At 46.9% G+C, this 288,358-nt stretch overlaps 4 protein-coding genes and 1 long non-coding RNA gene across 8 annotated transcripts; 4 read left to right on the top strand and 1 right to left on the bottom strand.

Annotated features, from left to right (window-relative positions):
- Positions 1-67,521: 67,521 nt before the first annotated feature.
- Positions 67,522-223,195, bottom strand: LOC146021976 (uncharacterized). Of its 3 annotated transcripts, none has more exons than XR_014451453.1 (6): positions 223,059-223,195; positions 219,904-219,954; positions 121,090-121,177; positions 101,102-101,177; positions 78,308-78,386; positions 67,522-70,326 (listed from the first exon to the last, which is right to left on the bottom strand). It is a non-coding gene; the product is annotated as an uncharacterized LOC146021976 (long non-coding RNA). The 3 variants fall into 3 exon arrangements; XR_014451447.1 differs by having other exon boundaries at positions 78,308-78,383; XR_014451459.1 differs by having other exon boundaries at positions 78,308-78,383; positions 219,904-219,957; positions 223,059-223,186.
- Positions 79,217-140,578, top strand: LOC146021933 (phospholipid-transporting ATPase IC-like). Its single transcript, XM_083155241.1, has 28 exons — positions 79,217-79,586; positions 103,054-103,240; positions 111,551-111,648; positions 114,732-114,845; positions 116,018-116,116; positions 116,955-117,016; positions 117,167-117,239; positions 118,641-118,711; positions 119,724-119,806; positions 121,269-121,427; positions 121,710-121,798; positions 123,034-123,230; positions 123,924-124,132; positions 125,347-125,390; positions 125,828-125,984; positions 126,140-126,331; positions 127,204-127,316; positions 130,033-130,197; positions 130,290-130,401; positions 130,632-130,707; positions 131,477-131,609; positions 131,994-132,282; positions 132,600-132,823; positions 133,616-133,699; positions 134,592-134,837; positions 135,570-135,708; positions 136,553-136,683; positions 139,862-140,578. Exons 2-28 carry the CDS (start codon positions 103,066-103,068, stop codon positions 140,090-140,092), a joined length of 3,765 nt encoding a protein of 1,254 aa, XP_083011367.1. The 5' UTR covers positions 79,217-79,586; positions 103,054-103,065; the 3' UTR covers positions 140,093-140,578.
- On the top strand, positions 179,238-217,811 carry LOC146032758 (phospholipid-transporting ATPase IC-like). The gene is made up of 24 exons (XM_083158513.1): positions 179,238-179,258; positions 181,385-181,483; positions 181,761-181,822; positions 183,174-183,246; positions 185,245-185,315; positions 186,028-186,110; positions 186,639-186,797; positions 188,084-188,172; positions 188,379-188,584; positions 192,006-192,255; positions 197,041-197,197; positions 197,394-197,585; positions 198,070-198,182; positions 199,922-200,086; positions 200,560-200,671; positions 202,607-202,682; positions 204,132-204,252; positions 205,435-205,723; positions 205,852-206,075; positions 207,608-207,691; positions 209,911-210,156; positions 211,723-211,861; positions 214,209-214,339; positions 217,259-217,811. Exons 1-24 carry the CDS (start codon positions 179,238-179,240, stop codon positions 217,475-217,477), a joined length of 3,381 nt encoding a protein of 1,126 aa, XP_083014639.1. The 3' UTR covers positions 217,478-217,811.
- Positions 223,196-223,240: 45 nt separating the features above from the next.
- Positions 223,241-243,167, top strand: NARS1 (asparaginyl-tRNA synthetase 1). 2 transcript variants are annotated; one of them, XM_083155242.1, is made up of 15 exons: positions 223,241-223,385; positions 227,723-227,805; positions 228,647-228,712; positions 229,439-229,531; positions 229,618-229,707; positions 230,148-230,226; positions 231,590-231,660; positions 231,777-231,863; positions 233,769-233,990; positions 234,402-234,601; positions 235,015-235,150; positions 235,285-235,398; positions 238,318-238,449; positions 240,477-240,608; positions 242,551-243,167. In XM_083155242.1, exons 1-15 carry the CDS (start codon positions 223,346-223,348, stop codon positions 242,680-242,682), a joined length of 1,677 nt encoding a protein of 558 aa, XP_083011368.1. In that variant the 5' UTR covers positions 223,241-223,345; the 3' UTR covers positions 242,683-243,167. The 2 variants fall into 2 exon arrangements, with proteins under 2 accessions (XP_083011368.1, XP_083011369.1); XM_083155243.1 differs by having other exon boundaries at positions 223,270-223,385; positions 227,726-227,805.
- A 7,980-nt stretch (positions 243,168-251,147) lies between these two features.
- FECH (ferrochelatase) lies at positions 251,148-270,727 on the top strand. Its single transcript, XM_083155240.1, has 11 exons — positions 251,148-251,303; positions 254,300-254,411; positions 256,109-256,228; positions 258,222-258,370; positions 260,727-260,861; positions 262,254-262,360; positions 262,478-262,576; positions 264,527-264,634; positions 266,753-266,917; positions 268,262-268,321; positions 268,786-270,727. The coding sequence occupies exons 1-11, from the start codon at positions 251,156-251,158 to the stop codon at positions 268,918-268,920; spliced, it is 1,338 nt and encodes a 445-aa protein (XP_083011366.1). The 5' UTR covers positions 251,148-251,155; the 3' UTR covers positions 268,921-270,727.
- The last annotated feature ends 17,631 nt before the right edge of the window (positions 270,728-288,358 follow it).

Raw genomic sequence — 288,358 nt, 5'->3', positions numbered from 1 at the left:
GCCTCAGATTTCCCGCACTCTGGGGTAGATTTATTATAGCGGCGCTAAGAGTGAGGTAGCGAGGCGAAGCAGGAGGGGACACCGACAAGATCGGTAGTTGTGTAGTTTCATGGTGCTACTTCAGGTTTTTGCGCTCAGCAAACTATCTAAAATAAACTAACTTAACTCCATGCCAACATGGATAGTTCATACCCCCACTATCCATGTTGGCATGGAGTTGATTATAGATAGCATGGCGAGCGTAGCGAGCCACTGAGCCCGCAGCGTGGGCGAGCGAAGCGAGCTGGCGCCGTAAAGCTACACAAGTACCCAAGATCTACTAAGATCTTGCCGCCTAAGCGGGGGAGCACTAACTCCCCCCTCCGGCAATGTCCCCTCCAGCTGACAGCGCGTCAGTTAACACTGACGCGCTGTCTCCTTCCCCCCGGCCGGCTGGACTGCGCATGCGTTGGATTTCGCTACTCACGCGAGATCCCAGCGCAGCTCAGAGCCAGCAGCAGGGACAGCACTGTCCCTGCTGTAGGCATAGGGCATCGCCGCCTGCAGCTGTGGAAGTCGATAGCTGCAGGCGGCGGAATGGTCAGCGATGGTGACCGTTCATAAATCAGGCAGGAGGCAGGCGCGCAGCACGATATATCGTAGCTGCGCTATGCCTCCTGCCCCACACCGCCGCCGATAATGTACCCGGCCAGCAGGTGTGATAGATCAGGGGAAGCCATAAAGCACGGGGATAGCGCATATTCCCCTGATCGTTAGTTAATAAATCTACCCCTCTCGGCGGCTCTCTCCTTTGATCCTACAGTGCTGGGTTGAGTGGTGTCTGGGCGCCTTGTGATGCGCCGGTGTCCTCTGTCTGCGGCCGATCGTCCAGCTCTCCCCTGCCTTCAGGTACCGGGAGCCACACGCACCGCTCCCTGCTTCTCCTCATGTTCCACTCTGCACGCTCCTCTCCTTAAGTGCGCCGGAGCCCCTTGACCCCTGCTTCTGGTGTCACCTCCTCTCCGCACCCACAATGTAAGTCCATTTATATGTATATCACATCACAACCGGTAATACAGTTTATAGTGATATGCGAGGCCTCCTTGTTACTTTAGTAGCGTTCATTTGATAACGTTCATTGAGTTATAGTATCCGTTCCACGCCAGGATTTCTCTCTAAGGTGTTCTGCAGAACATTGCCGCTATGTGATCTCTGCCACCTGTTACCTTCCTCCCTGCTGCACTATGACAATTGTATGATTGAATTGAAAACAGCATTTAACGCTTCGGATACCATCCTGGAAGAGAGAAGTGACCCCGTTTTCGTGGGTACACCCACAAAATGCATGGTGTTCTCATGTGAACGCCCCCCGGCCCGCCTCCTGCACAACACACACACACACACACACATGCAAGTCTCCGAGGGAGCCCGCAGTGAAGACCTGCATATGCGCATAAGCAATTATGCGCAGGTCGTCAACATCGGTCCCCGTTGCGAATTAGCAATGGGCTGAATAGACCGGAATCACCCCCCTTGTTTATTGCATTTTGTTGAAGGTCCCCTAGACATTGGACGGGCCTGGGTACTGGGGGGGGGGGGTGTACATTCCTATTGTGCCCAGGTTTGAAGTAGTGCCACAGAGGCCTGGGTATATTGTAACCTCTCCCTAATCCTGTCTCTGCACAGGTTACATCTGCCCCACCTGCAGTGCAGCATGGTTTTGTTAAGAACAAAACTCCTCCTCCTGTTTGAAAAAAAAAAACAGGAGCTGGTTGACTGGTACATTATATCTCTTTCTAAGTACATAGCCCCTACAAGGTGTCTGGGTGGCAGGAGGAGATGGTCCTAGACAACTCCACCATCACATCTTGGCAGATGGCTGACTATGGGGGATACATATGATATCCCGGCAGTCAGAATGCCAGCAGTCAAAAGACAGACTCCGGCATCCCGATACAGAGAATCCCGACAGGGGCTCCTTAGGTACCCTATCCCTCCCCCAGTCTGACCCTACCCCTCACTGCTATTGCCTTTACCTAACCCTGTATACCAAGCTTCCTAAGCCTAACCCCACCCCTGACCCACAGCCTAGCCCTAACCCACACTTACCTACCCTCACCGGAAAATTGGGGGCTCAAAAAGTATCCAAGTCTCCCACATGCCCCTTCGCCACTGAGTTGAATGACAGAATTTGCAGCTCTTCAGAGAGATGGTGGGGCCAAAATGACATTATTTTAGACCCCCATTTCTGAAGACCTACGAATTGTGGCATTTGAATGGCATGGGGGCAGGGCTTGGTGATGTCACCTCATCCCCGCACCCCTACCGTGCTGTCTCTGCATCTCTTCTGGAGAGGAGATAGCAAAAGTAGGCTAATATGCCCTAACTCCCTCATTTAAGTGCCTAACCCTAACCCCCCCCCCCCTTCTTAGCGCCTAAATGTAACCTACCCCATTCCCAGGGCACACGCTAGCCTGCCCGCATATTTACTGTCTGATTGGAATGCCGTCTGTTGGTATTCCGGCGTCCGCATCCTGATCCTGTTTGAGGGTCCAGCTGACCGTATGTCAACTATAGCATCCCAGCTAGGGTGGCCAATCCCGGGATCATCGGGATCCCGGGATTTGGTCCCAAAAACGCTGGGATTTCAATCCAGGGATTGGAGCTTCCAATCGCGGGATTTTGAGATTAGACTGCGCATGCACAGTCTAATGCCGGGCAGTGTTTCAACACTCACTCAGATGCTGCCCAGCTGGTCCCAATGCCCGGCCTGCAGCACTGCACAGCGTGACAGTCAGAGGTCATGCTGTGCAGGCCGAACAGCCACACGGCCACTCTGCCCGCCCAAAGCCGCACTGCATGCCTCCAGCTCCCCAGTCGGTGGTCCGGCTTTCTGCTACTCAGCACCGGGCTCCCAGCTACCCAACACCTGCCATCCCGCACAGATCCCAGCTGCTCCCACCCGCACCGGTAATGGCAAGGTATTTTTTTATTTATTTTTTTATTTTAGGGAAGCCAATCCCTGGATCCCGGGAATCCCAGTATTGGGCATTTTTCAATGCCTAATTCCAGGATTGAAAAAATTCTCCCAGGATTGGTATCCCTAATCCCAGCCATACATCCCCAGAGAAGGTAACCTTACATATACTTAATATATATCTTCCTAGACTCATTTCATGCCGGGTCAGTATGACACAACACAAGGACCGCCATGTGATGCGAGCCTGGATTTTTGCCTTCAATCCCCACCTTACTCATCTTCCTCCAAAAAGTGTTACAAAATAATATTTCATTAAATCCTATTAAACGGAGAACGTCTGGAGACTCCTAAAAGGAATAAACATTATAATAAAATGACAGATTTCCAGTAAGAACATCAGGGCGCGTGGGAGGCCAAACTAACCGGCCGTTTATCATTCATCGCCAGACAGAAATCAATTAATCCAGTGTCGCAATGAGAAATATTTGTACAATAAGAATTGCTGTAATTGGATTCAAGGTCCAGCCAGGCACTTCATTTCCACATGCTTTGTGCGATTGTCAGATGTAATAATCTCACCGCGCACTACATCAGAAGCTTATTTAATGCACGACAAATGCCGGCTCCAGCTGAGGCCTGTCACTTCCCCTAATGTTACAATGTGGAAACCATATGAGACGTAGATAAAGATGGAAAAAGTCATGTATCTTCCTGCCAGAAGTGCAAGAAATATCTCCACCTGGCGCAGTGGCTGCTGCCTCTGTCTGGTGAGATGAGGAGCGGCGGTTGTTAGCGGTAACCTGTTACAATGTAACAAGAGAATTCTAGCGGACAATGCATTGTGCAATCTGCCTATTACAATCACTTATATTGGAGAAATGTATCTGTCCAACGTGAAACTGTGTGACTGATTCAGACACGCTCGCTAAGCAGCGTTCTTTTGCTGACCATCGAATTATTTTTTCTAGGCTGACTTTTATTTGGCTCGGAGATGTCCGAATTCGGGACAGGCTCTGACGTCATGTGAAGTCAGCCATCCATCCCATGCAGGGTTCCCTATACCAGCGTTCCCATGGAGATGCCCAGCATTTTCCTGGGCGCAACCACCATTTTTGTGGACAAGCCTAGGAAGTGCTTGGCATTCCCATGTGACAGCGCCCTGACTGCCCCCTTTGTGCGAATGCTTTGGCGAGCGTGATACTCACCAAAGGCATTTGCACAGTGGGTCCGCACATGCGTGTTTTTACCGATGGTACCTGCAGCAAATTCGCGGGTACAACAATCAGAGTTGAAAGTGTGTTTCTGTGCAGACCCCATGTTGCAACTCCTCCAGGGAAGATTCATTCCTTGTACCAAAATAGCCACCAATGGTACTTGTGTGGAGCCCAAAATTGCCTACCCTCCAGGAAAGCCTGAGAAGCTCGCAAAAATTGGGTCTGAACCCTGGGAAGATGGGCAATCCCCTCTCCCACAATCACCACAGCCTCCTGCAATCTCCCCTCGGCAAGGGTTCTGCGGGGACATGATGATGTGAATTACATCATTGTGGCTCTGCCCCCCACTGCGCAATGCCTCTAATATTGGCAGTGCACAGTGGGGGGTGTGGCTATGATGATGCAATTGCAATGGCCACACCCTCACAAGGCTCTGCCTCTGGCCATGCCCATTTCACAGCACGGCCATCGGCCTCGCCCCCTTTTTCCTCTAGCTGGCTAAAAGTAGGCAACCCTGGTGTAGCCATCTTGGAACTGTGTTAGTGCACCACAGCTGCATCCTGCAACATCTCCTGCATCCTGCAACATCTCCTGCATCCTGCAACATCTCCTGCATCCTGCACCTTCTCCTGCATCCTGCACCTTCTCCTGCATCCTGCAACATCTCCTGCATCCTGCACCTTCTCCTGCATCCTGCACCTTCTCCTGCATCCTGCAACATCTCCTGCATCCTGCACCTTCTCCTGCATCCTGCACCTTCTCCTGCATCCTGCACCATCTCCTGCATCCCTCACCTTCTCCTGCATCCTGCACCATCTCCTGCATCCTGCACCTTAGCCTGCATCCTGCAACATCTCCTGCATCCTACACCTTCTCCTGCATCCTGCACCTTCTCCTGCATCCTGCAACATCTCCTGCATCCTGCACCTTCTCCTGCATCCTGCACCATCTCCTGCATCCTGCAACATCTCCTGCATCCTGCACCATTTCCTGCATCCTGCACCTTCTCCTGCATCCTGCAACATCTCCTGCATCCTGCACCTTCTCCTGCATCCTGCACCTTCTCCTGCATCCTGCACCATCTCCTGCATCCTGCACCTTCTCCTGCATCCTGCAACATCTCCTGCATCCTGCACCTTCTCCTGCACCTTCTCCTGCATCCTGCACCATCTCCTGCATCCTGCACCTTCTCCTGCATCCTGCACCATCTCCTGCATCCTGCACCTTCTCCTGCATCCTGCACCTTCTCCTGCATCCTGCAACATCTCCTGCATCCTGCACCTTCTCCTGCATCCTGCACTTTTTCCTGCATCCTGCACCTTCTCCTGCATCCTGCACCATCTCCTGCATCCTGCACCATCTCCTGCATCCTGCACCTTCTCCTGCATCCTGCACCATCTCCTGCATCCTGCACCTTCTCCTGTTACTTAGGATGTGATGTACTAAAGAAGAAATGCAGTAAAAACTATGTTTTCTGTGGTTTTATCACATTTCCGTATGCACTAAAGCCCCTCCGGTGAGGCACCAGTGTGGAGGGTAATGTCAGCTGTAGCTGGTGTAGCCCTATAACAGGGGTCTTCAACCTTTAAGACAGTGTGGGCCACATTAAAAAATTCAACGAAGCCCGAGGGCCACTAAGCTCTACTGTGGTATTTAGCACAGCTCTTAATAGATAGACAGCACAGCCCCCGCATAGATAGTTGGCACAGCTGCCCATACACATAAACCCTGCCCCCAATATATAGTCAGCACCATGGTTATTTCTAAACAATTAGGGTCCCAGTGCGAACAGAATAAAAATGCAGCCCCCCATACATAACTTGGTATTTAAGAAATTGCGCGCGCCGTAGGCGCTCTCCCAAAAAGGGGTGTGGCCTAATTATAAGGGGCATGGTCTAATTATAAGAGTGTGAACTAGCAGGAAAAAAAATTACCTGACACCTCATTTTTGCGACCTCCATGGCCAGACATTGGTTACCGCAGGAATAGTTGTTGTCCTTCCACGCTTAAGTTGGCTGTCTAAAGGCCACACAGTGACATCTAAACATGAAGGCCCATTACACCATGATGCCCATTGCACATTATGCCACACACCGTGATGCCCATTACACAATATGCCACACACCGTGATGCCCATTGCACATCATGCCTCGCACCATGATGCCCATTGCACCTTGCACTATAAGGCCCCCAATACTCCTGCTTATGCATATGATGCCCCCAGCAGTGCCTCTCACAAAATGCCACCAGTAGTGTCCTTCATAAAATGCCACCAGTAGTGTCCCTCACAAAATGTCCTAGTATTGCCTTCCATAGTCAGCACTGCATTGCACAGCATGCCAGCCCTCCCTTAGTCAGCACCACATTGCACTGCCAGCCCCCCTCCCCCATAGTCAGCACCCTCCCATACACAGGGCCACATTGCACTGCCAGCCCCCCCTCCCCCATAGTCAGCACCCTCCCCATACACAGGGCCACATTGCACTGCCAGCCCCCCTCCCCCATAGTCAGCACCCCCAAAACATTTCTAAATGCAGCCAGGTCACCTCACCCCCCCAAAAAAAAAAAAACATTTCTAAATGCAGCCTTCTAAGCCAGCTCACCTCACCCTAGCCAGCTCACCTCACCCTCACCCCCACCCCCACCTTCAACAAAACAATTCTAAAAACAGACAGTTTACCCTCTCTTGAGGCACCTGCCTCAGTGTCCCTTGCAGAGGGCTGCTGCTGCTGGCGGTGTCGGCGTCTGTCTTTGCTGCTAAGAAGGGACAGGTGCTGAGGTGCGATGCAGTGCAGTGTGCGGCTGGCGGTGGTTGTCAGTCAGTCTCCTCCCGGCTGTCTGGAAGGGCGCGGGCGGGACGTGTGCGCGGTGTCAGAAAGTAGACAATGCGCATGTCTGCAACCCGCCCCAGCCTCAACGTCACCCAGCAGCATCCTCCGCCGCGTCCCTCTGCTAAGAGGACAGCGCGGAAGGATTTTTTTTATTTTCATACAGCAAGAATATTTTGACTGGCGGGCCAGTAAAAACAAGTCGGCGGGCCACTCGTGGCCCGCGGGCCACGGGTTGAAGACCCCTGCCCTATAAGAACCCATGTGTGTATAACAGTGAGTACGGCTGTATCTTCAATAAAACCCCTCCACTGGATAATTAATTGGGCTATTCGCACCTGTAAGGCAGCCATTGATGTCTACAGAAACTCTGTTGACATGCACTGGGTGGACATTGACAAAAAAATCCGTACAAGTATGGTCATCACTTGATTACACAATGCCGGTAATGACTGCATTTTATAGCATGGGGCGTGACCTCAATGATGGAATCACACAGCCACACCCCCACCCAGAGCCTATTGTGTCCTGTCATGCCCCCTCCCTGCTCCCTATGCATCTCCACCCCCCCCCCCCCCCCCCCCCTCATACACTGCCCATTGCTGTACAGACTATAAAGACAGCTACTGTGACTTATGTAATGCTGTCTGCAACGGGAAACCTATTTATCATCGCATTTTCCATGTTGTAGCAAATCAGGTCTTGTTTTACGGAGAACTGATTTTATACCACCTCTTCTGTAATATGCAGTAACCCATAGCATCCTGCATTGGGCTGCTTGGATAAGGATTACATTGGTGAACAAACAAACACAAGTCTGCTGGTACTGTACATTTATTCATTCTGCATGAATGATGTATGACTCGGCATTTGGAAATGGAGTAATGCAAATCAATAATGTTGTTTTCTTCTCTGGCAGATAATTAATTCAGATGATTTAGTGGAGTAATTACTTTGAGTTTTTGCAAATCTGTTCTGCATCTAAAAATTGTGCTCTAGAGTAGCTTGTATTCCTGTGGTTATAGCTCCCTCTACTGACAGATAGCAAAACCACATGCCTATTTGTCATACATTATCTAATACAAAGGTTCTCAGAGTCGGTCCTCAGGACCCCACACAGTGCATGTTTTCCAGGTCTCCTCACAGAATCAAGGGCCTTATTCTGATCGGTGCGGATATTCCCGCATGCGGACGGACCGCCGATGTTGATCGTCTGCGCATGTGCAGAGGTCACTCTGCGCATGTGCAGGCGATTTCGCCGCATGGATTCTTTATACGCCGCACAGGGGGCGTAGAGGGGCGTGAGGGGCTACTTAGCCTCATTACCCTATGCATACGCCCCGCATTTCATGGGCGTTCCCATGCAAACGCGGGGCGTATGCATGGTAATGAGGCCGTGACGCGTGGGTACGGGGCGGGCATCTGACATCGCCGGATGTCAGCTGCCCGCCCCCATACATGATTTCACACGGACAAGTGTCCGTGTGGTCTTGTGTTGCGGGACCTGGTGGAGCGTGCGGCCCTGCATTCGATGTTCGGCGACCATCGAATGCAGGGGCAGCTCCCAAGACGGAGGAGGCGTATCCCCGTCCAATTTCATGCGGATCGCCACATATCCGCGTACGGACGGCAGGTGGCGATCCGTATGGAAGGCGGGGATTCGCCTGCACGGTTGCGGCTGCATATTCTGATCGGGCCGCACCGATCAGAATAAGGCCCCAAGTGACATAATTAGCTCCACCTGTGGATCTTTTTAAATATGTCAGTCTGTAACGAGTGCACCTGCCGGGAGACCGGGAAAATACATTACTAAGCTACTGTATACTTGTAGTGCACTTACCAGCAGCTAGCATAGGGATGGCCATCGGTGCAGTTGCCATCGATGGTGATTCTGCACACAGCCATCGATAGTCAGAAACTATGTGGTGGATAACCATCGATAGTATTAGCTATCGATGGTTATACATCGCCTTTGACTGAATGGCCGGAGGGCGGGGCTTCCGGGTGTCGGGGGCGGAGCTATGCTCCGTGTCCCGTCACCTTGAAGGAAAAAAAAAGAAACATTGTTTCTACTATGGCATCGATGTAGGGAACCATATGGTTTCCCCCATAGATGGCAAAAGTATTTGACATTGGCCATAAACCATCGATGATTTTTGAATCATCGATGGTCGATGGCCATCCCTAAACATACCTCCCAACATGACCCTCTTCAGGAGGAACGCATTGCTCTGCTCCTGGACTTTCCTCTTGATTTATGATTGCCATCACCGGTGGTGACACCTTTCTTATTAGTAAACCTGTTCTAAACAGGTGATGGCAATGATACATTAAGAGAAAAGTCCAGGGGCAGTGTAGTTTGTCCCTCCTGGCATGGGTCATGTTGGGAGGTATGAGCCAGGGTTGGATTCAGGGAAGCCAATCCTGGGGCATTTTTCAATCCCAGGATTCGGTATTGAAAAATGTTAAATTTCCAGGATTCCCGGTATACTGGGATTGGCCTCCCTAATAAACAAAATGTTGTTTGTATGTAGGAGAGGGGTGGGCACACAGGCTGCAGGACACCCGGCAGTGGGGCAGCAGCTCCAGTGTCCCGATCGCTAATAGCAGCAGCAGTAGCAGTGTCCCGGCCACCACACACAGGTGGAGGAAGCAGCAGCAGCCGGCTGGGGAGACAGAGCGGGAGGAGAAGTGAGGCCTGACCTGGCTGCAGCTAATGGCAGGCGAGTCTCTGACAGAGCCACCAGAAGTAGAGATAAATAAGCAGCCAGTTTTTACCCTGCACAGAAACAATTGAAATGGATTTGCTAGGGATGTGCACCGGCCACTATTCGCGTTTTGGGTTTTAAGTTCTGATTACCTTCAGGTTTTGGGTTCTACTGGGTTCTGTCAAAACACCCCGTCAACGGTTTGGGTTTTGGGTTCTGACTTTTTTTTTTTTTTAAAGCATAAAAACTGCTAAGGTCACAGAATTTTTTTTTTTTGGGGGGGGGGGGGGGGTTTGCTCCTACACTATTATTAACCTCAATAAAATTAATTTCCACTCATTTCCAGTCTATTCTGAACACCTCACATCTCACAATATTGTTTTTAGGGCAGAAGGTTGAACCGAGGTAGCTGCATAACTATGCTAAGCCACACAAGTGAAGTAGCACACGCAGGGGGGGTTTCTGAGTACCCCAGGAGTCTACGGGTCTGAAAGCTGAGGGTCCCCTCTTTCCAGTGGTACAAGAATTTTAAAAATCGGCCCTTGGGAACTGGAGATATCTGACTTCAAAGCAGTGGTGCCCATCCAAGCCCATTAATTGCTGTTCCCAGTCAGATAGTTTAGGTTCTGTCTGACTTAGAGTTTTTCTGAGGGTATATTCCAAAATCTGGGACTCTCCCCCTTTAAAGGACACTAGTAGCTTGTCTCTACTGTCTCCTCAGAACCAGAGATATCAGCCTTCCAGCTGCTGGTTACTGCTCCAGCTCCACACACCTGGTATGTAGTTTTATATACTCGTTGGCAGATTGCTCTGCCTCCTGAACTCTGATCCCCTAGTCCCCAATACCATTTGGTTGGTGGGATTCTCTAGTTTTTAATTCCATTAAAATCTAAGAAATCTATTTCCGGGAACTGGAGATATCTGCAGTCAAGCAAGCTGTCCTCCCACCAGAAAATTATGAATAATAAGCCCACTCCACTATACATCCCTCCTCTGCATATTAAACGTCCTCTACCACCTCGGAAGTTATGTATCGGGGCCCCTTCATTCAGCCCAATGCCCCCTTCTCCCACCAAATGTGCAGTAAAGGGGTAATTAGTGGAAATTACTGATCCAGGCCCTACATGCTGAGCGGTTGATATAATACCCCCTACCACCCGCGGGACATCAAAGCTTCCCCCACCCCTACCGCTGGAGGATCGGTAGGGGCCCCAATACATTGCTATGCCCAGGGGTCTACACTGCTGTTGACGCCCATGTATGTATATATGTATGTATGTATATGTATGTGTAATATATATATATATATATGTTTGTGTGTGTGTGTATATATATATGTATATATATATATTATTATTACTATTATTATTATTATTATTATTTATATACATTTGGTCTATCTATAATACTTTAACTGACCCGGAATATACTGGGACACCTAAGTGTCCATCTCTGTGCTTTGCTCCGCCGCTCTGGAAACCCCCTTCTGAAAATCCTGCGTTTGCCCCTGAAGTGTGCGGCACAAACACGTGGATCATCTAGGAGTGGCACTGCAGCAGCAGACAGGATGGCAGTTTGAAAAAATAGGCCCCACAAAGCAGATAATGGTCAAAGAAAGAGGTGCAAGATGGAATTGTCCTTGGAACCTCCCACCCACCCTTATGTTGCGGAAATAGGACATGCACAATGGAGGCCCCACCCCTGCATGGTGGTCATGCCCCCTCCATTTTACCGGGGCCCAGCCAAAATGCTAATGCTCACAGATTTGTAACTGAAATTGTTGCTGATACTCCCCTGCACTGGGAACCCCACTTAGGAGTAGTCGGTAGATATCACAATAAAGGCGAAAGCTTGGGAACAGATATGACAATTAATCAAAAAACATCTGTCTGGGATTAAGCTGAGAACTGAAACATCTGTTATGTGAAGTCTCCTAGAAAATAAAATCACTTTACCTTTATTCTTTCCTTCTGGGTTATTGCTAATATAGGCATTAGGGAAGCGGCAGTCGCTAAGATGTGGGTTCCGAGCACTATATTTTAAATAAGTTTCTTGTATCATCGATATATCGATCCTGTCTTCCCACAAAGATCAGAGTAACTTGGACCCTTTTTCAGGGAAATTTAATAGAAGAGATTTTAATCTTATCTACAGGAGGCAGTGACAAGTTGGAAGGTCTCAATGCCCCCATACACTAGGGTGAGGTATCGCAGGCGGTGCCTTGCATTTGTTACCGCACCAACTCACCTGGCAGCTCCCGGGGGAGGGGACAGGATCGCATATGATACATTGTCAAAATCGCATAAAAAGTGGCCAAATTGCACTGGTGGATGTCTGCCTTTACTCGAGCAATGGTTCCCATGATGGAGGAGGAAATGGAGACAAAGAGGGGGGGGGGGGAAATAGTCATATAACAAAGATAAAAACAAAACATCAGTGATATATTTGGAGAAGCACTGCAATCTGGGATACGACCGCTAAGTCAACACTATGAAGGCCAAAATACATTATGTCGACCACTAAAGGTCAATAGGGCTTAAGTCAACACATGAAATAGGTTGACAGGCCTAAGGTCGAGAGAGTCGAAAGGTCTACAAAGGGAAGGTCAAAAGCCATTTTTCCATACCCTACCATCCGCTAGGGCGTGGAGGTGTAATACCCTGCTATACAATGTATTGTGTGTGATGATGAAGCATGCTAGAGTGAATTTGTTTACAGTGGTGGATAATTCCCAGCAGCCTCGGCAGCTGCACAAAAAGTCAGAAGGATGTCACATGACCTGGCTCAGGAGGAGAGTGAGCAGCAATTGGGCAGTGCAGCTGTCAGTAGAGACACCGCTTGATTTTGCCCTAAGTCTACAAGAGGCGCTTCGAGAACTACAGGCAATCGATCCAACAGAAGTCCGACCAACTGATGAAATATTGATTAATAGGTTTATAGATGGGTTCCACGGTAAGATTGTGAAGGTACATTTATGCCTACTTCAGCTAAAATTAAAAAATATTTTAGTGCTTCAAGGAAGCTGCCATAAAAGTGGTAAGGAGATTGCAGAGGCAAGAATTGTCCTGTTCAGAGAAATTGGGGTACCAAGGAAAGAAAGACTGTCCGAATACTGAAATGCATGAAATTATAGACAAGCACCCACTGGAAGAAATTGTTGCACAATGTGCTCAGACCATAAGGACTGATCTATTAGGTCATAGGAACGACTGAAATGTCACAGCATTTGCAGAATTTCATGAAGCAACAAGTTTTGGCGCAAGGCACCAGATATACCAAAGAACACAGCCAGTACTGGCGCTGTTCATGCTGTAGAGATCATCCACGCAACTGTCAGCAGGGTACCATCACAGCAGAAGCAAATAGGAACCAAGAGAAGTTCATCATGCTGAGGAAAGACATCAAGAACCCGACATGCCAGAGCAAAGTAAAGCACAGCTGCAAACAGACAAACTGATTGTGGAATACCAGAATAAGACAGTACAACAGAGCCTGAAGGATGTAGTTAGGCTGCAAGTATGGGAAAGCAAACTGAGTGGAATAGACTGAATCCAGTATGGCCTACCACAACCAAGTCAATTTCAATGCCACAATCCTGGCACAGAGCGAATGATTTGATAAAGACCCAATTTCCCAGATTCAACTGTGTCAACTTCTGAATCTAATTCTACTGTAGAATCCTCTGGTGTGGAAAATATAATGAAGAGGTATCTTCCAGATTTGGGTTGCTCAGGTGAGTATACCACAATATCCTCGGAGAAAATAAAATTGATGTTCGAGCAGGCTTTGAAGAGGTCTAGGGAATATAACCAATGTACCTCACATAGACAGTGTTGATATTAGCCAAGATTTAGAGTGTAATCTGTTATCTAAGATACGTATTTACCTATTGTACAACAAATGTTTAACTGTAAATCTATAATGCTAAAAAGACTATTCTATAGTGGACTTGAAAAGTATTCCTATTGCATGAGGACACGCAAAATTCTAGCAGGGAGGAATGTAATACCATGCTATACAATGTATTGTGTGTGATGATGAAGCATGCTATAGTGAATTTGTTTACAGTGGTGGATAATTCTCAGCAGCCTCGGCAGCTGCACAAAAAGTCAGTAGCATGTCCCATGACCTGTATCAGAAGGAGGGTGGTGAGCAGTTGGGCAGTGCAGTTTGTGAGGAGAGGTCCAGGGAGAATGAGTGTGGCAGATAGCGGGAGCACAGAGGATGCTTATACTTACTGGGGGCATGTGGGGATGGCTCATCAGTGATGGAGATTCCCACTCAAGTTCTTGCTGTCACCTGTCGGACTGTAAATGATAAAAGGAGAGGTATGGTGAGTCCAGACCCAAAATACATTCATACAAGCCTAGAAAAGGTGTGTTCTCATATTTACCTACAAAACTGTATACAGTTTAAAGACATTTTCCCTCAGAAAAGGACATTTTACCTCAGAGAGTTCTACTCTATTTAAACAGTCACAGACAGAAAAGAGACAATTTACCTCAGAAAGGCTGTAATACGGTTTTCTCTCACCCAGATGTATATATTGAAAGAGATATTATCCCAGGAAGGTTAAAATAAGCTAACAGCCTAGTGCAGGGTTAACACAGAGACTGTGTTTACCTCAGATGATAACTGTACAACAGGCAGGCATTTATTTGGTTACTCATCAGAATGAGAAAAGAAGTCATTTTCCCTGACGAATATTATTTGATGGAGAAATAGTGACTGTAACAAGCAATAAGGTGAAAAATGACTTTATATATTTAGCTTCATGTTACAGTGAGTTATACGCTTAGGCAAAGGATATGAAGAAAAGTGGAGAGAGAATATATACAGTGTTGTTACAGTATTGTTACAAAAGTGAGAAAGCCAGCAATCATTACCTGATCCACTCTCACTTGTGGGTTACAAATAAGCCCAGTGTCAGGATACTCAGTGCGGGACTCCAATCTACAAAACAAAAATAGCCGCTTTGGTTATAGTGACAACTACATAATAAAGGGGTTTATTCTAGTTCATTCTTTCTGGCAAAATCCTTCTTAGATGGACAAAACCATGTGCACTGCAGGGGGGCAGATGTAACATGTGCAGAGAGAATTAGATTTGGGTGAGTTATTTTGTTTCTGTGCAGGGAAAATACTGACTGCATGATTTTACACTTCAATATAGATCTCACTTTGAAGAAAAACCCCACCCAAATCTAATTCTCTCTGCACAAGTTACATCTGCCCCACCCGCAGTGCACATGGTTTTGTCCATCTAAGAAGGATTTTGTCAGAAAGAATGGACTAGAATAACCCCCAAGAGAGAGACTAAGTAAAAGTTTACAGCTGCAGCAGGTATATTATTGCAATAATACATAAGTATTTTACCATATAATAGTGATAATATTGGCATTTTCATGTAACAGTAGATATATGTTGAATATAAATAAATATCTTGTTCGGTATTATATAAGCTAAAAGTTTGCAAGTAAATTCAGATTTGTTACAGACAGCCTGAAGAAGGAAACTCTCTGGGATGAGACGCTTCGTTCCAGCTCCAGTTTAATAAAATTGTCTTATTTCTGTGTTTTGTGTCAGCTGTAATGATAACTATCTTTGTGACTGCATTAATGTAATGTTTATTACATATACCTTTTACTGTATCAACTTGTAAAATAAAGTACCTGATATTCAAAAGAAATAAACCTCACCGTGGACATTCCTACACATAGGCGAAACTAAGGGGTGGTCCAGGGGTGCACTGGATCACCCATTAGACCACCGGCCACCACCGTCGCACACAAAATTTACAGAAATTACAGACGGGCAGAAAAGGGCTGTGCACTGCTCGGCTGTATAGTCGCTGGCTAACTTCTAAGCAAAGCAGCAGCTCCATCCCCATCGATACTATCAATGCTCCCACTGGGCCGCAAACCAATAGGAGCTTGTGGTCCAGCAGCCAATCAGGAGCCACCAATGCCGCTTCTGATTGGCTGCCGGCCACGAGCTCCTGGCTCGCGGTCCAGTGGGAGTATTGAATGAAGATGTCGATGGGGACAGAGCTGCTGCTTTGCTTAGAAGTTAGACAGTGACTATACAGCCAGGCTGCGCCCGGTGTCACTCCCACTTGGCAACGAGCAATACTCTCCCCCTTGGCAATGAGCAATTCCTTCCCCCTTGGAAATTAGCAATTCCTACCCCTACCCCCACCCCCCTTGGCAACGAGCAATTTAACTCCGTTCTGGTAATGAGCAATCACCCTCCCCCTTGGCAATGAGCAATCCCCCCTCTCCAATGAGCAAATTCACTCCCCTTTTACAAAGAGCATTTAACTCCCCCTAGGCTAGGAACAAATCACTCACCTCTTGGTAACAAGCATGTAATCCCCCTTAGCAACAAGAAATCTCCTCTCCCGCTTTGCAATGAGCATTTAACAACTCCTAGGCAACAAGCATATATTCCCCCTTTGCAACGAGCATAAAGCCCCCTTGGCATCGAGCATGAAGCTCCTGTGTCACGATCCGAGCTGTCAGACAGACTTTCTTACCGGCCAAGTGCCTCCGCAGGTTCAGCTTGCGGTCCAAGTGTCATCCCTGCCGGCGTCCTGTCTGCCGTGCGCCATCATCGCTGCCATCCTCCAGTCCTCTCAGCGCTGCTGAGTCCGCGGCTGCGCTGTGCACCGCTCTCCTGTCTCCCAGTGACAGTGCTCAGTGCACGGCAATCCGTCTGTCCGCCGCCATTGCTCCCAGCCACAAGCATGGCGTCCACAAACACTGTTTCCCGCCATAGCAGACATGGGGGCTGCCATGTTATTTCCAGTCACATGTTTGCATTGTCCAATCCTGATGGTTCTGATCTCCCAGTCATACCTGCCCGGCCAATCCTGGCCACTCAGTGGGTATAAGTATGCTGGGAGCTCTCAGAATCATTGCTAGTGCTTCAGTTGTCTCCAGTGTATGGTCAGCTGTCCTTGTCTCCGTGCAAGTGTATACCTGCTGGTGTTGTCTTCTCTATGCTGCAGTGTATTCCAGGCATTCCATCTCCTGTGAAGTCCAGGTTATTCCATCTCCTGTGATCCTGCTTCTACAGCCCAGCAACCAAGCCTAGCTCCGGGACTCTGGTCCTTCCGATGTTCCATCATCGCTCACCATCGATGTTCCATCATCACCTGTAAGTCCGATATTCCGGATCTCCTGCTTCCAAGCTTCCGTCCGTCATTCCGGACCCACAGTCTTCTATTCCCTATCCGATGTTCCATCATCGCTCACCATCGATGTTCCATCATCGTCCATAAAGTCCGATACTCCGGATCTCCATCCTCCAGTTCCCGTCCGTCATCCCGGACCCACAGTCTACTACTCCGTATCCGATGTTCCACCATCGATTCCTTATCATCATCCATCTGTAAAGTATTGCTACCTGTACAGACTGTATAATATCTCCTGCATACTTTACTGCCTGTTTATCTAAAACCATCTGCTAAATAAAACCCGGTTGTATTTTACCACTGACTATTTATTGGCTTCGGGTGCACTGTCACGCATTCCATGCGCAAGGGTCCTCTCCAACCTCCCCGGTTCAGGTACCGGTCCAGGTCCCCACCAGAGGTCTCAGTCTCGTCGACTCAGACCCCTGGTGTGACATCCTGGCATCGAGCATGAAGCCCCTGGCATCAAGCAAGAACCCCTTAGCAATCAACATGTAGGTAAGTGGTACTTATGTGTCAAATATGTAATGGGCATTACGGTTTGTTATATAGTATGTAATAGGCATCATGATGTGTGGCACAATGTGTAATTGACATTACGGCGTGTGGTCTTATGTGTAATTGTCATTACGGCGTGTGGCTTTATGTGTAATGGGTATTACGGAGTTTGCTAAAATGTGCAATGGGCATTAGAGTGTGTGGTCTAATGTGTAATACCACGCCCCTTTGTGTGATGATACTCCTCCTTTCCATGAGGACACACCCCCTTTTCGCGGAGCGGCTTTGCCGTGCAAAGGTCCAACCTACTTCACTATTTGGATGTGGGACCACCCATTACCATATTTCTAGATTCAGTTCCTATCGTTAATATACTTTCCTGCTAGTAGAAAGGATATTCATTAATATAATGTCCGGTTCATTACAGAGGTAGAATATGATATTGTGCCGCATGCAGTGAGGCACCATGCCTGAAGCATGGGAAGCAAAATGAGCCATGCTCACGTGGTACACTGATACGGTGTCCATGTTGGTGACGTCGACAAAGACGCGAAAAAACTTTAAAAAGTCAACCTTCTGACTTTGTCAACCATAGGCCTGTTGACGAGCGGTTAGGAGGCATGAGGACTCACCATCAAATGGGGCTACTTATAGGAGCATAGAGAAACAAGTGCAAATTCAGAAACATCATACAAACAAGCCAGTCTCTCCGAGAGGCGTCAGAATAATGAGGCGAGATCAGAAGGGACGTGCAGGAAGTGTACTTTGTCAGAAGAGGACACTTGGAAAAAGGAAGTCAATGATATTTCAGTTGATGCCTACAAAGTTCATCCGTTAATGGCTTAAAATCTTTACATTGTTTAATCAAATACCTACAGATGGAGCGGGAGACATCTTTGCAGGGGATGGCGGAAGAGTCGCCATCCGCCAGCCCCCGCCAGCCGCCATAAGGGGACACGTGCGCACGAAATGCGCGCGTCGCCTTACAACAGGGCTCCCCCCGGATCCCCGCAGTGCAAGGGACCTGGCAAGCGCCGGCCAAAGATGTCTCCCGCTCCATCTGTAGATAGCTCTTGGTAATTGGGGATAGCTGTCATGTTAAAATCAACACCATCTCACTGTCTGGCTTTTCACATAAGTTCTCTTTTGCAAAAGTAGTGCAGGCGAAAGATGACATCTTAGGGTCTGTTAGATTGTAGGACCTGAAGCTTGAGAGCTTGGTGGGTTCTGCTGAAGGTAATGGTATCGTTTGGGCATTAAATAATTTCAGTAGAACATCTATCAGACCAGACTCTGGAACATCTTCAGGAAAACCCCTGAAATGGCTTGTCACGGCCGCTGTTAGGACGCGCCGCTCACCTGTTCATCTCCGGCGGCGGGGCCTGCGGGCCATCCGTCTGGGTGCAGGACGGGGAGCACGGCGTCTAGGTCTCCCGGCCGCGACCATCTTCCTGGGGCCTGCAGCACGCGCATCCAGCATGACAGCCAGCCAAGGTTGTTTGTCTCCAGTCTGGGCGCCGCCATGTTGTTGTAGCCAGCCAATGGTTCAGAGCTCCAGTTCAACTCCTCCAATCAAGATCTACCCTGGGGGATAAAGCAGAGCCCTCTGGGGCATACAAGCGCCAGTACTTTGTTGTCTATCCCTGTGGAGGAAGCTTCAGCCTGTGCTCCTGTCCTTGCCCTGTGATATCCCTGTCTTCGTTTCCTGCAGTTCAACACCTGATACCTGGATACCTGCATTTGCATTCTGCTCCCAGCCCTTACAGCGTCACACCTGTTTCCTGGACTTTGCAAATTGCATTCTGCCTCCAGCCCTTTCAGGTTGCTACAGTCTCTCAAGCCCTGCGTGTCTGTTGACACATCTCCACTCCTGCTGTCGACCAGCTGCACCTGTTGCCAGCTCTGCGTGTCTGTTGACACATCTCCACTCCTGCTGTCGACCAGCTGCACCTGCTGCCAGCTCTGCGTGTCTGTTGACACATCTCCACTCCTGCTGTCGACCAGCTGCACCTGCTGCCAGCTCTGCGTGTCTGTTGACACATTTCCACTCCTGCTGTCGACCAGCTGCACCTGCTGCCAGCCCTGCGTGTCTGTTGACACATCCTCACTCCTGCTGTCGATCCGCTGCACCTGCTGCCAGCCCTGCGTGCCTGTTGATGCATCTCCACTCCTGCTGTCAACCAGTTGCACCTGCTGCCAGCCCTGCGTGCCACATCTCCACTCCCGCTGTCGGTCCGCTGCACCTGTCGTCAGTCCTGCGTGTCCGTTGACACACCATCACGTCTGCCTGTGGTCCAGTTGCACCTACTGCCAGTCTTCCGTGCCTGCGGACGCCTCACCATCCTGCTGTCTGCCTCCGCACCTACTGCCAGTCTTCCGTGCCTGCTGACGTCTCACCATCCTGCCGTCTGCCTCCGCACCTACTGCCAGTCTTCCGTGCCTGATGACGCCTCACCATCTTGCTGTCTGCATCCGCACCTACTGCCAGTCTTCTGTGCCTGCTGACGCCTCACCAGCCTGCTGTATGCTTTCGCATCTACTGCCAGCCCTCCGTGCCCGCTGACGCTTCTCCATCCTGCTGTCTGCATCTGCACCTGCTGTCAGTCCTTCAGCCCGCTGACGCGGTTCCACCCGGCTGTCGGCACCCGCGTCTACTACCAGTCATCGGAGGTCGCTGACTTCCGTCTCCTACTGCCCATTGCCGTCTGCTCCCACAGTCAGTCATTGTTTTCCCAGTAAGCTAACAGAGACTCTGGGATCAATCCCATCATTCTGGACTCTCAGTTGTTACCCAGGTATTCCACTGGGCTTTCTGATCTACAGTTTCATTTATGGTCTTGCCTCCTTATGTTGGTGCTACAATAAAGAGTTATATCAAACCTGCTATTCTCCAGTCTCCTTCAAGCCGCAAACACCCAACCTCCAGGCCTCAGACAGATCCACAAGGTACCCCTAGCGTGACAGTAAGTACTGGCCCAATGGATCCGTCCGCCAGCCAGGAGTTCTTTCAAAATGTGGTCGCTCGGCTGCGAGCACTGGAGGAATCCCAGCAGCAAGTGACTCAAGCACTCCAAGGCATATCTCAAAGGCAAGCCTCTAATCCCCCGTCACAGACTGTCTCCCCGTCTTTACGATTGTCTACCCCTTCTAAGTATAATGGTACCCCTCGTACCTGCCGGGGGTTTATCAATCAATGTGAAGTACATTTTTCCCTGCAACCAATGAACTTTCCTTCTGATCGGGTTAAAGTGGCTTACATTGTCACTTTATTATCAGATTCTGCATTGGACTGGGTCTCCCCACTCTGGGAAAGAAATGATCCTCTGCTCTCCAAGTACTCCGACTTTATTTCTCAATTCAGAAAAATTTTTGACGAACCGGGACGAGTATCCTCTGCCGCTTCCGAAATCCTGCGGATTCGTCAAGGCTCCCGCTCCGTTTCTCAATATGTTATCCACTTTCAAACCGTGGCATCTGAACTGAAATGGAATGAGGAAGCTCTAATTTCCACTTTCTTGGCAGGATTATCTGAACGCATGAAAGACGAGTTAGCCACCCGAGATCTTCCTACCTCGCTGGGTGAGGTCATATCGCTCTGCAATAGGTTGGACCTTCGTTTTCGTGAGCGTCAGCTAGAGAGATCCCGGCAAGAGCGAGGCAAGTCTATTTCCGTTTCTCCTCGCCTAGGGTCTACTCCTCCTCCAAATTCTTCTGATGAGCCTATGCAGATCAATCATACTCGCCTAACTCCCGAAGAACGCCAAAGAAGACGGCGACAGAATTTATGCTTGTATTGTGGGGAATCTGGTCATCTGTTAGCCAAATGTACCCGTCGTCCGTTAAACTCCCGGTCCTAGTTGGTTGCGGAGAGGCCAACCTAGGACGAGTAGAAACTTCTCCAATCATGTCTGACTCTTTGCTGTCCATACAGGTGGTGTTACCCAACAGGTCACTCGCAGTATCTGCTCTACTGGACTCTGGGGCAGCCGCCAATTTCATTTCAGCCCAGTTTGTGTCCTATCATGGCCTGGACTCTCAGAAACTTTCGCAGCCACTCCAGTTATCTGCCGTAGATGGGAGCCTTATTCCTCAAGCCTCCATTACTCATCGGACGCTGCCCATCAAGATTCAAGTTGGAGCATTGCATCAGGAAGAATTATCTTTTTTCATTATTCCAAAAGCGAACCACCCTGTAGTGTTGGGGTTTCCTTGGCTCCAGCAGCATTCTCCAAAAATCAATTGGGGTACTATGGAGGTCCTGTCTTGGGGTACGAACTGTCGTCATACCTGCCTTCCCGAATTAGTGCGCATCCAGTCCACCTCGCCCACGTCTCCTGATCTTCCTCCTCAAGCCTATCAAGCCTTCTCCGACGTCTTCTGTAAAGGTTCAGCCGACAAATTACCTCCGCATCGGCGCTGGGACTGTCCCATCGACCTTATTCCAGGTAAAATGCCTCCAAAGGGCCGAACCTATCCACTCTCTCTGCCAGAGACGGAAGCCATGTCCCAGTATATTAAAGAGAACTTATTAAAAGGCTTTATCCGGCCTTCCACGTCTCCAGCAGGAGCCGGATTCTTTTTCGTTAAAAAGAAAGATGGAGGTCTGAGGCCCTGTATTGATTATAGGGGACTGAATAACATTACAGTCAAAAATAAGTACCCGTTACCCTTGGTGACTGAGTTGTTTGACCGAATCAAAGGGGCTAAAGTCTTCACTAAATTGGATCTCAGAGGAGCCTATAACCTTATCCGTATCCGAGCAGGCGATGAGTGGAAGACAGCTTTTAATACTAGAGACGGTCACTACGAGTACCTTGTTATGCCGTTTGGTCTCAGCAATGCTCCAGCAGTATTCCAAGAATTCATGAATGAATTATTCCGTGATTTACTGTATTATTCCGTGGTTGTTTATCTCGATGACATTCTTATTTTTTCTCAGAATATTCCGGAACACCGTCAGCACGTGAAGGAGGTGTTACAGCGACTACGATCCAACCAGCTATACTGTAAATTGGAGAAATGTGAATTTGAGAAATCTTCAGTTCCTTTTCTGGGTTACATCATTTCAGGTACCGGGTTAAGCATGGATCCTTCTAAAGTGCAAGCAGTCCTTGATTGGCCACAACCTCATACCCCAGGGTGTGCCAGCTTTGGAAGAAAAGTGCTGCATCCGGTTGAACTCATGCTTCCGTTGCCATGAAAATAATATTATTACTGCTGCCTTTGAGCAGCATGATCAAGATGGCGCCGCTGATGGCTGCCTAGGAGCTGTGCAGCTCAGCCAAATATGTTCCATGTGTGATAACTGTACTGTCTCTCTGCTTGTATTGTTACCTACCTGGCTGTTTCTGTGACCAGTGGCGCCGCTGATGGCTGCCTAGGCGCTGTTCAGCTTGGTGGGTATGTGCTCCCTATGTGATAACTGTACTTAATGTTACCTTCCTGGCTGTTGCAGCGACCAGTGGCGCCGCTGATGGCTGCCTAGGCGCTGTGCAGCTCGGTGGGTATGTGCTCCCTATGTGATAACTGTACTTAATGTTACCTTCCTGGCTGTTGCAGCGACCAGTGGCGCCGCTGATGGCTGCCTAGGCGCTGTGCAGCTCGGAGGGTATGTGCTCCCTATGTGATAACTGTACTTAATGTTACCTTCCTGGCTGTTGCAGCGACCAGTGGCGCCGCTGATGGCTGCCTAGGCGCTGTGCAGCTCGGCGGGTATGTGTTCCCCACATGTAATGTCTTAATGTAATGTATGTAATGCCTTCACCCCCCCACCTTCATCCCTGCTTGATGCTGCACTGTAAATCCACAAAAAATTCCTAGTGTGCGCAAGCATACATGGCCAATAAAGTTGATTCTGATTCTGATTCTGATTCTAAAGGCGGTTCAGCGCTTCATTGGTTTTTCCAATTATTATAGGAAATTCATCAAAAAATTTTCTTCCATCATTTGTCCCATCACAGCGTTGACTCACAAAGGAGCCAATCCTGCCAAGTGGTCTCCCGAAGCGGTGGCAGCATTTCAACAATTAAAAAGTGTATTTACTTCAGCTCCAATTCTTCTGCAGCCTGATTGTTCTCGCCCGTTTATCCTGGAGGTAGATGCCTCTTCTGTTGGGGTTGGAGCTGTACTTTCACAGAAGTCTGAGGACGGCCACCTACACCCATGTGGGTTCTTCTCCAGGAAGTTTTTGCCAGCCGAGATGAACTACCCCATTGGTGAACAAGAATTGCTAGCCATTAAATTGGCCTTTGAAGAATGGCGGTACCTGTTGGAGGGGGCTAAGTTTCCTATATCCGTTATCACGGACCACAAAAATTTGTTATATTTACAGAACGCCCAGTGTCTGAACCCCAGATTAGCCCGATGGGCCTTATTCTTTACGAGATTCGAGTTTGTGTTATCTTTCCGTCCTGGGTCTCAAAATGGCAAAGCGGACGCACTCTCCAGATCTTTCACGTCCTCCGCAGAAGATCGTACCATAAGCCCAGTTTTAAGCCCCACAGTGTTTGCCAAGACTACTGTGGTATCCATTCCTAGAGGAAAGACTTTTGTGGATACTGGACTCAGATCATCTTTGCTACAGTGGGCACACTCCTCTCGTTTTTCTGGCCACTGCGGTATAAAGAAAACTTTAGAATTCATTAAAAGAGCATACTGGTGGCCGTCCATGAGGAAAGATGTCACTGACTTCATAGCTTCCTGTACCCAGTGTTCTCGTCACAAATCTTCTCGTCAAGCACCAGCTGGCCTTCTTCAACCATTATCCATACCTGAGTCACCCTGGTCACACATATCGATGGACTTTGTCACCGATCTGCCTCTGTCACAAGGGTTCAACACGATCTGGGTCGTCATCGACCGTTTCTCCAAAATGGCACATTTCGTTCCACTAAAGGGCCTTCCGTCTGCTCCTAAATTGGCTCAAATATTTATAGCTGAAATATTCCGTCTACATGGTCTTCCGAGAGAAATTGTATCTGACAGAGGGGTACAATTTGTATCAAAGTTTTGGAGAGCGTTGTGTAGTGCGTTACAGGTAAAGCTGAACTTTTCCTCATCTTATCATCCGCAATCCAATGGCCAAACAGAAAGAGTAAATCAAGATTTGGAGGCCTTTTTACGTCTGTATCTGTCCTCCTCGCAAGACAATTGGAAGGAGCTTCTGCCTTGGGCCGAATTTGCACATAACAACTCTTATCATTCCTCCACCGAAAAGACTCCCTTCTTCATTGTATATGGCCGTAACCCACGTGTTCCAGAATTCCAAAATCTTCCTGTTTTTGACATACCAGCAGTTAACTCGTCTGTCCGGTTTTTCTCAAGCATCTGGAGGAATGTTCATGCTTCGTTAGAGAAAGCCTCCCAACGTTACAAGAAATTCTCTGATCGGCACAGACGGGCAGCTCCGAAACTCAAGGTAGGAGACAGAGTTTGGCTCTCCACCAAAAATATTAGACTCAAAGTCCCGTCTATGAAGTTTGCACCTCGATTCATTGGGCCATATACAGTAACTACTGTGATCTCGCCTTTGGCTTATAAGCTACAGTTGCCTCGTTCTTTGAAAATTTCAAATACATTCCACATCTCGTTATTAAGACCATTGATATTAAACCGATTCCAGAATAAAGTACCCAAGTCTCCTCAGCCTCAGGCTCATCATGATGTTGCTTTTGAAATTAAAAAAATTGTGGACTCAAGAGTTCGTTCAGGGCAAGTCCAATATCTGGTAGACTGGAAAGGCTTCGGTCCAGAGGAACGATCCTGGGTGGATGCTGCTCGCGTCGATGCTCCCACTTTGGTCCGTAAGTTTCATCAACAATATCCAAGAAAACCATGGAAGTGTCCAGAGTCCACTTCAAAAGGGGGGGGTGCTGTCACGGCCGCTGTTAGGACGCGCCGCTCACCTGTTCATCTCCGGCGGCGGGGCCTGCGGGCCATCCGTCTGGGTGCAGGACGGGGAGCGCGGCGTCTAGGTCTCCCGGCCGCGACCATCTTCCTGGGGCCTGCAGCACGCGCATCCAGCATGACAGCCAGCCAAGGTTGTTTGTCTCCAGTCTGGGCGCCGCCATGTTGTTGTAGCCAGCCAATGGTTCAGAGCTCCAGTTCAACTCCTCCAATCAAGATCTACCCTGGGGGATAAAGCAGAGCCCTCTGGGGCATACAAGCGCCAGTACTTTGTTGTCTATCCCTGTGGAGGAAGCTTCAGCCTGTGCTCCTGTCCTTGCCCTGTGATATCCCTGTCTTCGTTTCCTGCAGTTCAACACCTGATACCTGGATACCTGCATTTGCATTCTGCTCCCAGCCCTTACAGCGTCACACCTGTTTCCTGGACTTTGCAAATTGCATTCTGCCTCCAGCCCTTTCAGGTTGCTACAGTCTCTCAAGCCCTGCGTGTCTGTTGACACATCTCCACTCCTGCTGTCGACCAGCTGCACCTGTTGCCAGCTCTGCGTGTCTGTTGACACATCTCCACTCCTGCTGTCGACCAGCTGCACCTGCTGCCAGCTCTGCGTGTCTGTTGACACATCTCCACTCCTGCTGTCGACCAGCTGCACCTGCTGCCAGCTCTGCGTGTCTGTTGACACATTTCCACTCCTGCTGTCGACCAGCTGCACCTGCTGCCAGCCCTGCGTGTCTGTTGACACATCCTCACTCCTGCTGTCGATCCGCTGCACCTGCTGCCAGCCCTGCGTGCCTGTTGATGCATCTCCACTCCTGCTGTCAACCAGTTGCACCTGCTGCCAGCCCTGCGTGCCACATCTCCACTCCCGCTGTCGGTCCGCTGCACCTGTCGTCAGTCCTGCGTGTCCGTTGACACACCATCACGTCTGCCTGTGGTCCAGTTGCACCTACTGCCAGTCTTCCGTGCCTGCGGACGCCTCACCATCCTGCTGTCTGCCTCCGAACCTACTGCCAGTCTTCCGTGCCTGCTGACGTCTCACCATCCTGCCGTCTGCCTCCGCACCTACTGCCAGTCTTCCGTGCCTGATGACGCCTCACCATCTTGCTGTCTGCATCCGCACCTACTGCCAGTCTTCTGTGCCTGCTGACGCCTCACCAGCCTGCTGTATGCTTTCGCATCTACTGCCAGCCCTCCGTGCCCGCTGACGCTTCTCCATCCTGCTGTCTGCATCTGCACCTGCTGTCAGTCCTTCAGCCCGCTGACGCGGTTCCACCCGGCTGTCGGCACCCGCGTCTACTACCAGTCATCGGAGGTCGCTGACTTCAGTCTCCTACTGCCCATTGCCGTCTGCTCCCACAGTCAGTTATTGTTTTCCCAGTAAGCTAACAGAGACTCTGGGATCAGTCCCATCATTCTGGACTCTCAGTTGTTACCCAGGTATTCCACTGGGCTTTCTGATCTACAGTTTCATTTATGGTCTTGCCTCCTTATGTTGGTGCTACAATAAAGAGTTATATCAAACCTGCTATTCTCCAGTCTCCTTCAAGCCGCAAACACCCAACCTCCAGGCCTCAGACAGATCCACAAGGTACCCCTAGCGTGACATGGCTGTTGTTTAACATACCCATAGGAGTAGATCTCTGTGGATTGTGTAGAAATTATGTCCTTCAGGGAGAGATAGAGGGCATATGTATTATTTATTTATTACCAGTTTCTTATATAGCGCACACATATTCTGCAGCACTGTACAGAGTATAGTTGAACATTGACATCAGTCCCTGCCCCAGTGGAGCTTACAATCTATATTCCCTACCACATGTACACGCACGCACAGACATTATAGGGTTAATTTTGTTGGGACCCAATTAACCTACCTGTATATTTTTGGATTGTGGGAGGAAACCGGAGCACCCGGAGGAAACCAACGCAAGCATGGTAAGAATATTCAAACTCCACACAGTTAGGGCCATGGTGGGAATCGAACCCATGACCTCAGGCAGTAACGCTAACCATTACACCATCCGTACTGCCCCATTTGAAGAGTCTTAGTCTTCTTCTAGAGTATGAGGTGATCAGAGCGTAGTTAGCTCCTGTCTAATAATGTCCTGCAAATCCTGCTTAGGTGGTAGGGTGTTAATGTAGGGCAGAATTTCTTTGAGTTCACTTTCGTAATTGGAGGCATGTGGAGCAAGGGGATCAGCAGAAGGAGAGTTTGGAGACAGATAGACGAGGAAGACGGTGAACCTTATGCGCTTTGCTTCTGCTCCAGTAGAGCTGTGTAGGAGGAACCTCCTTGTGTCTCTGGACTGTAGATGGTCACGTATCTGTGAAGCTTTCTTTGCCCTGACTATGGCTTGGAAACAAAGCAGTAAAAACTTAGTAGTAGTCGAGAAAGTTGGAGACAAAAATACAGATTTTACATGAATGAGATTCTATTGAGCAATGAAACCCATTGTCCTGGCTTTAGTCTGCCACCGGGGTGCCACGTGGTCAAGTTGAGCAATGGACATGCTGGGACTGTAGTATATGAGGGAAATCCCAATTCAGGTTTGGACACTAGGTGGAGCTGACACACCCATAATGAGATAATGAATGCAGTCTGGCAGTTGGCTACCAATATACAAACCTGCTCCGTAGTATGATACACTCCTGAGTGAAAACAGATGTGGCCATAGGTGCAGCTGCTAGACGGTTGTGGTATATAAGGTCGATAGTGATTAGGTCGACACCTACGAATGGTCGACATACATAAGGTTGACACTGGCAGAAGGTCAACACAAGCAAAATGTCGACAGGAACATGGTCGAGACAGCAAATGGTTGACACACGGTTTCCAAAGCTTTTTGTTGAAATATGTCGACATGAACACTGTATAAGTGTACCCAATCCCCTCGCACGGCACGCTGCACTTGGCGCACTATTATAATCTAACTCTCTGCCCACTGAGATCATGAAGTAACAAACAAGTCAGTTTTTAAAGAAAATCATGAAAAAAAACGTGTCAACCGTCTCCAGTGTCGACCATGTTCATGTCAACCTTTTGCTTGTGTCAACCTTCTGTCAATATCGACCTAGTATACAGCAACCATACTTAGGTGTCGACCTTATCACTGGTCGACTTAGTGACTGTCAACCTAGACATTGTCAACTGGATACCCAGCTAGACACGCCCTTTGGGCAGAACATGGCTCACCATTGAGGGGGCGGGGATTAGAGATTTAGGTAAATACTGAGTTTTTAGGGTTGCCTCGGGTTGGTTGTCCAGGACCAAATCAAACTATTTATGGTCTATGTAATAGGAATATCCATTGCTGGTGGTGCCAAATATATAATGGTTATGTATACGTATATATACGGCATCGACAATGTTTAGGTCGACAATACCGCGATTGACCACTAGACCACTAGAATTAGAGAAACTCTCGGAAGATAATTTATGGCAGTGTAAAAATATGATCAGTGTGGGGCAATTATACTCTAATGGAGTCTTTAAATCATTTAGTCAACTACAACTAGAATTTAATATTGCAAATGTAGACTTTTTCAGATACCTACAATTGAGACACGCCATTCAAAGTCAATTTAAAGGTCTCACACTGGTAACTACTCCATCGCCTATTAAATTAATGTTACAAAAACTGGGCAATAAAGGAAAAGTCTCCAGAGTATACACGGCAATAAGTCTAATTCAATGCCCCATCCCATTGGAACAACTAAGAATGAAGTGGGAGGTAGATGTGGGTCCACTAACGGGGGAGGCATGGAAGGGAGTATTAAGTTCCATAAACATGCGACATCTAGCATTAGGTATCAACAAATTCATTACTTTATACTCCACAGAGTTTATTGCACCCCAAGGGGGATGCACCGAGCCGGCCTGAGGGTAGATACAAAATGCCCAAAATGTGCAGCGGAGGAAGCAGGATTTATGCATCTCTTATGGGAATGTCCAGGGGTACATAGATTCTGGCAGGCAGTATGGGATGATCTCAAAACTACAGTTCCTCCACTAGCCCAATTTGGACCCAGGGCGGGCATTCTTGGTATAGACATAGGAGGGCAGTAGTGCACGCAGGGGGGGGGTTCTGAGTACCCAGAACCCCCCCAGGAATCTAAGGGCCTGAAAGCTGAGGGTCCCCTCTTTCCATGGGTACAAGAATTTTAAAAATCGGCCCTGGGGAACCAGAGATATCTGACTTCAAAGCAGTGGTCCCCATCCAAGCCTGTTAATTGTTCTTCCCAGTCAGATATTTCAGGTTCTGTCTGATTTAGAGCTTTTCTGAGGATATATTCCAAAAGCTTGGATTCTCCCCCTTTGATGGACACTAGAAGCTTGTCTCTACTGTTCCCAGAACCAGAGATAGCAGCCTTCCAGCAGCTGGTTACTGCTCCAGCTCCACACACCTGGTATGTAGTTTTATATTCTCGTTGGCAGATTGCTCTGCCTCCTGAACTCTGATCCCCTAGTCCCTAATACCATTTGGTAGGAGGGATTCTCTAGTTTTTAATTCCATTAAAAGCTAAGAAATCTAGTTCCGGGAACTGGGGATATCTGCAGTCAGTGGCGGAACTACCGTGGGTGCAGGGGATGCAGCTGCTATGGGGCCCGGCGGCTGGGGGGGCCCGGTGGAGAGCAAGCAGTCCCCTGCACCCTCGGTAGTTTCATTACTTTAATATAGAGCCTGGCGGGGGGTAGCTACGCGCCATGCAGTAGGAGGCTGGAGCCAGGCAAGGAGAGGCAGCGTGCGGAAGGAGCCGGGCGGAAAGGGGGGGTGACGTCACAGTGTAGGAGAAGCCGAACAGTGAGAGTGATGCGCACGCAGTGCGCGGGCCAGCGCTACCAGCGCGCTCTCCCTGTATTTTCTAACCTGCAGCTGCTGCCAGGTGAGGCTGTGCCTGAGAAGCAGGTGCCGCTGCGCTGGCAGGCTCCCTGCCTGGTGCCACCTGAAAATGCCTGGGGAGGCTTTGTGGAGAAGGAGCCTGTCTGGAGATCTTCAGTATAGAAAGAAGTGCCGCTGTGCTGGTCGGAGCCTGCCTGGAGTTGCTCCACCCCGTGGAGTGAGGCCAAGCTGCTGCTGCTGCGCTGAGCTGCTCTGTGGAGAGGAAGGTGATGGTGAGGTGAGCAACCCCCCAACTGTTTGTCAGTCTGTCTATGCCCCCATTCATCTATGCTGCCCCCATCCATCTGTCTGTCTTTGCCCCTTCCCTGTTTGCTTGTCAGTCTGTCCCCTCATATGCTGCTATTTTATGTCAGTCCATGCCCCCTGTCAGTATGTCCCCCCATGTGGTGCTATGTCAGTCCATGCCCCCTGTCAGTATGTCCCCCCATGTGGCGCTATGTCAGTCCATGCCCCCTGTCAGTATGTCCCCCCATGTGGCGCTATGTCAGTCCATGCCCCCTGTCAGTATGTCCCCCCATGTGGCGCTATGTCAGTCCATGCCCCCTGTCAGTATGTCCCCCCATATGGCGCTATGTCAGTCCATGCCTCCTGTCAGTATGTCCCCCCATGTGGTGCTATGTCAGTCCATGCCCCCTGTCAGTATGTCCCCCCATGTGGCGCTATGTCAGTCCATGCCCCCTGTCAGTATGTCCCCCCATATGGCGCTATGTCAGTCCATGCCTCCTGTCAGTATGTCCCCCCATATGGTGCTATGTCAGTCCATGCCTCCTGTCAGTATGTCCCCCCATATGGTGCTATGTCAGTCCATGCCCCCTGTCAGTATGTCCCCCCATATGGTGCTATGTCAGTCCATGCCCCCTGTCAGTATGTCCCCCCATATGGTGCTATGTCAGTCCATGCCCCCTGTCAGTATGTCCCCCCATATGGTGCTATGTCAGTCCATGCCTCCTGTCAGTATGTCCCCCCATATGGTGCTATGTCAGTCCATGCCCCCTGTCAGTATGTCCCCCCATATGGTGCTATGTCAGTCCATGCCCCCTGTCAGTATGTCCCCCCATGTGGTGCTATGTCAGTCCATGCCCCCTGTCAGTCTATCCCCCCATATGGTGCTATGTCAGTCCATGCCCCCTGTCAGTCTATCCCCCCATATGGTGCTATGTCAGTCCATGCCCCCTGTCAGTATGTCCCCCCATATGGTGCTATGTCAGTCCATGCCCCCTGTCAGTATGTCCCCCCATATGGTGGTATGTCAGTCCATGCCCCCTGTCAGTATGTCCCCCCATATGGTGCTCTGTCCTTCTTTACATGAATGCTCTGTCCGCACCTACAGTATGTCCCGTTTCCGTCTGTATCCCCATAAGGTGCTCTTTCCAGTTTAAGTCCTCTCACCTCCCTCTCCTCCTTAGCATCCAGACTCACCATGAAATCTAGGCTGTATGCCCCCATGCATAGGGAACTTGGGCCTGCCAGAAACAGGCTTCGGCCGTCGGCTCTGTTCCCGTTGCCAGTAGCAACTGCCACTGTATACCCCCTTTACAGCCCCTATTCCTTACAGCAGCTAGTGCTGTATTTCTGTCCATCACTGTATACTTACATATTTTTATATATATATATATATATATATATATATATATATCTCTACAGTGTGTGTGTGTGTGTGTGTGTGTATGTATATATATATATACTACAGTGCGTATATATATATATATATATATATATATATATATATATATATTTGGAGTAAGTAACTCCCCCTGGCAATGAGCTTGTAAACCGCCATGGCAACTAGATGGTAATCCCCCTGAGCAATGAGTTTATAAACCCCCTTCCCCCTTTGGCGGAGATCATGAGCAATATTCCCTGTCATCGAGCAATTAACCCCTGGCAACGAGCATGTATGCTCCTGGCAACAAGCATGTAGGAATGCAGAACTTATGTGGCATAATATGTAATAGGCATTACAGTTTGTGGCATAAAGTGTAATGGGCATTACAGTGTGTGGTATAATATGTAATGGACATAACGGTGTGTAGTACAGTATAATGTGTAATAGGCATTATGGTGTCTGGTATAATGTGTAATAATCATTATGGTATGCAGCATAATATGTTAAGGGCATCGCAATAGCGGCATAATGTGTGATGGGCATTACAGTGTGTCACATAATGTGTAATGGGCATTTCAAGGGGGGCCCCATTATACATTTTGCTATGGGGCCCACAAAGTTCTAGTTACGCCTCTGTCTGCAGTCAAGCAAGCTGTCCTCCCACCAGAAAATTATGAATAAGCCCACTCCACTATACACCCCTCCTCTGCGTATTAAACATCCTCTACTACCCTAGAAGTTATGTATCAGGGCCCCTTCATTCAGCCCAATGCCCCCTTCTCCCACCTCATCTCCCACCATCTGTGCAGTAAAGGGGTAATTTGTGGAAATTACTGATCCAGGCCCTACATGCTGAGCGGTTGATATAATACCCCCTACCACCCGCGTGACATCAAAGCTTCCGCTCATAGCATACCCCACCCCTACCGCTGGAGGATAGGTAGGGGCCCCAATACATTGCTATGCCCAGGGGTCTACACTGCTGTTGTGTGTGTGTGTGTATATATATATATATAGAATCACACTCACCCCATCCACAGCAGCAAACGGAGGAAGATAAATGGATCAGCACTCAGTAATTGGTGAAGAAAGATAAAGTGTATTTACATTACACGCATGTTATAACAAACAGTGCAGACAGCTGTCCCAACAGCTGTTTCAACCGGGGTGTCCCGGTTTTCATCAGGGGACACTTTATCTTTCTTCACCAATTACTGAGTGCTGATCCGTTTATCTTGCTCCGTTCGCTGCTGTGGATGGGGTGAGTGTGATTCTATAGTAACATTTCTGGACCCTGCACCGACTGAACTCCCTACAAGTGAGTGCCATCTTGCCTTTTTTCTATATATATATATATATATATCTATATATATGTAAATATATATATATATATATTAGAGATGTGCAGGTTCTGATTTACTCTGATTTCAAAGCAGGATCTTATTGGCTATCCCAAATCACATGACAGTTGTTGACAGTTGATAGCCAATAAGATCCTGCTTTGAAATCAGAGTAAATCAGAGTAACTCAGAGCCTGCACATCTCTAATGTATATATATATATTATTATTATTATTATTATTATTTATATACATTTGGTCTATCTATAATACTTTAACTGACCCGGCATATACTGGGTCACCTTAGTGCCCATCTCTGTGCTTTGCTCCGCCCCTCTCTGGAAATCCCCTTCTGAAAATCCTGCGTTTGCCCCTGGAGGGGAGACCATTCACCACTATTATATCAATATGTTCTAAACTTGGTGACTATGGCAAAGGTGGTAATAGCACGAACATGGTGTTCCCCCAGTCCACCCGAAATCATCAAATGGAGGGTACTTGTGGAGGAATTGATTAAACATGAGCGTTTTATGTACAGTGCAAGAAATATGGTAAATAAATTCCACATTAAGTGGGACAGATGGTGTAATTCCCCTATCGCTCGACTAAGCAATGAGGTCTTAGGCACAGAATCAATATAGAGATATATATATATGTATTATAAATATAGAGACGACACAGGAGGATACAGGAAACATATGTTTATTTGTAATCACTTACCTATTTTGGCACTGAATTAAATCTAAATAATTAATGAAAAACTCACAAATAATAAAAAAAATTATATATATATATATTTATATATATATATATACAGTACACAAATGCACATGCACTTTAGTAAAGAATTCGTTAATAGAAAGTATAAATATGTAATAATGAAATAAGACACATGTAAGGTATGAATACAATGCACCAGAAAATATATAAACCTGCATTGATACACTCGATAAATAGATAAAGGGGAATATATACACCAGGAATAAATAGAACGACTGTATTATAAATAAATGCACTGTAGATTAATATATGCAATAATGATTAATGTACTGCAAACTATGGAAATATATAGGATGACCTGTACTTGTATAATTGTATTGTAAGTATGTATGCAATGTATATTTGTATGTGAAATGGGGCATTGTTATTTTAAAATGTATGTATTTAATTGTATATGGAAAAATAAAGAATATTAAATTAAAAAAGAGGTCAATGGCGTCTAGTTAGGCGTGTATACTTGGTTGTTGGTGTTTAGATAGACAGTGATGGGAGATCGACGGAAGGTAAGCGTTAACGGGAACCTGGTCGACAGTAGCAAGGTCAACATGGGTTTCTATTTTAATTTTTTTGGTTCCGAATGTCAGCGAGGTGCCTGTGGACACTCTGTATGTGCATCGCTGCGCTCACCATGCTTTGGGCATGGTGCCTCCTTACACCTGGCACACTATTATATTCCTACTCTATGTCCACTTTGATAATAGAACCAAGTCCACAGGCACCAAAAAAAGAAGCAGTGGGATTCAGCTGGGGCAGCTCAGCGGAGGCAGTCTGGTGTTATGGTGGGCGAATTGAACAGCCCGGACCCTTCCCTCTTTGTCAGAGTGGCCGGGCCTGGGACACCTGTGCCCAGAGTACCCCCTTGATGGCGGCCCTGCCTTGCATTGATTTCCTGTCACTGTCTCTCCCAAGCTCCCCCGACACCGCTGAACTATTCTTCCACCTTTTCTGGCGTCACCACGGCCTCTTCCTACTGCCGTGATCGGCTCACAAATGGCACCAATTTTGAAGTGCTGCTTACTTGGCACTATCAGACGGTGCTGGTGTTTTTTTGGGGGGGATGGCAGAATGTTGGCAAATTTTAAATGCTGCACTGTCCACCACCGCTTCCAGTCCGGCGCCGGATACCCGACGCCGCAGCACAGCCAGCGCTGGGATTGGACATTTGATCTGCTACTGCTCTTCCGGCGCTGAGAGCAGTCATGCTGCCCCAGCACCAATCTCCGATGTAGCCCATCTCTCTAATGATTGGCCAAGCCTATGTGGTGGCCACACTCCTGAAACATGTGCCCCTACCAATGTCAGGCTGGGCCCCTTTAAGCTTCTCCATGGCTACAAGCTAGGAAGGCCATTCCTGGGATTACGGAGAGGCTTCGGGGGAGGGTTAGGCTGCACTCGAGATTGTGTGCCTCTGGATTCTGATGTCAGTCTTCTGGCCATCGGCTTCCCAATTGTCGGCATCCTGATACCATCCCCACTATATGGCGGCCATTTTGATTCATTGAGAATGGCCAAGATATCGCATAGTTTATCCCCAGCTTAAGCGTTGCGGAAATCTAGTTGTTGTTAGCAGGGCAAGCTGGCACTTTGGAAAATGTTAAAGCTTTCAGGATGCGCAGGTATTTGTAGTTCCACAACAGCCACCTGTTGCTATAGGTTTTCAATGTCTTGATCCAAGGAAATGATGGAAGAAATCGTAAATCAGGAAAGCATTAGTAGATGGACACGCCAAGGACACGCTATGAACCATACTTGCCGACTTTTAAAATTGCCTCTCCGGGAGAAGCCCAGAGAGGACAGCCGGATCTCCAGGTCAGGGGGGCGGGGACGGGGGTTGATGACTTAAAGCCCCGCCCCAATCCATACAAACGCCGCAATTCGCGGGTCCGCAAGTAGGGGGCTGGGCTAAAATGACGCGAAATGACGGGATTTGCGTCATTTTAGTCCCGCCCCTTGTCGCGAAAACCGGTAATTAGTGCGGCAGGGGGGTGCGGGGGCTGCCTGAGGAGGATTGCCAACCTTCCTAGGGGGCCAGGAGGGGGACCCGATTTTCGGGAGCCTCCCGGGAATTCCGGGAGGGTAGACAAGCCTGCTATGAACATGCTAAGCCTGGTTACAGCTGGCAAAACAGAATTTTGGTTGCTAAATCCCAATAGAACTCACAGTAAATGTACCTAGATATACAGTGTAAAAGGCCTCATTTATCTAGATAATCATCAGCTGCTTCTGTGGCTGTAGTAAGGGCGGAGTTTGGCTCTGACATTCTAAGCTACTGTTCCTGTCAGTGAGACCTGGAGTCATTACTAAAGCACTCATTAGGAAAAACAAGGTTCAGTACTTGTTCAACCTGTATTCTAGTCTATGGGCTTAGTACATCTTAACATAAAGCTGGATTCTGGGAAGAGCTTTGGAAGTAACTTCATCGCTGCAATAAAGGGCTCAGCCAGTGTGGCGTACTGTGTAAGCAAGTGTATACGCAACCACTTTCTCCAACATGCCCCCCACATCTTTGTGGATAGGCTATAAGATAAGAACATCTCCGTGCAAGCTCTAAGTTCCCTGTCACCATGCAGGAAAGCTAATTTTCTAGGGCATGTCTCAAATTGCGAGCAGGCCTGCCGACAGCTTTTCTTGGGCCCCGGTACTGAGAATGGGTGTGGCTATCTCAGAGAGGTGTGGCCAGACCCTCTCCTTGCTACAATGGGGAAAATATCCTGGGAAGCGAGCGTGCCCACTGGTTAGAGGGATCTTGGCGCCTGGTCAGAGGGCAGATGTGGGGGGGGGGGTTTGAATGTTGTCACCCCACACTCACACACACACACTCCACCACCACACATCACACAGGGAAACCGAGAACTGACTGTTGCCTCATCAACCTTTCGCCCCAACCCAGAGCACAGCAGCGCCTCTCTTCATTCTCCCTGCTCAAGGTACCGACAACGCTGCTCTGTTTGGAGGGGGGTGGGCAAAGGCCCCGCCGGGTGCCACCAACAGGTCTGGGCAAAGAGTACCCACACACACCCCTCTTGGCAGCCCCAGTGGCGTAAGTTCATCCCAATTGCCCGGAGGCAAGATAAATGTGGGTGCCCCCCCAATACAGACACATACACACCTCTGTCCCGCAATAAAAACAGACACTTCTGTAAAGGGGTGGATTCAGAACAAAACAGGGGGGGGGGGGGGTGACAGGGGAGGGGTTATTTGTGTGTGCTCCCAAAACAATGGGTGTGGCCTCACAACTATTTCTTGGCCTCTGAAGGCATGATGAGGAGAAGCAGTGGTGAAAAGTGAGAGAGTGGGGGAGTGTGAGAGAGGGGAGAAAAGGTAAAAGTAAGTGTGAGAAGTGGGGGGGGTGTGTGAGAGGGGGGAGAGTGTGTGAGAGATAGAGAGGGTTCTAGGTGGAGAGGGAGAGGGCTGAGCGTAGAAAGGGGGGTGAGAGGGGGTGAGTGTGAGAGAGCGTGAAGAGACAGAGTTGAGAGAAAAGGGGGAGAGAGTGTGAGCGGGAATCAAGACAGAGGGGTTAAAGAGAGAGGAGATGGGTGAGAGGGTGAAGAGGAGAGAGAGTTTGAGAGAGAGGAGTGAGAGAGGGGGATGAGAGCAGAAGAGTGAGTGTGTGAGAGGTGGAGAAGAAAGGGGGATGAGAGATATTGAGAGAAGTGGGGGGGAGTGAATAAGGTAGATAAGAGAGATAGGGGTGAGAAAAGGAGTGAGTGGGAGAGAAGGGTGAGAGTAAGGGAGGGGGGGTAAGTGTGAGAGAGGGGAAGAATAGAGGGGAGGTTGAGGGGGGAATGAGTGTGAGAAAGAGGGAGAAAAGAGAGAGGGGGTGGGATTGAGTGTGGAAAAAATAGGGAGAAAGTTAGAGATGGGGGGGAGGAAGTGTGCGAAAAAGGGAAAGAAGACAGAGCATTGATAGAAGTGTGCAGGGAGCAACATACAGATCAACATTACCTTCTCTGTGTCACTGGATCCCCGTAAGAATGGGAGTGCTCATGGGGGGATGCCCAATGTCCCACGGAGGTGTTGCAGCTCCCAGTATGTGTCCTGGCTCCCTCCAAGAGTGGTATACGGCCTGCTTCTGTGTGAGGTGATATGCGGGTCGTCCGGCTTCTGTGATATGCGGGTTGGCTGTTTAATATGTAAAAAAAAAAATCACATAAACGACATGGGTTGTTCGTTCATGTGTCTTGGTGGCCTTCCAAAATCCTCCACTTTCTCTGTCACTCAACACAAACACACACCTGTTTCACTCAAACGTGCACATGCGCAGTCACGCTACACTTAACAGACACACACATCTCTGTCACTTAACATCCACAAACCTGTTTCACTAAAAACACACATGCAGCACTGCACACCACATAACACACTTCTGTAACTAAATACACACATACTGTACACTTATAAACATCCATGCACACAGACTGCTTCCTTATTAAACACGCCTCCTGGCACATCTTACATTATTTGCATAAATTTACCCATTTATTTGGGTTGCAGATAAAGAAAAAATAACCCATACTCACACATATACCTACATAAAGGGGGTCATTCTAATTTGTTCGCATCCACAGTGCGTTTGCATGAGGAATTGATGTGCGTATGCGCTGGCGCATGTGTATCGCCACACTATTCGCCAAGCGCAGGCACCCAAAACTGCGGGCAGGGGTGGCTGCGTATATTCGCACCCAGCATTTTATGGTTGTTCCCATGGTAATCGGCCCCTGACGTGGGTGCCAGGGGTGGACAGCTGACATCACTGGATGTCAGCTGCCTGCCAAGTTCCTCTCATGTGTGCACGCAGATCTAAGTGAACTGAGAGTCACTTAGATCTGCGTGCACGTTCCACATCATTGGATGGTTGGCGACCATCGAATCATGTGGCTGTTTCCACGTAGCCTGCGAATGGATGTTTATGTTAAACATCCATTTGCAGCCCATGAGAAGGGACATGGCATGCAAGGGGGGGCAATCGGACCGACATTTGGCAGGCGACGTATCACACACCTATACACATGCATATATACACATACTGTCACACACTTATACATACCTACACTTATGCATACATATATTCACACACCTATTCACCCATGCACACATTCCAACAGTATAATAATTACACACAGATAAATACATACAGTATATTATAGTTACACACACAGACACAAATACATACTGTATATAATATTTACACACACACACACACACATACATACTGTACATAATAGTTACACACACACACACAGACAGACAGATAAATACATACTGTACATAATAGGTACACATATATATACACACACACACACACACACACACACACACACACACACACAGATAATTACATACTGGATATAACAGTTAAACACACACACAGTCACACTCACCATGCTGCTGCTGCTGCTGCTGCTGCTGCTGCAGGGCCTGGCTGGCAATGACTGTGTATACAGTCCAGTCCAGTGCCGTGTAGCCACGCCCCCTTTTCGGACTGCTGCTCCGGAGCCACTCGCTCCCTCTTATCTGGCTGCAAGGAAGGTGCAACTGCTGCACAGTGCACTAACTGCAGCTGGATTGCAGAAACTGAAAGTTAAATTAAGCTCCCAGCAGCCCTGAGCTTCCTGCAGCAAGGTCTGCTAGGAGCTGTAGTTTATTTTCATTTTCTTTTATGTGAGTGCACCATGCTCCTCTCTCTGTGCCCCCCCTAGTGGCTAACGCCCGGCGGCAAATGTCTCCATTGCCTCCGGGAGTTACGCCACTGGGCAGCCCTGACTCTGCAACTCGATAGTTTTGCATAAACAGCCATTCGCAGGGTAGTGTGTGGACCTGAAATCATTCAATAGTCCCCGACCATCGAATGCTTTCTGCAGTGCTCGCAAATCTAAGTCAGTCTCATCTGACGTAGACTTGCGGCGTTCCTGCTCCGAGAACTGTGTGGGCAGCCGCCGCCCCCAGAAGCCAGGTTCCCACCTGCGTTCGCATGGGGACGCCCAGCGGTTTCCTGAGCGCACCCAGCGTTTTCTTGGGTATGTGAATGCTCCCTGAAAGCCTCCATCCCTTCTCCCCCAGTCCGAGCGCCAGAGAGACTATACAAGTTTCCAAAGGCACCCGCACAGAAGCCCTGCAATTGCACATAAGTGAATATGCGCATGCAAAAGGTTTCAACATCGGTTCCCTGTGCGAACACGCGGGTGACCAAAAAGATCAGAATCAGGTCCATGCTGTGTATAATGCATGCACCATCTCAGTTCTAAGGAATATTCGCACATGCGCAAAGCAGAAATCACTGAAGTACGTGAATATTAGCATACAGAATCTAACAGAATCAATTATTATAGGAAAGAACCGTTACGTCACGCAGATTCTCAAACCTTGACCTTTTGGGGGGAATCAACCAGAACTAAAAACCTTAAATTGTAAACAACTTTAAATGACACAAGTGTTCTGTACCATCCCACAAGTATATGTCTATAATACCCTGTTCTCAGTGCCGCAAAAACCCGGGTATTTGCCAGGGCAAGCAGTAATTTCCCGTGACCTGTCTCAGTGTGAAAGGGTCTTTGTGAAATCCCTGGGTGTTATGCCCCGGGAATTACACACGTTTTTTTTGCACTTTTTTCTTGGGTAATACACGTGTGTGTGGCAGTGTGAACAGGCTAGACCCGGGTTTTTCTCACAAAATGCAACAAAGCAAGTTCATTGCATTGCTCAAAGCTGCTGGTACTTGTGTATTTTGGCGGCGCCCGATTTCAGCATTGTGCGATGAACGCATCGCATGCCATGTACCCGATGGCATGCGATGCGATTTTGACCCCCATTGCGATGAAAAATCGTATAAGCACCCTAAAGGGTGCTTTTGAGCACCCTAATGGGAGCTTACAATGTTAAATGCACCCCCACGCCACCCCCCCCCCCCCCACTATAAACGTGAACCCGAAGCGTGGCGAGCGCAGCGAGCCCGTGAGGGGCGGTGGTACGCACCCTACGACCTTTTCATACCCCCACTATCCACGTCGGCGTGGAGTTGAGAATAGAAAGTGTGGCGAGCGCAGCGAGCCACCGAGCCCGAAGCGTGGCGAGCGCAGCGAGCCCCGCGAGGGGACGCGGATACCTTCACAGGTATCCGCGTCCCCTGGCAGTGCTTCACAGGTGTCCGCGTCCCCTCGCGTGGCTCGCCTTGTGGACACCTGTGAAGCCCGCCAGGGGACGCGGATACCTGTGAAGGGAAATTTGAAAATTGTATGCCATCGCACACTATGGCACGAAATCGCGTCGCATTGCATACCATCGCATGCGTTATGGTATGCGATGCGATGGGCGCCGCCAAAATACACAAGTACCAAGCTGCTTTTTAAACAGCCAATCAAAGATAATTTTTAAACATCCAATCAAAGCTGCTCTAAAGGCCCCCATACACTAGCCGATTTTGGTCAGATTTCGGCCAGATCAGTCGGATCTGGCCGAAATCGGACCAAAATCGCCTAGTTTTGATGTCCCCTCAGATCCGATGCGCGGTCCCATGCGCATCGGATCTGCGTCGGGTGGTCGGACCTGCTGCACGTCCGACCACCCGACTTGGGACCTAGTGGGGCGGAGCGGCGGTGGAGGGAGCAGGGGGGGCTGGGGACGCTGCGGGGGACACAGGCGGCATAGAGCCGGGCAGGGGGAGCCGGGAGCTGTCAGTACTGAATAAAAAACAAAAGCCCATACAATGAATGGGCGGCCTGTGATTGGCTGAGCGCTCTCTCAGCCAGTCAGCAATTGGCTGAGAGAGCGCTCAGCCAATCACAGGCTTCCCATTCATTGTATAGGCTTTTTTTTCTAGCACTGACAGCTCCCGGCTCCCCCTGCCCGGCTCTATGCCGCCTGTGTCCCCCGCAGCGTCCCCGGCCCCCCCTGCTCCCACCAGCAGTCACCCTAGTGTATGGGGCCTTTAGATGCCACACACTTGATGGCAGGCAGACCAGGGGAAGCAGTGTGAACGGGGCAGACACAGGAATTTCCCGGGTCTAAGGTGCAGTATGAATGGGGTCTGTAGATGCTCTATGCCCCGCCAAAAACACGGGAACAAAAACACGGGATTTTGCAGGATCGGCAACGAGAACGCAGCTTAACTCCACAATAGTATACGATGGATTGCATACTAATATAAGAAGGTAAATATTATGTTTTACTGAGACACAAAGAGCTGTTATCTGCAACATGAGACAATATTTGCACTTTAGCAAGATTGCATTGATAACAGTGTTGACTGTTGTCACCTTTGTGACCAAACTACATAGGCGTGCGCAGCCCATTTTATTAGTGGGTGCACAATTGGAGGGGCATTTCTATCACCGCCCACTGGGCGTGTCTATCACCGCCTACTGGGCGTGTCCATCATGCTTGGAATAGAAAAGAAATACACATAATTTCTAAGTGTGTAACAGTAATCCTAACCCACACCCAGAGTACCCTCCTTCAGAGGCGTAACTAGAACTTTGTGGGCCCCATAGCAAAAATGTATAATGCCCCCCCCCCCAACTCTGGTCTCTAACAGTGCACACCAGTATTGGGAACAGTAAAAATGTGCCTCTCCAAAAGATATTTTAAAAATAAAGAGCGCACACATTCTAAAAAAGGGAAATGCCCATTACACATTGTGTGACACACCGCAATGCCCATTACACATTGTGTGACACATCGCAATGCCCATTACACATTGTGTGACACACCGCAATGCCCATTACAGGACACACTGCAATGCCCATTATGTGGCAGTCCACCACTGGTGTACTCTTGTGCCCCCAAAGAGATTTTAATTGTCAAAGCTGTTCAGAAGAAAACCTCCTTTGCTTGTGGAAGCTGCAGGGCTATGAGGGGTTAACAGACTCAGCTAGTGTCCCAGCTCCCCTCTACATGTGACAGGAAGCTGGGAGGTCAGAGGTGATCCCAGCAGCAGTGTGAGAGAGACAAGTGTGCAGAGAGGAGAGAAGAGAAAGCCCTGTGAAATACAGCATCAGTGTGGAGCTGCAGAACCCAGTGTCAGAGAGTAAAGGAGTGTAAGAGGAAGGTGAAGAAGGCTGCTGTCCCAAGTGTGAGAAGAAACAGGAAGACAGAGAGAGAGAGAGAGAGAGCACACTGGAGCACCCAGCCAGCAGAGGAACCAGCAACACCCAAGGTACTGATTCAGTCTCCCTGTGGCAGCATCTGCAGTGCACCCTTGTAATACCCAGGAGGGTCATCCCATATCACCTGTTTACAACCCACATACAGAGAGGGGTTGTTGCTTCAAGCCACAGCATTAGCTGCTTGTCAAGAATAGGGGAACCCCTAGAGCCAGAGCGGGGACAGCACCTGTGAGACTCTCACTGTAAAAGCCAGCCATGTACTGAGGCTATGTCTGCAGCCTGTTTTGCAGCTACCAACAGGAGGTTGCCCCAAGGTAATCTGCCTGCCCATGTGTTCAGAGGACTGTTTTACATTAGTGTGCACACTATTATAGGGACTGTATACATGTGAGGACCTGTCGACGAGGGACCATTGTTTTGAGCAGTGACTGGTTATCCGTGATAGAGTATATTATTTATTGCTAATAATTTGCATTAAGTTCTGTGAAGTGTTGAAATTGATTGCCGATTAGAGAGTGAAGATAGATAGAAATAAGAAGCATCACCTGGCGGATGTCAGTTAGAACCGCCATAGACTATTTGAGGTTAGCACACTGAGTGATTGTTGTTTTATTTGATGCTTTATGGTGAATGTTATTATGCTGAGTATTTCTTATTGTTATTTGCTATTGAAACTTTACAGCGACCAATGAGTGTGTTTTTAGTAAAATAAATTACTGTCGTTGCTAACTGTTAGTGGTATTGCTTTTGTGGGTCTCCTTGGGTTGTGCCATTCCCTGCCACAAATTCTTCCAGAGAAGAGGTCCGAAGCTGCCGAAGCCGTCAAGTCCAGAATCAGGTACGCCATCTTGCACCACACTGTTACAGGGGCACTGTCACAATTACACATTACACGACACACTGCAATGCCCATTACACATTATGTGACACACCGCAATGCCCATTACACATTATGTGACACACCGCAATGCCCATTACACATTATGTGACACACCGCAATGCCCATTACACGGCACACCGCAATGCCCATTACACATTATGTGACACACCGCAATGCCCATTACACATTATGCGACACGCCGCAATGCCCATTACACATTATGCGACACACCGCAATGCCCATTACACATTATGCGACACACCGCAATGCCCATTACACATTATGCGACACACCGCAATGCCCATTACACATTATGCGACACACCGCAATGCCCATTACACATTATGCGACACACCGCAATGCCCATTACACATTATGCGATACAACGCAATGCCCATTACACATTATGCGATACACGGCAATGCCCATTACGCGACACACCGCAAAGCCCATTACACATTATGCGACACACCGCAAAGCCCATTACACATTATGTGACACATCACAATACCATTACACGTTATGTGACACACCCTATAACCCCCTTCTGACTCATAAAGCAATTACAAACTTACCCTCCTTCTTTCTTCTTCTGTCCCATGCTGCTCCTCAGGCGTCACGGCTCCTCTCTGCTTCACAGGTGCGGGATTACGAGATGCCTCTGGACTATCGCCTTACTGCTGGGCAGCACATGTTGGAGCAGGGGGGTACATTTAATCATGGGACAATAGAGGGAGTGGGAGGGGGGGGGGGGCGCCGGGCGTGCTGCTGCAGGGCCACCATCAGGAGGTGGACAAAATGGGACTGGTGTCTCAATGACAGGCTTGGCAGGAGACTGCTGCTCCTAGGACTCGAGTCAAGCAGATTGGGGACTTGGCTGGAAGACAAACTTGTAGAGACAGAGCTGCGGCATTTTGAATTTGCCGCTCTCCTGAAGCAAATCACAGCTCACAGCCAATCAGGAGTGACTGCGAGCAGTGATTAGTTTAGACAGCGGCAAATTCAACATGCAGTTGCGCTGTCTCTAAAAGTTTGTCTTTCAGACCATTACCCGATCTGCTTTACTAAAGGTTTCCTGCCCCTGTCCCTGGGGGGGGCAGGGTATCGGCGGCGGCAGCCAGCGGGGGATAAGCGTGGATATCATACACTGCCTCTGCCAGGGCGCGTCACCATGCTGCTGGGCTGGCTTTCTGAGGCAGCACTGGAGGGGAGGAGAGCGTGGGCAGGAGAACAGGAGTGCGGCCAGGACGACGGGCGTGTGCTGTGGCGTCACCATGTCACGCTAGCGTGTGACATCTATAGAGGCGGGGCCGGGGGCTATCTTGAATGGAACCCACAGCCAGCTCTTCCTAGTCACCCGGCCGCCGTGTTATTTTTGCACTGCGGGCTGGAGATCAGCGGCGGCAGCGGCAGGCAAGTAAGGCTGTCCTGACCGCCGCTGGCTAACGGTGCTGCTGCGCATTTTGCGTGCAATCGCGTGGGGGGTGCCGGCGGCATTAGGAGGTGCCTGTGCACCCCTGGCACCCCCCGTGCGCACGCCTATGCCAAACTATATATAGTACTGTCACATAACATACACAGCAGCTAGTCACCGACTAATGTAAAGATTAGACGCAAATCATCAATTTAAATTAAGCTGCCTAGATGCATTACAGGATGTTTTATCACCATCGATATATCGGAGGATTGGCCCAACTCACAATGCGGTAATTGCATACAATGCACGGTTGTAACAATTATCGCTTGCAGGGACAGAACTTACAATAACGCTATATACAGTGGTGGCATTCACATACCCTCCAACATGACCCATTCCATTAGGTACAAAATGCTCCGTTCCTGGACTTCTTTCTTAATTGATAATTGCAGTCATCTGTGTGAAACTAGTTCAGTGATGATAACGGTGTTCCAGCAAAGGCGAAGGCAATCCTAAATTACGGAAGAAGTCCAGGAACAGAGCATGTTGTACCTTATGGAATGGGTCATGTTGGAGGGTGTGCATTCAGCTGGTTCGCACCATTTCTGCAGAACCGATACCTAATGTACTATCAGTACGGCAGAACTATTTGCTAATGAGCAACAGCTGCGCCCTTCACACGACAAGATCATTCCAATACCATTCCATTGTAAAATAATACATGTATTTAGGGTACCTCTGTAGATGTATGCTTTATGTGGATGGGAGGAAGGTACATCATTACAAAACACTCTGGCCCTTATTCTGGTTCACTCGCAAATGCAAAAGGACAGGGGGGGGGCAGATGTAATATGTGCAAAGAGATTTAGATTTGGGTGAGTTATTTTTTTTCTGTGCAGGGAAAATACTGACTTCTTTAATTTTACACTGCAATATAGATCTCACTTTTGAAGTAAAACCCCACCCAAATCTATTTCTCTCTGCACAAGTTACATCTGCCCCACCTGCAGTGCACATGGTTTTGTCCATTTCCGAAGGAATTTGAGCCAGAAAAAGGGGCTTTGTGTGTTTGTTATACAGGAAGTGGTTTTTATACAGGAAGTTGTTGTTATACAGGAAGTGTTTGATATAGAGGAAGTGGTTGTTATACAGGAAGTGGTTGTTATACAGGAAGTGCCTCTGCAGCTACGGTTCAGCATGATGCAGTAGTAAAATTCACACTTTTGCAGTTCACCAGATTCCATTTGACATGGTGTTAGAAGTCTGATTGTGACGACAGAAGGTCTCCATGATACCATTAGGGATGCTGAAGAAGGAATGGCGAGTAAACTGTTGTGCAGAATTCATAAAGGTACAGCTATAGCTGGGCTTAGACTGTCAATAAGGTGGACACATTTGTCAGTTCACAAGGGGAGGATCAGGATGATACAGAAACACTAATAAAAATGTTTTTTTATGTGATATGCTTACCAGTGAAATCTCAGCAGAGCCACGTATTCTCCCAGCAACAGTGCCAGTGAGAAGAGATGAAGCCAGACAAGACCACAGATGTGCCTGCAGCGCCACACTTCTGAGAAAGGAAGATGAGGAGATGAGCGCCCTCTAGCTGACACCCATGTAACATGCTCTTACAGCTAACACTCTACATTTTACTTGCTATCTCTCATTAGCCTGGTGCCTGGGTTGGTGTTTGGTTGGGTTGTCCTGGGAATATCCCATGCCCTGGAATTGAACCTTTACCATGTTAGGGACCTACCTGATGATGAGGTCACCTGGACAAGGTGGGTAGGCCCATACCTTTGGCCAAAATTATTCACAAGAACCTCAAAAAAATGTTTTGTCTACAGGAATAATATTGATAGAATTAGCATGAAGCAAAAACATACTGTGCAACTTTGTCTCTAAAATTAATCTAGACCAGTGGATCTCAAACTTGATCCTTAGGACCCCCCACCCCACCCCATACACACACACTGGTCACGTTTTCCTGGTGACCTGGCAGGAGCACTGTGTATCACCAACTGCTACAATATAAAAATCCACAGGTGACCTAGAAAACATGACGTATGTGGGGTACTGAGGACCGAGTTTGAGTACCTGTGATCTAGGGGGAAGCGGTCATCTATTAGAATGAACTTAGGTCTACAGTCATTAGGTCGACCCCACTAGGTCGACTGGCAGGAAGGTCGACCTGACTTAAGGTCGACATGGGCCAAGGTCGACATGACTTAAGGTCGAATTTGCATAAAGGTCGACATGAGGAAGGTCGACTGGTCATAAGGTCGACATGGGTTTTTCACTGTTTTTTGAGCCGACATGTGCCGACAGGTGGTATTTCATGCCCTACCATCCACTAGGGCGTGGAGGAGGTTATTAAAGCTGTGGCGAGCGAAGCGAGCCACCGCGCCCGAAGCATTGCGAGCGAAACGAGCTTTGCGAGGGTCCGATTCTCATTGCCAACTGTGTCCATGTCGACTGTGTCGACATTCGAATAAAAAAACAGTGAAAAACCCATGTCGACCTTATGACCAGTCGACCTTCCTCATGTCGACCTTTATGCAAATTCGACCTTAAGTCATGTCGACCTTGGCTCATGTCGACCTTAAATCAGGTCGACCTTCCTGCCAGTCGACCTAGTGGGGTCGACCTAATGACTGTAGACCTAAGTTCATTCTGATAGATGTACCGATTCCGATCTAGGATACACCCCAGAGGAATCATCGGGACTGGTCACACCCTGTGCATATTCCTATTCCACCTTTTCCCAGGTGCATCAAAAAAGGGGGAATGGCCTAACATAAAGAAGCATGGCCTCATGAGAAATCCTGATTTCATCACCCTAGGGTTCCCATATCAGCTTTTTATTGTGTCCATTTTTTTGTACCTATTGACCTTGTGTGGTGTCGCTTTTTAATTTTCTGGTCTGCCCAATGATCCACACTCCCGCTATACACCCCAATATTCAAAATCAGGATCCCAGATGCACGCGTTCGCTCACACACAATAATTACCAATGCATCACCGTCAGCTTCCTAGCCGCCGCCCACTGAAGGTCACACGTCCGGGAAAGCCTGACTGTTCTCCCCCAGTCCGCCTTCTTGTTCCACTTCCTCTCCTATTGCACATAGTTGATGCTGCTCCTTTCAAAGACTCTCCATCACATCTTCCAGCCACACCCAGCTCTCGGTTGGCTCCACCCTTCTCTCTGTCAATCACATTTTGACAACTCCCAGGAGGAACTGGGGGTGAGATTTAATAGGGTGAGAGATTCATTAAGTGAGAGATTTGGTGAGAAATCTCCAGGTTTTTTTTAAAGCGGCAATCATTTACACTGCAAAACTAGTTTGGTCTTAAGGCCCCCATACACTATGCGATTTTGGGACGATTTCATCTGATTTCGGCACTTTGTGCCGATAATCGGATGAAATCGGCCCAAAATCGTAGGTATGTGACATTTGATCCGATCCGATGCGCGGTCCCGTGCGCATCGGACCGGATCAGGGAGGTCGGACGGTCTGTACATACGATCACGTCCGACCTCCCTGTATGCATATGCCTGCCACCTGACAGGCATATGCATACAGACACCGGGGGAGTAGTGGGGGCGGCCAGCGGCAGCGGTGGTGGGGGCGGCCAGCGGCAGCGGTGGTGGGGGCGGGCAGCGGCGGTGGGGACGGGCGGCGTGTGCGGTGAGCGCAGTGTACTTACACATAGCAGCAGCGGCGGGGACGGGACGCGCAGTGGCGGCTATTATATTTTTAAAATACTTGTCAAATGACCGGCCGCTCTCTGATTGGCCGGAGAGCTCTCAGCCAATCAGAGAGCGGCCGGTCATTTGACAAGTATTTTAAAAATATAATAGCCGCCACTGCGCGTCCCGTCCCCGCCGCTGCTGCTATGTGTAAGTACACTACGCTCACCGCAAACGCCGCCCGCTGCCGCTATACGCCCACCCCCCCCCGCCGCCGCCGCTGCCCGCCCCCACTACCGCCGCTGGCCGCCCCCACCACCGCTGCCCGTCCCCACTACTGCCGCTGCCCGCCCCCACTACTGCTCACCGCCCTGCAGCTCCCCGGGGTTTTTTTTACATGGGATAAATCTCATGCGATTTATCCCATGTAAAAATGGCACATCAAGTGCCAAATTGTATGTGAGCCTCCCGGGGAGCTGCCGGGCGGCTCGCAGGTAAATTGGGTCCGACTTGTCCCTAGGACAAGTCGGCCTAATGTATGGGGGCCTTAACAGTGTAAATGATTGCCGCTTTAAAAAACCCTGGAGATTTCTTACCAAATCCATACCTCCCAACTTTTGCAGCTCAGCAGTCGGGACGCTGCTGTTGCGCGCCGAAGGCGCGTGGCCTAATTTGGGGGCGTGGTCTATACTCGCGGCTCTCCCGCAAGGCCACGCCCCCATTTTGCCGCTATGGGGGCATGACCCAGAGGCTCTGTGAGCCTCTAGCCATGCCCCCAGCCCCCTGGCTGCAGGAATAGACGCTGTGCGCATGCGCACAGCGTTTATTCCCCGCTGCTTAGCAGCTGACAGGGGGGACTCCCAACAGCCCCCCCACACCGCGGGACACTGCCGCCCGCGGGTGGGACAGCGGGACAGGCCCTGACAATCGGGACTGTCCCGATAAAATCGGGACTGTTGGGAGGTATGCCAAATCTCTCACTTTCTGAATCTCTCATCCTATTAAATCTCACCCTAAGAGTTCTGTCACTGACCAGTGGAAGCCATCTTTGTGTAGTCCATACAGTGAGCATCCATCTATATTTCATTACACATAGAACAGGCCGCACAGTAAATGATCATATCAGACAGTTCTTTAAATATTCAGTCTAAAAATAAACAACACATAGACACCGTTCACACCCATGTACTAGGCAGGTCTCTGGGTTTGAACCACTTTAAAATGCTAGAGGTGTAACACGTTCAGCAGGTCTCATGTTTGGAATGATCACAACTGGCACCAAGCTTTTTGCAACTCTGTGTGTATTGTGTCACAGCTGCAGGGTACAGCGGCAGGGTGCGTCTTCCTCCAGCAACACACTATACTGGTTTGTGGTGACATCACTTAACCCCTTTGTGTTTGATGTTGCTCAGTGTCATCTGTGGAAACTACTTCCACCAAGAGCAGTGGGAATATGAGCAAGTAGCTTCCTCGCCCGAGATTTACATATAAGGATTGTACATAGCTGAGGGGAAATGGGATACGGTCATTAGGCCGAGCCATGTTATGTCAACAGTCAAAATGTCAACATGGGTTACTTACGGGGGTTTTTTGTGCCGACAGGCGGTATCTCATGCCCTACCGTTCACTTGGGCGTGGCGGGAGAAAAGAATAGTGTGCCGAGCGCATCGAGGCACCGTGCCTGAAGCATGGCGATCGCAGCGGTACACATTTATGCTGCCCATGTCGACTATGTCGACATTCGGGACAAAAAATAAGGTGAAAAAATCACAATGACCTTTTGACTGTCAAACTTTCCATTGTCAACCTAATGCTTGTGTCAACCCATACCTCCCAACTGTCACGATTACAGCGGGACAGTCCCGATTTTCGGGTCCTGTCCCGCTGTCCCACCCGCGGCAGGCATTGTCCCGCTGCGGGGGGTGGCAGTTGGGAGACCCCCAATCTAATAGAATAGACGCTGTGCGCATGCGCACAGCGTCTATTCTCGTAGGTTGCGGCTAATTAGCATAAGCCACGCTCTCATTTGCATACGCCCCACCCCCTTTTCGTCGCTCGAGTGTCCCTAATTCTTCGGCATGAAAGTTGGGAGGTATGGTCAACCTTCCACCCCTGTCGACCTTAGCCATGTCCACCTATTTCATGTCGACCTTCAGTGGTGGACCCAATGCATGTCGACCTAATGTGGGTTGATCCAGTGACCCGTACCCGGGGAAATATCCGTCAATGCTTGTAGAGAGATAAAGTGGGGAGAGGAAAACTAAAGGCCCCCATACATTAGTCCGACTTGTCCTAAGGACAAGTCAGACCTGATTTCCCCCTGCAGCTCCCCGGGAGGGGGACACACGATTTGCCACTTGATGTGCCAAGTTTTGCAAATGATACATCGCATGCGATGTATCATTTGCAACTCCCGGGGAGCTGCAATGTGGAGCGAGCAGGGGGGCCGGGGACATCGAGGTGGCGGGCGGGGGATGCTGCAAGGCGGCTGGGGGGATGGACGCACGCTGCTAGTAGTGCGGACGCTGCGGGGGACACAGGCGGAAGTAACATAGAGCCGGGCGGGGGGAGCCGGGAGCTGTCAGTACTGAAAAAAAAAAGCCCATACAATGAATGGGCAGCCTGTGATTGGCTGAGTGCTCTCTCAGCCAATTGCTGACAGGCTGAGAGAGCGCTCAGCCAATCACAGGCTGCCCATTCATAGTATGGGCTTTTTTTTTTCCAGTGCTGACAGCTCCCGGCTCCCCCCGCCCGGCTCTATGTTACTGCCGCCTGTGTCCCCAGCAGCGTCCGCACTACTAGCAGCGTGTCCCCCCCCCTACCCGGACGGAGCATGACAGCTCCCTGCTCCGGCTCCCCCTGCCGCCCCCCTCCCTCGCAGGCGTCTCCCGCCCCCCTCCCTCGCCGGCGTCCTCAGAGTCCCCACGGCTGCACATAAGATTTATCTTATGTGCAGCCGGTCCGACGTCCCGACTCTGACCCGATGTGCACGGGACCGCGCATCGGATCGGACCGGGTGTCAAAACCTGCAATTTGGTCCGATTTCATTGCCCGATCCATCTGGATCAGGTGAAATCCGGGCCAAATCGCATAGTGTATGGCGGCCTTAACAGTCCATCAACTGCCACATTACAGGCTGTTCTAAAAAATGACAGTTGGGGGATGATTGGTTGGTACTTTATCTACAGTCTCTTTATCTCTCTCCAAGCGGTATATTTATCAACAAATGATTTCAGAACGATTAAAATCCATCTTAATCATCGTTGGGCTTCCAGGGCTACAGCTCTCATTTACTAACATTTAAAAAGGAATATTACAAAATAATCTGGTAGTAAATGTGTTTTAACCATGGAAGCCCAACATTGATTAGACCTTTAGACCCTTAGTAAATATAACCCAAAGACTAAAGGTGGCCATACACACGCAGATTTATCTTCAGATCTGGCTGGTTGGAACAAAAACATGGTTATGGATAAGAGCAAATGACAGTTGACCATTTGCTTGGAAATGCTGGAAAACTGACAAACTGTCACTCATCCATAACCATGTTTTTGTTCCAACCAGCCAGATCTGAAGATAAATCTTACTAGTGTATGGGCACCTTTAGAGGCAGAGACTTGCTGCGGAGTGACAGACAAGGGGGCGTTCTGACGGGCCCGCCAGTGTTTTCTGGGCGTGCCCTCAAAAACGGTGGGGGCGCCCATATAAGTGCTGGGTGGGCCCGTCGGAACGCATGCATGCCCCTGCCTTCTCGGGGCAGGCTGCTGGCGTCACATGACCTCAGCGCCTGCCCCCAATTTCTGGGAACTATTGAAATAACAAGTAATTCCTGGCTTACTCTTCATTACGAAATATCATGCGTAGACACGGTAGAGATGGGATTCGGGTGGCGAAGGGGGGGGCGTGCGTTCAGCAGGGTGGCGTTTACCTACTCACTAGGCAGGGAATATACGCAGACAAGTGAGCAAGTCTGAATTACCCCCTTAGTACAGCTGTCGCCAAGAGAGATATAAAGCATGCCTCCCTACTATAGCCCAGACCCCGGCCTATCACCTGGGCAGCTATTCCATCAGGAGCAATGACCTCCTGCCCTGGAAACACTTATATCAGGAGAGCACAGGTGCTGCTAATCAGCCCAACTCTGAACACATCAGTTTCCCCACCGCTGCTCTAAAACCTGGACTGGATCCTCCACATTATCTTCATGTGGAGGAACGCTGTCCCTGCCACAACATACCTCCCAACATGACCCTCTCCAGGAGGGACACTCTGCTCTGCCTCTGGACTTTCCTCTTAATTTAGGATTTCCATCACCTGTGGTGAAGCACCTTTCTTATTAGTTAACCTTTTCAAAAACAGGTAATGGCAATCATATATTAAGAGGAAAGTTCAGGAGCAGAGCATAGTGTCCCTCCTGGCATGGGCCATGTTGGGAGGTATGCCACAATAGTAACAGCCAATAAGCCCCCAACTGCCATGTATCAGGCTGTATTTGAAAAATTACAGTTATGGGGCTGATTGGTTCTTGCTAAGCCCCCCCACCCAATATCTATATTCCCGCTGAGTAGAACTATGACCCATCAGCAGTATAGCATACCTCCCAACTTTTTGAATGGTAGTAGTGGGACATCTGCCGGAAAGGAGGCGTGGTCTTCAAATCACGTCATTCCACGAGGCCACACCCCCATTTTGCCGCTGTGGGGGTGTGGTGATCGGAGGGCGAAGAGGGGGTTTCTCCTCTTACCTTGTGTCTTCGAGGTAATTCAGGTTCTTCCGGCTTTCCAAGGTCCGTTAGGTAGGAGATTGTACTTCAATGAAAGGGACACAGCTTGGTAAAGTAACTCGGGTTTATTCTTGGGGCAAGGTCGACCTCTGCCCACTGACCCCCTCAATTAAAAGGTAGAACAAGGATAAGGCACAATATTTGACACAGTACACAATCAACTTAGTGTTGACGCAGTAAACAATCAACTTAGTGTTGACACGGTAAACAATCAACTTTCAAGGGTTAATTCAAACAATTCACTGACTCCAACCTGACCGGCAGTGTTGACAATACCAATAACTCAGAGGATGCTAACTTCCTCGTATAACGTAACTGGGGCACCTACTGTGTTCCAAGTACCGTGCAGCTCACTACGGGTCAAACACCCTTGCTTAATTATTACCACCGGGTCACTACCCTACACCGGTACTATCAACACAATAGTTCCCTCTGCAAAGCTATACCTTCAATAGCACACATAAATCTGACACATGTAACATTTAACACAGTACCTGACAAATATAACAATTAGCAATACAATAATGTCCACGGTAAGATTTAGTCAGTACGCCCCACACAATTGGCTGCTGAAGAATGTCCCTAGCGTGCTGGAGTCCACAATAATAAGATCCAAGGTGGGTCGCTAATGGCAGGATGGTCCTGGAGGGACCTGGAGAGCAGTCTCTAGGGAGGGCGCAAGCTGTCCCAGACCGAATACGGCTGTTCAGTGATACGGTGCTGGGCAATGGGCGGAATATATATAGGTACTCCTGTATGAGTCAATCCCTAAGGGGGTTGCAGGGCTGCTGGGGTCCTCCTACGGTGCCCTCCTTTACCAGTCCCCTACCCAAATCCCTAGGGGCTCACGGGGATCCTCTGAAAGTATGGTGGCCCAACAAGGGAAAGGCTCTCAGGCCTGATGGCTGGGTCCTGGGTCCCGGCTGCTGGCTGGGGGACAGAGTTGGGCAGTGTACCTGGCCGGCTGTGTACAGGCCTGATGACTTATTTACAAGGCTGTGTGGAGACAGGGCTGAATCAGCGTACCTGGCTGACTGGGTTCTGGGGCCTGGCTGATGCGTGGGAACAGGGCTGGGACAGAGTACCTGGCTAACTGGTTACTGGTGCAGGCTCCTGCCCGTCGCGAGTGGCGGCGTTCCTCCTCTGGACGCGGGGATCTTTGCTGAGTCCTGTCCTCTTCGCCAGGAGCGCACTAGTGTGGGCGCTGCAGGCGCAGCGTTGCCACACTCAGCGGCTCCACCGGCTGACCCGTCGCTGGCTGGAGGCTAGTTGGCGCGGTCGCTTCTGCTTCTTCTCTGCGGGCGTCTGGCTTCCGTCACGAGGCGTCCCTGCTGGATGACGCGGCCGGTGTTGGAGTCGCCGCGTCCTGGATCGGGTACCGCTGCTCTTCGCCGGACGTCACCGGGTCTCCTCTCGCTCACCTTCACACTGCCGGGTCGTCTCTCTCCTCTCCGCTCGGCATGCACGTGCTGTTCCCTTCTTCCTCCACGCCGTTCAGCACCCACGTGAGTCCTTCTCCTCCGTCCTCTCTTCTCAACTCCTCCCTCCAGCCAATCACTTGCTTCCCCCTTGCCTGTCCATCAACCCTGAGGCGCGAAGCCCCGGGAAAAGATTAACCCCCTGGTGTCCTGGACTGGGAGTGCGGCTGCATTAACCCCTGATGTCCTGCACGAGGCCTGGGGCACCACATTCACCCTTGCTTTTTCGGATGCGTGTCCGCGCGCATCATAACACAGTGAACTGTCCCTTTTCCACCAAATTACACTTGCAACGGCAACAAAAACAGTGCTTTCAGTTTACAATGTATATACATAGCAGATCATAAGCAAAAATCTAATCCTGGTACCGCCGGGGAAGCGCACCCCGGGTACTCCTTTCGGAGCGCCTAAGCTCGGGGGCCACTTCCACGGCTGCACGAGGCGTGAGTAATTCAATGGACGGCCTAGGAGGGGTTGGCAGTGGCGTAGTGGGCCAGCCGACTGCCATCAGTAACTCGAGAGGGTCAGTGGGCAAAGGAGGCATGGGGGCGTCTTCGCCATCTGGCTCTTCGTCCCAATCATTCGTTGATGCACTTTCTGGCTCTTGATCCGGTCTTGGTCGGAGCTTGATCTGATTTCTGTGGATCCATTGCGGATGGGCGCCATCCGGTCTCGAGATCTGGTATACGGCCATCGTTGACAGGGGTTCGGTTATCACCACATATGGGTTCGGCTCCCACTTGGGGTCCAGTTTACTCCTGGGCCGGTTATTCCTTTTGAGGACGATGCTCCCCACCGGCAACGGACAGGCCTGAGCATTCCGATCATAGTCCTTCCTTTGACGATCGTGTAGATTTTCTCGTTGTTGTTGAACAACTCGGCTAGCTTCTCGCATTCGGTCTTGATGCTCATACACCCATGAGGTCTGGGGCACCACTAGGGATTCGGTGCTGGGGAGGTCGAGTTGCATGTCGGCTGGTAGCTTCCCGGACCTTCCAAACAGCAGGTAATAGGGTGTGTACCCCGTGGAGGTGTGATACGTGTTGTTATAAAGGAAGGTCAGTTCGGCCAATAACCTGGGCCACTCGGGTCGTTGACTCGGGGGTAGGGCGCGGAGCATATGGATGAGTGTCTGGTTCATACGCTCGCAGGCGCCATTTCCCTGGGGGTGATATGGGGTAGTGCGCAGTTTGTTACACCCGTAGTAGGCGCAAAGTTCTTTGAATAGTTGGGACTCAAAGGCCGGGCCTTGATCGGACAGAATCTTCTGTGGAAACCCATAAGGCCGAACGAAAGCTCTCCAAAAGATCTCGGCTGTGGTGCGGGCTGTCAAGTCCTTTACTGGCACCGCCACCGCAAACTTGGTATAATGGTCCACAATAGTAAGGACATAGGTATACCCCATTGGGCTGGGCTCCATCTTCACATGGTCAAGTGACACTAACTCCAAGGGGCTACTGGTACATATTGGATGAAGGGGTGCTCTTTCTGTGGTGGTGGCTGGCCTTCGGGCCGCGCAGACCAGGCAGTTCTTACACCATGTCTCGGTGTCTTGGCGTAGATTGTGCCAGTGGAATCGACTTCGCAGGGTGGCTTCCGTCTTTTTGCTCCCAAAGTGCCCCGATTCATCGTGGTAGGCCCGTAGGACAGTTTCGACTGCAGCTCTGGGCAGGAGGAGTTGTTCTCGGGCCAGGTGAGTCCTTGGATCGATACACTCACGATACACTAGTTCGTCTCGCACCACGAGCCGATCCCGCTGTCGCCACAACTGCCGGAACTCGGCGGGGGCCTCATCTCTTTCTGCCGGTGAAGGGTCGTACCGATCCACCAAATACTTCTTGATCCGTTGGATGTGTGGGCACTCCAGTTGCCACCTCGCCCAGTCTTCGCCGTCACTACAGGTTGCTGGTTCGACGGCTGCTACCTTTGCTCGCTGCTGGCCAGCCTTAGATGACCGTGCTGGGAAGTGGGGCAGTTCCACCGTCTCCCTCGGATCTACCTCCTCCTCTTTTTCTTCCGAGATCGGCAGGCGAGACAGGGCGTCGGCATTGGCGTTGCTGCGACCGCTTCTGTACTCTATCTGGTAGTTGTAGTTCGCCAGACGGGAGGCCCACCTTTGCTCTAGGGCGCCAAGACGTGCTGTGGCTTGATGGGCTAGTGGGTTACAGTCGGTGACGGCCACAAATGGGGTAACTGCCAAGTAGTCTCGAAATTTTTCGGTCACCGCCCACACCAGCGCCAAGAACTCCAACTTAAAGGCGCTGTAGTTGGCATCGTTCCTCTCGGTGGGTCTGAGGCTGCGGCTGGCGTAGGCGATGACCCTTTCTTGACCTCCTTGATTCTGGGCCAGGATCGCACCCAACCCTTGCTTGCTGGCGTCTGTGTAAAGCCGGAAAGGGAGGCTGTAGTCAGGGTACGCCAGCAGTGGGGCGGTAATCAGGGCCTGTTTGAGGCTATCGAAGGCCCTTTGACGAGTTTCGGTCCATTCTATGGGGATCTTCTTATTGTACCCTTCCTTCGGAATTCCGCGGAGCAACTCGGCAAGGGGACCGGCCAACTTCGCAAAACCTTGGACAAACCGCCTATAGTACCCTGCAAACCCCAGGAACCGTCGGACGTCCTTCGCGGTCTGGGGTATGGGCCACTCCAGCACCGCCCTGATCTTTTCCGGGTCAGGCGCGACTCCCTCGGCGTTCACGATATGGCCCAGGTACCTGACTTCCGGCTTTAATAGATGGCATTTCTCCGGCTTCAGCTTGAGGCCATACTTGGCTAGCTGTTGGAAGACCTTCTTCAAATGCTGGAGGTGTTCATCGTAGGACTCAGAGAAGATAATGATGTCGTCCAAGTACAACAACACGATCTCGAAATTCATGTGGCCCAGGCAATGCTCCATCACCCGCTGGAAGGTCGCGGGAGCATTGCATAGGCAAAAAGGCATCCTGTTGAACTCGTAGAGGCCCATGGGGGTCACAAAGGCTGTCTTCTCTTTATCCTCTTCTGCAACCCTGACCTGCCAATAGCCACTGGTCAGGTCCAGGGTGGAAAAGTACTTGGCGGTTTTGAGGGCGGCCAGGGACTCCTCTATCCGGGGAAGGGGATAGGCGTCCTTGTGGGTGACACTGTTGAGTCTTCTATAATCTACGCAGAAGCGCAGTTGCCCATCCTTCTTGCGGACTAGGACCATCGGGGCTGCCCATGGGCTATGGCTTTCTTGTATCACCCCGCTAGACTTCATTTCCTCCAACATCTGGCGTACTGGTTGGTAGAGGGCTGGTGCCACTGGTCGATGCCGTTCCTTCACAGGATGGGCCTCCCCCGTGGGTATGTGATGGCAGATGTCTCTCACGACGCCGATATCAGACGGATACTTGCTGAATGCGGCAGCTTGCTCCCGCACCACGTCCAACACCCCTTCCTTCTCTTCCAGTGGTGTGTTTTCGTCCCCGACCTGGAGACCCTTCCACCAAGTGGGCGGCTGGTCTGGCCCGGTGTGCACGCTATTCTGTTGGCCCACGGATGGTGGGGCCACTATGTCCTGAAAGGTGGTCCATCTCAGCGTCGCTAGAGGTTGGTTGCGATAAACCTTCACCACTCGGCTGTGGGGGTTCAGTACCCTAATGGGGACACGGCCACCTCTGACGGTCACCAGAGCACTTGCCACGACGACATCGTACCGGGCCGGGATCAGCCCTGCTTCGACCAGCGCATCGTAATCGCACCCGCTGGGCCCGCATCGGGCCTTGCCCCATAGGATTGTCTCGGAGTTCGGCTGGAGTTTCACCGGCTTCCCATCAGTCAACCGGACTTTGCCGACTTCGCCCGTCTTGGGTACAAACCGTTGATGCCCTTGTAGCACTTTGATAGTTTTCTGTAGGGCTTGGTCCCTGGCCGTCGCGCCCCTAGTTAGTTCGGCCTTCAACGTGGTCACCAGTTCGTCGGGGCACCTTTGTAGCACATTCATCCCTAGGATAATGGGGGCGAACTCGTCTCCTTCCACAGCCGTGACCAGACATCCCTGTTTGGGCAGCAGTGTGTCTCCAATCCTGATGTCGGCTTCCCAGTAGCCTACGCAGGGTATGGCCAAGCCATTGCTGGCTATTAGCTGTAGCCACGACGGGGGGGGTAGGACCACCCGACTCTCATCCCAGTGCTGGCGAAGGGTCGGAAGCTGGATCATGGTGATCTGGGAGCCTGTATCCAGCATAGCTGGGATCTCTACCCCTTCGACCGTCACTGGTACGATCGGGCATTGTCCGATGAATTTGGGCCGCCACTGGCTTGGGTCTGTTTCTACTCCCTGAGTTCTCCCCGAGGTCCGGCCCTCGACCTCGGGGTGTTGGAGTTTAAATGTTCCTCCTGTCCGCAATTTCTTTCAGTATGCCCGGCTTCTTGACATCGGCGGCATATCGGACGCCCTTGGCCGTCAAACTGGTCGGAGGGTCGCCGCCCATACTCTCGGGGTGGTTCCCACCTGCTGCGGGCCGGTCTTTGCCTTTCCGCCCTCCATCTTGGCTCCGTATAGCTCTGCGCTGGTGAACTCGCCATTCGGCGCATTTCCTTCTGCATCTCCGCCATCCCTACGGCCAGTTCCTCCATCTGTTTCTGGAGCGTTTGCATCGCGTCTCTGTCGGGCTGTTGGCCACCCTGTACTGCCAAGTCGAGGGTTTGTTTCGCCTTGTCAGTACCGCTGGCTGTGGCTCCGGTTGGGTTCGCTCCTTCTTTGAAGCCAATCAGTTCCGGGTACTCTTCTCCTCTGGCTTTGGGGTTACCGATGATGGCGAGGGCAGCCGTCTTGAAGTCCCGGAAGGTCTTGCCGGGCATCTGTGACTTCAGTAGTCGCAGTTGAATCTTAACGTTTTCTTGGGCCGCTCCTTCAACGAATTGGATTGTTAGGGCTTCGTCTGCGTTTCGTACTTCCTCTGGGTCTACTGCCCTAATGGCCTTCAGCGTCTCCTGTAAACTTAGGGCGTAGTCCCGTAGGGACTCGTTGGGCCGTTGCTTGCGGGCGTACAATTTCATTTTCAGCTCAGGAATGGTCTTTGTTTCGAATGTCGTGAAAATTTTCTTTAGCATGTCCGTCGCACTTTTTCTGTCTTCCATCGGCCATGAGGCCACTTCTCTTCGCGCGGACCCGGTCAGCTGTCCCATTAATATTTCCACTTTCTGGTGTTCGCTTGGTCTATATAGCCGAAACATGGATTCTATATTATTCCTGAAGTCCGCGAACGGGGTCTTCTGTAATTTATCATCGTCACCGCTATAGGTCGGGAGCCACGGGGCTCCAAAGTAGTACGGTAGGGTGATGGCCGCGGCCGGTGCTGCATCTTGTGCTTCTTGCTGTCCTTGGTCTTGTGGGTTTGCCGGCTGTGCCACTCCTCCGCCTTGCTGCTGTTCCATTTTTCACCGAGTTGTCACTCTCCTGACGTATACGGATCCTGTTCGTGACGCCAAAATAATCTGTGGTGATCGGAGGGCGAAGAGGGGGTTTCTCCTCTTACCTTGTGTCTTCGAGGTAATTCAGGTTCTTCCGGCTTTCCAAGGTCCGTTAGGTAGGAGATTGTACTTCAATGAAAGGGACACAGCTTGGTAAAGTAACTCGGGTTTATTCTTGGGGCAAGGTCGACCTCTGCCCACTGACCCCCTCAATTAAAAGGTAGAACAAGGATAAGGCACAATATTTGACACAGTACACAATCAACTTAGTGTTGACGCAGTAAACAATCAACTTAGTGTTGACACGGTAAACAATCAACTTTCAAGGGTTAATTCAAACAATTCACTGACTCCAACCTGACCGGCAGTGTTGACAATACCAATAACTCAGAGGATGCTAACTTCCTCGTATAACGTAACTGGGGCACCTACTGTGTTCCAAGTACCGTGCAGCTCACTACGGGTCAAACACCCTTGCTTAATTATTACCACCGGGTCACTACCCTACACCGGTACTATCAACACAATAGTTCCCTCTGCAAAGCTATACCTTCAATAGCACACATAAATCTGACACATGTAACATTTAACACAGTACCTGACAAATATAACAATTAGCAATACAATAATGTCCACGGTAAGATTTAGTCAGTACGCCCCACACAATTGGCTGCTGAAGAATGTCCCTAGCGTGCTGGAGTCCACAATAATAAGATCCAAGGTGGGTCGCTAATGGCAGGATGGTCCTGGAGGGACCTGGAGAGCAGTCTCTAGGGAGGGCGCAAGCTGTCCCAGACCGAATACGGCTGTTCAGTGATACGGTGCTGGGCAATGGGCGGAATATATATAGGTACTCCTGTATGAGTCAATCCCTAAGGGGGTTGCAGGGCTGCTGGGGTCCTCCTACGGTGCCCTCCTTTACCAGTCCCCTACCCAAATCCCTAGGGGCTCACGGGGATCCTCTGAAAGTATGGTGGCCCAACAAGGGAAAGGCTCTCAGGCCTGATGGCTGGGTCCTGGGTCCCGGCTGCTGGCTGGGGGACAGAGTTGGGCAGTGTACCTGGCCGGCTGTGTACAGGCCTGATGACTTATTTACAAGGCTGTGTGGAGACAGGGCTGAATCAGCGTACCTGGCTGACTGGGTTCTGGGGCCTGGCTGATGCGTGGGAACAGGGCTGGGACAGAGTACCTGGCTAACTGGTTACTGGTGCAGGCTCCTGCCCGTCGCGAGTGGCGGCGTTCCTCCTCTGGACGCGGGGATCTTTGCTGAGTCCTGTCCTCTTCGCCAGGAGCGCACTAGTGTGGGCGCTGCAGGCGCAGCGTTGCCACACTCAGCGGCTCCACCGGCTGACCCGTCGCTGGCTGGAGGCTAGTTGGCGCGGTCGCTTCTGCTTCTTCTCTGCGGGCGTCTGGCTTCCGTCACGAGGCGTCCCTGCTGGATGACGCGGCCGGTGTTGGAGTCGCCGCGTCCTGGATCGGGTACCGCTGCTCTTCGCCGGACGTCACCGGGTCTCCTCTCGCTCACCTTCACACTGCCGGGTCGTCTCTCTCCTCTCCGCTCGGCATGCACGTGCTGTTCCCTTCTTCCTCCACGCCGTTCAGCACCCACGTGAGTCCTTCTCCTCCGTCCTCTCTTCTCAACTCCTCCCTCCAGCCAATCACTTGCTTCCCCCTTGCCTGTCCATCAACCCTGAGGCGCGAAGCCCCGGGAAAAGATTAACCCCCTGGTGTCCTGGACTGGGAGTGCGGCTGCATTAACCCCTGATGTCCTGCACGAGGCCTGGGGCACCACAGGGGCATGGACCAGAGGCTCTGTGAGCTGCTAGCCATGCTCCCAGCCCTCTGACTGCGGGAAGAGACGCTGCCGGCCCTGTCCCCGCGGGAATGTCCCCAAAAAACGTGACGTTCCCCTGGAAGCAGGACAGTTGGGAGGTATGGCATAGTGGTAATTTTATTTGAGGGTCTAATCGTATCTCTGCAACATAAAATCCTCTGCATACTGTAGTACAGAAAGAGAGACAATGAGAAGAGATAAAATACCAGCCAATCCGCTTTTACAAACGGTCAGTACCATGGCAGTTAGGATCTGGTTGGCTGCTACTTTATCTCCACTTTTTCTCTCTCCATACAATGATGGGTGTGGTATAACACACCGACAGTCGGGATTCCGACAGTCATTAGCCCGAAGTTGGAATCCCAACTGCACAGTGGGGGGAGCACAACAAAGCCCCTTGCGGGCACAGTGGTTCGCTGCGCTCCCCACCTGTTTTATTCTCCCTCTATGGGGGTCGTGGACCCCCATGAGGGAGCAGTCGGGATTCCGACATCGGGTTAATGACTGTTGGAATCCCGACTGTCGGTGAGTCGTCCGGCACCCACAATGATACCTCTGCCCCACTTTCTTGTGTGTACTAGAACTAGGACAACAGCTACAACCTCCTGTGGTTATTAATATGGTGCTTGGCTGTAGGAGTGCGTCACTGACGTGGCTGGTAACCCAGAAGTATAATCGCTAACATTGTAAGCTGTGCGCTGACGGACAATCTGCAGCATACATTCCAACTGTCTGGAGCCGTCTGTTTCTCTGCCAAGATCACATGGGCTGAGTTCTGTTTGTGTATAAAATACAAGATATAACAGTGACAGATAACTAATGCCAGGATGTCACATAATATGGGAATGCCCTACAGTAAAACCTCTTTCAGGACATAATACACTTTATTCTCCGCAGATAATGGTTCCCATGCAGTAGCGCACGCAGGGGGGGTTTCTGAGTACCCAGAAACCCCCCCAGGAGTCTAAGGACCCTCAGCTGAAAGCTGAGGGTCCCCTCTTTCCAGTGATATAAGAATTGTAAAAATCGGCCCCTGGAAACCGGAGATATCTGACTTCAAAGCAGTGGTCCCCATCCAAGCCTGTTAATTGTTATTCCCAGTCACATATTTCAGGTTCTGTCTGACTTAGCGTTTTTCTGAGAGTATATTCCAAAAGCTGGAACTCTCCCCCTTTGAGGGACACTGGCAGCTTGTCTCTACTGTTCCCAGAACCAGAGATATTAGCCGTCAAGCAGCTGGTTACTGCTCCAGCTCCACACACCTGGTATGTAGTTTTATATACTCGTTGGCAGATTGCTCTGCCTCCTGAACTCAGATTCCCTAGTCCCCAATACCATTTGGTAGGTGGGATTCTCTAGTTTTTCCATTCCAATCTAAGAAACCTATTTCTGGGAACTGGAGATATCTGCAGTCAAGCAAGCTGTCCTCCCACCAGAAAATTATGAATAATGAGCCCACTCCACTATACACCACTCACCTGCATATTAAACATCCTCTACCACCCTGGAAGTTATATATCAGAGCCCCTTCATTCAGCCCAATGCCCCCTTCTCCCACTCCATCTCCCACCATCTGTGCAGTAAAGGGGTAATTAGTGGAAATTACTGATCCAGGCCCTACATGCAGAGCGGTTGATATAATACCACCTACCACCCGCAGGACATCAGATCTTCCCCCACCCCTACCGCTGGAGAATCGGTAGGGGCCCCAATACATTGCTATGCCCAGGGGTCATACAATGCTGTTGACGCCCCTGTATGTGTGTATGTATGTGTATAAATATATATATATATATATATTTTATTATTATTATTTATATACATTTGGTCTATCTATAATACTTTAACTGACCCGGCATATACTGGGTCACCTAAGTGTCCATCTCCGTGCTTTGCTCCGCCCCTCTGGAAACCCCCTTCTGAAAATCCTGCGTTTGCCACTCCCATGAAGCAGTTAGCCTTGCGGGTGCCACAAAAAAAGTGAGACAAGCTCAATCCAAAAATGATCCCATCACGTCACATTCTATGTACTGCACTGTCACAGCTGCTGTCATTGTCACCTGTCTGCACTACATGTCTGAGTCACAGCATAGGCGCCGATTCTGGGCTTGAGCACCTGTGGAAATTCATGAGCACCCACTGGCCGCCCCCCCCCCCCCCTCGAGTCCTGTTGGTCGCCGTAGTACCACTACTGCAGCTGCTGAATCTGATTAATGAATCATCATACCCGCCGCGGCTGCTATAACAGCACTTCCGGCCTGCCTTCAGACTAGTGCACACCCCGCGCAGCGCACACTGTTACGTGACCTCCGTCATGTCATGCTCACCGAGACCCGCCAGGTGCCATCGCCAACCTCCCCCTTCACAATCACACAGTGCGTCGAGGCACCTGCTGCAGCAGGAGGAGGCAGCTTACCCGGTCCCCAATGGAGACTTGTAGCCTGGCAGGAGCAGGACTGTCCGGCATCTAATTACAGTGAGTCCAGGCTTGGGGGCTTTTGTCAGTTTTAAATATATGCTCACTGAGCAGTGCGGTCCAAAAATGTGTTAGTAGTTATTATTCCTGACTATTCTGGCTAATAAGTCATAAAACCAGATTCCATAGAACAAAAATATATTTAGCAACAACTATCTGTGCAATATTTATGAGGATGAGAAATGATGCACAGATAACTGTTGCTAAAGATATTTTTGTTCTATGGAATCTGGCTTTATGACTAATAACAGGTATTATTTTGTGACCACGCCCCTCCCCCATTAAGCCACTCCCCCATAGTTTTGGCTTGAGCACCCACCAGCAAAAACATAAATCGGCACCTATGTGTCACAGTGTGAGTCATACATACATGCACGCAGGCGAGAGGAAACTCCACTATTTGGACACACTTCTGACTATATTGGGAATGTCATTCAATCATTTGGCACCCCTATATAGTCAGCCTCTCCAGGGTGTGGCCTTATGCCATAGTTTGGGCTGGGACTGCTGGGGGCAGAAAAAGACGTGTTTCCAATTGGATCTCAGCTATAACTGCACAAACACCTGAAGTTATATCTACAGTCGGATCCCAGGTACATTAGTGGAGACCCGGACTGGTGGGTATTACTCGTGTGGATCGGTTGGTCACCAGCAAGTTTTTAGACAGTCATTAGGTCGACACCATTAGGTTGACATGCATTTAGGTCGACATGTGTCTAGGTCAACATGCAGGAAGGTCGACATGAGTCTAGGTCAGCATAGGTTAGCTCGACAGGGTCATAAAGTGGACAGGGTCATTAGGTCAACATGGGTTAGGTTGACAGTCAAAAGGTCAACATGGAGTTTTTCACAGTTTTATGACCCGAAAGTCAACAGAGTCGACATGGACACAGATTAAAGTGCACCTCGACCCCTCGTGCCTCGCTACACTCGGCACACTATTTTATTCTCCCACCATGCCCGAGTGGATGGTAGATACAGAGTACCACCGAACTCGCCATTCCTACAAATGGGGTGCAAACAGCACTCACCATTCCCTGGTTGGGGGGCTGTGGCCTGTGACCACATGCTCTAATAAATACAAATACAGGGGCTCAACAGTGGATGTTAGGGCATGAAATACCGCCTGTCGGCACATGTCGGCTCAAAAAACAGTGAAAAACCCCATGTCGACATTTTGACTGTCAACCTAACCCATGTCGACCTAATGACCCTGTCAACCGTATATGTCTTGTGTGCGTGCGCCCCCTTCCGGCTCTTGATGGCGGTTGGCGATTTGATCACTGGGAGCTGCTCCATCCATATTCGGATATCTGCCGGATTCCAGGAATGATTGCAAGCCTGAAGCAAGAAACCCCTGGCAATTAATATGGACAATGTAATGGTTAGCATTACTGCCTCACAGCACTGAGGTCATGGGTTCCTATACCCACCATGGCCCTAACCGTGCGGAGTTTGTATATTCTCCCCGTGCTTACGTGGGTTGCCTCCGGGTACTCCGGTTTCCTCCCACAATCCAAAAATATACTGGTAGGCTAATTGGCTCCCAACAAATTAACCCTAGAATGTCTGTGTGTGTGTGTGTGTGTGTGTGTGTGTGTGTGTGTGTGGTAGGGATATAGATTGTAAGCTCCACTGGGGCAGGTACTGATGTGAATGTTCAAATATTCTCTGTACAGCGCTGCGGAATACGTGTGCGCTATATAAATAACTGGTAATGAATAATAAATCCATTTATTTATTACCAGTTATTTATATAGCGCACACACGTACCCGGAGGAAACCCACACAAGTACAGGGAGAGTATACAAATGCTAACCATACACCGTACATGATTAATAAATAACATGCTGGTTAAAAAATATAACAAATGTATCAAGGGGGGGGGGGGGGGGGTTAACAAAACAGTTCTAGTTTTGCTACCGTCTAATAAGTAAAATGATAGGTAGTATCTGTTTCTATAGGTATCCTGCAATTGTCCACTTCTTCATGCTTCAAAAGGTTTGATACATTTCCCCGTTGGTAGCTTTGGGTGCCAGATGACGCTCCAACAGTCGGGATTCCGACTGGCAGGGGCTATTCTCTCTTATGGGGGTCCATGACCCCCATAGAGGGAGAATAGAACCTGTGGCATGCGCAGCATTCGCCCCCCCCCCCCCCCCCCTGTCAGAGTCCCGGCAGCCGGGTTTCCTATGTCGGACTAATGACCGTCAGCATCCCGGCTGTCTGAGCGTCACCCCACACCCGTAAGCTTCCCATTTCATTGTGTTCCCGTTGATCCATTGATTATTTTCCCTCCTTTCCCATATAAAAGGCCTCATTCACAGATATATCATGTTGGCTGTGCAACACAGCCGATGCCAGATTTATCTGGTGATATATCGGCGTAGTGTTACTGCTGCACTGGGAGCCGCCGGTGATTGACAGATTAGTGGGCAGGTGCATGCAAATCCGCCCACCCATTAGTGATGTCAGCCCTGACGGATCGGGCAGTGTGTATGGAGAACGATCGATTAATCTGCAGATATATCTATTGGTGCGTACCCAGCTTTAGATTACTGTCCCTTTAAAAGTAAATCGCCTGGAGGACAAATTCATTAATGTCTAACCCAGGTATTCTATGAAGTGAAGTGCACTGAATGGAAGAGAAAAGTGTTCTCAGTAATCAACAACATGACTGGTACACTAATGGTCCTTTATAAGTCAAAACAAAAGTCCAATTGATTAAATCACAGTCACAATATATAAAAAAAACATGAATACAAATCAGACCCGCAAATCTAACTTTTTGATGGAACTGGGGCAGGGCTTCCTGATGTCAGAGTACTGCCCCTGAATTTCTGTATGGGTCACCTCTCCAGGCTTCTCCTGGAGATGCATACTCAAAGGTATGTACTGTAAGTATGGGCTGCAGCAAATAGGCTAGCTCCACACTCACAGTAAAGTGACAATGGGCCAGATTCTCTAAGCTTCAAAAGTGATAAAATGGAGAGTGATAAACAGCCAGCCAATCAGCTCCTACCTGTCATGCCAAAGGCTACAGTATGTTTGAAAAATGTCAGACAGGAGCTGATTAGCTGGCTGTTTATCACTCTCTATTTTATCCCTTTTGAATGTGACAGCTTTAACAAATAGAATAATCCATTAGATTTATTAATGAGTTTAAGTGAATGTGACTCCAGGACAGATCGAGAAATGAATTATCACCAGTGGAGGCTCCAGAGGGGGCACTGAAGCACAGTTCAAAAATTCAAATGGGGGAGCCCTAGCAACTGCCACTCCAAACTGACTCACTGGCAGTGGGTGTGGCACTCCTATTTGAATTTTGAACTGTGCTCAAGCCCCTCCTTTGGAACCGCCATTGATTATCACCATACATTACATTTAAGGGGCACTTCAACACAACATATGACACATACTGTATAAGACAGTAGTTTGCAGTATAGTAGTTAGTACGCAATAAGGCCATTTTTCTGGTTCACTCTCAAAGGCAAATTCCTTCTCAAATGGACAAAACCATGTGTACTGCAGGTGGGGTAGATGTTACTTGTGCAGATAGAGTTAGATTTGGGTGGGGGTTTTACTTCAAGGTGAGATCTATATTGCAGTGTAAAAATAAAGCAGCCAGTATTAACCCTGCACAGAAATAAAATACCTCACCCAAATCTAAATCTCTCTGCACATCTTACATCTGCCCCACCGCCCCTGCAGTGCACATGGTTTTGTCCTTGCCTTTGCGAGTGAACCAGAATAAGGGCCTAACTTGTGCTAATATTTAAATGGACACCTTTATCGCAAATGCTACAGAAACCTTTTGGCTATAACTAGGGAAGAATACAGTATCTCAATTACTTCCATACACAAGATTCTAGACACAGAATAAGCTTCACAATATAAACACGCAAATAATGAAACCGCAAAACAGATAATTACTCAGTAAACCCCCAACTGATGATTTACTTTAAAGTGAACACAAAGTTCCATCATCGGAGCACTTTCTGCTGGGCGGTCACTGCCCTATAACATGCATCTCATTGTAATCCACAGTAAGCAAAATAGTAGGATTAGCATGTAATGATGGTCTCCCTTGATTCCAGAGAACAGCAGCTTTTTTATTCCAGTGCTATAGCACAATACACATAGTTCCGTTTGCAGTTAGCACAGTTATCTTCAGCACTTAACAGTATCAATAGCTCAGTCCCAAAGTGCACTTTAATAAGTTCATAACTCTCTTCCCCTCTGTATACTGATAGGCTCAGTGACTGGGTCTATAGAAACTCAAACAGAGCAAATAATAGTGCTGTCAGCATATTAAGCTCTCTAGCCTAATATATTGTAAATGCTAGGGTTAGTCAGCAGTTTCAATGTGCTCTCAATATGTTCTCAATTGATAAGCAACCAATCAGATACTAAAGATAAAGGGAGACTCTAACAGTGCTACGGCTCTCAGCTGTGGCTTCCGTGCTCACACTCTTTTTCTGGATCTCAGACTCACGATGTTGCCATTTCTGCGGTGGCCCCTGGTCCACTGTCAGAGGGTATTTAGTGGCCCTAGACACCACTTTATCACATGCACAGACCTGGCTTGTGGATCCACGGCAAGTCATTCAGGGGTACAATTATTAAAAGTTCTAAGAATTAAAAGATGTAATGTTGCCAGTAGCAACCACATCAGATTCTATCTATCATTTTCTAGGATGCAATAGAGAAACGATATACAGAATGGGATCCGTTACCAGGGGCAAAATCACTTATTTAAATTTTTTAGAACCTTTAGTACATTTACCCTTCAGCATCTCCCAGTCTCAATTGCGCATATGCAACCAGCTATTTCCCTTTCTAGTGATGGCTTGGCCCTTTTTGGAGCTTTGCAGCGCCACCTAGTGACAGTCTCCTAGATTGCAATGTCCAGGAGTGCCATGTGCAGTATGTATGTAATCCAAGGAATAGACGGCACTCCAACAAAGATATTTATTTGCAGAAGTGATGTTTCCGATCTATTGTGATCTCTTCTCACGCCAGGATGTTATATACAGATTATACTTTATAATCCATGTCATTGATGTATTGTTTGATGCCCTCCAGCATTCGTTGGCTGATGTCGTCTCCCATATGCAGCACTGCCACCAGGACCTCAGAAACAGCAGGTGGGTGTATACCATGGAGTGTCACCTCTGGAGGGGCTGCAGCTACACCCTATGATATAGTAGCCTGCGGGGTGCAAAACCTCCACTGCACTTTCTTCCATCTAGTCATTCTTGGTTTCCGTAGAGCTGGTGCAATCAAAGCCACATCCGCAGCTACCGAAGATACAAACACAACATATTACAATAGCAGTCATGACTATGTATCAATAAAACAGCAATAGGCCCTGAGAGTGGGAGATCAGCAAGTGGTAGATTTTGGGAGAGTTATCCCATTTTTGAAAATCAATTACATGGCAAAATTAACCATTAAATGGGAAAACTCTCCCCAAATCTCTCACTTTCTGATTCTCACACCCTATTACATATGACCCTACGTGTCACCTGCATTATCTTGGTTGCTGCATGGGGATGCCGTCATTTGGTCTACAGCATGATGGTCGACACCATTAGGTCGACATGGGGAAAGGTCGACGTAGGAAAAGGTCGGCATGGGTCTAGGTCGACATAGGAAAAGGTCGGCATGGTTCTAGCTCGAAAGGTCATTAGTTCGAAAGGTCATTAGTTCGACAATGTTTAGGTCGACAGTGATAAGGTCGACATGGGGTTTTTCACAGTTTTTTGAGCCGACATGTGCCAACAGGCGGTATTTCATGCCCTACCATCCACTAGGGAGGGGCGGGAGAATAAAATAGTGTGCCGAGCGCAGCGAGCGATGCTAGGGGATGCGGTGCACTTTAAACTGTGTCCATGTCGACTGTGTTGACATTCAGGTAAAAAAAAAGTGAAAAACCCCATGTCGACCTTATCACTGTCGACCTAAACATTGTCGAACTAATGACCTGTCGAACTAACGACCTGTCGAACTAATGACCTTTCGACCTAGAACCATGCCAACCTTTTCCCATGTCGTCCTATACCCATGTCGACCTTTTCCAATGTCGACCTTTTCTCATGTAGACCTAATGGTGTCGACCTAATAACTGTCGACCATCATGCTGTTGACCAAATGATCCCAACCCGCTGCATGTAGTTCAGGATTTTCATAGAATGCCAATTCTGGATATTTATATGGATTTTTTTTTGTTAGGGGGGGGGGAGGGGGAGAGGGGTAGACAGTGTAATTATTGTACAGTGTAAGGTCCTCTGCTTTTCTCAATCTATACCTCCTCTCTTGGCAAACTAATCAGCTCTTTCGGATTTCAGTATCACTTATATGCGGATGATACCTTAATCCATGTATCTTCCCCAGAGTTGTCACCAGTGGTTTTGGGCAGAGTCTCTGATTGTCTCTCTGCCATCTCATCTTGGATGTCCTGTCGCCAACTCAAACTCAATATTTCCAAAACAGAATTACTTATATTCCCACCAGCTAAGAACAGTTACCATCCTGACATCTCCATCGCTGTTGACAACTCGATAATCTACCCTACCCCACAAGCTCGTTGCTTAGGGGTCATCCTCGACTCTGAACTGTCCTTTCTTCCCCACATTCAATCTGTCTCCAAATCATGTTACATGCATCTAAAAAATATATCCAAAATACGACCCTATCTCACACAAGACACTACCAAATCTCTTATCCATGCACTCATTATATCCCGCATTGATTATTGCAATAGTCTCCTAACTGGTCTTCCCAAGAACAGACTCTCACCACTGCAATCAAGGTACTTATGTAGTATCTGGGCTGCCGATTTTTTGATTGTATGCCTTAAGTTAAGGCATACAATCAGATGCGATGCGATGCGATATCGCATCGCATCGCATCCGATATCGCATCCGATATCGGATGCGATGACCCGATTTTTCCATAGGAATCAATGTTAAAATGATTCCTATGGAAAAATGGGTCCTTTTCATACCCCTACTATCCAAGTGGGCATGGAGTTGGATATAAACCTGTGGCGAGCGTAGCGAGCCACCGAGCCCGAAGCGTGGCGAGCGAAGCGTGGCGAGCGAAGCGAGCCCCGCGAGGGGACGGTATTCGTCCCCTCGCGGGGCTCGCTTCGCTCGCCACGCTTCGGGCTCGGTGGCTCGCTACGCTCGCCACAGGTTTATATCCAACTCCATGCCCACTTGGATAGTAGGGGTATGAAAAGGACCCATTTTTCCCATTGAATTCCATGTTAAAATGGACTCAGTCCATTTTAACATTGATTCCTATGGAAAAATCGGGTCATCGCATCGCATCGCATCGCATCGAATCGCATGGTCGCATGCGATGCGATGCGATCTCCCGATCCGACCCGATTTAGAAATCGGCAGCCCAGATACTACATAAGTACCGCAATCAATTTTAAATGCTGCTGCTAGGCTGATCTTCCTTGCAAGACGCTCATCGTCTGCTGATCCGCTCTGCCAGTCCCTTCATTGGTTGCCTGTATATTACCGTATTCAATATACAACACTTCTACTAGCATATAAAGCTATTAACCATACTGCACCAGCATATATCTCTGCACTTATCACAAAATATCTCCCATCTCGACCACTATGCTCTACACAAGATCTGCGTCTCTCTTCTGCACGGATCACTAGCTCCCATTCACTATTACAGGACTTTCATCGGGCTGCTCCCATCCTATGGAATGCCCTTCCACGCACATTAAGACTCTCCACCAGTCTCCAAACTTTCAAGTATTCCCTGAAAACTCATTTATTTTTGCACCTGGGCTCACCACCCACAAGTTCTGCCACTGCATCTGCGCTTTGTGCGAGGTTGCACCAGTATCACCAAATATACAAATATATATTAGGAATATATACGGAAACCTATTAAAGGAATTTGCATGAATAAAAACAAATAGAATCACACAATGTAGAAATGATTAACAATAACATACCTCCCAACTTGTGAAAAACACAAGTCGGGACCCCTTCGGGGGAACGTGGCCTATGCTTGCAATGCTCCACGAGGTCACGGCCCTGTTTTTGCCACTGTGGGGTAATGGCCAGCGGCTCTGTAAGCTGCTGGCCATGCCACCAGCCCCATCGTCTCTGGGAATAGATGCCATGCACGTGATGCAACTATACTAACTATATATATTCCTAGTAGAGACTATTGTACATAAGATGTAGGTTATAATATATCATTCATAAAAGCTGGTATCTAATAATTGAGAAAAAGTTTAGAAAAATAATTATAAATAAAACAAAATATATTAGGTGGACACAGAACTAACCTATATCTGCAGGGGCGCCAGTAAAGGGGGGAGGGGGGGTCAGTTACTAATTATCTAGATGGAGATGCTTAGCCCAGGCAGTGCCGCCGAAGGGGACAAATGATCCCCTATGCAGCCTTCGGCGCCCCCGCTGCAACCACCGGTGGTCCCCCCAAGTATACAACAAACATTGTTTCAAAATGAGGACTAAGGGGTAAATTTACTAAGATGAAAAACACAACACAAAAACTATAAACACTCACATTATTATCAGTGTGTACATGCATCAGCCCTCAGGCAGGGTACTGGGCTGGAAGTGGTTGAGCTGGTTACCGATTATCTCAGGCAGGGTACTGGGCTGGAAGTGGCTGAGCTGGTTACCGATTATCTCAGGCAGGGTACTGGGCTGGAAGTGGTTGAGCTGGTTACCGATTATCTCAGGCAGGGTACTGGGCTGGAAGTGGATGAGCTGGTTACTAATTCCCACCATCAGGCAGGGTACTGGGCTGGAAGTGGCTGAGCTGGTTACCGATTATCTCAGGCAGGGTACTGGGCTAGAAGTGGCTGAGCTGGTTACCAATTTGCGACCAATTATTCTGAGTGCTGGGCTGGGACCAGCTAAACTGGTTACCAGATTGGGAAAGGTTATGCCAGATGCGTGCCTAGGACCAGCTGAGCTGTTTACCAGGCTGGAACCAGTTATGATGGATGCAGGACTGGGAACTGCTGGGTTGGTACAGGATAAGCTGAAGTCCAAGCTGGAACTAGTGTCTGAAGTCACCAGGCTGGGCTGTAATTCTGGTGATCTGTAGAACTGCAGACTAACTGGAACTGATATCTAGCAACTGCAGATCAGAATCAGTAAGATGATCTAAATGCCCCTATACACCTGTCCGATTTGTCCACTTTTCAGACAATTGTGACCATTCGGGCCAAGAATTTGGGTGAAAAGTGGGCAAATTCGATGTTTGACATCCGATTTGACATGCGACCCTGTGCGCATCAATGCAGATGGTGATACGTCCCATTCAGCAGGACCACGTGTGATGTATCATATGTAATCCAGGACACCTCACCAGTAATCAGCTCATATTTGCAGCCTTTCTCCTAGATCAGTGATTCTCAACCTCGGTCCTCAAGTACCCCCAACACTGCACGTTTTCCGGGTGGTCTGGCAGGTGCACAGGTGCACTCATTATTCACTAACACATTTTAAAAGATCCACAGGTGGAGATAATTATTCCATTTGTGATTCTGTTTGGAGACCAGGAAAACATGCACTGTGTAGGGATACTTGAGGACCGAAGCTGAGAACCACTGCCATAGATCATCTTGGATCTATCAGGATCTGCAATCCTTAAAACAGGTCCGAAGCACACCTGGATTTTTTTTTCTTATCATTGACTTTGTTGTCGCCACAGAGCTTTGCAGTGTTGGACAGTGGGAAAATAGAGCATTCCTAAAACAGGGACATACAAAAGGGTACTTGTGTATTATCACGGCGCCCCATTTTCTTACGTACGTTAACTTAGTGAAATCGCATTGCATAACGTTCTATTACCATGCGATGCGATTTTACCCTTCCCGCTCCATGATATTCCCGCCCCCTGGCACATCTTGTCAGAAATTCACTCTGAGGTGATTTTCTGTGTTAATAAGCCGTGTTTTTCAGAGCTCGAGTGTTTTACAGTTGTTCCAGTGATTTTGACTAATTTCGACTCATTTCTGTGAGATGGCAGCACCGTCAGTGAGCCTGTTCACGCTCCCGCAGAGTGAGGTGGACGCCGTTCATTTTTTCCAGGAGCATCACCTGCTGCCAGTGACGGCTACGTGCACGAATGATGCGGTTGTCCATCAAGGAGTGCATGTGGAGGTGCCATCAAAAGGTGAGCCTGAGCGCGGCCCATTTCTTCCCGGGGTGCCGCTTGCCTTTCGTTACGCTTTTGAGGTTCATTTACTCGTGGTCAGAGGAGATGACCTCAATTGAGTTTTGCCAGCGTGAGCTAAACATGTCTAATAAGACAGTGGTCCTGTATAATACCTGGATGCGGGAGGCATGCACAATGTACTTGATGGCACAGCCGCAGCACCGCATTGGGAGCACTGGACAGACAGTAGAGGTAGACGAAAGTCTGTTTGTGAAAAGGAAAAGTAATGTGAGCCGCGTTTTACCTCAGCAATGGGTGTTTGGAGGGATCTCACACAAAACGGGCCAGTGCTTTATCACCCTAGTGCCACAACGGGAAGCCAGCACCCTCATGGGCGCCATTAACAGCAACATTGAGCCCGGAACCACTATTTATAGTGATTGTTGGCGTGCTTATAGCACGGAGGAATTGGAACGGGCAGGATACCACCATGGCCGTGGGAACCATAAATGCAATTTCGTGGATCCGGAAAGTGGTGTGCACACCCAAACAATAGAGCGACTTTGGGGTTCCGCAAAATGGAGGAACAAGCGCCAACGTGGTACAGCTCGCCACCATTTGGATTCGTATTTACAAGAATTCATTTGGCGCAAATGTTAGGCAGCAGATAAGGCCTTTGATCGAATCTTACATGCCCTGACTCTGCTCCCAAAAGCAGATTGACTTTTTTATTATTCTTCTTGTTCCCATCATTGTTATTGTGCTATCATTGTCACTTTTCTTTTTGATTATTGTTACTAATAATTGTGTAAATGATCTTTAATCATTATTTCTTTACTAAATTCGAGCAGTTATTCATTACACACGTTGTCATTACTGTGTCAGATGAATGATATTGCTGGTGTGAATGTGTCCAGAACACACCCCTATTATCCACTTCATCCCGAAGCGTGGCGAGGGGACGCATTACGTGTCCTCCCAACCTTTTCATACCCCCACTATCCACGTCGGTGTGGAGCTGATACTATATCGTGTGGCGAGCGCAGCGAGCCACCGAACCCGAAGCATGGCGAGCGTAGCGAGTCCCGCGAGTGGGCGCGAAATACATGTAAAGTCATCCGCGTCCCCTCGCCACACTTCGGGCTCGGTGGCTCGCTGCTCTCGCCACACTATATATAATCAACTCCACGCCGACGTGGATAGTGGGGGTATGAAATGATCGGAGGACGCGTTCCGCCGCCGCTCGCCACGCTTCGGGCTGACGTGGATACTGGGGGTGACGCAAAACAATGGCAAAGGTGCTTGCATCACATGACATACTAAGCACCCATCACATCTCATGCCATGGGTGCTCCATGGGTGCTTATACAATGAAATATCGCATCGCATGTGGTGCCATGCGATCCTATGCGATATTTCATTGTATAAGCACTCCTGTGAAGTTAACATGGATATTGCATTGCACATCACTATAGACGGTACGTGATGCGATGCGATTTTCCTACGCAGAATAGCCCACTAAGCTATTTGCTTAGTGGGTGCCGTGATAATACACAAGTACCTACAAAAGAAATGCAGACATGATAACAAAGGGTTGAGTGTTAAGGTGCCCATACACTAGTAAGATTTATCTTCAGATCTGGCTGGTTGGAACAAAAACATGGTTATGGATGAGTGACAGTTTGTCAGTTTTCCAGCATTTCCAAGCAGATGGTCAACTGTCATTTGCTCTAATCCATAACCATGTTTTTGTTCCAACCAGCCAGATCTGAAGATAAATCTGCATGTGTATGGCCACCTTTAGACATTATAGGTGAGACATTGGTTGCACCAATGGCAGGAGAACAGTCGGGAATAATTCCCCCTTTCTCGTCTTCAGTAAATCCCAGATCAGATCCAGGAAGAGTGAACACAGTTTCAAGCCACATTACAGCTGCCTTATACTCTTCTCACCACATGTTGGACACGGGTTGTTGTCTTCACAGTGAACTAGGGTGGGCCATTGACCATCCCTGGTTACAAACAATTGATGGTTCAATGGCAGTATGAGCTAGTTTTGCCAACTATGGCTAAGACCCAATGGTTCTCCACCATGAATAAGACAAAGCCCCATGAGGGTTATTTTACCCCTAGTTAGTACCTTAAGACCGAGCCCAGCCCAGGTTATGATTGTCCCAAGAGCCAGTCAGTAACAGCGTAGTGATGGCCATCATGCATGAAACCATTGAGGGTCCTCCAGTGCCTAGTTTGTGACCGTTGATTGTTCTTCACTGCTACACCATTGTGAGCATACAAGTGGCTACCTGTACACTTCACCCATGTCTTCCCTGCATGTCACTCCCTTGAGCATTTTGAAGGCTGGGTAAAAAAGTCCAAGCATGGTGGGGAATGTTAAGGATTCCATAAGTAGGAGAGCAGCCCAGGAGAGGTCTTGTAGATAGGAGTGAAAAGTGGTCTTCAAAAACCAGGCACCGGTCACAGACCAGTCCAAAAGAGTATTTGGAGATGATTTTGAAATATATGAAGGGCTATTGTTGAGGGTATTGTAAAATTTGAGGTTCTTGGTTAACAATTTACCAGTTATTAATATAAGCTGTGGGAATTAAACCCAAGAGCTCGGTGCTCTGAGGAAGTAATGCTAACCACTACACCATCCATGCTGCCCATCAGTGTTGCTTCTCAAATGCCACCTTATAATGCTTCATCTGTGTTCCTACACTTCCATTTTTGCAGCATAGACAGTGTACACAGACAGAGAGGCAAAGGCAGACTGAAATCAAGACGTTTGGTATCTATGTACATATATGAGTCATTTTGGAGCCCCATGCCACCTGACGCCCCTTGTCTGCTGCCTGGTGAGGCTGTACCCTGAGTAGGTACTGTACGACACCCCTCCCTGTCTCCGATACCCGTAGCATGTGACTGGAGAGGTAAATCAGTCATGTACCACACCTCCACGCTGTGTGGCTTTGCATGTATATTTTTAGCACAAAACATTTTACTGAAGTAAAACAAAAAAACAAAAATATTTAAACTTAATTTCACATTTTTTTTTTTGTTAGAAAAAAAATGTAAATATAATTAGCATCACAATTAGAATCTTACCTAACTTATTATAATTACAGTTGCTCCTTCCGTATTGCCGGTCGCTATCTCGCGGTGCTCACTGCCGGAGACGCAGCTGCTGGATATAAGAAACCCAGATTAGAGGAATATAAATACAGATGTTATCTGTGTGTTTCCATCCTCACTGGCTACAACATCAAACTGTTGCTGTGAAGGTGGACATGAGTTTTTCACATTTTTTTGAGCCGACATGTGGCGACAGGCGGCATTTCATGCCCTACCATCCACTAGGGTGTGGTGGGAGAATAAAACAGTGTGCCAAGAGCAGCGAGCCGTGCGAGGGGATGCGGTACACTTTGATGGCGTCAACGTTGACATTCGGGACAAAAACATGAAAACCTTGTGTCAACCTTCCCATTGTCGACCTAATGCTTATATGAGTTTTCCACCAATCTTCCAATCTTTAGCCATGTCAACCTATTTCAGTTGTCGACCTAAGGCCTTCAGTGGTCTTGTACTTGTAAGAACGACCGTGCTGGTCTATGGGTAAGCAGAGTGGACACAGCGCGTGTGCAGTTTGCCGACAATCGCCCCATTGCGTGGTAATTGGCCTTTCGATGTGTCGACCATTGCCGTGTCGACGGTGTGCTTGCGTCAACCTTTTGTCTGTCAGCCATACGGATAGCACTGCAGCAGGTAAGGACAAGGCGTGCCCTCTTGTGCTGAGGTGCTGTAGTGGAGGTGATACCTGGTGTGTAGTTAGCTGCTACTACCTGGTGCTCCAGTACCTGGTGTAGGTGCTACTCACACACACACTGCACGGAGGATTTGCTTACAGTCCCTATATTTGTCTTTATTTTATTTGACTGACTAATTCTGTAACCTGATCACATTTAAATAGCAGCCGGGAGGAGGAGGAGGGGGAAAGGAGGGAGGGCTGCGGTCACTGATGGAGGAGGAGGAGGGATATTAATCGCCTGGACAGGACCCCCATGCCCTTGCATTTACCTGCAGTCACCTGACCCCCGTGCGCGTCCCTCCCAGAGACCCCCAGGCCCCCCCTCCCCGCACAGGTGAGCCGCTGCAGTCCCGGCCTGACCCTCTCTGCCGCACTGAAGGGGGTGAACAACAGGCAGCCAAAAGTTGACAAACTAGTTTGTCAGGAGTGTGAGACGCCAGCAGGAAGCCATTCCCCGGGATGGACTAAGCTCCAGGTGCGCACAGGAGCTGTGGGATCTAGGGCAACACTACAGCCCAGGGAAGGAGGCAGCTCCAGGAGAGAGCAGGGGGTCACCTGCACCCCGCAGCAATCCAACAGGTAAGTGGGGTGCTCCCCAGGTGGAGGGGGCTATGGGGGCCCGGGTACTGAGGGCTGGTGACTCTGTGTACTTACATAGCTCTTTATCACTGAACAGCTGGGGGGGTGTTAGTGGCTCCTGCCCCTACAAACTCCTATCCTAAGGTGGACCCAATGTACTTACCTGGGCACATTGTATGGGTCAGGTCTACCTGTGTAATGTGGGTGCCTTGTACGGGGAACGTGGGCACATTGTAAGGGCAATTCTCTAAAAAGTCAATATTTTGTATAGATCTGGGCTTCCCATTTTGGGGCAGATGTACCAAGATGTGGCGAGAGATAAACTACCAACCTATAAGTTCCTGTCCTAAAAAACAGCATGTAACATGGATCTGATTGGCTGCTATTTTATCTCTCTACACTTTAAAGCCCCATACACACTAGAGGATATTTTAAAACTCAGGATGCGTAATCCTGACCCACCCCGTCTACTGGAGATAATAATAATAATAATAATAATAATAATAATAATAATAAGGTGCTCTTTCTCCAATAGGACTCCAGGCGCTTAACAGGATAAATTACTTGGGGGTCGATTTTGGCTATATAGCCAGTGTCCCGCATCGTTCAGTGTGTACACTCAATTTGACCACCCTCGGCCAATATAGTTAATTATATATCTGCCGAGGCCAGGATTGTCTAGTGCTGGGGTTCTCAAACTACTTTTCTGTGTGTCAGACAATAAAAATGATTACCGAACCCCAGCAAGTTACCGCAGAATAGTCCCCACATGTGCGTGGTCAGCAGACCGTACATGCACAGTAGCATTGCGAGGCACAAAATGATGCGATGAGTCGGATGTCGCAGATAATTCAACTGATTTTTCAGACTCATTTGATGCATGGCTGAGAGATTAGAGACGTCATCCGCCTGACGGTCAGCAATATGGAGTTCAGACCACATGCTAAGATGGTCAGGACCCACCTTGGGGTCAAGACTCACAGTTTGAGAACCACTGGTCTAGTGTGTATGGCCATCCGAGCCACCCGGGAAGGTCTTTCTGCGTGTGATGTGTAGTATGAGCCCCAGTTACCCGCCGTCCGGAGTTCAGTTGTTGCTGGCTACTAATCTATAGTACTATAACATTCTAGAACATGAATTGTATGTGTGAATATATAGCGTCATACCATCACCTGCATACATAGTACAGGGTAGCTATACACCCACGTGTCCCTCAGGCTGAATTCAAGCAACAGAATATCATGTGTGATTGGGGAAAAAGTGCCCCAACCCATCTTTTTTAGATAGATAAAAAATATTTCGAAATCATTTAATTAATGATAAGTTTCTGCTTTGCCATCATAAATAAACCGACAGCCAATATCGTATTTTATTTTAACGTAACGCTCTGACTGTCCTCAGGCTTTATACCCCATTAATGTGGATCCTGGATATTAGTAACACAGCTAATGTTATTAATACCTCTAGATTGTAAGCTGCTTGGAGCAGGACCCAGCTCTCTCCTACTCCACATCTCCTCTCACTCATACCCGTTCATCTCTTACTACAGCAGTCCACCCCTGGTAGTACACTGGTAACGTCTGTACTTCCCTACACCTCTGCTGTATCGTGTACTAAGAATTCTGTGGCTAATTGTTGCCTGTGATCTGCTTGAGTTTGTCAGTTACTGTATTGTTTAGTTCTGTGTTTCCTGTATTGTTCTGTGTGCCAGATGTACGGCGCTGCCAACCACTTGTGGCGCCTTTTTCGAATTCAATGAAATAATAGTGGCCTGGGATTGGTGAGATCATTTGGGGAATTGTGAGCGTTTTCTTCTGTAGATGTTTGTATTGTACAAAGATTGTTAACTCTCCATTAGCACTGTTTACATAAAACAATCCTGAGAATGTGACCAGGGTCAGAGGGTGGGTTGAAGTACCAGTAATATTCCATACTACCCTCTCCGGGAGAGGGCAGCCAGCTCCGTTAAGCAGGGTGGCAGGGCCGCCAGAGGAACCCATTTGGGGAGTGGCCTGTGTGGTTTTTGTCATGACCAATGATGTGCAATGCCGATATTAGGGTGCATACACACTGTACAATTTTGTTAATTTTTACCCTTCTGAACGTGTGTACAATGAAAGACATTGATGACCAATTTTCTTTGAACCCAGTGCCCTGGACAAAAGATGTTGATAAAAGACGAACAGTCTATAGGCTTTTTAAAAAGGTTTTCCAAATTGAGCTGCATGCACAGTTGACGAACAACCTTGATGAACAATTGGCGGGTATGCGCATCATCATTTGGTGCATAAGCACTGAAAGATATTTTGACCAATATTGTTCAGAAGGGCCAAAATGAACGAAATTGGTCAAAAAAAATTGCACAGTGTCACCAATAAATTGCATAGCGGTGGGCGGGCCTACAATAACGTGATTTCGAACCACGGCCCCTCAAACACCGGCATGCCCATTACCTATAATACCACACGCTGTAACGCTTAGTACATATTAAGTCACATAAGTGCTGCTTACCTACATGCTCATTGCTATGGGTTGCATGCTTGATGCCAGGGGTAACTTGCCCTTTTGCCTAGGGGTTGCATGCTGGAAGCCGGGCTTGTCCAGCAGCAAGAAGCGGTGGGGGCTCAGCGCACGGTGCCCCGGAGAGCAGAGGTGCGGCTGCGGGTCGGGGTAAAGACCCCTGTTTGATTAGTGGGTAGTAGCCGCTGTCTCCCTCACTGATCCACACAGCAGGAGAGTCAGGAGGCGCAGCGGGGACTCAGTGCCCGGCATCTGTCAGAATGAAGGTCAGAGTCGCCCTGCAGAGATTGGATGAGGCAGCGGCGGCGCTGGGGGTTTCTATTGGCTGCTGCAGGAGTCAGGACCAAGTGTATTTTAAAAATGTGTTCTGCCAAATAATGACAAAGTACGACCTGTGTGTTTGAAAGCTGCATTTTATTGCACAGTGCCTTAATAAAAACATTTTTTTTTTTTTAAAAAGGTGTTCTGCCGCTGATGCAAACACGGGGAGGGGGGGATGGGGGTCAGGGACCGTGCTGCCTCTGACCTGACAGGATGGGGGAGACAAGTGGTCGGGCTGCCAACGACCAGATTCTGCTTCCTCCCTCCCTGCAAAAAAATCTGGTCGCCGTGGCAACCTGGCGCCTGGTATTTGTCGAGCCCTGCCCGAGAGAGTAGAATAACCTACCGGAAATAGGTGAATGCTGGCGCTCGGTCACTTGATTCATGATGAATCGCGGCATAGTGCGGCTCAGCATAGTTGCCCAGTGTATATGGCCCTTTAGTATCAGCCAATCAGCTCCTGTCATTTTTCAAACACCACCTGTAAACCGGAAAATTGAGATGAAAAGCTTAAAATGAAAAAGAAAGTAATAAAATGAATATAATAAAATAAAAATAAATATAAAAGCAATAAGATATACAATAAGTATTTGCTTTCAATGTTTACAGCTCCTTCTGGAGCTATTGGAGTTTTTTTGCCTCTGTGTCTGGAACGTGGAGCGCACTAAGATGGAATTATGGGGTGAGTTTCCCAGAGGTTGCCGTAAACCGAAACCGGAAGTCGCAGTCCGTGCTTCCGATAGCGGCGAGTGAAGCACGGACTGCGACTTCCGGTTTCGGTTTAGCAGCTGCGCTGAACAGCGTAAGAAGACGGGGACGGAGAAAACGCTGATACCTTGAAGAACATCTAAAGGGGAGGTAAGACTAGAGAAAGTTAGGGATACCAACTCTCCCGAATATTACCTACGGCAACCTCCGGGAAACTCACCCCATAATTCCATCTTAGTGCGCTCCACGTTCCAGACACAGAGGCAAAAAAAACTCCAATAGCTCCAGAAGGAGCTGTAAACATTTAAAGCAAAGTACTTATTGTACATCTTATTGCTTTTATATTTATTTTTATTTTATTATATTCATTTTTATTTTATTACTTTATTTTTCATTTTAAGCTTTTCATCTCAATTTTCCGGCATGCAGTCATACAAGCGCTTGATTTAACCCATTACATTGCTTAAACCTTCCCTATCAAGCAGCTAATTAGAGTGAAAAACCTTTTTTCTTTACAACCACCTGTAAACCGACCATAGAAGCTGATTTGTTTGTACTTTCTCATGCCATATGTGTATGGGGGGATATTTATTGTCTGTAAAACATGGAAAAAACATTCGATTTTCTGAAACATTTTGTTTTTCTTTTGAGGGTTACATTGTTCTGTTTTCTTGCGAGTGTGAACTTAGCCAATGGGCATTAAGCCTGTAGATGTAGGTTTCCTCGCTATAAGGGAGATTTACATAACTCCTTTATTTATGCTTCCAAAATAAGCCCCACCCCCAGACCACCCACTTTCAGTGAAGCTCCACCCACTTCTGTGTGCTCCCTTCTCATATCGGGGCCTGCAAATTTGGAAAGTCCGGCGCTATGTTATTGAAACAACATGATGTAGACGTTCTTATGTTTTCCTGTTTTCAAGAGCTGAATCATAACTATATTGTTACAGATGCTGACCTCACCCTAAAGTATCTGTCGTAATAAACGTTTACAGGGTTGTGCTAATATTAAATCTCGGTTGCATCTGTTGCTGATCTTCAGGGAGGCTGTATGTTGCAGGGCGTGCTTGGCTGTATTTCTGGCACGTGTATATAAAAGTTGGCCACTAGGACGAATATAGCACTAATGATTGGAACAGTAGTGAATCAATATGCAGGGTTCCCCATTGCCACATCACACACTGCTAGATCTTATGTAATAGGTAGGCCACTCAATTTCTCTGTACTAAAACTCAAGAATCCTAGTTTTTCCCAATTTGCTATGTTGATTTGAACTGACGTTGAATTAAAAATGTAAAATATTTTTTAGGTAAATATGATCTACCTTTCACCGTGCCCCATCTTGGTCCCAATTTCATGTGAAATGATTTAAACTCTTAATCTCGTTTATCGTTTTTTTGGAATTCTCTTCCTACTAATGCTCAACCAACAACCCAACTCCCTCCTTCCGTTTACCCTTGAATGCATTAACTCCTCTCCAGACCAACTTGAGGGCCAAAACAGATGCAGTATGGCCACCGCTTGCCAGTGGAGGATCCGGCGGTGGTAACACACTCCCACCTTCCCTGTGGGCATTTCAGATGGCCACGACTTTCCTCTCCTCCTCTAAGGCTGAGCTGGTTCCAACTTCTCATTGATTGGCCACCCGAAGTGTCAATCGAGAATAGTGTTCTTTCTAGCACTCGCTAGCTTTGAAAACCCATGCAGTTCCTCTTCCCTGCCTGGGATGTCGCTGTCTGCTGTGGTGCTTCTAGCACAGTGTGGTGGTCTGTATATCAGCAGTGATATGCAAGCCAGACCTGTGCTAGAAACACCACAGCAGAAAGCGACCACAGGCAGGGCACAAGAACTGCATGGGTTTTCAAAGATAGCGGGTGCTAGAATGAACACTAGAGAAGTTGTGTGTGTGTGTGTGTGTGTGTGTGTGTGTGTTACGTAGGGAAATAGCTCTGATCAACTCCCCTCTGGATCCGCCAATAGATTGCAGTGAAAGGGAAAGTGTAACAGCAAAGGACTGGTGAGGAAGTGAATACTGTGAAGGGGGGATGTGTTACAATGTGGCAGAATGCATTACATACACGCTAAAGTGGCAAAACAAGGCAGTTCCCGAAGCACGCTGAGCAGAGCAAACCATATCCTCAGGTGTCGAAATTGACACCAAAAATAGTGAAAAACTCATGTTGACCTTTTTCCAGTATCTATTTATTTATATATATTTATTTTCCTAGTGTTGACCTTTGGGGTTGACCTGTAATATTTCCTATATTTTTTTAAATGTAACTGCAGCAATATTATGTGTGTGTGTGTGTGTCTGTGTTTGCGAACGGTGTCCACATATTTGTCCTGATCTCCCCTGGGCTTATTAAAATCTGGTTTTAATTGTGCGGGCTGCAAAGTACTTGGTTAGGAGGGGGGGGGGGGGGGGGGGGGGGGGGGCTGTTTGACTGACTGCAGAACCAGCAGATCTGACGGGTTCTTTGGTAATTCCGCAGGTCTGATCAGTGCTGTTTGATTACTTTAATGACACATTAATTAGTTTTTTTGTTGTTTTTAGCAAAATCTAAGGATTAACTTGCAACTTTATCCAAGAAAGGTTTTGTTAATAGAGCAGAAAGCTGCTGTTCTCTAGCGCGGACGCCTCTGACATCCTCGACTTCCGCCTTATTGCACTATTGTCTTGTAATTCGTTATCTCAGCAGGGCCTCTTCCAGACTTGTTCTACAGGTAGCACCCAGGTCACATCTTGTTTCGTTAATTCTCTCTCACTGCTTGCGCCCAGTATTTCCTCTGTTCCGCATAGCTATGCGGAGGATAATAACTTCCGACGTGATCCAACATGCCAAATTCCAGAACCGCCCACATAACCTCCGTAAGCTGCCCTACACAATGATATCCCCTCTACGCAGTCATCGTATAACTTTATCCTCCTGTCCCCAGGACAACATTCCTGTGTGACGAAATCGTAAAGCCCACCAATAGCCTCTGCAATCTGTCAGGACAAATATACTATTGCCCAATAGAATGTAAGCTTGCATGCAGGGCCCTCCTTCCTGTTGGTCTGTCTCTTATTAGCCACTCTTGCGGTTTGCTCCCAGTTGTGAAGCGCAATAGCACAGGCTGCGATATATATACGTAACTGGTAATAATCGTTTTAATAATATCATGTGCCAGTGAACGAGTAGAAAGTTTTGTGGGTGCTCTACCTGTACCTGCTGAGAAAGCAGCCTGGAATTTGGTCATGCCTGTAGTTTGTGATTTGACTCATTGGGCCTTATTCTAGTTCACTTAGAGGCAAATTCCTTCTCAGGTGGACAAAACCATGTGCACTGCAGGTGGGGCAGATGTAACTTGTGCAGAGAGAGATTTGGGTGGGGTTTTTCTTCAAAGTGAGATCTATATTGCAGTGTAAAAATAAAGCAGCCAGTATTTACCCTGCACAGAAACAAAATAACTCACCCAAATCTAAATCTCTCTGCACATGTTACATCTGCCCCCCTGCAGTGCACATGGTTTTGTCCAGCTAAGAAGGAATTTGCCTCTAAGAGTGAACTAGAATAAGGCCAATTGTGTATACACAATGGCCCTTATTCAGATCTGATCGCAGTACAAATGTGTTCTCAAAATGGGCAAAACCATGTGCACTGCAGGTGGGACAGATGTAACCTGTGCAGAGAGAGTTAAGCTGGCCATACATCTACAGATCGATTGTCAGATTGGGCCGGTTGGAACAAAAACCTGGTAATATCTGAATGACAGTTTGGCAGTTTTCCAGCATTTCAAAGCAAATGGTCAACTGTCATTTGCTCTCATCCATTACCAGGATTTTGTTCCAACCAGCCAGATCTGACAATCGATCTGTAGATGTATGGCCAGCTTTAGATTTGGGTGGGATGTGTTCAAACTGATATCTATATTGCAGTGTAAAAATAATGCAGCCATTATTTTCCCTGCACAGAAACAAAATAACTTACACAAATCTAACTCTCTGCCCATGTTACATCTGCCACCCCTGCAGTGCACATGGCTTTGCCCATTTTGAGAACAAGTTTGTACTGCAATCAGATCTGAATAAGGGCCTCTGGAACAGCTTCCTTGTCTGCTTTCTGGCCATCACCTCCGGGAGATATCTGAGAAGATCCAAAAGCTGAGCGGTGTGGACGGGTCATGTCGGCATGGAATTGGGAACGGGGAGCATGGCGGGGCAAAATGTGTTAATAAATAGGCGGTGGAATGGGGCGTGGCCATGCAATGACATCATCGGGTTCCTACCCCTGCTGTACAGTGCTGAGATCTTGATAAAGCAGTCAGTCAGTACTGCGAAATGCGTTAGTGCTTTATGCTCTCTGGACCCAGTTTGGACAAAGACCTTTTCACCTACACCTAAAGACCTTCCTTCACCTGCTTATTTGTCTGATCCTATTCATCTATTCCTTGGAAGTCCCATGCCCGTTCCATCATGGACACTTGATGACTCGCAGCAGGGAGGACTCCCGAGCTGGCTAATTTCATCTCGTGCCATCGGTTTGAGGCCATTACAATATTACCAGGATACCAAAGCGGCTAATAAGGACTCCATTGTTAATACCATCATTGGATCAGTGCAGGTTCCACTACCTAGAATTGGTGACTGGCTCTATTGGGTCCATGAATCAATTGGTTTAATGTTTTTTTATTACTTTTTAGTGTATTTTAATTGTCATTAAATATATTCTTCATTGATTTCCTTGAAATATCTGATCATTATGGCCATTATTATCTTTTACCACCCCCCGGGAGCTGACCACTCCCATAAGCAGCTGCTTTGGGCAGACAACTCATAACAAACGCTCTTTACTAACCTGTGGTTAGCTTCCTTCTTTTTTGAGTACAGTGCTGAGATGACTGGCTTTGTAAGGGAAGGGGGGCGGGGCTAAGATGCAATTTAGTGTGCCACTCCCTCCCTTGGCAGTAATGCCACTACATTGTGGCATTATGTAATACTTGTGTCTACCTTTTTGACTGTCGACCTTCCCATTGTCAACCGAATGCCAACACAGCTCCCATAGTACCCACTGACAGATGGAGCGCACAGCGATAATATATTGCCCTGTTTATGTCTATGGTTATGAGTGTGACAGTGGTGTGTGGCTGTGGGTAATAGTGAGCAGAGAGGCTATTAGTCCTATAATTACTATGCTGTGGCTAATTCGGGCCTGTGGGATTGTATTGTGGTTTCTAGAGTCAAGAGATTGGAGATAATTGTGTATTGATTACTGCGGAGTAGGGATGGGACATCGAAAGAAAACATCGGTCAAATGATGTTTTTCAACATTGGTTGCAAAACATCATTTAGACCTAAACATTGGTACTGTGAACCCGATGTTAACCGATGTTTCGATATTTTTTAAAATAAACTGGTTACCAAAGCATATAATACACTAATAAGCTTCTGAAATGATAAATAATCCCTCTATTAAGTTTATCTTAGTGGGTTCTCCATGATACACTCTGACTCTCCGTAACAAGTTATAAAAAAAACATGACTATGCTGGCATCTGTAATAGCAAGCTATTGCTAATTCATAAAAAAAATTTTTTTTTAATTTAAATACATTTATCACGATTGTTTTAATATGGAAAAACTTTGGGCCTAATTCAGAGGTGGATGCAGTTGCACTCTCAAATCCACCGCTTAAGTATAAAAGATGCAACATTGCCAACATCAAACATCTGAGCAACCCGATTGTTGCTTAGAATAACCATCAGAACAAAGACGCTGGAGCCAGTGCAACTGCAAATTAATGTTTGAAACACGTCCGCATTTGACAAACCAGCCCCCATCCCCTCCCTCAAATAGAAACTACTGTACCTGTCACTCAGTATCTGCAGCTGCTGTTACTAATAAATCACTGCACAGAAATAAACTGTGCGCATGTCTGCATCCACAACTGAATCAGGCCCTTTGTAAGGTGCTGTGATATGCTTGCTGCATAATAATAAATCAATTGATAGATTGTAAGCTTGCGAGCAGGGCCCTCATACCTTTGACTGTAAATACCCAGTTTGTTGTATCACTGTCTCCTATTGTAAAGCGCAAGTGAATATGCTGCGCTATATAAGAAACTATTAATAAATAAATAAATATGAAGGGAGTTCACCACAATGTCACTACTAGTGACTATCGTATTATACTGTTCATTCTAGCACCCACTATCTTTGAAAACCCATGCAGTTCCTCTTCCCTGCCTGGAGTGTCGCTGTCTGCTGTAGTGCTTCTAGCACAGTGTGGTCTGTATATCAGCACTGATATGCCTGTGCTAGAAACACCACAGCAGACAGCGACAGTGACTCACTAACAGCACCAGTTGCAGTGAGGCAGGGGTGGGGCTGTCCTGTGTGCTGCTGCTGAATGGCTGGCCAGACTGTCTTTCACTGTCAGCTACCACCCACAGCGGCAGCACACAGCCACACACACATATGAAAGCCAAGCCAGCAGTGATACTGTCATGTTTGTTAATGGCTTTTTTTTTATCAGTCTCTTAAGTTTTAATGAATATAAATCAAGGAGAGAGTGAGCTGGCTGCAAAGCATAGAAAGCAGCACACATTGACACACAAAAGAAAAAACATTGGAAGATTGAGAAAAACATCGGGGGAGAAATCTAGCGATGTAGATGAAACATTGGATCCTCAACATTGCATGGTTAAACATCGAACATTGGAACCATAAATCCGATGTTACCGATGAAACATCATATGATTACCCATCCCTACTGCGGAGACTCTTTCCATTATCATTACTATTTATTTCATTCTGTCCTTTAGGGCGATTGAAATGTTGTGTGGGTTTTTTTTTGGGGGGGGGGGGGGGGGCAAGCCGAAAGTAAGTCACCCTTCAGAGATATTCAATTGTTGCGTCAGGCACTTCTTACTGTTTATGCACCCAAATAGACGTGGTTTAGCCGTGAATATCTGGACACTTCTTGAACGTTTCTATTTGCCACCATAGGAGAAATGTCGACACTAGTGGTGATCGTACCCGTTCTACAGGGGCTATTCAACGTTTCCTGATTATTTCCGATCCGTGGAAATATCGTCTGTCTTCACGCAGAATAGATGAAATTTGCATTCTGCCTAGTCAATCATTGACATTTTTTCTGAATTTTCAGAAAACATTCCAAAAATTGAATCAGCGACTCATTGTCTTTATCTGTGGAAAACAGTGCTGGCCATGCTCCTATAGAGATGGAATATGGGGGCGTGGCTTGCAACATCCCCCTGAGGCCACGCCCCTTATGCAGAGGTCACATCCCTTTTCTGGAGCACCTGTGGCTCCCGCTAGCACAGTGAGAATGTTGGGAGTTATGGTGTTAACACAAAGAATATTCAAATTTCCTCGATGTGAGTTAGGTGCCCAAAATACTGTAGATGTAGTTAATGCTTCATTTAGCTAAGTAGTATAACCAGGTATAATTCTAGATTTGACAGATGCAAGATTTAGACCCCTAATATGCCATCATTCGGTCGATGCAGCACCTCCTACAGGAACCACTTGTTAGTGGAGGAAAGGAAGTATCAGAGGGGGCACTGGTGCGAAAACACCTAGGGCCGACTCAGACTCATTCGGCCAGGTCTGAATTCAGATGTTGACCGATGTTTTCTCTACTGCGCATGTAGGGTGGCCAATCCTGGGATTGAGATTGGCGGGATCCTGGGATTTTGCCCCAAAATAGCGGGATTTTCTGGATAATTCTGGGAAGCGTCTGAGCACGGCTCTGCACAGCGTAACGGTCAGAGGTCAAGCTGCCCATGCCGCACCACTGCCGCCCGACCCCCTTCTGCCGTAACCCCTGCATCCGGGGGCTGCCTGCTTTTGCACCAATCGTCTGCCTCTCCTGCAATCGCTGATCGTCCGCACCATGTGAGTATGTGCAGGGTGGCGGATGTTTTTATATAAAAAAAAAAATTCTAATTAAGGAGTCCAATCCCAGGATCGAGCATTTTTCAATCCTGAAACCCGGGATTGAAAAAAATACCTCAGTATTGGCATGGCTGCGGGCCGTTTCGGCTATTTTTTCTATTTGCAAGCCGGTCACAGCTGAATTGATTGAGTAGGCGTCTGGTGGTGGATCTAGGGTGTTTCCTGGGCGTGCCTGCATCAATGGAACCGAGTGAGTTCTGGGCTACGCATTGGCGGCAAGCACCAGGGAAAGATAAAATATCACTCAATGGTAAGGGAAAATGGAATGACTTTTCCCTCTATGTGACTGCATACGAACGGAGGTGTACTCACCCACCTATATTCACATCCCCACAAACCCCTTTATAAATTGGGATTTTGGGGGGCAGCGGCTACCTGCTTGATGGTCTCCAAATAATCGCAGGTCTGTATCAGCCCCTAGAACAATCTGCATCTGTCAGAATCAAGAGGCCGACAAATACTGTTGTTTTTTTTGTTTCATTGCAGGTCTGCTCAAATGGACACTTTTTGAAAGAACTGAACACTGCTGCGGATTTGTTTTTATATTTTTGTTAAACTTGATTAAAAACATTTTGTTATTTAGTGGTTTTATTGTACACTGTTTATGTATCAACTATTGGTTCTAGGTGGTAATTCCAGATCATTCACATAGTGCCACATTGCTATGGTAATGCAGTGAATGTGGTGCCCATTGTTGATTAGTGAAGTCCACCATCCGTGAAGTATACTGTCCTGACACGTAACTTCGCTCCTTTATTTGAAATTGGATTAGACCGGGTCTACATATCTTGTTTCAAATCTATTCTAAAGGCTACCCAAAATAAATCTATCTGCTCAGACAGTATAATGCTCGGAACGTGGTCCTCCTCCATGTGTCTGATGTCTGTTTGGGAAGTGGGAGATCCACCATTCCATTGGGTGTGGTTTTGGGAGTAGTCTCTGTAGCCAAAGGCAATGACTACAACAGTAGCCAAGGTCTTTTGGACCTTGGAGTCTATTTCATCTCCATGGACAACTGGTGTCTGCAAGTCAATAGCGCCAGCCTTCTGGGCACATGTGTAATGGCATACCTCCCAACTGTCCCACTTTGTGCAGGAACTTCTCGGTTTTTGGGACGTTCCCGCATCCGGTCCGGGGCCAGCAGTGTCCCGAGATGGGGGGGGGGGGGGGGGGCAGGGCAGGGCAGTTGGGAGTCCCCCTGTCATCTGGTGAATAGATGCTGTGTGCTGGCCAGCAGCTTACAGAGCAGCTAGCCGTGCCCCACAGCGGTGAAAACGTGGCGTGGTCTTGCGGGAATTACACTATTTGTAAGCAACGCCCCTTGCCACTAAGCCACACCCCCTAATTTCAGCACGCGTGGCTGTCCCTCTTTCATTGTCTGAAAAGTGGGGAGGTATGGTAATGGGGGTTCCAGTGAAGCTTTACAGAAGGTAGAGGTGCTTCCGGTTTGGCCTGAGGTGCCCTAGTTACAACGAAATGTGAAAAAAAAAAAAAAATACAACAAAGTTTAGTTAATCGATGGTTTTCTATCTGAATCCCCGAGCAATGGTCTGTTGTGTTAATTAACCCTTTGAGTGCCAAGCGAATTTGTCAAAATAGGTGTGATAATTGGTAAGCAAAATATTGTTTTTCATCATAATGACCTGTAATGTTACCTTTATATATAGGAAATCTAATCCCTTCTTTTTTTTTTTTTTTTACACAACCATTTTTCGTATTTGAATTTATATAGCACATGTGAGCGATGCTGCTGGTATTTTTTGCGAATATTTTGCACATCTCACAGATTTCTTTCCTTTCTCTCTGTCTGTCTGGTCCATTCGCAAGCGCATATGCGTTCACACCGGGGGAATGTTTTTTTGACTGCGTATTTCTGCACATGTGCATGCACCCACGCAGAATGTTCGCACCCAACCTTGTGCCCGCTGGCAGCGGTGGGGCGGTTCCCATGCTAATGCGGCCATGATGGACATGTGGGGGGTAGGAAGCTGACCTCACCGGATGTCAGCTGCTCGCCCAATTCCCACCGAGCGTACACGCACATGTAATGTTGCTCAGAGCGTGCAACTTCCACATCTTTCGATGTTCGCCGACCATCAAAAAATGTGGGAATGGTTGTTTATGTAAAACATCCATTTGCAGCCAGTGCGAACGTACGCGCCTTGCGATTGGTGGGCCGGCGTACCATTTGCAAGGCCGTATCTGGTTCACTCGCAAGGATGTAAATTTGCATCCGAGCGAATGAACCAGAAAAACCCCCATAGAGTGTAAGCTGGGGCAGGGACTGACGTGAATGACTGACTGCGGTATTCCCAGTAATGCGCTGCGGAATATGTGTGCGCTATAAAAAATAGACTGTAAATAAAATGTATTGAACGAAAACATGTCATGAACGTCGGAAACCTTGGTGTAAAACAAGTCCTTGTCCTGACGATTCTGCCTGGAAGCGGCCTGCACCGCGCAGCCTGATAGGTGTACGAGACGATGAAATATTAACGGCGTCTCTCGCTGGCTGTGTGAATGTTTCATTCGATCTGTGTAGCGACGTGTCAGTCTCTGGGCTCTCCCGTGCTCATCCATTATTCAGCCGCAGTACTTGTGTGTGGGCTTCCTCAATTATTTACATTCGGTTCACAACCGTTTAATTCCTCTAAACGCCGTGACCGGGGCATTCCCCTGGTGCTTTGGACATGAGTGGGAGTTATTAGCAACATGATGCAGAGAGAGGGGTCAGCTGTGCATAAAGTCCCGGGTTCTGCAGCTGAATGCACCTGATTTTCTGAAATGGGCGCTCCAATTAAATCCCTGTTAGATGCGATACTAACCATTATTTTCTACCAGCCTGCAATAGGTTCATGCATTGCGTTGACCACTGAAGGTTGCCAGGTCTTAGGTCGACACCCTAAAATGTCAACATTTTTGTCACAGTACACCGTCAAAGTGTACTGTGCCCCCTTTTTTACGCTCGCAATGTTTTTATTCTCCCTCCACGGCCTAGTGGATGGTAGGACATGAAATACCCCCTGTCTACTCAAAGTGAAAAACTCATGTCGATCATTTTGAATGTCGACCTTTTAACTCTGTGGACCATATCCATGTCAACATATTTCAAGTGTCGTCCTAAGGCCTGTGGACCTTATAACCATATCCCCGTACACTGGTCCGTTTGGCCTGTCTTAACCCAATTTGGACGGATGGGGCCGAGTAATCAGGTGACAACAGGCCAAATCGAAGGTGTTCTGCATCTGATCCGATGTGCAGCCCTGTGCCTATCCAGACATTGAACCTGCTGCCCCAAGGATAATCTGAATCGGACCCATCGGCGGCACCTCACTCGTGCTTCTCAGTATAACATCTGGTTTCCCTCGAACTCCCCCCACAGCTCACCGGGAGTCCTTTTACATGTGATTTATCACTTGTTAAAAATAAAAAATAAATGGCACATCAAGTTCCAAATTGGATGTGAGTACTCCTGGGGAAGAACAAGGGGAATTGGGTCTAATTTGTGGCCCATACAAGTGGCTTCACACATTCCTTTGTTCACAATGGGGTCTGTATTTCAGCACTGCTATGCAGACCATACTGTGCTGGAAGCACCACAGCAGAGAGCGACGCCCAGTGCAGGGAAGAAGAACTGTGTGGGTTTTGAAAGATGCAGGGTTCTAGAATGAACACTAACTTTGGTGCATTTGCACATCGCTGCATGCTTGGTTTGCGTCCAGAGCAATCGAGCATAGCCCCGCTCCCAGATAGATCGACTTGGGGGCTTTTTAATCAAATGGAGACTGCGCCAAACAAACCTGTGTACCCAGACAGTGTAATTCTCTGGACGTGGACCTCCTCCATGCGTCTGTCTGCTCGGGAAGTAGGAAACCCACCAGTCTATTGGATGTGATTCTGGAGTAGATTGTGTGTTTTCTTTTGAACCTGGAATCTGTGTGTTTGCCCCCAGGCTGAACTGGTGTTTGCGAGGCTATAGCACCTGCATAGAAAAGGTTGACATGACTTTTTGTCGGCATAGGTTACCATCGACAACTTATGACACCTAATGCTTGTGTCGACCTTCTAACCCTATCAAACTTACCCATGTAAACCTATTTCAGGTATCAAATTAAGGCCTGTTGACCTTCAGTGGTGGACCCAATGCCGGTCTACCTAAATTGGGTCGACCTAATGACCCATAACTTCTCCCTGCTTATCGCAGCAATGGTTCCCAAACTCTTTTGATTCATGGCACCCTAGAGTAATAGAACTTTCATTCTGACCTGCCAAACCGGCACCCGCACCACCCCGGAGAGGATCCCCTGGTTTCGGCACCCTGGCCTTCTCGAAGACCTGCGAATTGCGGGATTTGCAGTACTGGGGTTCTTGATGATGTCTACATTAGGCCCCGCCCCCTGTAGTGCTGCTGACAGTCTCCTCTCTGAGCTTCTCCCAAAGAGGAGACTTTAAAAGTAGGCAACCCTGGGTTAGTCCTTCGCTAAATAGGAAAAACAGCCTTTTACTGACGTTTTGGCTCTTGTACATAGAGTAGACTCAATCTTATTCTTTGTTTTACCGCTCGCATGGCTATAAATAATAACCCTTGTCATTTTTACATTAAATCTCTCTTTATTTTATCTTCATTTTTGTACTGAGGCATTAACTGTGGCATAATTCTACGGATTTGGCTAAAAGTGCAGGGGATTATCCAAATGAGTGCAGGAGTCCGGTATAGAATATCTATAGGGACTGCCTACAAATTAGCTTGTATGTTGTGCATACTTGCCTACTTTTGAAAACTAGTTTCAGGGAGATTATCGTTGGTGGTAGAATTTTGCACAGCGCATGTTGAGGGGGCGTGTCATGCTTCACCCAAAGGGAGCGGCTAGTTCCATATATGGAGAGATTGTGAACGTGGCACCTAGAAGCGTGGGTGTGTACTGCTACATCTGAGAGGAATCTTTTTAAAATTACTTGTATCCAAAAGTAGATGAGCCCCAAAACAGTCAGTAAGAGCTGGTACATGTCAAGGATTGTTCATCTATTGTGTTTTTTTACACGTGGTTCCATATAAATGGCCACATGACCTGCATGTAGCCAAATGTATCTCTCCCATACCTTTTTTTCCCCCCAAAAAAATGTAACCGCTACATAATGTGGGCTAGGTGACCTGAGGGAGATTGCTAGACTAATGAGAGAGAGAGGGAGATTGCTGCTATGTCAGGGAGTCTCCTGCAGAATGCAGGAGGGGAGGTAACTATGGTGTAACAGTGTAATGTGGGCTAGGTGACATGAGGGAGATTGCTAGACTAATGAGGGATAGAGGGAGATTGCTGCTATGTCAGGGAGTATCCTGCAGAATGCAGGAGGGGAGGTAACTATGATGTAACTGTGTAATGTGGGCTAGGTGACATGAGGGAGATTGCTAGACTAATGAGGGATAGAGGGAGATTGCTGCTATGTCAGGGAGTCTCTTGCAGAATGCAGCAGGGGAAGTAACTATGATGTAACAGTGTAATGTGGGCTAAGTGACATGAGGGGGGTTGCTAGACTAATGAGGGAGAGAGGGAGATTGCTGCTATGTCAGGGAGTCTCCTGCAGAATGCAGGAGGGGAAGTAACTATGATGTAACAGTGTAATGTGGGCTAGGTGACATGAGGGAGATTGCTAGACTAATGAGGGAGAGAGGGAGATTGCTGTCATTTCAGGGAGTCTCCTGCAGAATGCAGGAGGGGAGGTAACTATGATGTAACAGTGTAATGTGGGCTAGGTGACATGAGGGAGATTGCTTGACTAATGAGGGAGATTGCTGCTATGTCAGGGAGTCTCCTGCAGAATGCAGGAGGGGAGGTTACTATGATGTAACAGTGTAATGTGGGCTAGGTGACCTGAGGGAGATTGCTAGACTAATGAGGGAGAGAGGGAGATTGCTGCTATGTCAGGGAGTCTCCTGCAGAATGCAGGAGGGGAGGTAACTATGATGTAACAGTGTAATATGGGCTAAGTGACATGAGGGGGATTGCTAGACTAATGAGGGAGATTGCTGCTATTTCACGAATATTGACGCAGACTGTAAACTCCGTTTGGACAGGGACTGATATAAATTACAAATATATTCTCTGTTCAGCGCCGCAAAATTATTTAGTGTCATTATAAAATAAATGCAGATCTTAAAAGACTTCTGGCAAAACAGACTGACTCATAGTATGTGTAATGATGTGTACACATTGTGCGATTTCCTTGCTATTCGACTTATGGTGTGTAAACGTGTACAATCCGCATGAGATTTTGACTATATATAGTCATAATCTCATCGGGATCGCGTTCCGAATCGCACAGGTTTTTTACCTTGCGATCCCGATGCGCGCTCCCGTGGCAGCACAAATCGAAACCCAGATAGACAGGGCAGCAATGACTACATAGTGCAAATCTGCACTATATAGTCAAAAATGTCTGGTGGCTTGCCGTGCGAGTCGATCCCGATTGTGATCTGATCATTTCGGGATGGAATAGCAAGCCTAATTAACCATGCCTACACACCATTAAGATTCGAGGGCTATACAATCTTTGCTAACTCTGTACTATTTACATACAATTCATACAATCTGCATTAGATTTGCACTATATAGTCATTGCTGCCCTGTCTATCTGGGTTTCAAATTGTGCGGTCTCGAGAGCGCGCGTCGGGATCGCATGGTAAAAAAAACCTGTGTGATCGGCATTCGATTTTCGACTATGCAGTCAAAATCTAATGTCAAATCTCACCGTGGAACAAGCTCTCTGTACTATACGTTGTTTCCGGTTGATAGATCTACATTGTCTAGATCAGGCGTAGGCATCCTGTGGCTCGCCAGCTGTTGTGAAACTACAAATCCCAGCATGCCGAGCCACAGTTTTAGCACTCACTAATGGCAAAACTTGTGGCAAGGGATGCTGGGACTTGTAGTTTCCCAACAGCTGGAGAGCTACTGGTTGCCTTTGCCTGATCTGGATAGACAGTCAATGGGTCTACCCAAAAGGTTGACCTAGCATTAGATCGACTTTTTGATCGACGCAAGTTTTTTCATGGTTTTTTTTTTTTTTTACCGTCCATGTTGGCATAGAAGGAGAATATAATAGTGCACCGAGCATAGAAAGTGCGCTCGTTCCGCTAATTGGAGGTCGTGGTCGACAGGGACACCCACAAATTTGAAAATCTCATGGCAGCCGTTTCAGAAGTTTTTTCCTTTTTTAATGTTGAACTTTTGACCCGGTCGACCTTCCCCATGTCTACCTTTTTTGGTGTAGACCTATATACCGACATAGACAGTGCAGGCAAGGCAGTTTTGACTAGCCAGACGTCTCTGTGTATTTGGCCTATAGCCAGGTAAACAGCTAGGGCACGATGCAGCTGCCAGCCTCCGCATGCCTACTGGCAATTACTAACGTTGTATGGATGAAGAACTCTGCAAAGGACGGCTTCTGGGGTAAGAGACATCCTTTGCAATGATAGGACTTCCAGGTTTTGAACCCAGAAGTCCTATCTGTGCATGCGTCGCGTGATGTGTGAACCGCAGGGGATGCTGGGAGGGATCCGGTTGGATTCCTCATAGTTTAGTTTAGTACAACAGCGGTGGGGAACCTCCGGCCCGCGGGCCATATACGGTCTTTGTGACCCGCCCGACGGCTGTACAGCGAGTCAAGTACAGGCGAAATCTCGTGAGAGCTACCGACCTCTTGCGAGATTTCCCCTGTATGAGACTCACTGCTCAGCCGCCGGACCACACAGACCGGCGACTCGTTACCTGTGGCAGCCGCCGGAGCGTGGGATGGCTGCCGCAGGATGATTTGTAAGTTGTTGGGGTTTTTTTAAATGGCCCCCGAGGCATTATGCCTCAATGCAAATGGCCCTCGGACCTCAAAAGGTTCCCCACTCCTGCCTTAGAACTACATGGCTTGTAAGGAACAGATCTCGCCTTTCTTTTTCTTTGTGTAGGTACATAAGAGTTTTTTTCTTGGAGACGAGACAGTAGGCAACCTCCTCTGTATAGTGATTCAGATTCTACTTATTTATTTAGCACCTTCTAGTAGATAATGAATCTGGTTGCTATGGGCAACATCCAATGCTCAATAAAACTCCCATCTTAGTAAATTTACTTTGGCATTTTCCACTTTCTGGCTATGTAGATGCAGATATATAGATGTGCTTGAACGTGTACGTGTTTATTTGCTTTCTTCAGCCTCTTGGCAGCTTTCTCCTGTTCTTCTCGGTGGTTGGAGACGGATCTTGTTACTTCTCCTTTTGTGAACTGATGGTAAAGGCACAGGGAGTGGCAGGCGGGAGGAATACAAATATTAGGAGAGGAAACCCATGTGGACGCAGAGAGCAGGAGGCAGAGGCGATGTCTGATGCGGAGGAGAGATTAATTGGTTTCCATGTGCGCAGTTGAGTGGCTCGAGGATGCAGGAAGTGGACATCTCATTCCATTGGGGTTCAAAATTTTATTTTTATTTTTTCTGAGTGATCATTCTCATGAGAGCAGATGGCAAATCAATATTTTTCGGCCTATTCATATGTAGGGCCCCTATTTTAAGGCTGGTCATTGACTGGTCTATTATTTTTGATCTCACCCGGTGGTCCCGTCTGTGTTTTTTCAATGGTGACAGAAATGCACATGTGAAAAATTAATGATGGCTTAGGACAGATGTATTCTGCTTCAAAAGGTGATGAAGTGGAGAGCCAATCAGCTCCTACAGTACCTGTCGTCCTTTTTTTTTTTTTTTTTTAAACCCAGTCTGTAACATGACAGGTAGGAGCTGATTGGCTGGCTGCTTATCACTTTTGGAAGCTTGATACATTTGGCCCATATTCTGTTAGCATCTCTGCTGTTGGTCGCAGGAAAGTGACAGGCCTATCAGGTTTGGGAGTACCTACTAAGCAGCCATAGGGAGGTGGAGCTAAGCACTGCAGGCACTGTAGTTTTTCCATCCCTGTGTAAATAATAATGGGATCTAGCTCACTCCAGTACTCTTCTGAAAACATTAAAAAATTTATTGGTGGTATTCAATTGTTTTATCGCGCCCGATCTCCCATCTAAAATGACGCGAGATCGTAGGGTGACATTACATTGAACACAGGGGTATGCACAACTATGTAGAGTAAAATGGTATACATGCACAAAGCCTTCCGCGGGGGGTGCCAAGCAATTCTGCAGTCTCGAACCAGCGGGTCAAGGGGGATCTTATGCGACGTCTCCCTTCGGAGAAGTCTCATAAGTTTATGGTTACCTTTTTTTAAAGTAGGTGGTCAGTAGGACGGAGATTGCAGGAGGACGTTTGTTCCATACGGGTTTCATTCTGATGGCTTCTTTCTTGCTCGGAACACTTTCTAACTTCTATTGTGACAGATGGACTCTTAAAATACATTTCTTTAGGAGTGAAAACGTCATTGACGATCTGACAACCCCTCTCTTTCACCGGAAAGGATTATTTTTGTTTTGTTTTTCCTTCCTTTTTTGTTCTAGAAAAGGATTTTGAATGCTCGGAGAGTCAGTCCTTTGTTCGCGGCCCATTATGGTGCAACTCCTGTTTTGGCAGAGCCTACGAAAGCCTTATTATTATTTCATTCTGCACTGATAACCTTCTCAAAGTGTTCCCAGATTGCTTGTCTGAAGGGACATGTACAATAGTTTATAAGGCTCTGAAGTTAATATTTAATCTGATAAATTATTTACATAAGGTTCCAGCCTTTTCATCTCCTGAATAGTCATCTTCAACAATGGCCGACGAACCCATTGTTCTACCTCAAACAAGTTTTTTGTTTTCCAGAGCACTGTTTTAGCTGACAAAGGCTATAAAGCTGAGCGTTTTAGTCTAATATATATTTTTTTGTTTTATTTAAACCTTGCCTTTTAAAGACTACGTATGTGACGAGTGTCAGTGGGTCTGTTTATCAAATAGCACCAAAAAGTTCTATTTTCCACGACCAAACAAAAATATTTTCCATGCTGGGGCCATTTATTAAGTAAATAAAATTTAAAAACCCTACCTTGCATTGCTGGCAAGCCGGGATCCTTTGTGAGCGTGGTCATGCCTGGTCTCCGCTAACTTACTGGTTTTGGATTCTGTAAAAAATAATAATTAAATTAAAAGGTTTAAAATAAAAAAATGATTTATTTTTTAATTTAATATTTTTGTTTAAGCACTAAACATACCAAGGACATTTTAAAAATGCATTAAAAACATCATAAATTAATATATTCACATTAGACCAAATACAGAAATGCTTAATTTTGATATTAAACTTTAAATTTATATTTAAAAAAAACTATTATTTTTTTTTTCTAAACTCTTTGGGGTAAATTTCCTAATATGGGAGTTCTATTGAAGGTGTTTTTTTGTGTATTGATGGTGATTACCACTTCTGATGATTGAGTAGACACACATTGTTTGTTTGCGTTGCGGCAGGAGCTTGGTGCCCAGTATATCACTACCATGAATGACCATACTTGGCCATTCATGGATGTGATCTAATTGCTCACTGATCTGGTCGAATGAATAGTGTGATAACATAATGGGGGAATTGTAGGATACCTTGGAGAAAATATCAATCTGCTTTTTACTGCAATTTTACGGACTGTTGAAAAAATGACAGGAGCTGACGGTTTGGCACTTTAATGCTCACCAAGGTTTCATACACTTCTCCCAATGTGTGGTGGCATTATTAGGGAATGACATTAGTCTCCTATTGTTTGAAGAACAGAGCAATTGCATTAGAGTGGAGTGGGTTAAACCTCAAGTCTGTGGGTGATCTCGTGAGACACCTAAGTTATGACACCTTGTGATTATGTTGTCCAATTTATGACTAGCCTGAGTTGTGCTCGATAGTTTGTGGGACCTGTGAGCTGTAACAATAGCCTATTTTTAGTTCCTTCCCACCATCCATAGTTTTGGTTGTAGTTTTGTTGTTAGCTATTTTTTGGCAGGAAGGAACAGCTGGTTGCTGCTTTTGTTTCTTGATTAGTGTTATAGTTTTGGGTGCTCTCACCCTCATTGACTTGTTTGGTCGCTTGACCACCCTGATGACGGCGATGCGGCGACTGTTAAATCTGTGTCTCAAGTCTTTTATTTACATGATCGTGTTATTATTGTTAATCCTGGTGTATTAGCAGGACATCCCTCAGACCATTTAAGGTTTAGGCTCCATACAGTTGGCTTTCCACAATGCTCACATTGTGGTATATTATTCATAATTTTGCTTCACTTGCACGTGGTCCTTGTTGCTACAAATATCCCAAGCATAACACACATAATATAAGCACCTAAATCAGGCATGTCCAAACTATGGCCCTCCAGCTGTTGTGAAGTCCCATCATGTCTATATATTGGGGAATGCTAAAACTATGGCAAAGCATGCTGGGATGTGTAGTTTCACAACAGCTGGAGCGCCACAGTTTGTTTCATTTAGGTCAGGCATGTCCAATCTAGTACTAGACCAGCAGCAGATTGACCAAGTCAGTCTAGTGAGAAGGGTTTACCATGTTGTAACCTAATCCGATACCACTGTTCCAACAAAAAACAGGGTTGATCTATGTTTTTGATCACTGTTCCAACCCAGGCCAGATCCCCTTACGCCGAACAACCCAGGGTATTCCTGGTCCGACCCTGTTTATATTGAACCCAGCACTCCAGGCCTCTACATATACAGCCAATCGGCAGCTTTTAAGAAAACTCAGGTTGGATTTCCCAAGTGGCAACGAATACACTGCACTGTAACCCTGGTAGGATTTCATGGTCACTTGACCTGGGTTATTCTTGGAACTTTTTTTTTTACACCAACTTTTTTGCTCCATCTAGACACTGTAACCAACTGGGCTATTTTGGCAATGGGAATGGTTATAGCAAACACTGAATCACTTTGAGCCCATCTATAGGCTAATTATCAACCACTTCAGTTTTAATAAAAATGGTCATGAATGTATTCTCCCTCTCTCTATTTAGATTACTGCCATCATGGAGACCGAGTATGACACCACGTTTGAGGAGGACTCGCGGATGCCAAACGATGATGAGGTTCCGTATAGTGATGATGAAACGGATGATGAGCTGGAAACACCTGCATCTCTTGAGCCGGAACAAAACAAAATTAATAAAAGAGCGGAACAGGCGCGGGAGCATGTCCCCAAAGGTAATAGTTCATCTAGGGGAAATGGTTGACCATATTATTCTTTAGAAATTTAAGAATAACTTTTTTTTTTAAGAATAAAAAAAGAAACCTTCTAAAATTGACCATAAAGAAAAAAAAAAGTGTATTGTCTCATTTCATTCTTCTTATGGCCACTTCATCAGTTTGAATAACTATCAGCAAAATGAATATTAATCATCCCAGGATACTATCATAAAAAATGTAAACACTATTTCTTGTAAATGTCTATGTAGATTATTAATGTGTGTGTGTGTGTGTATATGTATATGTATGTATATATATATATATATATATATATATATATATATATATATATATATATATATATATATATATATATATATATATATATATATATATATATATATATATATATATATATATATATATATAGAGAGAGAGTGTGTCAGCCCGGCACTCAACGAGTGACTTGAAGCAGCTGCCGCGGGTGCCTTCCAGGCACAATGGATAGGGAGTAGTATGATACAAATAGAGGCACTCCAGCGGTCTTGGTAAAACAAGCAGCGTTTACTGTGATACAAACGTTTCGGGGATCTAATCTCCCCTTCTTCAGTGTACAATAACCTGAAGAAGGGGAGATTAGATCCCCGAAACGTTTGTATCACAGTAAACGCTGCTTGTTTTACCAAGACCGCTGGAGTGCCTCTATTTGTATCATACTACTCCCTATATATATATATATATATAATTATTATTATTATTATTATTATTATTATTATTAACAGATTGCAATAGCAATCCAAAATTCTTTTCATTTGACTTGCTACGTTTGTCCAAAACATTTTTGGTACTTATATGTTAGTTGGGGCCCACTAAGCTATTTGCTAAGTTTTCTGCGCCCCCACACTATATAAAGTCAACTCCACGCCAACATGGATAAGTGGGGGTATGAGCGTACTAACTATAGTGGGTGCCCAACTAACATATAAGTACCAATTTTTTTAACCCTTTGAGTGCCATGTGAATTTGTCGAAAAAGGTGTGAAAATTGCCAACCAAACCTTTTTATTCATCGCAATGTTTACCTTATATAGGAAATATAATCTTTTTTTTCACACATTTTTTATTTGAATTTATATAACAAATGTGAGCGACGTTGGCCTTGTTAGCGGATAATTTTCACATCTCATCTCTCTTTCACATCTTGGCACTCAAAGGGTTAAATGTGTGCACCAATGGCTTGCTGTATTTTTATTTATTTGTCCCTGAAAATAAATATGATATAGATTAATGGTATTTGCAAAATCTTAAAGTTGTGTATTAGCTGTAGATATTTATACGAAAGCATAGAACTTACTAGTCACTTCTTTTTTTTTTTTTTTTTTTACACTGTATGTTTAACTAGGTCAGGGGTAGCCAACTCCAATCCTTGAAAGCTACCAACAGTTCACGTTTTCCAGCTCACCTCGCAGGTACACAGGTGCTCTCATTACTGATTGACACATGTTAAAAGATCCACAGGTGGAACTAATTACTTCACTTGTTATTCTGTGAGGAGACCTGGAAAACATTAATTGTTGGTAGCTCTCGAGGACTGGAGTTGGCTACCCCTGAACTAGATAATAGCATCTACACCAGGCATGTCCAAACTATGGCCCTCCGGCTGTTGTGAAACTACAATTCCCATCATGCCTTGGCAGTTTTGCTTCTAGGGATGTTCTAATATAAAACCTCATGACGGTATTCCTTAATGGAATTATAATAATGTATCAAAAAAACATGTCAATTCCTAGTAGTAAAGTACTTTTCGTAATTACCATCTTTTACTGCTCCAACGACTTGTTGGCCAAATCCTAAATGTATCACGTGGTGGTTTATTGCCTTTTTGCTAATTTATAGCGTCCAATTGTTTTGCCAGGAGATACACGGGCTTACATGTGCCAGGCTTTATCTCTAAACTGTACGATGATAGCTTGACACAACTCTTGAATAATTCACACAAATACCTCCAGACTGGCAGATTACCGTAGCTGCTGTTCTAAATAACATGACGCTGCTCCAACAATACACAATACTCCGGGATGTGCAAATGCGCAGCAGCCCCCAAAACGGGTTCTGCACATGCGCAGTACAGCGGACCATACTGCGCATGCTCCGGACACGGGAACCTGATTAAGCCTCCGGAGGCTGCTGCAAAGGCAGGGGACCGGTGGCCAGGGAGTGCGGCAGACGGGGAATGCGGCTGTGACAGCGGCATCGTGGGGGGGGGTATAGCAGCAGCCCCCCTCCTCCAAAACAGTAAGAGCCGCCACTGATTATACTCTATTCTATGTCGGTCTGGTGCTGGATGCTGCACTGCATCATCGGGAAAGGGCTGTTGCAGTTATGTTCCGGTAATTTGCCAGTCCAGATCAGGGTCGTCTTAACCGCAGTGTGGGCCCCTGGGCAAAGCAATGCACTGGGGCCCTTACCCATTCTCCCCTCCTAGGGGTGGGGGGTGCTATCAGCAGCAGCTTTGATGTCCCACGGGTGGCAGGGAGTGCTCTATCTTCCACTCAACATGTAGGACCTGGAGCTGTAACTTCTGCTAATTACTCCTTTACTGCACAGGTGGTGGGAGGGTGAACACTAACGTGTGGAAGGGGGCACTGAGCTGAATGAAGGGTCCCTTGTAAATGACTTCCAGGGAGGTAGGGGGTGTTTTATACACAGGGGAGGGTTGGATAATGGAGTGGGCTTAATATTCGTCATTTTCCGGTGGAAGGGCAGCTTGTTTGACTGCAGATATCGCCATTATCTGGAAATAGATTTCTTAGCCTTCAATAGTATAAAAACCTAGAGTCCCAACTTTCAGGAGGTGCTGGGGACTTGGGGATCAGAGATCAGGAGCCAGAGCAATCCATTGACAAAAATATAAAACTGTACACCAGACGTTTGGAGCTGGAGCAGGGACCGGCTGCTGGAAGGCTGATATCTCTCTTGGCAAGATAGAGACAAACCGCTAGTGTCCCCAGAAAGGGGAGAGTCACAGCTTTTGGAATATACTCTCAGAAAAACTCTAATGTAGGGTACACACCAGGGCGACCCGCTCACGATGCACATCGTGAGCGGGTAGTCAGTGTCTCGTCCGACCCGCTCACGGTGACGCGGGGGGGCACGACCCGCTCACGATGTGCACCGTGAGCGGGTCCGATCTGATGGCGACCCGCACCCGGCTGTATGGTCGTCATTGAGATCCTACCTGCAGCAGGTAGGATCTCAATAACGACCGACCGACCCGCGGGACCGCGCATCGGATCGTTATCGGTCCACACCAGGACAGAAAAGGGCCCAATCAGCACACAATCTACATCCAATTGGTCGGAATTGGATCTAGATTGAGGGGATCGGCCCTAGTCGTCCTGGTGTGTACCCAGCATAAGTCAGAGAGAACCTGAGAAATAGGACTGGGAATTGCAATTAACAGGTCAGATGTGGACTGCTGCTTTAAAGTTGGATATCTCCAGTTCCCCAGGGCCGATTTTTAAAAATTCTGGTAGCCTTGGGAAAAAGGGGATCCTCAGCTATCAGCATAGGGCCCTTATACACCTGGGGCCCCTGGGCAAGTGCCCATTAAGCCCATACGAAAAGATGGCCCTGGTCCAGATCGTAGCCACACTGAGAACTTCTGGGACAATTTGGAGCAACCAGTGCATTCTAGGCCATCTCCACCTTCTTCAGGATCACAGTTGGTCGGTATATTTAGGGCAGAATGGCAAAACCTGCTGCTGTCCAGTTGCTTGTGGACCAAAGGTGAAACTTCCTTTGGTGCAGCAGGTGCATTGCATCGGGGCCCCTGAGGACTAAGGAGCCCACTGCTGCCCCTGTCGCCCTCTTCCTGACACCCACTGTTTTTCCCTATCTCCCTTTTTTGCCCACTGCTGTGCTGCTTATTGTGTGGTTGGGGTGGAGGAGGTGGGCCCAAATTATATTTTTGGACCTGGGCTCCCCCACCCACAAGTTCCGCCAAGTAGGGTGCCTGAAGCAATCACTGCACATGGTGGACCTACAAAGTGCTGACATCAATAGAATCTCTTTGATCTATTTGCTGTCTGTGTCCAATCACTTTTCCCTACATCGTGTACAATTACGGATGTGTCCATGTACATCTAACCTCCATTGAACAGCCCTTCTAGTCACGCCATGCTGTGACTCGGTGGTGTCGGACATCTTTTTGTACAAATTTTGACATTAATATGCATCTTATTTGCAAAGCAATGCGAATAGTATGCACTAGCTGCTTATACTGATTCAAATGATGAGGGTTACCTATATCCTGGGTATGACCACGGCTGTATCTGCATAAGAAATGCTACATTAGTTTTTCAGATGCAGATACTGATTTATATATAATTTTTTTTATTTATTTATTATAAGTTTTTGTAATTCCATCAGGGTGCATGGTTACCTGCAAGAAAGTGGTTAAATCTTTTGTTATTTTTCAGCTGCAGGGTGTGTCCGTGACTCATTGTCTGGTGTGATGACTGGAAGACAGTGGTGTGTGTGTGTGTGTGTGTTCTCCAGGGCTTATGTGGTTATGCAGCAGTGGGGGAACTAATTTCTCTATGCCACCTAATTACCTCCCCTCCCCCCATTAGGCAGAGACAGGGCCAGTGGTAGGGATTTTGGCATCCCCCCCCCCCCCTGCAAACTAGAATGCTTTTATGTGAGAATTACCAATGTGGAAGTTAAAATGTTCCACCTCACCATTAGAGGTGGTGAAACTCCGTTCCACCCCGTTCCCCCTCACTTTAAAGGCCGCCATACACTATGCGATTTGGGCCCGATTCGGAGGAATCGGGCCGTGAAATCGGGCCAAATCGCATGTGCAGACATCCCATCCGACCCGATGCGCGGCCCCGTGCGCATCGGGTCGGATTCGGGAGGTCGGACGGGCTGCACATAAGATTTGTTAAATCTTATGTGCAGCCCAAGGCGGGCAGGGGACGCAGCGTATAGTACGTGCGGTGGAGGGAGCCGAGTGGGGGACTGTAAGCAGGGAGCCGGGCTAGAGAGGCAGTGGGCGCACTATCCTGGGCGGGGCGGGGGGGGGGAATGCCGCAAATAGATACTTCCAGGCGGTGAACGCCGCAAGGGGATCAGAGACAGAGACCGGGTAGCGTAGGGGAAGCCGGGCACATAGAAATGAATGGACAGCCAGTAATTGGCTGAGAGCTCTCTGACTGAGAGAGCTCTCAGCCAATCACTGACTGTTAATTCAGCAGATGAGCGATTTAATGGAACGGCTTCCAATAGCGTCCTGCAAAGGAAAGTCGTCCACCCCCTGTAAAACTCGCTGGCCAGGGGGAAAATCGCTCAGTGTGTGTTGTTGCAGGGACAGTATACCTCCACATGAAGGTAATGTGGAGGATCCTGCCCAGGTTTTACAGCAGGAGCAAGAAACTTGATGTGATCAGGGTTTAGCTGATTTAGCAGCACCTGTGCTTTCCTGATATAAGTGTTTCCAGGGCAGAGGGACAATGTTCCTGATTGTGTGGGTTATGGTAGGGACCACTGGAACCATTGTGAGGAGTTTTATACTATTGTGACACCTGTATGCTGCAATGCTGTAACCGTGCTCTGCTTATGCTGATTACCTGGTATTTTGTGTACCTGCTACAAAAATAAAGACCAAGGGGCCCATTTATCAATTATAGCAGTTACAATGTGATCTGGGCAGAATATTAGCACCCAGGATCGCATTGTAAAATGCGATATTAGCGCTGGGGTGTATCATCCCTGAGGTGCAGGAACAGGGCAGCCGGAAGCCAGGAGATCTGCACATACGTGGGTAGCACTGACCCCCTGCTGACCGCACTGCCCCGGCAGCAGTGTGATCCCATAGCCCATAGGCTACAATGGGCTATCGCCATCTCAGAATGGCAATAGCCCAGGGATGTGAACCACTGCTGCCCGATGTTGATACATTGGGCAGCTTCGCATAGCCCAAAGAAGCCTATGGGGGAATCTTCTGGCAGCGATACAGGGCGGATAGCAGCAGGGATTGGAGATTCCTGCTGCGGTCTCCCTTTGGTACATTCGGGGTATACTTCATATTTGCGCATAACCCCCGAACGGGTATTTTCAGGGATTTAACCACAAATATTGTTTGATAAATGTGCCCCCTAAGACTTCACCTTATCCAGTGTATGTGATTCCTTGTCACCGTATGCACTGAGTGATTTTCAGGCCAACCGTATTCACATCATCGCTGTCCATACACGCTGGCAGTGGCGGCACCTGATATTGGGCTGCAGGACTGCAGCCCCTTCAGTGAAAACCAGGAGGTTTCCAGTGTAAAACAGCCAGCCAGCATCAGAGCTCCAGGGTGTGCGCGCGTTCGCGCAAGATGTGGATGCGCATTCTACCCACGGAGGGAGGGTGGGTGCCGGATCTACCTCTGGAGCTCTGCTGGCTGTCTGTGTCTCAACCAGTCCACATGTGTCACATGTTCATGTCTTTCCTGTCAGCAGTCACAACACCAGGCTCTATGTGTGGCCTCCTATTGGAAGCTGACTCTGCCCATCATACAGAGGACTGAAAACTCCTCCCCCACTTGGGCTGCCAGTACATTGAGCGATGACAGCAATAGCTTTCCAGCAGGAAGCCATTCTGTGCAAATCACCAGAGCTACAGTGCTTCCATGGGCTGCTGACTGTGCAGCCCAGCAGAAGTAAATCTTCTGCAGTGAGCATGCCCAGACTTCAGTGAGTCACTCAGTGTGATGCAGCTGAAGGAAGGTATGCACAGCACCAGAGAGGTGCACAGGTTTTTTTTTTTTTTGTAATATTTGAGCTCTGTGAATAATAATTATTTAAACTATTTTTTTAATAGGAGTATAATTTTCTGTACTTTAATATTAAAGTTATTCAAAGTGTGTATTTTGCTGTACCTGTGTTTGTGTGCATATGGGTACATCATTTGTTTACAGTATATGCACAAAAACGCTGGTACAGAGCAACCACAATTAACGTTACTTTATTCCATAGTTTAAGGTGATTTAAAGTAGATTGTTGTGTTCCGTTTGTAACGAGCAGTACCCAGGCAACTGCAGCCGCCCTTAAGTCTAAAGGCAGGAGCCGCCACTGCACGCTGGGCAAAATCACCCAGTGTGTATGGACCTTTAGTGTGCAGGGTCTCGGTCTGGCATCATAGGTCCATTTTAAGCTAGGGAGAGGTAGGAGACTGAAGAGACCGATCTGTATTTTTACTAGGTTAGCTGATAACTAGGAGATGTATGGAAGCCTGCCCAGAATCTGACCTCTATCCTGTCCCTTCCTATCCTGGCTGTCATGACTCCCTGTACCGTGCCAGTGCGTCACCAGTATAACCTTACTGAGCACCAGTGTCCTCCTTGGGATTGTCTGTAATTTGGATGCAACTTATATTTGACAAAGACTTTGAGGAAGATTTATCAAATGTTGGAGAGAGATAAAGTCACATCAATTTTTCTAGAACATCCTGTAAAATGACAGTTAGAAGCTGACTAGTTAACCCATTCTCTCCATGGCCTGATTAAATCTTCCCCTTAGTCAATTATCGTCTCGTTTTTCGTCATGAAATTATTTTGGTTTATGAATGACCAAGAGGTTCTTTTTGCTTAATAAACTTTTTATTTCCTTTACAAGTATTCTAGGAGTTGGGGTGCTTATTATGCAATATTTAGCTCTGTTCTTGAGGCACCCCTGCCTCTCTACTGGAAGGAATGCTCCATGGATTTGTAGTTCTTACTGGAACTGATTACCAAGTCCGGTATGAAATGCCGGCGGTCGAAATACCGACGCCAGAATCCTGACCACCGCAATGCTGACAAGGGGGGCTGTGTGTCACCCCCCCCCACTTACGGGCTCGCTGCACTCACCACGCAGCGGGCCAGTGCCTCTCTACGCTCGGCACACTATTTTTTTCTCCCTCTATGGGTGTCATGACACCCATAGAGGACAAAGTGCCGGCATTGCGGCGTCTGCATTCCGACCGCCGGCATATTGACCGCATCCCTTATTACCATTCAGTCTAACTGATTATGTGATTGGTGGAGCAAGTCTTTTATACTTGAGTCCATTTTGCCTTTAAATTTATTATAAGCAAAGAAAGTGCTAAGTCTTTTATATGTGCTTAGGACAAGCGGTGGCAAAAAATCGGAGACCTTCACAAAAGTTCTGAGATGAACTGGAAAACAAAAACACATGACTAACTGGTTTATCACACACTTCACTTTATATTGTGAAGGTGTGACGGTTCTATTGGCTCTGTCTTTTTGGTTTAATTTTGGATTCCTGTCTTCTCATTTTAGAATGTAACTGGCAAGTGAAAGCCAATGATCGAAACTTCTATGACCAACCCGAATTCCAGCAAAAGTCATTTCTTTGTTTAAAGAAAAACAAATATGCGGTATGTATTTATAATCCTTTTGTTTTATTTTTTGGTACTTGTGTAGTTTCACAGCGCCACTAGATCGCATGCGATTTACTATCCATTTCATTACCCCACTATCCACTAAGGCGTGGAGTTGATATTATATAGTGTGGCGAGCCACCGAGCCCGAAGCGTGGCAAGGGGACACGGATGACGCTACTTGTGTTGTTTCACAGCGTCTCACGATATCGCATGTAATTCCGTGGAATACATTCTGTGTCCCCTTGCGGGGCTTGCTGCGCTCGCCACACTATATAAGATTAACTCCACGCCCTAGTGGATAGTGGGGTAATGAAATGGATAGTAAATCGCATGCGATCTAGTGGCGCCGTGAAACTACGTAAGTACCTATTTTTTTTTTTTTACCCTTTAAATGCCTAGTGAATTTGTCAAAATAGGTGTTAAATATGGCAACATATAAGAATGTTAACATCATAAAGAACTGTAATTATTGCCTTTTTATTTGAATGTACAGTTGTGTTCAAAATTATTCAACCCCCAATGCTGTAAAAGGGTTTAGGGACTATAGTGTACATTTGGAATTGTATTCAGAATGAAATCCTACAAGGACGTTTTAAAGAACCAAATGCAACTAAAATGACATCAATTGTTTATATAACACAGTAGTAAATGTGTATTTTGTGGTTTCTTCATTGCCACAATTATTTTACCCCTTAAAGACTACCACTTTGAAGAAGAGAGGTTAATTCTGGTGTTTTCAATCAGGTATTGAAAACACCTGTGGATGTCACCGAGCACCAATCAAGCATAATAAGCACCAATTAGGCAGCTTTTAAAATGACTGTGATACTCAGCTCCTTCTAGACATTTACTGGTGTGGTTACAAACATGGTGAAGTCAAGAGAATGGTCCAGGAAGACAAGAGAAGAGGTGATTTGTCTTCACAGGAAGGGCAATGGCTATAAGAAGATTGCAAAGAAGTTAAACATACCAAGAGACACCATAGGAAGCATCATTCGCAAATTCAAGGCAAAGGGCACTATTGAAATGCTACCTGGTCGTGGAAGAAAGAAGATCCTGACTTCGACTGCTGTGCGCTACCTGAAGCGTAGAGTGGATAAAAGTCCCCGTGTGACTGCTGAGGAACTGAAAAAAGATTTGTCAGATGTGGGTATAGAAGTTTCAGCTCAGACAATAAGGCGCACACTGCGTAATGAAGGTCTCCATGCCAGAACCCCCAGGCGCACCCCCTTGCTGTCTCCCAAGAATAAGAAGAGTCGACTGCAGTATGCCAAAAGTCATGTGGGCAAACCACAAAAGTTGTGGGATAGTGTTCTGTGGACTGATGAAACAAAATTAGAACTGTTTGGGCCCATGGATCAACGCTATGTTTGGAGGAGGAAGAACAAGGCATATGACGAAAAGAACACCTTGCCTACTGTGAAGCATGGCGGAGGGTCAATTATGCTTTGGGGCTGTTTTGCTTCTGCAGGTACAGGGAAGCTTCAGCGTGTACAAGGTACCATGAATTCTCTTCAGTACCAGGAGATATTGGATGAAAATGTGATGCAGTCCGTCACACACCTGAGGCTTGGGAGACGTTGGACCTTTCAACAGGACAATGATCCCAAGCATACCTCCAAGTCCACTAGAGCATGGTTGCAGAGGAAAGGCTGGAACATTTTGGAGTGGCCATCGCAGTCACCAGACTTAAATCCGATTGAGAACCTTTGGTGGGACTTAAAGAAAGCAGTTGCAGTGCGCAAGCCTAAGAATTTGACTTAACTGGAGGCTTTTGCCCATGAAGAATGGGCGAAGATACCTGTAGATCGCTGCAAGACACTTGTGTCAAGCTATGCTTCACGTTTAAAAGCTGTTATAACTGTAAAAGGATGTTGTACTAAGTACTAAGATTGAATGTCACTTGGGGGTTGAATAAAAACTAATAATGATGTGAGCACAGAAAAGACATTTGTGGTTATTTCATTATAAACTTAAGTTTATATTTCTCTGACCTACAAGTGCCTCTTTCATGTAAATGTAAGCAAGATGACTGAATGATCAAAATCAATGTCAAACTGGCCAAAACATTCAATTTCAGTGGGGGTTGAATAATTTTGAAGACAACTGTATATAACAAATGTGAGTGGTTCTGGCATTTTTGGCAGAAATGACTCAAAGGGTTAATAAAAATTCAATATTAAGCCTTTTTTCACCACATACTTAGTAGGGTTTTCTAATTTATAGTGTTTATTCCAGTCCTCTGCACCTTTCAAAACCCATGCATTTCTTCTTTTCTGATGGGGTGGCGCTGTCTGCTTTGGTGGTCTAGCACAGGTTAGTCTGTATTGAGATACAGACCAGACTGTGCTAGGAACAGCAGAGTGCGAAACTCCAGGTAGGAATGGGGAACTTCAAAGGTTTTGAAAGGTGCAGGGTGCTGGAATGAACACTAGAATTAATAAAGTAGGAGTATTGCCAGATGTTTTAGTTGGAAGGGTGGACGTTCATCTTCAGTATTTACTGGTTATGCTGCGTGTTCTCTGCTGTCAGTCCCACGCTCAAGGGTTGAGTGATGGGTTTTAATTGATTAGCCCCTGGCACATTTCCCGGGAACAGAAGCTGCACGGGACAACCCCCAGTTAACTGAATCTCACCCTAAGGTGCATCTCTAATGAAACTTCTGATCATGAAAACATGGAGGCATTGCCCAGTGCTGGCAATCATATTCCATGGTACATTTTGTAGACCTCATCAGCCACATTGGTTGGGCCTTTTTATTCAAAGAAGTCCACGAACTTTAATAGTCTATCAATAGATAATGTACACAAGTGTCACAACCTAGAACAATCACATTTGGGAACAGGACCGAGCACAAGGGGATGTAAATGTGGGCTGGGAGGACCACACGTGACTTGTGGCTCCTATAACTTTTCTAGACTCTTCTAGATAATATTTATGGTTTGGTTGCTGTGGGCAACACTTATACTTTTTTCCTTTAGAAGTTTTATTGCCTCTTATCCTGTCACACATACGGTTACATTTCCCTTCATACCTAACTGCAGTCTAACTCCTAAACAATCCTGTTCTATCACCAGGGCAATGCCATCAAGACGTACAAGTATAACCCGGTCACCTTCCTGCCACTGAACCTGTTTGAACAATTTAAAAGAGCCGCCAATGCTTATTTCCTGGTCCTCCTCATCCTTCAGGTAAGGGTCTGGCCTTCAGCTCCTGGCGACGGTGGTTATTTGCATACATGATGATCTGGATTCAGGAATGCAGAGTGTGTGGAACTTTCCACGTAATAGTGTCAGCAGAACCTATAAATAATACATGGTGAGAAATGATGCATAGTCTCGGCACATGCCTCACGCCAAAACCGGTCATCCTCTTCAGTATTGCGTAACAGCTCTTGCACTGGAAGAGAGCCAAGCAAAACCGGTTCCCTCCCTCTCCAGCTTGATAGATCTGCATTGTCTAGGTCATCACCAAAAGGCCGGCATTGGTAATGGTGGATGGCGGTTGTCAACACATGAAAGGGTCAACGTGAGTTTTTCTAGTTTTTACTATTCCTCCTTATTTTTTTTCATTTCATGGAGTTTTTCATGCTTTACGGTCCACCTGGCCTGTGATTGGGAATGGTGTGCTGAACGGTATGCAAATCACTATGCTAACTCGCTAATTGGTGGTCAATATCGACAATGTAAAAACATCACCGTCCTATTGTCAACGTTGACCTGCTGCATGTCAACTTTTTGGTGTGGACCTAGACAGTGTGTAGATTTTGCCCCCGTATTTCTGTTTTAGGTCTTGATGACAACTATAAGTTAACTGGTGGAATTTGTAGTGTCCTCTGGTCATTCATCATAAGAAGCACAAATATAATCTGCATTTAGCCTACCTGTCTATGTGCTGATATATAGGGCCAAACATGGGCTTTTCATGAGTTCCGTAACCAACCATATGTCAAGTTTCTCCCCACACTGTTCATCTGTGACCACATACACCATATACTGTATAAACTATGCAGCAGGGTATATCTGACTCCTGCCTTGGTTATGTCTACAAGCTACATTGTTTAAACTATTTGTTTAAATAGAATATCTGAGTCCTCCAAGAACCTAGAACCTTACATCCAGACTCTTCATTGCTGATCTAGAAGGAGAGATGTTTAAACCTTTGGAGAGAGAAAGAAGTGACCCAACGCAACCAGTTTTTAAAAAGTTTTGTTTTGTAAACCCAATTTTAGAACACTAAAAATTCAAGGTCTAGATATTTGCCATCTTTAGGGTTCTTAACTTTTTCCTGTGATTTCAAGAAACCCATGAACTTTCCTTTTCACCATAACTTCTCCACGTTGCTGTGTTTTCTATTATTACAGGCGATCCCCGAGATATCCACAGTCTCTTGGTCGACCACGCTGATACCTCTGTTGCTCGTTTTGGGCATCACCGCCATTAAAGACCTTGTGGATGATATTGTAAGTAATGCACTGAACTACAAGGGCGGGAAGGAAGGAGAGTCTCATGAAATTCCCTGATTTATTGATGATGATTTTAAAAGAAAGAAGAACTTGAGCACTATTGTTCTCTATAAATTGTTTAGGCTGCGAATTCTGCTGCATCATTTTAGATACCTCTTTAGGTAAATCGAGAATTGGAACCAATTTTTATTTTTTTTATTTATTTTTTTGTTAAAAGAAGGGATAAATGCGCAAATCTATTTACAATTGAGGCCAACCCCCAAAACTAAGAATTCGTATTCATATCACAGTAACAATTGATAACTCAGTTGTAAATTAGTTATAGATTTGTTGGAAAATTTGGCACAATTCATACAAATTTTTTTTTTTCACCTTGTACATCCCTTTCCGATTTGGAATCCGTATGACTTAAGGAACAATTTGGGTTAAAGTTAATTTCTAAGCCTTGGATAGGGATATAATACCGGACAATGCACACCTAACTGTCATGTTACAGATGGTGTTTGGGAAAAAAAGCCAGTTAGGAGCTGGTTGGTACTTTTACATCTATCCAGAGCTTACTAAAAAGACTTGTATATTTTTTATATATTTCCACATGTGTTGGCATCATGCTGAATCCACGTTTTGGGTGAAAAGACTCTTGACATTGCTTTTAGTTGGGTATCTGGGCGGCCCGTCGAAATTGATGGCACGTGGTTGCCAACAATAGTTCAAAGAGGGATCATTGTCTTTTATTTATGAAGCGCAATGTTTTCCTTGGCATCAGACAAGCCAAAAGCTTTGACGTCCGAAAATACAAAATCTATTTTAATATAATTTCTCTTATTTTTCAAAGGCCCGACACAAAATGGATAATGAGATAAACAACCGACCTTCTGAAGTTATAGAGGATGGAAGGTAAGCCGTGAGGGGGAGAGAGCTGTTCTTCCATCATTTATTCCCAGAATACTCCAGTACAATGATGGGCGTACTTTATCTTTAGTACGGCTAATAGATAGTTAACATAGGACTGTTTTACTAACTACGTAATTGTTGACTCTCATTTAGGTTTAAGAAAACAAAGTGGAAAAACATTCGTGTCGGGGACGTTATACGAATCCACAAGAACGAGTTTATTCCGGTCAGTGTTTATGGTGTGCGTTCAGAATGGCGCTGTGAAAATGAAGCGTAGCGGCATGGCGTCCCAGAGAGTTCTGCCCCCAATGTATCACCTTTGTTCAAAAACAGGTTCCCTTACATAAAAAGTGGAAGCTGATCCCTAGTTTATGTTAATGGAGTGGCCACATCGCTTTACCGCTAGGTCTGTTTATAATTTCTTCAAATGGATCACTTCCAGATGTGCTGGTTTTATATATAGGCCAGAAGACTACCAACAAGATGGCATTCTGTTACTCCATGTATAGAAGTGACCTCCTACATCTAGCCTCAATACGCCATGTGGCACAAGACAGATGGCCAAAGGGAGCAGCGCCAAGCGTTGTAGCCACCCAAATGTGTCTTAATTGCAAAGCGATGTCCTGAAACCGATATATTAGACCGCACTGATTAATTATATATCCGACACTTGTATATCTGTGCTTGACTGAATCTGTATACAAAGCTCACACAATGGTTGGCCGCTGCCTCATAGTACTTCACATTAGAGAATCTGCCTCCAGTGCGGCGCCCAGCGTGTATCAAACTAATCGGTGCAGTCTCGCAAAGCGGTTTTGTGGCATTTTATTGATATTAAGATGCAAAACAAGATGTTCGGTGCAACCAGAGAGGAGTTGTTTTGGTGCGACACTCGCAACAGTTTGAGGACACATCTGTTAACCTAAGCTTTTACTAAAGATCCAATAGGATATAGCATTTACAGAAAGCTAGATGGGGAAAGTGGAAGGTGTCTGTGACTTAGAAATAAGTAGTCTAAGCCCAAGTAGACCTGGTGTGGGTGGGAGGAGAAAGTAAAATCTCGGCCAGTGGGATGCATAACCCTAAATGAGTCAGCAAGTTGAGGGTCATGGAGTACCTGCTTAACCTGCCATTGTTTGCATTGGGAGAAGCTAGGGGTGACAGGGGAAGTGTCTATGGGTCAATTTAAATCCCCACTAGGGATGCCAATCCCGGGGCATTTTTTTCAATCCTGGGAATCGGGATTGGAAAATGCTCAATCCCGGGATTGGCATCCCTAAACTAAAACTGCCGCTGTACCCCCACAGAACTTACTTTTTGGGAGCTGTGGAGGGGAGCAGGCGGCAGTGGTGCGGGGGCAGGCGTCAGGAATGACGCGGGCGGCTGGGAGGGATCCAGAAAAGAGTATAGCGACCCCTATGGATTTACCTTCAGGGTTGTTGGAATAAAATGCAAGGGGAAATCTGTTGTTGGGAAGGGAGAGGGGGGGCGGGCCAAAAATCTAGGGGTGTGTTTCCTGTATTAACACAATATCTACCCTGTCCGACCACAATGTTCTGGGTAGCTGGGACCTTTCTGGGCCACTTAATGAAAGTTACCATAACCTGTATGTGTTTATGTTTTGCAGGCGGATGTGCTGCTCTTATCCAGCACAGAACCAAACAGCTTGTGCTATGTAGAAACAGCCGAACTTGACGGGTACGATTCTGCTATTGATGTTGCAATTGGGACTTTTTTTTTATGCTTGTCCATCTGGACTCCAAATGGGAATGGTAAAGTGTGCCAGGTGCAGCAGTAGGCGAGGTACCTGGCCCCAAAGTTTGCCAAACAAGCCACACTAATATTGAGGGTCGACGTGCTCAGGCATTAACATTGACACAGGAAAAACCTAGTGCATCTCGACCTACTGACTGGCTAGCTCCCTCTAGTGGATTGTGTGTGACAATGCAGTCTGGCAGTTGTCCTATGAAGATGCTTGATGATGATACTATTATTACTTTATTTATAAGGCCCCACAAGTGTTTTGCAGCACCTTACAAAGGAACAGTACAGGGAGACAGGACTTAACATTACAGTAAATGAATAACAGAGTACAGGTAAAAAGAGCGCCACAGTTCAATACACATTACAGCTTATATGTAAGTAGTGAGGACTTGACCAATGTGCTACTAGGGGCTGGTGCCCAAAAATGGAGATGAGTATGTGGACAAAGATGGTCCCTGAGTGCGTATGGGAGAGCTGTGAGTGAAATGTGAAGAGAAGAGGGCTCTGACAACAGGAGGGAAGAGTATTAAACTATATAGACATAGTTTTCGATGCAGTCACCACGGCTTATTTTAATAGATCTAAATATTCGGTATCCGGACTCATGATTGACTCTAGGCCGACAGGGTCCAAAGGCTGACATGCTTTTTTTTAAACAAAATTTTGAGCCGACATGTGCTGACAGGCGGTATTTCACTCCCTATCCTCCACTATGGCGTGGAGGGAGAATAGAAGAGTGTGCCGAGCCCGAAGCATGGCGACAATGTCCACGTCGACAAACAATAAAAAACATATTTACAATACAAACATTATTGGCTAGTAGCTGTGTGTCACCGCCGGACAGTCATCCAGCACCCATGTGCCGCGATGTGTGCTGAGTGAGCTGTGCTTAAGCACCTCGCTCGGCACCGTTAAATAGAACCAATTCATTTTTTTTTTTTTTAAGAGAAACGAACTTGAAGTTCAAGATGTCTCTGGAAGTGACGGACAAGCTCCTGCAGGAGGAAAGGGCGCTGGCGGACTTTGATGGTGAGTAGGGTGTCAGTCTTGCCTCTTCTAGTAATGCCTAGGGGCTTTTTTCACATTTCTGTTTTTAAATAACTCTCTTAAACCCTTGACCATTATGCAGCGTGGTGATAGAGAAAACCAGGCCAAAAACTTCAACTGTCATTTGTATTGATTAGTTTGCATTGTGTTATTACCTGGTAATACTGATAGGAGTCAGTAGGATCATAGACCACAGTTCGCCCCATGTGATCAGACTGAAGTCAGTTGTTATAGTGTTTCTCTTTACTATTGTTTTGTTTGTATAAACCTTCCCCAGAAAAGGCCGCCAGCTGGGAACATTGTTTCTGCAAAGCTTGAGTTGTGTTTGAAAATTAAGTTGTCTCCTTAATAAGTCATGATAATGTATGGGCCAACCAGCCCCTTAACTGTCATTTTCAAACCCAACCTGTAACACGGCAGTTGCGAGCTGATTGGCTGGGGTTTTATCACCTTCCACTTTGGGAGGTATTCAATGTAGGGTAACGACTGTCAGGCTGGCACGACAGCCGTGACCCTGTTCTGTTCTAGGAACGCTCAACAGGGATTTTGCAGGCAGGATTCAATGTCCCGGCTGCCGAGCGCCGAGAAGGGGGCGTGGCCGGGAGAAGCAGGCGGTAATCGGTGAGCTGCTGCTGGGAGCTCGTCAATTCCTGGCCATTCTCGGTAGAACGTGCTCGACTGCTTGAGAAGTCGTGCTCCTTCTGCAGAGATCCCTGTTCAGTGTTGGGAATGGTGGTGGGAGATTGAATATCCCCCTTTATCTCAATCCAAGGCTTAGTATAAAATAAATAAACCCCTTAGTTGCTAAAAGTGTTAATTAGTACAGATTCCTGCAGGGGTCAGGCTTTCCGTTCATAAAACGAAAATCAATAGATTGGCAGTAATAAAAAGATATTAATATCCGTCTATTGCAGCATGTAATCCCTTAAAGATCGCACCAGGCTTCTGTAACCTGTCTCTCTCCATCTGACTTTCTGTTCTATAAGAGCAGGAGAGCTGCAGATTATCTGTGCTCACGGACTACAGCTTTCTGCATTGAGTGGCTGCCTGGGAACATCCAATCTCCTCCACAGCGATGTGCTGTCATCCGCCCTACGTTGTTAGTTTGAGCGTGCCAACCATATTTGTTCACCTGGCGATTGTACTTCTGCCATGAATACTTCAAACAGAAGACATTATTCAAACAAGTAGAATTATGTTAGGAGTAACTGGCTAGTGCTACCTAGTGGGTTAATTGCAGACAGCACGTACAGCACGACGCTTACCTTCAGTGCTTTATCCAAGCTTTGAGAAAGTCTGACGTAAGCATAGGAGTCCGTTCCATTCATTGTAAACATCCTGTACTTTTTTGTTCTGTAAAAAAAAAAAAAAAATCTTTATTAACTTCACTTAGACATAAGTCACAACTGTGTTGGTCTAAACATTTTTGTTATCTTTCCCCCAGGGATGGTTATATGTGAAGAGCCTAATAATCGCCTGGATAGGTTTGTGGGGACCCTTTGCTGGCGTGGCATGAGCTACCCGCTGGACGCAGATAAGATATTACTCCGCGGCTGTACCATCCGCAACACTCTCTACTGCCACGGCCTAGTCTTATTCGCAGGTAAGCTGCTTGTTGTAACCACCTTATATATTTATTATGTGTTTACAGTTTCTTATATAGCGCAGCAGATTCCGTTGCGCTTTACAACTGGAAACAGTGATAAAAGCCAACTGGGTAGTAACAAACCGACATAAGGGTTGGAGGGCCCTGCTCGCAAGCTTACACTATATACTTTTATACAAGTCGTCTTGATTTCTATCCTGGCCAAAGGGGGTCTTTTGTGATATTTTAACATTTAATGTCTAAAAATGATCTGTTTTGTTTTATTTTATTCTTTGTTAGGTTCTGATACAAAAATCATGAGGAACAGTGGGAAAACTAGGCTGAAAAGAACAAAAATTGACTATCTGATGAATTACATGGTGTACACGGTAAGACTATAAGATACCGGATAATCAAACTAAACTTTGTGTAATATGATGTATGAACATTACAATTGAAATATTTGCTTTTCTGCATCATTTAAAGGTATGCGTTCATACTTTCAGAGGGTCCTTTGTCTACTAGGCTGATGCTGTCTTCTGCTGGATCTAACTTTTTACACTAGCTACAATTCCAGCAAGAAAACAAAAATAGAACACCATAAACCTATAAGAGAATGAGCGTGTAGGCCGCTTTCTGGTGTTACCCTTATAAGGGGTTGACGCCCAACTGCTGGCTCCTCCACTGCAGCGTGAGGTAATTGGGCTTTCCTCACAAAGCCACACCTTTTTAGTAATGTCAGTGGGGCTCCTACAAAGCCACACTCCATTTACACAAAACCACACTTTTCTACTTGGCATGCAGTCGGGGATGACTTGGCCGTACACCATCTGTCAGACAAAGATCTAGGTGCTGCCACTGGTGTACATCTGTGTGTACTTGCGTGGATGCCCACTTTCTGTGTCTATACATGCTGTCGTACCACCTGATGCCTCTCTGCCATGGCTTGAATCAACCCGATGGCAGGTGGTGATTTCCCAAACGGAATGGATGTGTGTTTATGTCCAGTCCAGCGACACTCCCCTAACCGGTCCTTGAGGAGGACCATCGCCGTATCTGTTTAGCCACCATCCAGGAGTGCCCAACACATTTTCAAAAAGCTTCTCTTTGAATCTGCCACCCTGTACAAACACCATCGCTAAACTCTGCCAGCATCGGCAATGTTCGCCAATTGTGGCCAAAAACTCCAATCCAAAGAACAGCATGTACAACGGCTCCTATTGGCCGTATACATCCGCCCACACTGGATCTGCAAAGCAGTCTTCTTGCCAGACAGAGAAGCACCCCCTTCCCCTGACATTACTCTGTTTATAAAGGGGTTTGTGAAAGCCTGATGGATTTACTTCATGGCCTATAAAATATGTATATTATTCCAGATAAATAAGAGTTCTTTAAACTACAGGAAATATCCTTCCACAAAAAGGATTCTTATAATAGTTCCCAATTCTGAGCATAAATAGATCCATATTTCAGCAGAGGAAACGGTCACTAGATCGACCCCATTTAGGTGAACCACTGAAGGTTGACAGGGTTGGGTCTACAACTGAAATGGGCCTACCAAAGCATTAGGTCAACAATGGCAAGGTCGAGACGAGTTATTCACGTTTATTTTTGTGCCCACTAGATTTTTATCCTCCTGATCCTGGCGTCGGCTGGACTTGCTATCGGACAAACTTTCTGGGATGCGAGACTAGGCCAAGCCAACGTATCCTGGTATCTCTATGACGGGAACAATTACCCACCCTCTTACCGAGGCTTCCTGGCCTTTTGGGGGTATATCATCGTTCTCAATACCATGGTGCCCATTTCTCTCTATGTGAGGTAAGCTTAAGAGCTATTCTTTTAAAAGTCACCATAATACCATATAAGATAATGCATCCCCTACAGTCTGACAGGCAATGGTCGCGTTCCAAGTTATTTTATACCAGTCACCGACATCAGATAAAGATAAAAATGTGTTTGTTTATGTAGTAATTACTTGTGTTGTCTATTAGTCGATTTCCTAAGCCTTGGATATAAAGTACAAGCCAATCAGCTCCTAACTGTTGTGCTACAGGCTGTGTTTGAAAAATAAGTTAGGAAGTGATTAGTTTGTGCTTTTGTGATAGATGGTTTAAGCCTGGTGAAGTGATAAAGTGGAAGTTGATAATGCAATAGCCAATCGCCTCCCAACCTCTTGGCTGGTACTTTGCCATCAACTTTATCACTTCACCAATCTGTCCCGTTATCTTTATCCAAATTATCTCTCCCCGGTGTTGGATATATTGCATAAACATGCGCCCCCCTCCCCGGACCCTAATCTGTAGTATAAATATGTTGTATCGTCTTTCACTGATCTGGGAATATCTATACCTCGAATGATGTCCCCCACCAACAATTCGTTTGATATTAGAGTTCTAGGAGCAGAGAAATATTATGGATAAGAGAAAACAAATAATGGAAATGTACTGTTTAATTCCGACGGCAGTTGGGTTACGGCGTTTCATTGTAGCATTTCTGGTATTGTGCTCACAGTGTGGAAGTGATTCGCTTGGGCCAGAGTTACTTCATTAACTGGGATCTGCAGATGTACCATCCTGAGAAGGACACGCCGGCCAAAGCCAGAACGACTACCCTAAATGAACAGCTGGGACAAATCCAGTATATCTTCTCCGACAAGACCGGGACCCTGACGCAGAACATTATGACTTTCAAAAAGTGCACCATAAACGCGGAGACCTACGGTGAGTTATCGGGAGGCCTAGAGGATCAGCCTGTACCCTATATACTAAAACCCACAATAGCCCCAAGCACCTCAGTAAGTAGAGATGACTTCAGATGCCCAACATTTTTAAGGAAGTGCTGGCACGCACAACAGCTGAATTACCCCCATAGAGTTGAGGAGCAGTGTCAATTTTAGACAGTATGGTAGCGAGATACAGCCGGGCTTCTAGGTTTGATCGAACAGATGATGTATCTGTTATGGGTCTGCGTGTGAGGACGTACAGATTGTGTCGCTATCCACCGCAGCAGATCTGCAGACACATCCGGCTGTGTGTATCGGCGACTTACCAACAAGTCATCTCAGCTGGGCCAGCATATTCAAATGCCCGCCAAGCTTGATGTAAGGCCTGACTATCGAGTGCCTGGTGTATATGCTTACATCATTGGCTGCTCTATGGGCACGAGAAGTCTTCTAGGTGTATACACAGCTTAAGTCACACACATTTGGTTGTTGACCGTTTGTGTGTACGCCCAACCAAGCGGTTTATTTAATAAGCCTTGGACGGAGGTAAAGTACCAGCCAATCATCTCCTAACTGTCATTTTTCAAACATTGCAGTTAGGAGCTGATGACTTAGCTCCATCCCCTTTAGCTCCATCCCCTTTATCTCTACCCCTAAGTATTGTAATCTATAAAATGACGTACGGTGCATTTATAAGAACACCGTATCTGATTTAACAAGATGAAATGATATATGCATTGTGGGGTCTAAATACTGTATCCTATGTTCCTGTTTATACCATAGACAGAAGTGTTTTTGGAAATTAAAACAAATTTATCCTCAGAACCTGCTGAGGTATTAGTATGAAAATGTGGAACGCTGCACCTACGCGTTTCATCCAGTGACACGTCTCCTAGGGGGACATAGACTAGTCCAGACATGGGCTGATGCAGGATCTTGGCAGATGAATTATTGGTGTGATGTTGGTTGGGCCCTTGAATATTCACTTTCGCGGTTACATTGACCACATCTCCACACCTTCTAAAATGTCACTTGTATCCTTCTCAGAAAAGTTTACCATTATAAGCCACATGAATATAATTACTTTTTATTAGGCCAGACCAAAAAAAATTTGGAACATTTTTGCATACCAACCTCAATGGGCGGGTATACATTTAAATTTTTTGGGGCTCCAATTTAATCCTCTAAATGGTATCACATGTTTATTTTTAGGTGAAAAAAGAGAAGTTGCTGGAAACAAGTCTACTTATAGTGAGGTATGTTATCCGTAACCATTTATATACAAGGGCTACCGTAGGTGCAGAGAGTGCAGCTGCTATGGGGCCCAGAGCTGAAAGGGGCTACCTTGCCTTTTACGCATGTTCTATATAGGGGTGAGCTCCCATAGCTAAAAGTATTGTCCTTGCTTTATCTCGTAAAATATGATCACCGTGGTTGATGAATATTCAGTCACCGGACGATGCTTGGTTGCCCCAGAAAAAAATGTTGAGTGAGAGCGAAATCGGTTTGGTAGACCTTTTATAATGCCGTGCTGAGCCGGAATGCAACTCCAGAGATTACGGGACCATCATTTTAGTCCACTGATAATTTGGCCTCTGATTTGCACAATTATCACCTTTTTATACTAATATGTTCTTTATGCTTAGCTGGCTTCTTGTTTATGTGATTGGTTCTATCTCCTCTTCATCTGCAGCAAGTGGATTTTGGCTGGAATCCTTTAGCGGATCCAAAGTTTACATTTACCGACCACTACTTGATTGACCAAATCCGATCTGGGAAAGACCCGGACGTCCGTCTTTTTTTCAAGATCCTAGCTTTGTGCCATACCGTGATGGTGGAGAAGTCTGAAGGTGAGTTCTTGCTCTATGGCGAGGTTCACTGTTCACCATAAAATTAATATTAAAACCAGGTTTAGGAAATATTTTTTTAAAGCTTTAATGATGATTTAAGGGTTTTTTTTTTTTTTTTTTTACAAGTGAAGTTTACGCTTCTACGTTGCTTGCAGGTGGCGAGATAGTCTACCAAGCGGCATCACCAGATGAAGGCGCGCTGGTAACGGCGGCCAGGAACTTCGGCTTTGTGTTCTTATCGAGAACCCAGAGCACCATCACTATTAGTGAGCTGGAAAAAGAAGTTACTTATGAGGTTCTTGCTCTTCTTGACTTTAATAGTGACCGAAAACGTATGTCTGTAATTGGTGAGTAATATATATATATATTTTTTGTTTTTTAAAATTATTAAATATTTTTTTTATTCTTATTTTTTGTTTTTTGGAAGGGGGGGGTGGGGTGTTATATTCATTATAGCATTGTTTTGGGTCTTTTTTATTTATTTTTATTTAAATGAAAGCAGTAACCTTCAACAGCAAATATCAGTTTAATTGATAACCAAATGTTAACCCTAATTTCCATTTAATATTACAAACATTCATAAAACACATAATATTTATGTGGAAAATTTAAATTTGGTTATGAAATAAGTTGGATAAATTAAATACTTCAGACAGCATGGCGAGCGCAACAAAGCCCCTTGCGGGCTCCCAACGGTGCCACGAATGCAACTTCAGGAGCTAATGTGGATTGAACAAAGATTGGTTATATGTACGAAGCCGTGGCGAGAGTTAAAATACCAACCAGTTCCCGTCAATTTTCAAACACTGCCTGAAACATAGCAGTTATGAGCGGGTTGGCTGGTACTTGATCTCTAGGTCTTTCTCTGAAGCTTAGTAAATAGACCAGTCATATCCAACATAGATGTCCACACAAGTAATGTCAGTCATAGATCCTTGTGCATCTCCTCGGTCACCATGACAAAACATTGCTTCATCGTCGTAGTAAATGGTCAGCCAGAAGAAGAGCTTTCGGTTGTCTTCGACCCAACCTATTATTGACGCGTTTCACCCTATAGATTATTGTGATTATAACAGCTGTGATTGTAGGCAGCTCTTGCTTACTAGAGGTTGTGCTTCATAATGTTAGTGTTTAAAGTAATTATGGAGTTGTTGGAATATGTATGGTACAACGTCTAGTGTGTTTTAACTGTAATTTTACCTACTTTTTCCCCACTCAGTAAGAGAACCCAGTGGTAACCTCAGACTGTACTGTAAGGGGGCCGATACCGTTATATATGAACGTTTACATCCAGATAACCCCATCAAAGAAGAGACTCAGGAGGCGCTGGATGTGAGTTTGTATGTTCTTATGTTGGCAGTAAAATCAAAAATGTTGAGTTCAAAGTTTGAGATGAGAATTAGATTGGAACAAAAAGAAAAGGGTTTTGCGCCGGTCGCACAAGATAAATGTTTTCAGGAATTTGAGCGTGGACCCCTATTATACAAGCGAAATATTTACTAAGGAAACATTCCCAAATGGTAATAAGTATATGCGGGGGTGCTACCACAGGACATAGATAGAGACAATATTTGTTTGGAGAAGAAAGAATGTCACTGGAGTGGTGCACTAAGAGAGAAAAAACAATCACACTTAAAAAGTAACTTTTAATAGGAGTAGCTAATAAAATGTTGCGAAATATAGACTAAAAATGAAACATGTAAGACACGGACAGTGTAGTTAAAAGGATACTAGATCCTCACACAGTGATCCCCTCTGATCAACCGTCCTCTATGTTTATTAATGAAATGGGTGCGATTTGGTCAATTAATACACAGATGTATCAATTAGTCCTGTTAGTCCCACAGATACAGTATATATCAGGGAATTAAATATTTTATCCCATATGCAGTGGTGACAGGACAGGTACTAATCTGGCAAGTGTTTAACGTGAGTTAAGTCAGGGAATACAGCTCGGAGCCAATAGTGAAAGGCAACGTGCATGTATTCCTCTGATGCCGGCTGGGTTCAAATGCGGCAGCCCAGTCCAAGTGCCGGCTACCGAGTCAGCGCTGGAGTCCCCGGCTGTAGAGATGGAACCCGCCGCCGCTGCTTGCCGTACAGGGGTGTCAGGAGCGAGCCGGAGTGTCAGGCAATGACGCTACCGGTCAAACACTGCCCTGTTGGGAGCTGCGGTGTGTGGCGCCACAACACCGCTTCTAATGCTCCACGGACTCACTGAAAAGTGACGCCCGTTCAAGGATTCGCACCGTTTAAGCTAAACATATACAATATACATTTCAAGAGGGGAAGGGAGATAGAGGGGTTTTCACTGCGGATGCAGTCGGTCCGCAGTGAAAACCCCTCTATCTCCCTTCCCCTCTTGAAATGTATATTGTATATGTTTAGCTTAAACGGTGCGAATCCTTGAACGGGCGTCACTTTTCAGTGAGTCCGTGGAGCATTAGAAGCGGTGTTGTGGCGCCACACACCGCAGCTCCCAACAGGGCAGTGTTTGACCGGTAGCGTCATTGCCTGACACTCCGGCTCGCTCCTGACACCCCTGTACGGCAAGCAGCGGCGGCGGGTTCCATCTCTACAGCCGGGGACTCCAGCGCTGACTCGGTAGCCGGCACTTGGACTGGGCTGCCGCATTTGAACCCAGCCGGCATCAGAGGAATACATGCACGTTGCCTTTCACTATTGGCTCCGAGCTGTATTCCCTGACTTAACTCACGTTAAACACTTGCCAGATTAGTACCTGTCCTGTCACCACTGCATATGGGATAAAATATTTAATTCCCTGATATATACTGTATCTGTGGGACTAACAGGACTAATTGATACATCTGTGTATTAATTGACCAAATCGCACCCATTTCATTAATAAACATAGAGGACGGTTGATCAGAGGGGATCACTGTGTGAGGATCTAGTATCCTTTTAACTACACTGTCCGTGTCTTACATGTTTCATTTTTAGTCTATATTTCGCAACATTTTATTAGCTACTCCTATTAAAAGTTACTTTTTAAGTGTGATTGTTTTTTCTCTCTTAGTGCACCACTCCAGTGACATTCTTTCTTCTCCAAACAAATATTGAGAATTAGATTGCCCATTAGAAAATGACAAGTGGTAATCCCAAAGGATGATCCGTCCCACATCTGTTGTGTGCAGTGTGAGCAAGGTACATGCCAGTTAATGCAGTGGTAGGGTCCCAAGCTTAATGGATGTGGTCAGATGCAAGGGGGCAGATTTATTAAGCTCATGAAGTGATAGTGTCTGGTTTTTATCACCGGCCAATCAGCTCCTAACTGAAGTTACAGGCTTGGTTTGAAAAATGACGGGTAGGAGCTGATTTGCTGATGATAAAAACCAGACACTTTATCACTTCACCGGGCTTAATAAATCTACCCCTGGAAACGAGCCACCACAGAGGAACAGCTATTAGAGATGACAGACAAAGAACCGGACCACCTTCTCTGGCAGGAGGGCTAATCTTCATCTACTGTAGTATACATAGAAACCTATCAAGCATCTAAGTCCACCCACGTTCCTTCCTGCTCTACCAAGTCAGTACCCTTAGAGGAGGGAGTGGGGCCTTCTAGGAATTTCCCTGTACAACTGTGGACCAGTCCAACCCTGGCAAAAGGCTCCGTGTAGCGGGGTTGGGAAGATCTCACATGTGCGGTGTCCAGATATTAATGTGATCTTTCCACAAACTATCCCAGTGTGAGGCTTAAGGTCAACCAGTGACTATTCAAGATCAATCTAGTGCTACCTGGTCTCCTCACCTTTTCTTCAGTTTTAAAACTGGGCAAGATGTGCCAGCTCCAACAAAACTGACCTCCTACTTCAGAAACTAAGCCATGCACCCAGTATTTAACATGGTGAGATTTCCTTTCTTGAATAGATTTTTATTTTTTAATTAATGTTGCCACATAGATCAAGTTCTCAGTGATTCTAAGAATCATGACAATAGTCCTGTAGCATTCCATTTCAAACTGGTTGATGGGTACATTGATCCTTAATCTGTATGTATGGTAACAACCCCTTACTTATCCATTCAGGTGTTTGCCAATGAGACCCTGAGGACTCTCTGTCTCTGCTACAAGGACATCAGCGAGGAGGAATATGCCATATGGAATAAGAAGTATGTGGCAGCCAGCCTCTCCATGTCCGACCGTGATGAGGCTCAGGATAAAGTGTACGAGGAGATTGAAACTAACCTGTTGGTAAGTACTTAAGGCCATGACTTATGGCTGTCTGATCTTTGGCTGCTGGTGTATCTGTGTCCTGTAAACTTACTATGAATTTACCGTAACAGCTGTTGGGAGCCACCGCTATAGAAGACAAGCTGCAGGACGGTGTGCCATACACAATCTCTAAACTTGCCAAAGCAGATATAAAGATTTGGGTACTTACAGGGGATAAGAAAGGTGAGTACACTGCACCTACCAAAACTCCTTTGTCCATGTGGTTTTAAGCAATTTATAGCAATCCTAATAATAATTCTGGTTCCAGAATTAGACCATTTAAATAAAATGTTTGTAACGGGAAACCAATTATTTCTAAGACATTATGCTCATCCAGATTTTAATTATGCAGCAAATTCAGAATTTTTTTTTTCGAAATTCATAAATTTCTTTGAATTCTCACTTTGTTTCAGAAACTGCCGAAAATATCGGATTTGCTTGTGAGCTTCTAACCGATGAAACAAATATCTACTACGGGGAAGACATTAAGTATGTGGTCACAGAGATGAATGACCTATTATTAACACCCATTGTTTAGATTTCTTGTGATAAGGATCAATAATGAAGCTTGCAATATGGCGTTGCCTTGTGTGGTATGTTATGTCGGCATTCTGCATGTCGTCAGTGCGAATGTCACATGGGTGTTGTCAATATGTCAACAGGCATGGTCATTATTTAATCAATGTGCATGTCGACATACTATTTAGACCCTAAGCTTAAATCTAGCACTAAAATGTGCTGCTGACATTGGGACTGTTGACACATCACATGTCAACGGAACGTCCATGCCGACATAAATTTTGAGATTATATGGAAAATTTGATGAGTGTTTTTTTTCTTACTGATGTTGCTATGGATAACCAATCAGACATGATCTATCATCTTCTAGAAGTTTCTAAATAAAAAATTCTGATGGGTGGCCCAATAGAACTCCTATCTCAGTAAATTTCCCCCTATGACTGGATATTGATGTTGACCAATAATTATGTGATCTCAACACTAACACATGCCATTATTTTTAGTATTATGTGTTCATTGTCTACAATTAGGCGCCTTGACCCAAGGGTCATTTACATAGCCTAAGCAATTAAAGGGGATCTATTTCAAAATAGTCCACTGTAGAATATCATCAAATGTGACCAAATATGGTCTACGGGCACACAATGCTCCTCAAATACTCCATATATTTCACAGTAGTGGTCAGGTCACCTGATCTCTTAACAATTAGGCCTAATGTTTTTTTTTTCTTTTTTTCCAGTGCCCTACTACAGACACGGATGGAGAATCAGAGGAACCAAACTGCCGGTATCTCAGGAGCATCTCGGACTACGCCGGAACCCTACTTCCAGATGGACCAAAAACGCTCCTTAATCATAACTGGTTCCTGGCTGGTACGTCGAAGCATAAACTGTTCAACTTTTCAGAACATGAGGCAAAATGCCTCATTGGTCAGTGATGTCACCAGGTCCTGTAATAGGACAAGCTGTGTGTATTAGAATATTATTATTAGCTCATTTTTTAATTGATTAATAAAGTTCTTCCAAAAGAGGCTGTCTACCCTATGTAGGATGTACAGCCATTGGTCAAGAGTCCAGTAGAGTCATACGGTAATGGTACACAGCGCGAGTCCATCCATGGGGGTGTGGTATGAAAAGTCATTATTCAGAGTCTTGACAAGTCATGAACCTAGACATCAGATTGTCGCAATTTAGTTCTTGCATATATCAGCCTAACCCTAAAAATAACCTAGAAATGTACTCCCGATATTCATTCAGAATGAAATACTCCTTGAAAAGAAGAAAAAGAAGAAGAAACGTCTGAAGCTGAAATTCCCCAAGACGGCAGAGGAGAAGGAGCAGGACCTGCTGGAGAAGAGGAAAGCCTACGCCATAAAAGAACAGCGCCAGAAAAACTTTGTAGACCTGGCATGCGAGTGCAGTTCGGTCATCTGCTGTAGAGTGACTCCGAAACAGAAGGCCATGGTTGTTGACTTGGTGAAGAAATACAAGAAGGCCATCACTTTAGCTATCGGAGATGGTGCCAATGACGTCAATATGATTAAGAGTAAGTTGGGTTGAAGAAGAGTAGGATGTCCCTGGCTAAGGACAGTTTATGTTCCAGCTAAACATTAGGCTTAGCCAATGATGTCATGGGGAAGAGGAAAGTACCATTTACTTCTCTTTTTTTAGGACTAATTTGAAAGTGTTAATTCCACGCAAAATGATTTGCACCACAGTAATAAAGATTATATAGATGACGTAGAAGATTATGTAGATGACCGTTGTCGGAAGATATTCTAAATTAAAATGTCCTACATATGTTCCCTCAAACGCTATTCTATGATATCTGTTTACTAGTCAAATCTGTCTTTCTCCTTGCAGCTGCCCATATAGGTGTCGGTATAAGTGGCCAAGAAGGGATGCAAGCAGTCATGTCCAGCGACTACTCCTTTGCTCAGTTCCGGTTCCTCCAAAGACTAATTCTGGTTCATGGTCGCTGGTCGTACATCCGCATGTGCAAGTTTCTAGGCTTTTTCTTCTACAAAAACTTTGCGTTTACGTTAGTTCACTTCTGGTACTCGTTCTTCAATGGATTTTCTGCCCAGGTAAGTTCAGTGCCATTAACAAGTTATGTTGCTTAAGGGAAGTTGTATTAAGCCTTCTTAAGTTGCCCATACAACCAATCTGCTATCACCTATTGTTTTTATAGACGGTGTACTTGGCTGAGACATGGACAAGGACAAGTGGGGAAGAAGCTATGGACAACTTCCCCACTTTTCCACCCTTAAGAAAGCTTGATATCTCCTATTGAATTGCATGGTGTGACGTACCCACCATACATGTTCAGGTATGCCGGGCCAGCAGTCGGAATTCCAACGGTCACTATACTGACCTCGGAATCCCAACTGCTGGTGCTCTGACAGGGGGTGAGCGCGAAGAAGCTTGGTGGCTTGCTTTGATCACCACAGGTTTTATTCTCCATCTATGGGGATCGTGGACCACCACAAGGGAGAATAGCCCCTGTCATTCAGGATCCCGTCTGTTGGGCATTTAAAAGTGCGCCAGGGGGCTACTGCAGAGCTGCCCAGGCATCTCTGAAGACCCTGTCACTAGGTGTGGAATAATAAATGATGATGATGATGATGATTGCTGAAACAACAATACAAACCGTTCAAACCAGTAATGTCACAAAGGAACGTTGAGTATTGGGTGAGCCCAAATAAGGGGGCACCCTACAGCGTGTTGGCACAGATACATATAAGCCAAGACTCCAAATACATCCTGGCGAGCACTCTAGTGACCAGACAGGAGGGTAGGGGTTTTATATGTATCTATTTGATTCCTATTACAAAGTATAATTTTTAACAACTTTATTTGTCTTGACCTTTGTCTTTTAGACTGTGTATGAAGACTGGTTCATCGCACTGTACAACGTCCTGTACACCAGTCTACCTGTTCTCCTCGTTGGTTTGTTGGATCAGGTACGTCATGCTTGTGTGATCGCAAGTAGTGCACGTATATCGATGGCTCGAGAGCAAAAGTCCTCTGTAGCGCACCATAAGCTATATATTGTATATAACGAAAATGTCAGACACGGTGTAAATTGCTTCAAATTTGTTTCACGTTCTACACACTTATGGCGGCATTCAATTAGCCACAATAGTTTCATGTGGCTGGTGGATTCGCCTGTGGCTGTCCAATTGCTAATTGAAAAGCCAGCTTGGGTTTATTGGGGAAACAAAATCCCCTGAAAGGAACCCTATTTGTGTGTGTTCATGAAAAAATGTGTTTTTTGGGGGAGCACCAGTGACCAGAGAGGCATAGCCACTCACCACGGACACCCCCCCCCCCCCCCAGCCGCCTACGCCCACTGCGGTCACCGCTGCCACCCCCGCAGCAGCCCCTGTCAATGAAGCACTCATACAAGTGCCACAATAACCATATATTTTAATGGGCTTTTTTAGCCCATGACTTTGCCCCGCCCCCTCAGTGCTTCATCCTCTTATTCCTTTATACACTTGTTTGGGAGGCACTCTTACCGGTGCCTCCCAAACTATTTTACAAATTTATAAAATAATTAAAAGAAAATACTTCTGACACACATTATGTGTGATAGGTATGTTATTTGTATTTAAAAAATGCCATATATCGACATAATGTGAATGTCGATGTTCGATATCTTATGTTGGTTCTATTTTACTGGCAAACTAAATTTTGCAAACATTCTTGGATATAGTACATGACTGCTTAACCCCAGGTGTAATAGGATTTGCAGCTTGGTAAAATCCATGAGTTCCCACAACATAGAGCGTCTTCTAGGCAAGGGATTTTATTGTTGCGATGTAATACTTTACCGGCATTTCTTTGCTCCAGGATGTCAGTGACAAGCTGAGTCTGCGCTTCCCGCGGTTGTACATTCCCGGGCAGAAAGATCTACTCTTCAACTACAAAAAGTTTTTCCTGAGCTTGTTTCACGGCATAGTGACATCACTGGTGGTCTTCTTCATACCGTACGGAGCGTTCTTGTTAACAATGGGGCAGGACGGAGAGGCACCGTCTGATTACCAGTCTTTCGCGGTCACGACGGCCACTGCGCTGATCATAACTGTCAATTTCCAGGTAAGACTCTAAACTGGAAGTAGGCCACTGAGAGCATCCCAAATCTGCAGATCTCCGGTCATTGCTCACATATGTTGTATTGTCACAGATAGCTGTTGTGGCCGGAATTATATCCTGGAACTAAATTGTTTGGTATTATCCCTTTGATTGTTAACTGAATTTGTCAAAATAGGTGTGAAAATTACCAAGCAAACATTTATATTCATCGACATGGCCTGTAATGTTACCTTATTTATGGAAATATAATCTTTTTTTACACAACATTAACAAGTGTGAGTGACACTGGCATTTTTAGCGGATATTTTGCACATCTCACAGATCTTGGTACTCAAAGGGTTAATATTCATTAATTAGAGAGCGGCGCTTCTCATTTTGGGGGACATTCAGGCTGGCCGGACAGCCGTGACCCTGTCCCATTCTCGGCAGGCTAGATGCAATGTCCCGCCTACCGGACACCAAAAAGGGGGTGTGGCCGCAAGATTCGGCCTTGGATCGTTGAGCTGCACCCGGGAGCTCCATGGCCATTCTCAGCAGAAGAGCAGTCGGGCCCATTCTGCCGAGATCCCTGTTCAATGCTGTCATGAAGACAGCGTATAATAGGGCCCCGCAGCTATTTTCCCCCGTCGGGAACAGCGGCAGGAGATTGAATACCCCCCTGTGTGTCCTGTTTTATGTTTCAGTATGTTCTTTACTTTTGTACTCAAGATTGTGTTGTTTTTTTATTGTGGACAGATTGGGCTGGACACGTCGTACTGGACGTTCGTGAATGCGTTTTCCGTCTTCGGAAGCATCGCCATCTACTTTGGGATAATGTTTGACCTCCACAGTGCTGGGATTCATGTTCTTTTCCCATCCAAGTTCATATTCACAGGTAAAGAGCCCTCTCTTGTACCAGGTACCTGAATACATGTACAGTATGAATCCCTCCCGTCGCACAGCCCTCTCCGCTTGCACAATTACATTTCTCTTCTACTCAGCGACCTCCTATACACGCTTCTCTTCTCACTCGTATTCGCTCATCTCTGCCAACGGCAGCCGCCCTGGGTAGTACGCGGACACCTCCTCCGCTTCCTTACATCTCCCCTGTATTGTGTACTGAGAATTGTGCTGCAAATTCTTACCTGTGATCTGCTTTAGTTTTTCTGTAATGTTTAGTTCTGTGGTACCCTGTGTGCCCTCTGTATGGCGCTGCCAACCACTGGTGGAGCCTTTATAAATCAATTGTAGTTTGTATTATTATTATTATTATTCTAAGTGGATTACCATACAACCTAAATTGTAGTCCTATACTTATCAGGATGCTGGCCAGAGTGGATTAGTCTCTTGGGGGGTAAATTTACGAAAGCTTTTAAAACGTAATGTAATGTTGCCCATAGCAACCAATCAGGGGGTGTCTGTTAGATCTATTGCATCCTCAAAAAAATAGAGATGTGCATGATCACATTTACTGGGTTCTTATCGACAAATTCGTTCAGATTTATGGACTTTTTCTTATTGGCTATTTAAAACATTCGACTGATAGCCAATGAGATCCCGCTTTAAGATCTAGGTAAATCCGAACCTTCACATCTCTACTAGAAAATGAAAGACAGAATCTGGTTGCTATGGGCCACGCCCCCTCTTCTCGTATTTAGAAGCTTTAGTAAATGTACCCCTTATTGTATGGTTTTAGTCATTGTTGATGACGGCGTGTTGCTCTTGTTCTGACATTTCAGGGGCGGCTCCCAATGCTCTACGGCAGCCGTATCTCTGGCTCACCATCGTCCTTACGGTCGCCATCTGTTTGCTGCCTGTTGTTGCCCTAAGGTTCCTTGCCAAGATGATGCAGCCGTCTGAGAGCGAGAAAGTAAGTGCCCAATATATTCATACAATAAAATAACCGTAATAATGAGGTGAAGAGCGTGTGCGGTAGTCATCACATGGTCAACACATGCAGATCCACAGGTGATGTAGTGGTTAGCATTACTGCCTCACAGCACTGAGGTCATGGGTTCCATTCCCACCATGTGTTATATATACAGGGCAGTACGGATGGTGTAATGGTTACATCACTGCCTCACAGCGCTGAGGTCATGGGTTCTATTCCCACCATGTGTTATATATACAGGGCAGTACGGATGGTGTAATGGTTACATCACTGCCTCACAGCGCTGAGGTCATGGGTTCTATTCCCACCATGTGTTATATATATATGGGGCAGTACGGATGGTGTAATGGTTAGCATTACTGCCTCACAGCGCTGAGGTCATGGGTTCTATCCCCACCATGTGTTCTATCCCCACCATGTGTTATATATACGGGGCAGTACGGATGGTGTAATGGTTACATTACTGCCTCACAGCGCTGAGGTCATGGGTTCTATCCCCACCATGTGTTATATATACGGGGCAGTACGGACGGTGTAATGGTTAGCATTACTGCCTCACAGCGCTGAGGTCATGGGTTCTATCCCCACCATGTGTTATATATACGGGGCAGTACTGATGGTGTAATGGTTACATTACTGCCTCACAGCACTGAGGTCATGGGTTCTATCCCCACCATGTGTTATATATACGGGCAGTATGGACGGTGTAATGGTTAGTATTACTGCCTCACCGCACTGAGGTCATGGGTTCTATCCCCACCATGTGTTATATATACGGGGCAGTACGGATGGTGTAATGGTTAGCATTACTGCCTCACAGCACTGAGGTCATGGGTTCTATCCCCACCATGTGTTATATATACGTTGCAGTATGGATGGTGTAATGGTTAGCATTACTGCCTCACAGCACTGAGGTCATGGGTTCTATTCCCACCATGTGTTATATATACGGGGCAGTACGGATGGTGTAATGGTTAGCATTACTGCCTCACAGTACTGAGGTCATGGGTTCTATCCCCACCATGTGTTATATATAAAAGCAGTATGGACGGTGTAATGGTTACATTACTGCCTCACAGCACTGAGGTCATGGGTTCTATCCCCACCATGTGTTATATATACGGGGCAGTACGGATGGTGTAATGGTTAGCATTACTGCCTCACAGCACTGAGGTCATGGGTTCTATTCCCACCATGTGTTATATATACGGGGCAGTACGGATGGTGTAATGGTTAGCATTACTGCCTCACAGTACTGAGGTCATGGGTTCCATCCCCACCATTGCTCTAAATGTGTGGAGTTTGTGTATTCTCCCCGTGTCTGTGTGGGTTTCCTCCGGATACTCCAATTTCCTCCCACAATCTAAAAATATACTGGTAGGGTAATTGGTTCGCAACAAAAGCAACCCTAGAATATCTGTGTGTGCCTGTACATGTGGTAGGGAATAGATTGTAAGCTCCACTTGGGCAGGGACTGATGTGACTGGGCAAATATTATCTGTACAGCGCTGCGGAACGTGTGGGACTGAAAATTTTATAGTGAAAGGAGCAGTTTCACAGCAGCACAGAGCATATCAGGAAATGAGTGATGTGATAGTGAGGTGAGTGTTGCTGCAAGGCCAGACTAGCCAAGTGGCAAACGTAAAGTCCCATCCTACCACGTCCGCCGATAAGAGATGAAGAACCACAGGTTGGCTTAACATATTTGCGTCTTAGTTAATGAATGTTTTTAACCCTTTGAGTGCAGAGTGAATTTGTCAAAATAGACTTGAAAATTTCCAAGCAAATATTTTTATTCATCATAATGACCTGTAATGTTTACATTTTATATAGGAAATACGGTACTTGTTTCCTAGCACGGCCACAATCGCATTGATCTTGTGCCCTTAATAGTGGTATGCGATGGCCCCCGACGCGATGGACCCGATTTCCCATTGAAATGCATTGAAAAGTTAAAAAATCGCGTCGCATGCGGCTAAACAAGCATTAAATGGTCCCGACGCGATGCCCCCGATTTCCCATAGGGAACAATGTTAAATGGCTCAATTTACCCAAACCAACAGGGAACAATGTAAAATGGTCCAGAAACCCCCCAAAACACCCCTGAACAGTGAAATGGCCCCCCAAAATTAGTTAACGCCACCCCACGATCAACGCGAACCCGAAGCGTGGCGAGCGCAGCGGTACGCGTCCTCCGACCTTTTCATACCCCCGTGGAGTTGAGAATAGAATAGTGTGGCGAGCGCAGCGAGCTACCGAGCCCGAAGCGTGGCGAGGGGACGCGGATACCTTAACAGGTAAACGCGTCCCCTCGCGGGCTTCACAGGTGTCCGCGTCGCCACGGACACCTGTGAAGCCCGCGAGGGGACGCGTATAACTGTGAATGTATCCGCGTCCCCTCGCGGGGCTCGCCACGCTTCGGGCTCGCTGCGCTCGCCACACTATTCTATTCTCAACTCCACGCCGACGTGGATAGTGGGGGTATGAAAAGGTCGGAGGACGCGTACCGCCGCCCCTCGCGGGCTCGCTGCGCTCACCACGCTTCAGGTTCACGTTGATCGTGGGGTGGCGTTAACTAATTTTGGGGGGCCATTTCACTGTTCTGGGGTGTTTTGGGGGGTTTCTGGACCATTTAACATTGTTCCCTGTTCATTTGGGTAAATTGAGCCATTTAACATTGTTCCCTATGGGAAATCGGGGGCATCGCATCGGGACCATCGCATGCGATTTTTTAGCATGCATGCGATGCGACCGATTTTTTTTTTTTTTTTACCTGCGATGCCCCCGATTAGAATCGGTGTGGCCGTGCTAGGAAACAAGTACCGGAAATACAATCTTTTTTTTTTTATTTTTTTTTTTATATACACCTTTTTTATTTGAATTTATATGACAAACTGTTAAACTACACATCCCAGCATGCCCTGCTACAGTTTTGCTATTTAGGCATGCAAAAAATTGTTGCAGGGCATGCTGGGATGTGTAGTTGAACAACATATGGAGGGCTAAAGATCCCCATCCCTGCCTTTTAGAACTTTAGTACTTTGCATGGTTAGGGAGGTTTTGGGGAAGTTGGTAGGAAGTAAAAAGACCCAGGGGAAACAAAGGTGTAAGCCAGGCCAAGGGATTCCAAATATAACCCATCGCTCTTCTTTTTAAGATTCTAAAGAACGTGAAGAAGTTCAAAACGGAAGAAGCTCAGTGGAAACCACGGGCCAGCGCGATAAGACGCGGCGCATCGAAGAGACGCTCTGCTTACGCCTTCTCCCACCAACGCGGATATGCCGACCTCATCTCCACGGGGCGCAATATCGCCAAGAAACGGGCGCCGCTGGACGCTGTGCTGGGCGCCAACGCGGCAGAGATCATGCAGTCGGCAGCCAAGGACTGATTGGCCGTAGTCTTCAATGCTTTTTTTAACTCAGTCTTGCACATGGAAGTTGTGCTTAGAGATATATATATTTTTTAAAACCATTTCCCTCAGGATTGTTTTATACGAATGTACATTTAATCTGGAGATTTGCTGAAGCCCTTTGGAATTGTGAATACGGCATATACAAGACTAAGTTATTTTTCCGTGTCCGTTGTACTGCAACGACGCCTGCAAACGCTTTGTTTTTGAGACTATTATAAGGAGCCAATCACAGAACTGCAAATAGAAGAGTTTTATGCGATGAGGATTCGATCTTTAGAAGACATTGAGATCGGCGGCCGGCAGACTCATTGTACTGTATCTTTACCAAAATTATGTTCGGGACAATTTTTTTTTCTTATCAAAGATACTTTTTATTTGGAGCGCAGCAACCTGTGAAATCATTGTTTACGTTTTAGCCTTTGCATTTATTTAATGTTGTTAATAAACTGTAGTAAAGGTTTATTTCTGTCTCTCTTATTAATAAATGGTCTACTTACAGTAGGGTTCCCATTGCCGGAAGTCTAGACTTGACATGTTGGCGGAAGCGGTGTGGTATGACTTGAGTTATCGCGTTGGCAACCACCAAGTCTACCCAAAGGATATGTCGGCATGATGAAAATGTCTGTGGTGACCTAGTGGTCTCTTAAGTTCTCCACTGCGTGCTACCTGTATTCGCCTCACTGCGCCCAACCCTAGCAGTCTTCATAGTCAGGCATGTGAGCCCGTCAACAGTGGTTGTTGAACTGGTTCCTGTAAACAGTTTTTAGACTAATCTTACATATAGAATGTCACCACATTTGGTTGGGTTGCCAGATGACCTTATGGCAGTCTGGAGTCCGACAGTCATCACACCGACGTTGGAATGTTGACTGTTAAAAGCCAGTCAGGGCCTATTCTCCCTCATGGGGGTCCAAAACCCCCATAGAGTGAGAATAGCATAGGTATCGAGCCCACAGTGTGGCAAGCGCAGAGAACCTACAAGGGGATTCGTGCTGCTTGCTCCACTGTCGTGAGTCCCTGAAGCCGGGATTCCGACATGGGACTAATGACTGTTGGAATCTTGACTGTCGGCGCGGTATACCACACCTATTTGGTTGGGAGCCGATAGGGGGAAACAAGGGTACAATGTGAAAATGGCCCCCATACACTAGTACGATTTGGGCCGATGTGCGGACCCTTCAGCTACACATCATGGGTGCTTTTTAGCACTGAATCTGTAGGTGTGTGCCAGCGGAGAAGCACCGCTGGCACACACCTATGTGCAGGGATGGACAGTGGTGGGTGTTGGGCAGCGGTGAGGGGCGGGCTCGGGCAGTGTCGAATGGCAGGTGGTGGGAGGGAAGCAGCAGCAGAAGAATAAAAAAAAAACACTTTTAAAAGATGGGAGGCTGCTGATTGGCTGGGAGTGCTCTATCGGCCAGCTCACCGCTGCCCGGCTCTCCTGCTCCCCGACGTTGCTGCAGCTTCCCAGGAGTTTTGCATGCGATGAATTGCATGTAAAAAATTACATGTCAAGTGCCAAATCGTAAGTGAGCCTCCCGGGGAGCTGCCCAGACAGCTCAAGGGGAATTTGGTCAGACTTGTCTTAAGAGATTAAGTACAAGCCAATCAGTTACCACCTTACATTTTACAGACTGTGGTGGAGACCATGAACTGATTTCTCTCCCGTGCAGCTACATGCTAGCGTATGTGTATGCACACCCAACCTGTAGCATGGCAGTTGCGAGCTGATTGGCTGGCTGTTTATCACTTTTGAAGCTTGAGAAGTGTTCGAAAAATGACAGTTGGGAGCTGATTGGCTGCTACTTTATCTCTATCCAAACTTTGAGAAATATGCACCTTTACTGTTGAGCCATCTCACATACATGTAAAAAATAAATGCGGTAGGGAATATAGATTGTAAGCTCCACTGGGGCAGGGTCTGATGTGAGTGTTCAACTATTCTCTGTACAGCGCTGCGGAATATGTGTGCGCTATATGATTAACTGACAATAAATCAATCAAGCTTACGGATCCCCAGTCACTTCGTAAAAAAAATACTTACTCTGACACCAAGGGGTTAATAAAGATCTATTCGCCACTAGAGGGCACCACTGCTGAGAGAACAGATTATGGCCCTTATTCTGGTTTACTCGCAAGGCAGCTAATTCTATCATTTGCAGCCTTGCGAGTCCCCCAGACGATACGCCTGCCGAATACCATGAACACTCTGCGTTCCCATGGGTGTGGCTATCTGCCGCTGCCCCATTCCCTCAGCCCACAGTCTTGGGGGCATGCGCCTTGGTCGCGCACACCCGGCGTATGCACTTGCTCAAAAATTCTCAGCTCTAGACTATATGGGTCAGTTTATGCTATAACAAGCAGGCACCACTAGAGGGAGCATTTACTCCATTTAAATGATTGTGCAGGTGATCTATTGAACCTGGAGAGAGCGTATCAAACAATTCACACCGGTCATTTATTATTCCCAGTCTATGATATGACAAAGGTGGATTGATTTGTACATCTACACTGTGATAAATCTCCTCCATAGAATTCTATAGAGAACCGGGAACCCTGGGATATAGAGTTTGCTTCATAACATTTACATTTCAATGGTTCCCCCCCTACTAGGAGACACTGGAAAATAAAGCCACAGATGCTGATTGGTGCCTTTCAGGACAAAGGGGCCTGAGTCGCTGCCTAGCTCCCAGGGTTTGAGCATGTGCAAACATCAACAATCGAACGGGGTAGCAGATTTGGCATGCACCAAGTGAGTCTGAATCGCCCTCAAAGTTCAACTAGTGATGTCTGCCCTCCTGAGTAAAGTGAAACGCGTAAGGAGGAAATGAATTGCTGCTGTTCTGTTCTGCTTCCTTGCGGTGTGTACATACAGCAGAGATTTGTGGAGCAGAAGCAGGGTGGTGAATTATTAACCAAGGCGGTTTTGCAGTCACAGTGGAGCTGCACTTATTTGCTTTGGAGTGGCGAGAATAGATATAGGTGGCGATTAGCAACTGTAGGAACAAGAACCCTAATCTTGCATAATCCCTATGTGTGTAATGTGCATATAATTCTCTGTCACGCTTCTCTGTAACACTGGCTGCAACCTAAATTGTTTAAAAATGTCTATTAATGACAGGGTTGCCGACTTGCAAAAAATCCTCTCCGGGAAAAGCCCGGAGAGGAATCTTTCATTACGAGTTTGGGGGCGGGGCTTAACGGTGATGTCATTAAGCCCCGATTGTGCCATTTTAGCTCCGCCCCCTCCTTTCATTTAAATGCCGCGATCGGGGGGGGGGGGGGGGGGGCTGCTCAGTGGTGGTCCCCTTGATTCCGGGAGGGTTGCCCACCCTTCCGGGGGCCGGGAGGGGGGACCCGATTTTCGGGAGACTCCCTCCATTCCATATTGTCCTGTTGTGCTACAGAGGTTTCTAAATTGTGTACTTATGTTTTATGTCATTGGTTTTGGTGTTAGCTTTTGTTATCTGTTTATCTGACATGAAGAAAAAACCCAATTAAGGGTAAGTCATTTATTCAAGTGTTTTATGATTTGCAGATGTCGGACAGTGGGTCTGTGTGCAGATTCCCTAAAGCAGGGATGGGGAACCTTTCGGCCCTCCAGCTGTTGTGGAACTACACATCCCAGCATGCCTTGTTACAGTTTAAATAAGTGGCCATGCTACAACTGTTGCAGGGCATGCTGGGATGTGTAGTTCCAGAACAGCTGGAGGGCCGAAGGTTCCCCCTGCCCTAAGGACTCTGGAGAGCTTCAGAAGTGTATCTTAACTAGCTGCAGTCAGACTGAACAGTAACTGCAGAGGTGCTTCCTGGCAGGGAATGGCTGCAGGTATATGCTCGGGTGTTTTATGGGCATCCCCCATGATAATGCTGGGCCTTCTCCTGGGAATGCAGGTGGGTCTATGCCTGTGTGTGGAGGGCTGCGGGCAGTGGCATAACTAAAATGTTTGCACCCCCCACTTCCACACACACCCCCCCCCCCCCCCACCGCATCTTCCGCCGTGCTGACGATCCGTTGCGGTCCCGGCTTCCTGGGCCTGCTGTCAATCCCGGCACTCCTGCTCCTCTTGTTAGAATGTCATATACAAAATGGCCACCGCCTTACAGCAGACCATAATTTAGGACATACTTGCCTACTTTTGAAAACTAGTTTCAGGGAGATCTTATAGTCGGTAGTAGAATTCAGCACAGCGCCCCATTGGGGGGTGTGTCATGCTCCACCCAAAGGGCGTGTTCCATATATGGAGAGATTGTAAAAATAGATTGTGAACCAGGCACCTAGAAGTGTGGGTGTGTTCCGCTACATCTGAGAGGAATCTTTTAAAAAGACATATCCAAATGTAGATGATCCCCAAAGCAGTTAGTAAGATATACTATACTTGGTAAAATGCTGGGAAATGGTGCTGATGATTCAATGTAAATGTATCTATCTCTCATTCCTTTTTTCCCAAAAAATGTAACCGTGTAATGTGGGCTAAGTGACATGAGGGAGATTGCTAGACTAATGAGGGAGAGAGGGAGATTGCTGCTATTTCAGGGAGTCTCATGCAGGAGGGTAGGCAACTATGATTAAGGATGCAAGAGGAGGTCTCCACCTCCTCCAGCATCCTTAATAACTGTCGGCTGTGAAGGGGGCAGCCATTTTACAAATTACATTCTAACAGGAGGAGCACCGGGACTCAGACTGCAGAGATTCGGCGGCCCCATTAATAATAGCACTATGGATATATTGGCAGTAGAGTAACGTGGCGCTTATTGTGGAGGATCAGCCTGATCTGCACCGTAAGAGCTCTCCCAAAAAGAGCCCCAAAATAAACAATGATAGAGACTAGAGGGTGGTGCTGAATACTGGGCGCTCTATTTAAGACTCAATATATAAGGTTTTTTTTTTTTTTCAAAACAAAGGGGAGCGCCCAGTATTCAGCACCACCCTCTAGTCTCTACCATTAATAATAGCTTCCGCAGACCCCGTGGTGCCCAAACTTACCTAGCGCCTCCAAGCGACCACGGGTCTGTGGAGCTATTGTTACGCCACTGGCTGCAGGTGGAGCTGACCTGTTTGCTAGGCTGCGAGAATATGCAACCTAGAAAACAGGTCTGAATGAGGCCCATAGTGTGATGTATATATGCATTGTGTTTTTGTATGTTGTGTGTGTGTTGGGAGGATTGTATGCTATGTTTGTGTGTTTATTTAGTCCTTATGGGCCCCTTCTTCTCCTAAGTACCCTGGGCCCACTGCTCTGACCCGGACTGCCCAATTTACTCGTGAAAAACGGTGATTGGCGAGGTCTCCAGATTTCTCCTTTACCCCTCTTCCAGGGGATTCAGTATGAAATCCCGGCGTTCAAAATCCGGACCGCCGAAATCCCGACAAGGGGGGGACGTGGATCACCCCCCCTTGCGGGCTCGCTGCGCTCGCCACGCAGCGGGCCCGCTGCGCTCGCCACGCAGCGGGCCCGCTGCGCTCGCCACGCAGCGGGCCCGGTGCCTCGCTACGCTCGGCACGCTAATTTATTCTCCCTCCAGGGGTGTCGTGGACACCCACGGAGGGAGAAAGTGTCGGGATTTCGGCGGTCGGGATTTCGGCGGTCGGGATTCCGAACGCCGGGATTTTAACTGCATCCCCTTCCAGGAGGGTCATCTGATTTTTGGGAGCCTCCTGTCCATCCCAGGAGAGTAGGCAAGTATGCGCCAAAGTCTACTGCAGAATGTGGTGGCTGGATGGGCAGGTACGTAAATGCAGTGGGTGCAGTGTGTGTGTATTACGGTTCCTCCTCAACGCAGGAGCTCACCCTGCCTACATTATAGATACGCCACTGCCTATGTATGTTACATTATAGATACGCCACTGCCTATGTATGTTACATTATAGATACGCCACTGCCTATGTATGTTACATTATAGATACGCCACTGCCTATGTATGTTACATTATAGATACGCCACTGCCTGCCCATCTGTATGTGTTACATTTACAGTACTTTGAATCAATTCCTTCGGTGTGTACAACAACCGTTCCTAGGCGTGCCGTAAGTGTATGTGATAGGTCATTCCATAGGCAGCACGCCTATCCTAACCTTTGTGAATACAATTCACAGTTCCAACACTGTACTCATGTCACCATGTACTGACACTTACATACAACCACCCACCCAGAGAGCAATCCACTTAACAGTGGGTGTGGCTAAAACCAGGAGCTCTGGATAAGCCCCTCCCAGAACAAAATTCCTGAAAAATCTCCTGTGCGTGCTGCAAAAGGGGACATGGTTACCCTCAGCAGGGGGCCTGGAGGTAATCTGTACCTCCTCCCCCTTTCATGTTTTTGTCTGAAATGTTGACATAGTTGACACTGACTAAAGGTGCCCACACACTAGAACGATTTTTTGGCCGATTTCCGATAAATCGGCCGATATATCGTCCGATGTTTTCCGATAATCGGAAAGAAAGATCAGAAGATTTAACAAAAGATCCATAGAAACGCACACGGGATCTCAAGAAAAATCTTTGGTAAAGATGTGCGCTTGCCTGAAATGTGTTGTCCAGTCTTTCTAGTGTGTGGGCACCTTAAGTGTACCCCTCGCATGGCTCACTGCCCTCAGCACACTATTATGTTCTCCCACCATGCCATAGTGGATGGTAGGGCATGAAATACCACCTGTAGGTTCAGAAGAAAAAAAACGTGAAAAACTCGTGTCGACATGATTTACCAGGAATAAAGAGACAAACTGCTGACACACTATATATAACGTATTGGTGTGATGGTTTATTACATTGTTTGTTTAGACAAATTATCCAAGGATATTGTTGACGGAGAATGTTACCTGTTACAGTAATTGGCACTGATGAATGTAATAACTGTACTTGTAGTCAGCAGCTATGAAGTGGCTGTACAGCATAATTAGGATGCTTGCGTGCACTACAAATCACATGACAGGATTAATATGAGTTTATTGGTTTGAGTCAGTGATACTCTGAGCCAGACTGAGGATTTCAGCCTTTTGCCGCACAGTGTGAGCTGAGGTGTATATTTCGGGATACAGTCAAAATCCCGACAAGGACAAAATCCTGATATTTAAAATCCCAACAAGGTAAAAAAAACGACATATAGAATGTACTGGTGAAACAGTCAACATGACATTTGGTCGACATAGGTTTTTTAACTAATTTTTGACCCGACGTGCCGACAGGCGGTATTTCATGCCCTACCATCCACTAGGGAGTGGTGGGAGAATAAAATAGTGTGCCAAGCGCAGCGAGCGGCTGCGGTTCACTTCCAACTGTGTCGACATTGGGTAAAAAAAAACTGTGAAAAAAACCATGTCGACCTTGCGACCTGTCGACCAAAACTCATGTTGACTTTTTCACCTGTTCTTTCTATGTATCGGTGTTTTCACCTTGTCGGGATTTTAAATGTCGGTATTTTGTCCTTGTCGGTATTTTGACCCTGTTGGGATTTTGACCCTGTTGGGATTTTGACCGCCGGGATTTCATACCGAATCCGTATATACCCCTGTAGGTAGGATAGTGTTAACGCCAGCATTGCGATGTCCATCAGTAACTGCTGCACCGCACGTTTTTCCATTTCGCCCGCACTCTGCGCAAATGTGGCACACGTGCTGGCCAAACAGAGCGTGGCGCATCACAGAAATCTCACCTATAGGGTAAATTTACTAAAGGGTAATTTTCTATTTAGATTTTTATAAAAATCAAAAGTTCAGGGACTAAAATGCTCATTTACTAACATTGAAAAATCGCTGTTAAATAAATCATGTTAGTAAATGTGCATTTTAGTCCCTGAAAGACAACATCAATTGAGATCAGTTTAAAGTCAACAAATGTATTAAAAAATAAATACTGACCTATAGTCAATTTACCCCAACGCTTTCAGTTTGTGCTTTCTGGTTGCAACTGGAAACCTGGCTTGTACGCGTTTCATCCCTTTATTACATGTGTTCATGCGCAGGGGCAACTTAAGAGAGGAGGAGACTCGTGCGCAACCTCCTCTGCCGGGCCTCCACCTCTGTGCCGGGAGCGGCAGGGTCTGAGCGCTCTAATACTCCACATCCAGGCTTTCCATGCAAATGTATTCTTAGAAAATCACTTATGAGAACACCTGCTTGCTCACGTTACCTAAAGGCATGCTCCGATTAGTTTGCATGTTGTTTGCAAGCCAGCAGGGTTGCCCTGCAACGTTACTCATTCAAACTAGTCGTACAACATTTTTTAAATATTGTAAATGCTTCCAGGTAAATACTTCCTGCTGCATCGCTGTAGTACTATATCATGGCAAGGAGTGACAATGGGCCAAGCCTCGCATATCAAATCATACCTGTATGTAGGCTCCATAAAAATGTCCCCTCTTCGCTCATGAGTGATGATAATAGAAATAATGATAATGATGCTAAAAATAGCAACCAATAACAGAAGCTCTGTCATCAGCGATTGGCAGCTGACGTCAACGGGCAGGCAGAGGTGCCAAGACATTGTTATTACGTTGCGTGTTGACCTCAATGGACACAGAAGGGAGGAACAGGGCAGACTCTAGAGCCAAGGACAGGGTGTGCTGCTGCAAGGCCTAGAACCAGCAGTTGAGATAAGTTAACCTCAGAGGGGAGGAGGCACTTGAAGCACAGTTGGTATTTTTGAGGGCCCTTACTAGTTGGTTACTCAGGGGGCCCCCACACACCTTATTCAGGAGCTAAATATAGAATTTAGGTGGAATGTTGGGGGGGGGGGGGATATTGTGGGAGAGATTTGAGTTTGACATGCATTAGGTTATGGTCAAATGATCGACGCAACGAAAATGTCAACGTGAGTTTTAATAGTATGTCTAGGTCGATATGAACAAATGTATTCCTGTAGTGTGTGCGCTTGCCATGCTTTGGGCATGTACCCTGCTCTGCTCAGCCCACCATTCTATTCTCCCACTATGCCCACAGCGATGGTAACGTTTGAACAAGTCGATTTTTTTGGGGGGGGGAATCATGAAAAATTCTTGCTGCTTAATGGCGTAGAAATTTTGAACAGGCGTTTTGGGGGCAGAAACGTTCAGCCAACCAAGTCGTTCAACTTCTTATGTAGGAAGGAAAATACTATACTCACAGATGTAATCAGCGCCGGCTGTTACCTCTGCGGAGGAGGGGGGCTGCCACGATACAGCCCCCCCCCCTCCGCTGCCGTGCTCCCTGCTGCTGCCACTGTAAACGAATCCCGATCCCAGCCGCCGGTCCCCTGCGCAGTATCGTCCGCAGTGCTGCTCATGCGCAAAACCCGTTTTTGGGGCTGCCCCACATCTGCGCATACAGAGGCATCCCGGAGGGAGAGAACACCTCCCAATGGGACTGCCTTGAATGAATGGCAGCTCGGACTTCCAATAGGAACTCACTGCCAGTCACAGTGAAGCCAGTGCAGTCTCACAGAAGATTTGGTCAAAAAGTTCTGCCAAGCTATGAAGAGAGTACGACCACAACTCCCCATAGGACTTAACTTTGATATCAAATGCATTAATGTTATCTCCATTTGATCTCTTGGTAGATTGTATTTCTAACTTCTATTACTTCAGCCAGGAGAGTAAAGGCCCCCATACAATAACAACATTTGCAGACGGAACTGGCTGAGAAATTGGCCCAAGTTGGGTGTGTGAGATAGCAGAACAGTGTTCATCTAGCAGGACAGTCCTGCTGTAATTGGGACAGTACTTATGTCATGAATGCACACACATTATTGGGGCTCTCCACGCCCCTGGTACCCTTTATTATCGATCAGAGTGACCAGAGATCTTCGTCCAAATCTATAAATAAAATTATTGTTTTATGATCAGCATATTTTTTTTTTTAATAAAGTGTGTGCAGGTGTAAGTATTGGCACACACTAGCGGATGACATGCTACCAACAGCCCAGATATTATTTTGTTTATGGTTAGATGGCAGTTACAGCCGTACTCACTGTTACATGTACACTGGTGATAGAGCGGAGCTTGAGCAGAGTCGAGTTTCATATAGCTCACCAGCCAGGTCAAGTCTTTTGAAGGAGCTAAATAGGAGGCATCTGTCTCTTACTACTGTATATCAATCTCTACATGGGGGGGTGATGTGGCCGCCGAGTCACCCGGCTCCACCGCTGCACATGGGGGAAGAGTTGCGGCTGCCGAGTCGCTCCACGGGTGCGGGGTGGGGCCTGCTCCCAAGTGCCGCCCTTCAGTGGCCGGCACCACCAGGCAAATGCCTAAAGCTGCCTAGTAGTGGCGCCGGCCCTGGCAGTAGCGCACACATACGCAATAAGGCACTGTTTTTTCAGGAAGAACAGACATCTGGATTTCCCCTATAGTATAACCTTAAAGAGTTGGAACAGAGACATGTACACTTTACTTTTATGTTCTCCCTATGATCAGGTTATGAGCAGATGTACAGATTTGCCTCTGTAATTCCATTGCCTTTGTCCTATATCTTGACCTTTTCCACCCAACCTGACCGCGCCCCCCGGTGACCATAACCCCTCCTCCCAAATCTCCACTAAGCCACGCCCCAAACTCCTCTAAATATTTCTGTATATCATATCTGGGGGGGGGGTGGGTCTTGAAATGCACACCCTAATAATATGAGGTGCTATCATGCTGGGACCTGTAGTTCTACAAAGAAAGACATGCGGTGCCTAATGCACACTCCATAAAATTAAGATCTGCTATTTCATATAGAGCAACAAATTGAGGTTGGAATATTAATATTTATTGGCCAAGAAATACTAGCGCACCAACCGCGTCTAAGAAACCTCATAATACATTTGTAGGATTCGCTGCACTTTCGCCGTGATTCTCCCTGCTGGGAGATTCGCCGGCAGCTGCCCGTCCACTGTATTCAACGCTCCAGGGGCTCTCAGCCCCTGACGGCGATAATTACCCTCTGCGGCGAATTGCACTCGGCTCTCTCCCCTGTTGTTGCGGCTACACTGCCACTGCAGGGGATTGAGCGGAGTCACGGCGGGGGAGCACGCTAATGCTGCCAGGAGCCCCCGCACAGCCTGAGGACGGGGACGGGTCCAGCAACAGTAGCAGACCTCCGGCTCCAGCAGTCCCAGCGCTGACTTCACTGCACTGGGGCTGCCAGAGCCGGAGGTCTGCTGCTGCTGGAGCCGTACACGTCCTCAGGCTGTGCGGGGGATCGCTGCTGATCAGATAACCAGTGTCCGGGCTCTCTCCCCTTCCCTTAGACCACCAGAGCCTGCCTGCATTACAAGGCACCTACACTGCAGTAGTGTCATGACTGCAATTGTCTGTCAGCTCATGTCCCATACTTGCCTACTTTTGGAAAATAGTTTCAGGGAGATTATAGTTGGTGGTAGAATTTTGCACAGCACCCCATTGAGAGGGCGTGTGATGCTCCACCCAAAGGGTGTGTCTAGTTCCATATATGGAGAGATTGTGAAAAGACATTGTGAACGTGGCACCTGGAAGCGTGGGTGTGTACTGCTACACCTGAGAGGAATCTTGTAAAATGACTTATATACAAATGTAGATGAGCCCAAAAGCAGTTAGTAAGAGCTACTATACTTGGTAATGGGCTGGGAAATGGTGCTGATGATTTAATGTAACTGGATCTATCTCTCATAAATTTTTTCCCCAAAAATGTAACAGTGTAATGTGGGCTAGGTGAAATGAGGGAGAATGCTAGACTAATGAGGGAGAGAGGGAGATTACTACTATTTCAGGGAGTCTCCTGCATAATGCAGGAGGGTAGGCAACTATGTAATGTCCCCCGCATATGAGTGAAAATAAGCAAGACCCATCAGATGAAAATAAAACTGATTTTTTTACATTAAAGAAAAGAAAACATGTATTTAAAAAGTACACATAACAGTTCACCAAAAAAAAAGATGCCGAATGCAAAATAGGAGAATAATGGCGAAAATCACTGGGGAAAGCAGTTCTCTAATTCAGCATTGAATACACTCTCAGCGAATTTAACTAAAAACCCCATTGAAAACCACCGGCGAATCGCACACGACGAATTGGCAGATATTCGCTGTACACTTGCAGCGAATTGTCTCCATTGAATAGGGCGAATTGTTTTTTATGAGAGAAAATTTGCCGTTACCCCGGCGAATTGCCAGATTCGCTGTAAAATACGGCAAATCTAAGGCATTGAATACTGGCCTAAGTCTGAACCTGGGGCGCAGCACCCCAAAAAAGCCAGGGAAAGCCAATCACCTCAGGTATAACTCATGTGATAGCAGATTGACAGCAGAGTTCATGGAGATAATAAAATTATTGTGACGAGAACAGAAATCGTGGAACTGTCCTGAAGGGTGAGCAATGAAGGTGGACATTGAAACTTCTTAGAATGCGGCAGGTTATATGCAAACAAAAACCAGATAAGATGCACAGCAGCGAGGTTACTTGCCTACTTTTGAAAACTAGTTTCAGGGAGATTATAGTTGGTAGTGGAATTTTACACAGCGCCACATTGAGGGGGCGTGTCATGCTCCACCCAAAGGGCGTGTCTAGTTCCATATATGGAGAGATTGTGAAAAGAGATTGTGAACTTGGCACCAGGGGTGAGATTTAATAGGATGAGAGATTCAGAAAGTGAGAGATTTGGGAAGAAATCTCCAGTTTTTTTAAAGCGGCAATCATTTACACTGCAAATTCAAACAGCTTTTGCAGTGTAAATGATTGCCACTTTAAAAAAACCTGGAGATTTCTTCCCAAATCTCTCACTTTCTGAATATCTCATCCTATTAAATCTCACCCCTAGAATCATGGGTGTGTACTGCTACATCTGAGGGGAATCTTGTAAAATTACTTATATCCAAATGTAGATGGGCCCCAGAGCAGTTAGTAAGCTGTCAATCAATTCTTTAATCTTTTAAAGGCTTAACAATCTGAAACAAATAAGAGGCATCTACGTTGACACTTCAATTGAAAGATACGTTTTAAAGTGACAGTGTACCTCTGAATTCTCACAAGAACCTAAACAAAATCGTCCCATTGTAGACACAGTCTACCCAACGAAAGTCGTTTCCCCTGATGAAGTCCCATGTAGGGACGAAACGCGTTGGGAACATTCGTTTGCTACTCTGAAATATTAATAACACACCATTGAACCTTTTAACAGTCTGGATAAACAACCTGTATTGTGTGGAATAAGAGACTTTTATAATAAATGTATATGATTTTTGGACTTTATTTTGCTTGTTTTACAATTCACTACAAGGCTATGTTGATCTAATTACTAAAGTCAACAAAAGGGCGCCATCTTACAATTGCTATCCACACTTTCCTTTACTTCCCCCACCCAACAGGGGATCTTGTAAACCAGGCAGCCCGGACACAGAAACTTTAAAGTTTGTGGCGCGAAACAGGGGTCTGCTCTCTCTCTCTCTCTCTCTCTCTCTATATATATAGAACAAACAATAGTGCGCACGTCCTTTCCAGTGTTTGTAGCACTGCTGTAGAATCTTTTATATATGATTTTAACATAGGTACATATTTTTTTCAAATTGCAGTCTACAAACTCAGAGACGCTTGCAGTTAGGGAACCTATGCCCGGCTGCAAGGGGAACAAATTGTACAGCTTCTCTGGATGGTAAAAAAACGCAGGGTTTCTATTCCTGTACTAAGTGTAAAATGTGTAAACATGGAGAATCTGGTCGAAAATCCTTAAAAGATGCGAAAGGGAAAGAGGTATTCCTAAAAAAACATGATAAATTGTAATACCACTTATGTGATTTATGTTCTGAGATGTAAATGCGGGATATTGTATATAGGAAAGACCAAAAGGTGTCTCAAGATACGCATACTGGAGCACTTGAGGAACATAAAAAATGGTATTGATAATCACAGTGTTCCCAGACACTTTAAAGTGTGCCAAAATAGCAATCCGGATGGATTGTATCCTTGAACACACTTCTCCCAACGGTCTAAATTTGTGATAAACATCAATGCCTGAGGGTGGTTGGTGTTCCGTCTTGGCATTGATGTCTGAATTCCGGAATAATTACCGATGCTCGTTCTTCTGTTTCGCATATGTGTTTTATGATTGCTATGTGTGTAGGAACATCATTACATCATTTTTGTACTGAAAAAGCAATATTGTATTTTTTCCCCGTCTTTCATCGTTCTGCAAATTTACTGCAGAACTTGATGACAGAAAAAAAAAGGCCGTTAAACTCGTAAAAAATATGCTATGATAGCGGGTTAATGTGCTATGAATTCCGTTCTTCCATAGAAGCATCACTGTATGTGTTTTAAATTAGTGCTGTCCCTTTTAAGACGTTATACTGGAGAATTGCGATCTGTATATCTCTTTGACTAATGGTGCTATATTAATGGTGCTATATTAATGCCAGTGATTGGCTTTCTACTAAATTGTTCACAGATTAGGTACTTGTGTATTATCACGGCGCACATCGCATCGCATACCACTAATTAAGGTATACAATTTTAAAGTTGCGTCGCATCGCATGCCATTATAATGGCATGCGATGCGATGCGATGCGACGCGATTTCCCATTGATTCCCATGTTAAATGGCCACCCCAGACCCGATTTTTTATTGTATACCCACCCTGATGGGTAATTAGTATGTGAAATGCCCCCACATTGTTAACGGCCCCCCACTATGAACGCCAACCCGAAGAGTGGCGAGCCCGCGAGGGGCGGCGGTACGCGTCCTACGACCTTTTCATACCCCCACTAGCCACGTCGGCGTGGAGTTGATTGTATAAAGTGTGGCGAGCGCAGCGAGCCACCGAGCCTGAAGCGTGGCGAGCGTTGTTCCTGCTAACTTCACAGGTATCCGCGTCCGCTCGCCACGCTTCGGGCTCGGTGGTTCGCTGCGCTCGCCACACTTCATAAAATCAACTCCACGCCGACGTGGATAGTGGGGGTATGAAAAGGTCGGAGGACGCGTACCGCCGCCCCTTGCAGGCTCGTTGCACTTGCCACGCTTCGGGTTGGCGTTCATAGTGGGGGGCCGTTAACAATGTGGGGGCATTTAACATACTAATTACCCATCAGGGTGAGTATACAATTAAAAATCAGGTGAAATCACGTCGCATCGCATGCGATCATATCGCGAATTTTCATTGTACAATGCCCTGCGATGGAAATCGTGGGCACCATGATAATACACAAGTACCACAGATTATTGTAATTGTATATTGTATTTGAATTGTATGTATTAAGATATTGTTTTAAGGCTGTTTTACTATGAACCGTTGTATATATAATATGATCAGCTGCTGCTGTGACACACTCAGTGAGTGAATAGTTAAAACCCAGGCTGCGGGAGAGATGAACCTAATTAGGGACGTCCCCCAGCAGCAGGGTATATAGAGGCTACTGTCCGACGCCAGGCCAGCCCTCTGACGAAGTACTAGTGACGAAGCGCGATGGGGCGTGGCCTGGCGACGGAGAAAGACTGAGAGTGTAACCGCTCCAACTTAATCTCTGCGTGAAGCAGATCGGGGAGTTCTATTGAACACGGGCAGATTTTACTTCCTTTTTATTTACCACCTTCTAGAACAGGGCTGGGCAACACCGGCCCTCCAGATGTTTATGAACTACACATCCCAGCATGCCTTGCATCAGTTTCAGCATGGCCACATAGCAAAACTAATGCAAAGCATCCTGGGATGTGTAGTTCATCAACATTTGGAGGGCCAGTGTTGCCCAGCCCTGTTCTAGAAGATAAAAGATAGAATATGATTGGTTGCTATGGGCAACAGCCCATCTTCAATAGAACTCCCACCTTAGTACATTCACCCCTAGGCATCTTCATAAACGATTTCAATGTTTCAGGGCTCTTTCATCTGGATGCAGCAAACAAGACCAATAGTTTTACATAAGCCGACACACAACAGGGAACACCCACGGCACCATCCAATTAGGAAAATACATAAATGGAAGCCTAAGGTGATTAGAAAACATGTCCTGCAAAATGCTTAAATTTACAACTTAGAAAACATGTCCTGTCTGTAGAAACATAGTAACAATCTTTTACAACATTGGTAGAAAACATGTCCTGGAGAAGGGTTGGGATCGTTTGGTCTACAGCAAGTTGGTCGACACCGTTAGGTCGAAATGGGGAAATGTCGACATGGTCCTAGGTCGACACGGGACAATGTCGACATGGGTCTAGGTCGACAGGTCAATAGGTCGACACAAGCATTAGGCCGACAGTGTCTAGGTCGACAGTCAAAAGGTCGAAATTGGGTTTTTCACAGTTTTTTTACCCGAATGTCAACACAGTCGACATGGACCCAGTTTCCAGTGCACCGCATCCCCTCGCATGGTTCGCTGTGCTCGCCATACTTCGGGCACGGTGCCTCGCTGCACTCGGCGCACTATTTTATTCTCCCATCACGCCCTAGTGGATGATAGGGCATGAAATACCACCTGTCGGCTCAAAAAACAGTGAAAAAAACCCATGTCGAACTTTTGACTGTCGACCTAATGCTTGTGTTGACCTCATGACCAATCGACCTAAACCCATGTCAACCCAGCCCCATGTCGACCTAGAACCATGTCGACCTAGACCCATGTCCACCTAACGGTGTCGACCAACTTGCTCTAGATCCCATGACCGTATCCTCTGCAAAAATATCTATATAGTAAATAAATATACATAACGAATAAAAATAACCACTTTGCAGAACTAAATGTGGCCTATATAACAATAATTTATGTAGCACCTTTGTAACAATGAAACTCGTTAAAGCACTGTACAATATAACAGAGGGTGAGGCAGCGGTTTTGCACTCAACGTTATTCTAATTAATCATTTACCTCAGACCCTGCCCCGCTGGTGCTTCCCTATCACTCACACCACACCATAAGCTCCATTTCCCCAGAAGCCAATTTACATACTAATATATTTGAGGACTTTTGTGGGGGAAAGACCAAAGCACATTAAACCCCACAAAACACAGAGAGAACATACAAACATCACACATATAACCCCTTGGCAGACAGTCAAAATCCAAAATCCAGTGGCATGAGGAATCAATGCTTACCACCGTGCCACTGTTCTGCCTCAATGATGACTATCACACTATACAACATCCACCTCACCTCTGTGCATGTAAAGTATTTGTACCTTCTAGCAGGTGCAATGTGAAGAAGTAAAAAGAAAAAACACAGATATTTATATGAACCTCCAACAGTGCATTTTTTCCAGATCTCCTTGGTGCACATGTGTATTTATTACTGACTGGTAAGATCCGTCGTTGGTGCAAATTATTTCCCATGTGATGCTGAGGAGATCTAAAAAACCTGCACTGTTGGGGGTCCCTGAGGACTGGAGTTGGGAAACGCTGTACTGTAGTGTGTTGTGCATACACACTAGGAACAGTAATATCAGCCTCCAAGCTGTACAGAAAATGAAGGGATCACAGAATTGCCTTAGGAGAATCCTCCCTTACCTGTTCAGGTAGAATCCTCTCTGCATTTTCAGTACCTAGGAATGAATCCGTGCTCGTTTGTGTCAATGTAATGACCTACTACCATCCAATCACTGAGACAGACAGGTCACACATTACAGACACGCCTTCCACTGTACTGTAGTTATGACTATACGTTATTTATCCCCGTCTCTTCACGTATACAGACACACAAGGTAAGAGGAGAGCGATTGTGATTTATATGGTGGGTTGTTTATGATCTATAAAATAGAGATAGCGGCGATTACCTGCTGTACAGTATCTATATTAGCGCTGTGTTTTATTGGAAAGGATAAACAGTAGAATTATACTTGTCAGGTGCAATTGTCCTGTATCAAATGTACCTCACACCTCTTATTGTAAGCTTATGTGGTCAGTGCCATTTTTTGTTTCATGCGATTGTGTGTAATTTGTCGCTGTTAACAGTGTGGAGTTTGTATATTCTCCCCGTGCTTGCGTGGGTTTCCTCCGGGTGCTCCGGTTTCCTCCCACAATCCAAAAATATACTGGTAGTTTAATTGGCTCTCAACTGAAATGAACCCTAGTATGTAAGTGTGTTTAGGGTAGGGTGTATGATCCGTGGGTGCGTATCTGCAGTCACATGCTATGTATCATCCCCTGTGTACAGTGCTGTGTAGCAGGACGGCACTTTATAAATAGACAATGACTCATTATCACAGAATATAAGCAGAGGTGTGATACATATTATTAACTAGCTGTCAGTGGAAGTCCAGGGGAGATTATAATGGAGCTCCCATGTTCTGAATGAGATAAAACGTACAGAATATAGACTCTAGACTACCTGCGAGGGAATGGGGCAGATTCTATAGAATGAAATTACATATAAACACCTGTAAATGGATCCTGCGTCTTCTGTATATTTTTGATGCTTAGCTGTAGACGTAAAAGTAATGGAATACAGAAAGAAAAAAAAGGCATTTAAAAGGAAATATTACACAATACACATGGGTGTAAAATATAATGTGGGGACTGAGAAGTCCTGATTTTTCTAAACCTTGTCGTCTGTGAGGGTTCGCCCAGCATTTCTTGCTCGCTGTAGTAGGAGGACCCCAGTCCTTGGTCAATCATTATCCCGGATGCTCTTTTTACTGCTTCGTTTCAGTTGCAGATGATAAAGCAATCAGTTAACACCTGGCTATTTGTTTTACGGGGCCTACACACGGGGAGATTTGCTGAGAACTCGGAGCGAGGATAGATCATTCACAACGCTCAGCAAGATTGCTCAGCACAGAGCGATGTGTCAGCGATGTGTTGCTGAGCGATCTGTCAGGGTAAATGGTCTCCAGCTGGTCACATGACATTGAGTGTATACACTGAACGATATCAGTAAACAATATTGTTGAGTGGCGTCACCGGGACTCACTGATAATGCAGTTGTTGGATGTATAGCCAAAGTTCACCTGCATGTCTATCATATGGGGGGTCGTTAACGATGCACAGGAGTACACCTCGTTAACGATATTCAGTGTACACACACTCACACACTAGGGCCCTCCCGAGCGATATCTTATCATTTCTTATCTAGTGTGTATGGGGCTTTAAGCCAAATGCGTCAAGATGACTGTGTTCAAACCGGAGAGGAAATGTTGTGATTCTCTTTTTTTACCCATTGTTCTAAAGCCTCAGCCATTGTACTTTACTGGGCATTGCTATCATTTGTGGTATCGGGGAAGGGATACAACAATCTCAATTGTGTCACTAAAGGCCCCCATACACTAGCCGATTTTGGTCAGATTTCAGCCAGATCAGTCGGATCTGGCCGAAATCGGACCAAAATCGGCTAGTTTTGATGTCCCCTCAGATCCGATGCGCGGTCCCGTGCGCATCAGATCTGCGTCGGGTGGTCGGACCTGCTGCACGTCCGACCACCCGACTTGGGACCTAGTGGGGCGGCGAGGCGGTAGAGGGAGCAGGGGGGGCTGGGGACGCTGCGGGGGACACAAGCGGCATAGAGCCGGGCAGGGGGAGCCGGCGGGAGCTGTCAGTGTTGAATAAAAAAAAAAAGCCCATACAATGCATGGGCGGCCTGTGATTGGCTGAGCGCTCTCTCAGCCAGTCAGCAATTGGCTGAGAGAGCGCTCAGCCAATCACAGGCTGCCCATTCATTGTATAGGCTTTTTTTTTTCTAGCACTGACAGCTCCCGCCGGCTCCCCCTGCCTGGCTCTATGCCGCCTGTGTCCCCCGCAGCGTCCCCAGCAGTGGGGGACACAGACGCTGTCCCCGCAGCGTTACCAGCAGCGGGGCACACAAACGCTGTCCCCAGCAGCGGGGGACACAGACGCTGTCCCCAGCAGCGGTGCACACAGACGCTGTCCCCCGCAGCGTCCTCAGCAGCGGGGCACACAAACGCTGTCCCCAGCAGCGGGGGACACAGACGCTGTCCCCCGCAGCGTCCTCAGCAGCGGAGCACACAGACGCTGTCCCCAGCAGCGGGGGACACAGACGCTGTCCCCCGCAGCGTCCCCAGCAGCGGGGCACACAGACGCTGTCCCCCGCAGCGGGAGACACAGACGTGTCCCCCGCAGCGTCCCCAGCCCCCCTGCTCCCACCTCTGTAGCCCCCCCCCCCCCCCCCTGCTCACCGGGTTTTTTACATGTGATAAATCGAGACGATTTATCACATGTAAAAAATGGCACATCAAGTGCCAATCTAATCAAGCTCCCCCGGGGAGCAGCCGGGGAAGCTCAGGGGGAAGTCGGGGGCGACTTGTCCTAAGGACAAGTCGCCCTAGTGTATGGGTATGGGGGCCTTAAGCCACCAGACCAGCCACTTTACTGATAGGCAGAAGAAGCTTGTCTAGTCACTGAGGAGCTTGAGGGAGCGTTAGACCAAGCCCCATTCCGGAATAAGAAGAATGCCTACGTGGGGAATAATTGTCACGTTAGATACGGAAGATTGGTTAATCGCACAGGTTATATCGATAGCCGTAATACAGAATGCTGTCAGAATATAGCTACATATGTGGAGGGAGGGCAACTAGTAATTGAGTCAGGTGCCGAGATATAAATAAAATGTAATATTTCGGGTGTATTTTTCAATGTATGGAGAAAAGTTAGTGTTTTATATCTCTCCACTTTATCTCTAATTATAATTCTAAAAGCAATGTTTAAAAAAGCTAATTATATATTATATATATAGATAATACTTAAGTGTATTGAAACGTTGCTGTGAAGGATTGACAATAAAGAAAGTCATATTTAAAAGGCTGGAGTGCTGCACATCTGTTGGATTGTATAAGCGATATTTGCCGTGCGGGCACCCGCAGAAGCAAACACTACTAGTGGCTGTGCTGGATCACCTGGATTATATATATATATATACACAGACATTCCTCACTTAACGACCAGGTTCCGTTCCTACGACCCGGTAGTTAAGTGAATTGGTTGTTAAACGAACCTATATAAAACCTATATAAAAACGCAGGTTGCTAAACAGGCTGGGCAGGTCGTAACTACGAAGAGGTAGGCAGGTAGGTCGTAACTATGAGAGGGTAGGCAGGCAGGTCGTAACTATGAGAGGGTAGGCAGGCAGGTCGTAACTACGAAGCGGTAGGCAGGTAGGTCGTAACTATGAGAGGGTAGGCAGGCAGGTCGTAAATCAGTGCAGGTGGGGTCGTAAGTCCGAGGAGTCACAGCAAGGACGCTAAACGAAGGCCCGGGTCGTAAGTCCGGGTGGTCGATAAACAGGTAGGTCGTTAAATGTCTGTATTTATATATATATATATATATATATATATATATATATATATATATATAATGATATATATAATGAAGACAGAATATGTAAATAAAAAGTAACAAGTCTACAACTCTGAATGTCATACAATTGGGGTGGGGATCTTTAGATCAACCAAACTAAGGTCGACAGGCCTGAGGTCGAAAACGTAAAAAAAGGTCAACATGGCTTTAGGTCGACAGGGTCATTAGGTCAACTCAAAGAATTAGGTCGACATTGGGGAGGTCACCTTTTTTCCCTGGATGGCTTGCTACACTTGGCACACTATTGTATTCTCCCTCTACGCCCTAGTGGATGGTGCATGGAATACCGCCTGTCGGCACATGTCGGCTCAAAATAAACCGTGAAAACTCCAATACAATGAATGTCTGTTATAATTGTCGGTACTTGTTTCCTAGAAAGGCGCCCACTACGCCAATTGCTATTCTGCATAAAAAAATCGCATCGCATTGGTCATTTTAGTGGCATGCGATGCAATGCAATGCAATGCAATGCGATTTTTTTTGTTAATTTATTCACTGCATCGCACCTCCCGCAAAATCACATGCAATTTTTTTATTGCATTCGATTTTCTGGGGTGCGATGCTATGCCAGACACTTGTATGACATGCAATTAGGTTTGAATGACCCCCCCACCCCCCGCTATCCACGCCACCCCGAAGCGTGGCAAGCACAGCAAGCCCCGCGAGGGGCGGCGGAACGCGTACGCCCGACCTTTTCATTCTGCCACTATCCACTATCTCTGAGGGAATGGGGCAGATTCTATAGAATGAAATTACAGATAAACTCCTGTAAATGGATCATGCGTCTTCTGTATATTTTTGATGCTTAGCTGTAGACGTAAAAGTAATGGAATACAGAAGGAAAAAAAAGGCATTTAACCCCTTCACGACATTTGACGTATATATACGTCATGGTCGGGAAGTACTTCCCGACCGTTGACGTATATATACGTCATGACTTCTAACTGTCACTGCGTCTAGAGACGCAGTGACAGTTAGGTGATGTCTGCTGTCCCTGACAGCAGACATCCCCCCTCGTCGCCCAGGGGGGGCAGGGGTGCCCCCCCCGGTCGGCGATCGCTGTGATTGGCTGTTCAAATCTGAACAGTCAATCACAGCGTTTCCTGTGTTACCGGCGGCTAAGCCGCTCGGTAACACAGAAAACGGTGGTGATCGGTGCAGCACCGATCACCACCGAGCGGCAGCACCCCCCTCCCACCCGCCGGGCACTCACCCGGCAGCAGCAGCAGCTCCAGCGGCTCCACCGCTACGTCAGGAGCGCACGCTGCGCTCCCCTCCTCCCCCCTCCCCCCCGCAGCAGCAGCAGCAGCATCATGCTGCTGCTGGAAAAGTTAAAAATAAATTAAAATTAAAAAATGTGCAAATGTGTGTATATATATATATATATATATACACACACATATATATATATATATATATATGTGTGTATATATATGTATATATATGTATATATATATATATATACACACATATATATATATATATATATATATATATATATATATATATGTGTGTGTGTGTGTGTGTGTGTGTGTGTGTGCGTATACCGCACCGATCACCAACGATCGCCAGCCCCCCCCCCCCCCTCCCACCCGGCAGCCCCCCTCCCTCCCACCCACCCGGCTGCCGCAGCGCCAGCACCCCTCCCACCCCCCCGCCAGCCGCAGCGCCAGCCCCCCTCCCAAAGCTGGTGACCAAAATGGGGTCACTTGTGGGGGGGTTCCACTGTATTGGTGCTTCGGGGGTCTTGCTAATGCGACATAGCACCCGCCATTCATTCCACCACCAAAAATCACTCCTTCCCTTCTGAGTCCTGCCATGCACCCAACTGGTATTTTTTGGTCACATGTGAGGCATTGCCGTACCCGGGAGAAATTGGGGCACAGATTTTGGGGTGCTTTGTCTCCTTCATTCCTTGTGAAAATTAAAAATTTTGAGCCAGAACTGCATTTTTGTGTAAAAAATTACATTTTTTTACACAAAAATGCAGATCTGGCTCAAAATTTTTCATTTTCACAAGGAATGAAGGAGACAAAGCACCCCAAAATCTGTGCCCCAATTTCTCCCGGGTACGGCAATGCCTCACATGTGACCAAAAAATACCAGTTGGGTGCATGGCAGGACTCAGAAGGGAAGGAGTGATTTTTGGATTTTGCAGCACAGATTCTGGTTGAATGACCCCCGAAACACCCATACAGTGGAACCCCCCCACAAGTGACCCCATTTTGCAAACTACACCCCTCAGGGAATTCATCTAGGGGTATAGAGTACATTTCAAACCCCCCGGGGTTTCACCAATTTTGATACAACTGAGCTGTAAAAAAATGAAAAATTATTTTTTTTCATTTTCACTGCCCAGTTGTACCACAATTGGTGAAACCCCTGGGGGTTTGAAATGTACACTATACCCCTAGATGAATTCCCTGAAGGGTGTAGTTTGCAAAATGGGGTCACTTGTGGGGGGGTACCTAACTTTTAGCATCTTATGGTGCCTAGAAACCTACATGGTGCCTAAAAAATAATCTCATAAAAAGGAGGCTCCAAAATCAAGTAGGTGCTCCTTCTATTATGAAGCCTGTGGTTTGGTCACCGTGCACACTAGGGCCACATATAGGATATTTATGAAAACCAAAGAATTGGGGGAATCAATTTTTAGTCACATTTCTCTAGTAAAATCTACTGTGTTCCTTAGAAAAATGTATTAAAATTGCAAATCTGCAAAAAAAATGAAATTTGGAAATTTCACCTACACTTTCTTTTAATTCCTGTGAAACACCTAAAGGGTTAACAAACTTCCAAAATGCTGTTTTGAATACTGTGAGGGGTGCAGTTTTTGAAATGGCATCATTTATGGGGGTGTCTCACATACAAGTCACTCAAAGTCACATCATAACTGACCTGGTCCCTAAAAAAATCAGAGTTTGAAATTTTCTTGAAAATTTGAGAATTTGCTATTCATATTTGAAGCCTCCTAGTGTCCAAAAAAATGAAAATGAGGTTGAAATAATGATGGCAACATAAAGTAGACATATGGTCTATGTTAGTTATTCACTATTTTGAGTGGTAAGATTATTTGTCTCACAAGCAGAAAATTTAACATTTTGCAAATCGCAAAATTTTCCATTTTTTTACGACATTTTGGTATTTTTCACAAAAAAACACAGACTGTATCGACGAAAATTTACCACTAACTTGAAGTACAATGTGTCACGAGAAAACAATCTCAAAATCACTGGGATAAGTAAAAGCAAAAAAAAGTTATCCCCACTTAAGTGATACATGCCAGATTTGAAAAAAAGGGCTCTGTCAGGAAGGCAAAAACTGGCTCTGTCATGAAGGGGTTAAAAGGGGATATTACACACACACATTGGTGTAAAATATAATGTGTCCTGATTTTTCTAAACCTTGTCGTCTGTGAGGGTTCGCCCAGCATTTCTCGCTAGCTGTAGTAGGAGGACCCCAGTTCTTGGTCAATCATTATCCCGGATGCTCTTTTACTGCTTCGTTTCAGTTGTAGATGATAAAGCAATCAGTTAACACCTGACTATTTGTTTTACGGGGCCTACACACGGGGAGATTTGCTGAGAGCTCGGAGCGAGGATAGATCATTCACAACGCTCAGTAAGATTGGTCAGCACAGAGCGTTGTGTCAGCGATGTGTTGCTGAGCGATCTGTCAGGGTAAATGGTCTCCAGCTGGTCACATGACATTGAGCGTATACACTGAACGATATCAGTAAACAATATTGTTGAGTGGCGTCCCCGGGACTCACTGATAATGCAGTCGTTGGATGTATAGCCAAAGTTCACCTGCATGTCTATCAGATGGGGGGGTCGTTAACGATGCACAGGAGTACGCCTCGTTAACGATATTCAGTGTACACACACTCACACGCTAGGGCCCTCCCGAGCTATATCTTTTCATTTCTTATCTAGTGTGTGTGGGGCTTTAAGCCAAATGCGTCAAGATGACTGTGTTTAAACCGGAGAGGAAATGTTGTGATTCTCTTTTTTTACCCATTGTTCTCAGCCATTGTACTTTACTGGGCATTGCTATCATTTGTGGTATCGGGGAAGGGATACAACAATGTCAATTGTGTCACTAAGCCACCAGACCAGCCACTTTACTGATAAGTAGAAGAAGCTTGTCTAGTCACGGAGGAGCTTGAGGGAGCGTTAGACCAAGACCCATTCCGGAATAAGAAGAATGCCTACGTGGGGAATAATTGTCACGTTAGATACGGAAGATTGGTTAATCGCACAGGTTATATCGATAGCCGTAATACAGAATGCTGTCAGAAAATAGCTACATATGTGGGAGGGAGGGCAACTACTGAGTCAGGTGCCGAGATATAAATAAAATGTAATATTTCGGGGAGTATTTTTCAATGTATGGAGAAAAGTTAGTGTTTTATATCTCTCCACTTTATCTCTCTCTATGGTTTGCTAAATTATAATTCTAAAAGCAATGTATTAAAAAGCTAATTATATATTATATATATAGATAATACTTAAGTGTATTGAAACGTTGCTGTGAAGGATTGACAATAAAGAAAGTCATATTTAAGAGGCTGGAGTGCTGCACATCTGTTGGATTGTATAAGCGATATTTGCCGTGCGGGCACCCGCAGAAGCAAACACTACTAGTGGCTGTGCTGGATCACATGGATTATATATATATATATATATATATATATATATATATATATATATACAGACATTCCTCACTTAACGACCAAGTTCCGTTCCTACGACCCTGTAGTTAAGTGGATTGGTTGTTAAACGAACCTATATAAAACCTATATAAAAACGCAGGTTGCTAAACAGGCTGGGCAGGTTGTAACTACGAAGCGGTAGGCAGGTAGGTCGTAACTATGAGAGGGTAGGCAGGCAGGTCGTAAATCAGTGCAGGTGGGGTCGTAAGTCCTAGGAGTCACAGCAAGGACGCTAAACGAAGGCCCGGGTTGTAAGTCCAGGTGGTCGATAAACAGGTAGGTCGTTAAATGTCTGTGTATATATATAAATATATATATATATATATAATGATATATATAATGAAGACAGAATATGTAAATAAAAAGTAACAAGTCTACAACTCTGAATGTCATACAATTGGGGTGGGGATCTTTAGATCAACCAAACTAAGGTCGACAGGCCTGAGGTAGAAACGTGAAAAAAGGTCAACATAGCTTTAGGTCGACAGGGTCATTAGGTCAACTCAAAGAATTAGGTCGACATTGGGGGGGTCACCTTTTTTCCCTGGATGGCTCGCTGCTCTTGGCACACTATTGTATTCTCCCTCTACGCCCTAGTGGATGGTGCATGGAATACCGCCTGTCGGCACATGTCGGCTCAAAATAAACCGTGAAAACTCCAATACAATGAATGTCTGTTATAATTGTCAGTACTTGTTTCCTAGAAAGGCGCCCACTACGCCAATTGCTTAGAGGGCTATTCTGCATAAAAAAATCGCATCGCATTGCATGGGTCATTTTAGTGGAATGCGATGGAATGCGATGCAATGCGATGCGATTTTTTAGTTAATTTATTCACTGCTCTTATGTCCCCAGGGCCATCTCATCGCATCGCACCTCCCGCAAAATCGCATGCAATTTTTTTATAGCATTCGATTTTCTGGGGTGCGATGCCATGCCAGACACTTGTATGACATGCAATTAGGTTTGAATGACCCCCCCACTATCCACGCCACCCCGAAGCGTGGCAAGCACAGCAAGCCCCGCGAGGGGCGGCGGAACGCGTACGCCCGACCTTTTCATTCTGCCACTATCCACGTCGGCGTGCAGTTGTTTTCATATAGTGTGGCGAGCGCAGCGTGCCCCGCAAGGGGATGCGGAATCCATGTAAAGTAATCCGCGTGCGCTCGCCACGCTTCGGGCTCGGTGGCTCGCTGCGCTCCCCACACTATATAGAATCAACTCCACGCCGACGTAAATAGTGGCGGAATGAAAAGGTCGGGCGGACACGTTCCGCCGCCGCTCGCCACGCTTCGGGCTGGCGTCGATTGTGGGGGGGCCATTCAAACCTAATTGCATGCCTTACAAGTGTTTAGCTAATGGTATGGCATCGCACCCCAGAAAATCGCATGCGAACAAAAAATCGCATGCAATTGCATGTGATTTTGCGGGAGGTGCGATGACATGTGATGAGATGGCCTGGGGACATAAGAGCAGTGAATAAATTAACTAAAAACAAATTGCATCGCATGCTGCTATAATGGTGCTGTATGTGGGGAATCTGGGCGCCGTGCTAGGAAACAAGTACCTAATTGTCCACATAGTTTTTATATAATGTAATTGTTCGCAATATGATCTTGTGACAAATAACCAGTAATAACTGATCAGAAATTCCTTGGATTGGATAGTTTATTGTCCACTCAGTGTATTATAATGCTGAGTTTATTTGGCTTAGTTGAGTCAGTCACCAATTACATAAAGATCTAATTCTTCCATTTATAATCTGTCTTTAATACAGCTGGAATAAGTGCCGGTAATTAAGGGCTGAATCAGCCCAACACATTATATTATATTATGTCAGCTGCGATGTTAGACAGAGGATAGATCCACATACCAGGGAACAATGAGCTCTCCGTGTAATTGGGGATTGTGATATATACAGACGTGATATTACTTATTTCATAATGGTTTATAGAAGTCAAAAAAGACGACGGACAAAAACAAAATGTCATTTCTCAAAGTTAAGGAAACTGTTTACATGGGGAATATTATTAAAAAAAATATTTTTGTAAAAAATTATATTTAAAAAATTAACAATTTTGTTGTTCTTTTGATATAATTATTTGCTGTTACAATACATTTATACGTTCTGTTATATACAGAAAATACTGGAAACAAAAAAGACCAAAATAAAAAAATTGCTGATATCATACGTAGAAATCCGGTCACTGGACATTTTCTTCTAAGTCATAGGGCAGTATTCAATGAGCCTGATTCGCCATGTTTTTATGGCGAATTTGTGCTGTTTGGCGAATTTTTGACTAAAACGGTGAATCACCCTATTCAATGACCAGATGGCGAATACATTTGAAGGTTTTTTTCGCCATGATTCACCGAGTAGCAATCGCTATCTTTTTATGGAGAAGTGGAATGTGAACTTTTAAAATAAAGTGTTTTGTTTTTTACATTTGGTGTCAAAAAATCAGGAATTTTATTCTGAGGAGGGGCATGCTATTTTTATTCATGTGCTGTAAGCACATAAATATATATTTAATTTAAAAAAAAAGCCAGCCAGCAGGGGGCGCCGGAGCCGAGCCGCTCATTAGATATTCATATATTCACTGCACCCGATCGTTACATATGCTCGATCGGGTGTAGTGAATATACGCGGTCCCCTGCTGGCACCCCCGGGGGGCAGCTTGTGCTGCCTGGCACCCGGGGAGCCCACCTCCCCCCCACATACGCTCTGGGGCAGGCAGAGAGACTTCCATCTCCCTGCCTGCCACTGTCCTCAGGCTCCCTGCGGCGTTTGCCGCAGGAGCTCATATTCGCCGGTCAGGGGCAGCGAGCCCCTGACTCGTTGAATACCGGAGCCGGCGAGGTTTCGGAACGTGGCGAATGTGCAGCGAATCCTAAACAGGATTCGCTGCACCTCGCCGGTATTCACATTGAATACCGCCCATTGTGAGGAGCATTAATTCAAATCATGGACCCCCCAACCCCTGACCCGCACCCACCCCATGGAAAACCCCTTACTGAGAACACCCTAAGGGGCTATATTTACATGTAAAGAAGTAGAGATGTTGTCCATAGCCATACCTCCCAACTGTCCCGCTTACCGTGGGAACGTTCCGATATTTGGGGACATTACCGCGTCCCATCTAGGTCATCCCGTGAGGACACATGCCCTTTTCATAGGCCACACCTCTTTTCATAGGCCACACTCCCTTTCATAGGCCACTCCCTCTTCGCCTTGCGCCTGTCCCGATCCAAGGGAACAAAAAGGTGGGAGGTATGCCCATAGCAACCAATCAGATTTTACTTATTTATTTAGTACCTTCTACAAGATAATTGCTATTATTATTATTACTAGTTAAAATTAAAAGCCCATTAAAATGACGGCTTAGTCCCTATCCCCTCCTACCTCCGATCTCTGCCTTCCCAGCTCCCTCTCTCCATACCCAGCAAGTTTGAAACAGATCATTTTGCTTTCACTTTCTGTTAAGGAGTATTTTGGTCACTGGCAGGAGTATTTAGCCTTTTATTTATATATATATATATATATACAGTGGTCGAAGTGGAAATTTTGAAGTGGGGGTATGGAAATTTTGAAGTGGGGGTATGGAAAAGTAAAGAGTGAATATAGTGCGCACCTTCGGACACCCCCCTGTCCATCAACGTCCCCTGCCAGACTGCCCCGTTGTACAGGGGTATTACAAAAGCACAATATGTGCTGCTGAGTGATCAGAGAGCATCCTGAGGGGGAAAAAAAACTTTTTTTTTTTATCTTCAGATTAAAGTGGGGGTATGCCATACCCCCGTATACCGCCCCACTTCGACCACTGTATATATATATATATAATATATATAGGTAACGAGGTGTAGGTGGCGGCACTCACGGCGAATGAAATAATTCAAGCAACAGCAAAGAGGAAGCTTAACGTTTCAATTCTCAACAGGAATTTTCATCAGAAGCAATGTGACAATACAAGATAATGATTTAAATACCTGATCCAGGGGGAGTGCATCGCCGTCCGTCCCGAGCGTCCACTTCCGCCGGCGTCCACGTGTGATAGCCGTCGCCGCCCAGTGATGTCATGGGCGTCTGCCGGTTGCTAGGAGACCATACACGCCGGTAGCCAGCGCAACGCTGCAATACCAGCTCCCGCACACAGGCTGTGTGCGGGAGCTGGTATTGCAGCGTTACGCTGGCTACCGGCGTGTATTATTATTATTATTATAATTTTATTTATAAGGCGCCACAAGTGTTTCGCAGCGCCGTACAAAGGAACAATACAGGGAGACAAAACTTGGCATAACATTGAATAAATAACAAAAATACAGTACAAATAAAGAGCACCACAGTTCAATACACATTACAGCTTAAATGTAAGTAGTGAGGACCCAATCAACATACAACTAGAGGCTTGAGGCCAATGATGGAGATGAGTATGAAGATGGTCACTGAGTGTTGGATTAAAGGAGAGCTGTGAGTGAAATGTGAAGAGAAGTGGGCTTTGACAACAGGAGGGAAGAGGGCCCTACTCGGAGGAGCTTACAATCTAGTAGGAAGGGGAGACAGACAGATTACAAGAGGTGCAAGCGAGGGGGTGGTGGTTAGATAGCAGGATGTAAGCAGGCAAGGGGTCGGAGAACCAGCTGGTTTATGCAGTGGAAGGTCTCCTAGCAACCGGCAGACGCCCATGACATCACTGGGCGGCGACGGCTATCACACGTGGACGCCGGCGGAAGTGGACGCTCGGGACGGACGGCGATGCACTCCCCCTGGATCAGGTATTTAAATCATTATCTTGTATTGTCACATTGCTTCTGATGAAAATTCCTGTTGAGAATTGAAACGTTAAGCTTCCTCTTTGCTGTTGCTTGAATTATTTCATTCGCCGTGAGTGCCGCCACCTACACCTCGTTACCTACCTGAATACCCCGGAGGGCACCTGGCTTCTCATCATTACTTACAGGAGGGGAGAGTGCCGATATCCAAGCCTATATATATATATATATATATATATATATATTTCAATATTGGGAACAATGCTCCCCACACCTGGCACTCTCTCACAACACAATAAAGAGACCTGAATGCGGTCTTAGTAGGCAACGTTTCGGGAACTTTATTCTATTCCCTTTGTCAGGACAACACTTACAAAAACAAACAACATTTAGAAGTGTTGTCCTGACGAAGGGAATAGAATGAAGTTCCCGAAACGTTGCCTACTAAGACCACATTCAGGTCGTTTTATTGTGTTGTGAGAGAGTGCCAGGTGTGGGGAGCATTGTTCCCAATATTGAACTGTATCTAACTTTACCGAGGCACCCGTTTTTGGCTGGCTATTGGAGTACCGGATCATCGACGGATGTTATATATATATATATATATAGGGGGTGGCGGCCTGGCACTCTCCCGGTGGTGGTCACGATACCCCGGTGCCCTTGAAGAGGGATGTGTAGATATTTGTAGTAAATCACGGCACTCCAAGTAATTTTCAGAAAAATATATTGAAGAAAACACACCAACGTTTCGGAGCTAGATGCTCCTTTGTCAAGGTGAAATACAGTGTAACTTTCTGAAAATTCCTTGGAGTGCCGTGATTTACTACAAATATCTCTCTCTCTCTCTCTCTCTCTCTCTCTCTCTCTCTCTCTCTCTCTCTCTCTATATATATATATATATATATATATATATACTGTGTGATGGCCGGCACTCCCAATTTGTAGGCCCAATGTGTGCTGACCTGGTGCCTTCCAGCGTGGACCCTTCGGTCCTGTAATAAGATGCAAGAATCAGGCGGCACTCTCGGATTCAATAAGCGTGCAGAAGTGCTATTTATTCTCCAACATGTTTCGGGCGTGCTCCCCGTCCTCAGGAATCCCTGAGGATGGGCAGCACGCCCGAAACATGTTGGAGAATAAATAGCACTTCTGCACGCTTATTGAATCCGAGAGTGCCGCCTGATTCTTGCATCTTTTATATATATATATATATATATATATATATATATATATATTACATTTTATTTATAAAGCACAAGTGGTTGGCAGCGCTGTACAGAGGGCACACAAAACAATACAGGATACACAGGAGTAAACATTACAGTAATTGATCAACTAAACCAGAGCACAGGCAGGGCTATTTTTCAGCAGGCTCCAGCAGGAACTGAAGCCCTTATTCTAGTTCGCTATTTCTGACAATCCTTCTTAGATGGACAAAACCATTTGCACTGCAGGTGGGGCAGGTGTTACTTGTGCAGAGAGAATTAGATTTGGGTGGGGTTTTACTTCAAAGTGAGATCTATATTGCAGTGTAAAAATAAAGCAGCCAGTATTTACCCTGCACAGAAACAAAATGACTCACCCAAATCTAATTCTCTCTGCACATTTAAATCTGCCCCCCTACAGTGCACATGGTTTTGTCCATCTAAGAAGGATTTTGTCAGAAAGAGTGAACTAGAATAAGGGCCTCAGTTCCTGCTGGAGCCTGCTGAAAAATAGCCCTGAGCACAGGTAACAATTAGCAACACAATTCTCAGTACACAATACGGCTGAGATGTAGGGAAGCAGAGGAGGTGTCCGCGTACTACCAGGGGCTTCTGTCATTGGTAGAGATGAACGGGTATGAGTGAGAAGAGATGCGGGTATAGATGGTAGGTGAGTTAAGCTCCTTTTAGACCAAAATGCCGGGTCGCACCCGGCTTTTTGGACCCTGGTTGAAGCCGGGTGCGACCCGGCGTTTAGGGGCATTTACACCGGACGGGCTTAATCGCCCGCACCCCCCTCCCGCCCCTTCCCGGCGCTTGAAGATGACAGCGCGATGTCATCTTCAAGCGCCGATCGACGCCGCCGTACCCGGAACGCTGCTGGGGGCAGCCCAGCACTAAGGTAAGCTGCTAGGCTGCCCCCAGTCCCCGCGCGCACCCCCCCCCGCCATTGGACAGAAGGTGAATGGATGCCGCACACAGGCATCCGTTCACCTCCCTCCCCCGCCGCCGCTGCTGTCTGCAGAGTATAGCAGACAGCAGCGCCGGCTGTCAGTGTCAGACTGACAATCCGTCCAACCTGCGGACGCTGCGGACGTTCCCCATTCATGTAAATGGGAGCCGGGTCATCCGACCCGGCATTCCCATTTACACCGCCCTCTACCCAGGTCCTAGCCATGTTCTACCCAGGTCAGGACCTGGGTAGAAGTCCCGTGTAAAGGGACACAGCGTTAGGGATTTACACCGCCGAAGATCCGGGTCTGACCCGCCGCTGACCCGGATTTTTCGGCGGTGTAAAAGGGGTATAACAGAGCTGTAATTGAAGTGCGAAAGAAGAGGGCTATCACAAAAAAAAAGAAGAGGGCTGTGAGAACAGAAGGGAGGAGAGCTTACAATCTAGGGTTGACAGACAGGTGACATGAGGAGCCCAGGAGGCAAGAATTGAGCATGGCAGGGATGGGCAGGACATGAGGCAGCGGTAGGGAGAGCAGCCCCGGTGCCAGGTTATGCAGGAGGGTACGCTGTGATGAACAGGTGGGTTTTCAGTTCCCGTTCGAAGCTTTGCAAGAGCCTAAATCTAGAATCATTGCGTTAAACCAGCAATTTAGCAATTCTACCCCTAGGTCTCAAACATTCAAGTTCACTTAATTGTACTTTGTAAGGTTAAAATAACCCCCGAAAACTTGCATTTGATGAAAGAAAAGGTGATAAAAGGAAATGTTTCTGTTATATAAGTCTGTAAAAGGATATGAGAAATAAAATAGTCTCTTTGTAAATCGTTGTATGTTAAATGTTTATTGTTGTTCTCGCTCTGTGACGTAAATACTGAAACACGTATGTGCTTAAGTCAATTTTACTAACCAGTATTTCCTGTTCTGCCGGTATAAGATTGCGGACAAAGTTCAATTTCTACAATTCTTGTGCAAAAATAACAACTGCTTCAACCTCATAACCCTCATGTAAATAACCAGACAATGTCTGTTCAGCTGCTGCAGGCTTTCCAACATGTGCTGTAGGAATATTACGTACCCCCCCTCCCCACCCGGATATCTGTAGACCGCTCCTCTGAGGCTCAGACCTGACCTACTCTACAATGCACTAATATGTCCAAGCCAAATCCGCTGAATAGTATGGTGTTAATGTCTCCAGGGCTGCCATCAGGGGGGGACTGCCAGCCCTTCAGTCCCAGGACCGGATATTAGGAGGGGCCGGGACTGGGGTCTATCAATTACAATTTGTCATAAACAAAGCTCACATTTGAGTGATTGAGCATCGCTCACAACACTCAGCAAGATCACTCAGCACAGATCCAGGGATTGGCTTCCCTAATGAAAAAGAAAAACTGCCCCGCCATTACCTTTATGGCAGGGTGTGGGCGGGAGCAGCCGGGATCTATGCAGGCAGGAGCAGCTGGGATCTGTGCGGGTGGGAGCAGCTGGGATCTGTGCGGGTGGGCGGCTTGGTGCCGGGTAGCTGGAAGCTCATCTGGGAGCCAGGCCGGGGCTTGCAGTGTGGCTGTGGGCGGGCAGAGCGGCTGTGCGGCCTACCCAGCGTGACCTCTGACCATCACGCTGATCAAGTGATCTAGTGAAGATCGTTTAGAAAACGCCCGGAAATCACCCCGTTTGTAGGCCCCTTTAGCCATAAGAACACTGGTAATCACAGCAATTATAATAAATTCTTCAATTTAACATGGAGTAAAATTGAGGTTCTTAGAATAATTAGTAGCCAAAAATATGGGCCCACCTACCACGGCTGAGTTACCTTATCAGGTGGGTCCCTAAAATTCCCAAGGCTCAAGTCTAGAACACAGAACCCCCAGGCCAGCACAATACACCCATCTCAAACAACATACTAGTAAAAGGTAGCTACAGCCCATAGAACCTGGACTGGGCAGCGCGAAAGGTAGGGAGTGGCTTCTTACAGCAAGCCAACACTCTGCTTATTGCAGCCTGGTCTGGCAGTCCCAGAGGGAGGAAACTCCTCCAAGAATGGGTCTACCTGTAGTGGCTGTAACTGACAGGTAGCCCTTCCAATAGGAAGTTACTGGCAATCACAGCGAAGCCAGTGCATCTCTCTATGCTGACTCTGAGCGGGTTGGTGGGAGGGGTTATAGGTAAAATCTGCCACTGGTCTCCGCCCTCGTACACTTGAACACGCTTGGTCCTGGGATATGTGTAGTGCAAAATATGCAAGTCACGTTCTGCTCATGGGTGCGGATCATTAGGTCACCAGCATTATGGTCGACAAGCATTAGGTCAACACCATTAGGTTGACATGCATTTAAGTCGACATGAGCTAAGGTTGACATACGCTCAGCACACTATTTTATTCTCTCACCACACCTTAGTGGATGGTAAGGCATGAAATACCGCCTGTTGGCACATGTTGGCTCAAAAAAACAGTAAAAAACCCCATGTCGACCTAATGACCCTGTCGACCTAATGACCCTGTCGACCTAATGACCCTGTCAACCTAACCCATGTCGCCCTTCCTGCATGTCGACCTTACGTCATGTTGACCTAGATGCATTGGTAACCACTTGTATCTTTTTATTTTGCAAGTCCGCTGTATGGCTGATAACTGGCAGACAACAAGTGAGGATGCAGAGAGTGAGGATGAAGAGAGCCACAATGACGACGAGCTTCCGTACAGCGATGACGAAACGGACGATGAACTGGACAGAACCCAGGCTGCTGAACCAGAAGATATTAACACCGGCGCAGTGCGGCAGGCACCCAAAGGTAAATACAAACCAACATTTACCAATCACGTTACTTAAACGTGGCGCATGTTAAAAAACAACCTAAATGTGAATCTAATCCATGGAAGACACATTGAGATCTGTATGGGAGAGTTATCTTATTATTTATAGAATCATAGAATTATTTATAGAATTTATAGTTTTGTTTTTAAACAATATTATTTTGTCAAGGAAATGTAGATGGCATTTGTACAACATTCACCAAGGAGTTTCTCACTGCGCGCTGCCATATTACACAGTCAGTCGTTCCGGTCTGGACTCCGCTATCTCTGTGTATTTGACCTCTGAGTGCCCATTTCTGGATTGCTCAAATCGCTCACACATGCAGCAAAGAGTTATCAGTCAACCCAACTGGTAACACTGGAAGATCTCACTGCAGAAATGACATCATCTGCACATTGAGACGCCAACTTTGACCCTCCGTGCACACTGTAATACCGACTGGTGCGTTGCACTTAAACTTGAACCAGCCCTATGGGAGGTACAGGCTGTCTGACTATGGCCTTCCATAAAGCGCAACGGAATTTGCTGCGCTATATAAGAATCTGTAAAGAAATAAAATAAATGACTATGATGGCAGCTGTGCGTCTGACATGCCTGCTTGCACTGACACGCCCCTGGCGCTCCCAAGACACGCCCACTGAACAGAACATGTTTACTAAATGCTACCGCCCAATCACTGCCCATCGTTTTTCTGCCACATTTCTGGCACCATCTTTCCCGATCCTAACAGCGCCGTATGAGTTTCTAAAAATGAATTTATACACAAGAATCACTCTCGTCTGTATGAACCGCTGTACTGAAGGCCTGATTCGGGTTGACTCGCCAGGCAGCGTACATTTGCTGCCTAGCTAGCCCATAAACGCTGGCCACCACCCGGCCGAACACCCCCACTGCCGAATCCCCTCGTTGCCACATCCCCTTGCGTGCGAGCGAAGGGGAGAGAAATCATTAAATGGTGCCTACTATACTCACTTTTATTTTCTGTCGATGTAGCCGAAGAAGCGTTGGGTGCAAGCAGGCATCGCCACTCCTGCTTCTACAGGGGAACGCCCATTGTTTTATGGGGACACCCATAAAACGCTGGCCGATCCCCTGCTGCTGCCCCTTGAACGGCCATGGCCCTCCCTCCCCGCAGTGAATGGCCCGTCGAGCTTGTAACTCGCAGAAACCGCTCGCTGACGGGTTTGCACATGCCCAAACCGGACGCCGGACGGGTTCCTGACAGTCAGGATCCCGACAGTCAAAACGCCAACAGCCGGGTGCCTTACGGCCACCCTCTATTTTCCCTCGTGGGGGTCCACAAGAGGGGGGCCAGTCGGGATCCCAACGTCAGGCTAATGACTGTCGGGATCCCAACTGTCGGAGTCCAATACCACACCCCCCAAACCTCGACCATCAGAGCTGGAACCGAAAATCGGATTGCAACAAGCGCACCTGAATTGGCCCTGCTGAATCATGGCGATTTGCGGCAATAAACTGCTGGGGATGGGCAGAGATGACGCAATGCACATTGAACCTATTTCCTTTCAGAAGTGGGTGGGATGTGGGATCATCGGATGTGAGATTGTCCCCAGAAACTCCAGGGAAGATATCTATCTAGCTTTGGAGATAGGGATAAGGTACCAACCAATCATGAAACAGACTGTGCTAAAAAAAAAAAAAAATGACAGAAGCTGATTGGCTGGTAGTTTATATCTCTCCATTTTATCTTTCACCGTTGCTCGGTTCCCGTCGCACCCGATATCGCGCTGGGTACACATCGATCAGTGGGTTACGGGTACCCAGCATTTTACTGAATTTCGAAATGACTACATTTCTTCTATTCCATTTCAGAATGCAACTGGCAGGTGAAAGCCAACGATCCCGACTTCTACATTCAGCCGCAGTTCATGAAGAAGTCGTACTTCTGCCTTAAGAAAAGCAAATATGCCGTATGTATGGTGCTTGTTCTGCCATGGGAACGGCAGTAGGCGTTCTTATGTACAGTAGAAGGCTTTATAGAGCACACGTGTACCAGTAGGTCAGAGTTACTTCTGCACAATGGGAGCTGGCATTGTATCATGTGATCAGGGCAACAGGAAAGGGGATCTGCGTATGATCCAGCCCTACAGCCATCAGCGGTGACGGTGCAGTAGAATCATTCCATGTGCAATATGGGAGCAGCTGTAAAGACGCAATGGAAGGGATTCAAATGTGCAGATAATAGAAATTATTACACAGGTGGGAGCAGAAGAACAGGAGGGACGAGAATAATGGACGAGGGATAAAAACAAAGAAGGAAATGCTAAAAAAGTTTTTTAAAAGAGAGAGATAAAGCAAATAGAGATAAAGTTATGCTTTCCTACTCTCCTGGTAGTTGTGGGAGACTCCCATTTTTTGGGGTAGTCCCTGTAACCCTGGAAGAATGGCCATACATCCCAATCACAGATCAGACGGGCTGCCATGAATATTTGTCACAGCCCATAGCCCTTGCTGGGATCGCATACGATATATCTTATGCAGAAGGATGGCATATGATGTATCGTATGCGATCCAGAAGTCCGAGAGCTGCCGGGTGAGTTGGCGGGGTACAGCATGCGATACCTTGCCCTAGTGGATGGGGGTCTTTAGATATTAATAGCAGGCATAGAACTAGGGGATCATCATACAAACCACAACTTTTATTACAGAATTTCTTTTCCATTTTACACTTTACACAGACAAATGAAATCAAGACGTCCCAGTACAACATCATCACTTTTATCCCGCTGAACCTGTGGTTACAGGCCCATAGAATCGCCAACATCTACTTCGTGATACTGCTGATTATTCAGGTAAGAGACTGAGAGAGTGCCGGAGACCCAGACCAGAAACCGGATCTAATGTTATGTTCTAATATATGCCGAGACAGGGGGAAATTCAGAGATGGATGCAGTAGCGCAGCCGCTGTGCTTTATTATGAGGCTGCTGTGCTACAATGCATAAGAGCAACAGGACTGGAGGCATCTGGATTACAAGGATGCCACCTAGCCAGCTATTGTGCCCAAAGACACGTACCCTGATCTCTGTATGCTTCGAAAACAGGGGCACGTTGTCCCCACCGTCCAATGCACCCCACCAAACAGCTGCAGCATGTCATGCTTTGGGGGCGCAGCAAATCTTGTACGATGAGGTCTGCACATGGGTATTGCCCAAATATTGACAGCCAACTCCAGTCACCAAAGTAGAGGTGGAGGAGATGTTCCAGAGGGCCAAACCAAAGAAAAGCACCAGGTCCTGACGGGGTGTCACCATCTGCCCTGAGAGTATGCGCGGGTCATCTTGCCCCCATATTCACCAGGATCTTCAACAAATCGCTGGAGCTACGCAAGGTTCCCTCCTGCCTCAAAAGCTCCACTATTGTTCCGGTCCCCAAGAAATTCACTATTACAAATCTGAATGACTACTGGCCGATAGCTCTAACGTCTGTGATCATGAAAGCATTCGAGCGCCTGGTACTGAACCACCTGAAAACTGTGACTGGCCACCAGCTAGACCCCTTCAGTTCGCCTACCGATCGAATCGATGTGTTGAGTAAGCAGTCAACCTGGGCCTGCACTACATTCTGCAGCACCTGGAAATGCCTGGTACCTATGCAAGGGTCCTGTTTGTCAACTTCAGCTCGGCTTTCAACACAATCATCCCCAACATCCTCCACCCCAAAGTACTCCACCTAGGAGTCCCTGAAGCTACGTGTTCTTGGATTGTGGACTTTCTGACTGATAGCGGGGGACTTCACCTCCCAAGTGCGGTCCATCAGCACAGGAGCCCCCCACTGTACACCAATGACTGCACCTCAGAGGTGCAATCACTAAAGATAAACAAATTCGCCGATGACACTACCGTCATTGGCCTTATCAAGGACGGGGACGAATCGGCCTACAGACAAGAAGTGGACCAATTGGCCCGGTGGTGCATCAGCAACCATCTAAAGCTCAACCGACTCAAAACCGTTTAGATGGTAGTGGACTTTAGGAAGAAGGCTGTTGGTGTGCCTCCGCTAACAATTGCTGACAGTGTGGTGTCGCCAGTGGGCTCTTTCAAGTTCCTACATCCCACTGAAGCTTCTGCTTCTCTTCTACTCCGCAATTGTGGAGTCTGTACTGTGCTCCTCAATACTGGTCTGGTACGGCTCCGCCAGCGAGAGAGACAAATGCAGACTCAAAAAAGGTTGTCAGAACTGCGGAGAAGATAATCGGTATAGACCTTCCCTCTGTCCAGGACCTGTACCTGTCCAGAGCAAAAAAGCGGGCAATAGAAGATAGTCAAGGACCAACTACATCCTGGCCATGGCTTGTTTAACCTGCTGCCATCAGGCAGACGCTACAGGGCTATTCCCACCAGGTCCACCAGAAGCCTAAAAATTTTATTTTCTCAAGCGGTTCACCTGCTGACACGTGAACTCATGAACACCTCACTGTCTAGTCGCGCCATAACCCTTTGCACATAATCTAACACGGTGTCCCCTTGGAATAACTTTCTGTATGACTGTACATGTTCCCCCACCTGTTTATATTGTTTATTGTTTATACTGTCTGCTGTTTACTTGTTACCCAGCTGGCTGCTGCACAGCAAACCGAAAACAAATTCCTAGTGTAACCAAGTATACCTGGCCAATAAAGCTGATTCTGATTGCAGCACCTGGGTAATCTCACATATTCGTGCTTACATACATCTCTGAATTAAGGGCCTGATTCAGAGTCAGTGGCAGTTTTGCGCAGGGCAAGGCTGCCCCTCTTGCCAGCTCCCTCCCCACTATGTGCCTGTACCAAAGCGCTTGCACATTAACCCCTTGGGTGGTATGCCCGGAAATCTTCCGGGCTCAGCTGCGCTGTCGCAGCGGGCTGTCCCGTAAAATTTCTGGGCATACCACCTTGCATTAGGCGGTGCCAGTGTTGCCTCCAGCGGAGCACCACTGGCGCACTACCTTTAGGGGTCCCCCCCTTCACCCACCCTTCTGCTCTGGTGATCGTACGCCGGAGCTCCCCTGCCGCCAGCTGCCATTCACTATTTGTATCAGTGACGTAGGCGGCAGGCTCAGGGATGGTCGGCGCGGCACGGCTCGGGGGGGGGGGGACTCGGGAGAGTTCAGGCGCCCGAGTCCTCCCGAGCCGCCGCAAAACATCCCCGAGGGGAGCTCTGGCGTACTAACGATCTGTGGTGGGTTTTGCTGGGGCAGGATAAACCTGCCCTGGTAGGTTTGTCCTGCCCCAGCAAAACCCACCACTCAAGGGGTTAAAGGCTGCCTCCTGTCTGCGCAGCCTAGCTGCAAAGCCAGGTGCAGGCCGTCTATGTTTGGGGTCGCATGGGCCGCGTGTGATGTCACGCCCGGACATGCCAGTCGCCCCTCCCACCTGTAGTGTTGTCAACACCCCCGACTGGCACTGAAACTGCAATCTCCTGTGATTGCTGTTTAAGGGCTCGCAGATGCGCGCTCTGGCGTACACACACATGCGCACAAATGCAAAAATCTCAGAATATTGATTTACACACTTCTACTACTGGGTTCAAATGAGGCCCTAAGCCCGCTATGTGATTTCACAATACATTAACACCTGTGTTTTCTATTGTCTCCTTCCAGTTAATCCCGGCTATATCCACGGTCTCATGGTACACAACCTTTGTGCCGCTGGCGATCGTTCTGGGAATCACCGCAGTGAAAGATGCGGTAGACGACTGTGTAAGAATTTACAGGCAATGTGGTGTTCTAGAAATCATCTTGGCTGAAGCTTATATTTATGTTTCTCCTCTATGTGATGCTGTACTCCCTATCGGATGGGGGGCGGGCGGTTGGTGTATATTATATATGTAACTGGCCCATGTTGATATGAGTTGTTACAATTACAAACTCTTGATTATAACATAAAACCTAAAGTGAAAATATATTGAATTGAAGAATTCAAAACAAACATGGAATCTGTATTTATATTTCGGTGACGCCTGTTTCATTTTTGTAGGCCCGACACAAATTGGACAATAAGATAAATAACCGATCGTGTGAAGTTCTAAAAGATGGAAGGTAAAAAAATAAAATACACTTGTATTGCTTTCTGCAGTTAATACAACTATGGGCATAAGAGACTGAGGGCAGGATGTACTAAGCCGAAAATGTGGTAAAACCCCATTTTACCGCATTTTCATATGTACTAAAACCCCGCCGCCACCGTGTCACTGCAGTGACCCACAGTGGAAATGGGGGTGGCACTTGGAGATGACATCATCTCCAAGTGCCAGGACCGCTGATCGCCACCCTGGGGGCAAGCCTAGCACCAAGGTAAACTGCTGGGCTGCCCCAGCCTCAGTGCACCCCTAGCTCCTGTCCGCAAGGTGAAAGGATGCCGCACACAGGCTTCCATTCACCTCCTCCCTGCCTCCGCTGCTGTCTGTACAGTACAGCCCCCGCCCAACCTCTATACTAACCGCAGGACGCTGCTGTCCGGAGGTTGGGCTCCCCCACTGCTGTAAATGTGAGCCGGGTCAGATGACCCGGCATAACCATTTACACTGCCTGTATTCCACCCTGGTCAGTTAACAGGGTAGGTTTCGCAGGTAAATGGACCCAGGTATTTTTTCAGCTACCCCTTCTACACTGACACTGACCCTGGTCCGCGAGGCAAATACCCGGGTGTTTGCCTTAGTGTAAAAGGGGACAAACAAACATACACAATTTTATATTTCATGCATACACAAAATATTCTGATACTGTAGGGCACTGTGATTCAAAAAAAAGTTTGGGAACCCCTGTCCTACACCATCGGCCAAATAATATTTGCGGCTATTTCCAAGAAAACCCCCTGTCTTCAGGGATTAGCCACAAATATTACATATCCCCCAAGTCCCTGCTGCGATGCATCCTGCCCCGCCGCCAGAAGCTTCCCTGGTGAAGCAGAGCGCAGAGACGGGCCCTTGCCGGGACACACTGCCAAAAGGATTGCATATTGCAATGCAGGTATTAAATCCCACCCAGGTCGCATTGTATATGCGATCCTGTAATAATAAATGGGCCCCATTGTACCCATGGGCACAACAGGTCTTGCAATATTGATCGCAACCCTCCCAGCCGCAGCATGATCTGCAAAACAGGCCGCGTCGTCCCGTATTTTGTGGGCATGGCGGATCCAGGATCTGGGTCATCGGACACAGACTTACATAAGCCAATGGGTGGCCTGCTGTAAAAACATTGCCATGGTTATCTGCGGCCGCGTCCCAACAAGAGGCGTCTATCTCCTGCAGACGCCTCCTGATGCATTTGCATATTTATTGCACGGAACCGTTCAGCTGTGCAATACCTTACAGAGATGAATGAGGCCCTATACATTGTTCCATGTACAGACCTAACGCTGATACTCATCACTGTCACTTCTATCAAGGTTTAAGAAAAGCAAGTGGAAAAACCTTCAAGTCGGTGACATCATCCGGATTAACAAGGATGGATTTGTTCCGGTCAGTACCGCTTCATAATTATTATTAGTCATGTAAGTTGTGGAGTAAGTTAATGGTATACGTCGTTAGGTTGAAACTATTAAAGTCGACATACATTGGGTTGATCAGAAGGTCGACACACGGGAAGGGTGGACATGCCTAAGTCGACAGGGTGAAAAGGTGACACAAGCATTAGGACGACATTGGGAAGGTCGAGAGTCATATGGTCGACATGGGTTTTTCGGGGCTTTTTAAGCCGACGTGCCGATGGGTGGTATTTCATGTCCTCCTACCATCCACTAGGGCGTGGTGGGAGAATATAATAGCACAGCGAGCGCAGCGAGGCACTGTACCCGAAGCATGGTGAGCGCAACTGTGCACATTTTCAGTGTCCATGTTGACTGTGTCAACATTTTTGACAAAAAAAGTAGTAGAACACTTCCTGTACAGCAGTGATCACAGCGATAAAAAAAAACTCATATGCTGGATAAGATGAAGTCTTGGTCTTTATTTTGTAGCAGGTAAACATCATACCAGGTAAACAGCATAAGCAAGCACGGTTACAGCATACCAGGTAAACAACATAGGCAAGCATGGTTACAGCATACCAGGTAAAGAGCATAGGTAAGCACGGTTACAGCATACCAGGTAAACAGCATAGGCAAGCACAGTTACAACATACCAGGTAAACAGCATAGGCAAGCACGGTTACAGCATACCAGGTAAACAGCATAAGCAAGCACGGTTACAGCATACCAGGTACACAGCATAGGCAAGCACGGTTACAGCATACCAGGTACACAGCATAGGCAAGCACGGTTACAGCATACCAGGTACACAGCATAGGTAAGCACGGTTACAGCATACCAGGTAAACAGCATAGGCAAGCACGGTTACAGCATACCAGGTACACAGCATAGGCAAGCACGGTTACAGCATACCAGGTACACAGCATAGGCAAGCACGGTTACAGCATACCAGGTAAACAGCATAGGCAAGCACGGTTACAGCATACCAGGTAAACAGCATAGGCAAGCACGGTTACAGCATACCAGGTAAACAGCATAGGCAAGCATGGTTACAGCATACCAGATGAACAGCATAGGCAAGCACGGTTACTGCATACCAGATAAACAGCATAGGCAAGCACGGTTACAGCATACCAGGTAAACAGCATAGGCAAGCAAGGTTACAGCATACCAGGTAAACAGCATAGGCAAGCACGGTTACCGCATACCAGGTAAACAGCATAGGCAAGCACGGTTACAGCATACCAGGTACACAGCATAGGCAAGCACGGTTACAGCATACCAGGTAAACAGTATAGGCAAGCACGGTTACAGCATACCAGGTAAACAGTATAGGCAAGCACGGTTACAGCATACCAGGTAAACAACATAGGCAAGCATGGTTACAGCATACCAGGTAAACAGCATAGGCAAGCACGGTTACCGCATACCAGGTAAACAGCATAGGCAAGCACGGTTACAGCATACCAGGTAAACAGCATAGGCAAGCACGGTTACAGCATACCAGGTAAACAGCATAGGCAAGCACGGTTACAGCATACCAGGTAAACAGCATAGGCAAGCAAGGTTACAGCATACCAGGTACACAGCATAGGCAAGCACGGTTACAGCATACCAGGTACACAGCATAGGCAAGCAAGGTTACAGCATACCAGGTACACAGCATAGGCAAGGATGGCTACAGCATTGCAGCTTACAGGTGTCACAGCATAGTACAAACCCCTCACAGTGTTCAAGTGGTCCCTACCGTAGCCCACAACCTGGGTGGCTATTCCACCATTAGGAACACTGACCCTCTGCCCTGGAAACACATATTAGGAAGCCACAGGTGCTGATAATCAGCCCAACCTTGATCACATCAGTTTTTCTGCTGCTGTTATAAAACCTGAACCGGATCCTCCACATTACCCTCATGATTCCTACTTAAATAACTACAAATGCTCTTCGGTTCCACCATTGTCACTGCCTAATGTGTCCTTCCATGTTACAGGCTGACGTTCTGCTCCTGTCCAGCTCTGAACCCAACAGCCTGTGCTACGTGGAGACGGCGGAACTGGACGGGTAGGAAACACTTTGATACTGTAATATAATATTAGTAACCTTGGAAACGCATTCCATTGTCTGCCACAAATAAAACAAAGGGTGTAAACTAGAACTGATGTAACTACTGAGCCACATTTACTTAGGGCCTGGACCGATGGTGTAATTATAATTTATATTTTCTCTCACTTTTATAATAAGTGACTGATGGACTGTAAATCCTAAGAGAGCAATGGTGTTGTGTTAGGCCTCTTGGCCCCGGAACAAAATCAGAATCTCTCTAACTTGTCAGTACCCATGCCCAAAAATGTCTCTACCCATTGGTATGAGTATCTAAAAATAAACTCTCACGATTATACTTTAGGCCTGATTCAGACTTGATCGCAGGACAAATTTGTTCTCAAAATGGGCAAAACCATGCTGCACTGCAGTTGGGCAGATGTAACAGGTGCAGGGAGAGAATAACTAGCACTCCCTTTTGTGCAGCAGCAGATCCAGCCAGCCAGAATGTGAGCAGGACAATATGCAGTGCAGGCAGAAACACAGGTGTATCCGGTTTTATGAGCTTCTGTTTTAGGATCTCCGGGTCCTCTTGTCTCAAGTGCCCCGGGGCCCCCCGAGGCTTGATCCGGCCTTTGTTCCCCCTATGAGCCAGTCCAACCCTGTCTGTATTTTACATAGTTACTGAACTCCAAGCAACCTAATTGATGATTATTGTGTCTTTTTGTATCAGTGAAACAAACTTGAAGTTCAAAATGTCCCTTGAGATAACAGACAAGTATCTAAAAGAAGAACGCGAGCTGGTGGAATTTGATGGTGAGTTTGTTGTCATTCCGTAAAACATTTCCATGACAATATTACAGGGCTACGGCTCACAGCTCCCCAAGGCAGCGTCCTGATCAAACCACCGCATTGAGCAGTATGCAGTCAGTATGTCTCCGATCAGGATGACCACCTTCTCAATGTCAATGGCAGAAGGTCAACATTGATGTTGACCTGGTTAAAATGTCAACATCATTCATGTCAACACTGTCGGCATCGACAGAATGTCGACTTTTCGACATAACATCAACGTCGACATACTGTTTGCCGACATTAAGACATATGTCATGCTGCTGTCTTCATTCCTCCTCTCTTTGTCTGCCCCTCCCTATTCTCCCCGAATGAAATCCACAATGGTTGCGAATCTACAATCAGCCCCTCCCCCATTCATCATAAATAATTCACAACGATCTCAGCCATAAGGGGAGTCGACATTTTATTCTTTTACAAGTTAAATAAGAGCATTGATTTAGGCAAATATGTAAATGACGTCTCTTATGTCTTTTGTTCCGGATTTTCCAGGACTGATTCAGTGTGAAGAGCCCAATAACCGCTTGGATAAATTTGTGGGCACGTTATTCTGGAGAGGGTGCAGTTCTCCGCTGGATAATGACAAGATACTGCTCCGGGGCTGCACAGTCCGCAATACGCTCTACTGCCATGGGCTGATCATTTATGCAGGTACCTGACCAGCTCGCTTTGAATACAAAGGGGGAGATGTATCAAAGCTTAGAGAGGGGTAACGTACCAATTGATAACCGTGTAAATGCCATGATACAGGTTGTAGGGCATAATGTACTAAGGGGAGGAGAGAGATAGAAGTGGAAGGAGATAGAGTACCAGCCAGCCAGCTCTTAACTACCAAATTACAGGCTGTGGAGCATATGTACTAAGCCAGGGAGAGATAAAGTACTAACCATTTACATACCTCCCAACATTGGTGGAAGTGGGACATGAAAGTAGGGGGCGTGGCCTGTCAGTAATGGGCATGGCCTAAGTTTGTGATGCTCCCGCGAGGCCATGCCCCACTCTTGCCAATGTGGGGGGGGGGCTATGGCCAACGCTGCAAGATCCACTGGCCATGCACCCTGTCCATCTCTTCAGTAAATAGACACCATGCAAATGCGCACAGCACCTATTCCCTGCTACTCTGCTAAGCGGAGCAGTGGGTAGCAGGGGGGGGGGCTCCCAACTGCCCCACCACCATCACCACCACGGGACACTGCTGGCCCTGGGTGGGATGCGGAACTGTTCCACAAAAACCGGGACGTCCCGTGGTAATCGGGACAGTTGGGAGGTATGTAATGAGCTCCAAACTGCCAAGTTACAGGTTGTGTTTGAAATATGACAGAAGCTGATTGGTTGGTACTTAATCTCTCTCCATCGCTTACTATGTCTGTCCCTAATGACAGTTGAAGTGACTGGTTTTGTACTCTCTCTCTCTGCATTCATTGATTAATCTCCCCCAAAATGAGGCAGTTATTATGAGTCAGCATAGATAATATAACTGTATATAATTTGAATGGAGGCTACAGAATCAGGCCATCCATGTTTTAGGAACCCCCTATCCATTGGCAGCCTTGGTTTGATCCTGGTAATGCCGGCTCTGATACTGGCTCTTATCTCTAAGCTTCGCTCAGTCAGTCAAAGACAATGGATGACCATCGATATGGAAAAACATCGATGGTCAGCCATGGCATAGACATGCACCATCGATGGTCAGTTGCACGTTTGCCATTGATGGCAGGGGCAACGATGGCCATCCCTAGCACTGATCAGTCATGTCGTGGATGTAGCCTGAGTATCCTCAATAATTGGAAAGACCCCACGGCTTGGTTTGAGATTGCTTCAATACAATTCATTGTGGATATTAGCTCTTTTGTGCAAGGAAAGCTTATTACTGCCACCTTATGTGTCCGTCAGTTAACAGATGATGATCTAAATTGTGGCGTTATTGTGTTTCCTAGGTCCCGACACTAAAATTATGAGAAACAGTGGGAAAACTACTTTGAAAAGAACAAAAATTGATTATCTCATGAACAACATGGTGTACTTGGTAAATAGCTGTTTGAGTGCTAAGATCTAATACATTTCTATCTAACTCTTGGAATGAATGTAATAGCCTCTGAGTTCTGCAGGGGTGGGACTTCTACCAGAGTACTGCCCCTGCAGAACTCAGAGGCTATTACATTTAGCCCTTGCACTGAATGCATCATACCTGTCAGAAACAGAATGAAACGCGTGTACATTTGTGCTCCCCAGATCTTTGTGCTACTGATTCTGGCCGCTGCTGGTCTCGCCATCGGAGAGACGTTCTGGGAAAGTAGCATCGACAGTGGGAATACGTCGTGGTATCTGTATGATGGGCAAGACCCCACGGTTTATACACCAAACTATCGAGGATTCCTTGGGTTTTGGGGATATATAATTGTTCTGAATACTATGGTGCCAATATCTCTCTATGTCAGGTAATGTACATCTGTACTAAATAATATAACCCTAAATAGCCTTTAATATCTTCAGTTCAAATCTGTTCGCTTCCTTAGACAATAAAATTAGCCAGTAGCTGTTTTTACTGTTTATTGCATCCAGCAGGGGGTGCTGTTCTATGATAGTTTGTCAGTGGTAACACTTTTACTACACACAGGGTAACATTTAATGGGATGAGAGTTTTTCGCACTTTTTAAACGCACACCATATCGCTGCAAATCGCACTCCCCCCCCCCCCCCCCCCCCCCCTGCATTTTTCATGTTTAAATTGCAAATTTAATGGAATGCGCATTAGCGGCTAAAAAGTGGGATATTGTGCGATTTGTGGCGATTTTAAGTCATGGAAATGTGCGCATTTTTCAGTCATGAAAATGTGCACATTTCAAGACTTGCGATTTTTGTTAAAAAAAAAAAAGATGTGAAAAAAACGGCGTGAGGTCCCCCCTCCTGAGCATAACCAGCCCCGGGCTCAAAGAGCCGGTCCTGGTTTCATAAAATCATGGGGCAAAACAAATAGGGTTCCCCTGGATTTTATAAAACCAGCACCAGGCTCAAGGGCCGGTCCTGGTTCCCAAAATCATGGGACAAAATGAGTAGGGGTCCCCCGTATTTCAAGAACCAGCACCGGGCCCAACCAGCTAGCAGGGTAATGCCACAGCCGGGGGGAGACTTTTTATACAAGTCCCCCCGGCCAAAGCATTCATCCACCTTACCGGTCAGCATGGGCAGGAGTCCTGGGGGAGTGGGGACCCCCCAAAGAAGGGGTCCCCCCTCCAGAACTTACCTGCCCATGCTGAAGCCCGGGGCTGTCCTCGATGCCCCTGGGCGGTGGGCATCGAGCTGATACTTGTAAAAAAATAGATGATAAACTATTATCTTATGCCGTGTAACTTTGAGTCCCAGCAAGCCTCCCCCGCATGCTGGGACTTGGAGAACCACATGTCCCAGCATGCGGGGCATTAAAGGGCCCGCTGGCACTTGTAGTTCCACAGTAAAATAAATGGTACTTGTGGAGTATCACGGCTCCCACGATGGCCATCGCACAGGAAAAAATCGCATCGCATCACATGCGATTTGACCGCATCCGTTTTTTAACAGAAAAGCATCCAAATGCATTGAAATTAGTATCAAACATGTTCAATGGCCCCCAAATGTCATTTTTGAGGCTGTACCACCCCCACTATCAACGCGAACCCAAAGCGTGGCGAGCAGCGGCGGTACGCGTCCTACGACCTTTTCATACCCCCACTATCCACGTCGGCGTGGAGTTGAGAATAGAAAGTGTGGCGAGCGCAGCGAGCCACCGAGCCCAAAGCGTGGCGAGCGCAGCAAGAGAGTCGCCTCCTGATTGGCCGCTAGGCGGCCAATAGAATCATTCGGATGAGAGGCGCGGAAGATGAAACATCTCTGCACCTCTCAAAGTCCATCGTGTACCGGAGGCTGATGAGGCGGAGACGGAGAAGATGGAGAAGATGTCGGGATCTTCGCCAGAGGACCTGGTGAGTAGGATTTCCTTCCACAGGTCCCCCATGGATTTCTTCGGATCCAGGACCCCGGACTCTTCACCCCTGTAGCCCCGGACCAGCTCCGGAACCAAGCCCCCGGACCGGACCCAGGGACCAACCTACGGGCTCAAGATAGGTAAGTATCAGTATGTGTGGGCTTTGTATGTATTAAAGTTTTATTTTAAATGGGTGTCAGTGTGTTTATTTAACTATTTATTTGACTGTGGAACTACAAGTGCCAGCGGGCCTTTTAATGCCCCGCATGCTGGGACTTGTGGTTCTCCAAGTCCCAGCATGCGGGGGAGGCTTGCTGGGACTCAAAGTTCCACAGTATAAGATAATAGTTTATCATCTATTTTTTACACAAGTATCAGCTCGATGCCCACCGCCCAGGGGCATCGAGGACAGCCCCGGGCTTCAACATGGGCAGGTAAGTTCTGGACGGGGGGGGACCCCTTCTTTTGGGGGGTCCCCACTCCCCCATGACCCCTGCCCATGCTGACCAGTCAGGGGGATGAATGCTTTGGCCGGGGGACTTGTATAAAAAGTCTCCCCTCGGCTGTGGCATTAACCTGCTGGCTGGTTGGGCCCGGTGCTGGTTCTTGAAATATAGGGGACCCCTACTCATTTTGTCCCCCGTATTTTGGGAACCAGGACCGGCCCTTGAGCCTGGTGCTGGTTTTATAAAATCCAGGGGAACCCTATTTGTTTTGCCCCATGATTTTAGGAAACCAGGACCGGCTCTTGGATCTGGTTATGCTCAGGAGGGGGGACCTCACGCCGTTTTTTTTTTAACTCTATTTTTACACCAGAAACATGCACAGATCACAATGATCTGTGCATGTCTCTGACCAATTCGCACATCAGACCCTGGTCTGAAAAAAGTTAGATTTATATCGACCAAAAAACTGCGATTTCCGTTTGCGCATGCCATTAAATAAGCAATTTGTATACTTTTCTGTGCGAAAACATCTGGATGCGAATTAGGTGCGATTTTTTTACGCACTTTTAGAAAGTGCGATTTATCGCCAAATAAATTTTAAAAAATGGGCTGTTGCGCACCCTATTAAAATATCCCCAAAAAACACAAATAGACTCCTATTAAATGTCACCCCAAATCTTGCTAGATGCAGGCAGCTGCTATTAGACGATGACGCTACTGGTACACATCCCATAATAATACTGCAGCACTTTTCAAATCCAGCACCTTTAAATTTGGATATCTGTTGCTACAAGAATCTTCCTGCTGTTGGAATGCAAGATGCACTGTACTCTGAAGGTGTTCTGATCGTGGGATACAGTCATTAGGATGACACTACTAATGTTGACATGCATTGTGTCGACCACTGAAATAGGTCGACCTTTTGACTGTCAACCTTGCCATTGTTGACCTAATGCTTATGTCGACCCTCCAAACCTGTCAATCTTAGCCATGTCGACCTTCAGTGTCTCAACCCAATGACCCATAAACCTGCTGCGTCAGGTAGTCAGTCTCTCTGGAGCGGTTATATGCAATGGTTTTAATCCTTACAGCGCCACCTCCTGGTAGTGTCTGAGCATCAGTCAATAGTTCTAAAATCTTTTTCTGGGTGCCCAAGGGGGTTATATGCACACAGAAAACGAATGTCTCCAGGAAAGCCTATACTACGCATGCACAGCTATTTAATCATCAATGGGGGATGTACAGATGTCCCTCCCTGGATTAACCAGTACACCTGGAAGGAACTTCCTGAAGCTATCATGGTGGGTGTGTCACTTTCCTGTCAGTCTGGGAGGGGGAGGAGACTAAGGTATGGGTCATTTATCTGTATGGTCCGCGGTCATCCTGTAGTAGCCTCAGAACCCCTACCTTCATGGAATCCTACTAAATCCCATCTCCCCAAATCTTTTTTAGTGTTGAAATGATTCGGTTGGGACAAAGTTTCCTCATAGACTTGGATTTGCACATGTACTACCCCAAGAAAGACACCCCGGCCAAAGCCAGAACAACGTCGCTGAATGAACAGCTCGGACAGATCGAGTATATATTCACTGACAAGACCGGCACGCTGACGCAGAACATAATGACATTCAAGAAGTGCAGCATAAACGGCAGGACCTATGGTGAGTACGGCCATGTGCAAAAGAAATGTGTCTCTCTAGAAGTATCGGGGCCCCTTTATTATATCGCGATAGGGCCCATAAAATTCTAGGGGTAAATTTACTAAATCTTTTAAAAACGAAAAGAATTGTTGCCCGTAGCAACCAATCAGATTCGGTCTATCATTTTATAGGATGCCACAGAGAAATAATAGATCTGATCGGTTGCTATGGGAAACATCAGATTTTTTTCATTATTAAAGCATTAGTAAATTACAGCACACCTTAGTGCCCCTGCTCCACTCGTCACGTCCTCCTCTCGTTTGCACCTGACTTCTGTCCATTGACAGCATTGGCACGTCATGATGTTACGTCCGTGGCACGTCGCGGAGATGGGGGGCTGGCAGTCTCCTTCAGATAGCCAGGCGATCAGTGACACCGGAACCGGCAGCCATGTAAGACTGCATCAAATAATAGGCAGCCATAGTGCCCTCTCTGCCAGGCACCCTAGGTGGTGGCACTGTCTGCACTGCCCTCTGTGCAGTGGTCTATATAACAACCCAAACTCCCAAGTGTCCAGTGGTCCCAAGCACCGTCGTAAGTGCCAATAATTTATTAATTTTGTAAAAATGAATGAGTAATGTTTATTGACCAATAGTGGTCGACCTATTAAATGCCATCCTAATTACTGTCAAACTATCAACCGCATCCCTGTTGTACACTTACACTTACGCATGTTGTACACTTACACTTATGCCTGTTGAACACTCACACTTACGCCTGTTGTACACTTACACTTACGCCTGTTGAACACTCACACTTACACCTGTTGTACACTTACACTTACGCCTGTTGTACACTTACGCCTGTTGTACACTCACACTTATGCTCTGTTGTACACTTACGCCTGTTGTACACTCACACTTACGCCTGTTGTACACTTACACTTGTTGTACACTTACACATATGTCTGTTGTACACTCACACTTATGCCCATTGTACACTTACACTTATGCCTGTTGTACACTTATGCTCTGTTGTACACTCACACTTATGCCTGTTGTACACTCACACTTACGCCTGTTGTACACTTACACTTACGCCTGTTGTACACTCAGACTTATGCCCGTTGTACACTTACACCTGTTGTACACTTATGTCTGTTGTACACTCACACTTATGCCTGTTGTACACTCACACTTATGCCTGTTGTACACTCACACTTACGCATGTTGTACACTTACACTTATGCCTGTTGAACACTCACACTTACGCCTGTTGTACACTTACGCCTGTTGTACACTCACACTTACGCATGTTGTACACTTACCCTTATGCCTGTTGAACACTCACACTTACACCTGTTGTACACTTACACTTACGCCTGTTGTACACTCACACTTACGCCTGTTGTACACTTACACTTGTTGTACACTTACACATATGCCTGTTGTACACTCACACTTACGCCTGTTGTACACTTACACTTGTTGTACCCTTACACATATGTCTGTTGTACACTCACACTTATGCCTGTTGTACACTTACACTTATGCCTGTTGTACACTTATGCTCTGTTGTACACTTACACTTACGCCTGTTGTACACTCACACTTACGCCTGTTGTACACTTACTTTTATGCCTGTTGTACACTCACACTTACGCCTGTTGTACACTCAGACTTATGCCCGTTGTACACTTACACCTGTTGTACACTCACACTTATGCCTGTTGTACACTCACACTTATGCCTGTTGTACACTTACACTTACGTATGTTGTACACTTACACTTATGCCTGTTGAACACTCACACTTACGCCTGTTGTACACTTACGCCTGTTGTACACTTACGCCTGTTGTACACTCACACTTACGCATGTTGTACACTTACACTTATGTCTGTTGAACACTCACACTTACACCTGTTGTACACTTACACTTGTTGTACACTTACACATATGTCTGTTGTACACTCACACTTATGCCTGTTGTACACTTACACTTATGCCTGTTGTACACTTATGCTCTGTTGTACACTTACACTTACGCCTGTTGTACACTCACACTTACGCCTGTTGTACACTTACACTTATGCCTGTTGTACACTCACACTTACGCCTGTTGTACACTCAGACTTATGCCCGTTGTACACTTACACCTGTTGTACACTTATGTCTGTTGTACACTCACACTTATGCCTGTTGTACACTCACGCCTGTTGTACACTTACACTTATGCTCTGTTGTACACTTACACCTGTTGTACACTCACACTTACGCCTGTTGTACACTTACACTTATGCCTGTTGTACACTCACACTTATGCTCTGTTGTACACTAACACCTGTTGTACACTCACACTTACGCCTGTTGTACACTTACACTTATGCCTGTTGTACACTCACACTTACGCCTGTTGTACACTCAGACTTATGCCCGTTGTACACTTACACCTGTTGTACACTTATGTCTGTTGTACACTCACACTTATGCCTGTTGTACACTCACACTTATGCCTGTTGTACAGTATAAGAGATAAAATGCTGAACGTCTCTTCCAGGTGAAGAAAAGAAACAAGCCGGAAAGAAACTGAATGAGGTGAGTCTGATGCTGCCTTACACGGTCACATGCGAATGGATGGGCGAGCGTACACGTCAATTCACATCGGCTGGTGCTCGGACATGGGAATGCCAAGTGTTTCATGGGCATTCCCCATGCAAAAATGCTGGGCGTTCCCATGTTAATGCGATGGTGACGCGGTGTGCCGGGGGCCCTGTCTTTGGTCCGGAGCCCGCAAATATAAGTCTCCACTGACTTATATCTGTGAGCGAGGAGAAATCATTCAATGTTTGCCGACCATTGAATGATTTCTCCTGCTGCGGGACATGCGAGGGGGGCAACAGGCCGGGCGCTCCTGGACTCTTGTAAGCCGCAAGCTTCGCTGGTTACCGCGTCAACCAGAATCAGACCCAATATGAATCGTGTGTTCCTTATATAATATCTTGTGTGCTCATCAATAAAGGTGTTTTACCCGGTTGTTGCAGAACGTCCCCTCCCGTTTGGTGTCTCCCTCTCAGACCGATTTCCCAGTGGATTGTAACAATGGGGGTTATTCTAGTTCACTCTTTCTGACAAAATCCTTCTTAGATGGACAAAACCATGTGCACTGCAGGTGGGGCAGATGTTACTTGTGCAGAGAGAATTAGATTTGGGTGGGGTTTTACTTCAAAGTGAGATCTATATTGCAGTGTAAAAATAAAGCAGCCAGTATTTACCCTGCACAGAAACAAAGTACCTCACCCAAATCTAATTCTCTCTGCACATTTTACACATGGTTTTGCCCATCTAAGAAGGATTTTGTCAGAAAGAGTGAACTAGAATAAGGTCCAATGTGCAGATATAAAAGAGTATTAACTCTGAAATATATGACAATATAACTTTAATTAAGCAATTCCATAAATAAATAAAAAAAGAAAATTGTTAAGGGAAGGGCTTCCACGCAGGTAGCTTTCATTGTTGTTTATTGTTGTTATTTCTTCGGCCATTTATAACCGAAAACAGATTGGTACTTATGAGTTATCTGGGCGCCCGATTTTTTGATTGTATGCCTTAAGTTAAGGCATACAATCAGATGCGATGCGATGCGATATCGCATCGCATCGCATGCGACCATCGGATGCGATGACCCGATTTTTCCATAGGAATCAATGTTAAAATGGACAGAGTCCATTTTAACATGGAATTCAATGGGAAAAAGGGGTCCTCTTCATACCCCTACTATCCAAGTGGGCATGGAGTTGGATATAAACCTGTGGCGAGCGTAGCGAGCCACCGAGCCCGAAGCGTGGCGAGCGAAGCGAGCCCCGCGAGGGGACGGTATTCTATGTCCCCTCGCGGGGCTCGCTACGCTCGCCACGCTTCGGGCTCGGTGGCTCGCTACGCTCGCCACAGGTTTATATCCAACTCCATGCCCACTTGGATATTAGGGGTATGAAAAGGACCCCTTTTTCCCATTGAATTCCATGTTAAAATGGACTCTGTCCATTTTAACATTGATTCCTATGGAAAAATCGGGTCATCGCATCGCATCGCATCCGATGGTCGCATGCGATGCGATGTGCCCGATCAGACCCGATTTAGAAATCGGGCGCCCGGATAACTCATAAGTACCAACAGATTTGATCATATCAACAGAATATCTTCATTTTTGTCATAAAAACAAATATTCTGTAACTGAAATATACCAATATATATTTTACTATTGATGGTATTCACCTATGATACTTGTTGTATAACATCTTATGTGATTGTAATGTATTTTCATTGATGCCTCAATACAATAAAAAAAAAAAAAAAAAATTGGCTTACAAAAGTACTGCAGAAAAAAGTGCGAGTGCATAGTGGAGATATAGAGGCATTTGGGGATCCAATCTGCCGCTGCTATTCCTGATGGGGGAAAAACCGGTGGGGCCTATTCAATGCGGTCTTTCCCGACAGCATTGAACGGGGATCTCGGCAGAATGGCCATGTATTGTTGAGCTCCCGGCCGCAACTCCACCATCCATGGCTGTATCTCAAGGCCACGCCCCCTTTTCGGGAAATTCGGCAGGCAGGACATTGAATCTAGCCTGCCGATTTTTCAGGACAGGGTCACGGCTGTCAGGCCAGCCTGGCAGACCTGGGATTGAATATCCCCCTTTGTCTCTTATGCCATTAGTATCGGGTCGGACTCGTCAGTAGAGCCCGTCCCGATAACGTGTTTTTTTATTCAGTTTTAAAGCATATTTTTGGTTGTCCGATGCATCATTTTAAGATAAAAAATACTTATTTTACATGTTCTGTTTTCCAGCAAGTAGACTTCAGCTGGAACATGTTAGCTGACCCCAACTTCACATATAATGACAAGAACTTAATTGAAGAAATCCGCTACGGAAAAGATTCAAGCGTTCATCAGTTTTTCAAGCTCATCGCCCTGTGCCACACAGTGATGGTGGATAAGACAGACGGTGAGAACTATTCTGGTGTTTGCTTGTGAAAAATCAAGTAACCAAGGCCTAGCGAACATGTAACCGCCACCCGACTGAACGGTCGCCCCCCCACCGCGCGAACCCCGCCATCGAGTGGGCCGAATTCGTACCCGACCTAACGAGTCTGAATCGGCTCCAAGTTGTGTAACCAAGTCTGTCTCTGATCCCATTATAGAAGGCGACCTACGCTATGAAGCGGCGTCTCCAGATGAAGGTGCGCTGATCACAGCCGCCAGGAATTTCGGCTTTGTCTTCCTATCCAGAACACAGAGCACAATCACCATTAGTGAGCTCGGGAAAGAAGTGACTTATGAACGTCTTGCCATTATGGATTTTAACAGCGATAGGAAGCGCATGTCAATAATAGGTAAGCCACGAACTTGCTAAAAATGGCTTCCTTTTATTTTATATAACATGAATCCATGAGGTAAAATAAGTTGAACTGGTCCAATTGCTCACTGGGAATGTAATACAGAGGTAAGCCCCAAGTCCGAAATTTAAGAAAAATGGACTCGTACCCAACCATTTTGTTATGTGAAGGGCCTATACAACACATGAGTATTCGCACACAGTGGGGGGGAAAAAACAGTTAACACCTTATTAGTCATCACTTCCTGTGTAGGCGCTAACCCCGCCCACAGCACTGAAACCATCTTTGTGTGGGTACATGAGGAACATGAGTCACAATTATTTAAGAAGCAGCTTTTTCTGATGGAAAATAGCAGAGAAATTGGGAGTTGTTCTAAAGCAGAAATTAAATGGTTAATTCAAATTTTCTTTACTATATTTGTTTGGTATGTACGTAAAATGCAGTGTATAATATAATAATATAATCAATAATTCACTTACAGTCCGAGGACCAGACGGGAAAATAAAACTGTACTGCAAGGGAGCTGACACCGTCATCTATGCTCGTTTACATCCAGACAACCCATTGAAGGAGGAGACTCAGGAATCTTTAGATGTAAGTAGGTTTCTCTATTATATTTATAACTTAAACTATTCATTTCTTGTGATTTTTTTTCAAGGAAAGACGAACGTAATTAATGGTAGCCGCACATAAATGGGTCAAACTACTATTGAAAGGGATGTCTGCAGTCACTCATATCATATCAGAAAATAGTTGTAAAATACTACATATTTATAAATTGCTAGATAACGAGGTTTACAACAGAACAGTATATGATCCCCACAACTGATCGAAACTCGCCTGGTGCTCATCCGGAACTGGAAACAGAGCTGAGGAACTTCAATGCCACTCTTCGGTCATTATAGTATATATTTGTGCGTACGACCAATGTGTTATGAATAATGTCTCCCAAGAAGAAGTTATCGATCAAAACATGATCTGCCATCGTTGCTTTGAGAAAGGCAGGTTTTAGTTTACGACAAAAGGCTCGACAAGAGAAGATTTCCCTTGGTGAGGTGCAATGTACCCTGAAGAGAGATGTCAAAACCAACAGTGAGCGTGATCAGCCGCAACCTGTACAGCCTCATGTGACCATAAAACAAGAGGACAAATATATTAGAGTTAGAAGTAGATAGGAAAGGTTCCAAACAGCCCGACAGATTTGTCATGGGCTCATGACAACACGAGAGAAGAGCGTGTCAGTCACTACTGTCAAGCGCCGCCTTAAAGGGGTATATAGCAGCCTGAAAACCATTGCTGAGGCCCATTGCTAAAGCGCACAAGAACTGGTCCTCTAAGCAATTAAAGAAGGTTCCTTTCATGGACGAATCAAAGTTTGAGCTGTTTGGGTCAGAGAGGCACAAGTTTGTCAGTCACGTGCCAGGAGAACGCATGCTCTCAGCATACACTGAGCCTACAGTAAAGAAGGAAGGACGTTCTGTCATGGTCTGGGGCTGTTTCGGAAATGGATCCATTGGTAATTTGGTGAAAATAGAAGAATCATGGACTCCAAGCACTATCACAGCATCTTACAGCCATTCCCTCTGGCACACGCCGTATGGGCCCTGGGCCCTCCCTACAGCAAGATAATGACCCCAAACATACCTCACATCTTTGCAAAATATATGTAAAAAAACAGCTAAAATGTAATGAAAAACATGGTTTGGCCAACCCCGAGTCCAGATTGTAACCCAACTGAACTCTTGTGGCATCACCTTGACAGATGCGTCAAGAGCGAATAATGAGTAAGAATCATCTGTGGGAGGTTCTGGAAGAGAAGTGGTGGGAAATCGGATCTGAAACTTTGGAAAAATTGGTAGCTAGAACGCTCCGTGTGTGCACTGCTGTGTGTGCGGTTATGGGCGGGTTCTTTCATGAAAGCGAAATTTAAGTAAATCATCTTTCCAATTGTTTGAAAACCTCGTCAATGAGTTCAAATGTGATTACTCCGCTTCAATGAATATGGATTTATAAAAAAAAATAGCTTTTTACTTGCACCCCTCCTTGAAAAAAAGGAAAACCTTTAGGGCTGCAGGTGTAGATCTCGGGACCAGTTGATTCTCCCATGGGCACTGGCAGTGTTACGTGGCTTGATCACGAGTTAGTAGCCCCAAGCAACTTTTTTGTGTTACTCCCTAATAAAACAAAAACTGCAAATACTGTGTACCAACAGTAAACTGTTCGGCGGGCCTAGTGAACAGGAAGGAATCGGTCCATATGTGTTAATCATTTGAGAGTACACTGCAATCTATCTGCAAAATGTGACAGTATATATCTATATACCTTTATATCAGCTGTTTGCCAATGAGACCCTGAGGACCCTCTGCCTCTGCTACAAGGACATCAGCCAGGAGGAGTATGAGACGTGGCACAAGAAGTACAAGGCAGCCAGCTTAGCGATAGAGAACCGCGAGGAGGCCCTGGATGCCGTATACGAAGAGATTGAGACCAACTTAGTGGTAGGTGACACATAAGCTGATGATCTAACTCTCTCTGCACCTGTTACATCTGCCCAACCTGCAGGGCAGCATGGTTTTGTCCGTTAGAGAAAGATTTATGCTGAATCTGGGCCTATATCCTTTTGTGGGGTGTATTCAAGGCCAATTTATTAGGATAAATAAAAGTTACGTATAATATAAAGACTGCCCCCCCCCCCCAAAAAAAAAAAAACTTTCCTTTCCCCGTCTCTTTTGTACAATTCTATAACTTTTATATCTGCTATTTTTTTTTTTTGTCGTTTGCACCCAGTATCATAAAATCTCGGAATCAGCCCCATTCTTTTATACTCTTGCAAAAACATAGTAGAACGCGTGTACGCACGCTTGGCTTGGCAGAGTCCCTGTCTTGTTGCATGTTGTTCCCCACTTTCCACATGGGATCTACTAGAGTTCTGGTTTCCATGCATTTATGGCTTTGTTTCATGCATTCATAGTTACTGGGAGCCACGGCTATTGAAGACAAGTTACAGGACGGAGTGCCACAGACCATCTCCATACTGGCTAAGGCAGACATAAAGATCTGGGTCCTGACCGGCGACAAGAAAGGTGAGTGCGTTGCAGATGTGTAAGCCGTTGTGCAGGTTACAGATGGAGAGGACTTTGTTGCATGGTCTGCTCTGAATCACCCTGTATATTTCACAGCTAACTCCCAGACACTTCAATGGAATCCTTTGCAACAAACAACTATGTGTTATAGGGGGTTAGGTGGACATGGTCATTAGGTCGATACAAGCATTAGGTCCACAGTCAGACAAGCATTAGGTCAACAGTCAAAAGGTCGACATGGGGTTTTTTGCTTTTTTGGGGGGGGGGCTGACATGTGCCGACAGGCGGTATTTCATGCCCTACCATCCACTAGGGCGTGGCGGGAAAATAAAATAGTATGCAGAGTGCAGCGAGCCATGTAAGGGGACGCGGTGCTACGTTTCAGTGTCCGTGATGACTGTGTCAACATTCGGCTAAAAAAATGTCGATCTTCCCTATGTTGACCTAACCCAAGTCGTCCTTCATGCATGTCGACCTTCCATCAAGTCGGCGTTCATGCATGTGGACCTTCAGTCATGTCGGCCTTAATGCATGTCGACCTAATGGTGTCAATCCAATGATAGAGTGGAGACATGCAGGGCAGCAGAGAGCCTGGATGGGCCCAGGTACTTTTCAGGTACTTGCCAACTATCATCTCCCTGAAACTAGTTTTCAAAAGTAGGCAAGTATGCAGTTACGAGCTGATTGGCTGGTGGTTTATCACTCTCCATTTTATCACTTTTCAAACTTAGTACATCTGGCCCAGGGACTGTGGGCAGGGTGGAGGGTTTGTGGGCTAAAAACGGCCACAGCGCAAAGTGAAAGTACATTGCAGAAGCCGCCATTTTGACGGGCTCGGAACTAGCTTCCTCGACACTTATGAAATGCTGTAATCTTACGTCAGTATACCACAGTTACATCTGACAAAAAGTTCTAAAAATACCGCTTCGGTTGAGAAAAAAAATAATACTTCTGTCATTCTCAAAACGGATTCGGTATGAAATCCTGACGGTCAAATTCCAGACAGGGTCATAATACGGACAAGGACAAAATCCCGACAAGGTTAAAATCCCGACATTTAAAATCCCGACATGGTCAAAATACATGGTCAAAATACCGACATAGAATGTGCAGGTGAAACAGTCAACATGACTTTCCGTCAACAGGTCGCGAGGTCGACATGGGTTTTTTCACTGTTTTTTTATGCGAATGTCGACAGTCAACATGGACAGAGGTGGAAGTGGGCCGCAGCCCCTCGCATCGCTCGCAATGCTTCGGGCACGGTGCCTCGCTATGCTCGCCACACTATTTTATTCTCCCACCACGCCCTAGTGGATGGTAGGGCATGAAATACCACCTGTCGGCACATGTCGGCTCAAAAAAACTGAGAAAAAACCCATGTCGACCTCGCAACCTGACGTCGGAAAGTCATGTTGACTGTTTCACCTGTACATTCTATATGTCGGTATTTTGACCTTGTCGGGATTTTAAATGTCAGGATTTTGTCCTTGTCGGGATTTTGTCCTTGTCGGTATTATGACCCATTCAGTATTTTGACCCTGTCGGGATTTTGACTGCATCCCCTCAAAACTTTTAGCCATGGCTGTGTACTGCGACTATTCAATATACAACAGCATGAGATCTGCGTGCGTATAAATAACAAAGCATACAAAAGACACAAAGCCAGGTATAGTATTAAACACAAAAACCAGTTCAGGTTATTATGCATACAGATAAATCCACTCGTGTTCCCCGCTGACTCCTGGCCCATTAATTTATCTTTTTTAAACACTTTAAAAGAAACACTTATATAGCGAGTCTGCAGTACAAGTCCGCAGTATGCACTGATAGTGATACAAGATAATGTTACGCTGGATTACTGGGATCAGCTTCATTGGAAATGAAACCTTATATTTTACGTCTGATAAGTAATGAAAATATTGTTTTTCCTTTTAGAAACGGCTGAAAATATCGGATTTGCTTGTAAGCTCCTAACAAATGAATCTATTATTACCTACGGAGAAGAAGTCAAGTACGTACTTACAGTAAATATGTTCTGTAACTAAATAATCCTGTGCTGTCGGCTGTTGTAGCAGATTATTGTCCTGTCCTGGCTCCCCCCACATACTCTATACAACAGGCATGTCCAAACTGTGGCCCTTTAGCTGTTGTGAAACTACACATCCCAGCATGCCTTGCCATAGCTTTAGCATTCCCTGAGAGCAAAACTGTGGCAAGGCATGATGGGTCTGGTAGTGTCACAACAGCTGGAGCGCCATCGTTTGGACATGCCTGCTACACAGCGTCCCGCAACGCATTTTACCACCTATACTGAATCAGAGCATGTGCTGTATGGTATCCAGATGGCTGGAAGACAATGTCGATAGTCAATAGGCCGACACTATATAGTCAACATGGTCAAACAGCTGACAAAAGTGATTTGTCAACATTTGTTGCGGTCGACACATTAAAAGTTTCACATGAGTTTTTAAATGTTTTTTTCATACTACCATCAACGTGGATTGGGAATGGTAATTTGGCTCGTAGAATGGCGAGAGAAACAAGGTATAATTGGGGGTCTCTATCTGGTCAGGTGTCGACATTGACACACACAAAAACATGAAAAACTCATGTCTAACTTTTTTTATGTGTCTAACTTTTCAGTGTTTAGTGTTTGCTTCTGTCGCCGTTGCATTGACGATGTTGTGTATGTCAAACTTTTTGTTGACCTAATATACCGCACCCGTTCTATATATATCAGGGGTGGCCAAAGTGATCCTCAGGCATCCCTAACACTTCGGGGGATATTTAATAAGATGGGCATTCTATTTCACAGGGCATTCTATTTCGCTATGGGCAACCAATCAGAATCTACTTCTTATTTATTTAGAAGTTAATCGATAGCATCTGATTGGTTGCCCATAGCAACATCACATGTGAAATAGGGCCCTGATTCTAGTTTAGCGTGTTTGCTTGGGGGACCGATGTTGAAGCTCTGCAACATGTGCAGGGCTTTTGTGCGGGCACCTTCGCCAACCTGCAAAGTCAGTGTGGCGCTCACACAGGGGAGGCAGGACGGGGGCAGCGTTTAATGGGCACCCCCATGCAAACACTGACGCAGTGTGTCTTTGTTCCGGAGACTGCAAATATAAGTCAGTCTCCACTTCTATGGTCGCCCACCATAGAATGAATCGTCCTGTTGCGGGCACATGCGAGGGGACGTTTTCATAACAAGGGGATACGGTGGCAGCGGGGGGGGGGGGGGGGGGGTTCTCAGCAGCACGAAAACTCTGTAGACTACGTCAACCAGAATCAGGCCATGGGAATGTTCGTGAAATGATACCAATGGTATTACAGGCTGGTTCCATGTCCTTTTTCTCAATATTCTGTATAATATTCTCTCCGTGAGATTTACTACTACAAGTTAATAAATCGAGGCCTACTGCAGGAACGCTAACCCTAACTGTGATTCTTTTAACAGCACCTTAATACAGAGGAGAATAGATCTCCAGGAGAGAGAGCGAAATCGCGAGCAAACGGACAATGAACAGAACCCTAAGCCCAATAAAAACCGATCACTGATCATAACCGGGTCATGGCTGGTGAGTGAATGCTGCGAACGCAAGTGTAAACATAACTGCACACAATAAATGGGCATGGGTGGGCACTACTAAAGGCACCATTATTTTCAGAGATTGTGATCTAAATCGGGGTTTAAAAGAGGAATGCCCCACATCGCTGAATCACTAAAAATCAGCCATTTCTGCAGTACTGGGTATAGAATATGAGTCATCTACTTAAGATCTGTTTTATAAATTCCCAGCATAAACTTGTTGCTTTTAGACCCTTTCATTTACTGCAGAAATATTGAGACAAATGAGAAAATAGTACACTTTATGCATGTACAGCAATTTCCCCACACATTTCAATGGGGGTTCTACATCACTCACATTGGAAATTCTCATTGAAATGAATGGGCCATTGAAATAAAAGAAAAGATTTTAAACACAATAAGATAAACATTCAGGCACCCAATAAGTCAGATCCTTGACAAGGAGAGAGTGTGAGGATTATAAACGACAAGGGGAAAATGAGGGCATACTGTATTACACCACCTCTCTAATGCTGGGTACATATTAGACCAATGGTTCTCAAACTCGGGTCTCAGGACCCCACACAGTTCCCGTTTTCCAGGTCACCCGGCAGGTGCACTCATTACTCACGAAACATTTTAAAAGATCAGGTGGAGCTAATTATTTCACTTGTGATTCTGTGAGGAGACCTGCAAAACATGCACTGTAGGGTCCTGAAGACCGAGTTTGAGAACCTGTGCATTGTACTATGAGGCCGATTTAGACCTGTTTGTTGCGATATGAATTCAGCCCTGACCCCGGTGCGCATGTGCGAATATGTGCATGCGCAATCCCCGGGAGCGGAACAGCTTTGGCGAGTTTCACACTCGCTGGTCCGTTCACTCCGGAAAGGGAGAGCTTGGGGCAGGCGCAGGGGTATGTCCAGCGTTTCATGAGCGTGCACACAAATCCCTGCGTACACAGGTGGGTCGATGCTTGCTTGGGGCTGGCGGCTGACATCACGTGGCATCAGTGCGTGGACCGGCAAGGGCATACACACATTGCGTCTACTACAATGCACTATACACCTCCTGGTGAATACATAAAGGGCCTTGTTCAGGTCAGTTTGTTGGGCCGCGTGCGTTCGCAGGGGGCCGATATTTGCGCATTTATGCCCATGTGAGTTCTCACCAGAACGGTTTTACCAAACAGAATGAAATCTTGCTGGAAAAGAAGAAAAAGAAAAGAAGACGCCTGAAGCTGAGGTTTCCCAAGACGGCCGAACAGAAGCAGCGCGACCTGCAGGAGAAAAGCAAAGTGAATATCTTGAAAGAGCGACGGCAGAGGAGTTTCGTAGACCTGGCGTGCGAGTGCAGTTCCGTCATCTGCTGCCGGGTGACTCCGAAGCAGAAGGCCATGGTCGTAGACTTGGTGAAGAAATACAAGAAGGCCATCACCTTGTCCATCGGAGATGGCGCTAATGATGTCAGCATGATAAAGAGTAAGAGAGTCACCTGCGATATGTTCCCTGTTCCCTTTGATATATAAGAAACCTATTAAGGTAATAAATCCTTGGTTCCCTCTTGGTTGCGTTGCTCAGCAGTGGCTGTGCCTTTGTGCCCTTTACAGCTGCCCATATCGGTGTTGGTATAAGCGGACAGGAAGGGATGCAAGCAGTCATGTCCAGCGACTACTCCTTCGCTCAGTTCCGCTTCCTCCAAAGGCTGCTTCTGGTCCATGGCCGCTGGTCCTACATCCGCATGTGCAAGTTCCTCAGTTACTTCTTCTACAAGAACTTTGCCTACACACTAGTGAACTTCTGGTACGCTTTCTTCAACGGCTATTCCGGCCAGGTACGTTGGGGCAGGGATTCCTACTAAACATTTTGATGATTGACTATGTCAAAATTAAGTTTTAAATGTCTATTTCATATAGAATACAAATATGTATTATCCAAACAAAACAGGACTGGTGTATCCCTCATTAGAAAGATGTCATGTGGAAAGTAATTCATGTGGCCTATGAAAACTAACAATAGTTTTCAGGCTCGGACTGGCCTGTGGGGGAAACGGGGAGGGGGATTTTCCAGTAGGCTCCGGTCTTTTATGGCCCCACCCATTGTTTTAGGTGAGTGGGGCCTGGCGACAACTTTTAATGTCCCCGGGCAGTCATACGCTACTGACTGCCCTGCGGAGGCTGCAGGGCAAGAGGAGCAGTGGACAAGCATTCGGGTGGGCTAATGGCATGATGTCCGTCACGCAAGACATCACACACCGGACCAGCCACGGGACGCCACTCCCCCCCCCCCCCCCCCCCCCTTGGCGGGCCCTCGCAGTCTGATAGTTTTCCTCAATGTGTATGATGGTATAACCAACATCGGCATCCCAACCGACAGAGGGGGCGAGCGTATTCAAGTCCCTTGCTGGCTTGCCATGCTGCAGGCTCAGTGGCTCACCGCCTATTTTATTCTCCCTCTTTTCCACGAGGGAAAAGAGGCCCTGTAATTCCGGATCCCGTCAGTTAGACTTGCAACCGTCGGAATCCCGACTGTAGGTGAGTCATCCGACTCCCTCAAGTGTATTCAGCGGTAATGTCTATCACAGCTATTGATTTCAGCTGGTCCAATCTGACTTGCCTGGTCAGTAGCTACAGCATACTATATGCAAATCATTTTAAATCCTATATTTAAATTGTGTTTGCCTCATTTAGATCATTGGAAATAATTGTTCCCATGAATACTAGCCGAGTCCTGGGGTGCTTAGAGGGGGGTAAGTTCAAAGTCCCAAAGATTTCCAGATGTACTGTAATGTGGCCACAACCCTTTCAGGGGCTGAGTCTACAGATAGGTCTCAAATGCCCAACAGGAAGTGGTCGCACCCCCTTTCGGCCGAGTTTTCCAATGGGATTCTAGTTCAACCCACAAAATGCCACTACCGCTATATGTAGACAATGTGTGATGTTTAAATACCCTTGTATTTAAAATATATAATAAAATAAAATAAAATAATATATATATATATATAGTTGAAGAAAAAGACTGGCACTCGTAGGTCTTTTAAAAGTTGTATTAAACAAACAGTGGAACAACCAACGTTTTGGGGCTGCGCCCCTTTGTCAAGGTGTGTTCACACACACCTTAACAAAGGGGCGCAGCCCCGAAACGTTGGTTGTTCCACTGTTTGTTTAATACAACTTTTAAAAGACCTACGAGTGCCAGTCTTTTTCTTCAACTATACTGTCTGCTGAGACGGGCACCGGGGCAGTTGCCTACAAAGAGGGAGTGCCGGACTGTACTACAAAATATATATATATATATATATAATTTTTTTATTTGTTTGGATTCCTGTAATAATCTTTCAATTTCAACCGAATCTTCCATTTCCAGACCGTATATGACACAACATTTATTACTCTCTACAACCTATTATACTCCGGACTTCCTGTAATTGTGGTCGGACTAACAGATCAGGTATCGTATTATACAAAGTAAACTTACTTTCATAGACTTTACAATGATTAGAACTAATATTTTTCTCTCCAGCCTTAGTAAAATATTGCATTTTGCAAGAATATAAAATGATATTGTAGATATTCCAAATGGGATAATGCAACTATCACATTGATTAGCAGCTTACATAGACACTGTTGCAAGAGTACACTACTGCACAAACTTCTGGTCTCCAGGGAGACTTCATGCTCTGTCCCAAGATGGCCACTGAGATCACTACTGAGTAGGTATGTGAGCCATCTTGAGACTTTGTAAAGGCCCCCTTACACTATGCAACTTCTCCGAGAGGAGAAGTCACATGCGATGCCCCTTGAGCCGCCTGGGAGCTTCCCAGGCGGCAGGATCACATACGGTATATCAGGAGGTGGTCTTATAGTAGGAATGAATGCAGCATGTTTGAAAATGAGACAGTTAGTAATGACTACAGCTTTGCACCAGCTAGGTGATCTGGGGAATGTGACAGTTAGTAATGACTACAGCTGCACACCAGCTAGGTGATCTGGGGAATGTGACAGTTAGTAATGACTACAGCTGTGCACCAGCTAGGTGATCTGGGGAATGTGACAGTTAGTAATGACTACAGCTGCGCACCAGCTAAGTGATCTGGGACATGTGACAGTTAGTAATAACAACATCTGTGTATGAGCTAGGTGATCTGGGGAAAGTGACAGTTAGTAAAGACTACAGCTGTGCACCAGCTAGGTGATCTGGGGAATGTGACAGTTAGTAATGACTACAGCTGTGCACCAGCTAGGTGATCTGGGGAATGTGACAGTTAGTAATGACTACAGCTGTGCACCAGCTAGGTGATCTGGGGAATGTGACAGTTAGTAATGACTACAGCTGTGCACCAGCTAGGTGATCTGGGGAATGTGACAGTTAGTAATGACTACAGCTGTGCACCAGCTAGGGGATTTAGGACATGTGAGTTAGTAATGACTACAGCTGCGCACCAGCTAGGTGATCTGGGGAATGTGACAGTTAGTAATGACTACAGCTGTGCACCAGCTAGGTGATCTGGGGAATGTGACAGTTAGTAATGACTACAGCTGCGCACCAGCTAAGTGATCTGGGACATGTGACAGTTAGTAATGACAACATCTGTGTATCAGCTAGGTGATCTGGGGAAAGTGACAGTTAGTAAAGACTACAGCTGTGCACCAGCTAGGTGATCTGGGGAATGTGACAGTTAGTAATTACTACAGCTGTGCACCAGCTAGGTGATCTGGGGAATGTGACAGTTAGTAAAGACTACAGCTGTGCACCAGCTAGGTGATCTGGGGAATGTCACAGTTAGTAATGACTACAGCTGTGCACCAGCTAGGTGATCTGGGGAATGTCACAGTTAGTAATGACTACAGCTGTGCACCAGCTAGGTGATCTGGGGAATGTGACAGTTAGTAATGACTACAGCTGTGCACCAGCTAGGGGATTTAGGACATGTGAGTTAGTAATGACTACAGCTGTGCACCAGCTAGGTGATATGGAACATGTGACAGTTAGTAATGACTACAGCTGTGCACCAGCTAGGTGATCTCGAAAACGTGGACCGCTGGTAGATCTCCAGGACCGGTTTGGCCAGCCTTGCGTTATATCGTATGCGGTCCTTTTACATATATCTATATATATATGTGATCCCATTCCCTGCTGCCAGAAGGCTGCCTGAGTCAGATATTAGATATCTGATTTGCGTGCATCAGATCGATGTCAAACACATTCGATTTGGCCACTTTTCACTTGATTTCTCGTTCCAATCTGTTGGTAAAAAACAGGTAAAAGTGGCCAGATTGCACTAGTATATGGCCAGCTTAAGACTGTGAAGAGTGGGACACAGAAGTTTCCTGCTTAGCTCATATTAGAGACCTGCAATTACCTTCATATAAAGCCATTCCAGCATCCTGTTGTGCTGTATGACACCCCTCTCTGTTCATGCTCTACTCCTTCACCAGTGTGCATGTAACAGTGAGTACGCCTGTACCTGCCATCTATAAAAAAAAAAAAAAAATCACATGCTAAGTAACTGGGCTGTTCATAGGTTGTCATCCATTGGGGTGCGTCTGTACGTATAGTTCTGCAATACCAACACCAGCACACACATTATTTCCAACAGTAAACATGCGGATATTTAGGGCATGTGTTTTTCTGCAGGAAGATCAATGATTCTACTCTTTGTATAACAGGACGTCAATGACAAGTTGAGCATGCAGTGCCCTAGCCTCTATATTCCGGGCCAAAAAGGGCAATTGTTCAACTTTACGAAATTCTTCCTCAGCCTGTTGCACGGCACGCTGACCTCGCTCGCCATCTTCTTCATCCCGTACGGAGCTTTCTGGCAAATGACGACGGAGGACGGGTTGGTGAATTCCGATTATCAGACATTTGCTTTCACAACTGGCACTGCGCTCGTTATTATCGTTAATTTACAGGTAAGATATTTATGTATTTCTGATTTTTAAAACAGAATCCTGGTTTGTATAAAAAAAATATATTAGTAGAATAGGTTTATCAATAAACCTTGTATTTGTTACTGGTTCAGCCACACTGACCGTATGCAGAGGAGACGGCTGGTGGCGTGGTTGGATGAGAGCGTTATCTGGTTCTGTGGTTAGAGGTTACATTTATTACATAGCAAACACGCAGCTCTATCGTCAACGGTAACCACCGTCGATGTTAAGATTTGCTGGCTTTGCATCGAGAGCAGTGGCGGAACTTGTGGGTTGTGGACCCAGGTACTAAAATATTATTTGGGCCCCCTCCTCTACCACAACCCAAGTGCAACACGAAAGGGGGAGGCAGAATATGACAGGGAAAAATAGTGGGTGACAGGAAGATGGTGACGGGGCAGCAGAGGGCCCTTAGTTGTCAGGGGCCCCGATGCACTGCACCTGTTGCACCAGTGGCAGTTCTGCCTCTGATGGGAAGGTCTATTTAACAAGCATTGGTTATGATACTTGTAACACCCCAATACTGTTCTCAGGATGGTGACAAGTAAATTAATGAGAAATTATTTTTTTGATGTAATATTTAAAGACTATCCTGTCCGTCCTGCAGTAAATAAACAAATCAGCAGGGACCAGTGGCAGATTTTACCTAAGGGGTGCAGCCCTGCAGCCTCCCACCCATGTACAATACACCCAAATTATATTTATACACCTGGGCTTACCACCCACAAGTTCTGTCACTGCACCAACCAATCAGCTCCTATCTGACATTTTTCAAACACAGCCTGAATCATGACAGTTAGGAGCTGATTGGCTGGTGGGTTATCACTCTCCATTTTATTAGGTATCATGCATATTGTTTAAAGTATTTTCTAATACAGGGCTGGGCAACACCGGCCCTCCAGTTAATGAACTACACATCCCAGCATGCCTTGCATCAGTTTCAGCATGGCCACATAGCAAAACTAATGCAAAGCATCCTGGGATGTGTAGTTCATCAACATCTGGAGGGGCGGTGTTGCCCAGCCCTGGTCTAATATGTACTTAGCTTGAGCGCCTAGGTCAACCGAATTACAATCCACCCTACAATCCTCCCCCTCGCCTCCAGGAGGCCTGAATCACCAAGACAGCTGATAATCTTACGTTTCTAATTAGTGTAATTTTGGAATACCAAGTGCAGGTAATAGTGGTCACCCCTTTAGGGGGGTATTTAATCCAGGATGCTATTTCCACCCTCGCTTGTTCAATGCTGCCCTTACCGACAGCATTGAAGGAAGCTTCCGACAAAACAGATCAGACTTTAAGAGTCCGACACTCGATAGCCAGAACATTGAATTCCGGCTGTCGAGTTACAGTCGAACGACCCGAGATTCCGACTGTCGTAAAGGTCCCATGACACCTAAATCACTCGAATTGCAATGACCTGTGGAAGTGTTCACTATAAGACCTGATACTGTAATTCATTACTGTCTTTTATCTTATATTTCTGCTATAACAATAGTACATACAGTATTAATGGTTATATTTATCCCTCTATTGTTTCCTATGCAGATTGGGATAAACATGTCATACTGGACCTTCCTATACATCTTCTCAGTGTTTGGGACCATTGTGATTTATTTTTCCATTACATATGACTTACAAAGCAGCGGGATGCATATCCTCTTTACATCCTTTTTAACCTCGACCGGTATGTACAGTGCGCTCATGTATTGGAAGCGAGTTGACGGACAAGTGAACCTCCCAATGGAGAGAGCGATCAGGGGAGCAGAAGTTTCACAAGAGCATGAGTCTATAGCAAATCTAAATGTGTACAGATCCCGCAGATATCTGCAAATTGCACATGCGCCGGAGCACGCGTCCCGTGAAAAGGCATTTCTGGGTAGACAACTGTACAGTGACCATGTGTATGATCCGCAGTGGGCGTGTACTGTCGGCGACTTCCGTGCTCTATTACAGTGTGCGGACGGTGATAGGATGCCTAATTCAGACACAGGGCTATTCTGTACTCTGCTGATACTGGTGGCGATGGCTGCAGACCAACTGGGCGGGCCGGCCGACCGCATGAAGATGGACAGATAATCGCTCAGCAATCAGGCCCACTGTATATACAGTAATTCAGACTGTTTGAGGATGTACGAAGGGAGCGTAGGGACCCCTTTTACATATAGATCCAAGTATTTGTGATTTATATACAGTAACAATCTGACAAATGAACAAAATGCTATTGGAAACCGGTAAGGTTGAACATTTCCGGTATCCAGATGGTAGATTGACACTATATGGTCAACATGGTCCGTGTCGGACTGTGACGTTAAGGCCCAACCGGGGCATAGTGTGGGAGGATGTGACATCACAATGCAACGTGACATCATGACGCAACTTCTTATCTGCCTGCCCACACGGCTCTTCTGGAGCCGAAATCCTGCACCCGCCAGATCAGTCATCCGCTACTGACTGCCAGGTGGCATTAACACTTATTGAAGGTTGGAGACAGACCCCGCCCCTAAAAAAGGGGGTGGGGTCATAAATCATGGGGCTTACTGGTTAATCCCCCGGTTCCCCGCTGGGTCAGGACATTTTGGTTTTGACCTAGACATTGTCGACCTAATACTTAACTCCTTCAGTGGCAATCCAGAGAATTTTCCGGGCTGTGCCTCAATGCCCAGTCTGGCAAGCACGGAAAATTCTCGGGTTTGCCACTGTTTACTGCCACTGTTGTCCCTCCCCTCTGTGGCACCTCCGTCTCCCTCCTCCCCCCTCCCCTCTGGGTTTTGTATGAAGTCCCCGAAACAGGGAAGCGGCGCGGGGGCGCAGGTCTGGGCAGCCGCTGATTGACAGTGCAGCGGCGCTGCCCGGACCCACGGAGCAAGTGGTGTTTTTTTTTAAGGGAGCGCTCCCCATAAAAAACTCGCCCAGTGGGGAGCGCTCCCAAAAAAACCCCCACCACTGAAGGGGTTAATACTTTTATGCAAACTTACGCCAAATTATTTTTCTTTTTAATTATTATTTTTTGGTACTTGTTTCCTAGAACGGCCACAATCGTGAGTGATCGTGGCTCTTAATTAAGGGACACGATCCTCACGATGTGGCCGATTTTTTACAATTTTTTCCATTTGATTGACAGAAATCGGGTCAATCGGTCGGTCGCGACCAATTAAAATCGGCCGCGATGCGACCGACCGATTGACCCGATTTTTCCATAGACTTCAATGTTAAAAAATCTTTTAACATTGAAATCGGTCGGTCTTGTGCCATTATAATGGCACAAGATGAGATGGACTTGATTAAGTCCATCTCACATAGGGAAAAATGATAAAAAAGGTGAAATGGGCCAATATGACCCATTTCACATTTTTTATGTGCCCGCCATGACCCCACGATAGACGTGAACCCGAAGCGTGGCGAGCGCAGCGAGCCCGCGAGGGGCGGCGGTGCGCGTCCTCCGACCTTTTCATTCCCCTACTATCCACTAGGGCGTGGAGTGAGAATATAATAGTGTGGCGAGCGCAGCGAGCCACCGAGCCCGAAGCGTGGCGAGCGCAGCGAGCCCCGCGAGGGGACGCGTATACCTGTGAAGTGAGACGCGTCCCCTCGCGGGGCTCGCTGCGCTCGCCACGCTTCGGGCTCGGTGGCTCGCTGCGCTCGCCACACTATTATATTCTCACTCCACGCCCTAGTGGATAGTAGGGGAATGAAAAGGTCGGAGGACGCGCACCGCCGCCCCTCGCGGGCTCGCTGCGCTCGCCACGCTTCGGGTTCACGTCTATCGTGGGGTCTAGCACACTTATTAACATTTGGGGGGGCAATTTAAACAAATCTGGTGTAAAAAAAAAAAAAATCGGGTGAAAAATCGGCAGATCGGATCGGTCGCATCGTATGCGACCAAATCGCATGCGATGCGACCGATCCGATTTTTTATCTTACGACCACAACGATCTAAATCGTTGTGGCCGTTCTAGGAAACAAGTACCTATTTTTTTATTAAAGTTGGATAAAAATGACCTGTAATTAGATTTTCCTTTATCCCAAACCAGGAACTATTACAAATGCCCTAAGACAACCCTATGTCTGGTTAACCATCATTTTAACGACTGGCATATGTCTGCTACCTGATTTGGCTCTGAGATTTCTGACCAAGATAATCAGCCCGTCTGCAAGTGACAAAGTAAGTGCCCATAAGTGGCTTACATACGACTTCCAAATATATTTACCGAACATTCACTAATTTGCTATATTCTCCATTGCAGAGAACAATGTTGATGAAACAGATAGAGGGGTCGGTACTCTTTACCTAGATGGGCGCCCGCGATTGAAATCGCGGGCGTCGGGGGTAAAAATCGCGGTCATCGCGGGTAAATCGCGGGTACATAAAAATCTGCTACCCGCGATGACCGCGATTTTCCCATAGGGAACAATGTTAAAAAGGCTGATTGAGCGCGATTTTCATGTAAAATGCCTCAATGCCCGCGATTTGGCCATAGGAATCAATGTTAAATGGGCCACAGAGCCTAAATAGGCACAATTAACCCTTAAAATGTCCCCCCAAATTTTTAACGCCACCCCACGATCCACGCCAACCCGAAGCGTGGCGAGCGCAGCGAGCCCGCGAGGGGCGGCGGTACGCGTCCTCCGACCTTTTCATGCCCTACTATCCACTAGGGCGTGGAGTGAGAATAGAATAGTGTGGCGAGCGCAGCGAGCCCCGCGAGGGGACGCGGATACCTTCACAGGTAAACGCGTCCCCTCGCGGGCTTCACAGGTGTCCGCGTCGCCACCGACACCTGTGAAGCCCGCAAGGGGACGCGTATAACTGTGAAGGTATCCGCGTCCCCTCGCCACGCTTCGGGCTCGGTGGCTCGCTGCGCTCGCCACACTATTCTATTCTCACTCCACGTCCTAGTGGATAGTAGGGCATGAAAAGGTCGGAGGACGCGTACCGCCGCCCCTCGCGGGCTCGCTGCGTTTGCCACGCTTCGGGTTGGCGTGGATCGTGGGGTGGCGTTAAAAATTTGGGGGGACATTTTAAGGGTTAATTGTGCCTATTTGGGCTCTGTGGCCCATTTAACATTGATTCCTATGGCCAAATCGGGTCCATTGAGGCATTGAACAGTAAAATCGTGTCCATCGGGCCTTTTAACATTGATTCCTATAGCAAATCGGGAGCATCGCGTCGCGGGCATCGCGGGTACATTTATGGCCAGCCGCGACGCGACCGACGCGATTTCCATGTTTAACATGGGTTTCAATGGGAAATCGCGGGCATCGCGTCGGTCGCGTCGCGGGCAGACATAAATGTACCCGCGATCACCACGACGGGCGCCCATCTAAGTAAAGAGTACCGAGGGGTCTATGTACTAAGCCTTTGAGCATACTTGCCGACTTTGGAGCTGCCCTCTCCAGGAGAGAACAGCCAGCTCTGTTAGGCAGGGAGGCGGGGCCATCGCCTGGAGGAAAAAGATCCGGCTTGGGGGCGGAGCCACAGGCGGGTTATCCTGTTGGGGGCATGCCTATGGCAATCGTTTCATTTTAGCCATGCCCCCACCGTGCAATGCTGGTATACCAGGCATTGCATGACGGAGGGCGGGGCTATAATGACGCGATCGCATCATTTTACCCGCGGACACCCCCACCGAGGGGAGATTCGCGGGAGATTGGGATATGCGGGAGGGTTGCCCCCCTTTCCGGGGGGGCCGGGAGGGGGACCCGATTTCCGTGACCCTCCCGGCCATTTCGGGAGGGTAGGCACCCTGCCTTGGAGAGTGATAGAGTGGAGAGAGATAAACTACCAGCCAATCAGTACTTAACTTCCATGTCACAGGCTGGGTATCAAAAATGCCAATTTATCATACTCCAATGCTTATTACCGCTGCCCCTGGATAAGGGTAGTCATCAGGGGAGGCTCCAAAGGAAGGGAGGGGGGAGGGGGGGTGTTGCAGCACTGCTTAAAATTTAAATAGTGGAGGCACAGCAACTGTCACCAACTGCCGTTCCAAACTGACTCCCTGGCAGTTGGTGTTTCTCCACTATTTGAATTTGGAACTGTGCTGCTGGCCATCCTCTGCAGCCGCCACTGGTAGTCATGGCATCGGCACATCATGTTTGTGGCCTGGCTGCACCTCTGTTGGCAAGTCCGGTACTAAGCACCCAACGCTCCCCCCCTTGTTACTACCCCTGTATATTCTAGGAGAATTGGAAGCTCCATAGCAGAGATGTCACCCATCCCAAAACAAGTCTCCCTGGGCTGGAAATGGTAACAATGGCAGGAACATCATATGGCATGAGGTATCAAGCGTGAGGATGATGATGAAGGCGTGAAGTCAGACACTCCTGCCAGGGGCACACAGCAGACAATGAGGACCAGGCAGGCCTGATGTTAGAACCAGTCTGGTAGTGTATTATCTGAACCATGGGTGAGGAGCAGTGCATCACTGGGGTTCATAGAGAATGTATATAATGACCTGGTGATGACTATCACCAGCCTCCCTGACTATCACCTTGTACTTTTGAGAGGGTCCTCTTGTGAGCATGCTCAGATCTTGCGGGGGAGGGAGGTCGTTGCTTTTGAGTACAAAAATGGGGCCATAATGTGGCATCTGGGGTGGGGGCAGCCATGCCAGGCCTCCCTCACCTTGAGGCCAAACAGTGGCTGAGAACAGTGAAGTGGAAGACAGGACAAGTCCGCAACTGAATTATCCAAAAAAGATGTTTCCGCGTCCTCAAGACAAACTATAGACGTGAAAGCGAAACCTTTATCCAATCAGTGTCTGTAACTACTCAATTCGCTCATTAGTAACACATGTACTCTATGTAAGGATTTGTGTCCTATCGCCCATTATACAATGGAGGTAGGTCCAGATATATCCCACATGCAACATTTTTTACTTGTAGGGCAAATACTATATTCTTTGCACGCTCGTGCGTAATGGTGAGTTCTTTTACCCGCTGATTGTACAATTTATATTTTTGAGTATTGCACCCAGTCTTTGAATTTGTTTCTAACTCTTAATTACGCCTAGAATGGTGAACAGTCATCAAATAAGATTCGGCATGAGTGTTAATGTGACCCCCTTTTTCTTCTGTTAAGGTCCTGAAAAATCCAGAAAAATACAAGCACAAAGAGCCTCCAGCCTATGAAGCTGCCGCAGCTTTCCAACGCGGGACGTCCATCCGTCGCTCTGCGTATGCGTTCTCCCACCAGAGAGGATACGGTGATCTCATCTCCTCCGGACGTAGCATCCGGAACAGGAAGCCAACAAGGAACGGTTTAGACCGAAATATTACAAGCAATAATGGAATTAGCTAGAATCCCCCGATCAGAAGAATAAAGGGAGGACAGGAATGACTATGAACAGACCGGGTGGAGGAATGCAGGACCAGTGTTTGTGTTTACATGGTCCGTGGCAGCCACAATATTTAAGTCTACCTATAAGTCTTTTGTTACTAATGATATTAATAGGTAAAGTATGGGTACGTTTTGCTTTGGAGAACGACGTCAAATAGGTCATAAGTTTATATCCTTTCTCTGAAGGCTTCTGCCTACATGGTTCGTGTATTGCTACACACTGGGCCAACACTGACGTGCCATCAGACTGAGCTGTAGCAATTCCTGTGGAATCTTATTACCAAGAAGAGAAATTAATTAATCAATCAATAATAGAATAAGTAAATCATTGAGATGGGCTGCGGCCAGGGTGGAGCTTGCGAGCGGGTGCGCCTGCTTAGAGCTTGTGTCACCATTATCCTGAAAATACTACAGCGCAATAGCACAGGGCCTGATTTGAACCTGATTGCTGGTGTGCGAATTTGCAGAGGTCTGCGATCAGAGAGTTGCTGCCATTGGGAACTCCAGGGGGGGGGGTTCTGCATCGCATTTAAAAATTTAAAGAGGGGACCCACACTCAACTGCCACCAACTGCCAATTCCAAACTGACAATCGCTGGCCAGCTGCAAATCCATTCGCACCTCAATGGAAGGATTTTCCCAGTCTGTGCAAATGTGAGCAGGAGAAGCCAAGCAAACAATCCCAAACAGTACACTACTAATCCAATCATGGGGACTATAGGCCGGTTTGCACCAAGATTTGTCACCGTCCAGTTGCATGCAAAAGACCAGGAATATTGGCAGTGATGGGATTTACTATATATGTGTCCTATCTCCAATGCAATATACTGCCTGGGTAGAAATCCCCTCCCCCCAAAAGTATCACCCCTGTGCCTTCCATATACAGGACTGTGATTGTTTTAACTTTGTGGTTTCTAAAACATATTTTCTACATTTTTTATTCTTTTTTGTTATAGGATGCATTGGGGGGTATTCAAACCGGGATCCCGACAGTCATACCGTCCCGACACTCGGAATCCCGGCCGTTTTCGCCGGTTTGAGACACTAATTCGACTGTTGGTATTCAATGCACTGACAATCGAGTGTCGGAAAGTCGTGAAATCTGTGAAAATGTTGAATTGTCAGAAAACGGGTGTAAGTTCAACAAACCACTGCCGTTTCTGACGAAACAGATCCGACTTTAGAAAAAGTCTGATCTGACAGCCTTCAATGCGGTCGTTAACGGACAGCATTGAATAGGCGAGTGCCGATATTTCTCCTGTTGGGAAATATCGGTAGATTTAATACCAACAATTGTCTGTAGGATGGGGAAGTGGGGAAATCAGGTTACTGCTTGCATGCATAGTAAGGAGCTCACGTACACAGATACACCGTAATGTCTAATTAATTCAAGTGATTCGTCTACTGATTCCGGCAATATAATAACGACTAGTGAATCCGAACCAAGCCGATCGGAAGTGGCCCCTGTAGCTTCCTCGGGAACACATTCTACCAGCCTAACACAGGCCCATATCAGACTATCTGTCTCTATAATGCGCTGCTCTGCTCCTCTGACCACCCACCTACCCTCTGTTCGCTTACCCTTCTTCTTACTACCCTCCCTAATAGACTGTAATTCCTTGGGGACAGCGACCTCTTTCACTGTTCTGTTCTCTCCTTTTAGCACTGTCCCTTACACCTGTCTCCATTTCCCCCATCAGAGACTCTGGGGCAGATTTATCAATGAGTGATATTCTTGTTGTCACTTGTTAGGAACAATAAATGGTGCTCCAGCCAATCAGCTTCGGCCAGGTGTTTGGAAAGTGTCAGTTGGGAGCTGATTGGCTGGAGAACCATTTATCAATAAGAATATCACTCATGGATAAATTGGGTTTGCATTATTAAGTCAAGAGTGTCTAAGTCGACAATAAGCTGACGGGCAGTCGACCAATAGTACCGTTTACAGATAAATCTGCTCCTCTTAATCTGTCGGTTCACACAATCAGTGGGTACAGACTCAAGCAGTGCTGATTTGTTTTCACCTCCCGCTCTGCCCACCATCGCTGCTGCACCCCCATACCCCTTTGCCCTGCCTTTGGTTGCATCGCTGTGTTATAGCTATCCTGCGTGTGTATGTATACTGTTTGCTTATTACTGTACAGCACTGCAGACACCTTAAGCAGAACAACTATAAATAAAATATAAAAACCATATTTCTGGCTGCTATTCTCGTCAGGTACATGTGTGGCAGACCCCGCCGACGGCAGAACATTTCCCCGCTGGCTAGAGTAACAGCATAAGCATCCTTGTTTTATTAGATATCACATGAACATGATCTTACAGCACTAGGCCTATGCTAATACTCATATTATTACGGCTTTATTATATGTCAGATATGTTAGTACTTGCCAGAGAGGATGCTGGGAGATGCTGGTCGGCCTCCAGTTCTCCTAGGACCACCTGCTGGGGAACGCTAGGTTATTTATAAACATCAGCATAAAAGGTTCCTGTTTTTATTTTTTTTTAATAACAATGTATATTGAAATAAAATAAAAATAAAAAGTTTGGAAGTTGAAAACCCGTTACTATAGTCCCTGTCAGGGGTACCACAACGTTCTTAGGTTGGGGAGAGCGAGATATAATTTAATTTTGTCTATCTCTATCCGGGGATGGCCATCGACTATCGAGGTTCCCAAAGCATCGATGGTTAGGACCTAGTGCTTGATGTTTTTGCCATCGATAGCAGAAGGTGAGATCATTTTCAGCCATCGATGTAGGACATACCGATGGCGATTTTTTTTTTTTTTACATTTAATTGCACAGAGCTGGAGAGGAGTCTGGAGAGAGAGGAGCGCCAGTGCAGCAGCGGCACTGCGGCAGGTGGAGACTGGGCGGAGAAAGGGAATGACTCCATCCGTCTCACACTGTCTGTCACACGAGTGCTGCATGCTGATTGGTCCATCACCCAGCCATCACTTAGGGAATCTGTGTGGGACACTGCTGGACCTGGGGACCACCACACAACCTTATCCCAGCCTCAGTTGCTTCTCCGAGTCACCGCCGCCGCCCACTGCGGTGCTGCCCGCAACTGCTGCGATACATGCATCAGCGGCCAGCATCGGCATGGCAACCAAGCAACGCTGTGGTGGCATTAAATGAACACACATAGTAGCTAGCCGCTGGGGAGAGGGGCGTGCATCCGCAGAGAGAACTTTGCGCGACACTGAGTATATCCCGCATTTAGATGTTGGGGACCATCAATTATAGACTGTTGTATAACTATCGATGGTTCCTGCTAAAATTACTATCGATGGCAACCATCGATGGGGATGTGTCGCTGGCCATCCCTTTATCTATCATTGTATCTATCTTTTGGGGGAGTGGGGTGTTCTGGTGGCGGAGCTGCTGATGGTACGGGAAAGGAGATCTCCATCTTAATGTCTGATTACCATCACCTGTGTTGAAACACCCATCTCATCAATTAACTAGTTTAACACAGGTGATGGTAATCATAAATTAAGAAGGAAGTCCAGGAACAGAGCATTTTGTAACTAATGGAGAGGGTCATTTTGGAGCGTATGACCGGGTAGGCAACCTTTGCCTTCACATGGGGGATTATTCTGGTTCACTCGCAAAGGCAAGTTACTTCTCAAATGGACAAAACCATGTTCACTGCAGGTGGGGCAGATGTTACTTGTGCAGAGAGAGTTAGATTTGGGTGGGGTTTTACTTTAAAGTGAGATCTATAGTGCAGTGTAAAAATAAAGCAGCCAGTATTTACCCTGCACAAAAACAAAATAACTCACCCAAATCGAAATCTCTCTGCACATGTTACATCTGCCCAGTGGTGTAGCTAGGTGCCACGGTGCCTGGAGCAAGGGCATGTTTAGCCTAACATTTTACCACACACCGTAATGCCCATTACACATTTTAGTGAACTTTGTAATAACCATTACACATAAAGCCACATGCCGTAATGCCAATTACACATAAGGCCACACATGATGCCCATTACATACTATATAACAAACCATAATGCACATTACATACTATGGGGCCCATTTATTAAACCATATTTGCGGCTAAATCCCCGAAAACACCCGTTTTCGGGATTTAGCCGCAAATATTAAGTATCTCCTAAATGTATCAAAGGGGGACCGCAGCAGGGATCTCCGATCCCTGCTGCGATCCCCCCCTGCACCGCCGCCGGCCGCATCCCCCATAGGTTTCTATGGGGGATGCGAAGCTGCCCGATGTATTAACATCGGGCAGCCCGGCTTCGCATCCCTGGGCTATCGCCATTCTGATATGGCGATAGCCCATTGTAGCCTATGGCTACGTGATCGCACTACGAACGGAGCAGTGCGGTCACAGGGGTCGGCGGGGGTCAGCGCATAACCGCGCATGCGCAGACCCCCCGGCTTCCGGGTTAGGGCTTCGCAGGGACAGGCTCCTATCGGAGCCCTGTCCCTGCGTCCTTTTAATGATACATCCCGGCGGTGTACTTGAACACCGCAATGCGATGTCCGGCGATGCCACTGCGCCGGCATCGCACTATATTGATAAATGCGCCCCTAAATAACAAACCGTAATGCCCATTACACATTTCACACATAAGTGGCACTTATCTACATGCTCATTGTTAGGAACTTCATGCTCGTTGCCAAGAAGGGACTGAAATAGCTTGTTGCCAAGGGGAACTAAAATTTGTTCGTTGCCAAGGGGGACTGAAATAGCTCGTTGCCAAGGAGGACTGAAATAGCGAATTTCCAAGGGGGCCTAAAATTGCTCGTTGCCAAGGGGGACTGAAATAGCTTGTTGCCAAGGGGGACTGAAATAGCTTGTTGCCGAGGGGGACTAAAAAGATCATTGCCAAGGGGAACTAAAATTGCTCGTTGCCAAGGGGGACTAAAATTGCTTGTTGCCAAGGGGGACTAAAATAGCCTGTTGCCAAGGGGGACTGAAATAGCTCATTGCTGAGATGGACTAAAAAGCTCATTGCCAAGGGGGACTGAAGCCCGCTGCCCGCCCTCCCCGGCTGAGCTGCCCTGTCCGCCTCTATTTTTAATTAAGTGCTTGCGGTCCAGCAGCCATCAATGCTGCTTCTGATTGGCTGCTGGACCGCAAGCGCCTATTGGCTAGCAGTCCAGCGGGAGACTTTATTGAAAATAGCAGCGGACAGGGCAGCTCAGCCGGGCAGGGCGGGAGTGGGCTGCACGGTTCCAGCGCCCTTTGATCTCGCGCCGCCCGGAGCTTGTGCTTGACCCTCCCTAAATCCCTGCATCTGCCCACCCTGCAGTGCACATGGCTTTGTCCATTTCAGAAGGAATTTGCCTGTGCGAGTGAACCAGAATAAGGGCCATGGTCTGAGTCACAGCCCATTTTGGTCACTATTGTGGCTTTTCCAACGCTCTGTGAGCTGCTGGTCATGTAGTACCATGTCTCTTACTATTCAGTTTGTAATTCATTCACATTCAGCTGGTACTTGGAAGCAGTTCTGTGTCTCTATACTGAATTAGGATACCTCTGTCCCTACTCTCCGGCTCTTTGTTCTGCATACCAACCTCCACATCCCTTCCGATGTCATCCCTGGCATTCCCTGCTGCTACAATAACAATACTAGCAGCAAAGAAGATGCTTGACCCTCCAACAAAATGGCCGACAACTTTGCCACCCAGCCGGCGACACTACTCCGCCGGTTACGTACCATAGAGTGCGCATGCCGCGCCGTGAAGTCTGGGAGAGTCTCGTCAGAGGGGCCGAGCCCAGCCCACTGCGCATGCGCACTCCGCCAGAGGAAGCCAATCTGATGCAACCGGCTGCCATCAGCAGCTGCATCGGAGTGTGAGACATGGAGGAGATCAATGCGGGGACAGCGCAGCTGGGGATCGGTGAGAGACGGGACTGGTGGCTGCTCAGAGCACAGTGGGGCCTGTATACATGTGGGAGGGGGGATACACAGCATTTATATTCCTGGTGTCAGTGCGTGCAGGTTGCCATCCCAACGCCTGATGTCTGACATGTGTATAACATATAACATGTATGTGCCAAGTTACCTTGGCTTCTGCTGCAATACACTGACAGCCATGTCACACATGCATAAGCACAAGTGTCTTGTATTGTATATGTACAAGGCCAATGTGGCGTCTCAGTATCTACTACCCCTACATTCAGCAGTGCCATGTGCTGCCTCACCCAGCCCTCTAATTATACACAGTCGCTGTACGCATGCAAAACCCCTGTCACAGTATTCAGCCCCTCCCTGTCACGGTACGCAGCCCCCCCTCCCTGTCACGGTACGCAGCCCCCCTCCCTGTCACGGTAAGCAGCCCCCCCTCCCTGTCACGGTAAGCAGCCCCCCCTCCCTGTCACGGTAAGCAGCCCCCCCTCCCTGTCACGGTAAGCAGCCCCCCCTCCCTGTCACGGTAAGCAGCCCCCCCTCCCTGTCACGGTACGCAGCCCCCTACCTGTCACGGTACGCACCCCCCCCCCCTGTCACGGTACGCACCCCCCCTCCCTGTCACGGTACGCAGCCCCCCCTCCCTGTCACGGTACGCAGCCCCCCCCTCCCTGTCACGGTACGCAGCCCCCCCTCCCTGTCACGGTACGCAGCCCCCCCTCCCGGTCACGGTACGCAGCCCCCCCCCCCCTCCCGGTCACGGTACGCAGCCCCCCCCTCCCTGTCACGGTACGCAGCCCCCCCTCCCTGTCACGGTACGCAGCCCCCCCCTCCCTGTCACGGTACGCAGCCCCCCCCCCCCTCCCTGTCACGGTACGCAGACCCCCCCCTGTCACGGTAAGCAGCCCCCCCCCCTCCCTGTCACGGTAAGCAGCCCCCCCCCCTCCCTGTCACGGTAAGCAGCCCCCCCCCCCTCCCTGTCACGGTAAGCAGCCCCCCCCCCCTCCCCTCCCTGTCACGGTAAGCAGCCCCCCCCCTCCCCTCCCTGTCACGGTAAGCAGCCCCCCCCCTCCCCTCCCTGTCACGGTAAGCAGCCCCCCCCCCTGTCACGGTAAGCAGCCCCCCCCCTCCCTGTCACGGTAAGCAGCCCCCCCCCCCCTCCCTGTCACGGTAAGCAGCCCCCCCCCCTCCCTGTCACGGTAAGCAGCCCCCCCCCCTCCCTGTCACGGTAAGCAGCCCCCCCCCCTCCCTGTCACGGTAAGCAGCCCCCCCCCCTCCCTGTCACGGTAAGCAGCCCCCCCCCCTCCCTGTCACGGTACGCAGCCCCCCCCCCTCCCTGTCACGGTAAGCAGCAGCCCCCCTCCCTGTCACCGTACGCAGCCCCCCTCCCTGTCACCGTACGCAGCCCCCCCCTCAGTGTCACCGTACGCAGCCCCCCCCCGTGTCACCGTACGCAGCCCCCCCCCTCCGTGTCACCGTACGCAGCCCCCTTCCCTCTCTCCCTCCCCGTCACCGTACAAAGCCCCCCCTCCCTCCCTCTCTCCCTCCCCGTCACCGTACAAAGCCCCCCCTCCCTCCCTGTCACCGTACGCAGCCCCCCCCCTCCCTCCCTGTCACCGTACGCAGCCCCCTCCCTCCCTGTCACCGTACGCAGCCCCATACCACCATCAACAGCTGCTATGGGTTCCTCTTAAAGCTGACTGCAATATCAAAAAAAATCTACCCTTCCCGTCACTGTACGCAGCCCCGCTCGCTGTCACCGTACACAGCCCCTCCCCCCATGTCACCGTTTGCAGCCCCCCTGCCACCGTACTCAGCTACTATGGGTTACAGCAAAAATCTTCCCCCTCCCCCATACTTCCTCTTCCCTACCTGTATCCCTATATGTTCCTTGCAGATCACCTCGCCCATCTGTCCTCAGTCCTCTGGGAATATTGCAGTATGGCAGTCAGCCACCTTCTTCCGCACTGCAAAGCAGTCTGGCTTTAACCTTCTAGGTAGACAGCCCAGAGCAGAGTAGTCCATGTATAGGGTGAAACATGTGGGACAGTGGCGCGTCACCAGCTCTTTGTCAGCATGGGAGTCACACACGGTGTATTTGTGTTTAATTTGATGTTGCTACTTCTGGAATTAATTATAATGATTGTTTAGGACAAGTCTTTCAGAGAATTGGTTAAGGTTCCCATACACTTACGCGATTTGGGCCCCTTTCACCCATTTTCAATGGATCAAATCGGGTGAAAAGTGTTTTACCTATGATTCTGATCTAATTCGCGGTCCGGTGCTTATTGGAGCCGGAGAACGTTAATTATGCCGTAAGGATTTGTCAGATCCTGTAGCAATGAATCACATGCGATGTATGCAAAAGGACTGCATATGATGTATTGCATGTCAGGGCGGAGCGTCATTGGGGTGGGGGAGGAGACATCGCTTGGAGCTGACGCTGTCTCCCAAGTGCCGCCTCCATATACCCCTTTCACATCGCACAAAATATACCATGTTCTCATTATTGGGTTTTTGATTTCGGGTTTTTGCCAGGGCACAGATCATCTCAGCTCACAGAACCCCTTCACGCTGCACCTTGGACCCGGGAAATTCCCGGGTCTGCCCCATACACACTGGGCGACTTTGAGCTGAAAGTCGCTCAAAACAGCAGGTTTGAGAGGCTTTCAGCTCAATGCCGCCCAGTATGTATGGCCCGGCGGTGAGCGCTGCTGCGCGCTCCCGCAACATCGCCGGGAAAGCCGTTCATCTGGTTATACCAGCAGATGAGCGGCTTTCAGGACGGCTTTGCATAGCACTCCGCTATTCAACGCCATCCTCCCCCCCTCTTTCCGCGCCGGGCAGGGGGAAAGCCGCTCAGTGTGTATGCATTGAGCGGCTTTCCCCGCACATACACGCTGGGCATAGTAGCCCAGTGTGTATGGACCTTAAGAGCATCTTTGTTGGGCTGGCTAAGATGAAGTCAATTAAAGGGGACTTTTTTTTTCCCAGCACAAAGAGGTGGGTGGGGAAAGCACACTGCAGCGCTTTAATCATCGCCAATGAGCTACTGAGTAGCCTGGAGTTCCATGTTTATTGCACTTTATTTCCTCCTCCCCAGCAGCTCCAACACCTCATCCCTCTAGTGTGCCATGTCTCATGTCCTCTCTGCAGCATTCAATGGACGTCACATGTCACCTGATCTCATGTGACGTCCGTGTGAGGTCTGGTTGCTCCTGGGATGGACCTGTGTCCTGTGTTGTGGTGTGAAAGGGGTAATCGTGTAAATGGGACATGGGTTACCTTTTCACACTGCACAGCATGGATTAATCGTGGTTTTAACCCAGATCAGAATGCTGGTTTGCTGGACCCGGGAAGAGACCTCAGTCGGCCAAAAACGACCTGCGATCAACCCAGGTTACATTTGCAATGTGAAAGGGGTATATGTAATCTGTAAATGATCTTCTAAATAGTTGTTTACCTGGTAAACAAAGGAAGGCAGACCGTGCGATTCAGCCTGGTGTACTGCCTGGTGTACTGAGCCAGACTTTCTAGAACAACTGCTCCCATTACACCCAGAAGCTAATAAGTTAGAGAAGCAGAACAAATAAAATGGGTGTGATGGACAGCGAATGTGTCTGCACCTTTCATGATTATAGCTCGGTAATAGTCTGTGTGAAATCTGTTTAATGCATGAATATATCGATATAATTAACGGGTGGTGTTAATACCCGTATAATCAGCTTTGACAGTTTAACATTTGCTTTTTCAACTTCTTACATCCGATTAGGTTTCTCAGTGGTGGCCTTGTCAGGACACAAAAACCTAGAATAATATGAGAACCATATCTGGTCTGCCCTAAGCACATGTACACGCAGACACTCGAGTTAATGCTTGTTAGGAGCTAATTAACCGACCAGTATGTTTTTGGATTGTGGGAGCAACCAAGAGTAGCCGCAGGAAACCCAGGTCAGCGGGTGCGTACACCCAATATCTCTGAGAATGATGTAGTAGCACAAACGGTGTCTGATATATCTGTGCATCCGGCTGTGTGTACGACACTGGGTGGGCAAACCCAAATGCTGGCTGTCAGGGCCGCCATAGCAAGCGGCCAATCGGTAAGTGTATGTGCTGAATCGGAAGCTATCAAGTCAGATGGAGAAACGCCAGGGGAGTTCAAGGGAAATAGGAGTGGCAGTAGTGTATGGGGGACCTTGAGATATATGATGGCTCACAGGTCACACAGCTGTTAGCACCATGTAACAATGCTGGCAGAGGGGACAGCTGCCGCAGCTGTCACCCATGCACTAGCCTGTCACTAACAGAACATTGTTCTCCCTTCCACAGCAGAAATGTACGTGTCTGATCGGGAAGGCGATGATGTCACTGGGGACGGGACCAAGGAAAAACCATTAAAAACTGTCCTAAAGGTAATTATGTAATTGTTAGCTCTGTAGTCAAATGGCCAGCTGATGTGATCTAACTGTCAAGGAAGCTGGTTATTTTGGGGATACGATCACTATATCGACCCTTTGAAGGTTGACAGTGAAAAGGTCGACAGGAGTTTTTTCAATTTTTTTCTTTTAGCTGACTTGTGCCGGCAGGTGGTATTTCATACCCTCAAATCCACTAAGGGGTGGTGGGAGAATTATAACAGTGCGTAGGGAGCCATGCGAGGGGGCACTGTACATGATGGTGTCCATGTCGACTATGTTGTCATTTGGGACAAAAAACTTGAAAAACTAATGTCGACTTTCCCATTGTGCACCTAATACTTTTGTCGACCTTCCGACCCTGTCGACCCATTTCAGGTGTCGACATTCCCTGGGCGACCCAATGTATGTTGACCTTCATTGAGTTGGCCCTTTGACCCATTCCTGTATTTTGGGTGTGTGAGGGTGACGTGAGACCTCCCTAGCAGCCCTGGCTTGTAGAATACCAGGACAGACCCCGGTTGTGTCTGATGGGGGTCGACCCTGGAATTTCCCTGGGCTCAGGCGTGGCATGAAAGTGGGGCAGCCAGTAAAAACCTGGGAGCAGGGAAATTCCGGGGTCGTATGTCTGAAAGTGGTATTAATGACCCATTCGTATGGCAGTAAGACGCACAGCCCATGGCCTGACATACAGTATGCAGAAGTCTTGCATAGATCAGTGTGACAATTTGGTTACACTTTGGACCCTAACCACTAGAGGGCAGCACTGACACTATACCACAAGTTGTATTGAAGGTTGTACTCCCACACCACTAACGCTGTCGCTTCCTTGTTTCAGGCTATGCTGACTGTAGGAAAAGAGCCCTTCCCCGTCTTCTATGTGGATTCCCAGAAGGAGAATGAGGTTGGGAACCCTTTAGTAATTTGTGTGTTTGCATAATAATGGATATTAATAACTGTGCTTGCTCTCATTAACCCTAATATATCGGTTTCATTTATTTTTATTAAGAAAACAATGGCGCAGAGAATGTGCAGTTTGGCTTCCTAGAACCGCTGCATCCAACAGTAACTGGGAGATAACGCCAGCGGACAATACACTTCTTGTACTATTGTCGCACTGGATCTGGCTGCATGCACTGCGCTAGAAGTCGGAAAGTTGGATCTGTTTTGTTGGAAAAGGCTGTGGATTGTTGAACTCTCGGCCGTTTTTTGACAATACGCATCCTTTTTCGCCAAACCTTGGACTTCCCGACACTCGACAGCCAAAACATTGAGTTATGACTGTCAATTTGCAGTCAAGAGGACCAAATGTGGCCTGGGATTCTGACTGTCAGGACGTTCTGAAACTCGGAATCCCAGATTGAATACCCCCAAAGCTTTCCCATAGCCTGAAAAATGTTAATATGATTGCGTTCATATTAGGCCTATTGATAATTGGGCTCTGAAGTTATCAGCTATTTAACCTGAACTAATTGGGCACCGGCAAAATCGGCCAAAAACTGGCAGGCCCATGTTACTAGTGTACTAAGGTTTCGGGTTCATGTGTGTGAATAGTACAGATAGTTTTCCCGTTAGGTTTAGATACAAGTGCTCTTAATAAACCTGTGTATCTGTTGTGTTTGTTCTGTAGAGGTGGGATGTGATCTCAAAGACTCAGCTGAAGAACGTCAAGAAGCTCTGGAACCGGGAGCAGATGAAGAACGAGGCCAAAGACAAGAGAGAGGTAAGAAGGAACGTCCTCTGGGCTGAAAGCACTCCGGGTGGTTCAGTGTACTTGGTTTGCTGACCACTTTATCCTGCTCCTTACAGGCTGAGGACAACCTTAGACGGGAGAAGAATATGGAGGAGGCCAAGAAAGTAGTGATCCAAAACGACCCCAACCTCCCAGAGCCAGTAACTGTAAGACCTCTATATATGCGCAGATGTGTTGGGTGGGGTTAGGTCATGTTTCCTATCTGCAGTAAGCTGCTGGCTGTATGAACTTCTTGAGAACTTCTGTTCCCTATTGTGTACCTTTGCCCTATAAGATCCAGTGGATACATTTAAGCAGAGTCTCCTAAACTTTGCCGTTATCGGCCAGGATTCAAGGATATCTATGTTTCAGACAAGATGATTAGATCATATTTATTGAGTAACTTATTAAATCATCTGTGGTCTACTATGGATATCCTGAAAACCTGGACAGTAATGGTGGAGTTTAGGAAACTCTGCATTGAAGAGAAGACCATTATATAGTTGGTGTGCTAGCAATGCACAGAGTTTTATCGTCTATGGTAAATCAGAGTTTCTATACGAACGCCAACATTTCTGATAGCATTTTGTATCTTCTCTCTGTGAAGGCGAAGATTCGGGAGTTGGAAGCCTACCGCGGACAGAGGGTCAAAGTGTTTGGCTGGGTCCACAGGCTGCGTAGACAAGGTACAATCCTCTATCCCGTGCATACATTGCTGCAGTGTTTTCTGCGGGCACGGTGTAATTCTGGTGTGTGTATTATCTTATAACATCTCAGTTTATTGATACGTATTATCTGCAGGCCTGTGCGTCTAGGCAGATCACTTCTAGAATATCACACGGGAGGGTCTTGTAGCACGGGGAGTATTACATATTTACCCCTGCTCCTTGTATTAGAAATCCGATTCCATCCGCAGGGGTGTAACATGCACTCGCCAGTCCCCATAATGGCTAATGATACATATCTGTCCATTCTGCAGGGCCCGGCTTTGCTGTTCTTAGACAGTGTCAGGCATGTCCAAACTCTGGCCCTCCAGCTGTTGTGAAACTACACGTCCCATCATGTCTTGCCACAGTTTAGTTATGCAGGAATGCTAAAATTATGGCAAGGCATGCTGGGATGTGTAGTTTCACAACAGCTGGAAGGCCACAGTTTGGCCATGTCTGGTTTAGATAGACAGTGAGTGAATAGGTCTACCCCAAAGGGTCGACATGAAAAAGGTAGACATAAGTTTTTCACAATTTTTTTGTGTCCATGGGCTTTCTGCGCATGCTATGCTGTGGGCGCGATGCCTCGATATGCTCGGCACACTAGTATGTTCTTACTCTATGACGACATGGATGGTGAAGTACAGATGGAGCGCCTCCCAGCCAGCCTGCCAAATTGCCAGATCCCCTGAGCTGGTGCAGGCTGGCGGTCATGCACTCCATTTGTCAGGGACGCGCTTGCGCCTCACACGCCTGCTCATCCCCATACCCATACCCATCAACGGGGAGCGGATTCCCTGCCCGTCTCCGCTTCAGGGAGACGGGCAGGGTTAGTGGGGGCTGCGAGCAGCGGGGAGCCAGCAGAGAGCAACAGAAAGCTCCAATGGAATGGGGCACGTGAGCATCTCCGTTGACTGGTAGCGGAACCTGGCGAATGGTGGTAGAATCGCCAGGAGCAGCTCCAATGTAAGCTGCTCCATCTGTAAGAACAAGCTGGTTAAAAAAAAAATCATGAAAAACGCATGTCGTCCTTTTGACCCTGTCAACCTTTTAGGTTAGACCTATTGACTGACTATCTAGACTCTAGATCTATCAAGCGAGATCTTAAGCTGTTCTTCTGTGTGCCTGACCCGGCCTCATGCTGCCCAGGTTCTAAATCTTGGAGCCTTCAAAGGGGGTGGAGCCACAAGCCCGCATTGATAGTGACAGCGGAAGGTGGATATTGTACAGTGCCGTTACCTGTGTATAACGCAGAAGAGGAAGCTGAAGGGGACGTCGGTGGTAATAGGCGGCTGAAATGTGGGGACTGTGATTTAGTGATGCGGTATATTTTCCTTTTCAGGTAAAACCTTAATGTTCATAGTACTGCGAGATGGGACTGGTTACCTCCAGTGTGTCCTCAACGATAAACTGGTGAGTGTCCTGGCATGTAACGGCGCACAGTGCTGTGCTTCAGTGCGCGCCCTGATGGTAACCTGTTACAGTAAGCAGGCGCAGTGTGTGACGGACTCTTCTGTTTGTCCTGACAGTGTCAGTGTTACAACGGGCTGGTCCTCTCTACTGAAAGCACCGTCGCGGTATACGGGACCCTGGACCTGGTGCCAGAAGGGAAACAGGTACCGATTTTAGATCTGGGTATAATCTACTTGCCTGTGAGAATACGTACATGACATTATTCAAAATCGGGCGGTAGTCCGTTCTTTGGGCCGAGTCTCCCGGACACATTAACGCGATTGTGGTGCTTGGTCCCCATATGTACCAGGAATATACAGTGTAAAGGACTGCAGTATGTAGACCGTGGCAGGAGAGAGGGAGGATTTGATTTGGAGTTTTTAAATGTATTAAAGGTTTTACAGAGGCAGATTCTTTTCTATAGAACAAATATAGTAAACTCTGCAATTTAAACTGGAGTAAAATTAAGGTTCTTGGCAAAAATATTGACCAACCTACCGGGACCATGTGACCTCATCTGGTGGATCCGTAACAGTCATAAGGGTCAATTCCAGAAAGCAGGACCCCCTCGGGCCAGCACAAGCCCGACCACTGCTACTTCAAGAATAGAGGGACGTACATTAACACACGGATGTGTGGTTGGTATCTAGGTACGTTTGAGGAGACATTTCTTTATAAAAGAGGTAGAAGACAAGTGGATTAGGCTCCGAATTGAGTAGGGGAGACCATAGATAGTTGCAGTCTGATGGTCCTCCCCATAGAGCAGGCATGTCCAAACTGTGATCCTCCAGCTGTTGTGAAACTACACATCCCAGCATGCTTTGCCATAGTTTTAGCATCCCCTAACAGCAAAACTGTGGCAAGGCATGATGGGACTTGTAGTTTCACAACAGCTGAAGGGCCATAGTTTGGACATGCCTGTCATAGAAGGTTATGTGCTGATGTTTGAGCACAGAGCTCTATTTCTGTATTCACACAAAGAATACAAATAACACTGAGTTATGAATGTTGTGGTCGGGGCTAGATTAATTATAGTCGGTGGTTCCCATAGCAACCAATCATATTCTAGTTTTTATTTCTCAATCACATTCTAGAAAATGATAGATCTGATTGGTTGCTATTAGGGATGCCAATCCGGGCATTTTTTCAATCCCGGAATTCGGGATTGAAAAATGCTCAATCCCGGGATTCCCGGGATCCCGGGATTGGCTTCCCTAATAATGAAAAGCACCCTGGCCGCCTGCATATTTACTTACATTTAGGGGCCAGGTGGCTGAGTGGGCGGCCGGGCTGATAGGGAGGCCGGGAGCCAAGTGGGCGGGTGGGAGGGCTGCTGGGTTGCCGGGCTCATACGGCGGCACGCGCAGTCTAATCCCGGGATTGGAGTTTTCAATCCCGGTATTGAAATCCCGGTAGTTTTGGGGGCCAAATACCGGGATCCCGCCGATCCCCATCCCGGGATTGGCCACCCTAGTTGCAATGGCAACATCACCACTTGTCTGTTTCAGAAGCTTTAATAAATCTACTCTATAGTGTGCATGGGAGAGCTAATTAGGTTTGGTAGTCCACAAGAAAATGGCTTCCGCTCTCCAGCACAAAGGACAGCCAGTGTAAAAATATTATGATGAATATAGTGAATAGTTAGGTGCCCAGTCAGCTGTCGTCCTAGCGTTGGTCTCTTCTTCATAAGGTTAGGAAGGGTACAAGTCACTAATACACGATATCTGTCGCATAGACTCACCCACGTATTGCATCATGAAAGAGTAACAAAGAATGACATACCTCCCAACATCCAGAATACTTAAGTCTGGACTGTCGCCCAAAAGAGGTGTGGTCTGGGTGAAAGGGGGCATGGCTTGGCTTTAATGATGTGACCGCAAGCCACGCCTCCCATTTTTATTACTATGGGGCATACCCAGCACTCTGGGGGACTCTGGCCCACATCCCTCTGTCTCCCATTCTAATCAGTCACAGCCCTTGATTAGGGACCTCCTAAGGCCCCCCGCAACCCCTCTGTAATTCTGCATGTAAAGCCCCCCGCTGTCTCTCATGATCTGTCATTGTCACAGGCGCCAGGTGGGCACGAGCTGTGCTGTGATTACTGGGAACTGATCGGCTTGGCCCCTGCCGGCGGCGCTGATAATGTGATAAATGAAGAGTCCGATGTAGACGTTCAGCTGAACAACCGGCACATGATGATCAGGGGGGAGAACATGTCCAAGATCTTCAAAGTCCGCTCCACCGTCGTCAACTGCTTCCGAAACCATTTCTTCGACTGCGGCTACTATGAGGTACGCTCAGTGATTCGCCCACAAGCCTTTCTCTGGTACTAAGAGTGTCCGCAAGTGTCAAGCACTGACTTAGGTTTTAATGAAAGAGAAGTGTCGCACAGATTGCAGCTTCCATTATATAATGTATCTGCTAACGACACTGTGGAGGCATCAGGCAATGATATGTACTAGGATGTCCCTGAGCCATAATACAAACAAGTAGAGTTATCGGATCATTTCAATCACTACGGAGAACACCGCCTGCGGAAGAACCTTCCTTTTAAAAGCAGTTTTGATTTCTCATGTTCTGCTTTGCTGGAGCTTACGGTCTGCTGTCTTCATTTGAATATAATCCTCGTCGTTGTCCGTTATTTATGTTCCACCTTTGTTTCAGTTCATCGCATACATCAGAATCTCTATTGTGTTTTACAGGTGACTCCTCCGACCTTGGTGCAAACACAAGTGGAAGGTGGATCCACTCTCTTCAAGTTGGACTACTTTGGGGAAGAGGCGTATCTGACGCAGTCCTCCCAGCTCTACCTGGAGACCTGTATTCCGGCCTTGGGAGACACCTTCTGCGTGGCGCAGTCCTATCGGGCCGAGCAGTCGAGAACACGGCGGCATTTAGCGGAGTAAGGAAACTAGCACTAATATGGCTTATGTTACTTTGTAGGATCAGGGAGAACATTCAGACGGCTGCTTTACTGTATGGCCCTGCACGGTCTCATTTCTGTACGCCAAGGGTGGTATTCAATTGTTATATCGCACCCGATCTCCCATCTAGAACGATGGGAGATCGTAGGGCGATATTCAATTGATCTACTCTTTGCACATATGGTGCTCATTATGGTCAGGTTTAGCCACACATTCACGCCTTTCACCTCTCCACCCCCCCGGGGATAGCGAGCTGAAATGCTGGTGAAAACAATTGAATACCGACCGAAGTGTTTAGTGTATAGAATTCTTACGGTTATATGGTGGCAGGGAATCTGTAGATTTCCTTGTTCTGATCTGGCTCTGCTTTCATTGCGCTCTTGCATTTTAGATATACTCACATAGAGGCTGAATGTCCCTTCATCACCTTTGAGGATTTGCTGGACCGCCTGGAAAACTTGGTCTGCGATGTGGTGGACAGAGTGCTGAAGTCGCCGGCGGCTGCAATGGTCAAGGAGCTGCACCCGGTATGTTCTGTGGCTGACCTGGCTGGTATTGGCTCAGTCTCGTGGTGTAACGATTACTAGTCAGATCCGCAGGTCCGTAATACGCCGTTGTCTTTTCTCCTGCAAAGTTTAACCACACAACCTTTTTGCTGCAGGAGTTCCAGCCTCCTAAACGTCCCTTCAGAAGAATGAACTACTCCGAGGCCATCACCTGGCTAAAGGAACATGATGTGAAGAAAGAGGACGGAACTTACTATGAGTTTGGGGAGGTGAGATGTCCTGCCTGCTGTTTAGTATACGTAGCGTCATATCTTAAGGCTGAGTGGGAGGCGCAGTGGCAGTTGTTGCGTAAAGCCGTGGAAGCGAATGCTAGTTTACATACAGATTCATTCACCTACAGCTGTTACAGTCACAGCTGCAACTCCCATTATTAATATAATCACTCGTCCTTTCCCATGCTGGGTACGGGAGACTAGTGCGAAACAGGCTCCCCTTCCCTGTACACACAAGTCAGAATAACTGTATCTAGCTACACTGCCATTACATTGGTGCTGCCCGCTATCGCCCATTACACGCAAAGGTGGGATCCGGCAAATATCTGTCTGACTAATGGAATTGGGGAAAAGTCCCTTCTGACCCTGTGCTGTATGGGAATACTCGCTGTTTGCATCTGTGGAGAGCGATGTCCGTACCAGAATCAGGCCTACGGAGGATATACGAGCTTAAACCTTTTTTTGTGTCCTTCTGTGGATAGAGAAATGCTTTGCTACCATTTAGTTCCCAAATTCAGTCCACACAGTGGTAGTAGTAGTAGTAGTTCATTTATTTATAAGGCGAGAGGAAGGTAGAGGAAGGGAAGAACAGGACAGGAGCACAGGTGAGGTAAAGAGGTAGGGTGAGTACGTGAGGAAAGAGGGCCCTACTCATAAGAGTTAGACTAGAAGGAGGTGGGTGGGCGAACGGTAATTGTGCCAGTGCTCCCCCGACTCTGCCCATCAGAAGGTCCAAAATACCCCCCCCCCCCCCTTAGTAAAGTCACCATCATGGCTTACCGTATCTGTGCCCTTCCTAGTATAATTGTACCCTCCCATGTGCAGTATATAAACCTGACTTCACCACACCATTGTTTCTGTAACATAAAGGACTCAATGATTGCTGCAGTTCTCCTTTCTCTCCACAAGATGGAACCAGAACATTTTTTTCCTCATGTAAAAATTTAAGGTTGTTATGCTGGGTATACACTACACCAGGGGTCTTCAACCTTTAAGACAGTGTGGGCCACATTAAAAAATTCAACGAAGCCCGAGGGCCACTAAGCTCTACTGTGGTATTTAGCACAGCTCTTAATAGATAGACATCACAGCCCCCACATAGATAGTTGGCACAGCTGCCCATACACATAAACCCTGCCCCCTATATATAGTCTGCACCAGGGCTATTTCTAAACAATTAGGGCCCCAGTGCGAACAGAATAAAAATGCAGCCCCCCATACATAATTTGGTATTCAAGAAATTGCTCGCGCCGCAGGTGCGCTACCAAAAAGGGGTGTGGCCTAATTATAAGGGGCGTGGTCTAATGATAAGAGTGTGAACTAGCAGGAAAAAAATTACCTGACATCTCACTTTTGCACCCTGCATGACCAGACATTGGTTACCGCAGGAATGGTTGTTGTCCTTCCACGCTTAAGTTGGCTCTCTAAAGGCCGCACAGTGACATATAAACATGAAGGCCCATTACACCATGATGCCCATTATACATTATGCCACACACCATGATGCCCATTGCACAATATGCCACACACCGTGATGCCCATTGCACATTATGTCTCACACCATGATGCGCATTACACATTATGCCACACACCATGATGCCCATTGCACCTTGCACTATAAGGCCCCCAATACTCCTGCTTATGCATATGATGCCCCCAGCAGTGCCTCTCACAAAATGCCACCAGTAGTGTCCCTCATAAAATGCCACCAGTAGTGTCCCTCACAAAATGCCCTAGTATTTCCCTCCATAGACAGCACTACATTGCGCAGCATGCCAGCCCTCCCTTGGTCAGCACCACATTGCACTGCCAGCCCCCCCTCCCCCATAGTCAGCACCCTCCCTATATACAGGGCCACATTGCACTGCCAGCCCCCTCTCCCTCATAGTCAGCACCCTCTCCATACACAGGGCCACATTGCACTGCCAGCCCCCCCTCCCCCTAGTCAGCACCACGGTAGCTAGTCGGCATCACCCTCTCCAGAGACACTTGCCTTAGTGTCTCTTACAGAGGTCTTCTTCAGAGGGCTGCTGCTGGCAGCGTCGGCTGTCTTAACAGCCAAGGAGCAGGCAGGGACAGGTGCGCGGCTGCCGGGGGTTGTCACACTCACTCCAGTCTCCCGGCTGTCTGAAAGGACATGGGCGGGACAGGTGCGCGGCATCAGGAAGTACACAATGCGCATGTTCACGCACAGTCCTGACTGCCCCAGCCAGCACATCCACCTCCGCCGCATCCCACTGCTAATGGGACAGTGTGCGGAAGGATTTTAAGGGGACAGCGTGCGGAAGGATTTTTATTTTTTTTAATCAGCACGGCATTTAATAAAAAAAAAACGCAATTCACTGGCGGGCCACCTAAAACTACTCGGCGGGCCACTCGTGGCCCGCGGGCCATGGGTTGAAGACCCCTGCACTACACTATTACTTCAATACCCTCTGCCTTGGTCTACCAGCAATACAACTGCACCGATTGCAGCTGGTACAAAACACGGCTGCAAGGCTGTTATCCAACCAGCCCCGGTCCAGCCACATAACTCCCATTCTCTATTCCCTTCATTAGATGCCTATAATATGGGCAAATGCCTGCTTGAGGCGGGTGGGTGACTTCGCAAGACGTCAGCACCCGCCCCCTGTTTGTTCGGTCATCTCCGGCTGAAATAAGTCAGTTTTCACTGACTTTTATTTACGATGGGGAGAATAATCATTGGATGGTTGGCTCAGTCACATTGGCCCACCTTTTTCCCAGATTGATGTCGTTTTCACACAGCGACATTCTGCAGATGTATTAGTAGTGTAACGTGTACGTCTGCCTTGTGCGTTTATCATACACCTTGCAAGCATATGAGGATTGGCTGTTATTGATGCCTGAGACGGGTATGGCGATACTGATAGCATTTCTGTACTCTCATTCCATCAGGATATCCCAGAAGCCCCGGAGAGACTAATGACAGACGCCATCAATGAACCAATCTTGCTCTGCCGCTTCCCAGCTGAGATTAAGTCTTTCTACATGCAGCGCTGTGCCGAGGACCGACGTCTCACCGAATCCGTGAGTCCGGCCTACTCTTCCTAAGGGGATCTTCCACCTTGTGTACATTTGTTCCTCAGCGGGTGTGCCCTTCCATACTCATGCACTGGTTTACATATCAGCAAGGTCAACTATTTCACATTAGGGAACCTAGATTAGACCTAAAAGCATTGCAGCAGACTGGCCACCAGAGGGCGCCATTACATTACATCATGAGCGCCGACGGTCCCCATGGGAGTGGGTTACAGAGTTGACACTATGAAGGTTGACCACTAAAGGTCAACAGGGCTTGGGTCGACACGATATATGTCGATGGATGGTATGCTATGAAATGCCACCTGTCGGCACACATCTGCTAAAATAAAAAAAAAACGTGAAAATGAAGGTCGAGCTTTTTACTGTCGACCTAATGCTCGTGTCGACCTTCCATCCCTATCTACCTATTTCTTGCGTCGACCTTTAGTGGTTGACCTAACGTATGTCTACCTTCATTGTGTTGACCTAGCGACCGTAACCCATCCCCACTACCTCTTGCTCAGTGTGGCGGAGCGAAAGGAGTAACATTAACCGCATCCTTCTCTGTTGCTGCACACTACAGTGCACTCCTCCTGCTGAGGTCTACCTGTCCTGCTGCAGTTGGTGCCTTTGGACGGGCGTGGTGCTCCCCTGCTCCTGCTACACACATCTGTAAGAGATGGGATGGACCTCATCAGGATATTATATGGGTTCCCGGGGACACTGACCCGAAACCATGAGCATGAACTTGGCTGTGGATGTGTACAAGAAGGACAAGAGTAAAGCCTTCTGTATTGTTTGGGGGGATTATAACCATTTTCCTTAATAACATTGTTAAATAGTTTTTTAGTTCTTTAACCTTTGGCTTAAACAAAAACTGATTTTGTGTAAACTATCCACCTGTATTACTCTGTGGGTGAAATGTAATAGCAGGAGAGAATCAGAAAGTGAGAGATTTGGTAAAAAAATCTCCAGTTGTTTTAAAGCGGCAATCATTTACACAGCAAGATCAAACTGTTTTTTTTTTTTTTTGTAAATGATTGCCGCTTTAAAAAAAACCAGGAGATTTCTTACCAAATCTCTCATCCTATTAAATTTCCCCCTATATAACAGGACACAAATCTGCTTAGTGAAGGTTATGGTGTAGCCGATCAAAGCTGTCTAGTTCAACCATGTTTGTTATGGTCAAGCACCTGTCTAGTCCGACGCCTAAAGCTGGTAACGTAAGTTAGTCTCCAGCGTTAGAGCAACGGGAGAGTGGGCGACGTGTTTTTCACAATTTTTTTGTGCCGAATGTGACAGGGTCCCTGTGGACACTCTACGTGCACTGCTATAATCTCACTCTACGTCGCTCTAAAACTGGCATCTAACTTCCATTACTGTCGATCTAGACGCGGTCGACTATCCTAGGCGTCTAACTAGACGGGTTAGACTAAGCTTGGTCTATCTAGACATTTTAGATCCCTCGACCGGATACCTTAGTGCAGGCTTGTTTAAACTTTTGCTGTTGTGAAACTACACATCCCAGCATGCCTTGCCATAGGTTTATGATTCCCTAATAGCAAAACTGTGGCAAGGCATGATGGGACTTGTAGTTTCACAACAGCTGGAGGGCCATAGTTTGGACATGCTTGCTTTAGTGAATATACTGAATTATCACAAGGAGATGTTTTACAAGACTTGAATATGTCTCTTCGTTTTGTTGCTGCTCAAATTAAAAACTGGAGCTACACTGGCAAACCCCAGCTACCAGGAGGAAAACCGTAGTGATCTCATTTTCCCCAATTCATGGGTAAAGATGGGAGTTCTATTGAAGATTGCCCCTTACAACCAATAAGATTCTACTTCTTTTTTATTTGGCACCTTCTAGAAGATATTAGATAGAATCTGGTTGCTATGGGCAATATCCCACCTTCAATAGAAATCCCATCTTAGTAAATTCCCCCCTCACTTTGAATGTTCTCTCATCGCTCCTCTTGTTACGCCGAGACCGGTTTCCTGAATCCTCACATTGTCTTTGGTCACTTTGGCAGGTGGACGTGCTCATGCCCAACGTGGGCGAGATAGTCGGAGGTTCCATGCGTATCTGGGACAGCGAGGAGCTGCTGGAAGGGTACAAGAGAGAGGAGATCGATTCTACACCCTATTACTGGTACACGGATCAGGTATGACGCCGGGATTTCTGTCACCAGAGGGAATGTGTTAGTACTGACGTGTTGGGAGATGGATAATACCTTATTATATCCTATATTAATAGTATATTGTAAAGATAAACTGGCAGCATTATTGCCGCACATAACTGAGGTCTTGAGTTCGATTCCCTTTAAGGAACAGTGTGGAGTTTGTATGTTCTCTCTGTGCTTGTTTCCTCCCACAATCCAAGAACATATTAGTAGGTTAATTGGTTTCTTACAAACATTAATCAATGTATTTGTTCATGTGGTAAGGAATATAGACTGTAAGCTCCGTGGGGCAGGAACTGATGTGAATGATGAAATACAGAAGTGACCTCATACGCCTAGCATCGATATGTCCTATGGTACGAAACGCCCAGCACGATGAGCCCCTCGGGAAGGTGGAGCTTAGTTATTTTCTGTATCTTAAAAATAATGTAGATGCAGCGAGATACCACTTAGAGCATACTCGGGATGCCAGGCTGCGACTTAAACCACACAGGAATTAGTTTTATACACGTACAAGGTCGCCGATGAAGTGCAAACCAACTTGGCGTGAGGAAAAGTTGCAGCGGCAGTATTGTAAATCTTTGTAGACTGTTTTGAACTCTGTCGCACATCAAATTGATCAGCGTCATCTAGCCACGTAGTTTTGTTGCTTCCAGTTGTTTTATATTATTTATTTATTCCCAGTTTCTTATATAGCGCACACATATTCCGTAGCGCTGTACAGAGAATATTTGAACACTCGCATCAGTCCCTGCCCCAGTGGAGCTTACAATCTATATTCTCTACCACATGTACATGCACACACAGACATTCTAGGGTTAATTTGTTGGGTGCCAAATAGCCTACCAGTATAATTTTGGAATGTGGGAGGAAACCGGAGTACCCGAAGGAAACCCACGCAAATACGGGGAGAATATACAAACTCCGCCCAGTTAGGGCCATGGTGGGAATAGAACCCATGACCTCAGCGTTATATACATATGTATAAGATGCACATTGTGAGCAGGAAAGATGAACAAAGATCTGGCTCGTGCCAAGTGGAGCAGTGGTACAATCTGTCACATATGTAACAAAGCTAATTTAGACTTATACATGGGGCAGGATGTATTGCCATCTGAGTATGGGGATTGTGCCCTATGCTGGCCAAACTCAGACTTTTTTTTTTAAAGCGGCAATCACCAAAAAAAAAAACACCCGCGTTCGTCCCTGCGGTGTCAGAATATAGTATAACTTTTCCTTATGAAGTGTGTTTAAGTATCCTTTGGATATGTAAGGAAGGAAAGTATAAAAGCAAACATTATTTGTAACTGCTTCCTTTGTTATACAGGGGCTTATTCTAGTTCACTTCTTCTGGCAAATTCCTTCTCAAATGGACAAAACCATGTGCACTGCAGGTGGGGCAGATGTAACATGTGCAGAGAGAATTAGAAATGGGTGGGGTTTTACTTCAAAGTGAGATCTACTGTATGTTGCAGTGTAAAAATAAAGCAGTCAGTATTTACCCTGCACAGAAACAAAATACCTCACCCAAATCTAACTCTCTCTCTCTCTGCACATGTTACATCTGCCCCCCTGCAGTGCACATGGTTTTGTCCATTTAAGAAGGAATTTGCCAGAAGGAGAGAACCAGAATAACCCCCACAGTTTGTTATGTAGTTGTAATGTAATATAATAATGACTTTGCTGTTGTGTTGTGGGCACCATACACTATATACTGGGTCCTTGCACAGAACAAGTGTCACATTATCAGACGGTAATCCTTCCCACCACATGATTAACCGTTCCTGAGTATTCTCAGTCGTTAGAGGATTTGCAGCTCGAGCTTATAGATTTCTATGTTTATTTTAATTCTCGCACATAAGTTATAAACTCCGGCACTTGTGGCTAGTATTATAACAACCTCCGTTTCTCTCTTGCTCCACAGCGTAAATATGGAACGTGTCCACATGGCGGTTACGGTTTAGGTTTGGAGAGATTCCTTACCTGGATCCTGAACAGACACCACATCCGGGACGTAAGCCTGTATCCGCGATTTGTCCAGCGCTGTAAACCTTAACCCCCGCTCTCGCCCAATACCACGGTCCTCTGCCACCAATCTGTAGGAACAGGTGGTAGAAGGAATCTAATCACCAACCTACCTGCCTGCTGCTGCTTTTATCGGACACTCTCAGAATCGATGTGTCCGTAATTTGTCACCATTCAGTGATCTCTGATTCCATTCATATATGTGACACGTATTCTTATTCCCTAGCAATTCCGTACTTGGTGGTCAATGTTCCGGTTACTGTGGATGTCCCTAACGGACCACGCTGCTTAGATCTGTACGCGGTGGGGCAGCCGATCTTGCAGAGGTTTAGACTAATTGTATGAACCACGATTATAGGGGCTAATTCACTATTTTATAATTATTATACTGTCCCGGTGTTGTCTGTTCCACACCCAGCAGTGAGACTTAAGAGAAGCATTGAGACCTTCGAAACCGATGTGTATTTATAATATGCCTGGGACCGACCATAATAAACTTGTGAAACTGAACTTTAACTATTTCTCAGTTTGTCATTTTGTGCCGGCAATCACTTGGAGGTGCTCTGATAATACCCTGCAGCATTCAGCCACACACAAGTCTGTGTTTATCCTACACGAATAACCCGAGACGAACTGTCGCTGTATTATAGCGCTGTGAGCGGCTCCGGTATCTCTGGTGGCAACTTTTGCACACAAAGGGTTTAATAAAAAAAGGTTTGGCTTGGAAATTTTCACACCTATATTGATAAATTCCCTTGGCACTCAAAGGGTTAAGGGGGCTTGGTCACAGATTGCAGGGGCGTGGCCTTAAAGCGCTCCCCTGTAACTGTATGCTGGGCGGACTAGCAGACCCCCAGGAGGGGGGGGGGGGGGGGGGAGGAGGGAGATCTCGCACAGGTATCAAATAGTGGGACAGCATTCCAAACTCACTTTTAAGAAAGGTGGAATCCGGCACCTAAAGGAACCTTTCAATCCACCATGTGGCACTATGTGTGCCCATATGGACACAGGCATCCCAACTGCCGCCAGACCACCGGTTCTGGAACTTCAAAAAGGGTCAGGATGCTGATGCTGGAATACAGACAGCATCAGTAGACCGATCGGTAAGAATGCATGGCGGTCTAGCGTGTGGCTGGGGATGGTGGGGCAGGTTTAGGCTCTAGTAGGGGGAACGACGATGACTTAGGGTTAGACTGTGGGGGTGGTTTGGGTTAGCCACTTGCAAAGTGGTGGTGGGGGGGGGGGGGGGGTAAGGGTTCCTAATGGTGCCCCTGTTGGATTATCCGTATTATCCCCACAATGGGGCAGATGTATTAAGCCTGGAGTGATACATGCGATGGGGATAGTGATAAACGTCCAGCCAATCACCTCCTAACTCATTTTTCAAACATAGGTGGTGATTCTGGTTGGTTTGCAAAAACAAACTCCTTCTTTAATGGGCAAAATCATGCTGCACTGCAGGTGGGCAGATGTAACATGTGCAGAGAGAGTTAGATTTGGGTGGGGTGTGTTGAAACTGAAACCTAAATTGCACTGTAAGAATTAAGCAGTCAGTATATACCCTGCACAGAAACAAAATAACTCACACAAATCTAACTCTCTGCACATTAAAGAAGTTTGCTTTTGAAGAAAAAACAACAACCCCCCCCCCCATAGCCTGTAACATGACAGTTAGGAGCTGATTGGGTGGACATTTATCACTGTTCGGGGGATATGCACTAAAGGGAATCATTAACTATATTGTCAGTGCTGTTAAAGTTAATGACCCGCGGGCAAACGCTGAATGATATCGTTCAGTGCCGTGACCGGGACCCCACGATATCGCCAGATTGGACTCCACGTTCAGACAATCGGGCTTATCGTTAACACACACACTGACCGATATGCACCATGATGCCGTTAACGATATTGTTTATCGTGCATATCGTTCATTAAAATTGTATTGTGCGTGAACCCAGCTTTAGAAATGTATAACGTGGAGAGTGATCAATGTCCAGCCATCGGGCCACTAACTGTCATTTTTTGAACATGGTCTGAAACATGACAGGGGCTGACTCTTCTACCTAATCACTCTCCACTTTATCACTTTCCAGGCTTAGTACATCTGGTCCATGAGTGAAAGTTGCCACGTTTATAGACCACCCGAATACTGAGGGGCACCGTGGTTCCCCTCTAGGCCCCGGTGCAGGCTGCTCCCCCTGTGGGTTTGTCCGTTAGTTGTGGGCAGCTCATCGGTAACATTAGACATATTGGGTGGGCATCTGTGGCGCTGTAGGGTCTGCTGGCTCGTAGCGTTCTATGGCCTAGCCTGGCTTATCTAATCAGTAGTTGTGCAGCGTGTGAGATCTTCAGAGCTGGGTGTGGCAGCATTAGGGGAACGTCCCGCACGGCACGCTGGTACTTCCTGCTCAGCGATCATTTTATGCCGAGTGTTTCAGAAACAATCTGATTGGTCATTTATCTCGGCGGAGGAAACGGGTGCAGGATCCTTACGCAGAACCGCCCTGTGGCCAGCACACAACCCTGGTTTTTGAGTAAAGGCCTATACACCCTGGGAGATGTCGAGTGCGAAATCTCCCAGTGTGTATGACCCTCATAGCAGTCAGATTCTGAGCTCTTTCTTATATAAAGTGCAGAAGACCAATAAAACGAATCCGGCCCCGTTTGTTATAGGGGGGGGGCTGCGCATGCCTGTATTTTTGCGTGTGTAGACGTCCTGTGCGAACACTTTCATCGAGAATCACTTGCCGAGGCGTTTGCACGGGTAGGAGATGGCATCGGGGGAATGTCCAGCGTTTTTGGGCGCCCCCGAGAATATGCCGGCCGTTCCCCCTAGCAACGCAGGCGGGTCAGTGTCTGCACAGGGCGGGCATCTGACCACACATGACGACAGCGCCCGCCCCGTATTCTGCGATCAGCGGTGGAATAAATGTCTGACTTTTATTTCTGACAGGAGAGAAATCATTCCATGGTCGGTGACCCCTTTGGAAACGTGGGGGGGGTGGGAGAGTTTGGCATGGCGGCGCTGACCTGTTCGGTAGGCTGCGAGTGTACGCACCCTAGCGAACAGGTGTGAATCAGGCCCAAAGTAACAGGTCTGTATAACATGGAATCGGGTGTGGATCGTGTTGTTGACCCGACTTAGGTTGACAGTCATTAGGTCGACATCGGTTTAGGTTGACAAATGCATTAAGTCGTGAGGTCGACATGGTTTTTTCACAGTTTTTTTACCAGAATGTCGACACAGTTGGAAGTCAACCGCAGCCCCTCGCATCGCGAACTTCGTTAGCGATGCTTCAGGCTCCCACCACGCCCTAGGGCAGTGGTTCCCAACCTTTTTTCTCTCCCGTACCCCTTGATTAGGCTTTTCATTGATAAGTACCCCCTCCTCTCATTTTGAAATATGGACAGTACTTAGCGGTATGCGGATCCTTATACATGTCCTTATATTAAGGAGGAGTAGTATACAGCAAGGAATCATGCCATTCTGTGTCTAGACACTGGCTGTGTATTATCATCAGGGTTACTTGTGGATTATCACGGCTCCCATCGCATGCCATATATAGTGGCATGCGATTTTTGCCGTTTTTAAAGTTTTTTTGACAAAATCGCATGCGATTTTTAACAGAAAAGCATCCAAATGCATTGAAATTAGTATGAAACATGTTCAATGGCCCCCAAATGGCATTTTTGAGGCTGTACCACCCCCACTATCAACGCGAACCCGAAGCGTGGCGAGCGCAGCAGTACGCGTCCTACGACCTTTTCATACCCCCACTATCCACGTCGGCGTGGAGTTGAGAATAGAAAGTGTGGCGAGCGCAGCGAGCCCGAAGCGTGGCGAGCGGACGCGGACACCTCGCTGCGCTCGCCCTGCTTCGGGCTCGGTGGCTCGCTGCGCTCGCCAAACTTTCTATTCACAACTCCACGCCGACGTGGATAGTGGGGGTATGAAAAGGTCGTAGGACGCGTACCGCTGCGCTCGCCACGCTTCGGGTTCGCGTTGATAGTGGGGGTGGTACAGCCTCAAAAATGCCATTTGGGGGCCATTGAACATGTTTCATACTAATTTCAATGCATTTGGATGCTTTTCTGTTAAAAATCGCATGCGATGCGATTTTTTCATGTGCGATGGCCATCGTGGGAGCCGTGATACTCCACAAGTACCTCTCCAGGATTCCCGCTAACACCGGTAGGATTAATGTCGCTGCTTCCTCCACCTTTGTCAGTGCTGGGCAGATGACTGCTGATGTCTGAGGGCAGCATGGGAAGCTCCCAGTGGATGGCTGGTCAGGCATATGACACAACATGGTTTGTCTCCATGGCTATGGGTCTTCAGCCATCAAAAGACCTTTTCATCGTCCGCCATTACCAATATTATTTTCAAGTACCACCAACTGGTCTGCAAAGTACCCCCAGGGGTATCACCTGTCTGCACATGTCGGCTCAAAAAACAGTGAAAAAAACCATGTCGACCTCGCGACCTGTCGACCTAATGCATTTGTCGACCTTATCCCATGTGGACCTTCAGGCTTCATCCATGTCGACCTAGAACCCTGTAAACCCAATGGTGTCGACCTAAGTCGGGTTGACAATACGACTGTATCCCCACGGAAACATAGTTGCCTACTTTTGATATAGCATGTCAGGGAGATTGTAACAGTGACACCTAGAGGCGTGGATGTGTATTGCTACATTTTAGAGGTGCGTCATTTCGTTTCTTATATAGCGCACACATATTCCGCAGCGCTGTACAGAGTATATTTGAACTTTCACATCTGTCCCTGCCCCAGTGGAGCTTACAATCTATATTCCCTACCACATGTACACGCACACACAGACATTCTAGGGTTAATTTAGTTGAGACCCAATTGACCTTCCAGTATATTTTTGGATTGTGGGAGGAAACCTGAGAACCCGGAGAAAACCCATGCAGGTACAGGGAGAATATACAAACTCCGCACAGTTACGGCTATGGTGGGTATGGACTCATATGAAGAGGATTGGACTAAAGATCGTCTACGCCAGATATGAATCGCTTATGTTTCTATGAAAGGAAGGGTATCACCTGACCCAAAAATAATTTCTAGAGCATGCACACAATGATCTCGCTTAAAACAATAGCGCTTTAAGTTCTTAATGATCATAGGAATACTCCCTTGTAAATGTGTTCATACAGTGGTTCCTTCCTGGGATTCTTAAGATAGTCCCGAGGATATATGAAAAATAAAAGAGAGAATACACATTTCTCCTCGTGTAATACAGTTAACTTGTATGGTCTTTTAAGAAAACAATTGTTTCTATCATAGAATAAAAAATATTTTTTTTTTCTTCAGGGACTATCCCCCTTTCAAATGCACTCACAAGCTTATGTAATAAACAGGCACTGAAAGGAATTGTACTCCAAAAGGTGTCTTAATTCAGAAGATGTAGGGTTTGGGGGGAACCCCCTAAACCAATTACTCACAAGCGGTAACTTGTAAAACTGCATATCTGTTGGGTCTTTTTCCTTTCTCCCAACTTCCTCATGCAAATCACTAGATAATGATGTACACAAAGGAAGCACTGTGTAAAGTTTTTAATCACAGCACAAAAATACATAAAAAGTAGAAGGTGGGTGCACTTAGCTTCAAGAGTTTTAGAAGTCAGGGTTCCTAAGGTGTTTAAAGGATAAGACGGGGCCCCGACAATCCGAAGAGGAATCCCTTCCGTCCTCACTCTAAGCCAGTCCCCACCGCTGGAAGTAATGGAGACTATTTTTGTGCTGTGATTTACACAGTGCTTCCTTTGTGTACTAATAGTGTGTACAGACGGTAAGATTTGGCTTCCGATGTTCCCAATATAGGGAATATCGGAAGCCAAATCACATGCTTTTTTAGGGCTTGCGAGCTGGCTCCTGTGTGAGCGCATATCAGCAGCCAGATAGAGAGGGCAGCCAAGACTATATAGTGCAGATCTGCACTATATAGTCTAAAGTGTGCCCCTCTAGCGATCTGATCGCGTCGGGACTCACATCTCACGGCAGCATCTGCTGTGTGTACACACCATAACAGTGCAGCTGCTTGTGGGAGTAGTCAGTTCCCAAATAAACACAATAAGAGAAGTGCTCTTAATAATGAGTCAACAAACAATGTTTAATGACAACACATAATTAAAGACAATAATATTAAAAGTGAGGCATGAACATCTGTACTGGACGGGTTGGTAAAGTCCACAATGGATCGGAGTCCAATTAGACGAAGTTTTCTGGGTGCCGCTGGAGGTAGGAACCTCTAGTACACGGATGAACATCCAGAATCGCAATAATACTCCAAACCAATGGGAAATGTAAGGTCCAGTGAGCGACGCAGTAGGATATACAGTCCTGAGGTCACGCCATGTGTGCGATCTCAGGGCGTAAACGTATGACTACCCATCTGCAACCGAGTAGGCTATAAACCATGGTCCTTATTCAGATCTGATCGCAGTACAAATTTGTTTTCAAAATGGGCAAAACCATGTGCACTGCAGGTGGGGCAGATGTAACATGTACAGAAAGAGTTAGATGTGTGTGAGTTATTTTGTTTCTGTGCAGGGTAAATACTGGCTGCATTATTTTTACACTGGAATTTAGATTTCAGTTTTAACACACCACACCCAAATTTAATGCTGCCCATACACTAGTGAGATATTGCATGCAATCATTCGATTTCGACCACATCTGTTTGACGACATGATTTTTTCATGTTTTTCTTTGAGCTGACGTGCCAACAGGCGGTATTTCATGCCCTGCCATCCGCTATGGCATGGTGGGAGAATTAAAAAGTGTGCCGAGCAAAGCGAGCCATGAGAGGGGACACGGTGCACTTTAACGGTGTCCATGTTGACTATGTTGACATTTGGGACAAAAAAAACACCATGAAAAACATGTTGACCTTTTGACTGTCGACCTTCACATTGTTTAGCTAATGCCTGAGTCAACATTCCAACCCTGTCAACCTTAGCTATGTCGACCAGTTACCACCTCCAGACACCTACTTCCTGTCAATCACCCTTCATCACTGGCCAGGATGCTGTGGCCCGTACGCATGCGCAGTTCACCAATAATCATCCACTGTGATCGGGACTGAATTGGGCCCATGGTACCAACCACACAGCCCATAACTGTCATTTTTTTCAAACACAACATGTGACAGGGCAGTTAGGAGCAGTATTGGGCAAAGGTGGCCATACTGTACACACGCAGATTTATCTGTAGATTTGTCTGGTTGGAACAATAACATGGTTATGGATGAGAGCAAATGACAGTGGACACTTTGCTTGGAAATGCTGGAAAACTGACAAACTGTCACTCATCCATAACCATGTTTTTGTTCCAACCAGCCAGATCTGAAGATAAATCTTACTAGTGTATGGGCACCTTTTAAAAACGGAGTGGTCAGACCCCAGAATGCTGGGGCAGCTTCATGCAGCAATCTCTGCCACTCTGGAGCTTGTAGTGCACCTCCTGTCCACGATATGTCCTGTCCGGTGGGGGTGTCTGTGACACCTGTCACCAGGGAGACTGGATGGCAGAAATGACAGTCTCCCTGTATTGTCAGGGCGATGTGGTGATAACCGGATCGGTCGGTCTTGACAATAAGGGAAGCAGAGGTGCATTAAGAGAGGATGCGGCAGCTTCTGAATAAAGCCTTTCTGGTGTTCTGGTTTCAGTTAATCCCATTAGGAGCTGACTGGCTGGCACTTTATCTCTCTCCAAGGGGCCTAATTATCATTGGATTGCATATCCAATGCAATCCAATCTGTGCTACTAGTTCCCATCTGCTGCAGGGACCCCGCCGCTGACTTCCCATCTGCTGCAGGGACCCCGCCGCTGACTGCAGTGCCCAGCTGCCGCAGGGACTCCCTGCCCACCCCGCGCTGCCCGACCACGCTGCAGCAGTACCGATGTGGGTGACCCTGATGTGTGGGAGCCCCAGGAAGACCGCCCCTGTCGCCCCGTGCTTAATCCGGCACTGGAAACTGGTATTTTCAGGGGTTTATTCGCATATATTAAATGATAAATTGGCCCCCAAAGGCTTAGTAAATAGAAGACCCCATTATCTTTCTCTACATCAGTGGTTCCTAACCTGGGTGGGCACTTTGGGGTACTCATGTGCAGAGGTATACAACCCTGGAGGTATATACACATTTGCATTCACATCACATAGTAATATTACTAAGGGAGAGAGCATTTCAGCAGCATTATTTAGGAAGTAAATGGGCACTAGCAATGCATTGGTCTGCACATGGGGGTAAATATAAGGCACATGGGCTGCCACAGGGACAGGTACCCAGGTGGGAGAGCACAGACCTCCACCAATAGGAAACTTCCTGCACCAGCTACAGTAATAGACAGTAGAGTAATAAGTAGCAGCAGCAATGAGACACAGGGGGAGTGTCAGGGGGTGCAGCCAGTGAGTGGGGGTGGATCTGTGTCCTGGGTGGGAGGCTCCCAGCTGTCAGCCGGCCCCCCATGTACATATATGTATGTGAGCAGCCCACTAAGGGGTGTGTGTGTGCTGGGCTGGTGTCACACACTGTACACAGGGACTAAGGGAATGCTGCTGCCGCTGCTGCTAAGTCTCCCAAACATGGCTGCCCTGAGGTCTGCACACCGGCTGCTGGCTCACAGTGAGTGTCTGCTTCCTGCTCACACAGGGCGTGATTATACTCTGTGATCGGGGATGTCACGAGTGGGTGGGCTGGCTCCTTCTGTGCCCTATCTCCCTGACCCTGAGAGGTGACAGGCTGGGGTCCTGCAAATTCTGCACCCCAGCTGCATATAGGCTCATACCTTAGCTGCATATATCCTCATACTACCCCAGCTGCATATATGCTCATACCTTAGCTGCATACATCCTCATACTACCCCAGCTGCATATATCCTCATACCTTAGCTGCATACATCCACATACTACCCCAGCTGCATATATGCTCATACCCCTGCTATGCATGGCATGCCCACGCCAGCCATTGCAGAATAGTGACATCACCTTCTCCCCTGGAAACCTCCCTATTTGCATGTTGCTATAATCTGTGTGTGGGCACTGCTGGGATCACACCAGGCTGCAGGTTGTACTTGTTTAAACGGTGTTACTGTAACAGCAGCACATGTGATTCCCCCCTGTGATACATATTTACAGCCTGCAGGGGGCGCTGTCTGACAGATGTCACCGCTGGCCAGATGCTGCTGTTGGCACTGACAGCAGGGCTATAACGGTTATACTGTGCCTCTCTCCGGGATGGTGGCATCACCAGCTGGCACACTGTATAAGTGGCTGGGTATAGGAGAACTGCTGCTGCTGAGTGTTACACAATGTACACTGGCACCTTGCATAATGCTCTCCTCGTCATGTGACCTGAGGGCAGAAGCATGGAGGCTCAATATACACTAGCACTATCATTATGAATATCTGTGTGTATGAGGGGGAAGTTATATATCTGTGTGTGTATGGGGGGGAAGTTCTATATCTGTGTGTGTGTATGGGGGGAAGTTATATATCTGTATGTGTATGGGGGGAAGTTATATATCTGTATGTGTATGGGGGGGGGAGTTATATATCTTTGTGTTTAATAGTATATACAGTCACTAGGTTGACATTCATTAGGTAGACCACTGAAGGTTGACACCGCCTTATACTCGTGTACAATGTATATATTTCCATTATGACTGACTGCTCCCTTATCTTGCTCTGGGTGCAGCTGTCAGTCTGTATGTCTCCCATGTGTGACTACAGATATGGCCGGGGGGTCACATACATCTCGTAGTGGTTATCTCCCATTACATACTATGAATGCCTCAAAGATACAGGCACTCATAGTATGGTGGATCGTTCTATACCAGAGGTGGCCAAACCTGTCCTCGAGATCTACCAACAGTCCATGTGTATCAGGCAACCTGTGGATCTATAGTAGGCATGAACGCAGCAGGTGTGACAATGTGACAGTAAGTAATGGGTGACGGATGACTGCCCGACAATCAGGAGAATAGAACCTGTAGTGAGCCACCAGCCCGCAGCAAGCCTACAAGGGGCTACTTTGCGCCTGCCCCGATGTCAAAGCATCGGGATTCCGATGTCGGTATACTGACAATCGGGATCCCGATTGTTGGGCAGTCATACCACACCTGTTAGTAATGACTACATCTGTGCATCAGCTAGGTGACCTGGAAAACATGTACCGTTGGTAGATCTCGAGGACCTGTTTGGCCAGCCCTGGTCTACAGTGTCTAGGCCTACAACATGGGATTTGGTGTATGCGGCCGCTGAAAAAGCGAGGCTCGCGGCTAAATGCAGCCTGCTCCCTGTGTTAGCTGCGCCTCGCTGTTTGGGGGAATCCTCGCCACCATGTGACAGTGAGGATTCCCCCGGAACATTGAATATGGTGACTAGCCGGCGAGGGGGTTAAACAGCGAGGATCTCTTGTTTTCTGCGATCCCCACCGTTTAACCCCCTCGCCGGCTGCATTGAATGCGGGCCCGTAAAGTACAGATCTGAACTATATAGTGAAAATGTCATGCGTTTTTGCTTGCCGTGCAAATCAATCCCCATCGAATTGCACGGCAATCGCACCATGTGTACAGACCTTTAGGGCCAAATGTACAGTATCAAGCTTCAGAAAGTGATACAATGGAAAGTGATAAACAGCCAACCAATCAGCTTTACAGATAAATGACAGATAGGAGCTGATTGGCTGGTTGTTTATCACTCTCCATTTTATCACTATTTGAAGCTTGATACATCTGGCCCTCAGGTCTTTAACATCCCTGTGAACTGTGATAATGGTACAGTACCTAAAGCATGGTGGGTGAGTGAGCCACGCAAATTGGGGGTCCATGTCAACAGGTTAAGAGATTGGCAAAAAAGAACGGAACCCTGGTTGCTTGACGCGGGTTAGCCTTTCACACTGCACAACAACCCGGTTCCGACCCGGGTAAAACCTGCTTTTAACCCTGGTCGGATTGCCGGGTTGTTGGACCCGGGATTTTTCAAAAGGCCTTTTAAGCCGGAAATAACCCTGGTCGGACCTTGGTTATTTGTGAAGTGTGAAAGGGGTATTTATAATTAACCCCGATGTGTCAGCAAACAAATACACTGTAAAGAACGGCACCATGGGGTTACTACCATACACATAGAAGACGTGTATACCTGTGAAGTTATTCGCGCCCGCTGGCCACGCTTCGGGTTGGCGTTCATACTGAGGGGTGGCGTGGGGGTGCATTTAACATTGTAAGCACCAATTCGGGTGCTTATACAAGTTATAATCGCATCCCATCGCATTGTATGCCATATACAATGCCATACAATTTTAAAATTGTATGACATTGTACAACATCGCGCGGCATCGCATACCATCGCATGCCTTATGGTATGCGATGCGATGGGCGCCGTGATACTACACAAGTACCCAAATTGCCGGGTTGTTGGACCCGGGATTTTTCAAAAGGCCTTTTAAGCCGGAAATAACCCTGGTCGGACCTTGGTTATTTGTGAAGTGTGAAAGGGGTATTTATAATTAACCCCGATGTGTCAGCAAACAAATACACTGTAAAGAACGGCACCATGGGGTTACTACCATACACATAGAATACAGACAATGTCCTAGGATAACTACTGTTATATTTGCAGCCCTGAAGACAGATACGGTGACCTCTTCCATGAAGCTTTGTCGGCACTCAACGGCAGCAAGTGCCGCCACGCAGCGCAGTGATGTGAAAGCTCAGGTCCAGCCTGATAAGAGGTACTCATCCATATGCATGGGTCATGGGTGGGGAGTCTGTTTGAGTTCAACAAGGCATGCTTGCAGTGGTAGTACCTCAAGGGTTGCCCCTCCTCCGGAGTTACATAAGTAATATATTGTATAGCAGTTCCATTATATCATTGCTTGTAGTGCCCGCTTGTATATGTTATAAACTATTCTTGTTGTCATGACAAAGTCCACCCCATGGGCCTTATTCAGATCTGAGCTCAGTACAAATTTGGGTACTTGTGTATTATCACGGCACCCCCCATATGTGATCGCGCAATTTTTCATCGCATCGCATGCCATACACCCGATGCGATGCGATTTTAGCCCCCTATGCGATGAAAAATTGTATAAGCACCCTAATGGGTGCTTACAATGTTAAATGCACCCCCACGCCACCCCCCAGTATAAACGTGAACCCGAAGTGTGGCGAGCGGCGGCGGTACGCGTCCTCCGACCTTTTCATACCCCCACTATCCACGTCGGCGTGGAGTTTATTTTATAAAGTGTGGCGAGCGCAGCGAATCACCGAGCCCAAAGCGTGGCGAGCGGACGTGTATACCTGTGAAGTTATTTGCGTCTGCTCGCCACGCTTCGGGTTGGCGTTCATACTGGGGGGTGGCGTGGGGGTGCATTTAACATTGTAAGCACCCATTAGGGTGCTTATACAAGTTATAATCGCATCCCATCGCATTGTATGCCATATACAATGCCATACAATTTTAAAATTGTATGACATTGTGCAACATCGCGCAATATCGCATCGCATGCCTTATGGTATGCGATGCGATGGGCGCCGTGATACTACACAAGTACCCAAATTTGTTTGGAAAATGGGCAAAACCCTGTGCACTGCAGGTGGGGCAGATGTAACATGTACAGAGAGAGTTAGATTTGTGTGAGTTATTTTGTTTCTGTGCAGGGTAAATACTGGCTGCATTACTTTTACACTGCAATTTAGATTTCAGTTTCAGCACACCCCACCCAAATTTAACTCTCTGCACATGTTACATCTGCCCCACCTGCAGTGCACATGGTTTTGCCCATTTTCCAAACAAATTTGTACTGAGCTCAGATCTGAATAAGGCCCCATGTACTTACTGGGAGGACCGGCAATCAGGAGCGATCTCTTATTCATGACGGACTGAGCCGTAAGAGCTTGTGTGTGGTTTGTCAGTTCAGTTGCTCTGTTAATTTATTTTAATTATATCACATATGTATTACATTGAATACATGAATGATGTGTTATTATTAGGGGAATATTAAAATGATAAATGGCCAGATGTATCAAGCTTCTCAAAGTGATAAAGCGGAGAGTGATAAACAACCAGCCAATCAGCTCCTACCTGTCATTTTTTAAACCCAGATTGTAACATGACAGGTAGGAGCTGATTGACCGGTAGTTTATCACTCTACATTTTATCATTTCTGGGCAGAAATCACACCAATACTGCAACAATCATAGATCATAACTACACCTAAGTAGTCGTAAGATCATAAGGAAAATTCTTATTTTCAATATTCTTCAGCGTGGTCGCTATTGTAATCAAACCATGGGGAGGTTATCAAAGCTTGGAGAGGAGCTGATTGGTTGTTAGTTTATCAACGTTATACATGCCCAAATTGATCATTTGCAGAATGCACTTTTCTCTGTGGCTTCACCTACATGATGTCCCCTGTCTCTTACCCAGGAAACCCAAAACTGGCATCCTTATGCTGAACATGGGGGGCCCCGAGACGCTAGATGACGTCTACGATTTTCTCCTGCGGCTATTTTTAGACAAAGATCTGATGACTCTGCCGGCACAAAGGTAAAGAGCGCTGATACCGGTGAATGTTCCTGCGGGTCTATTACGGGGGAAGTATCGTCGGTACTTGTGTATTAGCCGGGCGCCCGGTACGTAGTAAGCGTAGTGGCGCTGTCAGAATCAGCGTAGTGTTCCTGCAGTCAGCGTAGTTAGCATAGTCAGTCAGAATCAGTGTAGTGTTCCCACAGCCAGCGTAGTTAGCGTAGTCCAGGGCTGGGCAACACCGGCCCTCCAGATGTTGATGAACTACACATCCCAGCATGCCTTGCATCAGATTCAGCATGGCCACATAGCAAAACTAATGCAAAACATCCTGGGATGTGTAGTTCAATAACATCTGGAGGGCCGGTGTTGCCCAGCCCTGGCCTTGTCGGTCAGAAGTAGGGTAGTGTTCACGCGAGCGTCCCTGTCAGAATCAGCGTAGTGATCCCGCGGCCGCGTAGCCAGCGTCCCTGTCAGAATCAGCGTAGTGATCCCGCGGCCGCGTAGCCACCGTCTCTGTTAGAATCGGCGTAGTTTTCCCGCTGTGATCTTGTCTCCTTTATTATTAACTAAAATCCAGTTAACAATTAACACATGTTGTCACTTCTGTCTCCGATGTATGACATCACAGGTGTGAATGTGTTCTGAAACACCCCCCACTATCCACGCCAGCCCGAAGCGTGGCGAGCGCATGCGTTACGTGTCCTTCCGACCTGTTCATACCCCACTATACACGTCGGTGTGGAGTTGATTTGTGTGGCGAGCGGACGCAGATTACTTCACATGTGTTCCGCATCCGCTTGCCACAGTTTTTAAAATCAACTCCATGCCGACGTGGATAGCGGGGGTATGAACAGGTCGGGAGGACGCGTAACGCGTCCCCTCACAGGGCTCACTGCGCTTGCCACGCTTCGGGCTGGCGTGGATAGCGGGGGTTCGAAAATGCCTCCTTTATTGTGCATAGGACACACTTGTGCCCGCATACCCCCTTTTTATGCATGAGACGCACGTGCTAATAATTACTGAGACAGCTGGAGCGCTTCTCCGCCAGCGCACGCATGATCCCCGCTCCGTCGGCGTCCGCCAGTGCAGGGGATCTATCGGTTACCGGCGCTGTGTGAGAGGCGCTCACTAGACTTGGCATGGATGCTGAGGACAGAGCCATGGATGCCGGGGACTGAGCCTAACTATGCTAGGCAGCTGTTGGACTACGCTGACAGCGTAGCTAGCCTACTCCTGCGTACGTACGCTAATTGGGAGCCTGGCTAATACACAAGTACCGTATCATCTGTTGGTGTGGATCCGTACAGTCACGTTGGGGTCACTCCTGTTTTCCGTACTTCGGATCTGGCACATGGGAAGCAGCTGGCATACCCCAATGCCACAACGACTTGCCGATGTCATGCCAGAGGGTAAACTTTGCTAATAACTGGTATTGCTGGAACTACCAACTGGGGTATGAATGGTAGGCAGTTATCCCTAAATCCCTAATGTGACCCCCCCCCACCCCTACAAAATAATATAATCCACAGTTACATAATCCCATTATACTCGCCGTACACTGCACTGTCATTTGAATAAACCTGAATAAGGTGTATTTAGACCACTTTCTTCCATTTCTACTGTAGTAAAGAGATAAAGGGCCTAATTCTGGTTCATTCGGAATGGCCTGAATGTTTAGGGGACTGTGCGTGGTCTGTTATATGCACATTTGCAGGCCCCACTTTGCGAATGGCTTCGGGGGGAGGGAGGCCCACCCCGTCTCCAGGCACACAGTCAGTTTTCACTGTGGATTTTTGTGAAGGCAGGAGAAATCATTCGGGCCCAAAATACCAACCAATCAGTTCCTAACTGCCATGTTACAGGCTGTGTTTGAAATATGAGCTAGGAGCTGATTGGTTGGTATTTTATCTCTCTCCTAGCTCTGATAAATGTGTCCCACCTAGATCTCTGGGACTAGTTTAAGGTAATCCAATAAATATGTTGTGGATCAGTAGAATCTGTTTCTCCCTAGCAAACTTGGGCCTTTCATTGCCAAACGCCGCACCCCGAAAATTCAAGAACAGTACAAAAAAATTGGCGGAGGGTCCCCTATAAAGAAGTGGACGGCGCAGCAAGGAGAAGGCATGGTGAAATTTCTGGACGAACTGTCCCCGGCTACAGGTACCATGTACAATATATAATATATACGGTATATAAATCTCTATTCTCTTCATTTCATAGCATGACGTAGTTACAGTATATGGTATGCCTCCCCATTAATGCCGCAACTACGCCGCCTCATTTTACACCCCATTGTGACATTGCCATGTCCCATGACAGCCTGTGTTCGCTCGACCCATTCCGCCCCAATATCCAAACCTGATTGGTTCTCAGCGGCCCTGTACATATTCACCCCCATTAAGGATAAATGCAAGTAGGCCATAACTGTTCCCAGATTGTGCTTATAGAATGAAATGCTTATGTTCACCTGTATACAGAATTGTACACATTTGTGTGTATGGGGTAGATACAGAGACGGAACGGCAATACCCCTGTGCAGCCTCCATGCATATCCCCCTCACAGGCTGATCTCTGCCGTATGCTCTGGCACTTGTGCAGGCTCCATATTCCCAGGGATATCTGTAGCACGCATGCGCAGATCTTCAGAAATATGGCGCCTGTGGTGAAATCTGTGGAGTAGATCTCCAGAAATATGGCGCCTTTTGTGAAATCCGTGGAGCAGATCTCCGGAAACATGGTGCCTGTGGTGAAATCCATGGAGTAAATCTCCAGAAAGATGGCACCTGTGGTAAAATTTGTGGAGCAGCTCTCCAGAAACATGGTGCCTGTGGTGAAATCAGTGGAGCAGATCTCCGGAAACATGGCGCCTGTGGTGAAATCCGTGGAGCAGCTCTCTGCAAACATGGCGCCTGTGGTGAAATCCGTGGATCAGATCTCCAGGAAACATGGTGTCTGTGGTGAAATCTGTGGAGTAGATTTCTGGAAAGATAGCACCCGTGGTGAAATCCGTGGAGTACATTATTATACAATTGTGTATACAGTTACATTAGTGGAAAAATAGGTTCAGGAACTCTGGGTCTGGGAGTTCTGCTATTAAAAAAACTAGATAGATACTGATATATAATTTAAAAAGAAGACACTTAAAAGGTACTTTAAAATAAAACTTTATGGAATGTACATTTTGGACAGAACAGGTTCAGTAATCCAGTTCCTGATGATGTCATAATTAATAAGCGGTTCAGGAACTGAGTTCCTACTTGTTTCTGCTAAAAAATAGCACTTGTTACAGGAGTCCTAACTAGTGGCGTAACTAAAAATGTGTTCCTCCCCGCCAGTTTCGTAATCGCCCCCCCTACCAGTAAGTTTAAGACCATTTAACCCTGCCTCACCCCTCCAATTGCTGCCGCCGGGTCTGTCGCCGCTCCTCCTGCTGCTAATGAAAAATGCCCCATACAAAATGGCTGCCCCTAGCAGCAGACCATTTTTAAGGATGGTAGAGGAGGCTGCCGCCTCCTCTAGCATCCTCAAAAACTGTCTGCTGTAAGGGGGTGGACATTTTGTGAAGGCCTTTTTTACATTAGCAGCAGGAGGAATGCCGGGATCGCAGATAAGTAGAGCTACAGGTCCTGGCAGTGGTGCAGCAATAGCCCACACAGACCCCAGGCCCCCACACCTACTCAGCGCCTCCCCGCTACCGCAGGGTCTGCGGGGCTGTTGTTACGTCACTGGTCCTGACTTTGCTTCTGGTTCAACTTTTTGGGTATGGATCATTGGACAGACAGCAACTAGGTTGACATGCAGGAAGGTCGACATGGGTTAGATCGACAGGTCATTAGGTCGACACAAGCATTATGTCGACATGGGGAAGGTCCACAGTAAAACAGTCGACATGGGGTTTTTCACTTTTTTTGTCCCGTATGTCGACATGGAGACTGAAACGTAGTACCATGCTCCATAATCGCCAGGGCTGAATCAGCCCCTTCGTCATAGAGCAGAAATAATTGTGTCTGTATAAAACAGAAGTCGTCCCATCCCCCTCCCACCCTCTGACTGTCCTCGGTAAAGCTGTGGGGGAGATAGCACAGGTTAGGGAGGGTTGTGTTCAGTAACAGGGAGGAACCTCCGCTGATCCATCTGTAAGCATTAGATAACCGACCACAAACTGTAACCTGGAATCGTTCCGTAGAGCCGTATATTTCTGCTGATGCAGGTCACTAGGGTAAATGTATCCAGTGTTGGACAAAGTGCTCAAAGCAACCAGCATCTGTCTTCAGGGGCCAGACGTTCTAAGCCAGGAAACATGATAAAGTGGAGCCAATCAGTCCCTAACTGCCACATTGCAGGCTGTATTTCAAAAATGACGCTGACTGGTGGTTTGTCCCTTTCTGAAGCTTGGTACAGCTGGCTCTATACTAAACAATTGACCGCTGAATATTACATTCGTAGTTCTCTGGAAGAATCTTTGTGTCTTTTTTTGTGTATACTGATTTAAATCCTTCATTCCATCTCCCGACAGCGCCTCATAAATATTACATTGGATTCCGGTACGTCAATCCTCTCACAGAGGCCGCAATCTCCGAAATGGAAAGTGACGGCGTAGAGAGAGCAATCGCATTCACACAGTACCCTCAGTACAGCTGTTCTACCACCGGTGAGTGCCGGACGCCAAGGCTACGAGGGGGAGATGTATCAAATCGTATCTCTCCAACATAAGATCCATCTCCCTCTGAGACTGAAATCATAAACTATTGTTTGTGATGTCTGCAGGAAGGATAGGACGGTTGTCTTGTTATAATTAACTCTGTTATTTAAAAAAAAAGAGAAAAAAAAGGAGAACATACAAACTCCACACCTAGGTTGGGACTTGCTTGACCTTTGTTCTGTTGAACAGGATCCCATTACTTGCCGTTGAGCTGTGGTCTTAGTACAACACAGGGGTGCGAAAGGATGGGGAAAGGGGGAGGGGCTAGGGAATGGAATCCACGATTGGCCAGTGGATCACTTGGACCGTATTGTGTTTCTAGCCAATGCATCACATAATCCTTTAATTCACAGTATAGACCCCTGGCAGGGTGCTATTGTGGGGAAATGGTAGCATTAACGGTACTTGTTTCCTAGCATGGCGCCCAGATTTTCTACGTACGCAAACGTAGGGAAATCGCATCACATGGGCCATTTTAGTGCCGTGCGATGCGATTTTATTTTTTTTATGTAATTTATTCACTGCTCTGTATGCCCCAGGGGATCGCATCGCATCTCCCCTCCCGCAAAATCGCATCGCATCTCATGCGATTTTATAGGGTGTGCGATGGCATTACATTAGCTATACAATAATATCATTGTATGACATACAATGATGTTTTACGCATCCCCCCACTATCCACGCCACCCTGAAGCGTGGCGAGCGGCGGCGGAACGCGTCCTCCAACGTTTTTGTACCTCCACTATCCATGTCGGTGTGGAGTTGATTTTATATAGTGTGGCGAGCGGACGCGGATTACTTTACATGTATTCCACGTCCCCTCGCGGGGCTCGCCACGCTTCGGGCTCGGTGGCTTGCTGCACTCGCCACACTATATAAAATCAACTCCATAGTCAATACCATAGTGAGGGTATGAAAAAGTCGGAGGACGCGTTCCGCCGCCCCGCACGGGGCTTGCTGCGCCCGCCACGCTTCGGGGTGGCGTGGATAGTGGAGGTGTGCGTAAAACCTCTTTGTATGACATACAATCATATAATTGTATACCTAATGTCATGGCATCGCACACCCTATAAAATCGCATGCGATTTTGCGGGAGGTGCGATGCGATCCCCTGGGGCACACAGAGCAGTGAATAAATTACATTAAAAAATCAGAATAGTCCACTAAGCAAATAGCTGAGTGGGCGTCATTCTGGAAACATGTACCGCATCGACAATAACTCCAAAGGGGACGCACTTTAATAAATGCATGTATATTTCTATGTGTACGCATCTCCGTAGACTGTGTCTTTGGTGTCCTGGCTGCTTCTCTAATTGAACGCTCCTGTTTGTCTCTGGTCAGGAAGCAGCCTGAATGCCATTTACCGGTACTATAAATCCAAAAGTGCTAAACCCAATATGAAGTGGAGCGTTATTGACCGTTGGCCGACGCACCCCCTCCTCATCCAGGTAAGAAGGATCCTAATCACACATCCTATATATTCTGTTATTTATATGAATGGATCACCCGGCAATCTGCTCTCAGGTGATAGTAATATTGTACACGATGCCTCTGTTTGGTTTCAGTGCTTTGCCGATCACATCCAGAAAGAGCTGAAAATGTTTCCGGAAGAGAAGAGGGGCGATGTGGTCATCCTGTTCTCTGCCCATTCTTTGCCCATGGCGGTAAGTAGTAACTACTGAACAGCTGTACTATATAATATAATATAATAAGCATTATTCCGTGAACACTAAACAAGAGCACAAACTATTAACTTTTACTTTCTGGATGATGGAATCCTATTGCCACCTAGTGGTGGTGTTATATATTTATTTTCGTCTTTCTGTGAACCTATCACAATGGAAAAGTGGAGTTATTGTACTGGTTTTCAAGGTGCAGAGAGTGATATATATATATCATGTCACACATGGCCCTTCTTTTTTTTTGTATATGGGTGTTTTTAGCGTTTCTTAAACCAAAATGAAATGGGAGATTCTTCTTCAGATAATTACAGTGTATTGGTCAGCACAGGGGCCCCTGCAGATGTTAATAAATTGTATATAAATCCTGTCTGTGCTTTTTGTCCATTTTTTTTTTTATATAAGGTCAAATATATTGTTTGTATTAGCAGGGGTGGGGTCCGCTATGGTATGACATCACTGTGTTAGTGGGGGTGGGGTCTGCGCTATGGGATCACATCACTGTGTTGGTATGGAAGGGCCTGCGCTATGTTATATCATCACTGTCTGTGGTTACTGTAAAGCCAAAGCATTATCAGTCACTAACACAGTGATTCCGAACTACGCACCCTGGGGTTCCTCGGGATGTTTGTAACGGTGCCTCGAGTTGGGGCTCCACGACCAAAACAAATGATTTATGCTCAAAGTGATCGGCAAAACCAGTGCTGGTGGCTGCCAATCATAAAATGCATGGACAATCAGACCCACAGCTATCTTCCCCACCACATAACTGAACCTAAGGGTGACAATTAAGCACAATTTACTGTCATTTTTTATTTATCCATAAGAAACTTTTTGACTAGGGGTGCCTTGAACAAGTGCTGATATTTTATTGCGCCCCGGTCAAGAAAGTTTGGGAACCACTGCACTAACATTACAACAGCCATTGATGCCAGTATCTATATGGAATGGGATCATTCGTCAGACTGCATTTAGGTCTACAGTCATTAGGTCGACCCCACTAGGTCGACTGGCAGGAAGGTCGACCTGACTTGAGGTCGACATGGGCCAAGGTCGACATGACTTAAGGTCGAATTTGCATAAAGGTCGACATGAGGAAGGTCGACTGGTCATAAGGTCGACATGGGTTTTTCACTGTTTTTTTTATCCGAATGTCGACACAGTCGACATGGACACAGTTGGCAATGAGAATCGGACCCTCGCATCGCTCGCTTCGCTCGCAATGCTTCGGGCACGGTGCCTCGCTGCGCTCGGCACACTATTTTATTCTCCCACCACGCCCTAGTGGATGGTAGGGCATGAAATACCACCTGTCGGCACATGTCGGCTCAAAAAACAGTGAAAAACCCATGTCGACCTTATGACCAGTCGACCTTCCTCATGTCGACCTTTATGCAAATTCGACCTTAAGTCATGTCGACCTTGGCCCATGTCGACCTTAAGTCAGGTCGACCTTCCTGCCAGTCGACCTAGTGGGGTCGACCTAATGACTGTAGACCTAAGTTCATTCTAATAGATGACCGCATCCCATCTATATGCAGCTATGCTTTGTACACCCTATGAAGAAAGTAGAAGCATCCTATTGTCAGTGAGAACAGATCATGTCACCTCCTACACGGCCTGATATTATTTTTTTTGCAAAGCAAAAAGCACATAAATGGGCACTGCAGGTGGGGCACATGTAACATGTGCAGAGATAGTTAGCTTTGGCTGGGGTGTGTTCAAACTGAAATCTACAATGCAACAGAAAAATAAAGTTGTTTGACATATTTGGGCTACATGCAATAGCAGCCAGTATTCACACTGCACAGAAACCATATAAATGTATTTTGACCTTTGCATGGCACTGTGCTTTGTTCCAGACACAATGTTCCTTGCTTCTTTCCTTTACTGAATCTGGCCCACAGTTCTGTTACTGTTATTTTTGTATTACAGGTGGTTAACCGCGGAGATCCGTACCCACAGGAGGTGGGAGCCACGGTGCAAAAAGTCATGGAGAAACTGAATTTCTCAAACCCCTACAGACTTGTCTGGCAATCCAAGGTACGTGTTTCCCCAGCATGTGACGTGATGACATCACACGTGTACCGGAGAAGCTGAAGCAGGAGAGAGGAAGAGAGACCAGCAGACACTGCTGCTTCCCTTGGCTCCAACGCATCACAGGCCGCCCTAACCCACCCATCTGCCCGCCCATCCTGTACACAGTAGCCAATAGCCGGCTCTGTGTACAGTCAATTGAATCAGTGGGGGATTTGTCTTCTCTGCCATGGCCGCACCCGCGCTACGGCTGACTAACCTCCGGTGCTCAGCCAGCAGGCAGTGGCAGGCAGCAGCATGTCAGTGCGTTGAACAGGTGCCAGCGCCCACACAGACACTGTGGCTTGCTCCCACAAGCGGCTGCCTTACAGTAGTTACGCCACTAGACGACAAGTGACTGATCCATGTTTCCGTCTGCATTGTCTCTGATGAGACCAAACCACATTTTGCGGTGCTGTTGTGGAGTGGTGTGCGGGATGGAGGGTGTAGTTGTCTTGGGGCCCAATTCAAATGCGATCACTGCTGTGTGAATTTGCACCGTGGCCGATTATCAATACACTGCATAAAAAGAGGGGGGAAAAAACCTCTCTTCTGTTTGGGGCCCCACTTTTATTAAATATTACCGTTTATCAGTAGTATTTATTAAAAAGTTGAATAGGGGGAAAGTGCTTGGGGGGTGGGATTGGTCCGTGCGGGTGGTGTGGGTTGGTCAGGTGCGGGGGTGCGCCGGTTGCGGGATTGCTGTGGGTGTGTGGGTGGCAGAGGGATGGGTGCGTGGGTACTGTGGGTGGGGGATGGGCGGGTGCAGTGTTGTCGTGGCTGGGTGCAGGGGTACTGGGGGGTGGGAAGGTTTGGGTGCGGGGGTGCATTAGTACCACAGGTGGGGGAGTGGCAGGTGTGGGGTTGCTGCAGGTAAGCAGATGTATCAGGCTTCAAAAAGTGATAAAATGGAGAGTGATAAGCCAGCCAATCAGCTCCTAACTGTCATGTTACAGGCTGGGTTTGAAAATGACAGGTAGGAGCTCATTAGCTGGTTGGTTATCACTCTCCACTTTATCACTTCTTGAAGCTTAATACATCTGGCCCTGAGTGATCCGGAGTTTAAAAAATCAGTTGCATTGTCTGTTACTCCAGACTCCTCGCATCATTTTGTGCCTCCTCAATGCTGCCATTCATGTACGTTCTGCGGCCCACACACGTGTGGTGGCCAATCTGACGTAACTTTGGGGTCATGTAACAATCTTTATTGTCTAACTGGGTCCCAGAGCAAAATAGTTGGGGATTCCCCGCAGTGCTCATCTCCTAGGTTATTGGGCTTCTGCTACCATGTCTCCCTCTGGGAGTGATTTATCAAAGCTTGGATAGAGATGTACCAACCACTCTGCTCCCAACTGTCATTTTACAGACTGTGCTTGAAAAATGACAGGAGCTTATTGGTACCATATATATCTGTCCAAGGCTTGATACTGCTCTCAATCTAAATCTCTATAGATCAGGGCTGGGCAACACCGGCCCTCCAGATGTTGATGAACTACACATCCCAGCATGCCTTGCATCAGTTTCAGCATGGCCACATAGCAAAACTAACGCAAAGCATCCTGGGATGTGTAGTTCATTAACATCTGGAGGGCCGGTGTTGCCCAGCCCTGCTATAGATTGTATCTCCAAACTGAAATCTAAATAGCTGTGTACTGCATGCAAAAGCAGCCAGTATTTACCCTGCATGCAACAATAATGAATGTAGCCCCTTGCATCACAACATACTTACTCCCAACTACGAATCAGGGGATACATCCTTCTTAGCATTCAAAATGCCAACAATTTCCATACGTAATTACGTACCCCAAAATGCTGGGTTCCAGGAGATTGACAACCATGGTGGTTAAACATTGTACAGTGGTATTGCGAGAATGTATTAATTGCTTGAAAGTGTCCCCAAGCCAACTGTATACTCAGAATGAGCCCCATAAACAACCGCTGCTTCCAGCAGAAGGTGGACACCGTTGCCATCATGACTGGTTAATCTGAGAGGTCACCATAAATCCAGGAGCAGCCGGAGCATGATTCCCCACATTGGTCATTGACCCTCGATGACTCAAACTTCTATTCTCCTCTTCATTTCAGGTGGGCCCCATGGCTTGGTTGGGTCCTCAAACTGACGAAACGATTAAAGGTCTCTGCGAGAGAGGGAAGAAGAATATTCTGCTGGTCCCCATTGCCTTCACTAGTGATCACATTGAGACTCTCTACGAGCTGGATATAGAATACGCCCAGCATCTTGCCAACGAGGTAACTCCAACAAGTTGGTGAAGTAGAGCAGTGGCAGAACTTCCATGGCCACCGTGAGGTCTGACCTCCGCACTTCTCAGAGCAGAGCGGGGGTCCCATGACTCTGCAGCGGCATTGTTAGGCCCCAGCAATGTCCTCTTCTGGCCAGACAGTCCTCACGGATTGCATTAATGTATGGCTGTCCGGTTACACTGCTGGAGGCTTCTCTCTTATGGTGCCCATACACTTGCGCAATGGTATGCGATTTTGTTATCGCGCTTCGATTTCCCTTGAAGCCACCATGCGATAAATCGCATCTGAAGTGCTTTTTGCCACATTTGATGTGCATACAATCATGCGATAAATCGCATGCCCCATGTGACCTGAAATCGGCTCATGGAATGAGGGCAGGGATATCTGGGGCTATATAAACAGCGCAGATTGCACATCGCATTCCCGATAAATCGCATGTGTTGAAAACCCACCTCTGATCGCACATGAGATTCGATAAATTTTATATCCAGCACAGTGACCATACATGCATACAATTTGTCGTTGCGATATATCGAAATGGAACCATTGTACCCGAGATCTCACAAGTGTATGGGCACCATTGCTCTAACAAGTAAATATCAAATGTTTATTCGCACAGATGACTAGAGTTGAGTCTCTGTATACAGCACCCCTGTCAATCTGCATGGGCTTCGGAACTGGGTTTATATAGCGATCCGAATGGTTCTAAAAAGCAATAGGGGGAACCTGCCACATTGATGGCTGTGAAGGTGTGATAATGTCTTCAGCGATTCCGTAGTGGTTCACTGTAACTGTTTCAGTAACCCAGCAAGTATTATTATTCTATAACATTTTATTTCTTAGGAGCAACAAGCGGTTGGCAGCGCCGTACAAAGGGCACATATTAGAACAATGCAGTGCGCACAGAACTAAACATAACAGTAACTAAAGTACAATAACAGAGCACCGGTAACAATTACTGTGTTACACTTGCCAGTGTTGCATTACGGAAGTGTCGCAGTTGATCTATTTTCACCTGTCCCCTGCCCTATCTATTTGGTTTTATGTCCCTATAGGATTTCCCTAAATACCAAAACTCCACTGTAAAACCTTATTCCGCCCCACCCCCCCCCCCCCCCCCCCTCGAAAGTTTCCAACAAGTTCTGTGTTGTGAAACAAAAAGTCTGCTTCCCACAATCGTCCGGGGTAATTGATTACGCTTGAAAGCGAGATATACATTTCCTTTGCATTGTTGTAACATTTTACATAATAAATAATCCATTTAATAAGTGCTCAGCGGTATATGAAACGATCGTTGGGGGAGTCATTCCTCTCTCTCTCTCTCTGTTCCAGTGCGGCGTTGAGAACATCAGAAGATCTGAGTCGCTTAACGGAAATCCATTGTTCTCCAAGGTATCAGTATTGTTAAACTAGGTTTAATGCTATTGACTGCAGGCCGGTGATTATTGGTTCTTACATCTGGCCGCTGCTACAATACAAAAATCCATTCTTTTTAAGTGGGGAGACGTCTAGCTAGGATAAACACAGATTTGCATGGCGGCTGTATCCACCCTGAAGAATTGGAAGATGCAGCCGGTGTATGCGAGTCACAAGGTTCCCTTTGTGCGCTCTTCCCAGCGGTGTTCGGGATTGAGAATGGAAAACCGCACGGGGGGAATCAATGCTGGAAAAGTTAGAATGTTGCCTTAGTTTCGCTGTGTGTGTGTGTGTGTGTGTGTGTGTGTGTGTGTGTGCCCGTCACCATTATCTCTTTCATGCGCAACAATATCCGTTTGTTTGTTTATTGGATTTGTTTTGTTCAATGCAGCCTTTTATTTTATTCCCCCCCCCCCCCCCCCCCCCCCTACATTCTCCAGGCTCTTGCCGACTTGGTCCTGTCCCACATGAAGTCCAACGAGAGCTGTTCTAAACAGTTAACTCTTCGGTGCCCGATGTGCGTGAATCCCGTCTGCGGCGAAGCCAAGGCGTTCTTTTCAAGTCAGCGGCTGTGAGCAAGAAGTATCGTTGACGCTCTGCGGAGTCATTATTTTCAATTGCTTTTTTTTATTATTTAGTTTTGTTTTTATTTCCAATCATCATCATTTACACATTGTTTTTTTTTTTTATTTAAATTCTAGTTTTTTTGTTTTGTATTTCGTACTTTTTTTTTTTTTTTTTTTATTGGCCACTGAATAATTCCGTGGTCGCTTTTTATATTTTTCCATTGTAAACCTTTATGCTGCCATAAGTGTTGGCATTACCTACCGTAACTTCACCTGTCCGGTCTTTCCTCCTCGTGAGAGGGGGTGTGGGGTCCTTGGGTCAATCCGTATTAGGTCGACGTGCATTGGTTTTGACCACAGAAGGTTGACACATGAAGTAAGTCAACAGGGTTAAGATCAACAGGGTTGGAAAGTCGACACAAGCGGTCAACAATGTGTAGGTCGACAGTCAAAAACGCCTGGCTCACTGTTCTATTCTCCAACCACGCCCTAATGGACGGTAGGGCATGAAATACCGTGGGTCGGCACATGTCGGCTCAGAAAAAACTTGAAAAACTCATGCTGACCTTTGACTGACGACCTAGCCTGTCGACCAAAGCCATGTTTACCTTCAGTAGTCGACCCCAGTGCATTTGGACATAATATTGGTCGACCTAAGGACTTTAAGGACGTGAGATGTGGCGATATAGAGGAGGGCAGGAAATGTAAATGTGTTCACAGATTTCGGGGTAGATTTACTGTCCGTCAGTTGACCGGCGAGTTGGACTGATGGACTTCATAGGCCAATAATAATTAATACTAAATCAGGCTTGTTTTATCAATAATTACCATTGCCCTTTGAAATGCATAAGTCAAAACAGTCCATCATCGGCGGATAGTAAATCTACCTCTTAGGGCTGTTTCACATGCTCCGGCTCCTGCCGGGCGGCGAAATCCCGCACGGCCGAGAAACCGCGCCGCACTCTGGAGTTTAGAATGGTGGGAATGGCCACAGCCCGGCAGCTGTCCCTTCCAGTGGTGGGATCCGGCTACAACCGGGCCGTGGCCGTCCCGTGTGAATGGACACAATTGTGTCCATTATTAACTATGGTGCGCGGCACGGTTTTCCGCCGTGCAGGGTTTTGCCGCCCGGCAGGAGCCGGAGCGTGTGAAATAGCCCTTTAGGCAGTGAAGTTATGGGAAAGATTGTAGAGGTAATAAGCCAGCAACCAAGTCTTCCTCCAGAATAATATTTTATATTGTGACCTAAGCACGCCCCACTTTTTCTTAGTGCTGCCCCCTACAGTTGCCTTACTGCTTCTGCTGGTAGTCATCCACCAACGAGACCGTTATACAGTACAAAACATCTGCAATCACCCTACGATAAATATATGACTATATTCTGACTCCGTAACTCCTTATTAAGCCATACCAATAATCTAGTTTAAGTCTAGATCACGCAGGATGATGATTTAGTGGAACTCATAGTCCAACAACCACTTTATCACAGACTAATTACCAGCCCGGTCAAAATGGCAGAACACTTGAATTTCTCTGTTGGACGCCATCTAATTGCCGCTAGCACGCACAACACTTGAATTCCCCCCATAGACGGGAGGAGCAGCGTTAGCCTTTTTCAGTATAAGATGTGAAGTCATACAGTGCATTGGTCTAAAACGAATCCGTTCTGTTAACTCCTACCTTATGTGTCAATCACATCGTATGCAAAACAGGCCGACGGAAGCCGAATGATCCATTACACAAAACAATGTATCCTATAGGAATTATCGTTGTATTGTATATTGATACATTTATTAAATACAATTTGATGAAACGTTCTAGTTGTGAACTTTTCGGTAGTTACTTATTCCACTCTGACGGAGGCTTTGATGAAATGTTCGTGTCATGAAACCGTTTTTAAAATGTTCAAGTAAGTGTGTGTAGGCGCTGATTCAGGACCGCTCGCTAAGCAGCGTTCTTTCACTGCTTAACGCTGCATATGTGCTCTGATTATTGAAATGGGTACTTATGTAGTATCTGGGCTGCCGATTTTTTGATTGTATGCCTTAAGTTAAGGCATACAATCAGATGCGATGCGATATCGCATCGCATCGCATACGATGCGATACGATGCGATGCGATGACCCGATTTTTCCATAGGATTCAATGTTAAAATGGACTGAGTCCATTTTAACATGGAATTCAATGGGAAAAAGGGGTCCTTTTCATACCCCTACTATCCAAGTGGGCATGGAGTTGGATATAAACCTGTGGCGAGCGTAGCGAGCCACCGAGCCCGAAGCGTGGCGAGCGAAGCGAGCCCCGCGAGGGGATGGTATTCTGTGTCCCCTCGCGGGGCTCGCTACGCTCGCCACGCTTCGGGCTCGGTGGCTCGCTACGCTCGCCACAGGTTTATATCCAACTCCATGCCCACTTGGATAGTAGGGGTATGAAAAGGACCCCTTTTCCCATTGAATTCCATGTTGAAATGGACTCAGTCCATTTTAACATTGAATCCTATGGAAAAATCGCATCGCATCGCATCGCATCGCATCGCATCGCATCGCATCGCATCGCATGCGATGCGATGGACCCGATTTCAAAATCGGCAGCCCAGTTACTACATAAGTACCTTGAAATGCGTATTCATTTATATTTTTTTAAACCTAGATTTATATATGAAGTATAAGTTCTCCTTAGAGGAATTAGTATACAGAAATGACCACTGTGACAGTTTTAGTTTTATAGACGTAAAATAATAAAATTAATGTTCTTTTATAGAGTGAATCTGCCGTTGTTCTCTCAGTTACGCTTCCCTCGCAACTTGTCAGAGCAGCTTTCATCACAATCCAAAGCATTCAGGCACGTGATCCCTCATAGGGAAAAAACCTCACATATTGGCCACCCACATGAAAAAAACAATCCCACTGGCTGTTGGGAAAAGATTTAAAAAAATAATTGGACCCCACATGAAGAAAAAAAAAAATCACAATAGCCCCTATGGAAAAATATAAATAATCATTCACACTGTCCCACATAGAACACATGAGTACAGTACTGTACAGAGTCTGTGCCAGTCTCATCTGCTTGTGGCACACGAGAAACGTTATGTAATGATAATTCTATTTAATGCGGAGTGCCCCAGGGTGTGGCTTTAATAATGCCCTCATGTGAGGCCAAATGCACTAAGGCCCTTATTCTGGTCCGTTCACATGTGAATGTTCGCAAGGGCATCGATGGTGGTCATTTCTGTGCATGTTCCGGGTGCGTGCGTCCATGGCACAGACTGTTCTGGTACAGTGTGCGGAGGAGGCATGGAGGGCGGCGGCGGGGTGGTCCATTTGCATATTGGAACACCCAGCTAATGGGCGGACGGTGCGGGGGACGGGCAGCTGACATCACCGGCTGTCAGCTGCCATCCCACTTCCTTCAGAGTGTACATGCTCTGAGCAACCTTAGATGTGCGTGCGCTTTCCACATCATACGATGGTTGGCGACCATCGAATGATGTGGGTGTTCCCCCGCAGGGTGCAAATGGATATCTATGTAAAACAACCAATCGCAGCCATTGCATGCTAACACGTGCTGCGATTGGGTGGCGGCCAGGCCACCATTTGCAATCCGGGGTTTGGTGGACTCGCAAAGCTGCAAATTCGCCACCTTGCTAATCAACCAGAATGACCCCCTAAGCTTCAAAAATTGATAAAGTGGAGAGTGATAAACTACCAGCCAATCAGCTTCTACCTGCCATGTTACAGGCTGGGTTTGAAAGATGACAGGTAGGAGCTGATTGGCTGGTTGTTTATCACTCTGCACCTTATCACTTTATGAAATGAGTGCCTCTGGTCCGTGATCACCATAAGCGTCCCTGCTTAGCTGCCATCATGTTCTCCTGGGGGGGCTAGTGCAGCCAGTATAGATGCAAGACACCCCCGCAGAGAGGACTCTTTGCTCCGTCACCATGCCCCGAGCCTCCAAGTCTGACACGTACACCATTGTTGTTAGAGAGGCAACCGCCATTAACCAATGATGATTAGTGGATGACCGTAAGAGTAGAGTCAAGATCCGGACACACTGAAATCAGAGGGCCGGTCTCATATGCCTAGATACAGACACAGGACTGGAGCAGGACGCGACCCTTGCTGCCCCAAATAGTTGAACTGGCGACGGTGGTTATGCACTGGCACAGACATCTCTGGCTTTGGCGGTACACTAGAGAACCACTTACGGCATACTAGCGTGCTGGGCGTAGTGATTGTAAAGTGCTGAGGTATCTTCATTATTCTACCACCACTAGCTGATACCTAATTGGCTGCAATATTTAGATCTGCATTCATATGTAGCCCTATATATAGAAAAAGATGCAAAAAAGGTGAACAGCGCAATAGTGTTGAGAATCGATGTAACAATTTATTTAATAACAATGAGAATATAAGAAATTCATAAAATGCATATGTTAAAAACTGTGATTAATATATTGCACAATTGATAATAGGTGGGTATGAAATGTGGGGGTCCCCCTGCAAATGGGATAAAGCTGGAGAGTCCGTTCCTATGTTTCCCCTGGACAGAGTTGGTATAAGTTATAGTTACCACCCACCTTTGATAAAGCCACCAGGAGTGGCGAAACGCGTCAGAGAGCTACTGGGGAACCCATCCCCCCTTGCATCTACCCACACAATTTTGGATTGCAGCCCAAACCATCCCCTGGATTTACAAATACCACCGCAGGACATTGTCTTCTCGTGTCTCCATTAAAGTACCAGCATCTGGTAATATACCTACCATTTCCATCCTTGGAGCATCCGAGCACGTTGCCAACATTCCACCATCGGTAATTTGTACCAACTTGGGCCGATTAGTGGACACTCGGACGAGGACATCCTATACCCATCAAGGGTGGTAACTATATCTTATACCAACTCTGTCCAGGGGAAACATAGGAACGGACTCTCCAGCTTTATCCCATTTGCAGGGGGACCCCCACATTTCATACCCACCTATTATCAATTGTGCAATATATTAATCACAGTTTTTAACATATGCATTTTATGAATTTCTTATATTCTCATTGTTATTAAATAAATTGTTACATCGATTCTCAACACTATTGCGCTTTTCACCTTTTTTGCATCTTTTTTATTCTATACGGGACCAACTACCCCGTTCACCGAACAGCTGCAGGTTAAGCATACTCGTGACATAGCACCCCCAAGTTCTGACCACTACGGGACAGTCCTATTATATTCTCTCAGCCCTATATATAGACCTGGGAGCCAGTGTAAGTATGGGAGCGTGGGGCAGATTTTGCCCATTGGCATCCCATGGGAAGTAGCACGGCTCTGAGAACCGGCGCCATCTGAAGTTCTCAGAGTTTGCACCCGTTTACAGAGGGCCTGGATACACTCATTTATACATTTTTGACTATTCAGATGCAAATATATTTGTATGCTTATGTTAGGCCCCAAAAGCCGCTAAATATTCGACCACTGCTATCGGAAAATATTTGGGCAGCACGGCGGTGTAGTGGTTAGCATTACTGGTGCTGAGGTCATGGGTTCCATTCCCACCATGTGCCCTAACTGTGTGGAGTTTGTACATTCTCCCCGTGCATGCGTGGGTTTCCTCCGGGTACTCCCACAATCCAAAAATATACTGGTAGGTTAACTGGCTCCCAACAAAATTAACCCTAAAATGTCTGTGTGTGCGTGTACGTGTGGTAGGGAATATAGAGTGTAAGCTCCACTGGGGCAGGGACGCGAATGGCCAAAATATTCTCTGTACGGCGCTGCGGAATATGTGTGCGCTATAAAAATAACTGGTAATAATAATAATATAAAGGATTCCATACAACCCAATGGAGGTAGAGGTCATCCATAGACTATCGACAAACGAGGGTCATTTTTTATTCAATACGGAGCAGACGAAACATCGGCTTCCTCGGTGACCAAATCCTGCTGTTACATGACCTTGACTTGCGCAAGGCCGGATTTTGCTCTGGCTGTGCGGCGATTAGCTGATGGCAGGGCTCTGCAATTGAGCAGAGCAGCGATCCATTCTGAATAACCCCCATAGTGCGATAACTATTCTCTATCTACCGGGGACACATTTGTCTCCAGCAAGGAAGGGGTGCGCAGTACAGCAAGGCTTCTCCTGGGAAAGGCAGAGGCAGTTTGCAGAAGCAGAACTTTCTATGTACAGAACAATTCATTTATCGGTACTTATGTAGTATCTGGGCTGCCGATTTCTAAATCGGGTCGGATCGGGAGATCGCATCGCATCGCATGCGACCATGCGATTCGATGCGATGCGATGCGATGCGATGACCCGATTTTTCCATAGGAATCAATGTTAAAATGGACTGAGTCCATTTTAACATGGAATTCAATGGGAAAAATGGGTCCTTTTCATACCCCTACTATCCAAGTGGGCATGGAGTTGGATATAAACCTGTGGCGAGCGTAGCGAGCCACCGAGCCCGAAGCGTGGCGAGCGAAGCGAGCCCCGCGAGGGGACGAATACCGTCCCCTCGCGGGGCTCGCTTCGCTCGCCACGCTTCGGGCTCGGTGGCTCGCTACGCTCGCCACAGGTTTATATCCAACTCCATGCCCACTTGGATAGTAGGGGTATGAAAAGGACCCATTTTTCCATAGGAATCATTTTAACATTGATTCCTATGGAAAAATCGGGTCATCGCATCCGATATCGGATGCGATGCGATGCGATGCGATGCGATATCGCATCGCATCGCATCTGATTGTATGCCTTAACTTAAGGCATACAATCAAAAAATCGGCAGCCCAGATACTACATAAGTACCCATTTATCTAATGGTCAGCAGGAGCAGAGTGTGTTGACCATTTCAATAAATCAATGGTTCTTAATATAGAAAGCCCTGTATTGTGCAAACAGTCTCCGCATTATTTAACTATGCAGCTTGGCTGTAATATACATTGTGTGTGTGTGCAATATATATCATATATTTAAAAAAAAATTATAATAAAAGGAATAAACCTATAATATATCTGCACATTGGGCCTAATTCAGACCGGATTGTAGAAAGAATTTGTTCTCAAAATGGGCAAAACCATGCTGCTTTGCAGGTGGGGCAGATGTAACACATGCAGAGAGAGTTAGATTTGGGGGAGGGGTGTGTTCAAACTGAAATCTATATTGAAGTTTAAAAATAAAGCAGCCAGTATTTAACCTGCACAGAAACAAAATAACTCACCCAAATCTAACTCTCTGTATACATGTTACATCTGCCCCACCTGCAGCTCTGCATGGTTTTGCTCAGGGTTGCCGACCCTCCCGGAATTTCCGGGAGTCTCCCAAAATCGGGTCCCCTCCCGGCCTCCCGGAAGGGTGGGCAACCCTCCCGGATTCAGGGGGGACCCCCGCTGTCCCCCGGATCGCTGCATTAAAATGCCGCAATCCGCGGGTCTCGGAGGAGGGGGCGGAGCTAAAACGACACAATCGAGTCATTTTAGCCCCGCCCACTCCACAGAGATCCCTGAATTCGCTGGTTTACCAGCATGGGGGCGGGGCTTAGTGATGTCACGCTTAAGCCCTGCCCCCTGAGCGGCTACTGAAACTCTCCTCTGCGGGCTTCTCCCGGAGAGGAGAATAAGAAAGTCGGCAACCCTGGTTTTGCTCATTTTGAGAACAAACCTGTTAGTACATCCTGCCATAGACCTGAAATGCTGCTCCCTACAGAGTTGTCAGCAATCAGTTTTGCACTCGACCTGCCCCCTCGGTGTAGCACAATTGACCTGTGAGAAGTTGGGACTGTTGCAGGTATGGGGATCTATTGAAGATGGGATGTTGGTATGGGAAACCAATCAGATTTTATTGTCTTCTAGAAGATGCTACGTAAATAAAAAGTAGATTCCGATCTTCGATAGAACTCCCATCTTCGTTAAAAAAAATCCTTACAGATTTACTAAAGCTTCCAATATCAGATTCTGTCTCTCATTTACTAGAATGCAATATAGAAATGATAGACACTATCTGATTGGTTGCTATAGGCAACACCAGCAGTTGACTGTTAAAGAAGCTTAAGTAAATCTACAAGTTTTTGTTTTTTTTGTGGTTTTCTTGATATGAACAGAAATTGCAAAAGCCATACATGTTGGGAAACTACACATCCCAGCATGCTTTGCCACAGTACTAGCATTGCATAATCGCAATGCATGCTGGGACTTGTATTTTCACAAACGGTTGCAGAGCCAATTGCCTGACATACAGCAAACCCCTTCCAATAATCCCATTAAAGTGTTTGAAAGCTTAACCCTTACACAGCCAGGTTAGATCCTTTCTATGGGGGTTATTCAGACCAGATCGCACAGCTGCGTAATCACAGGCCAGGTGATAATCGATAGACCGCGCCTGCGGGGGCTATTGCTGCGCCGCTAACGGGACCACCGCCGGGTCTGTTACTGCTCCACTGTAGGACCACCAGTACCTTCCTGTCTATGGAGACGGTCCCGGTGTTCCTCCTGTTGCCATTATAAATGCCCCTCACAAAATGGCTGCTACCTCACAGCAGACAGTTATTGAGGATGGTAACGGAGGCGGCGGCCTCCTCTTTCATCCTTAATAACTGTTTGCTGTGAGCGGTCATTTTGCAAGGGACATTTTTTTTATCGTATCAGGAGGAGCGCTGGGGCCGCAGACAGGTAGAGCAGCAACAGAACTGGCAATGGCAGCGTTTCCGTTAGCGGTGAGAGGGGGGTTGAACTTTTTTTTTTTTTGAGGTGGGGTCGCACAAATTTTAGTTATGCCACTATTTAAGGGGAATTTGTGTGACATCGGCTCCAAACAATCTGTTTCTATCACTGCCGTTGAGTTAGTCCTGGGCTACGCACTGACTGGACACACTATAAAAATCATTAGATTGTGAGTAGGGATACCAAATTCGGTATTGAAAAATGCCCATTCCCGGGGTTGACTTTCCTAATAAATAGAAAAAAAAATGCCCCGCGTATTTACCTTTATAGTGCGGGCGGGCGGCTGGCTAGGAGTCAGGCCAGGGAACTGTTCTGCTGGAGGCGCGGTCGGATGCCGGGGAGTTGGAGGCATGTCTGGGAGCTGGGCCGTAGATCAATGGGTGGGCCTACCGGCGGGCAGAGTAGCTGTTCGGCCTGCGCAGCCTGACCTCTGACGTCACGCTGTGCAGAGCCGCAGCCTGGGCATCGGGAACAGCTGAGCAGCGTCTGAGCGAGTGCTCAGACGCTGCCCGGCATTAGACTGCGATGCGCAGTCTAATCCCGAAATCCCGAGATTAGAATCTTCATTCCCGGAATTGAAACCCCGGCATTTTTGGAGCCAAATCCCGGGATTGGCCACCCTAATGGTGAATGATTGTGAATGGATTTGTAGCTAATCACAGGGTTGCAAAATTTTCACAGGCTTGCACAGCGCGGTATTTTCCCCCGGCTGGGCGGCGTACACCTGGGCTCTGCACAGTAGCAGCCCTGTGATCATGTCTGACTAAACCCCTAAGCTCAGAGCCGGCACTAGTTCACTGACAGGCATATGACTTGCCGGAGTACTGCTGGCGTTCCCTGAGGGCTGCTGCCGACCACACGGCTGTGGGTTCCCTAGTCCAGCAATGAATTAGTCTGTCTAGCCATAGCAGTGCATTAGGAGAATTAGAGGCCTCCAGTAGACTGACTTACCGTCTGAATTCCTAAGCAGTGTTCATTGAATACAAGCTGTATTTAATTAGCTAAGTTATGAATTGCATGGATTATCCATTGTGCTAAACAATTATACGCATTGGAGAATTCTGCTGAGTATTGACAAATCTATGAAGTTGTTTTCCAGGTGATCAATTATGAATTACAAAAGATTATCTACTCCAGAAAATAAATAACAACGGTCTAGGGGGGGATGCGCTTACGTCTCGGTGGAAGGACGCCGGCGCTATGAAATGTTTCGGCTAAAACCCCCGGTCGACAAGCTTTTATATCCAAACTGCAGCTTTTAATTAACTTGGCTATCTATTAACAGCGGCTAAGCATATTATTTTTTATGTGTAATATCAAGCACTTGATTGATTATTTTTAAGATGGGAATGAGGATGTTACCCGTGGTCATTCCATTAGCAAAACTCTTTGTCACGCACCATTTAACGGTTGTATGTGTTCTACGCTATGGGGTGTAACGTAATACTGTGGCGCAGGCATCTACAACAGCTAAAGTATAGAAATATAGTTTTTAAATAAAATAATTTTTTAGAATGATAAGTTTCACTAAGATGACAGTCGTTAAGGGACTGTGGGGGAGATTTACCCAGGCTTGGCGAGAAATAGTGAGATGGTTGCTATTGAGGCGCGTACACCTCTTGATGCCAACTTGCCAAAAGTAAGGGACGCCTTGCCATGAAGCCCCGCCCATAGCCCCCTGATGACCAATCGCGATGATGCTTAGCTTAAAACATGCCTGGGGATATTACCGACACAATGGTGAAACCAAATCACAACCGGTTCTGTGATTTCAGACTTTATTGCAATCAGACAAACAAAGAAAATATGTTCTTTAATTCTAAGTTGTATAGAAGATAGTTTAAGTGGATCATAGGGTCACTAGTAATTAGGTTGACAGTGTCTAGGTCGACATACCCAATGGCAAAAATGATGACAGTTTGACACATAAATCATCAACACATAAAAAATGTTGACAGTAAAGTATGAAAAAGTTAAAAAAAAAATTCACCTTTTCATGCATTACCATACCGACATTTTCTTGTTGGCCCCTAGTCCGAATCCTGTGTCCAAGGGCCCATTTTCTGTTTAAGAATAGAGCTGGAAGTTCTTCTCCCTTCTTCTCAGACCAACCTAATGGTGTGTACACACGGCAGATCCTGCCATGAGATGCGAGTCCCGACAAATCTTACTGTCTGTACACACTATAACAGGCATCTCCTATATCACTAGAAGATTTCCAATTTTTGGTTTAATAAGGAAAATGAGCTGTCATAAGGGGTTGGGATCGTTTGGTCTACAGTGTGTTGGTCGACAAGCATTAGGTCAACACCATTAGGCTGACATGGGGAAAGGTCGACAAGGGTCAAGGTTGACATGGGTTTAGGTCGACAGGACAGTAGGTCGACACAAGCATTAAGTCGACAGTGTCTAGGTCGACAGTCAAAAGCTCGACATGGGGTTTTTCACTGTTTTTTTACCCGAATGTCGACACATTCGACATGGACACAGTTTGAAGTGCACGCATCCCCTCGCATCGCTCTCTTTGCTCGCAATGCTTCAGGCACGGTGCCTCACTACGCTCGGCACACTATTTCATTCTCCAACCACGCCCTAGTGTATGGTTGGGCATGAAATACCACCTGTCGGCACATTTTGGCTAAAAAAACTGTGAAAAACCCCATGTCGACCGTTTGACTGTCGACCTAATGCTTAGGTCGACCTAATGACCTGTCGCCTTAACCCATGTAGACCTAGACCCATGTCGACCTTGACCCATGTCGACCTAATGGTGTCGGCCAAGTGCTTGTTGACCAACATACTGTAGACCAGTGGTAGCCAACCCTAGCCCTCGAGAGCTACCAACAGTTCACATTTTCCAGACAACCTAGCTGCTGCACAGCTGCACTCATTAATCACTGACACATTTTAAAAGATACACAGATGGAGCTAATTAGCTCACTTGTGATTCTGTGAGGAAACCTGCAAAACATGCACTGTAATGCTGTGTACACACGGGGGCGATAGGGGCTATAATCACTGGGAAAATGGTCGCAGGCGACCATATTGCCAGTGATGGAAGTGTGCCGCGGCGATAAATCGCCTGGTGCGCGCTCCCGTTTTCTGCCCCATTGTAATCGCTGGTCGCAGGAGCTTGCTTTCCCGGTGGGCCAATAAGGCAATGGACACCTTGGAGAACTTTTTATTCTTCCTTGGCCCCTCAACCCCTTACGATACCCCAACTCTTCCACTGGGTAGATAGAGTGTAGCGTAAGTGAGTAGTACATGAAACAATACAATTATGCAACTGTTACCGAGCATATGATGCAGTGAGTAATCAATATATATTCTGAAAGAAAAAAAGATAATTGTAATAATTACAAGACAACCATAAAATACACACACACACACACACACACACACACACACACACACACACACACACACACACATAAAAATACTGAGCTTTGCTTGAACTTGCTCCTGTCATTTTTCAAACACATGGCAGTTAGGAGCCAATAGGATGTTACTTTATCTCTCTCCAAGTAAGTAATTGCACACATAAGAGAGACTGCACTGCTATAGGGCTAATGTGAATTTTGATGGAGCAATTGATGGGGGCATGGAATGACGCACCAACCAGTGTCTTTGGATGCTGAAAGTGGCCATCTCAGTCCTGGCACGTTCGGACACATGGATGTATGCCAGGGTAGGGTTTTGTAGCCGAAAAAGGTTCAGACATGGACTTGGCTGTGTCCAACTGAGAATCAGTCCCTTAGTAATCCAATTAGCCCCGAAAATGTAATGGGTGCGAAAAACAGGGATAGCCTCAAGCTTATTTTTATTTTATTTTTGCATTTTTGCTTATTCAATTACTGCCCACTTTTTGCACCTATTAAGTTTTCTGGTTTTGGGTGAAAACATCTAGGGGTTTATTTACGAAGATGGCAGTTCTATTAAAGATGGGATAGTTCATAGCAACCAATCAGAATCTACTTATTTATTTAGCACCTTCTAGAAGGTAATAAATAGAATCTGGTTGGTTGCTACGGGTAACATCCCATCTTCAATAGAACTCCCATCTTAGTAAATGTACCCTATAGAATTTGTGATAACTTCACGGACCTATGTGTTCTCACTGCTGCGATCGCCAAAACAGAATCATTGTCTGGGATTTTTTTTTCTTCGGAGCCCTCGGAGATCTCCCCAAAAATCCCTGACAAGACCTGCGGGTGGCCTGCATTCGGGGGCTAATTGGATTGCCCAGTGGTTTCCCATTGCATATAACAACACATTAAAAGGGCGTACACAAGGTTTCAACAGGATTCGGTATGGAATCCCGACGCTGGAATCCCGACCGCCGAAATCCCGACAAGGGGGGGGAGGTGGATCGACCCCCCTTGCGGGCTCGTTACGCTCGGCACGTTAATTTATTCTCCCTCCATGGGTGTCGTGGACACCCACGGAGGGAGAAAGTTTTCGGATTTCGGCGGTCAGGATTCCAGCGTCGGTATTTTGAACGCCGGGATTCCGACCGCCGGGAAATTAACCGCATCCCGGTTCAACATAGTCTTTATTTTCTAGTTGATTTTGCTTATAGAAGCAAAATCGAATCTGAATTGAACAAAAATCAAACGTAATCGACTTAGATTGGATCCCAATGCGTGGACCAGTGGCATCGAATAGAAAAATAGATTGTGCAGGTAAGACTATATAGTACAGATCTGTACTATACATAAATGGAATGTGTATACGGCAAAGTGTGATTCAATTCCGATAGAATCGGGATTGAATATAAAGCAAATAGCACAGTGTGTACACCCCTTAAGGGGCAGGTGTACTAATAGAGCGTACACATGGTTTGATGTGGTCTATTTTTCTATTTGATTTTGCTTTTATAAGCAAAATCGAGTCGAAATTTAATCGAAAGAAAATTGTACGCATTCATTCAGCGACTTTGAAATCTAATAGAAAAACGGACTGTGCAGGCAAGGCTATATAGTACAGATCTGTACTATATATATAGTCTAAATGGAATGTGTTCACTGTGCCATAGCTGCCTACCCGTCTGCATTCTGCAGGAGACTCCCTGAAATAACAGTAATCTCCCTCTCTCCCTGATTAGTCTAGCAATCTCCCTCATGTCACCTAGCCCACATTACACTGTTACATCATAGTTACCTCCCCTCCTGCATTCTGCAGGAGACTCCCTGACATAGCAGCAATCTCCCTTTCTCCCTCATTAGTCTAGCAATCTCCCTCATTTCACCTAGCCCATATTACACTGTTATATCATAGTTACCTCCCCTCCTGCATTCTGCAGGAGACTCCCTGAAATAACAGCAATCTCCCTCTCTCCCTGATTAGTCTAGCAATCTCCCTCATGTCACCTAGCCCACATTACACTGTTACATCATAATTACCTCCCCTCCTGCATTCTGCAGGAGACTCCCTGACAAAGCAGCAATCTCCCTCTCTCCCTCATCAGTCTAGCAATCTCCCTCATGTCACCTAGCCCACTTTACACTGTTACATTTTTGGGGAAAAAGGAATGAGAGACAGATACATTTACATGGAATCCTCAGCACCATTTCCCAGCACTTTACCAAGTATAGGAGCTCTTACTAACTGCTTTGGGGCTCATCTACATTTGGATATAAGTCAAGATTCCTCTCAGATGTAGCAGTACACATCCACGCTTCTAGGTGCCATGTTCACAATCTCTTTTCACAATCTCTCCATACATGGAACTAGCCACGCCCTTTTATATTATTTTTATATAAAACCCGGTAACCCGCCCTGCCAGCTGGATGAGGAACCTGGAAAGATTATAACTTGGCTCACATGTTGTGGTTTTATTGAAGAGTCCCACAAAGGTCACATGTCGCATTTGGCGAAACGTACGTTGTAAGCGAACTCATTTTCCCCAAGATGAGGTCAGCGGCACAGCGATTTCACTAAGAACTCTGGGAAAAGTACTTTATTACATTTCAGACTTACAGTACTTTAATATAAGTTTGGATCAGTATTAGATTTGTTCCGTGCCTGAAGTGTTTCTTTCATATAGATTTTGATTATTTGTTTTCAGTATATGTTTTGTCCCAGACCCTTCTCTGACTGTGAAGTTCTTGGTTATTACTGCTCGAAAGTATACAGCCCCCCTGGGTGTGTGACCCTCGGTCTGTTTCCAAAGTTCTCAGTGCATTGCGTTGGGCTAGGAAACTTTCCTCCAGACGCTACTCTGCAAACGGCTGGTTCTCAATATACTATACAACAGCAGGATGCGGGAGCATTGATCTTGGGTGGCGTAAAAGTTCACCTCTCATACAAACTGACGTTCTTCTCATATTCGGTCCAGAGTGAGCTAGGGGGCTGGTTACTAAGCCTTGGATGATTATTAAGGGGGGTATTCACTCCCGGATGCTATTTCCTCTGGGGGAAAATGGCGTCCGTGGCCTATTCAATGCCGCTGTTACCGACAGCATTGATGGCAGATTCCGACAAAACATATCTGACTTAAATATAATTTGATTTAATGATAATAATGATTTGCAGACTTTCCGACACTTGTTAAATACTGACTGTTGACTTTCTGTCAGAAGGAGCAAAAAACAACCCGAATTCTGACTGTAGGGACATCCCGATAGTCGGAATCAGGAATTGAATACCCTCCCTAAGTGGATGGAGAGGAAGTGCCAAGCAACCAGCTCCTACCTAGGGATGGCCATCGACCATCGATGATTCAAAATCATTGATGGTTCATGGCCGATGTCGAATATTTTTGCCATCGATGGGGGAGAACCAGATGGTTTCCCTCCATCGATGGAACAGCAAAGCAATGTTTTGCTTTTTTTTTCCTTCCAAGTGCCGGGACACGGAGCATAGCCCGCCCCCCGACACCAGCGAAGCCCCGCCCCTGTGTTTTGATTGGCCCACAGGCCAACCAATCAAATACAATGGCTGACCATCGATATGTAAAAATATCGATGGTCAGCCATTGCATAGTTTAGCACTATCGATGGCCAGTTGCAGAATTGCCATCAATGGCAACCATCGATGGCAATTGCAACGATGGCCATCCCTACTCCTACCTGTATCTCCCATTTTTTACAGCCTGTAACATAACAGTTCGGAGCCGATTGACTGGTACTTTCGGCCTGATTCAGACCTGATTGCTAGGTAAACACCTCCCGGCCGAATGCCCCCTCCCCGGCACCCGAATCCCATCACCAACATGCGAGGGGGTGTGCTCCCTAACATATCCCCTTGCACGCGGCTGAACAGGAGAGAAATTATTTTATGGTCGCACACCATCGAATGATTGATCTCCCCTTCGGAAATAAAAGTCCGTTGTTTATACTTTTATTCTGGCTGCAGACTCCCGAAAAAGGGGGGCGGGCAATGACGCCATGCAACGTCAGCCGCGCACCCCAAGCAGACATAGCCACACCTACATGTGCAGGAGATTGCCCAGCGTCTTTATGGGGACGTCCCTGCTTCCTGACCCCATTACGCCCCTCCTTGAGGGAATGGCTCGGCAGCATTTGGGAGCAAACAGTTGATTGTAATTTGTTCCCAGAAATTTCCAGATTTTCATTCCAACCAGCCGGATTGGAAAGATTATCTTCTAATGTGTATGGGCCTCCAACAGTGAAAGTCCAATCATCTTCCTCTAGAGACCAATGAAAAGAAAGCTACAGCCTGAGGATTTATATTTAAATGTTTAATAACTACTAAGCCCGCTCGAAGCTAAATAATTTTCATCCTAAAACCCCCTTCACCTGGTTACATCTGCATTTTACCACTTGCACTGGTTGGTGGTGGTGCCGGAGTTTAACCATCGGTAGTATGCAGCCGGCAAAGCACATATACGTAGCGATCCCTACGGTAGATCATTTTGCGGGCTACTAGACCGCGGCGTAAATTTACTAAAATGGGAGTTCCAACTCCATTTGCCACTGGGGATGATCTGTAATGAGGCATTGTCACGTAGGCCATGTTTAGTGAGGTGGTGCAACTAAAGGTTGTGCAGAGTTAGATGGAATTGTACATAGGTGTCACGTCTGAGCGGTAACGTTGAACTGGAGCCGGAGTGCAACGGATGTAACTGATGAGCTTAAACTGCATATGGAACCGCTAGGGATAGTAGAGGAACCCCACAAAGGATAATGAAGTCACTGAAGAGGAGGAGCCAGGGGATCAGTGCTAAGTACGGATTGGCTCCGACTAATACTGACCATCAATGGAGACATATGGTCTGGTAAGTGTCACTAGTACAGACACTGGAGAGGGTTGCCAATGATGATAATGGCAACAGCAGATATCTGCCTACCTCGGTAATATTGATATTGTCTCTCTGAATGGTGATTGCTAACTGCAATGATAATGAGGAGCAGACAAGGAACCTATTGCAGACAGACTGGGTAGCAGGTATTGTAGATGATCAGGTAGAAACAGGTACACTGTAATGGAGGATGCAATACCCTAATCTGGACACTGGAGGGAGTCAGGCTGCAGATGCTTGTGAATAGCAGAAGTACTCATGCTGCTTTCACACCGCAAAACCTGCTTAGACCCGGTATTTAAAACGTTTTTTGGTACTTGTTTCCTAGCACGGCGCCAATGATTTTAATTGTAAGCCATTGGGTCGATCGCATTGCATGCAACCAAATCTAATGTGATGCGACGCGACGCGACCGACCCGATTTTTACATTGGAAACAATGTAAAATGCCCCCCAGACCCCACTTTTTTATTGTATACCCACCCTAATGGTAAATTATATGTCAAATGCCCCCCCATTGTTAACGCCACCCCACGATGAACGCCAACCCGAAGCGTGGCGAGGGGCGGCGGTACGCGTCCTCCGACCTTTTCATACCCCCACTATCCACGTCGGCGTGGTGTAGATTTAATATAGTGAGGCGAGCGCAGCGAGCCACCGAGCCCGAAGCGTGGCGAGCGCATTTGACATACAAATTACCCATCAGGGTGGGTATACAATCAAAAATCGGGTATGGGGGGCCATTTAACATTGGTTCCTATGTAAAATCGGGTCCATCGCATTGGCCATTATAATGGCATACAATAGACCCGATTTTACATAGGAATTTAACATTACATACAACGCTTACAATGTAAAATCGGGTCGGTCGCGTCGGTTGCATCGCATGCCATTATAATGGCATGCGATGGACCTCAAAACGGTCGGAAAACCTAAAAAAAAAGCCTTGGGTGCGTGCACATGGCGAACACCCTGTTCGCCATGACCGCACGCACCTGGCATCTGCACATGTGCCGACGCACACCATCAGACCCCTTGTGAACGAACGAGTCCGAACGAAAGGACGTGAATAAGGTCCTTTGTCCCCCGTATTTTTGAACCAGGACCGGTTCAATGAGTCTGGGGCTAGTTTGGCTCAGGAGAGGGATCTCACGCTGGTTTTTTTTTATTTTCACTTTAAAACTATTTTTGGAATATTCGCCAGCCTGAACCTGGAGTATTTTTTTGCGTATACCAAAAATCGCACCCTATTACATTTGCGAATTCTAGACTTTATAATGGGAAAACATCTGGATGTGAATTGTGATTTTTTTTTTCCCATGCCAAAAAGGGCGAAGTAAACCGCAATTTGCGATTTTTGAAAAACATGTGAATTTGCCTGTTTTTTTTAACCCACAAATCTCAAGTCACCAAATCACATCCTACTACGTCACCTTTGTTGTTCCAGCTTTGTATTTTATTGAAAAAATCATAAAACAGGTAAAAATCACCAAATTTTTGCCAGTTTTTGTTCTTACGGTATTATTGACCTCAATTGCATTCGTTTCCACTCATTTCCAGTTGAGTTGTTCCACCCCACAGCTCACAACAATATTGTTCAGTTCCAGGCAGGGTGGCACTTTAATAAACTATGAAGAAATGCTGCAAACAGCCAGTGGCGTAGCTAGAAATTTTTCTCCCCCCTGCCAAAAAAAATTCCCCCCCCCCCCAAGAAGGGGTAAGGCAATGGACTACGGGTGCTGCTGGCTGATCTGACAGGCAACCCAGGCAGCAGTGAGTGCTGAGCTGGTCTCGCTCCATGCATATCTAATGAGCGGGGACCCGCTCATTCAATATGCACTGCTCATTAGATATGTACAGGGCGAGACCAGCTCAGTGGTCACTGCTGCTTGGGTCGCCTGTCAGTTCAGCCAGTGGCGCCCACCACAGACCCCGCTCCCCCAAGCCGCCGCAGGGTCTGCTACATATGTAGCTACGCCACTGCAAAAAGCACATACCCTTATGTTATACAGTATAGAACCGTATATACAAAAAAGGACATGCACAATTTAACAAACCAATCATTTCGGTGACAGGGACTAGCACACTTGTGCTGAAATGGTTGTTTGGTTTGGACCCCCCATACAACAATCTGCCAATGATCTCTCCCTGCACAAACTGGCTCTACCGGGGCAAGATCCTCATCCTCTGATTCCTCACCCCCCCCATCAGTGTGTGCATCCTCTTCCTCACACAATATTAATTTTGTCACTGCTTTATTCCACCATTACAGACAGATGTAATTGCCGGAAAAGTTCTTCCTGGTGGAATTTGTAATATATTTAGAATTTTTGATGAACGTTTTTGGGGAAGTAACCTCCTATGGTGATCGCTGAAACGTTTCCTGACTGCACTGAAAATTCTTTCAGAGTACACACTACAAACTATGGTCCTCTAACTGTTGTGAAATTAGTACTACAAGTCCCATCATCCCTTGC

The sequence above is a fragment of the Crinia signifera genome, chromosome 1 (assembly GCF_055691185.1).
Source record: "Crinia signifera chromosome 1, ASM5569118v1, whole genome shotgun sequence".
Classification (NCBI taxonomy): Eukaryota; Metazoa; Chordata; class Amphibia; order Anura; family Myobatrachidae; genus Crinia; species Crinia signifera.
This window is presented reverse-complemented; position numbering and strand designations above follow the sequence as displayed.

Excerpts from the sequence above, each read along its gene's own strand:
- LOC146021933 (XM_083155241.1), top strand. The coding sequence starts at position 103,066 with ATGGAGACCGAGTATGACACCACGTTTGAGGAGGACTCGCGGATGCCA. Across the intron at positions 119,807-121,268 it reads GGCGCTGGCGGACTTTGATG|GGATGGTTATATGTGAAGAG; the intron begins GTGAGTAGGGTG and ends TCTTTCCCCCAG. Across the intron at positions 121,799-123,033 it reads TGAATTACATGGTGTACACG|ATTTTTATCCTCCTGATCCT; the intron begins GTAAGACTATAA and ends TGTGCCCACTAG.
- LOC146032758 (XM_083158513.1), top strand. The coding sequence starts at position 179,238 with ATGAAAGCATTCGAGCGCCTG. Across the intron at positions 211,862-214,208 it reads ATCCTTTTTAACCTCGACCG|GAACTATTACAAATGCCCTA; the intron begins GTATGTACAGTG and ends ATCCCAAACCAG. Across the intron at positions 214,340-217,258 it reads GCCCGTCTGCAAGTGACAAA|GTCCTGAAAAATCCAGAAAA; the intron begins GTAAGTGCCCAT and ends TCTTCTGTTAAG.
- NARS1 (XM_083155242.1), top strand. The coding sequence starts at position 223,346 with ATGGAGGAGATCAATGCGGGGACAGCGCAGCTGGGGATCG. Across the intron at positions 227,806-228,646 it reads CATTAAAAACTGTCCTAAAG|GCTATGCTGACTGTAGGAAA; the intron begins GTAATTATGTAA and ends TCCTTGTTTCAG. Across the intron at positions 228,713-229,438 it reads ATTCCCAGAAGGAGAATGAG|AGGTGGGATGTGATCTCAAA; the intron begins GTTGGGAACCCT and ends TTTGTTCTGTAG.
- FECH (XM_083155240.1), top strand. The coding sequence starts at position 251,156 with ATGTATGTGAGCAGCCCACTAAGGGGTGTGTGTGTGCTGGGCTGGTGT. Across the intron at positions 260,862-262,253 it reads GTACAGCTGTTCTACCACCG|GAAGCAGCCTGAATGCCATT; the intron begins GTGAGTGCCGGA and ends GTCTCTGGTCAG. Across the intron at positions 268,322-268,785 it reads GAAATCCATTGTTCTCCAAG|GCTCTTGCCGACTTGGTCCT; the intron begins GTATCAGTATTG and ends TACATTCTCCAG.